Source organism: Coregonus lavaretus, assembly GCF_964263955.1.
Source record: "Coregonus lavaretus genome assembly, chromosome: 26".
NCBI lineage: Eukaryota > Metazoa > Chordata > Actinopteri > Salmoniformes > Salmonidae > Coregonus > Coregonus lavaretus.
Window position 1 is genome coordinate 568985 of NC_140013.1, and position 288358 is coordinate 857342.

Here is a 288358-nt window from a genome sequence, read left to right on the forward strand (position 1 = left end):
TGTCCTGATGACTTTAGGCGACCATTTCGTGATGTCCAAGGGACGTCCTAACGACTCATTATTGTTTGCAGAGATATCAGTATCTGTCCATATGGTCAATGTCATTAGCTGTACTTTTGTTTTCTTTAATGTGAATTTACTTTTTGTTTGGTAAGTACGAGTTGGTAAGGAGTTCCATTGAGTGATGGGTCTGTATATAACTGTTGATTTGAGAAGATTTGTCCTACATCTGGGTGGTCTCAGATGCCCCAAACTTGCCTGTCTGGTTTGAGAAATAATGGGGTTTCATTTCAGAAAAAAGTCGAAGGACTTGAGAGTAATTCACCTTAAACAGAAAGCCATGAGGGGTTATGGTGCATTCGGTTGATATTTGTATTGGCAGAGCAATGAACATTTAGTGTGGCAGCTCTTTTTTGAGCTAGTTGTTTTTTTGTTTTGTTTTTTGCAGACAACTATATGAATGGACAGTGCTCTAGGTTTGACAGGACCAAAGATCGAATCACCTGACAAAGAGTGTAGGATGTTACATACTCTGAGCATTTTCTTGTCACAACTATACCTTTTCCCTGTCGATATGATCAGACCAGGACAGCGATGCATCCAACATGAAGCCAAGTAGGTCGGTCTTTATCACTTCTTCTGCAGGCACCTCATTCATTAAAGTTAAATTGCGGGTCACCAGCAAGCATATTTCTAGGGCCAAACACAACACTTTTAGTCTTGAAAATGTACATAAATGTACTCAATATATGCTGATGCAGCACTATACATTGTAGAGTCATCAGAATACATAACCACACTTGCTTTTTCAATTACAGATGGTACATCATTAGACACATTTAGTAGAGGAGTGGGCCTACCTAAGCAGCTGCCTTGTGGAATACCATATCTTAGATGTATACTGTATACAGCTTAGACGTATGATTATGTGAACACCACCCTAGCACAGCAGGATACACAGTAATAATTCAGTAGTAACACCAGTAACTGTGCCCCAGGATACCTAGCCTAACATCCACCTACAAGCTTCAGTAGACTTTTAAATGAGTTTTGCCCTGATTTTCAGTCAAATGCACAACAGCAAAATATAATTTACTGAGGAGCTGTTGTTTGTTTAACTTGCATTTATGTAGGCAAGTGATCAAGCCTAATTATCCTGAAGTAAAAAAATGCCGGGACTGAAATTATTGGGAATATTCCCTGGTTCTTGTGGCCCCCAGCACCTTGGCGAGCACCAATGGTCCATGTGACCCTGTCCCTGGCTCTTGGACTGGTGGTTACTGTAGTGGTGGGGGAGGAAGGGTTTGTGCCACGGTCAGCGTGGGGGCTGGTGAACCGTGGTGTCAATGTAGCTTTAGGCTTTCAGAGTGCGGACCATGTAGGAGGTTTTCACATATCCTAGGAACAAAGAACACATTTCTGATTAACACTTGCATAGAAAATAAGGCACTGAAGGGTGAAAAAGGTGGTTAGGACCTCTTCAAAATCTATATTAACAATGATGACAGTTTTCATGTAGAGAACCTGGCAGATGGGCTTTGTTCCGCTATAACTTGTCTGATGTGATGTGAAGATCCATTTCACATGTTTAGGAAATTGGTCAACTGTGGCAGTGTAAACCTATTCAACATTAGAGACACCCCCGAGTGGAGTGCAAGGTCACACATAAACACACACGAACACACAAATCCCAAACATGTATGTGAAAATTCCACTGATACATTACAATACATTACAATCCCAGCGAAGGTTTAGTTGAGTTTATTAGGATCCCCATTAGCTATTGCACATGCAGCAGCTACTCTTCCTGGGCTCCACATAAAACATACTAATACATGACAAAGTACAGAACAGTAATAGACAAGAACAACATAAGATATTACATTAAATTCAAAATAAAAATAAAATGTTTTTTTGCTAAACTTGATTTTTGCCTGAGTTACTACTGGTGGCAGAGCGTTCCATGATGCCATGGCTCTATACATAACTGAGCGACGCATTACATCTGTTTTTAGTTTGGAAACCCATAGTGGCGTATCTGGCGGGGTATGTAAGTCTGTTTGAAAAGTATGCAAATAGATTGGTTAGGCATTTTCAACACACAAATGTTTCTTAAAAAGACTAGAAGAGAAGTAGTACATTTTTCCTCAACCCTCAACCATGAAAGACTATCATGCATGTTGTTGATGTTAGTTATGTGTGTGCAGTTAAGGGCAAAGTGTGCTGCTTTGTTTTAAACCAGCTGCAACATTGCTAGGTCTTTCTTTGCTGCACCTGACCATATTACCGGACAGTAGATGGGACAAGATCAAAGCCTGGTAGGAAGGCTGCCAACAAACCGCGACTAGGGTGGCAAAGGGAAGGTATATTCCTGTAAACTTTAGAAGTTTACCAGTTAGGTAATATAATTTTGGTAACTTTCAAGGCTTTTTAGGAATTTTCTCAGATGACAAATATAGTGCCCTTTTTGGGTACTTCAGATGCCTGTAATTATCTCTGGCCCTCTGTGTGTCCTTATCACATGTAAAATATATAACAACCAAATTAGATGATTTTATAATTTTAAAAATTATGACAAAGCTGTAAAACATTATCCTAAATATAAACCATTGACTTAGTGAATGCAATTGGTTTTTAATATGAGGCCGTCAGCATTAAATATCCTTATCTCTATTTTTTACACACTTCTATTTATTTTTTAGTATGTCAATATCTTTCTGTTGTAAATGTTTTGGGACCAAACTGGTGGCAGTTGTGAAGAAAGTCAATAATTGGAAGACTTGCAGATTTAACTGAAAACAATGCCATTGTTGATTAGATGTATTATTTTAATTAATTAGGCTATTTTCTCTTGAACCATATGGTCTATCCAATAGAAACTCATGGACAACATAGTTATATATAACATATATGTCTATATGTCAGGTTTCAACTGAGACTGCTCTTCTCTGTGTCACGGAGGCTCTCTGCACTGCTAAAGCTAACTCTCTCTCCTCTGCTCTTATCCTTCTAGACCTATCCGCTGCCTTTGATACTGTGAACCATCAGATCCTCCTCTCCAATCCTCTCCGAGTTGGGCATCTCCGGCGCTGCTCACTCTTGGATTGCGTCCTACCTGACAGGTCGCTCCTACCAGGTGGCGTGGCGAGAATCTGTCTCCGCACCACATGCTCTCACCACTGGTGTCCCCCAGGGCTCAGTTCTAGGCCCTCTCCTATTATCTCTATACACCAAGTCACTTGGCTCTGTCATATCCTCACATGGTCTCTCCTATCATTGCTACGCAGAAGACACACAATTCATTTTCTCCTTTCCCTTTCTGATAACCAGGTGGCGAATCGTATCTCTGCATGTCTGGCAGACATATGAGTGTGGATGTCGGATCACCACCTCAAGCTGAACCTCGGCAAGACGGAGCTGCTCTTCCTCCCGGGAAAGGACTGCCAGCTCCATGATCTCGCCATCACGGTTGACAACTCCATTGTGTCCTCCTCCCAGAGTGCAAAGAACCTTGGCGTGACCCTGGACAACACCTTGTCATTCTCCGCTAACATCAAAGCGGTGACCCGATCCCGCAGGTTCATGCTCTACAACGTTCTCAGAGTATGACCCTACCTTACACAGAAAGCGGCACAGGTCCTAATCCAGGCACTTGTCATCTCCCGTCTGGATTACTGCAACTCGCTATTGGCTGGGCTCCCTGCCTGTGCCATTAAACCCCTACAACTCATCCAGAACGCTGCAGCCCGTCTGGTGTTCAACCTTCCCAAGTTCTCTCATGTCACCCCGCTCCTCCGCACACTCCACTGGCTTCCAGTTGAGGCTCGCATCTACTACAAGACCATGGTGCTTGCCTACAGAGCTATGAGGGGAACGGCACCTCCTTACCTTCAGGCTCTGATCAGACCCTACACCCAAACGAGGGCACTACGTTCATCCACCTCTTGCCTGCTAGCTCCCCTACCTCTACGGAAGCACAGTTCCCGCTCAGCCCAGCCAAAGCTATTCGCTGCTCTGGACCCCAACGGTGGAACAAGCTCCCCCACGATGCCAGGAAAGCGGAGTCACTGACCACCTTCCGGAGACACTTGAAACCCTACCTCTTTAAGGAATACCTGGAATAGTATAAAGTAATCCTTCTTCCCCCACCCCCATAAAAAAAAGGTGGTTGTCCCACTGGCTATCATAAGTTGAATGCACCAATTTGTAAGTCGCTCTGGATAAGAATATCTGCTAAATGATGTAAATGTAAATGTAAATATGAATACTATATATGAGTGAGGAGAACAAGTATTTGATACACTGCCGATTTTGCAGTTTTTCCTACTTACAAAGCATGTAGAGGTCTGTCATTTTTATCATAGGTACACTTCAACTGTGAGAGACGGAATTTAAAACAAAAATCCAGAAAATCACATTGTAAGATTTTTAAGTAATTAATTTGCATTTTAATTGCATTACATAAGTATTTGATACATCAGAAAAGCAGAAATTAATATTTGGTACAGAAACCTTTGTTTGCAATTAGAGAGATCATATATTTCCTGTAGGTCTTGACCAGGTTTGCACACACTGCAGCAGGGATTTTGGCCCACTCCTCATATTACATTTACATTTTAGTCATTTAGCAAACGCTCTTATCCAGAGCGACTTACAGTTAGTGAATACATATTTTTTTATACTGGCCCCCCGTGGGAATCGAACCCACAACCCTGGCGTTGCAAACCCCATGCTCTATCAACTGAGCTACATCCCTGCCTGCAATTCTCTCCCCTACCCTGGACAAATTGTGCGCCGCCCATGAGTCTCCCGGTCGCGGCCGGCTGCGACAGAGCCTGGATTCGAACCAGGATCTCTAGTGGCACAGTTAGCACTGCGATGCAGTGCCTTAGACCACTGCGCCACTCAGGAGCCTCCATACAGACCTTCTCCAGATCCTTCAGGTTTCGGGGCTGTCGCTGGGCAATATGGACTTTCAGCTCCCTCCAAAGATTTTCTATTGGGTTCAGGTCTAGAGACTGGCTAGGCCACTCCAGGACCTTGAGATGATTCTTACGGTGCCACTCCTTAGTTGCCCTGCCTGTGTGTTTCGGGTCGTTGTCATGCTGGAAGACCCAGCCACGACCCATCTTCAATGCTCTTACTGAGGGAAGGACGTTGTTGGCCAAGATCTCGCAATACATGGCCCCATCCATCCTCCCCTCAATACGGTGCAGTCGTCCTGTCCGCTTTGCAGAAAAGCATCCCCAAAGAATGATGTTTCCACCTCCATGCTTCACGGTTGGGATGGTGTTCTTGGGGTTGTACTCATCCTTCTTCTTCCTCCAAACACGGCGAGTGGAGTTTAGACCAAAAAGCTCTATTTTTGTCTCATCAGACCACATGACCTTCTCCCATTCCTCCTCTGGATCATCCAGATGGTCACTGGCAAACTTCAGACGGGCCTGGACATGCGCTGGCTTGAGAAGGGGGACCTTGCGTGCGCTGCAGGATTTTAATCTATGACGGCATAGTGTGTTACTAATGGTTTTCTTTGAGACTGTGGTCCCAGCTCTCTTCAGGTCATTGACCAGGTCCTGCCGTGTACTTCTGGGCTGATCCCTCACCTTCCTCATGATCATTGATGCCCCATGAGGTGAGATCTTTCATGGAGCCCCAGACCGAGGGTGATTGACCGTCATCTTGAACTTCTTCCATTTTCTAATAATTGCGCTAACAGTTGTTGCCTTCTCACCAAGCTGCTTGCCTATTGTCCTGTAGCCCATCCCAGCCTTGTGCAGGTCTACAATTTTATCCCTGATGTCCTTACACAGCTCTCTGGTCTTGGCCATTGTGGAGAGGTTGGAGTCTGTTTGATTGAGTGTGTGGACAGGTGTCTTTTATACATGTAACGAGTTCAAACAGGTGCAGTTAATACAGGTAATGAGTGGAGAACAGGAGGGCTTCTTAAAGAAAAACTAACAGGTCTGTGAGAGCCGGAATTCTTACTGGTTGGTAGGTGATCAAATACTTATGTCATGCAATAAAATGCAAATTAATTACTTAAAAATCATACAATGTGATTTTCTGGATTTTTGTTTTAGATTCCATCTCTCACAGTTGAAGTGTACCTATGGTAAAAATTACAGACCTCTACACGCTTTGTAAGTAGGAAAACCTGCAAAATCGGCAGTGTATCAAATACTTGTTCTCCCCACTGTATATATTTTTTAAGTTATTCATGTAAATTACCAAAGTTACCATAGATTGCCATAGATCTAATAGAAAATTCCGGTAACTTTGGTAAATGACCTGTAGCTTTGCAATCCTAACAGCGACCCATTGTTGCCAGGCTTTGTTTTTGTTTTGGTGATATGCCTTAATGTGATTGGATCCCAGGAAGAGTAGCTGCTGCCTTGGCAGCATCTAATGGGGATCCATAATAAATACATTACAAATTACTCACTACAAGATTAAAGTGGCAGTGCTGAAAAGAGGACAGGAACTGAAGGAACAACTTCCTCTATCAATAAACAACATCCCGGCAAAGTCATGAATAGGAGGCACGTACTGTTTGGAGATCGAAACCTTCCCTCCTCCAAGAACCCTTTTGGAATCCTTTCCCTAACAAAGAACCCTCAAAAAACCCTGTCTTATTTTGACTTTTGCAGTGACTTTAAAAGAAAAAATGCACTGGCCTATAGCGAGTGCCAAACACTGGCCACTCATGCTGCAAGTTTGATTGTCTATTCAAACAATTTAAAAGTAAATGCTACAGCACACTTCTATGGAAAATACAAATTGTTGTTCAATATTTTGTTCATCAATAGAGGATTGCGTTTCTGTCCCCTGCCTTGGTATAGGCACAGAATTTAAATAAGCTATGACGTTGCGCCCTTAACGCACAGCAACACTGTAGCCTGCTGTACCCATACTGTCAAATAGTTTAAATAGGCCACTGATCTATTTATTTTCTAGCATGTTTGGCTATTAAATGAGTGATGGATAAATGGTAGCCTAATATTTGTTGTGTAGCGGGAATAAACCAGTCATGTCAGAAAAGGAGAGACAAGTCCTGCAATATGATTATGATTCAGGCCTATGTAATAAAAGCAAAAGAAACATATTAGGCTACATGCTGCTATGCAATCTCCTTACCAATACATCTGTTTTTACATTAGGCCTATGTTTTAATGTTTTTATTAGCGTACCGTTATTATAATTCCCGTGCATCAAACACCTCCATTTCCCTCAAAAGAACAACATTTGCTTGCAATAGAATTGATCAACCACTAGAAGTTGAGCATACACATGGACACTTTCCAGTCAAGTTTAAAATGGATAAATACCAACCTTTGTGGAAAACTGGCACACACAAGGTTTAGTCTTTTTTGTGTGCACGCACCTATGATAAATGAGACTGAGCGTAAGGCAGCGTGGAAGAGATACTGCATTGTGGGGGTAGAGCGAGAGAGAGAGCAGGCAGTTGCGAGCCAGCGAGGAGCAGGGTAGGAGATTTTAGTGGAAGGGATGCGAAGTGTAGATGAGCACACTTGTTCTTCATCTGTGTCCTGCTCTACCACTCTGTGCCTGTCAGGCTGCCTGTGAGGCTACTACTGTATCATCACGGGAGGCTGCTGGATTGTGATAGAGAGCCAGGTGGCCTAGGAGCTGTGACACGATCACCAGGGAGGGAGAGTTGCCCTGGACCACTAAACCACCCCCTACAGTACCTTCTGCTTCTGATGGCTTCTGATGCAGGAGCACCTAGCCCTCTCAGTGTGTGTGATGTGCTGTGTGTGTGTGTGTGTGTTTGAGTGAACAGTGTGTGTCTGTGTGAATGTGTGTGTGTCTGTGTGAATAACTGCAGCAGCAATGGAGGAAGGAGGAGCCAAGCAACCAGGGAGGGCGCTGGATGCTCGCAGGTTGCCGTGACAGCACCACAGCCTGCTGTTTCTAGTGACGACTAACGCAAGAATGTGTGTGAGGCTATGCTGTGTGTCTGTGTGTGAGCTGTTCTAGGGAGGGGGAACCAGCGGCTGTCTGTATCCAGCCCAGATTGCAGCGTCCTGGGGGCCCCTTCTGTGACTGTCTATCTGTCCGTCACAGAGGTTGGAGTTGGCCCTTGCTTTTTCACAACGCGGTACTCAGTCACTCGAAGATGGCCAACCTCCTCCTCCTTTTCCTCCTCATGCCTCCCTGTGAACTCCAGCAGAAGCAGCAGCAGTACTGGGCTCTATCTTCTGTCATGCTCTGTGCCACTGGGCGCTCTATGGTGCTAAGCTCCGGGTGATACCCGCAGCTCAGCCCCCACTCCTCCCTCCTAGCCTGTGTGGTGGACAGGACTGAACCCTTGCCTGGTGTGGTCATCCCCTAGGTTACCTTGGTCTGATCCCAGCACTACCCAGCCACTGTAAGTATCCTTCCTCTTTGCCCGCTACAATACCCTGCTTTTGTTCTGTTTTCCGCTTCACCGTCTGCCTGTGTCACTGCTCTACTGTCCACATTCATTGTCTGTAGGATGTAGTCTACCTACTTTGATCTCTATTTTGTTGGTAGTATACAGTATATGCCAATAGGGAAAGACAGCCATCAAACACCCACTTGGAGTATACAGTAAGTCCATTATATTGTACACACTGTCTATCCATATTGTTATTTGTATTCATACCACAAAACACTGCAGATATAAAATCTCATGCTTCCCGTCTCTGAGGCGGAACAAATGTGTCTCAAACAATTAATTAGCAACTCCCTTTTCTGCATTATGTCACCCTCCACCTTGAGATGCTGTTGCCTGGCGACGGCCTGGCTCGCTCTGCATTCCATTTTTAGAATGCAGCTGTGACTCCATCAGGAGAGCGTGGGGGGACGAGATAAAAGAACATGAGAGAGGGGGAGAATTGGGCTAAGGATTAGAGGAGAAGTTAAGAATAGGAAAAAATGTTTGCCTGCTAGCCTGCTGTGCAGAGTCTTGCAAGGGTCTTGCAAGGGGCTATACACAGCTTGCCTGGATGAGGCTATGCTATCACCATCTGGCTAAGGTCCGTACCACTCCCCCATTGGCTCTGTTCGAGAGCATCAAAACTGCGCTGTATCATGGGTAAATTGTCACTGACTGACTGATCTACAAATAAAATTGAGTAGATATTTATGAGGCAAGGCAATTTGTAGATCAGTCAGTCTCGACTCACCTTTTATGTCGGCTGCAATGTTAAAGGCGCCCAGTGTCTCTGGCATGATGCAACTGTTACTCTGAGTCAGAGGTTGCTCATCCAATCAGAGCTCTATGTGGTCTCTGGTGTGGCTAACAGGATCAGAACAACCTGCCCAAATTCACCCAAATCACACTGCAAGCAACATAGGCTCACAAAGAACTCTCTTCCCTCTATGATTGAAAAAAATATATACATTTAACCTTTATTTTGACAGGGAAGTCATACTGAGACTAGGGTCTCTTTTACAGATGAGCCCTGCATAAATACATCAAACACATACAATATACAAAATAAACAAATATATTAAGAAAAACATACACATTTATCAACATAGAGGTCGCTGATCATTACTCTGAACTAACCAAGGGGGACCAGAACACCTCATTTCAGAGACTCCTGTGCATAAAGGGTGCAAAAAAACTAAAAGCAGCTTTACCCAACTCCAAGCCTGAGATCGGGTTTGGTCATGTGTAAGTCTAAATTGATTTAATGATGATAGATACATAGGACATTTCTGCATGAGTGCTTTGTAGATAACACAACAAAATGCTGCTCTCTCCTTACATACAAAGAGGCCCAACCCACTTTTTTATACAAAACACAATGGTGAGTTCTATAAACATCACCAGTAATAAACCTAATGGCAAAATGAAAAACAACATCTAGTAGTTTAGGTGTAGAGGCTGCTGCATGCATATAGATAATATCCTCATAATCTAAAATAGACAAAAATGGTCTCGACAATTTCCTTCCTATTAACAAAGGTCTGACATGCTTTGTTTCTGTAAAAGAAACCAACCTTGAACTTCGACTTCTTCACCAGCTCAGCACGTTATTTAAATTATAGTTTGTCATCAACCCATATACCAAGATATTTGTAGGTAGGAACTAGCTCAATCTGTGTACCATTCAAACTAATCATTATAAATTCATTTAAATCTGGGTTATGGGACCTAGAAAAAAACCATGCATTTTGTTTGTTCAGTTGAAGGCATTCAAATATGCAGACAAAATCATGCACAATGCTGTTCATGCTCAAACACACAGACACACACACACAGTTTTGTACAAACAAATTCACCAACACCAGATCCATACAAACAAATTCACCAACACCCCACAGGGCACACCACGTCATTTCAACATGGAAATGTGGGTAATATTTGATTGAGACGTTGATCAATGAGATTTCAGCCTTTATTCACCACTCAAAGACAGCCAGAAGTGTGTTGAATTACCAATCTTTTATCACTTTGCTTTAAACCATCTAAAAGCACAACCCCAAAAAAATTTATTGTTTTTGGCTAAGTTGTCATCTAAATGTGTTATAGCTGAGCTTTCAACCATTTAAAAGCACCACAAAGTTCAAATGGGAATACAATGTCAGATATTTTGTATTTATACAACTTTATGTGCTATCATTGTGCTTTATCTAATAGCACAAACAAATGACCTGGATTGCAGTTGAGATTACATTAAAAGTACATTGATCAATGCTGTCCATTACAGCAATTGTGAAGATATCCACAGATCTTGAACATGCACGCTTTCTTTGATTACATAAGAAGACATTTATAGTTACAGTAGGCTAACCTCAAAATGTGGCCATGGATGTGTTACTCATTTTAAGGTTGAATAAATACTGTTACATTAGATAGTCTTAACTTTAGGCTATTTACTGTATTACAAAAAATATTATTGAATTGTGTTTGGTTGACAACAACCAAATATCAAGATTTAAAGGATATCTAATGCTAGGATAGTTTAATCTGAGCCACTGGCTTAATCCTATTGTTTCTTTTTTGGGGGGGTTTAGTTGGAGATATCAATCCAATTTATAATTTGTTAACATGTCGACAAGTTAAAAGCCTATTTACTGTATTGCAAAAGTGATATTGAATTGTGTTTGGTTGTCAACAACTTCCAGATTGTTGTCACGACTTCCTCTGAAGCTGCCTCCTCTCCTTGTTCGGGCAGGCTTCGGCGTTCGCCGTCACCGGCCTTTTTTTTATATTTATATATATATATTTTTTACATTATTTAGCAGACGCTCTTATCCAGAGCGACTTACATTATTATTATTTTTTTCATACCCCCTGTGGGAATCGAACCCACAACCCTGGCGTTGCAAACGCCATGCTCTATCAACTGAGCTACATCCCTGCCGGCCATTCCCTCCCCTACCCTGGACGACGCTGGGCCAATTGCGCGCCGCCCCATGGGTCTCCCGGTCACGGCAGGCTACGACAGAGCCTGGATTCGAACCAGGATCTCTAGTGGCACAGCTAGCACTGCGATGCAGTACCTTAGACCACTGCGCCACTCAGGAGACAAGCCACTGCCCACTGCCACTGACCACTGCCACTGCCCACTGCCCACTGCCACTGACCACCGCCACTGCCACAAGCCACTGCCCACTGCCACTGACCACTGCCACTCCAGATCTCATCATTCCATTTGTTTTGTCTTGTCAATTACACACACCTACTTCATATCCCCTCATTAGTACATGTATAAGTGTTCCCTCTGCCCCTTGTCCTTGTGGGTGATTGTTTATTGTGAGGATTAGTAGCTCAGTTGAGCTCAGTGTATTTTGTATTGCCGGGGTAATTTTCCCCGTGTGCCTGTTTGTTCCAGTGCGCCTGTTTTGCGCACTGGACTGGTTTACGCTGCATTACGGAATAAACTCTGTATACTGTGATTTACCCTCCTGCGCCTGACTCCTTCAAATCACGCATCACAGAATCACCCACCCGCTATGGAGTCACCGGGAGAGGAGTGCATGCCTGGAGTCGTGCCACGGGTCCAGGAGCATTCAACAATGCTAGCCAGCTTGGGAGAAGTGATGGATCGGGTTATCCAGGTCGTCCAATGCCTGGAGAGGAGAGGACCCGATCTATCGAGACCAGCAGGGCAACCGGATCCAGCCATCTACTCCCCAGCACCCAGAGGGATCCATATATCCCGACCACGGGAGTTCGATGGGACAGCTGCTCTCTGTCAGGGATTCCTCCTCCAATTAAAGCTAAAATATTCCAGCATCAGCCCTGCCCCATCTGAGCGGGAGAAGGTGTCTGCCCTCATCTCCTGCCTCTCGGGGAAAGCCCTGGAGTGGGCCAACGCGGTCTGGAACATAGGAGGAGCCGCGTTGGACAACTACGGGGAGTTCGCTCGCCTCTTTCGGGCTGTCTTCAATCACCCGCCTGAGTGTCGACAGGCGGGCGAGCGGCTGGTCCACCTGAGGCAGGGGACGAGGACTGCGCAGGACTTCGCCTTGGAGTTTCGGACTCTAGCAGCTGGGTCCGGGTGGAACAAGCGGGCCCTCATCGACCACTTCCGGTGCCATCTGCGGGAGGACGTCCGAAGGGAGCTAGCCTGCCGTTGTCCTTCACGCAAATGGCGGACATGGCCATCCGCTTGGTCAACCTGCAGGCGGCCAGAGGACGTCCTGGAGGGGGTCTGCCCGTTCCAACTCCGCCCGACTTGGATCACGAGCTGTTGGAGCTGGGTGGAGCGGCGATCCGAGTAAGCGGAGGACGACAGCACCAGTGTCACTCTGGTGGCACGAAGGGACATTACACCGTACGATGTCGTCAGCGTTCTTTTGGGTCTGGAGGCGCACTCTCACATCACCCCAGGTATCGAACACCCACACTCGTTCAGAGCCCTCTGCTGTGCACTGTACCCTACCCATCCACTTTCCTGACCACATTGTAGTTCCCCAGTGTAAGGTGCTAGTCGATTCAGGCGCAGCTGGGAACTTTATGGACAGGGCATTCTCACACAGTCTAGGCATTTCATTGGTTCCCCTATCCATTCCACTCCCCATCAGAGCACTTGACAGTCGACCATTAGGGTCCGGGTTTGTTAGGGAAGTTACCGCACCAGTCACCATGGTTAACCACGAGACTCATTTCGAGCAAGTCACTTTTTTGTATTATTGAGTCTCCTGCTTTCCCTGTGGTACTAGGTATTCCTTGGTTAGCACTCCACAACCCCACATTCTCATGGCCGCAGAGGGTTCTCACGGGGTGGTCGCGAAACTGTCAGGATAGGTGTCTCGGTGTTTCCATTGGTGCAACCACGGTGGAAAGTCCAGACAGTACCTCCACCATGCGCATTCCCCCCGAATACCTCAATTTGGCACACGCGTTTTCCAAAATGCAGGCGACCAAGTTACCACCTCATCGGGTGGGGGATTGCGCGATAAACATCCGGGTAGACGCTGTGCCTCCCAGGAATAATGTGTATCCCCTGTCACAGGGCCTTCAGTAACCTGAGGGGTCTGTTCACCTCAGCCCCGGTACTGGCCCACCCCGATCCATCACTATCGTTCGTAGTGGAGGTGGATGCGTCCTAGGTAGGGATAGGCGCTATCTTATCTCAACGCTCGGGCACGCCACCCAAGCTCCACCCCTGTGCCTTCTCCAAGAAGCTCAGCCCGGCAGAGCAGAACTACGACGTTGGTGATCGGGAGCTGTTGGCTGTTGTCCGAGTCTTGACCGTGTGGAGGCATTGGCTCGAAGGGGCGAAACACCCTTTCCTCGTCTGGACAGACCAACGTAACCTGGAGTACATCCGGGCAGTGAGGAGGCTGAATCCTCGCCAGGCCAGGTGGGCCCTATTCTTCACCCGGTTTGATTTCACACTATCATACATCCCGTGTATGAAGAACGTGAAGGCAGACGCGTTGTCACGGCTGTATGACACAGAGGAGAGGCCCAGAGACAACACCCCCATACTCCCGGCCTCCTGCATTGTGGCGCCGGTAGTATGGGAGATGGACGCGGATATAGAGCAAGCGTTACGCACAGAGCCATCTCCACCTCAGTGTCCAGCTGGGCTGCAGTACGTGCCTGCTCTTATCTGTGACCGTCTGATCTACTGGGCACACACGTCACCCTCCTCTGGTCATCAGGTATCAGTCGTACATGGGCCGAATATGCCCAGAACTCTCTCCGTCACTCCTCCACTAACCTAATGCCATTACAATGTGTTTTAGGTTACCAACCGGTTCTGGCACCGTGGCATCAGAGCCAGACCGAGGCTCCTGCGGTGGATGACTGGTTTGAGCGCGCGGAGGAGACGTTGGACGCTGCTCAAGGCCAATGCTGACCGCCACTGCAGTGGGGCCCGGTCTTCGTACCGGGTGATCGGGTCTGGCTCTCGACCCGGAATCTGCCCCTCTGCCTGCCCTGCCGGAAGCTGAGCCCGCGGTTTGTGGGGCCGTTCATAGTTCTGAGGAGAATCAACGATGTTACCTATAGGTTATTACTACCTCATGATTATCGTATTAACCCCTCGTTTCATGTGTCTCTAATCAGGCCGGTGGTGGCTGGTCCGCTCCAGGAGTCTGAGGTGCGGGAGGTCCCTCTGCCTCCTCTGGACATCGAGGGGGCCATGTCGTCCTCCGTCCGTTCCATCCTGGAATCGAGGCGTTGGGTGGGGGGCCTTCAGTACCTCGTGGAGTTTGAGGGGTATGTTCCGGCGGTACGTTGCTGGGTCCCGGTGAGGGATATCCTCGATTCCTACCTGTTGCGGGATTTCCACCGTCGCCATCCTGCTCATCCTGCTCTGCGTCCTCCTGACCGTCCCCGCGTCAAAGGGGGGGGGGGGTACTGTCACGACTTCCTCCGAAGCTGCCTCATCTCCTTGTTCGGGCATGCTTTGTCGTTACCGGCCTTCTAGCCACTGCCGCTCCATATCTCATCATTCCATTTGTTTTGTCTTGTCAATTACACACACCTGGTTCATATCCCCTCATTAGTACATGTATAAGTATTCCCTCTGCCCCTTGTCCTTGTGGGTGATTGTTTATTGTGAGGATTAGTATCTCGGTTGAGCTCAGTGTATTTTTGTATTACCGGGGTAATTTCCCGTGTGCCTGTTTGTTCCAGTGCGCCTGTTTTGAGCACTGGACTGGTTTACGCTGTATTACGGAATAAACTCTGTATACTGTGATTTACCCTCCTGCGCCTGACTCCTTCAAATCACGCATCACAATTGTCCTCAAATTAATAATTTATATGTTGGATTCATGTCTCCATCTCAACCAAGAATCAAAGTTAAAGAATAGGACTTTATTTAAAGTGCATTTAAAGTTTGATTTGATTAGATTTAGTCATATTCTTTAACTTAGATTTTTGGTTGAGATCAATCAATAATTTGTAGACAAACTGGTATTAAATACAGACTACAGTAAGTCAGTGACACAGATGGAACTACAGTGGGGAAAAAAGTATTTAGTCAGCCACCAATTGTGCAAGTTCTCCCACTTAAAAAGATGAGAGAGGCCTGTAATTACACGTCAACTATGACAGACAAAATGAGGAAAAAAAATCCAGAAAATCACATTGTAGGATTTTTAATGAATTTATTTGCAAATTATGGTGGAAAATAAGTATTTTGTCACCTACAAACAAGCAAGATTTCTGGCTCTCACAGACCTGTAACTTCTTCTTTAAGAGGCTCCTCTGTCCTCCACTCGTTACCTGTATTAATGGCACCTGTTTGAACTTGTTATCAGTATAAAAGACACCTGTCCACAACCTCAAACAGTCACACTCCAAACTCCACTATGGCCAAGACCAAAGAGCTGTCAAAGGACACCAGAAACAAAATTGTAGACCTGCACCAGGCTGGGAAGACTGAATCTGCAATAGGTAAGCAGCTTGGTTTGAAGAAATCAACTGTGGGAGCAATTATTAGGAAATGGAAGACATACAAGACCACTGATAATCTCCCTCGATCTGGGGCTCCACGCAAGATCTCACCCTGTGGGGTCAAAATGATCAGAAGAACGGTGAGCAATAATCTCAGAACCACACGGGGGGACCTAGTGAATGACCTGCAGACAGCTGGGACCAAAATAACAAAGCCTACCATCAGTAACACACTACGCCGCCAGGGACTCAAATCCTGCAGTGCCAGACGTGTTCCCCTGCTTAAGCCAGTACATGTCCAGGCCCGTCTGAAGTTTGCTAGAGTGCATTTGGATGATCCAGAAGACGATTGGGAGAATGTCATATGGTCAGATGAAACCAAAATATAACTTTTTGGTCAAAACTCAACTCGTCGTGTTTGGAGGACAAAGAATGCTGAGTTACATCCAAAGAACACCATACCTACTGTGAAGCATGGGGGTGGAAACATCATGCTTTGGGGCTGTTTTTCTGCAAAGGGACCAGGACGACTGATCCGTGTAAAGGAAAGAATGAATGGGGCCATGTATTGTGAGATTTTGAGTGAAAACCTCCCTCCATCAGCAAGGGCATTGAAGATGAAACGTGGCTGGGTCTTTCAGCATGACAATGATCCCAAACACACCGGGCAACGAAGGAGTGGCTTCGTAAGAAGCATTTCAAGGTCCTGGAGTGGCCTAGCCAGTCTCCAGATCTCAACCCCATAGAAAATCTTTGGAGGGAGTTGAAAGTCTGTGTTGCCCAGCGACAGCCCCAAAACATCACTGCTCTAGAGGAGATCTGCATGCAGGAATGGGCCAAAATACCAGCAACAGTGTGTGAAAACCTTGTGAAGACTTACAGAGAACATTTGACATGTGTCATTGCCAACAAAGGGTATATAACAAAGTATTGAGAAACTTTTGTTATTGATCAAATACTTATTTTCCACCATAATTTGCAAATAAATTCATTAAAAATCCTACAATGTGATTTTCTGGATTTTTTTCCTACTTTTGTCTGTCATAGTTGACGTGTACCTATGATGAAAATTACAGGCCTCTCTCATCTTTTTAAGTGGGAGAACTTGCACAATTGGTGGCTGACTAAATACTTTTTTTCCCCACTGTATCTCCTTCAAATGTTGATATTTGGTTGCGTTGACAACCAAACGCAATTCAACATACAGTTTGTCTACAAATTGATAATTTATATGTTGGATTCACTTCTCCATCTCAACCAAAAGTTAAAGAATAGGACTAATTTCTAATCTAATCAAACTTTAAATGCACTTTAAATAAAGTTTGATTTGATTTAGTCCTCTTCTTTAACTCCGATTTTTGGTTGAAATGGAGACGTGAATCCAACATTTTAATGATTAACTTGAAGATTACATTTAAAATCAACCAAAGCTTGAAACCCTATGCCTATATGTAGTCTATTTTTATTTGATCCCTGGGTTGAATCAAAACAATTGCTGTTGATTACTTTGCAAATGCTATATAGGCCTAAATAGTATCATTGATGACATATGACAAAGTCTGGTTACATTTCATTTGCTCTGTTAAACATACCCTTTGGAATGATTTCGATAGCAACCGTGAATATATTGAGTTATTAAGAGGTCTTTCAATAATCAATCTTACGATAGCATATTGGTAGTAGTCAGTGACGAATATAAAAGCTGGGCTTGGTTAAAACCCTGGAAGGGAGACCAAATTAATAGCTATATATCACCTCTCAAGTAGGAGGTGCTGCCCCTGATAATGGATATAACTGACTTTGAAGGTCTGACTTTGTTTCAATGGTACAAATTCAACATAGTCAAATCTTGTATAAACTATGTTGTAAATTGGTTACAATTATGACATAATCCTGTGGTTGAAATTTCACCCTCAAAACAACAGTTTACGTTGATTACTTTTTTCCACATAGATTCCACATCACACTACGTTGACAAATTATGTTGAAACAACATTGATTCAACCAGTTTGTGCCCAGTGGGACTATGCATGTCGAACACCTCTCATTTGCCTGCTCAGACATCATTACTATTGACTAGACCTCCTTAACATGTAACTCAGCCCTGTCTGTGTCTCTACCCTATCCCTCTGTTTGCAGTGCTTTCTGCTCCACTGCCAGTGAAGAACAATGACTTCTCACGTAGAGGAAGCATCGTTCAGCAGGTTCAGCAGGTTCTTCCAGGATGTGGAGGACAGTGGACTCAGGGCCTATGACGGACTGGTCATCCAGAATGCCTCTGACATCGCCCGTGAGAGCGACCGTGTCCGGAAGGAGACCAACTGGGCCTACCTTCAAGAGAAACACGATAAGAAAAGAAGACAGGAAGAAGCCATAAAGAGGTAGGACAAATAGCTCACGCGCATGTACAAAAATATGAACTAAGACACATACAGTGGGGAGACCAAGTATTTGATACACTGCCGATTTTGCAGGGTTTCCTACTTACAAAGCATGTAGAGGTCTGTAATTTTTATCATAGGTACACTTCAACTGTGAGAGACGGAATCTAAAACAAAAATCCAGAAAATCACATTGTATGATTTGTAAGTAATTAATTTGCATTTTATTGCATGACATAAGTATTTGATACATCAGAAAAGCAGAACTTAATATTTGGTACAGAAACCTTTGTTTGCAATTACAGATATCATACGTTTCCTGTAGGTCTTGACCAGGTTTGCACACACTGCAGCAGGGATTTTGGCCGCCTCCTCCATACTGACCTTCTCCAGATCCTTCAGGTTTCGGAGCTGTCACTGGGCAATCCGGACTTTCAGCTCCCTCCAAAGATTTTCTATTGGGTTCAGGTCTGGAGACTGGCTAGGCCACTCCAGGACCTTGAGATGCTTCTTACGGAGCCACTCCTTCGTTGCCCTGGCTGTGTGTTTCGGGTCGTTGTCATGCTGGAAGACCCAGCCACGACCCATCTTCAATGCTCTTACTGAGGGAAGGAGGTTGTTGGCCAAGATCTCGCGATACATGGCCCCATCCATCCTCCCCTCAATACGGTGCAGTCGTCCTGTCCCCTTTTCAGAAAAGCATCCCCAAAGAATGATGTTTCCACCTCCATGCTTCACGGTTGGGATGGTGTTCTTGGGGTTGTACTCATCCTTCTTCTTCCTCCAAACACGGCGAGTGGAGTTTAGACCAAAAAGCTCTATTTTTGTCTCATCAGACCACATGACCTTCTCCCATTCCTCCTATAGATCATCCAGATGGTCATTGGCAAACTTCAGACGGGCCTGGACATGCGCTGGCTTAAGCAGGGGGACCTTGCGTCCGCTGCAGGATTTTAATCCATGACGGCGTAGTGTGTTACTAATGGTTTTCTTTGAGACTGTGGTCCCAGCTCTCTTCAGGTCATTGACCAGGTCCTGCCGTGTAGTTCTGGGCTGATCCCTCACCTTCCTCATGATCATTGATGCCCCACGAGGTGAGATCTTGCATGGAGCCCCAGACCAAGGGTGATTGACCGTCATCTTGAACTTCTTCCATTTTCTAATAATTGCGCCAACAGTTGTTGCCTTCTCACCAAGCTGCTTGCCTATTGTCCTGTAGCCCATCCCAGCCTTGTGCAGGTCTACAATTTTATCCCTGATGTCCTTACACAGCTCTCTGGTCTTGGCCATTGTGGAGAGGTTGGAGTCTGTTTGATTGAGTGTGTGGACAGGTGTCTTTTATACAGGTAACGAGTTCAAACAGGTGCAGTTAATACAGGTAATGAGTGGAGAACAGGAGGGCTTCTTAAAGAAAAACTAACACGTCTGTGAGAGCCGGAATTCTTACTGGTTGGTAGGTGGTCAAATACTTATGTCATGCAATAAAATGCAAATCATACAATGTGATTTTCTGGATTTTTGTTTTAGATTCCGTCTCTCACAGTTGAAGTGTACCTATGATAAAAATTACAGACCTCTAAATGCTTTGTAAGTAGGAAAACCTGCAAAATCGGCAGTGTATCAAATACTTGTTCTCCCCACTGTATGTATAAAAACCTGTGTGAAATGATGGCGGTTCTATTCCAAGCACCACAATGACAGACTGTGGGAATGTGTTAATTTTCACTTCACAGGACAATAACTTCACACATACAGTACCAGTCCAAAGTTTGGACACACCTACTCATTCAAGGGTTTTTCTTTATTTTTACTATTTTTTACATTGTAGAATATTAGTGAAGACATCAAAATTATGAAATAAGACATATGGAATCATGTAGTAACTAAAAAAGTGTTAAACAAATCATAATATTCTATATTTGAGATTCTTCAAATAGCCACCCTTTGCCTTAATGACAGCTTTGCACACTCTTGGCATTCTCTCAACCAGCTTCACCTGGCATGCTTTTCCAACAGTCTTGAAGGAGTTCCCACATAAGCTATAAGATGAGCACTTGTTGGCTGTTTTTCCTTCACTCTGCTGTCTGACTCATCACAAACCATCTCAATTGGGTTGATGTCGGGGGACTGTGGCCAGGTCATCTGATGCAGCACTCCATCACTCTCCTTCTTGTTAAAATAGCCCTTACACAGCCAGGAGGTGTGTTGGGTCATTGTGCTGTTGAAAATCAAATGACCAAACCAGATGGGATTTAGTATTGCTGCAGAAAGCTGTGGTAGCCATGCTGGGTTAAGTGTGCCTTGAATTCTAATTTCTCAGAGATCGATTGGCGCAGGAGGGGATGGCTGCCGTTTTACGGGCTCCTAACCAACTGTGCTATTTTTGTTTTTGTTTTTGCGTTGTTTGTAACTTATTTTTGTACTTATTTTGTACATAACGTTGCTGCTACCGTCTCTTATGACCAAAAAGAGCATCTGAACAGCGATTACTCACCTTGAACTGGACAAAGATTTTTTCTTTAACGAGTATCTCCTTCAAATGTTGATATTTGGTTGCGTTGACAACCAAATGCAATTCAACATACAGCTTGTCTACAAATTTATAGTTGATGTGTTGGATTCACTTCTCCATCTCAACCAAAAATCTAAGTTAAAGATTAAGACTAAATCTAATCTAATCGATTTGTTTAACACTTTTTTATATTATTGGTGAGAAGGTGACAACGGTTGGTGTGATTATTTGCAAATGGAAGAAACACAAAGCACTGTCAATCTCCCTCGGCCTGGGGCTCCATGCAAGATGTGGTCCTCTGTAGCTCAGCTGGTAGAGCACGTTGCTTGTAACGCCAGGGTAGTGGGTTCGATCCCCGGGACCACCCATACACAAGAAAAAAATGTATGCACGCAAGACTGTAAGTTGCTTTGGATAAAAGCGTCTGCTAAATGGCATATTATTATTATTATTATAAGATCTCACCTCGTGGAGTTGCAATGATCATGAGAGCCCAGAACTACACGGGAGGATCTTGTCAATGATCTCAAGGCAGCTGGGACCATAGTCACCAAGAAAACAATTGGTAACACACTACGCCGTGAAGGACTGAAATCCTGCAGCGCCCGCAAGGTCCCCCTGCTCAAGAAAGCACATATACATGCCCGTCTGAAGTTTGCCAATGAACATCTGAATGATTCAGAGGAGAACTTGGTGAAAGTGTTGTGGTCAGATGAGACCAAAATGGAGCTCTTTGGCATCAACTCAACTCGCCGTGTTTGGAGGAGGAGGAATGCTGCCTATGACCCCAAGAACACCATCCCCACCATCAAACATGGAGGTGGAAACATTATGCTTTGGGGGTGTTTTTCTGCTAAGGGGACAGGACAACTTCACAGCATCAAAGGGACGATGGACGGGGCCATGTACCGTCAAATCTTGGGTGAGAACCTCCTTCCCTCAGCCAGGATATTGAAAATGGGTCGTGGATGGGTATTCCAGCATGACAATGACCCAAAACACACGGCCAAGGCAGCAAAGGAGTGGCTCAAGAAGAAGCATATTAAGGTCCTGGAGTGGCCTTGCCAGTCTCCAGACCTTAATCCCATAGAAAATCTGTGGAGGGAGCTGAAGGTTTGAGGTGCCAAACGTCAGCCTCGAAACCTTAATGACTTGGAGAAGATCTGCAAAGAGGAGTGGGAAAAATCCCTCCTGAGATGTGTGCAAACCTGGTGGCCAACTACAAGAAACGTCTGACCTCTGTAATTGCCAACAAGGGTTTTGCCACCAAGTACTAAGTAATGTTTTGCAGAGGGGTCAAATACTTACTTCCCTCATTAAAATGCAAATCAATTTATAACATTTTTGACATGCGTTTTTCTGGATTTTTGTTGTTGTTATTGTCTCTCACTGTTCAAATAAACCTACCATTAAAATTATAGACTGATCATTACTTTGTCAGTGGGCAAATGTACAAAATCAGCAGGGGATCAAATACTTTTTTCCCTCACTGTATAAGGCCATCAGCAAACAAGAAAATGCTCACCCAAAAGTGGCGCTCCTAGTGGCCGGGGACTTTAATGCAGGCAAACTTAAATCCGTTTTACCTAATTTTTACCAGCATGTCACATGTGCAACCAGAGGGAAAAAAACTCTAGACCACCTTTACTCCACACACAGAGACACATACAAAGCTCTCCCTCGCCCTCCATTTGGCAAATCTGACCTCATAAGAAATCCTGTTATGCACTCAGACGAACCATCAAACAGGCAAAGCGTCAATACAGGATTAAGATTGAATCCTACTACATCCTACAGCTCTGACGCTCGTCGGATGTGGCAGGGCTTGAAAACTATTACGGACTACAAAGGGAAATCCAGCCGCGAGCTGCCCAGTGACGCGAGCCTGCCAGATGAGGTAAATGCCTTTTATGCTCACCTCGAGGCAAGCAACACTGAAGCATGCATGAGAGCACCAGCACTTCCGGACGACTCGGTAGCCAATGTGAGCAAGACCTTTAAACAGGTCAACATTCACAAAGACATTGTTAATATTTTAAATGGCAATTGTAGCTGGAAATGGCTGATTTTTAATGGAATATCTACCTAGGCGTACAGAGGCTCATTATCAGCAACCATCAGTCCTGTGTTCCAATGGCACGTTGTGTTTGCTAATCCAAGTTTATCATTTTAAAAGGCTAATTGATCATTAGAAAACCATTTTGCAATTATGTTAGCACAGCTGAAAACTGTTGCGCTGATTAAAGAAGCAATAAAACTGGCCTTCTTCAGACTAGTTGAGTATTTGGAGCATCAGCAATTGTAGGTTTGATTACAGGCTCAAAATGGCCAGAAACAAAGAACAATCTATTCTTGTTCTGAGAAATAAAGGCTATTCCATGCGAGAAATTGCCAAGAAACTGAAGATCGCGTCCAACGCTGTGTACTACTCCTTTCACAGAACAGCGCAAACTGGCTTTAACCAGAATAGAAAGTGGAGTGGGAGGCCCCGGTGCATAACTGAGCAAGAGGACAAATACATTAGTGTATAGTTTGAGAAACAGGCGCCTCACAGGTCCTCAACTGGCAGCTTCATTAAATAGTACCCGCAAAACACCAGTCTCAACGTCAACAGTGAAGAGGCGACTCCGGGATGTTGACCTTCTAGGCAGAGTTGCAAAGAAAAAGCCATATCTCAGACTGGCCAATAAAAAGAAAATATTAAGATGGGCAAAGGAACACAGACAATGGACAGAGGAAGATTGGAGAAAAGTGTTATGGACAGACGAATCGAAGTTTGAGGTGTTCGGATCACAAAGAAGAACATTTGTGAGACGCACACCAAATGAAAAGATGCTGGAGGAGTGCTTAATGCCATCTGTCAAGCATGGTTGAGGCAATGTGATTGTCTGGGGGTGCTTTGGTGGTGGTAAAGTGGGAGATTTGTACAGGGTAAAAGGGATCTTGAAGAAGGAAGGCTATCACTCCATTTTTCAACGCCAGGCCATACCCTGTGGATGGCACTTGATTGGAGCAAATTTCCTCCTACAACAGGACAATGACCCAAAGCACAGCTCCAAACTATGCAATAACTATTTAGGGAAGAAGCAGTCAGCTGGTATTCTGTCTATAATGGAGTGGCCAGCACAGTCACCGGATCTCAACCCTATTGAGCTGTTGTGGGAGCAGCTTGACCGTATGGTACTTAAGAAGTGCCCATCAAGGCAGTCCAACTTGTGGGAGGTGCTTCAGGAAACATGGGGTGAAATCTCTTCAGATTACCTCAACAAATTGACAACTAGAATGCCAAAGGTCTGCAAGGCTGTAATTGCTGCAAATGGAGGACTCTTTGACAAAAGCAAAGTTTGAAGGACACAATTATTTATTTCTATTAAAAATCATTATTTCTAACCTTGTCAATGACTACATTTCCTATTCATTTTGCTATATTTCCTATTCAAACTCACTTAATTTATGTTTTCATGGAAAACAAGGACATTTCTAAGTGACCACAAACTTTTGAACGGTAGTGTACATATTACCTCAATTACCTCGACTAACCGGTGCCCCCGCACATTGACTCTGTACCGGTACCCCCTGTCTATAGCATCCCTACTGTTATTTTATTTTACTGCTGCTCTTTAATTATTTGTTATTTTAATTTTTTACTCATAAATTTTTTACTTAATACTTTTTTTCTTAAAACTGCATTGTTGGTTAAGGGCTTGTAAGTAAGGGTCTACACCAGTTTTTTTCGGCGCATGTGGAAAATAACATTTGATTTGATTTCATCCACTTAACTACATGTGGCGGGGAGGTGGATATATCATTCATTTCACATGACCCATCAATTTAGACAAGTGTGTCTGGTAGGGGTGTGCCGACATGGCCATACATATATTCGTAATCGTATCAGTAAATTGACAGTTGATAGTCTGATCGGATGATACTCGTGATCGGAAAAAACGCAAGTGTTTTAATATGCCTAAATAGATGTTGGCAAAATACCTCCCTGCACAGTCTCACTGCAAAAAAGCTGCAGATTAGGAGCAGCGCACAGAGGGGTGTATGTGTGTCTGTGTGTCCTCAATTTGCAGCGAGCAGACAAGTTTGCTGTCATTCAGTCAGAATGCGCATTAGCGTTTCATATTTTTTCCCTACCCTTACCCCACTTGTTAGATATTATACACATTGATAGCTATTTAGCAAACGTCCTCCTCGCCATGTGATTCATCATAGTAGCAGGTAGCAGCAATCTAAATGATCAGGCCAAATAAATTAGAGGAAATGTGATCGGGTGAAGTTATGAAGGAAGTGGACAGAGAAATACAGCTTCACTCTATCCAGTCAGAGCAGCAGGATCAACGTACAGCCCGCCCTTCTCTTTACAGACAGGCGAACCAGCCAGTTGAGTTATTTAGACCACGCACATGACTGACTCAAAGACAGTACAGTATGTTTAAGAAACTCTGTGACTAACACGAGAAACATGCTTGCTGGCACCGGAAAAAAAACTTTTTTTCAGATCATAGATTATTACAAAAAATGATTGGATCATAATCGTACCCAGAAAATTGCCCATATCCGTTACGATACTCGTTTTGTCCGACTACTCGGCACACCCGTAGTGTCTGGGTTAGCATCATCTCATAATGATAAAATATTTATAAAATATTTTGTCTGGACCCTTTCTATTTTTCATATTGCTACTATGCAAATATGCAAGTACCATTTAACTGTACTGTTTACACCTTCTGTATCCTGTGTTTACCACAGTAATGTGAAGAAAAACATGACCTGCCCTAAGGTCAGGTTAGGACTAGATAAAGTGTATTTTTACCTGGAGTTTTTCCTGATTGTACGCTACTACTTCCACCACTTTTAGTCTTGAAATCTTGTTTACTACACTACCTTACTCACTCTGTTTAGCACATGGCCTCACGTAAATCCTTAAAGAGATGGGTGGGGCAAAGGCTTCAGAGGGTGTGACCAATGCTGAAGAGGTGTAGACAAAGAAGTGCTCTCCAGTAGGTGTACCAAAACATTCAAGGGACATTTTCTCAAAAGTAGGGTTACAGGTTTATCAACTTTCAAAGCAGAATTACTTTACCATTGTTCCTCAACTGCAGTGTATGATATAACATGTTGTAGCTCTGAGTCTCTGGCACCAGCTGTTACTTCCATCTGCGTTTCTTCCTGGCACCAGCTGTTACTTCCATCTGCGTTTCTTCCGCCCCGCCGGCAGGTACAAAAGTAAAGTTGCGGTAGTTATTTTCTCGTTCTATTTAATTTCAACTAATTTACCCTAGAAATGAAATTACAGTTGCTAATGGTAGAGGACATATATAGTATTTTTTCTTCATAAAAGATGGTGTCTCTAGTTCAAATCAAATTTTATTTGTCACATGCGCCGAATACAACCTTAAAGCGAAATGCTTACTTAAAAGCCCTTAACCAATAATGCAGTTCAAGAAAGAGTTAAGAAAGTATTTACTAAATAATGTTTAAAAAATAAGTAACACAAAATAACAATAACGAGGCTATACCGAGTCAATGTGCGGGGGTACAGGTTAGTACATGTAGGTAGGGGTAAAGTGACTATGCATAGATAATAAACAGCGAGTAGCGTCAATGTAAATAGTCCGGGTGCCCATTTGATTCATTGTCCAGCAGTCTTATTATGGCTTGGGGGTAGAAGCTGTTAAGGATTATTTTGGTCCTACACTTGGCGCTCCAGTACCGCTTGCCATGCGGGAGCAGAGAGAACAGTGTATGACTTGGGTGACTGGAATCTTTGACAATTTTTTGGGCCTTCCTCTGACATTGCCTAGTATATACAGTAGGGAGAACAAGTACACTGCAGATATTGCAGGTTTTCCTACTTACAAAGCATGTAGAGGTCTGTAATGTTTATCATAGGTACACTTCAACTGTGAGAGACGGAATCTAAAACAAAAATCCAGAAAATCACATTGTATGATTTTTAAGTTATTAATTTGCATTTTATTGCATGACATAAGTATTTGATACATCAGAAAAGCAGAACTTAATATTTGGTACATAATCCTTTGTTTGCAATTACAGAGATCATACGTTTCCTGTAGGTCTTGACCAGGTTTGCACACACTGAAGCAGGGATTTTGGCCCACTCCTCCATACAGACCTTCTCCAGATCCTTCAGGTTTGGGGGCTGTCGATGGGCAATACGGACATTCAGCTCCCTCCAAAGATTTTCTATTGGGTTCAGGTCTGGAGACTGGCTAGGCCACTCCAGGACCTTGAGATGCTTCTTACGGAGCCACTCCTTAGTTGCCCTGGCTGTGTGTTTCGGGTCGTTGTCATGCTGGAAGACCAACCACAACCCATCTTCAATGCTCTTACTGAGGGAAGGAGGTTGTTGGCCAAGATCTCGCGATACATGGCCCCATCCATCCTCCCCTCAATACGGTGCAGTCGTCCTGTCCCCTTTGCAGAAAAGCATCCCCAAAGAATGATGTTTCCACCTCCATGCTTCACGGTTGGGATGGTGTTCTTGTGGTTGTACTCATCCTTCTTCTTCCTCCAAACACAGCGAGTGGAGTTTAGACCAAAAAGCTCTATTTTTGTCTCATCAGACCACATGACCTTCTCCCATTCCTCCTCTGGATCATCCAGATGGTCATTGGCAAACTTCAGACGGGCCTGGACATGCGCTGGCTTGAGCAGGGGGACCTTGCGTGCGCTGCAGGATTTTAATCCATGACGGCGTAGTGTGTTACTAATGATTTTCTTTGAGACTGTTGTCCCAGCTCTCTTCAGGTCATTGACCAGGTCCTGCCGTGTAGTTCTGGGCTGATCCCTCACCTTCCTCATGATCATTGATGTCCCACGAGGTGAGATCTTGCATGGAGCCCCAGACCAAGGGTGATTGACCGTCATCTTGAACTTCTTCCATTTTCTAATAATTGTGCCAACAGTTGTTGCCTTCTTACCAAGCTGCTTGCCTATTGTCCTGTAGCCCATCCCAGCCTTGTGCAGGTCTACAATTTTATCCCTGATGTCCTTACACAGCTCTCTGGTCTTGGCCATTGTGGAGAGGTTGGAGTCTGTTTGATTGAGTGTGTGGACAGGTGTCTTTTATATAGGTAACGAGTTCAAACAGGTGCAGTTAATACAGGTAATGAGTGGAGAACAGGAGGGCTTCTTAAAGAAAAACTAACAGGTCTGTGAGAGCCAGAATTCTTACTGGTTGGTAGGTGATCAAATACTTATGTTATGCAATAAAATGCAAATAAATTACTTAAAAATCATAAGTAATCATTCTGGATTTTTGTTTTAGATTCCGTCTCTCACAGTTGAAGTGTACCTATGATAAAAATTACAGACCTCTACATGCTTTGTAAGTAGGAAAACCTGCAAAATCGGCAGTGTATCAAATACTTGTTCTCCCCACTGTAGATCCTGGATGGCAGGAAGCTTGGCCCCAGTGATATACTGGGCCGTATACACTACCCTCTGTAGCGCCTTATGGTCTGATGCCGAGCAGTTGCCATACCAGGCGGTGATGCAACCGGTCAGAATGCTCTCGATGGTGCATCTGTAGAATTTTTTGAGGATCTGGAGACCCATGCCAAATCTTTTGAGTCTCCCTTAGAAATGAATGGATTTCCCCCCCAGAAATCTTACTGATGGACAGAACAACAAAATTTGACAAAGCAAAGTTTAAGCGAAGGATTGATAACTCCCATATCTGCCTGGTGGCTGGCAAAGAGCCAGTCAGGTCCCAGAGACACTGAGGGATGAGTTGGGTCTTCCTGGATGTTTTGGTCTCATTGGTTGAGCCTATGAAAGTCAAATAGGAGAGCTATCCTCTGGTTGAGCGTATGGTGTATATGCGTGCGTGCGTGCGTGCGTGTGTGTGTTTTTACATTTGTTGTGTGTTCGTGTTGTGTGTGTGTTTGTGTGTGCATGCATGCACGTGTGTGTGGGCAGGCCTTTGTGTTGTTTAATGTGGTTTTGCAGGAGATGCAGATGGACACTCATCAATAGTGTTTTGTATCAGATTAAAATATTTCCATGTACAGTATTTGCCTTGTCAGATGCCACTCAGTGCAAATAGCTTCACTTCGTATACCATATATTATTTTATATATATATAGGGTTTTACCTGCAGTGCCTTCAGAAAGTATTAATACCGCTTTACTTATTCCACATTTTGTTGTATTACAGCCTGAATTCAAAATGCATTAAATAAATACAAAAATCTCAACCATCTACACACAATAACCCATAATGACAAAGTGAAAACAGGTTTTTAGAAATGTTTGCAAATGTATTGAAAATGAAATGCTGAAATATATTTACATAAGTATTCCCCCTGAGTCAATACATGTTAGAATCACCTTTAGCAGCGATTACAGCTGTGAGTCTTTCTGGGTCTCTAAGTGCTTTTCACACCTGGATTGTACAATATTTACACATTATTCTTTTTCAAATTCTTCAAGCTCTGTCCAGTTGGTTGTTGATCATTGCTAGACAGCCATTTTCAAGTCTTGCCATAGATTTGCAAGCCGATTTAAGTCAATAGTGTAACTCGGCCACTCAGGAACATTCAATGTCGTCTTGGTTTGCAACTCCAGTGTATATTTGGCCTAGTGTATTAGGTTATTGTCCTGCTGAAAGGTGAATTTGTCACCCAGTGTCTGTTGGAAAGCAGACTGAACCAGATTTTGCCTGTGCTTAGCTAAATTCTGTTTCTTTTTATCCAAAAAAACCTCCCCAGTCCTTGCCGATGATAACCATACCCATGACATGATGCAGCCATCACCATGCTTGAAAATATGAAGAGCGGTACTCAGTGATGTGTTAGGTTGGATTTGTCCAAAAATATAACGCTTTGTATTCAGGACATTAAGTTAATTTCTTTGCCACATTTTTTGCAGTATTACTTTAGTGCCTTACTGCAAACAGGATGCATGTTTTGGAATACTTTTATTCTGTACAGTCTTCCTTCTTTTCACTCTGTCATTTATGTTAGTATTGTGGAGTAACTACAATATTGTTGATCCATCCTCAGTTTTCTCCTATCATAGCCATTAAACTCTGTAACTGTTTTAAAGTCACCATTGACCTCATGGTGAAATCCCTGAGCAGTTTCCTTCCTCTCCGGCAACTGAGTTACGAAGGACGTCTGTATCTTTGTAGTGACTGGGTGTATTGATACACCATCCAAAGTGTAAATAATAACTTCACTATGGTCAAAGGGATATTCAATGTCTGCCTCCCTGGTCTTTGTGGTTGAATCTGTGTTTGAAATTCACTAGTCGACTGAGGGACCTTACAGGTAATTGTATGTGTGGAGTACAGAGATGAGGTAGTCATTCAAAAATCATGTTAAACAATATTACTGCACACAGAGTGAGTCCATGTAACTTATTATGTGACTTGTTAAGCACATTTTTACTCCTGAACCTATTTAGGCTTGCCATTAAAAAGGGGTTAAATACTTATTGACTCAAGACATTTCAGCTTTTCATTTTAATTAATTTGTAAACATTTCTAAAAACAGAGTGAGGATATCAAACAATTATAACTTTTAATCACCAGCAACCTGCATTCAGAATGACTGCCAAGGTAGTGAAGATTGATATTTCAGACTATGTAAACCATCTAAACTTAAACAACCATCTCAGTAACGGGTTGTTATTTATCTTTGTATAGCATAAAATCAATCAATCAATTGTGTTTTGCATGAGATTAAAATATTTCCATGTAAGGTATTTGCCTCGTCAGTCGCAAAAAATATATTGAAACAAACAATTCAAAACATTAACCTGCAATAGAGCATGCTGGGAAATATGATAATGATGGGCTTGGTTTTGAGTGTTTTACTCTATTCATATTATTATTAATAATAATAATAAAGGATTTATTTTATAAAGCTCTTTTCTTCACAAGAACAATCTCAAAGTTGCATTAAAAATAAAAATAAAAATAAAAACAAAAATAAATAAAAACAAGTTTAGGGATATTGCAGTTTTTGGGTCATGGTCTTCAGATGATAGGCAGTTTGGAAAGGTAGTATCTTGAGCGGAGTGTTGAGGAAAACTCGTTCATGGAATCAGGCAGAACTCATTTGTAACTCGTTTCAGGAAACTAGGCGTATGTCGCTCGTCACTACTTCACAGGAGTGCCATTTGAACATAAACCTTATTTTTGGATCAAAACAAGTTTTTTGGCAGAAATGCCTACTGGAACATGTGAACTTTAATGTGCGTTAATAACAAACTTCAATTCCATCTGTAAATACGAATACAATTGTTAAATTACGAGCCTAGTTGGGTTAGCCAAGGAAAAAGACAGCAACCTTCCCGCTAGCCATGATTGGCTGAGATAATGAGTGGGCTGGACATGCCGAGAGATGAGTTCGGATTGGTCTGCCATGTAGCATGCTTCTATCCATAATATGAGCTGGTCAGTATTTGTAGGTAATCCTTTCTAATGCTGCTTTTTTTAAAAGATATCACTTAGTAGAACTGCATAAGTGTTGTTCTCCACTTTATGGAGCACCGAGTTTTGAAATCTGTGGAATTAGAGTATGATAGCTAAGGAGATGGAGGAAATTCTGGCGTATGATTGCAAATATGCAGACGGAGTTGAAAAGAGGACACAGAAGGCTCGAGATTACATCTTCAAACTAAGGGCAACTATGGCATCCGTGACAGAGAGGGAGAAGCGTCCATCCATGTATACGGGTAAGAGAGTCTAGCTAGCTACATTTTCAGATATTATACATTTCTAATTTTGTCAGAAATTCGTTTTCATTTCAAGTTCAAGTGTACTGTTAGCTAGCTAGCTAACATTAGCTGGCTGGCTAGCTAGCTAACATTACGTGTTGGTCTGTGTAGTAATATTATTCGTATCTCAGAGCCATTTGCATTGCTAGTTATAGCCTAATGTTAGCTAACTAACATTGAACCTGGTTGGTTAGCTACCTGCAGATTCATGCAGGGTATTAACGTTATGAGTTGGGATTATGGTTAATTATTTAGCTAGCTACATGTCTGAACAAAAGACTCCACTATATAAGCAACTATTTCAATTGAATGTTTATGATGTCACTGCGACAACTGTCAATAGACGTAGCTGGTAAATTCGCTCTGGCTATCTACTCCCATTTCAGAGCACTCTCGTCTGAGTGTACCAGAGCGCAGAATAATTTACGAACGCTCAACACTCGTTGAATATGGCCGGTGTCAGTAAACGTTGGCAAAAAAAGTGTAAATAAATTATTGCCAACAGCACAGTTGCAGTCACCAATGCTCTGGATAACATGAAAACAGCCTAACCAGCTCTGCTAGTGCGAGTAAAATGGTCAGAGTGAGCTGTTCTCTCATTTGTGTCTGGAAGTAGCTACTTTTCGGCCAGAGTGTCCAGTGTGCGCTCCGAGAGCGAAACGCTCTGAATTTACAAACGGCCAATCTGACAACACTCTGAGTTTATGAACGTCCACACTCTGGCACTCCAGATTAAATTTACGAACACATTTATAAACCAGCCTTTGGTCTTGAAATCTTTGGTTGTTTAGTACATAGCCTCACATGTGAATCGTTAAACAGATGGGTGGGGCTAAAGCCTAAAAGGGTGTGAACGATGCTGAATGGGTGTAGACAAAGAAGAGCTCTCCAGTAGGTACCAAAACGTTCAAGGGCCATTTTCTCAAAAGTTTCAAACAGAATTACTTTCCCATTGTTCCTATACTGTAGTGTATGATATACCATTTCCTAGTGCTGAGTCTCTACTTTTATCCAATGTAAAAAACACAATTTCAAATTTTGCTACATAAGACCGAATCGAGCTGGTTGGTCACATTTATCAGCAATACGAGGTTTATTCGATCAATTGCAAGTAAGATCACTCTCTCAGCATTTACAAATGACACAGTATTTTTATACTTCATCTACACAAAGCGCTATACCCCCTTTTAGGGGGAGGCAAGCTAAGAAAATAGATAAGGTCCACTTCCTTAGAAGAACATTACAAATGAGAACAGGTTCTAACCAGTTCTCACAGCCTATACAGTGGGGAGAGTATTTGATACACTGCCGATTTTGCAGGTTTTCCTACTTACAAAGCATGTAGAGGTCTGTAATTTTTATCATAGGTACACTTCAACTGTGAGAGACGGAATCTAAAACAAAAATCCAGAAAATCACGTTGTATGATTTTTAAGTAATTAATTTGCATTTTATTGCATGACATAAGTATTTGATCACCTACCAACCAGTAAGAATTCTGGCTCTCACAGACCTGTTAGTTTTTCTTTAAGAAGCCCTCCTGTTCTCCACTCATTACCTGTATTAACTGCACCTGTTTTAACTCGTTACCTGTATAAAAGACACCTGTCCACACACTCAATCAAACAGACTCCAACCTCTCCACAATGGCCAAGACCAGAGAGCTGTGTAAGGACATCAGGGATAAAATTGTAGACCTGCACAAGGCTGGGATGGGCTACAGGACAATAGGCAAGCAGCTTGGTGAGAAGGCAACAACTGTTGGCACAATTATTAGAAAATGGAAGAAGTTCAAGATGACGGTCAATCACCCTCGGTCTGGGGCTCCATGCAAGATCTCACCTCGTGGGGCATCAATGATCATGAGGAAGGTGAGGGATCAGCCGAGAACTACACGGCAGGACCTGGTCAATGACCTGAAGAGAGCTGGGACCACAGTCTCAAAGAAAACCATTAGTAACACACTACGCCATCATGGATTAAAATCCTGCAGCTCACGCAAGGTCCCCCTGCTCAAGCCAGCGCATGTCCAGGCCCGTCTGAAGTTTGCCAATGACCATCTGGATGACCCAGAGGAGGAATGGGAGAAGGTCATGTGGTCTGATGAGACAAAAATAGAGCTTTTTGGTCTAAACTCCACTCGCCGTGTTTGGAGGAAGAAGAAGGATGAGTACAACACCAAGAACACCATCCCAACCGTGAAGCATGGAGGTGGAAACATCATTCTTTGGGGATGCTTTTATGCAAAGGGGACAGGACGACTGCACCGTATTGAGGGGAGGATGGATGGGGCCATGTATCGCGAGATCTTGGCCAACAACCTCCTTCCCTCAGTAAGAGCATTGAAGATGGGTCGTGGCTGGGTCTTCCAGCATGACAACGACCCGAAACACACAGCCAGGGCAACGAAGGAGTGGCTCCGTAAGAAGCAGCTCAAGGTCCTGGAGTGGCCTAGCCAGTCTCCAGACCTGAACCCAATAGAAAATATTTGGAGGGAGCTGAAAGTCCGTATTGCCCAGCGACAGCCCCGAAACCTGAAGGATCTGGAGAAGGTCTGTATGGAGGAGTGGGCCAAAATCCCTGCTGCAGTGTGTGCAAACCTGGTCAAGACCTACAGGAAACGTATGATCTCTGTAATTGCAAACAAAGGTTTCTGTACCAAATATTAAGTTCTGCTTTTCTGATGTATCAAATACTTATGTCATGCAATAAAATGCAAATAAATTACTTAAAAATCATAAGTAATCATTCTGGATTTTTGTTTTAGATTCCGTCTCTCACAGTTGAAGTGTACCTATGATAAACATTACAGACCTCTACATGCTTTGTAAGTAGGAAAACCTGCAAAATCGGCAGTGTATCAAATACTTGTTCTCCCCACTGTATATATCAAAGATAGAGGAGTGATAGGATCTTTAAAGGCTAACCAGAGGAAACTAGTTTTTCGCCTGGCTTTTAATGCCCTATAGATAATGAGCTAGTAATAATTCACTCCTCTGTGCGGTATGTAAAAGAGGTTACTGAACAACTGTGGAAAATTACCAGTGACTAGAATCATTCAACTCAAGAGACTGTAACAAAACCATTTTGCACCCACAGGAGGGAACATTGATGTTATAGCCAGGCAGGGAGGTAGAAACATTTGACAGACAGACCCCGGAGCTCTTCATGGGGCAACTTGTCGTCTCCAACGTTCACGGCTCCTCTTCCGGTGGTAGGCTGAATTTTCCGCTACTGAAATGTTGCCCCCACCTGGGTGATGCTTCGGTGACTCTAAAAGTGTCAGTAAGACCCCCACATTTTGATAATAATCTGAAAATGTCCTCATACGAGGCGTGCTTCTGCATCCCCTCACACTGAAATCCACTTCCTAAACGGGGCAAGTGGCCAAATATTTCACAGCGGTTTAGATGGTAAAATTATTCTCTACACTAAACTTCCTTGTTTTGTCACACAAAATGAAATTAAGCGAACTATTAGAATTTCTGCAACCAGGAAATAGCAAAGCGATTTCTGCATAGTGCATTTTAAAGTGAAAGTGAAAGAAATTAAACTAAATATATCTCTCTCTCTCTGTCTTTCTCTTTCTTGCTTCTCCATCATTTTAGAATAAATTATTTTGTTCAAAACTGTTTAACTATTGTCTTTTTCTCTCTGAGTCAACTACTCACCACATTTTATGCACTGCAGTGCTAGCAAGCTGTAGCTTATGCTTTCAGTACTAGATTAATTATCTGATCCTTTGATTGGGTGGACAACATGTCAGTTAATGCTCCAAGAACTGATAGGTTGTAGGACATCCTCCGGAAGTTGTCATAATTACTGTGTAAGTCTATGGAAGGACGGAAACTAGCTGTCCGGCTACACCATGGTGCTACACCAGAGAGTACTGTTGAGGCTACTGCAAAACAGTGTGTTTTAATCAACTCTTTGGTGATATGTTACCAACCGCCTTAATTCAGTTTTATGTAGCAAAGTTTGAAATGGTGTTTTTTAAGTTGGATAAAAGCAGAGACACAGTGCTACAAAATGGTATATCTTACACTGCATTTGAAGAACAATGGAAAAGTAATTCTGCTTTGAAAGTTGATCAACTTGTAACCTCACTTTTGAGAAAATGGCCTTTGAATGTTTTGGTACCTACTGGAGAGCTATTCTTTGTCTACACCCATTCAGCATCATTCACACCCTCTTAAGCTTTAGCCCCACCCATCTCTTTAAGGGTTGATCCGAATGTTCTGTCCTAACATTTTAGACATTTTTGACATTTTAGTCATTTAGCAGACGCTCTTATCCAGAGCGACTTACAGTTAGTGCATACATTATTATTCTAATTTTTTTTTTTTTTTTTATACCCCCCGTGGGAATCGAACCCACAACCCTGGCGTTGCAAACGCCATGCTCTACAAACTGAGCTACATCCCCTGCCGGCCATTCCCTCCCCTACCCTAGACGACGCTGGGCCAATTGTGCGCCGCCCCATGGGTCTCCCGGTCGCGGCCGGCTACGACAGAGCCTGGATTCGAACCAGGATCTCTAGTGGCACAGCTAGCACTGCGATGCAGTGCCTTAGACCACTGCGCCACTCGGGAGAGACAACAACAGTCAAGCACCAAAGCTATCTGGCTAACGTTGGCTAGTTTGCTAGCTATTTCCAGACACAAATGAGAGAACAGTTCATTGACCATTTTACTCGCCCTAGCAGAGCTGGTTAGGCTGTTTTTATGTTATCCAGAGCGTTGGCAACAATTTACGTTTTTATGCCAACGTTTACTGACACCAACCATATTCAACGGGTGTTGAGTGTTTGTAAATTCGTCAGTTATTCTGCGCTCTGGTACACTCAGACGAGAGTGCTCTGAAATGGGAGTAGATAGCCAGACCGAATTTACGTTTATGTCTATCAACAGCTAGCTGGCTAAACAATTAACCATAATCACAACTCATGATGTTAGTACCCTGCATGAATCTGCAGGTATCTAACCAACCAGGTTCAATGTTAGCTAGCTAATATTAGGCTATAACTAGCTAAGCAAATGGCTCTGAGATACGAATAATAAGATAATACACGTAACGTTAGCTAGCGAGCCAGCCAGCTAAATGTAGCTAGCTAGCTAACAGTAAACTTTAACTTGAAATGAAAATGACTTTTTGTCAAAATTAGAAAAGTGTCATATCTGAAAATGTAGCTAGCTAGACTATCTTACCCGTATACATCATGGATGGAAACCTCTCCCTGTCACGGATGCAATGGTTGCCCTTAGTTTGAAGATGTAATCCGGAGACAGGTGTTTTCTCCATCTCCTTAGCTATCATACTCTAATTCCACTGATTTCAAAACTCGGTCCTCCAGAAAGTGGAGCGTAACACTTATGCAGTTCTACTACGCGATACATTAAAAAAAACAGCATTAGACAGGATTACCTACACATTCGGACCAGCTCAAATAGAAGCGTGCTATATGGCAGACCAATCCGAACTCATCTCTCGGCATGTCCAGCCCACTCATTATCTCAGCCAATCATGGCTAGTGGGAAGGTTGCTGTCTTTTTCTGTGGCTAAACCAACTAGGCTCGTAATTTAACAATTGTATTGGTATTTACAGATGGCAATGGGCATATAATGTTGCAACGTGCATTTTTTTCTACGCTAACGCTTGGACGGGGATTCAACACACCAAGATAATATTTACGGTATATCACAAGAAAGAGGACAAGTAGGTGTTAATTTTTTGTGCACTTTAAAAAAGTGAAGATTTAATTTATTTGAAATGTTTACAAAAGGAACTCAGCCACAAAGGAAGCCGCTCCCGAAAATGAACAACCAATTCTTGCAAATACCAGATTTAATCTTGCACACAATGTAAACTATTTGTGTGTTGGTAAATTCCAAGGCAGGGCGTTTAGATTATAAAACAGGTGGGTATCCTTTTTTTAAACACAATCTCCACCTAATGTTGAATATTACCCACAGAGCTGCAGCCTCTGCCTTTATTAAACTATGCCCATGTATATCTGCAAATTAGTTGTTATTTACAAACGTTAGAATTGTATCACTGTAATAATAAAACTCCAAGACATCAAGTCCTTTGCTTTCAACACTGACACCTGGGAAGATGCCGCCCAGGACGGTCTTCACTGCCAGCAGGCACATCGCAGCGGGCTGTGAAACAACACTGGCTCACCAGAGAGAAGCAAAGAGAACAAATAGGAAAGAACATCAGTACACCACATCCATAACATACTGGCCGGCCTACAAATGTGACAACTGTGGCCGAATCTGCCTCTCATGGATTGGACAATAAATCTATGGTCTCCTGAGACTGCGATGCTGCCGCGGCTGAATAATAAAACACATATATGGTTTAAAAATGTTGCTTTGTGTCGTTTCAAAGAGGAATACCTGAATTGCCACCTATTCAGTCAATATTTGAGTGTTTATTAAATTTCAAATAGCGTTGAGTATCTTACTCCATCATGCAGTTGTTATCAGAACTGTATTTTGTATTTATTTTTCATCCATTTTCACAACCGTTGCTATTATAATGTAATGTACTGTATGTGGCAAGAAATTATTTGGATTCTGTGCTTACTCCTTTTTGGGCTGTGTGAGTGGAGGCTAAGAACAAACACAAACTGCCGATTTAATATTTTGATGACCTTTACAAGTGACATGATATTTTCCTCTAAAACTTGCTATTTGTGTACAAAACATTATGAACACCTGCTCTTTCCATGATGTAGACTGACCAGGTGAATCTTTTTTTATATTTTACCCTTATTTTACAATGATCCCTTATTGATGTCACTTGTTAAATCCACTTCAATCAGTGTAGATGAAGGGGAGGGTAAAGGTTAAAGAAGGATTTTTAAGCCTTGAGACAGTTGAGGCTTGTGTATGTGTGCCATTCAGAGGGTGAATGGGCAAGACAAAAGATTTAAGTGCCCTTGAACTGGGTATGGTAGTAGGTGCCAGGTACACCGGTTTGTGACAAGAACTGCAACGCTGCTGGGTTTTTCACTCTCAACAGTTTCCTGTGTGTATCAAGAATGGTCCCCCACCCAAATGACATCCGGCCAACTTGACACAACTGTGGGAAGCATTGGAGTCAACATGGGCCAGCATCCCTGTGGAACGCTTTCAACACCTTGTTGAGTCCATGCCCAGACGCATTCAGCTCAATAGTAGTAAGGTGTTCTTAATGTTTTGTACACTCTTTATGGGACAAATAGGAAACATATTTAAGCTGTCTGTATATATTCTCTGCTGTTGTGTATGCATGTGTGTGTGTGTGTGTGTGTGCGCGTGCGTGCGTGCATCAGCTATCATAGTCATAAGCAACTTGGTAAAATGGAGGAGAAGGTGCTTTTTGGATCCATGATTGTGTCCTTGCATCTATTCATCTATGCAGATGTAACGTGATTTATGGATGTAACAAAATTATTTAAAACATGTCTCCTGGCAGGATCGGTGAGGATGTGGGGAGGGCGACGGAGGGAGGCTACGCAGGGAAACACTTCCGCATGGGCTTCATGACCATGCCGGCGCCCCAGGACCGCCTTCCCTCCTCCTGTGGCCAGGGCTTCACTGTGCGTTCCCAGTCTCTACACTCCGTCGGTGGGGGTGACGAGGACGGGAGCCCCAACTCCCGTAAACAGCCCCCGCCCAAACCCAAGAGAGACCCCAACACCAAGCTCAGCATCTCCTCTGAGGGTGTGAACTCTGGATCTGCCTCCAGCATTTGCAACAGAGACAACCTGGAAAACTTTGACCGTGAGTGGCCTGGCCTGTGTGTGTCCATGTCAACTTCAAATGAGATTACATTACATTTACATTATTTAGCAGACGCTCTTATCCAGAGCGACTTACAGGAGCAATTAGGGTTAAGTGCCTTGCTCAAGGGCACATCGACAGATTTTTCACCTAGTTGGCTCGGGGATTAGAACCAGCGACCTTTCGGTTACTGGCACAACGCTCTTAACCACTAAGCTACCTGCCGCCGAGCGGCTTCCTGATTACTGTTCTTATGAGGGAACGTTTTAGGTAGCCTGGTCCTATATATTGTATATTTACATACACTTAGGTTGGAGTCATTAAAACTTGTTTTTCAACCACTCCACACATTTCTTGTTAACAAACTATAGTTTTGACAAGTCGGTTAGGACATCTACTTTGTGCATGACACAAGTCATTTTTCAAACAATTGTTTACAGACAGATTATTTCACTTATAATTCACTGTATCACAATTCCAGTGGGTCAGAAGTTTACATACACTAAGTTGACTGTGCCTTTAAACAGCTTGGAAAATTCCAGAAAATGATGTCATGGCTTTAGAAGCTTCTGATAGGCTAATTTACATAATTTGAGTCAAATGGAGGTGTACCTGTGGATGTATTTCAAGGGCTACCTTCAAACTCAGTGCCTCTTTGCTTGACATCATGGGAAAATCAAAAGAAATCAGCCAAGACCTCAGAAAAACAATTGTAGACCTCCACAAGCCTGGTTCATCCTTGAGAGCAATTTCCAAATGCCTGAAGGTACCATGTTCATCTGTACAAACAATAGTACGCAAGTATAAACACCATGGGACCACGCAGACGTCATACCGCTCAGGAAGGAGATGCATTATGTTGCTTAGAGATTAACGTACTTTGGTGCGAAAAGTTCAAATCAATCCCAGAACAACAGCAAAGGACCTTGTGAAGATCCTGGAGGAAACAGGTACAAAAGTATCTACAGTGGTGTGAAAAAGTGTTTTCCCCCTTCCTGATTTCTTATTTGTTTGCATATTTGTCACACTTAAATGTTTCAGATCATCAAACAAATTTAAATATTAGTCAAAGATAACACGAGTAAACACAAAATGCAGTTTTGAAATGAAGGTTGTTATTATTAAGGGAAAACAAAATCCAAACCCACATGGCCCTGTGTGAAAAAGGGATTGCCCCCTACAACCTAATAACTGGTTGGGCCACCCTTAGCAGCAACAACTGCAATCAAGCGTTTGCGATAATAACAATTTGTCTTTTACAGCACTGTGGAGGAATTTTGGCCCACTCATCTTTGCAGAATTGTTGTAATTCAGCCACATTGGAGGGTTTGAGCATGAACTGCCTTTTTAAGGTCATGCCACAGCATCTCAATAGGATTCAGGTCAGGACTTTGACTAGACCACTCCAAAGTCTTCATTTTGTTTTTCTTCAGCCATTCAGAGGTGGACTTGCTGGTGTGTTTTGGATCATTGGAACCCAAGTTTGCTTCAGCTTGAGGTCACGAACAGATGGCCGGACATTCTCCTTCAGGTCCTGAAGCAGCAAAACAGGCCCAGACCGTCACACTACCACCACCATATTTTACTGTTGGTATGATGTTCTTTTTCTGAAATGCGGTGTTACTTTTACGCCAGATGTAATGGGACACACACCTTCCAAAAAGTTCAACTTTTGTCTCGTCTGTCCACAGAGTATTTTCCCAAAGGCCTTGGGGATCATCAAGATGTTTTCTGGCAAAAATGAGACGAGCCTTAATGTTATTTTTGCTCAGAAGTGGTTTTCATCTTGGAACTCTGCAATGCAGGCCATTTTTGCCCAGTCTCTTTCTTATGGTGGAGTCATGAACACTGACCTTAACTGAGGCAAGTGAGGCCTGCAGCTCTTTGGATGTTGTTGTGGGGTCTTTTGTGACCTCTTGGATGAGTCGTCGCTGCGCTCTTGGGGTAATTTTGGTCGGCCGGCCACTCCTGGGAAGGTTCACCATTGTGGATAATGGCTCTCACTGTGGTTCGCTGGAGTCCCAAAGCTTTAGAAATGGCATGGCTTTATAACTTTTTTCAGACTGATGGATCTCAATTACTTTCTTTCTCATTTGTTCCTGAATTTCTTTGGATCTCAGCATGATGTCTAGCTTTTGAGGATCTTTTGGTCTACTTCACTTTGTCAGGCAGGTCCAATTTAAGTGATTCCTTGATTGAGAACAGGTGTGGCAGTGATCAGGCCTGGGTGTGGCTAGAGGAATTGAACTCAGGTGTGATAAACCACAGTTGAGTTGTGTTGTAACGGTCGGGGGGGGGGGGGGGGGGGGGGGGGGGGGGGCAAACACTTTTTCACACAGGGCCATGTAGGTTTGGATTTTGTTTTCCCTTAAAAATAACAAACTTCATTTCAAAACTGCATTTTGTGTTTACTTGTGCTATCTTTGACTAATATTGAAATTTGTTTGATGATCTGAAACATTTACGTGTGACAAACATGCAAACAAATAACAAATCAGGAAGGGGGCAAACACTTTTTCACACCACTGTATATCCACAGTAAAACGAGTCCTATATTGACATAACCTGAAAGGCCACTCAGCAAGGAAGAAGCCATTGCTCCAAAACCGCCATAAAAAAGCTAGACTACGGTTTGCAACTGCACATGGGGACAAAGATCGTACTTTTTGGAGAAATGTCCTTTGGTCTGATGAAACAAAAATAGAACTGTTTGGCCATATTGACCATCATTATGTTTGGAGGAAAAAGGGGTAGGCTTGCTAGCTGAAGAACACCATCCCAACCGTGAAGCACGGGGGTGGCAGCATCATGCTGTGGAGGTGCTTTGCTGCAGGAGGGACTGGTGCACTTCACAAAATAGATGGCATCATGAGGAAGGCAAATTATGTGGATATATTGAAGCAACATCTCAAGACATCAGTCAGGAAGCTAAAGCTTGGTCGCAAATAGGCCTTCCAAATGGACAATGACCCCAAGTATACTTCCAAAGTTGTGGCAAAATGGCTTAAGGACAACAAAGTCAAGCTTTGGAGTGGCCATCACAAAGCCCTGGCCTCAATCCTATAGAAACTTTGTGGACAGAACTGAAAAAGCATGTGTGAGCAAGGAGGCCTACAAACCTGACTCTGTTACACCAGCTCTGTCAGGAGGAATGGGCCAAAATTCACCCAACTTATTGTGGGAAGCTTGACCCAAGTTAAACAATTTAATGGCAATGCTACCAAATACTAATTGTGTAAATGTAAACTTCTGACCAACTGGGAATGTGATGAAATAAATAAAAGCTGAAATAAATCATTCTCTCTACTATTATTCAGACATTTCACATTCTTAAAATAAACTGGTGATCCTAACTGAGCTAAGACAGGGAATTTTTACTAGGATTAAATGTTAGGAATTGTTGAAAAACTGAGTTTAAATTTATTTGGCTAAGGTGTATGTAAACCTCCGACTTCAACTGTACAATATGGGAATTGGCATCTTATTTGGTTCATGCGCCAAGACAAAACATTCAACATAGAAGAAGCATTTCGTTGTCCTAGCACAAGGCCAGGGTGAGACAATTTTCTGTTTACAGTCCCACACAGCACTGCCATAGGCTACTGTCTTTATTTACATAAAGTATTTCAAGTTGCATGAAGTTATATCCCTACGTTTGCTATTGCGCCATCAACTGGCCTTGGATGGCCATCTTTTTTGTTCAAGATATCAACACCAAACTTGATATATGCCGTCAGGATCGTGTCATTGACCAACATGACAAGTTTCAAGTTAATGGCGCAAAGTGGCATAGAGTTATCATGCGTTTAAATGGAAAAACAGTTTGACATTCTTTGATTGCGCCTTCTTCACCACACTGTCTGTGTGGGTGGACCATTTCAGTTTGTCAGTGATGTGTACGCCGAGGAACTTTAAACTTTCCACCTTCTCCACTGTGGTCCCGTCTTTTGGATAGGGGGTGTTCCCTCAGCTGTTTCCTGAAGTCCAAGATCATCTCTTTTGTTTTGTTGACGTTGAGTAAGAGGTTTTTTTCCGGGCACCACACTCCCAGAGCCCTCACCTCCTTCCTGTAGGCTGTCTCGTCATTGTTGGTAAAGCCTACTACTGTTGTGTCGTCTGCAAACTTGATGATTGAGTTGGAGGCGTGCTTGGCCACGCAGTCATGGGTGAACAGGAAGTTGTCAACCAAAAACGATGTAATATTACTTTTGTAATACAGCAAATAGCCTAAAGTTAAGGTTATCTTACAAACTAATGTAACATTCAACCTTAAAATGAGTAACACATCAATGCCCACATTTTGAGGTTACTGTAAGTATACATTTAGTCTTATGTAATCGTATAAAGCAATGGTGTGCACGTTCAAGATAGCATGCATAGGTCATCGCAGGTCTGTGGAGATCTTCACAATTGCTGTAATAATTTGTACAGAAACTCGAACGGCATTGACCACCACTTGCACTCTGTACTTTTAATGTAATCTCAACTGCAATCCAGGTCTTTTGGTTCTGCAATTAGATGAAGCAGAGTGATATTAATCTGTTGTAGGCCTATATATAAACAAAATATAAATGTATTCCCATTGGAACTTTGTTGTGCTTTTAGACGACTGAAAGCATAGTGATAACACGTTGGAAATTCAACTAACTTTAGGTAGTCTTTTTGAGTGGGTGAATATACTGTAGGTTATAATCTCATTGATCAAAGTCTCCACCAAATATTACCCAATTATTCATGTTGAAATGACATGGTGTTCCCATGTGGGATGGGGCTGGAGAAATGTTACCACTCTCAAATGTATAGATAGAGCTATGGATAGAAGGACTGACCATCAATAATATCCAAATCATAGTTTAAACCTTGTTTTGAGGCCATACAGTGTTTGTTTACAATTACTTTGTTTTACAGACAAAGGTGTAAATCCACCTTATATTTTAGGTTCTGAGCTCCTGGGAGGACAGGAGGGGACTGAGCTCATCTTGTCTCCATCGCTCTTTCTGTGCTGTGTGCCCTGTGCACCTTCCCACTCGGACACCATGCCCCACCCCCTGCCACTCACAATAAAAACGAAATAACTTCTTCCTCTCTGACAACAAGCATTTTAAACTGGTTATTTGCATTTCAGAGGTTTGGTCCAACAGAATTGGTCATATGGACACCGAATGCTTAGAGACATTTTACTGTAATAGATGAGAACTTAACCTTTCTAACAATGCCTTTTTTATGTCTCAACTCCCAAAATGTAGAACAGACCAGACCCTACTAAAATGAGAGTATCAATGAACATGTTGTGGAAAATTTAAGCTCAGTTTCTATAGCGAGCGGCAATTGGCAACTCGTTCTCATTCTGAGAAATAAGCATCTTCTTATCCAATTTTTCCTATAACACAAGCACCTGAGGGAGTTCCATAATTTCCATTTCAAATTTCCACCCCCGCAGCGCTCCAGACCCTAGAACTGAGCATGAGTAAATCCTTTCGCTTGACATGATTATCCATAAGAAATGTTGACATTAGAATGCAGTTCACTTTAAACCACCTCTGAGCAAACTTATCTAAAGAGCTCTAGTGCACCTAAAGTTGTTGTCCAATGCTTTGTCGCCGTTATATCAGTTCTAGCTCGTTAATATGTTTTATGGAAAAAGGGTGTCTCCCTAATGACCAATCTACAGTGAGGGAAAAAAGTATTTGATCCCCTGCTGATTTTGTACGTTTGCCCACTGACAAAGAAATGATCCGTCTATAATTTTAATGATAGGTTTAATTGAACAGTGAGAGACAGAATAACAAAAAAAATGAAAAAATAAACGCATGTCAGAAATGTTATTAATGTATTTTCATTTTAATGAGGGAAATAAGTATTTGACCCCTCTGCAAAACATGACTTATTACTTGGTGGCAAAACCCTTGTTGGCAATCACAGAGGTCAGACGTTTCTTGTAGTTGGCCACCAGGTTTGCACACATCTCAGGAGGGATTTTGACCCACTCCTCTTTGCAGATCTTCCCCAAGTCATTAAGGTTTCGAGCCTGACGTTTGTCAACTCGAACCTTTAGCTCCCTCCACAGATTTTCTATGGGATTAAGGTCTGGAGACTGGCTAGGCCACTCCAGGACCCTAATGTGCTTCCTCTTGAGCCACTCCTTTGTTGCCTTGGCCGTGTGTTTTGGGTCATTGTCATGCTGGAATACCCATCCATGACCCATTTTCAATGCCCTGGCTGAGGGAAGGAGGTTCTCACCCAAGATTTGACGATACATGGCCCCGTCCATCGTCCCTTTGATGCGGTGAAGTTGTCTTGTCCCCTTAGCAGAAAAACACCCCCAAAGCATAATGTTTCCACCTCCATGTTTGACGGTGGGGATGGTGTTCTTGGGGTCATAGGCAGCATTCCTCCTCCTCCAAACACGGCGATTTGAGTTGATGCCAAAGAGCTCCATTTTGGTCTCATCTGACCACAACACTTTCACCAAGTTCTCCTCTGAATCATTCAGATGTTCATTAGCAAACTTCAGACGGGCATGTATATGTGCTTTCTTGAGCAGGGGGACCTTGCGGGCGCTGCAGGATTTCAGTCTTTCACGGCGTAGTGTGTTATCAATTGTTTTCTTGGTGACTATGGTCCCAGCTGCCTTGAGATCATTGACAAGATCCTCCCTTGTAGTTCTGGGCTGATTCCTCACCGTTCTCATGATCATTGCAACTCCACGAGGTGAGATCTTGCATGGAGCCCCAGGCCGAGGGAGATTGACAGTTATTTTGTGTTTCTTCCATTTGCGAATAATTGCACCAACTGTTGTCACCTTCTCACCAAGCTGCTTGGCGATGGTCTTGTAGCCCATTCCAGCCTTGTGTAGGTCTACAATCTTGTCCCTGACATCCTTGGAGAGCTCTTTGGTCTTGGCCATGGTGGAGAGTTTGGAATCTGATTGATTGATTGCTTCTGTGGACAGGTGTCTTTTATACAGGTAACAAGCTGAGATTAGGAGCACTCCCTTTAAGAGTGTGCTCCTAATCTCAGCTCGTTACCTGCATAAAAGACACCTGGGAGCCAGAAATCTTTCTGATTGAGAGGGGGTCAAATACTTATTTCCCTCATTAAAATGCAAATCAATTTATAAATTTTTTTGATATGTGTTTTTCTGGATTTTTTTGTTGTTATTCTGTATCTCACTGTTCAAATAAACCTACCATTAAAATTATAGACTGATCATTTCTTTGTCAGTGGGCAAACGTACAAAATCAGTAGGGGATCAAATACTTTTTTCCCTCACTGTAAATAGCCTACCTACAACTGGTAAACAGGTGCTGCTCTGTCTCCGTGACTCAGCTGCTCTGCTGCAGCACTCACCAGGGCTCTCAACGCACACACACCCCTCCAGCCCTCCCCACCATTCACTCACTCACTCACTCAATCACTCACTCATGGGTCGCTATTGCTCTATGACGGGTCGCTACTGCATGTAGCCTATTTGAAATTGTTAGCTTACATTCACCTTTTCATGTTTATTCAAATGCTTTTCATTCAAATCCATATGGTTTGGTTTCAATACTTAGAAACCAATTGGTAGGTCCAGGTAGTCACACAAATAGACGGGTGTTGGTTAAATTGTGATTTCTTTCCTGTGAGTGTGGAGGGTTTTTAGCAGAGTGGTAGGAAAGGACATGAGTGATGATCGGGATTTCCAACCGCTCAACTCCGCTCACATGCTTTGTATGGTGTGATCATATAGCCTACCTCAAATTTCGAAATACATATTTTTTAAATGGCCTGAACAACAACGCATTGGCAGGGCAATTCAAGCAAAACCAATATGCGGTGGTACTGTATTGGGCCTATAGCTTACTGCACAAACCTCCTTGCTACAGTACTGTTTTTAATTGGTTAATGTTGGTTAATAGGCTTTCGTTTGAATAATTGGTTAATAGGCTTAGGTTTTTTAAGTAATGTTAAAAATAATCTGAGTGGTAGATCTCAGCTAGCATTTTGACTCAGAAAAGTTTGGTATCCACTGTTCTAGAGTTTTCCCTGTTAACACTATCAACGTTTCCCTTTACTGTGGCAATTGTGACACACATTTTTAGCCACTTTCAAAGCAACATTTTGAAACAAAACAACTATGCAACAGATTTTGTTGTAGGCAGAACGCATCGGAGTAGGATTCTATTGCATTGACATGCACTACTCAGCCTGTACTCTACACAGACCTGTGCGGCATAAACAATCAGAGCTGCAGTAGGCCTATATGCAAATAGACCATTGCCATATATGGATCTGTGCCATTTACTTTGAACAGGACTGTGTTTACAGCATTAGCGGTCGTGAGTAGATGTGCTTGTTTTGAGATCAAAGTGAGAGCTGCATTTAGCCACGTGTGCACATTGTTAATATCCTTTGCTAGTTAGTGAGTTATTAGCCCAGTTATAGATCATTTGTAGTCAGCAATAGGGGACTGATTGCTTCCTACAAGAGCACAAAACGTATACATTTCTAGACATCTTTGAAAAGCGAGTCAGGTCAAGAGCTTTTCTTTATGTTTTAAAGGGCAGTGTTGTATTTTGAGACAGGCTTGAATAAGCTAAGTAGCCAATAGCGAGAGGGTAGAATAATTTCTCAGATTTTCTGTAGTAATGGTCTGGGAATAATAATGCATTTTGTTTTGTAAAGTGGTTTCTTGCATCAAACAACATTTTCAGTCACCCCCTTGTCTGAAGGACAAGTAAACAGGTTAATGTCAAACCCTGCATGTTTTTTGTTTTTTTTTACTCTCATGGAATGCAGGCCACACATTGGATGCTACTGTAGGCTGAACGATTGAACAGCTATTTCCATGTTAAAATGTTATGGGATGCATTTTCTCCATTGTTTTTGATGGTAGGCCACTCTGGTAGGATCAAATAGCCACTGTAACTTATAACTGTAACTTAAAGCGGGTACAGCCTCAGTGTTCACAGTAAACTGGAAGTTAGACAGAATTGTCACAACTTCAAGTTTGCGCTCAGCAGACCTGAAATTTGCTCAGTGCCGAAAAAAATGAGAGGAAACATTGGACAGGAGGGTCTATTCATAACAGTTCAACTGTTCTACCTTGTTAGCCAAGCAAATAGATCCAAGTAGGCTATACTTTAAATATGAAGATTAGCTGGCATGTGGGCTTGTGCTTGAAAGATTGGGTAACACTTTACATGGTCAAAACCATGTCACAATATGTCATAACAGAAGACATAACTTTTCTTAACCTGTCATAATATGATCATAACACTGTCATGACCTCTCTATTTACACCTGTTGTGACACAGTATATTGTGTTATTTTATGGGAAAAAAAGTATTTAGTCAGCCACCAATTGTGAAAGTTCTCCCACTTAAAAAGATGAGAGAGGCCTGTAATTTTCATCATAGGTACACGTCAACTATGACAGACAAAATGAGAAAAAGAAAATCTAGAAAATCACATTGTAGGATTTTTTATGAATGTATTTGCAAATTATGGTGGAAAATAAGTATTTGGTCAATAACAAAAGTTTCTCAATACTTTGTTATATACCCTTTGTTGGCAATGAAACAGGTCAAACGTTTTCTGTAAGTCTTCACAAGGTTTTCACACACTGTTGCTGGTATTTTGGCCCATTCCTCCATGCAGATCTCCTCTAGAGCAGTGATGTTTTGGGGCTGTCGCTGGGCAACACGGACTTTCAACTCCCTTCAAGATTTTCTATGGGGTTGAGATCTGGAGACTGGCTAGGCCACTCCAGGACCTTGAAATGCTACTTACGAAGCCACTCCTTCGTTGCCCGGGCGGTGTGTTTGGGATCATTGTTATGCTGAAAGACCCAGCCTAATTTCATCTTCAATGCCCTTGCTGATGGAAGGAGGTTTTCACTCAAAATCTCACGATACATGGCCCCATTCATTCTTTCCTTTACACGGATCAGTCGTCCTGGTCCCTTTGCAGAAAAACAGCCCCAAAGCATGATGTTTCCACCCCCATGCTTCACAGTAGGTATGGTGTTCTTTGGATGCAACTCAGCATTCTTTGTCCTCCAAACACGACGAGTTGAGTTTTTACCAAAAAGTTATATTTTGGTTTCATCTGACCATTTTACATTCTCCCAATCCTCTTCTGGATCATCCAAATGCACTCCAGCAAACTTCAGACGGGCCTGGACATGTACTGGCTTAAGCAGGGGGACACGTCCTGCACTGCAGGATTTGAGTCCCTGGCGGCGTAGTGTGTTACTGATGGTAGGCTTTGTTACTTTGGTCCCAGCTCTCTGCAGGTCATTCACTAGGTCCCCCCGTGTGGTTCTGGGATTTTTGCTCACCGTTCTTGTGATCAGTTTGACCCCACGGGGTGAGATCTTGCATGGAGCCCCAGATCGAGGGAGATTATCAGTGGTCTTGTATCTCTTCCATTTCCTAATAATTGCTCCCACAGTTGATTTCTTCAAACCAAGCTGCTTACCTATTGCAGATTCAGTCTTCCCAGCCTGGTGCAGATCTACAATTTTGTTTCTGGTGTCCTTTGACAGCTCTTTGGTCTTGGCCATAGTGGAGTTTGGAGTGTGACTGTTTGAGGTTGTGGACAGGTGTATTTTATACTGATAACAAGTTCAAACGGGTGCCATTAATACAGGTAACGAGTGGAGGACAGAGGAGCCTCTTAAAGAAGAAGTTACAGGTCTGTGAGAGCCAGAAATCTTGCTTGTTTGTAGGTGACCAAATACTTATTTTCCACCATAATTTGCAAATAAATTCATTAAAAATCCTACAATGTGATTTTCTGGATTTCTTTTTCTCAATTTGTCTGTCATAGTTGACGTGTACCTATGATGAAAATTACAGGCCTCTCTCATCTTTTTAAGTGGGAGAACTTGCACAATTGGTGGCTGACTAAATACTTTTTTCCCCCACTGTATCAGTAAAGAGTGTGTCTTGTCCTGCTTCTGAAGTCTGCTCCATCATGCATCCCAGTCACCAGCAACAGAACATTGGGGTAAGTGCATGACTGAGATCAATGTGTACGCAATTATAGTCAATTTCAAAAAATGCTATATAACAAACATACTGTTGACATGTAGGCTATGGTGTAATGGAATGTTTTGCCTTGTGTGGTAGGTTTTGTGGGTTGTCATGACAGTGTTATGACCACATTATAACAGGTTATGACAAGTTATGTTAGCTGTTATAACATATTATGACATGGTTTTGTTTGTGACATAACGTGTTATGCCGCTGGGTGACAAGTAAACTGTTACCAGAGATTGTTTATGAGACCTGTGTTCATGTTCTACAAGACATTGGTCATTATTGGTGGATATGCATTGTGCATGGTCCTGGTTAAATTTGTAACAAAAATTGCATATTCATAGACAGACCAGAAAGCCAGATCAGTGATTAATGCAAAAAAACAGGTTTGACTGTTTTGATGATAAAATAATTACATTTTTGGTGTGTTTTATGGTTGTGGAAGGCTAATATATAATATGCCATTTAGCAGACGCTTTTATCCAAAGCGACTTACAGTCATGCGTGCATACATTTTTTTTGTGTATGGGTGGTCCCGGGGATCAAACCCACTACCTTGGCGTTACAAGCGCCGTGCTCTACCAGCTGAGCTACAGAGCTACAGAGGACCAAACTAATATTTAGCCTATGTATCATTTTACAAGCCCTGAATTCATTAGATTATTCCTGACTGTTTGAAATGCAGTTTATTTACCTATAATCGCAACAAATCTTCAGATTTTTAGGCCATATCGCCCAGCCCTAGCTTGGAGGGGACTAGAGATTGCGTCATTTGTGGATCTGTTGGGGCGGTATGCAAATTGGAGTGGGTCTGTGTCTGGGATGATGGTGTTGATGTATGTCATGACCAGCCTTTTAATGCATTTCATGGTTACAGATGTGAGTCCTATGGGACGATAGTCGTTTAGGCAGGCTACCTTTGAGTTCTTAGGAACAGGGACAATGGTGTTCTGCTTCAAACATGTTAGGATTACAGACTGGGACAAGGAGATGTTTAAATTTGTTTAGGATTCAATCTTAGTCCAAACCTTTTCAATGTTTGATGGCTTGTCGGAGGTCATAGTGGTCTTTCTTATAAGCGTCCACTTCCTTGTCCCGTTCCTTGAAAGTGGTAGCTCTTTAGCCCGGTACAGATACTGCCTTTTGGTTTGGGTAGGTACTGTACGTTCGGTCACTGTGGGGACGACGTTGTCAATGCACTTATTGATGAAACTCATGACTGATGTGGGAAACTCCTCAATGTTATCGGATAGTCCACTTTGTGCTAGCGAAGCAGTCTTGTAGCTTAGCGTGCGTCCCCTTCTTCGGACCACTTCCATATTGACCACTGGTACTTCATGTTTGAGTTTCCGCTTGTAAACACGAAGCAGGAGGATGGAGTCATGGTTTGATTTGTCGAAGGGATTGCGAGGGAGGGCCTTGTATGCATTTCTGTGGGTAGAGTAAAAGTGGTCCGGAGTGTTAACGACTCGTGGCACAGGCCAGGTGTTGGTAAAAGTGGCGTAAAACGCATTTCAGTCTCCCCGCATTAAAGTCTCCTCCCACTAGAGACACTGCCTCTGGGCGAGCCTTTTCTTGTTTGTTTATATGTCACAGTCATTGCCCCAAGCCGCAGTAACAGCAGATCAGTAGCAGCAGTAGCAGTGTGCTGCTGACGTACAGTATATGGTCATACTCTGAATCTTTCAGGAGATAAATATCTGATTCCCCTTCATCTCCTCAGCATTGTCTGTATGCAGATGTCCTCTCTTCTCTCTCTCTCCTATCTCTCTCTGTTCCCCGCTCCATACTCTTCTCATGCCTCTCTTAGGCTCTCACAAGTCTTCACACATACTAGGGTTGAATATTTTCCCGGTATTTTACAAATGTTCCATCACAAGAATGAATCACTTTTCTTCAGGGTAACCCAGTATTTTACGCCAAAACCGGAAGTGTCATTCTAAAGCATATAAATGTCTGGATTCAAGCCTGACGCTACCTGAGGTTGATGAGCTATACATTAAATACATTTTATGAGCCCAAGCCCAAAAAATACCTAATTATTGTGCCGTTATCCAGCACATGAATAGCACATTACGCAAATAAACGGCCATAGATGTAGCAATGCTCTCCTGGGTAAATAAATCAAACGAACTCCAGTAGGCTACTCTTTTTGAGTGCGGACTGTATTACTGTACTGTCTTGTATTATACTGTATTGTATACTGGACCTCGTTCAGTATATAATATTACGCACCTCGTTCAAACCATGAAGCTGGGAGAGTACATGTAATGCTGGTGCAGGACATGCAGCCTACAAAGTTACAATTATAGGCTAGTGAATTTGATTTTAATTTTGAAATATAATAGGACCTATTTTAAATTGTTATATTTAGTAGGCTGACGCATATATACCTTTCATAATATTTCCCCTAATGTTGTGCGACATGCGTATTACTCTTTGTCTTGCTTCATTCCTTCCTTGCTTTCAACAGTTAAATGAAATGTGTTTTTGTTGTCCTTTTCGCCATCATTGTGACATGCTTGAATAATATTGGACTAGAATAAGATGCAGACGGCCTTCACTTCTCTTCACGAAGATGTAATGTTTATCGGTCTGAATAAATAACTGCTATAGCTTACTGCCATCACCCGTTCTCTCTTCTTTCAAACTCCTATTGGCTGCTGTAACAAGAGCTTGCAAACAAGAGCTTGCATCCCTCATCGAATGGTCTATTAGTATGAGAAGTGCAAAAATGAAATGTCCAGCAAGCTTTTCTAGTCTAGCTTTTCCTGGGACTTATGCATAACCCATCATTCATTAGTTAAATATAAGGCTAATAGTGCATATAATCTATTACCTGAAAGAGGTAGGGTAGGACATCTATCTATCTATCTATATATATATATATATATATATATATATATATATATATATATATATATATATATATATATATATCAATCTTGAACAGGATTATCTATTGTGGATGACATTTGAATGAAATTGATAGAGAGAGAGAGAGACTGCTCGCGTGCAGACTGATTTTAAAGCAACGATATTCGAGTGACAGGCTGTTTTTCAACTCTGCAGCTGTAATTAAAAGAAAATCATCTTTACAATAAAAAAAATAAGATGACCCCCGAAAGCCAGACTGAGATGTTTAAATTAGACACACATTCAGTCCTTATATTAGCCTACTGTAGTATAGGCTATGCTGCAGCAAATGTAGGCCTACCTGTCCCAAGAAAAAAAGTTTACCATGGTGAGATGATACATGCATTTTGAAGTGCGCTCCATACTGAGCTGCGCTGTCAGTCTCCACACTGAGCGTTGATGATTGACCATGCAGATAGCAGAGAGAAGGCTGTATAGAGGGGATGTTTTTCAGCGGCAGGGACTGGGATACTAGTCAGGGTCGAGGGAAAGATTAACGGAGCAAAGTACAGAGAGATCCTTGATGAAAACCTGCTCCAGAGCGCTCAGGACCTCAGACTGGGGTGTGCCAAGCTTGTAGCGTCATACCCAAGAAGACTCAAGGCTGTAATCGCTGCCATAGGTGCTTCAACAAAGTACTGAGTAAAGGGTCTGAGTACTGTTTTTGCTTTTTCATTATGGGGTATTGTGCGTTGATCGATGTGGGAAAAAATTTATTTAATCAATTTTTGAATAAGGTCAAGTGGTCTGAATAATTTTTGAATGCACTGTAAATACAGTGCCTTCGGAAAGTATTCAGACCCCTTCCCTTTTTCCACATTGTTACATTTTATTAAAATTAAACAGAAATACCTTATTTACATAAGTATTCAGACCCTTTGCTATGAGATTCGAAATGGAGCTCCGGTGCCTCCTGTTTCCATTGATCATCCTTGAGATGTTTCTCCAACTTGATTGGAGTCCACCTGTGGTAAATTCAATTGATTGCTTCAACAAAGTACAGAGTAAAGGGTCTGAATATTTATGTATTTTTTTTAAATACATTTATAAAAGCCGTTTTTTGCTTTGTCATTATGGGGTAATGAGGGGAAAAAACAATAATCAATTTTAGAATAAGGCTTTAACAAAACAATATGTGGAAAAGGTCAAGGGGTCTGAATACTTTCCGAATGCACTGTATGTACAAGGCAGGGTAAAGTGACTAGGCATAAGGATAGATAATAATAAGAGTAAAATAAAGAACAGAGCAGCAAATGATGAGTGTAAAAGTGTGTGTGTAACGTGTATGTGTGTTTGTTGTGTCGTTCTGCGTGTGTGTATGTCAGTGGCGGTCGGTGTCATTTAAGATGAGGGAGGATGGTCATTTCTTCTATGAGCATGGCCTTATTTCTATTACAGCATATTGGATGACTGTCATTCATATTCCATTCACCCAGCTCAATGTAACATCGATAGGTTTAGGCTAATACCTGATACTCAAATTTTCCCTATACCCATGATGAGGTTGCTACAACCTAGCCTATGAATTAAAGTTTACAAAGTAGGTGCAGAGGTTGAGAGAAATTTGAGTAACCAAGGCGACAGACATTGACAAATTCAATACCGCCTTGCACATTCTTGGCTGCATCTAGTTGATCTAGGGTGTAATCATTAGTCAAACAGTTGCAAAAGACAGTTTCTATTGGACAAATTCTGTTATGTTTATCCCCATTTCGTTCCGTTTTCTTCCATTTAAGAAAAGTTTTTCAACAGAATCGGTGGAATGAATACACCCCTGATCATAGCAGCCATGTACAAACAGCATGATCCCTTTGATCATTGTATAATTCCTTCTGGCATCTACGTGCTCTCTTCCTCTGACCTTTTCCCTTCGCTTGTGCATAACACATCAGCTGTCTGTCTCCAGGTTCCCTTGGAGAGTTCATCAATGAGCTTGATGCCTTGATAAGTTCCTTTCCTGAGGATGGCTCACCCCACACAGTTCTGGGTGACTTTAACCTCCCTGCGTCTGCCTTTGACTCATTTCTCTCTGCCTCCTTCTTTCCACTCCTTTCCTCTTTTGACCTTACCCTCTCACTGTCCCCCTCTACTCACAAGGCAGGCAATACGCTTGACCTCATCTTTACTACATGCTGTTCTTCTACTAATCTCACTGCAACTCCCCTCCAAGTCTCCGACCACTACTTTGTATCCATTTCTCTCTCGCTCTCCTCCAACACTACTCACTCTGCCCCTACTCAGATGGTAATGTGCCGTCGCAACATTCGCTCTCTCTCTCCCGCTACTCCCTCCTCTTCCATCCTATCATCTCTTCCCTCTGCTAAATCCTTCTCCCTTCGATCTCCTGATTCTGCCTCCTCAACCCTCCTCTCCTCCCTTTCTGCATCTTTTGACTCTCTATGTCCCCTATCCTCCCGGCCGGCTCGGTCCTCCCTTCCTGCTCCGTGGCTTGACGACTCATTGCGAGCTCACAGAAGAGGGCTCCGGGCAGACGAGCGGAAATGGAGGAAAACTAGACTCCCTGCGGACCTGTTATATTTTCACTCCCTCCTCTCTACATTCTCTTCCTCTGTTTCCGCTGCTAAAGCCACTTTCTACCACTCTAAATGTCAAGCCTCTGCCTCTAACCCTAGGAAGCTCTTTGCCACCTTCTCCTCCCTGCTGAATCCTCCTCCCTCCTCCCTCTCTGTGGATGACTTCGTCAACCATTTTGAAACGAAGGTTGACGACATCCGATCCTCATTTATTAAGTCAAATGACATCGTTGGTCCTGCTCACACTTCCCTACCCTATGCTTTGACTTCTTTCTCCTCTCTCTCCAGATGAAATCTTGCGACTTGTGACGGCCGGCCGCCCAACAACCTGCCCGCTTGACCCTATCCCCTACTCTCTTCTCCAGACCATTTCCGGATACCTTCTCCCTTACCTCACCTCGCTCATCAACTCATCCTTGACTGCTGGCCATGTCCCTTCCGTCTTCAAGAAAGCGAGAGTTGCAGTCCTCCTCAAAAAACCTACACTCGATCCCTCCGATGTCAACAACTACAGACCAGTATCCCTTCTTTCTTTTCTCTCCAAAACTCTTGAGCGTGCCGTCTCTAGCCAACTCTCCTGCTATCTCTCTCAGAATGACCTTCTTGATCCAAACCAGTCAGGTTTCAAAACTGGTCATTCAACTGAGACTGCTCTTCTCTGTGTCACAGAGGCTCTCCGCACTGCTAAAGCTAACTCTCTCTCCTCTGCTCTTATCCTTCTAGACCTATCTGCTGCCTTTGTCACTGTGAACCATCAGATCCTCCTCTCCACCCTCTCCGAGTTGGGCATCTCCGGCGCTGCTCACTCTTGGATTGCATCCTACCTGACAGGTCGCTCCTACCAGGTGGCGTAGCGAGAATCTGTCTCCGCACCACGTGCTCTCACCACTGGTGTCCCCCAGGGCTCAGTTCTAGGCCCTCTCCTATTCTCTCTATACACCAAGTCACTTGGCTCTGTCATATCCTCACATAGTCTCTCCTATCATTGCTACGCAGACGACACACTATTTTCTCCTTTCCCCCTTCTGATAACCAGGTGGCGAATCGCATCCCTGCATGTCTGGCAGACATATCAGTGTGGATGTCGGATCACCACCTCAAGCTGAACCTCGGCAAGACGGAGCTGCTCTTCCTCCCGGGGGAAGGACTGCCCGCTCCATGATCTCGCCATCACGGTTGATAACTCCATTGTGTCCTCCTCCCAGAGTGCAAAGAACCTTGGCGTGACCCTGGACAACACCCTGTCATTCTCCGCTAACATCAAAGCAGTGACCCGTTCCTGCAGGTTCATGCTCTACAACATTCGCAGAGTACGACCCTACCTTACACAGAAAGCGGCATAGGTCCTAATCCTGGCACTTGTCATCGCCCATCTGGATTACTGCAACTCGCTGTTGGCTGGACTCCCTGCCTGTGCCATTAAACCCCTACAACTTATCCAGAACGCTGCAGCCCGTCTGGTGTGCAACCTTCCCAAGTTCTGTCATGTCTCCCCGCTCCTCCGCACACTCCACTGGCTTCCAGTTGAAGCTTGCATCTACTACAAAACTGTTGAGGCTACTGTAGACCTTCATTGCAAAACAATGGTAGAGCACGGCGCTTGTAACTCCAAGGTAGTGGGTTCGATCCCCGGGACCACCCATACACAAAAATGTATGCACGCATGACTGTAAGTTGCTTTGGATAAAAGCGTCTGCTAAATGGCATATTATATTATTATATTATAATAATTTATTTGGTGACGTGAATATATTTAGTAAAGTTTTATCTAAAAAGGATAAAACATTTCATATTTCACTTTTTATTTTTCTGAAATTCACTGAGGAGGATGGTTCTCCCCTTCCTTGTCTGAGGAGCCTCCAGTGGCGTATGTAGTGTATGTAAATGTCTGTGGGTTTTGTGTGGGAGTATCAATGTAGTGTATGTGAGTGATTGTGTATATGGTTTGTACACTGCTTAAAAAAATAAAGGGAACACTAAAATAACACATCCTAGATCTGAATGAATGAAATAATCTTATTAAATACTTTTTTCTTTACATAGTTGAATGTGCTGACAACAAAATCACACAAAAATTATCAATGGAAATCAATTGAATCAACCCATGGAGGTCTGGATTTGGTGTCACACTCAAAATTAAAGTGGAAAACCACATTACAGGCTGATCCAACTTTGATGTAATGTCCTTAAAACAAGTCCAAATGAGGCTCAGTAGTGTGTGTGGCCTCCACGTGCCTGTATGACCTCCCTACAATGCCTGGGCATGCTCCTGATGAGGTGGCGGATGGTCTCCTGAGGGATCTCCTCCCAGACCTGGACTAAAGCATCTGCCAACTCCTGGACAGTCTGTGGTGCAACGTGGCGTTGGTGGATGGAGCGAGACATGATGTCCCAGATGTGCTCAATTGGATTCAGGTCTGGGGAACGGGCGGGCCAGTCCATAGCATCAATGCCTTCCTCTTGCAGGAACTGCTGACACACTCCAGCCACATGAGGTCTAGCCTTGTCTTGCATTAGGAGGAACCCAGGGCCAACCGCACCAGCATATGGTCTCACAAGGGGTCTGAGGATCTCATCTCGGTACCTAATGGCAGTCAGGCTACCGCTGGCGAGCACATGGAGGGCTGTGAGGCCCCCCAAAGAAATGCCACCCCACACCATGACTGACCCACCGCCAAACCGGTCATGCTGGAGGATGTTGCAGGCAGCAGAACATTCTACACGGCATCTCCAGACTCTGTCACGTCGGTCACATGTCCTCAGTGTGAACCTGCTTTAATCTGTGAAGAGCACAGAGCACCAGTGGCGAATTTGCCAATCTTGGTGTTCTCTGGCAAATGCCAAACATCCTGCACGGTGTTGGGCTGTAAGCACAACCCCCACCTGTGGACGTCAGGCCCTCATACCACCCTCATGGTGTCTGTTTCTGACCGTTTGAGCAGACACATGCACATCTGTGGCCTGCTGGAGGTCATTTTGCAGGGCTCTGGCAGTGCTCCTCCTGCTCCTCCTTGCACAAAGGCGGAGGTAGCGGTGCTGCTGCTGGGTTGTTGCCCTCCTACGGCCTCCTCCACGTCTCCTGATGTACTGGCCTGTCTCCTGGTAGCGCCTCCATGCTCTGGACACTACGCTGACAGACACAGCAAACCTTCTTGCCACAGCTCGCATGATGTGCCATCCTGGATGAGCTGCACTACCTGAGCCACTTTTGTGGGTTGTAGACTCCGTCTCATGCTACCACTAGAGTGAAAGCACCGCCAGCATTCAAAAGTGACCAAAACATCAGCCAGGAAGCATAGGAACTGAGAAGTGGTCTGTGGTCACCACCTGCAGAAACACTCCTTTATTGGGGGTGTCTTGCTAATTGCCTATAATTTCCACCTGTTATCTATTCCATTTGCACAACAGCATGTGAAATGTATTGTCAATCAGTGTTGCTTCCTAAGTGGACAGTTTGATTTCACAGAAGTGTGATTGACTTGGAGTTACATTGTGTTGTTTAAGTGTTCCCTTTATTTTTTTGAGCAGTGTATATATAGTCTAGTGAGTGTGCGTAGGGTCAGTGCAAGACAGAGTCAGTGCAGATAGTTCGGGTACCCTTAATTTACTATTTATCAGTCTGGCTATTTAGCAGTCTTATGGCTTGGGGGTATTTTATTAGGGACATTTTATGTACTGCAGTGCCAGCTAGCTATAGGTTATGCTTTCAATACTAGATTCATTCTCTGATCCTTTGATTGGGTGGACAACATGTCAGTTCATGCTGAAAGAGCTCTGAAAGGTTGGAGGAAGCTGTCTTGGAGCCTATTTGTCCGAGAGCTCATCCTACGGTACCGTTTGTTGGAAGGTAGCAGGGTGAACAGTCTATGGTTTGGGTTGCTGGAGATTTTGGAAATGTGTCGGGCCTTCCTCCGACACCGCTTGATACAGAGGTCCTGGAAGCAGGGAGCTTGGTCCCAGTGATGTACTGGACTATCCGCACCACCCTCTGTATCGTTTTGCTGTCAAGGGCAGTACATTTTCCATACCAAGCGGTGATGCAGCCAGTCAAGATGCTCTCGATGGTGCAGCTGTAAAACCTTTTGAGGTTCTGAGGGCCCATGTCAAACCTTTTCAGCCTCCTGAGGGGGAAGATGTGCTGTTGTGACTGTGTTTATGGTCCTTAGTGATGGGGACGCCAAAGAACTTGAAGCTCTCGACCCACTTCACAACACAGCCCTGTCGATGTGGATGGGGGCGTGCTCTCCCCTCGTTCTCCTATAGTCCACGATCAGCTCCTTGGTCTTACTAATGTTGAAGGAGAGGTTGTTTTCCTGGCACCAAACTGCTGTCTCTGACCTCCTCCCTTAGGCTGACTCATCGCCCTCGGTGATCAGGCCTACCACTGTTGTATCGTCAGCAAACTTGAGTTGTGGGTGAACAAGGAGTACAGTAGGGGACTAAGAACACACCCTTGAGGGGCCCTCATGTTGAGGGTCAGCGTGGCGGATGTGTTGTTGCCTACCCTCACCACCTGGGGCCGGCCCGTCAGGAAGTCCAGGATCGAGTTGCAGAAGGCGGGGTTCAGCCCCCGAGTCCCCCAGCTTGGTGATGAGCTTGGAGGGGACTATGGTTTTGAACGCTGAGCTGTAAGTTATGAACAGCATTCTCACATAGTTATTTCCCCTCTTGTCCAGGTGTGGGAGGGCAGTGGGAATTGCAATTGAGATTGCGTCATCTGTGGATCTGTTGGTGCAGTAAGCAAATTGGAGTGGGTGTAGGGTGTCTGGGATGATGGTGTTGATGTGTGTCATGATCAGCCTTTCAAACCACTTCATATTTACAGATGTTAGTACTACAGGGTGATAGTCATTTGTGACTTGTTTCAGGAAACGAGGTGTATGTCGCACATCACTACCTCACAGGAGAGGGATTTGAACACATTATTTATTTTTATTTTATCAAAATGCCAAGGCAGCAGCTACTATTCCTGGGGTCCAGCACCATTAAGACAGTTATGTACAGTTAAAAAAATACATGTATGATTGTGTAGTAATATTATTCGTTTATCAGAGCTATATGAATTGCTAGTTACAGTATAGCCTAATGTTAGCTAGCTATGTTAGCTAGTTAGCTTTATCTACTTGCAGATTCATGCAGGATAGTAACATTATGAGTTGGGATTATGGTTCATTGTTTAGCTAGCTAGCTACATGTCTAAACAAAAGACGCCACAATGAAAGTAACCATTTCACTGTACCGTTTACACCTGTATCCTGTGCATGTGGCAAATAAACGTTGATTTTATTTGCTTTAGTATGTGTTTACCAGAGACGGTAATGTGAAGAACAACATGACCTGCACCAAAGTCAAATTACGAGATAACGTTTGGCCAACGAGACAGTGTCCAAGTTAAAAAATTCTCTGGTACAATGCCCTGCTTTAATTTCGTCACACTCACAACCATAAGCTATTTTCTGTAATTAGCTCGCAAATAACTTGCAAATAATGATCTTGTTGTGAGTTTATTTTCCTGTAATAATGAATACAACTTAGCTAAAGTTAAGACATTGTCAGCTATGTGATATGGTCATTATTTGAATTGGCTAGCCAGCTAACATAACGTTAGCTAGTTAGCTAAAAAGCTAGAATCAAACCAAAACATTGTTTTGAAAGTTGCTATTTTGGACCACCATGCTGCTGATGTCATGCAGCCTGTCATTGTTGTGTTTGTACTTTTTCATAACGACAACAAGTTTGACGTCGGACGACAATAGAATGTTAATGATGTCACTGCGACAACGGTCTACAGACATGTCGATAGACATAGTATAAACCAGCCTTTAGTCTTGAAATATTTGGTTGTTTAGTACATTACCTTACTCACTCTGTTTAGCACAAGGCCTACCATGTGAATCCTTAAAGAGATGGGAGGGGCTAAGGCTTAAGAGGGTGTGAATGATGCTGAATGTGTGTAGACAAAGAAGAGCTCTCCAGTAGGTGTACCCAAACATTCAAGGTCCATTTTCTCAAAAGTGAGGTTACTTTCCCATTGTTCCTCAACTGTAGTGTATTATATAAAAATTTCTAGCTATGAATCTCTACTTTTATCCAATGTAAAAAACACAATTTCAAATGTTGCTTCTTAAGACTGAATCGAGCCAGTCAGTCACATGTATGCTAGTTACCTTGGAGCTCTAGGAAACAGGGACAATGGTCAAACAGAACATACCCAGGACGTGGTTACCGTGTTCTCAGAATATCCTATATTAATCTTCTAGACACGTTTTATGGGATGTTGCAAGAACATTCATGTGTCCAGAGCATGTCTGACATCAATGTGTGCACAATTACATTGACAATTTAACATGGACAATTTCATAACATAAACATACTGTTGACAAGTAGGCTATGGTGTAATGTAATGTTTTACTTTGTGTGGTAGGTTTTGTGGGTTTTGACACTCTTGTCATAACTAGCCATAGAATGTTTTATTTGATTTATTTCACCTTTATTTAACCAGGTAAGCCAGTTGAGAACAAGTTCTCATTTACAACTGCGACCTGGCCAATATAAAGCAAAGCAGTGCGATAAAAACAACACAGAGTAACATATGGGGTAAAAAAACATAAAGTCAAAAATATAACAGAAAATATATATACAGTGTGTGCAAATGTAGCAAGTTATGGAGGTAAGGCAATAAATAGGCTATAGTGCAAAATAATTACAATAGTATTGACACTGGAATGCTAGATGTACAAGAGATTATGTGCAAATAGAGATACTGGGGTGCAAAAGAGCAAAATAAATAACAATATAGGGATGAGGTAGTTGAAGGAGGCTTTGTTGCGAAATAGGAAGCTGATTCTAGATTTAACTTTGGATTGGAGATTCTTTACTCCTCCCGAGTGGCGCAGTGGTCTAAGGCACTGCATCGCAGTGCTAGCTGTGCCACTAGAGATCCTGGTTCGAATCCAGGCTCTGTCGTAGCCGGCCGCAACCGGGAGACCCATGGGGCGGCGCACAATTGGCCCAGCGTCGTCCAGGGTAGGGGAGGGAATGGCCGGCAGGGGATGTAGCTCAGTTGGTAGAGCATGGCGTTTGCAACGCCAGGGTTGTGGGTTCGATAAAATAATGTATGTGCTAACTGTAAGTCGCTCTGGATAAGAGCGTCTGCTAAATGACTAAAATGTAAAATGTAAATGTATGTGAGTCTGGAAGGAGAGTTTACAGTCTAACCAGACACCTAGGTATTTGTAGTTGTCCACATACTCTAGGTCAGACCCGTCGAGAGTGGTGATTCTAGTCGGGTGGGCGGGTGCCAGCAGCGTTCGATTGAAAATCATACATTTAGTTTTACTAGTGTTTAAGAGCAGTTGGAGGCTACTGAAGGAGTGTTGTTTGGCATTGAAGCTCGTTTGGAGGTTTGTTAACACAGTGTCCAATGAAGGGCCAGATGTATACAAAATGGTGTTGTCTGCGTAGAGGTGGATCTGAGAGTCACCAGCAGCAAGAGCGACATCATTGATATACACAGAGAAAAGTGTCGGCCCAAGAATTGAACCCTGTGGCACCCCCATAGAGACTGCCATAGGTCCAGACAACAGGCCCTCCGATTTGACACACTGAACTCTATCTGAGAAGTAGTTGGTGAACCAGGCGAGGCAGTCATTTGAGAAACCAAGGCTATTTAGTCTGCCAATGAGAATGCGATGGTTGACAGAGTCGAAAGCCTTGGCCAGGTCGATGAAGACGGCTGCACAGTACTGTCTATTATCAATCGCGGTTATAATATCGTTTAGGACCTTGAGCGTGGCTGAAGTGCACCCATGACCAGCTCGGAAACCGGATTGCATAGCAGAGAAGGTACGGTGGTATTCGAAATGGTCGTTGATCTGTTTGTTAACTTGGCTTTCAAATACTTTCGAAAGGCAGAGCAGGATGGATATAGGTCTGTAGCAGTTTGGATCTAGAGTGTCACCCCCTTTGAAGAGGGGGATGACCGCGGCAGCATTCCAATCTCTGGGGATCTCAGACGTTATGAAAGAGAGGTTGAACAGACTAGTAATAGGGATTGCGACAATTTCGGCGGCTAGTTTTAGAAAGAATGGGTCCAGATTGTCTAGCCCAGCTGATTTGTAGGGGTCCAGATTTTGCAGCTCTTTCAGAACATCAGCTGTCTGAATTTGTGTGAAGGAGAAGCGGGGGGGTCATGGGCAAGTTGCAGCGCAGGGTGCAGAGTTGGTAGCCGGGGTAGTGGTAGCCAGATGGAAAGCATGGCCAGCCGTAGCAAAATGCTTGTTGAAATTCTCGATTATTGTAGATTTATCGGTGGTGATAGTGTTTCCTAGCCTCAGTGCAGTGGGCAACTGGGAGGAAGTGCTCTTATTCTCCATGGACTTTACAGTGTCCCAAAACTTTTTGGAGTTAGTGCTACATGATGCAAATTTCTGTTTGAAAAAGTTAGCCTTTGCTTTCCTAACTTCCCTGAAAAGTTGCATATCGCGGGGGCTATTTGATGCTAATGCAGTACGCCACAGGATGTTTTTGTGCTGGTCAAGGGCAGTCAAGTCTGAGGAGAACCAGGGGCTATATCGGTTCTTAGTTCTGTATTTTTTGAATGGGGCATGTTTATTTAAGATTGAGAGGAAATTACTTTTAAGGAACAACCAGGCATCCTCTACTGACGGAATGAGATCTATATCCATCCAGGATACCTGGGCCAGGTCAATTAGGAAGGCCTGCTCGCTAAAGTGTTTTAGGGAGCGTTTGACAGTGATGAGGGGTGGTCGTTTGACCGCGGACCCGTTACGGACGCAGGCAATAAGGCAGTGAGATCCTGGTTGAAGACAGCTGAGGTGTATTTAGAGGGTATGTTAGTCAGAATGATATATATGAGGGTACCCATGTTTACGGATTTAGGGTTGTACCTGGTAGGTTCGTTGATAATTTGCGTGAGATTGAGGGCATCTAGTTTGGATTGTAGGATGGCCGGGGTATTAAGCATATCCCAATTTAGGTCACCAAGCAGTACGAACTCTGAGGATAAATGGGGGTCAATCAATTCACATATGGTGTCCAGGGCACAGCTGGGGGCTGAGGGGGGTCTGTAGCAAGCGGCAACAGTGAGAGACTTATTTCTGGAAAGGTGGATTTTTAGAAGTAGAAGCTCAAACTGTTTGGGCACAGACCTGGATAGTATGATAGAGCTCTGCAGGCTATCTCTACAGTAGATTGCAACGCAACTCCACCCCCTTTGGCAGTTCTATCTAGACGGAAAATGTTATAGTTGGGGATGGAAATTTCAGAATTTTTAGTGGCCTTCCTGAGCCAGGATTCAGACACTGCTAGAACATCAGGGTTGGCGGAGTGTGCTAACGCAGTGAATAACTCAAACTTAGGAAGTAGACATCTGATATTTACGTGCAAGAAACCAAGACCTTTGCGATTACAGAAGTCAGCAAATGATAGCGCCTGGGGAGTAGGAGTGATACTGAGGGCTGCAGGGCCTGGGTTAGCCTCTACATCACCAGAGGAACAGAGGAGGACTAGAATAAGGATACGGCTAAAGGCTTTAAGAACTGGTCTTCTAGTGCGTTGGGTACAGAGAATAAAGGGGGCAGATTTCCGGGTGTTGTAGAAAAGATTCAGGGCATTATGTACAGACAAGGATATGGAAGGATATGAGTAAAGTGGGGGTAAACCTAAGCGTTGGGTAACAATGAAAGAGATAGCATCACTGGAGGCACCAATTGAGTCGGTCTCCGCGTGTATGGGGGGTGGGACAAAGGAGCTATCTAAGGCAGGTTTAGCTGGACTGGGGGATCTACAGTGAAATAGTACAATTAGAAATAACCGAAACAACAATAAGCTAACCATGTTTGGGCTGAGGCTAAACATAAACAGGATGTAGTACCGTAAAAAGGAACAGTCCAGCAGACATCAGCTGTATTGCTGAGTTATCATAAGGTCCGGTGAACAGCAATAGGATAGTTCGGAGGCTGCTAAAGCACTAGCGAGTAAGAGGCCACGGCTAGCGTGTGCTAGCGGGCCGGGGCTAGCAGATGGAATCTTCGTGGTCAACGTCGTAACCACATCAGACGATTTCGTCGGCAGACCAGTCATGTAGGATCGGCGGGGCTCCGTGTCAACACTAGGTGGTCCCATCCGGTTGACAGAGAGGTAGATAGCCGGGAGATGGGCCTAGCTCAGGATGATTAGCCAGACCACAGCGTCAATTTTGTTGCAGCTAGCTGGTAGCGATGAATCCGGAGTTAAAGGTCCAGTGATTCAGTGATTCAGGCAGAAAAATTGATATGTTCTGGGTCGATAACGCGCTGTGCAGACTGGCCGAATAATAGTCCAGACTAGAGCTGGCTGGTGAGTGGTGCAGGCCACGGACAATGGTGAAAAACCGCTAACGGTAGCTGATAGCAAGTAGCTAGTTAGCTGGCTACTCCCATCCATTAGACCTAGAGGTAGATATGAGCCTGGATCTAGGCTAGCTCGAGGCTAGCTGGTGCTTGAATCGGGGGCAGTGGTGATTAGCCAGACAACAACATCCATTCGGTTACGGCTAGCTAGTTGCGATCCGGTGATTCATGTCCAGTGATTAAATTAATCCCGCAGAAAAAAAATCCAATGTTCTGGGTGAAATACCGCTAACTGTGGCTAATAGCAAGTAGCTAGTTAGCTGGCTAGCTAGTTTCAACTGGAGGTTCTAGATAAAAGGTAAGTCAATAATAGAATCCGTTCCACATTGAGTGAGGCGGGTTGCAGGAAAGTATATTTTGTAGGATGAAAAGTCTGATAGGGAAATATGTACGAAAAATACAAAAAAAAACCAGGGTATTTACAGGCTATTTACAGACACACGACAAAAAACAGAACTTCACTACTACGCCATCTTGAAACTAAAGAATAACGCAATATATGTCATAACAGGTCTAAACATATGTCATGGCAGTGCTATGAACTTATTATGATATAGTTATGACCGTGTCATAACGTGTTATGATGCTAGGTGTCAAGTAAAGTGTTACCGAATATTCCATCAATGTCCCACCAAACACACACAGAACATGGTTGCCATGTTCTCAGACATAAGATATTAATGTTCTACACACGTTTCATAGGAATGTTGCAAGAACATTCGTGTACAGGTTTCTGAGGGTTAGAAGAATATTCCATCAACATCCCACCAAACATACACACCCGAGTGGCGCAGCGGTCTAAGGCACTGTATCTCAGTGCTCGGGGCGTCACTACAGACCCTGGTTTGATTCCAGGCTGTATCACAATCCGGCTGTGATTGGGAGTCCCATAGGGCGGCGCACAATTGGCCCAGCATCGTCCGGGTTTGGCCGGGGTAGACCGTCATCGTAAATAACAATTTATTCTTAACTGACTTGCCTAGTTAAATAAAGGTGTATTTTTTATTTTTATTTTTTATAAATACACAGAACATGGTTGTGGCGATGGGAAGATGGTTTGACAGAATCCAAGGTAGCATCTGCCAGACTGAACTTCAGCTCCTTGGTACCTGAGTGTACAAAACATTAAGAACACCTTTCTAATATTGAGTTTCACCCCCCATGCCCTTTTGCCCTCAGAACAGCCTCAATTTGTCAGGGGAATGGACTCAACAAGGTGTCAAATGCATTCCACAGGAATGCTGGCCCATTTCCTTTGGGTGGTGGGCCATTCTTAATACACACAGGAAACTGTTGAGCTTGAAAAACCCAGCAGCGTTGCAGTTCTTGACACAAACCGGAGTGCCTGGCACCTACTACCATACCACGTTCAAAGGCACTGAAATCTTTTGTCTTGCCCATTCAATCAAATGTTCAATCAAATTGATTTATAAAGCCCTTTTTACATCAGCAGATGTCACAAAGTGCTATACAGAAACCCAGCCTAAAACCCTAAACAGCAACCAATGTAGATGTAGAAGCACGGTGGCTAAGAAAAACTCCCTAGAAAGGCAGGATACAACCCCACTACTTTGCCAAAGCACAGCCCCCACACCACCAGAGGGATATCAACAGACCACCAACCTACTACCCTGAGACAAGGCTGAGTATAGCCCATGAAGATCTCCTCCACTGCACAAGCCAGAGGGGGCGACAAACCGGACAGGGAGATCACGTCAGTGACTCAACCCACTCAAGTGACGCACCCCTCCTAGGGACGGCATGGAAAGCACCAGTAAGCCAGTGACTCAGCCCCCGTAATAGGGTCAGAGGCAGAGAATCCCAATGGAGAGACGGGAACTGGCCAGGCAGAGATAGATAGCAAGGGCGGTTTGTCGCTCCAGTGCCTTTCCTTTCACCTTCGCACCCCTGGGCCAGACTACACTCAATCATAGGACCTACTGAAGAGATGAGTCTTCAGTAAAGACTTAAAGGTCGAGACCGAGTAAGCGGTCCATAAAAATGGAGCTCTACAGGAGAAAGGCCCTGCTCCAGCTGTTTGCTTAGAAATTCTAGGGACAATCAGGAGGCATCCGTCTTGTGACCGTAGCGTACGTGTAGGTACGTACGGCAGGACCAAATTGGAGAGATAGGTAGGAGCAAGCCCATGTAATGCTTTGTAGGTTATCAGTAAAACCTTGAAATCAGCCCTAGCATTAACAGGAAGCCAGTGTAGAGAGGATAGCACTGGAGTAATATGATCCAATTGTTTGGTTCTAGTCAAGATTCTAGCAGCTGTGTTTAGCACTAAATTAAGTTTATTTAGTGCTTTATCCGGGAAGCCGGAGAGTAGAGCATTGCAGTAGTCTAATCTAGAAATGACAAAAGCATGGATTAGCTTTTCTGAATCATTTTTGGACAAAACGTTTCTGATTTTTGCAATGTTACGAAGATGGAAAAAAGCTGGCCTTGAAATATTCTTGAAATGTTCGTCAAAAGAGAGATCAGGGTCCGATTAACGCCGAGGTCCTTCAGTTTTTTTTTTGACGACTGTACAACCATCAAGATTAATTGTCAGATCCAACAGAAGATCTCTTTGTTTCTTGGGACCTAGAACTAGCATCTCTGTTTTGTCCGAGTAAATTCATCAGGTTTAAGCCATGTTTCAGTCAGGCCAATCAAATCAAGATTATGATCAGTGATTAGTTAATTGACCATAACTGCCTTGGAAGTGAGGGATCTAACATTAAGTAGCCCTATTTTGAGATGTGAGATATCACAATCTCTTTCAATAATGACAGGAATGGAGGAGGTCTTTATTCCAGTGAGATTGCTAAGGCAAACACCGCCATGTTTAGTTTTGCTCAACCTAGATCGAGGCACAGACACGGTCTTAATGGGGATGGATGAGCTGATTACACTGACTGTGCTAGTGCAGACTCCACTATGTTGGCAGGCTGGCTAAAAGCCTGCTGCCTGGCCTGCACCCTGTCTCATTGTGGAGCTAGAGGAGTTAGAGCCCTGTCTATGTTGGTAAATAAGATGAGAGCCCGTCACTCCTCAGCAGGCCAGGCTTGGTCCTGTTTGTGGGTGAATCCCAGAAAGAGGGACAATTATCTACTAATTCTATCTTTTGGGAGGGGCAGAAACCAGTTTTCAACCAGCGATTTAGTTGTGAGACTCTGCTGTAGAGCTCATCACTCACCCTAACTGGGAGGGTGCCAGAGACAATTACTCGATGCCGACACATCTTTCTAGCTAATTTACATGCTGAAGCTATGTTGCTCTTGGTGACCTCTGACTGTTTCATCCTAACATCATTGGTGCTGACGTGGATAACAATATCCCTATACTGTCTACACTCGCCAGTTTTTGCCTTAGCCAGCACCATCTAAAGATTTGCCTTTACGTCAGTAGCCCTGCCCCCTGGTAAACAGTGATTCTTTTTAAGTCTAATATTGCGGGTAATGGAGTCACTATGACTAGGGTTTTCAATTTGTCAGAGCTAATGGTGGGAGGCTTCGGTGGCTCAGACCCCGTAACGAAAGGAGTAGAGACCTTATAAGGCTTGGCCTCTGACTCCGACTCGTTGCTTAATGGGGAGAAACGGTTGAACGTTTAAATATGGCAATCGTTTTCCTGTATATTATGAGTACAGCGACTGCAATTAGATGGCATAGTGTTAATGTTACTACTTAGCTTCAGCTGGTGGAGGTCCTGTAGAACCATGTCCAGAGATGCGTCCGGGGGAAAGTTGAATGAAAAAAGTCAAGCGAGGAAAATAAATATATAAAAATAACTAAGACGTTGGTAAAATGTGTTACATGAAGATTGATTAAACAGTATTTTTTTTTTAATCAAGTTTGGCAGGGGCCAAGCAGCAACAAACAACACAGCAGCACGAGACAAGTGACGCGCTCAAAACGGAAGTTCATAATCTTGATTTTCACCCTCTGAATGGCACACCTACACAGGCCATGTCTCAATTGTCTCAAGGCTTAAAAATCCTTATTTAACCTGTCTCCTCCCCTTCATCTAGACTGATTGAGGTTGATTTTAACAAGTTACCTCAATAAGGGATCATAGCTTTCACCTGGATTCACCTGGTCAGTCTATGTCATGGAAAGAGCAGGTGTTCATTATGTTTGTACATTCTGTATAGCATTAGTCAATGTTTTTAGCTAGTTAGCAAAAGTTAGCAAGCCATCTAACGTTAGCAACTAGACAAACAACTAGGCTAGCTAGCTTGCGTTATTGTCCTCACTAATGTAACTATGCAGTGAAAAAAACGCAAGCTAGCATGCTGCTAACTGGAATTAAGTTTCTCAAACAAGACCTGCTACTTCTAAGGGATCGGGGGTTGGCTGGGTCTAGACAGAGTCTGACACTTCCCCGACCTACAGAGAGGGGGTGTCATCAGACTCGATCTGGTTCACCTGAGTTCTGAGCACACCTGTCAGTTATTAGTGTAGGATATAAGGTGTGCTCAGAAGTTCAGTCGGTGCGAGGTATTGTTCCTTTGTGACTTGCTAAGCGTTTTGTTCAGAGAGAGAGAGAGAGAGTTCGTTGTTTTGATTACCCGTGTACCCGACCTGTGCCTCGTTGTTTGACTCCCCGAATTGCTTAATCCTCTGTTTGTCTATCCCAGTGATTACCGTCCTCTGATCCTGTGCCTGTGCCCTCGACTACGACTAAGCCCGCTCCCTTGGTACCTCTGCCTGTCTCTGCCTGGCCCGGTTTTGACCACAGCCCGCCCGACCACGATTAAGCTATTCCCTTGTCTGTACTCTAATAAAGCATTGCTATTCTGCGATTAGATCTTACCACTCTGTCCGAGTATTCATTACACTACTCCTAATAAAGCATTTGACCTTTCCATTGTGTTAATGATTGATTTCTGGTTGATTTCCAGTTTTTAAGTATATGTTTTTTCAAGAAAAGTATTGTTCAACCCACTGCACCCTCAACTGTAATTTCGTTAGTTATTTTCCAACATTCCCTGAATCTTGTGCCAATATCTGTTATTTTTAAGTCTTGGTTCCAATAGTTAATATTTTTTATAAGAGATTATCATTTGGACAGGCTCTCTGCAAGGTTTTGCATATCTTACCTATCATATGAATATCCTTTTCTGACCCAAATAGGATTCCCTCAAGATTGCTTTAATGTCCAAAATATTTTAAAATGAAATGTCTTGGTATGAAACTTTTAAGTTGCATGTATTTGAAAATATCTACAAGACCTGCTACTCCTAACGTTACTAACAAATTAATTTCTAGGATTTTGTTGAACGTCAGCATTGTCATTTAATGGAAAACTTTTGGCAAGCTAAAGTTAACATACAGTATCTCACAAAAGTGAGTACACCCCTCACATTTTTGTAAATATTTGAGTATATCTTTTCATGTGACAACACTGAAGAAATGACACTTTGCTACATTGTAGAGTAGTGAATGTACAGCTTGTATAACAGTATAAATTTGCTGTCCCCTCAAAATAACTCAACACACAGCCATTAATGTCTAAACCGCTGGCAACAAAAGTGAGTACACCCCTAAGTGAAAATGTCCAAATTGGGCCCAATTAGCCATTTTCCCTCCCCGGTGTCATGTGACTCATTAGTGTTACAAGGTCTCAGGTGTGAATGGGGAGCAGGTGTGTTAAATTTGGTGTCATCGCTCTCACACTCCCTCATACTGGTCACTGGAAGGTCAACATGGCACCTCATGGCAAAGAACTCTGAGGATCTGCTGAAAAAAAGAATTGTGGCTCTACATAAAGATGGCCTGGGCTATAAGAAGATTGCCAAGACCCTGAAACTGAGCTGCAGCACGGTGGCCAAGACCATACAGCGGTTTAACAGGACAGGTTCCACTCAGAACAGGCCTCGCCATGGTCGACCACAGAAGTTGAGTGCACGTGCTCAGCGTCATATCCAGAGGTTGTCTTTGGGAAATAGACATGAGTGCTGCCAGCATTGCTGCAGAGGTTGAAGGGGTGGGGGGGTCAGCCTGTCAGTGCTCAGACCATACACCGCACCAAATTGGTCTGCATGGTTGTCGTCCCAGAAGGAAGCCTCTTCTAAAGATGATGCACAAGAAAGCCCGCAAACAGTTTACTGAAGACAAGCAGACTAAGGACATGGATTACTGGAACCTAGACTAACTTATTTGGTTCAGATGGTGTCAAGCGTGTGTGGCGGCAACCAGGTGAGGAGTACAAAGACAAGTGTGTCTTGCCTACAGTCAAGCATGGTGGTGGGAGTGTCATGGTCTGGGGCTGCATGAGTGCTGCCGGCACTGGGGAGCTACAGTTCATTGAGGGAACCATGAATGCCAACATGTACTGTGACATACTGAAGCAGAGCATGATCCCCTCCCTTCAGAGACTGGGCCGCAGGGCAGTATTCCAACATGATAACGACCCCAAACACACCTCCAAGACAACCACTGCCTTGCTAAAGAAGCTGAGGGTAAAGGTGATGGACTGGCCAAGCATGTCTCCAGACCTAAACCCTATTGAGCATATGTGGGACATCCTCAAATGGAAGGTGGAGGAGTGCAAGGTCTCTAACATCCACCAGCTCCGTGATGTCGTCATGGAGGAGTGGAAGAGGACTCCAGTGGCAACCTGTGAAGCACTGGTGAACTCCATGCCCAAGTGGGTTAAGGCAGTGCTGGAAAATGATGGTGGCCACACAAAATATTGACACTTTAGGCCCAATTTGGACATTTTCACTTTGGGGTGTACTCACTTTTGTTGCCAGCGGTTTAAATATTAATGGCTGTGTGTTGTGTTATTTTGAGGGGACAGCAAATTTACACTGTTATACAAGCTGTACACTCACTACTTTACATTGTAGCAAAGTGTCATTTCTTCAGTGATGTCACATGAAAAGATACACTCAAATATTTACAAAAATGTGAGGGGTGTACACACTTTTATGAGATACTGTAGCTAGCCAGTACTGTTTGAGCAAACAAACAAAGTTAGTGTTAGCTACAACAATAGTCTGATAATACATAGCTAGCTAGCTATGTTACCCAAGTAAAACTGCACACAAATGAAGGAAAGCAGTAAAGTCACTTACTTGAGCAAACAAACTTTGCATTCCAATCTTGTGCATGAACAGATGAGAAAACGAGAACAAATCTCAAAGGTTGGTAAAAAAATAAAAAGAAGAAGCTAGCAAATGAGGTGTATTGTCTTCAGAGAGTTTTTAAATCTCCACTCTGTCCATGATTCAAAATCCAGGCTAGTGAATTGGTGCTCCATCTACGTAGAGTATACGTATTGAATGGGTGCCGCTGGTGTATATTGTTCTGTATTTCAAAACATTCAGTGGTGATAAATACAAACAATTAAGGTGTTCTTTAGTTCCAAAAGCCTGTGGCATTTTCTTTTCAAAATTTGTCAATCTTCCAAAGACAATCTCTGCTGCTATTGCGTTCGATGGAGGAGATGGAGGATGGTAACTTCCTGTAGGTGTGGGCTTTCCATCTTCTTCTGTGGGGTTTAAGAGGTGCCACCACCAGTACTGTATGTGGCGGCACCGCTTAAACCCCACAGAAGAAGCCGGAGGCTTCTAGTTTTGTCAGGGTTGTAGGAGAGTATGAATCATAGACTGTAGCCTATATCAAAAACCTTAATGCAAATCATTGTTTATAGTCTTTCAAATGAACCCATGGCTACATGGCTTGATGAGGTCTTACAACAGTCCTCTGAGTGGGGGCTACCTGCCAGAGATGCAAATCACATTTTAGGCGGCCTGCCAAAGGATTATAGTGGTACTCTGAGTGGGGACTACCAGAGATGCAAATCACTTCTTAAATGGCAATCTCTGCTCGCCCTCTGGTGGTAGGAATGTATTGCCTTGGGTGTAGGGAAAGCGGCAAATAGCAAGCGGGAGGCCTTTTTTTGCGTGCTGGGAAGTGAGGTTCTTCAAGATAATAGGTTTGTTTGTTTTTGGATGGGGGAATTGTTTAAATTTTTGGGATTGTGCCCAGCAGGAACAGTGTGTGCACAGGTACCAGGCTCTGTCGTAGCCGGCCGCGGCCGGGAGACCCATGGGGCGGCGCACAATTGGCCCAGCGTTGTCCAGGGTAGGGGAGGGAATGGCCGGCAGGGGATGTAGCTCAGTTGGTGGAGCATGGTGTTTGCAACGCCAGGGTTGTGGGTTCGATAAAATAATGTATGCGCTAACTGTAAGTCGCTCTGGATAAGAGCGTCTGCTAAATGACTAAAATGTAAATGTAAATGTAGGTAAAAGCCTACAGGAAATGCGAGGCCATCAATGGTGTTTTGTGTGGGTGCTATTATTTCTTACAACCGACAAGAACCTTTGAACATCAGATCTGCAATTATTTACCCCAATTCCGGCTTCAACTTCGACTCATCTGCCCTGGGCTCTCTCTGTAATTCAGTCCCCGTTAAGAAATCGTCACCAGAATCAGAGATTATGCTACAGGACTGCTTTGCTAGTGCTGATTGGAATATGTTTTGAGACTCAGTCGATAACAATGATGAGCTAACCACCTCCGACACCAGCTTCATAAGAAAATGCATCGGTGAGGGTTCGCTGCTTACCCAATCAAAAGCCCTGGATTATTTAAGGACTACCACACACAGATCTATCGTAGACAACCCTGAGGCTATGGCCGAGGACAGGAATAAGTTCAAGAGGTCCCGCTATGACCTCCACAGAGTCATCAAATGAGCAGAAGGACAACAAGGTTGAATCATTTTACACAGGCGCCGATGCCCGCCGCATGTGACAGGGGCTACAGTCCATTACGGATTACAAAGGAAGACCCAACTGTGATCTGCCGAACAATGCCTCTCTACCAGACGAACTCAATGCATGTTATGCACGCTTTGACAACGACAACATCGTGCCGGGTTTGAGGGCTGTCACCGACCCAGAGGATTGGGTGATCTCGCTCTCTGAGGCCGACGTGAGAAATGTCTTTAATCAGGTCAACACTCACAAGGCCGCGGGGCCAGACGATATTCCAGGGCGTGTTCTCAAAGCATGCGCAGAAGAGCTGGCAGGTATATTCACGGCAATTCATTTTCAACCTCTCCTTGTACCAGACTGTAATCCCCACATGTTTAAAATGACTATCATCATTCCTGTCCCCAAGAATGACTACCGCCCTGTAGCACTCACTTCTGGTTATGTCACACATTAACTCCACCATCCCAGACACGATAGACCCACTCCATTTTGCATACCGCCCCAACAGATCCATAGATGACACAATCTCAATTGCTCTCCACACTGCCCTCACCCATCTAGATAAGAGGAATACCTATGTGAGAATGCTGTTCCTTGACTGCAGCTCAGCGTTCAACACCATTGTCCCCTCCAAGCTCGTCACCAAGCTTAGGACTCTGGGTCTATACACCTACATTTGCAACTGGATCCTGGACTTCCTGATGGTCGACCCCAGGTGGTGAGGGTAGGCAACATAACATCTGCCACGCTGACCCTCAACACAGGGGCCCCACAGGGGTGTGTGCTTAGTCCCCTCCTGTGCTCCCTGTTCACCAACAATTGTGTGGCAATGCATGACTCGAACACCATCATCAAGTTTGCTGACGACGGTGATAGGCCTGATCACCGGCGACGATGAGTCAGCATACAGGGAGGAGGTCAGGGACCTGTGTCATGGAAATTCTAATCAATAATGAGGAGAGACAAGGTCAATCACCAATCAGGATATGACTTTATTCAAAATGTATTAATAAGGTAATAAGTGAGGCTGGTCGACCCAACACTCTTGACTGTTGGGTTGAGAGCTCTGACATACAGACAATACAAATATATTTTATAGGAAAGATACACCCTCTCAGTCTACATGACAAACAGCAGATGTGTGGAATGAGTCAAAAGGTTAGGATTTGTATGAAAGAAATGAATAATTCACAGCAGACAGTATCTGCGGTGAAGACTGTTCTCATTGTATGGAAACCAGGGTTTGGCCCCCAAGACAAGGTTCATATCAACTATTCATAACAGATCTCGTCCCTGATACCTTACAGACCCCAATTCAGTCTATGAAAATGCAGGCTCAGTCAGACCAGAGACATCTCCCTCTCACACACCATTAATCACTAAATGCAATGTGGCTGTTGGTTTTATCATCTAGCCATTCATAAATCAATTGCCAGCTCCAGATACCCCTATATCGAGTAAAACCCATTTCCTTGACCACACGCCTAGACTAGCTGCAGGGAGCTGGACTATAAACCATCCCTTTACAAAATCACAGCATTAGTAAGACATAAATGTCTTACTATTTGTTAACCAAAGGAGATAAACATGTTACATGTAAATTTCTCTCACACCTGGCAGTGTGGTGCCAGAGCAACAACCTCTCCCTCAATGTCAGTAAGACCAAGGAGCTGATCGTGGACTACAGGAAACGGGGGGGGCGAACACACCCCATCCACATTGACGGGGCTGCAGTGGAGCAGGTCGTGAGCTTCAAGTTCTTCTGTGGCCAAATCACTAAAGACTCAAAATGGTCCAAACACATGCACACAGTCGTGAAGAAGATGCGACAGCACCTCTTCCCCTTCAGGAGGTAGAAAAGGTTTGGCATGGGCCCTCAAATCCTCAAAAAGTTCTACAGCTGTACCATTGAGAGCATCTTGACTGGCTGCATCACTGCTTGGTATGGCAATAGCGCCGCACTCGATCGCATGGCGTTACATCACTGGGGCTGAGCTCCCCTAGGACATCTATATCAGGTTGCGTGGAAGGAAGACCCGGAAAATGGTTCGACGACTCCAACAACCCAAGCCATAGACTATTCTCACTGCTTCCGCATGGGAAGCGGTACCGGTGCATCAAATGTGACACCAACAGGCTCTTGAACAGCTAATATCCCCAAGCAATAAGACTGATAAATAGCTAATAAAATAGCTACACAGACTATCTAAGTTAACCCTATATCTTTATTTACATTTAATTTAAAAATGTTGTCTAAATGAACACTCACAGGGCCCTACACACTCACACACGCACATACAAGCTGCTGCTACTCTATTGAACTTATATCCTGTTGCCTAGTCACCTTACCCCTATTGTATACCTCCATCACTCCAGTATCCTTGCACACTGTAAATATGGTATTGGAATTGACCCTGTATGTAGTACGCTTACTTATTTACTTATTGTATTCTTCATATTTCTTCTTATTTCTCGTGTGTTTTTTTGTATTTTTTTCAGTATTACATTGTTATTGCATTGTTGGGTTTTGAGTTGGCAAGAAAAGCATTTCACTGTTCTTGTGCATGTAACATCATTTATTTTTCAACTTGAAACTTTTAATGAACTAATTTCTGTCCGAGCATATCTACTGAGATGTGCAAACTGTCCAACAGGGAGATTGTCTTGGATTTGGTCTGTACTAAAGTCATGATAAATTTCACGTTTGTGTTCCATGTGTTCAGGAGAACAAAGAAGTCAGGGAGCTCTTGTTCACTACCTGTCCACAGCATCAGTATGTCGTCAATGTATCTGTACCAACCCATGACATTGGGTAGGAAAGGGGGTAACACTTTATTTGGATAGTCCCAAGTAGATGGTTTGTAGATGTTCATACAGACGCCCTGAAGCCCAAGGCAAAAAAATAATAAAAAATACAGTATGTAGACTCTTGGAATTATAATAATAATAATAATAATAATAATAGAATTATCTCGCTTGAACAACTTAATATCTTGTTTGAACAACTTATTATCTTGTTTGAACGAGTTAGTAAAAAAAGTTTGTCAGACCGTGTAATGGTTGCTGCAGCCATTCATTCACTGATTCCATCCATTGATATTATTATTCATTGGCAGTTCTTTGATAGCCTAAAGATGGTCTGCTTTTGAATGCCAGAACATGTAAGTGGGCGAGTGTGGAGCAGATGTAAACAATTGTGTCAGCCGTCTCTCCCGCTGCAATTTCGCTCAAGTACAGCTCAGCCACAAGCTCTGGGCTTGCTCTGCCCACCATTTTTCATTTCCTTCCTTTACTATTCTTATTATTAGGCCTATGCGGTTATAATATTTTAGCATACCCTACCCATAGTAGCTTACATCTAGTTTACATTCTAAGTTCTAACATTAGGATATGTAGTTAGGCAATACATGGGCTACTGTAAAATGTATTTTTGTTTTTCTTGGAATAGAAACACCACAATATAAATCAATTTAATTCAGCTAAAATATCAGAAATAAATCATAAAAAATAAAGGTCAGTATCAGCTTACTTTCATAAATAAAAGGGAATAAATTATTTCAAACTGCAGCGGTCAAATGATTTGCGCACAGAAGCAAGCAACAAGCTTCACGTGTATTGAGCATGGGAAATGCGCTCTACAAATGTATTATTATTATTATTATAAAGACAGAAATATACACTCGTAAAATCTTAATTACATAAAGGAATATTAGAGGGAATATAGCCATAATATAAACAAGAGAAAGGAGAATGGAATATATTTGAAAAGCCTAAAATTAAAAAATACATTGAGATGTGTTTGACTTGCTGTGCTGTCTGCAATCTCTATTGCACTCCACACTGCCCTTTCCCACCTGGACAAGAGAAACACCTACGTGAGAATGCTATTCATTGACTACAGCTCAGCGTTCAACACCATATTCGCCTCAAAGCTCATCACTAAGCTAAGGACCCTGGGACTAAACACCTCTCTCTGCAACTGGATCCTGGACTTCCTGACGGGCCGCCCCCAGGTGGTAAGGGTAGGTAACAATACATCTGTCACGCTGATCCTCAACACAGGGGCACCTCAGGGGTGCATGCTCTGTCCCCCTCCTGTACTCCCTGTTCACCCATGATTACATGGCCAGGCACGACTCCAACACCATCATTAAGTTTGCCCGACAACACAATGGTGGTAGGCCTGATCACCGACAACGATGAGACAGCCTACAGGGAGGAGGTCAGAGATCTGGCCGTGTGGTGCCAGGATAACAACCTCTCCCTCAACGTGATCAAGACAAAGGAGATGATTGTGGACTACAGCAAAACAAAGAGGACTGAGCATGTCATTCTCATCAACGGGGCTGTAGTGGAACAGGTTGAGAGCTTCAAGTTCCTTGGTGCCACATCACTAACAAACTATCATGGTCCAAACACACCAAGACAGTTGTGAAGAGGGCACGACAAAACCTATTCCCCTTCAGGAGACTGAAAAGATTTGGCATGGGTCCTCAGATCCTCAAAAAGTTCTACAGCTGCACCATCGAGAGCATCCTGACTGGTTGCATCACCGCCTGATATGGCAACTGGTTGGCCTCCGACTGCAAGGCACTACAGAGGGTAGTGCGTACGGCCAAGTACCTCACTGGGACCAAGCTTCCTGCCATCCAGGACCTCTATACCAGGCAGTGTCAGAGGAATGCCCTAAAAATTGTTGAAGACTCCAGCCACGGTAGTCATAGACGGTTCTCTCTGCTACCGCACGGCAAGCGGTACCGGAGCGCCAAGTCTAGGTCCAAAAGGCTTCTTAACAGCTTCTACCCTCAAGCCATAAGACTCCTGAACAGCTAATCATGGCTACCCAAACTATTTGCATTACCCCCCCTTCCCGCCCCACCCCATCCCCCTCTTTTACGCTGCCGCTACTCTGTTTTTTATTGATGCATAGTCACTTTAACTCTACCCACATGTACATACTACCTCGAATAACCGGTCCCCCCGCACATTGACTCTGTACTGGTACCCGCTGTATATAGCCTCCCTACTGTTATTTTATTTTACTACTGCTCTTTAATTATTTGCTTATATTTTTTACTTGTCTATTAATTTTTTTTCTTAAAAAACTGCATTGTTGGTTAAGGGCTTGTAAGTAAGTATTTCACTGTAATGTCTACACCTGTTGTATTCCGCGCATGTGGCAAATAAAATGTTATTTGATTTTGATTTGGCATGAATATCTCTGCTCAGCTTCAAATGCACTCATTGATGAAATTGCCCCTATTTATTGTGCCACTTTTGTTTACCAAAGACCCCACAATTAGACAGTGACATTTCTTTCCGCTAATAAAAATGACTCGACAACATTATTGTCCAAATAATCCATGCTCACCTCAGAAATGTTTTGTCCAATAGGTGGTTTTTGTCTCCTGGTAGCTTGAAGTTTTTTAAATAGCCTAATCGGTCTGTGTCAGCCTGAGTAGAATAGTAAGGTAATAATAGTTTATTATTATTATTACTGCTACTACTGCATGAGGCTATAAAACAGCAAGTTGATCCCTTCTCGAGGATGCTTTCAAATCAATATATTTTGCTTTGCCTCGTCATCAAATTAATAGGTTGATGTCATTGGTGCTATTGAAAATCGGATAGCTTCCTTATGTTTCAGTAAACCATTAGCCAACACTTCAAAGACTAAGTGTCATGAATGTTTAGGATCTCTTCATTTTATTTTGGTGATTAAATGTATTTTTTCCTGTTATTGTGAACTATAGGCTATAATAATTTAAACCTTTCAATTGAAGGCCTATCACAAACCTCTTTTTGTAGGCAATTCTTGTAGGCTAATAAAAGCATGTTGCTCACAGGATAAACCTGCCTATTATCTCTGAAGTATATTCATTTATTCACAGAGCGCTATATAAAACTAGTCCTATAGGTAAGTGCAGTCTAAACAATTCACTTATGATACCAAGTTACCTCCCTACATTGATTCTATTGATGAAAAAACGTTGTTTACCTCGTGTCGTACGCATTTCATTCAACATTTAATTCTAGCTCACAATCAAGGACGGCTGTGTATTCCCTCCGGCAATGGTGAAGTGTAGGCCTATGACTATGTAGCCTTGTGACACTGTCCTACTGGACTCTGTACCGGTCCCTACTTAAATGTAATTGATTTTTGAGAAATAGCATCCACAAATGTTTCAATATATTATAAAGTGTTAGGCTTATTTATATTATGGCTATATTCCCACTAATATTCCTTTATGTAATTAAGCTTTTACATGTGTATTTTTCGGACTTTATAATAATAACAACAATAATAATACATTTGTAGAGCGCATTTTCCCACGCTCAATGCACGTGAAGCTTGTTGGTGCTTGCTTCTGTACGCAATTAATTTGACCGCTGCAGTTTGAGGTTGGTTATTCCCTTTTATTTATGAAAGTAAGCTGATACTGACCTTTATTTTTTATGATTTATTTCCGATATTTTAGCTGAATTAAATTGATTTATATTATGGTGTTTCTATTCCAATAAACATTTAAATAAATTTTACAGTGGTCTGTGTATTGCCTAACTATATATCCTAATGTTAGAATGTAGAATATAAACTAGATATAGGCTACTGTGGGTGGGGTAGGCAAAAATATTAAAACCGCATAGGCCTAATTAAAAGAATAGTGATAAAGGCAAAAAAAAATGCTTGACGGAGCATGCCCAGAGGTTGTGGCTGAGCAGTACTAGAGCGAAATTGGAGCGGAGAGACGGCTGAGAATTGTTTTTATCTGTGCAAATTACACTCTGCTCCTCGCTCCACACTCGCCCACTTACATGTTCTGGCATTCAAAGCAGCCCAACTTTCGGCTATCAAAGAACTGCCAATGAATAATTATATCAATGGATGGAATCAGTGAATGAATTGCTGCAGCAACCATTACACGGTCTGTCAAGCTACATAACAAATTATGCGTACATAGACAAAATAACAATTAAGTCGTTCAAACGAGATAAGTAGTTCAAACAAGAAAAATTATTATCTACCCAGTTGGTGACAGTGCTGGCAACACTGGCTGCAGTAACCCATGGGGAGGGGGTCACACTTTGACAATCAGAGAGGGGGCTTATTATTGTGGCCTAAGTGGCACAAAATAATCAAAGGTCTGACCGCACGGAGATGCTTGGGAAAAATGGTAACAACGGGGTACCAGAGTGTTTGTGTCTCAGGTGAAGAGGGTGGATCTGATCTCCATCACCTAGGACTTGACATAGATTAAATAGATTAATCAAATCTCACATTGTTGTCAATTTTTGCTCAATCTTGCATGCTTTCTCAAACAGCTGTAACTGTATATGCATTCGTAAATCAGGTCCTTTCTTGAGTTGGGCTCTGGGATGTAACAACCGTTGAGCATCTGATCTTATGGTTGATTGTGGAGAAAGGGGTTGAGTGTGTTAGAGTATGTGCGTGTATGTTTATCCCACATCTGTTGCAAGGGGGTAAGGATGTTAGGGAGAATAGAGGATGAACCACAATAATTGTTTGCTAAAATAATTATTGCTTGTCAAAAATGTATTGTAATACAATGGCAATCCGGGATATACAGTGGGGAAAAAAAGTATTTAGTCAGCCACCAATTGTGCAATTTCTCGCACTTAAAATAATGAGAAAGGTCTGTAATTTTCATCATAGGTACACGTCAACTATGACAGACAAAATAAGATTTTTTTTCTCCAGAAAATCACATTGTAGGATTTTTAATGAATTTATTTGCAAATTATGGTGGAAAATAAGTATTTGGTCACCTACAAACAAGCAAGATTTCTGGCTCTCACAGACCTGTAACTTCTTCTTTAAGAGGCTCCTCTGTCCTCCACTCGTTACCTGTATTAATGGCACCTGTTTGAACTTGTTATCAGTATAAAAGGTCCCCCCGTGTGGTTCTGGGATTGTTGCTCACCGTTCTTGTGATCATTTTGACCCCACGGGGTGAGATCCAGATCGAGGGAGATTATCAGTAGACTTGTATGTCTTCCATTTCCTAATAATTGCTCCCACAGTTGATTTCTTCAAACCAAGCTGCTTACCTATTGCAGATTCAGTCTTCCCAGCCTGGTGCAGGTCTACAATTTTGTTTCTGGTGTCCTTTGACAGCTCTTTGGTCTTGGCCATAGTGGAGTTTGGAGTGTGACTGTTTGAGGTTGTGGACAGGTGTCTTTTATACTGATAACAAGTTCAAACAGGTGCCATTAATACAGGTAACGAGTGGAGGACAGAGGAGCCTCTTAAAGAAGAAGTTACAGGTCTGTGAGAGCCAGAAATCTTGCTTGTTTGTAGGTGACCAAATACTTATTTTCCACCATAATTTGCAAATAAATTCATTAAAAATCCTACAATGTGATTTTCTGGATTTTTTTTCTAATTTTGTCTGTCATAGTTGACGTGTACCTATGATGAAAATTACAGGCCTCTCTCATCTTTTTAAGTGCGAGAACTTGCACAATTGGTGGCTGACTAAATACTTTTTTTCCTACTGTAGGTTAAAATCATACGCATGATCTGCCGACATATTACGCATATTCATCGATAATGATGGAAAATAAGATATGAAAGATATTTGAAAGGATATATATTTTTAAATATATATATATATATATATATTGAGGTGAGAGCATTGGAAATGCTTTTGGCAGTTGGCCTGCTTCTGTTTTGTGGGTGGCACTGTGTGCTGTTTTCGATTGATGGGTCCTGGCCTCTTGGGGGCCTAGGGATTCGGGGGGACAGGGGTGGTACGTTGAACACTGGGATGACGGCCCAACTTGGGATGGGGAGGGGCTTTAGCGGCGGAATTAGTGGAGAACAATTGGAGGGTTACTTAGTAGCAATGCAAATATCATGGTACAGCTACAGTGGGGAGAACAAGTATTTGAAAACACTGCCGATTTTGCAGGTTTTCCTACTTACAAAGCATGTAGAGGTCTGTAATTTTTATCATAGGTACACTTCAACTGTGGGAGACGGAATCTAAAACAAAAATCCAGAAAATCACATTGTATGATTTTTAAGTAATTCATTTGCATTTTATTGCATGACATAAGTATTTGATCACCAACAAACCACTAAGAATTCCGGCTCTCACAGACCTGTCATTTTTCTTTAAGAAGCCCTCCTGTTCTCCACTCATTACCTGTATTAACTGCACCTGTTTGAACTCGTTACCTGTATAAAAGACACCTGTCCACACGTCCTGTGTAGCTCAGGTGGTAGAGCATGGCGTTTGCAATTCTAGGGTTGTGGGTTCGATTCCCACGGGGGGCCAGTATGAAAATGTATGCACTCACTAACTGTAAGTCGCTCTGGATAAGAGCGTCTGCTAAATGACTAAAATGTAAATGTAAACTCAAACAGACTCCAACCTCTCCACAATGGCCAAGACCAGAGAGCTGTGTAAGTAATATGCCATTTAGCAGACGCTTTTATCCAAAGCGACTTACAGTCGTGCGTGCATACATTTTTGTGGTCCCGGGGATCGAACCCACTACCTTAGCGTTACAAGCGCCGTGCTCTACCAGCTGAGCTGGTAGGACATCAGGGATACAATTGTAGACCTGCACAAGGCTGGGATGGGCTACAGGACAATAGGCAAGCACCTTGGTGAGAAGGCAACAACTGTTGGCGCAATTATTAGAAAATAGAAGAAGTTCAAGATGACGGTCAATCACCCTCGGTCTGGGGCTCCATGCGCAAGATCTCACCTCGTGGGGCATCAATGATCATGAGGAAGGTGAGGGATCAGCCCAGAAGAAGATGGGTCGTGGCTGGGTCTTCCAGCATGACAACGACCCGAAACACACAGCCAGGGCAACTAAGAAGTGGCTCCGTAAGAAGCATGTCAAGGTCCTGGAGTGGCCTAGCCAGTCTCCAGACCTGAACCCAATAGAACATCTTTGGAGGGAGCTGAAAGTCCGTATTGCCCAGCGACAGCCCCGAAACCTGAAGGATCTGGAGAAGGTCTGTATGGAGGAGTGGGCCAAAATCCCTGCTGCAGTGTGTGCAAACCTGGTCAAGACCTACAGGAAACGTATGATCTCTGTAATTGCAAACAAAGGTTTCTGTACCAAATATTAAGTTCTGCTTTTCTGATGTATCAAATACTTATGTCATGCAATAAAATGCAAATTAATTACTTAAAAATCATACAGTGATTTTCTGGATTTTTGTTTTAGGTCCGTCTCTCACAGTTGAAGTGTACCTATGATAAAAATTACAGACCTCTACATGCTTTGTAAGTACGAAAACCTGCAAAATCGGTAGTGTATCAAATACTTGTTCTCCCCACTGTATATGGACATTCAATCGCTATGGTATTTTTTATTGGTGAATTTACAAACATATATAATGATAAATAGATTTGAAACTATATACTAATATACTTCTCCCATGAGCAAAGAAACTCAAAAGGGGTGATGATATTGATTAACAGTAATTTCGATTCGAAGGTGCAAATTGTCTAAACAGATACGCAAGGTAGATGGATTATTTTAAATATGTTATTGGATCATAAACAGATATGGCTCATTAACCTTTACGTACCAAATAATGATGATCCACACTTCTTTGACAATATATATATAATAAATTATCAAGCAATTCAAGACTATGATTATGGTGGGAGATTATAATACCATTTTATGAATGTTATGGATACATTAGAACTAATAGATATATGGAGGCTTAAATATCCTGATCTAGTGAGATATACATGGCGGAGACTCAATCAAGCTAGTCATCTTGACTTCTTTCTTATGTCATTTTCTTGGCACCAAAAGTTTAAAAAGTGTTGATAGGGGACAGAATGAGGTCAGACCATCATATAATTGGCATATACATTACTCTTACTGAATTTCCACGTGGGCGAGGATATTGGAAATGTAATCAAAGCCTATTGGATGATAACTTGTTTTTAAGTAGGACAGAGAAATGTATAACTGTTTTTTTCCGACATAACACAGGTACAGCAAATCCCCTTATTGTATGGGACACCTTTAAATGTGCCTTTAGAGGCCATGCAATTCAGTACTCATCTAGAAAACAAAAGCAATTTAGGTCAAAAGAGTCCACACTAACAAAGGAAATAGAAGGTCTAACAGAATAGATAGATAGCAATAAAAACTGTAACATAGAGGCTTAGAATAAATTAGAGGAAAAACAAAAAGAAATGGAGAAACTTATTCAAGAAAGATCAAGTGTAATATATTATAAAAATAAAGCAAACTGGATGGAATATGGGGAAAAATGCACCAAATTATTTTTTTATCTTCAACATAGGAATGCTACCAAAAATAATTTATTGAAACTGGTTACAAATGACGGAGTCACCCATGATTCACCAAATTATATTTTGAAGGAGAAACAAAGTACTTTAAGCATATGTTTTCGTTTCAGTCGCCTCCATCTCCTCTAACTGGAGCAAATTGTAGATGTTTTTTCTATTGATAATGTAAAATTAACAGCCATGCAGAAAGACTCATGTGAAGGTGAAATTACAGAGGAGGAACTTTAAGTACGGGAAAACTCCAGGATTGGATGGCATACCAGTCGAGGTATACCAAACCTTTTTTGATATAATCAGAGGACCGTTATTAGCATGTTTTAACCACTCCTATGTAAATGGTAGATTATCAGACACTCAAGAAGATGATCTCATTATTACTGAAATAGGATACAAGTGGAAAATATAAAGATCCAGTCCATATAAAAAATTGGAGGCCCCTTACACTTCAGTGTTGTGATGCAAAAATGCTAGCAAAATGTATAGCGCATAGAAATAAAAAGGTATTGTCGGACATTATTCATTCTAATCAGCCAGGTTTTTTACATGGGCGATACATTGGAGATAATATAAGGCAAGTACGGGAAACAATAGAACACTTTGAAATATTTGTGAAACCAGGCTTACTATTCATAGCAGACTTCGAAAAGTATTTTGATAAAGTACGACTGGGGTTTATATATAAATGCCTGGAGCATTTCAATTTTGGAGAATCTCTTATAAATTGGGTTAAAGTCATGTATAGTAACCCTAGGTGTAAAATAGTAAATAATGGCTATTTCTCAGAAAGTTTTAAACTGTCAAGAGGAGTGAAACAAGGTTGTCCACTATGGGCATATCTATTTATTATTGCCATCGAGATGTTAGCTATTAAAATCAGATCCAACAATAATATCAAGGGATTAGAAATCCAGGGCTTAAAAACAAAGGTGTCATTGTACGCTGATGATTAATGTTTTCTTTTAAATCCACAACCTGAATCCCTCCATAGCCTCATTGCGGATCTAGATACATTTTCTAACCTCTCTTGATTACAACCAAATTATGATAAATGTACTATATTACATATTGGATCACTAAAAAATAAAATTTTTACATTACCATGTAGTTTACCAATAAAATGGTCTGATGGTGATGTGGATATACTCTGAATACATATCCCAAATGAAATAAATGATCTCACTCCAATATATTTTAATAGAAAGTTAGCAAAAATAGATAAGATATTGCTAACATGGAAAGGTAAATACCTGTCAATTTGTGGAAAAATCACCCTGATTAACTCTTTAGTATTATCCCAGTTTACCTATTTGCTTATGGTCTTGCCTACGCCTAGCGAACAGTTGAGAAAAAAGATTCCATTTTATTTGGAACGGCAAGCCAGACAAAATTAAACGGGCCTATTTATATAATGAATATGAATTCGGAGGACAGAATTATTAAATATTACAGCATTAGACCTATCACTAAAAGATTCAGTCATACAAAAGTTAAACTTAAATCCGAACTGGTTCTCTAGCAAATGAGTAAGATTGTCTCACCCAGTGTTCAAGATTGGCCTTTTTCCCTTTATTCAGATTACAACCTCTCACTTTAAGTTATTTGAAAAGGAAATAATCTCCCAAATATCACTATTTCTAAAACAAGCCATAGAAAGTTGGTTGCAATTTCAATAGGATCCTCCAGAAACGACAGAAAAAAATAATGCAACAATTATTGTGGTTAAAGTCAAAAATACTAATTGATAAAAAACCTTTCTTCGTAAATGATATTATCGGTAGGACTGGTGGAGTTATGTCACACATGCAGCTAACAAAAACATATTGAAATGTCTGCTCTACCCACAATTACAACCAAATAATTGCAGCATTACCGCAAAAATGGAAAAGGTAAGTAGAAGCTTGACAAAAAGTAAGGAACTTGTCTGTCTGCCTTGCATTAAATAATATAATTGGTTAAAGAAAATTGTGATATATAAAAAAGTATACCAGTTTCATTTAAGGACCAAAGGATTGACAGCCATCCCATATAGATTGCAAAATAGTTGAAGAGATTTGTGACGTACCGATTCCATGGCATAGTGTTTATGAATTGATACGCAAAACGACGCCGGATTCAAAACTTATAATTTTTCAATTTAAATTATTATATAAAATTCTTGCTACCAATATAATGTTATTTATATGGGGGATACAATCTTCCCAGCTCTGCAGATTTTGCTGCGAAGAGACAGAATCATTAGATAATTTGTTTTGGTACTGTCCATTTGTAGCTTGTTTTTGGACACAAGTCCAGGAATGGCTAAATAATAATTTAGCAGACGCTTTTATCCAAAGTGACTTACAGTCATAAAGGATTGCAATATTTACCTGGAGCCAACCCTGCATAAGCACTACTGGGTGATGTGAAAAGTCATAATCAATAGATCAATAATATAATAATACTTTTAGCAAAACAAAATATTTTCAATTTACGATCTGTAGAAACAATGAGAATAGAAAGGTTCAGAACTTTTATAAAACATCACAGTACAGTTTAAAATATGGCATATAGATGGACATCATGAAAATGATCGGAGGAAGTTCAGAAGTAAAAACAAACAAAATATAATTATTGTAGAATTTGACTGTGTCCATAAAATGTATATAGTATGTATGGGCTGGAAGTATAGGCCTATGTGTTGTTGTTCACTAGTTTACTCCAATTGGGGAAGGGGTGGTGGGGTTGGAAAGTAATGAAGGGAAATATAATTTTAAAAAGAATGTGTGTGTGTATGGTTGTATGTATATATGTGTATATATATACAGACACACACACACACACACACACACACACACATACAGTGGGGAGAACAAGTATTTGATACACTGCCGATTTTGCAGATTTTCCTACTTACAAAGCATGTAGAGGTCTGTAATTTTTATCATAGGTACACTTCAACTGTGAGAGACGGAATCTAAAAAAAATAAAAAATAATAATAATCCAGAAAATAATAATAATTATAATAATATGCCATTTAGCAGACGCTTTTATCCAAAGCGACTTACAGTCATGCGTGCATACATTTTTTTTTGTGTATGGGTGGTCCCGGGGATCGAACCCACTACCTTGGCGTTACAAGCGCCGTGCTCTACCAGCTGAGCTACAGAGGACCACAGCTACAGAAAATCACATTGTATGATTTTTAAGTAATTAATTTGCATTATTATTATTATGATTCCGTCTCTCACAGTTGAAGTGTACCTATGATAAAAATTACAGACCTCTACATGCTTTGTAAGTAGGAAAACCTGCAAAATCGGCAGTGTATCAAATACTTGTGCTCCCCACTGTATATGCGAGACAAAAAAATACATATGGGGGATTGGAAGTGATGCTGACAATTACATTGACGGAAGTCAAATCTATCTGAAATATTCAAGCTGATATACCCCTAAAAAAAATTGTATATGTATATATATACACAGTGGGGGAAAAAAGTATTTAGTCAGCCACCAATTGTGCAAGTTCTCCCACTTAAAAAGATGAGAGAGGCCTGTAATTTTCATCATAGGTACACGTCAACTATGACAGACAAAATGAGAAAAAAAATCCAGAAAATCACATTGTAGGATTTTTAATGAATTTATTTGCAAATTATGGTGGAAAATAAGTATTTGGTCACCTACAAACAAGCAAGATTTCTGGCTCTCACAGACCTGTAACTTCTTCTTTAAGAGGCTCCTCTGTCCTCCACTCGTTACCTGTATTAATGGCACCTGTTTGAACTTGTTATCAGTATAAAAGACATCTGTCCACAACCTCAAACAGTCACACTCCAAACTCCACTATGGCCAAGACCAAAGAGCTGTCAAAGGACACCAGAAACAAAATTGTAGACCTGCACCAGGCTGGGAAGACTGAATCTGCAATAGGTAAGCAGCTTGGTTTGAAGAAATCAACTGTGGGAGCAATTATTAGGAAATGGAAGACATACAAAACCACTGATAATCTCCCTCGAGCTGGGGCTCCACGCAAGATCTCACCCCGTGGGGTCAAAATGATCACAAGAACAGTGAGCAAAAATCCCAGAACCACACGGGGGGACCTAGTGAATGACCTGCAGAGAGCTGGAACCAAAATATAACTTTTTGGTAAAATCTCAACTCGTCGTGTTTGGAGGACAAAGAATGCTGAGCTGCATTCAAAGAACACCATACCTACTGTGAAGCATGGGGGTGGAAACATCATGCTTTGGGGCTGTTTTTCTGCAAAGGGACCAGGATGACTGATCTGTGTAAAGGAAAGGATGAATGGGGCCATGTATTGTGAGATTTTGAGTGAAAACCTCCTTCCATCAGCAAGGGCATTGAAGATGAAACGTGGCTGGGTCTTTCAGCATGACAATGATCCCAAACACACCGCCCGGGCAACGAAGGAGTGGCTTTGTAAGAAGCATTTCAAGGTCCTGGAGTGGCCTAGCCAGTCTCCAGATCTCAACCCCATAGAAAATCTTTGGAGGGAGATGAAAGTCCGTGTTGCCCAGCGACAGCCCCAAAACATCACTGCTCTAGAGGAGATCTGCATGGAGGAATGGGCCAAAATACCAGCAACAGTGTGTGAAAACCTTGTGAAGACTTACAGAAAACGTTTGACCTGTGTCATTGCCAACAAAGGGTATATAACAAAGTATTGAGAAACTTTTGTTATTGACCAAATACTTATTTTCCACCATAATTTGCAAATAAATTCATTAAAAATCCTACAATGTGATTTTCTGGATTTTTGTTTCTCATTTTGTCTGTCATAGCTGACGTGTACCTATGATGAAAATTACAGGCCTCTCATCTTTTTAAGTGGGAGAACTTGCACAATTGGTGGCTGACTAAATACTTCCCCACTGTGTATATATATATATATATATATATATATATATATATATATATATATTATTATTATTATTATTATTTAGTGTTGGCCTTGGGTATTTTCAGTAGATTATTGTATTTGTATTTATTATGGATCCCAATTAGCTTCTGCCAAGGCAGCAGCTACTCTTCCTTGGGTCCAGCAAAAGTAAGGCAGTTATACATTTTAAAAACATTACTATACATTCATAACATATTAAGTGTTCAATAACTGTCAACATTCTTTTGTACTTTTACGCGATATTCAATTGGTAGTTATAGGCTTGTCCCATCAATGCAACTCCCCTACCGGCACGGTAGAGGCGAAGGTCGAGAGCCATGCATGCTCTGAAACACGACCCAGCCAAGCCGCACTGCTTCTTGACACACTGCTTAACCTGGAAGCCAGCCACACAAATGTGTCAGAGGAAACACCGTCCAGCTGGCAACCGAAGTCAGCTTGCAGGCGCCCGGCCCACCGCAAGGAGTTGCTAGAGCGCGATGGGACAAGGAAATCCCGTTCGGCCAAACCCTCCCCTAACCCGGACGACGCAGGGTCAATTGTGCACCACCCCATGGGTCTCCCGGTCACAGCCGGCTGTGACACAGCCTGGGATCGAACCCAGGGCTGTGGTGACACCTCAAGCGCGGCGATTTCTTATCATTTCTTTAGGCTTTGTTTACACTCTTTCAAACAGTCAGAAACAAACTTTTTTATTTAACAACTGTTTGGCTCCTTATAGGCCTTCACAAATCGCTTGCCCGTGGTGATGGTGTTGGTTATTCTTCTTATTTTTTACGATAGTAGCCATACAGTGCCTTCGGAAAATATTCAGACCCCTTCCCTTTTTCCACATTTTGTTACGTTACAGCCTTATTCTAAAATGTATTCAAATGTTTTCTCATCAATCTATACACAACGCCCCATAATGAAAAAGCGAAAACAGGTTTTTATACATGTTTGTACATTTATAAAAAAATAAAAAACAGAATTACCTTATTTACATAAGTATTCAGACCCTTTGCTATGAGACTCAAAATTGAGCTCAGGTGCATCCTGTTTCCATTGATCATCCTTGAGATGTTTCTACAACTTGATTGGAGTCCACTTGTGGTAAATTCAATTGATTGGACATGTTTTGGAAAGGCACACGCCTGTCTATATAAGGTCCCACAGTTGACAGTGCATGTCAGAGCAAAAACCAAGCCATGAGGTCAAAGGAATTGTCTGTAGAGCTCCTAGACAGGATTGTGTCGAGGCACAGATCTGGGGAAGGGTACCAAAAAATGTCTGCAGCATTGAAGGTCCCCAAGAACACAGTGGCCTCCCTCCTTCTTAAATGGAAGAAGTTTGGAAGTTTAGAGCTGGCCCCCCGGCCAAACTGAGCAATCGGGGGAGAAGGGCCTTGGTCAGGGAGGTGACCAAGAACCCGATGGTCACTCTGACATGGCTCTAGAGTTCCTCTGTGGAGATGGGAGAACCTTCCAGAAGGAAACCATCTCTGCAGCACTCCACCAATCAGGCCTTTATGGTAGAGTGGCCAGATGGAAGCCATTCCTCAGTAAAAGGCACATGAAAGCCTGCTTGGAGTTTGCTAAAAGCCACCTAAAGGACTCTCAGACCATGAGAAACAAGATTCTCTGGTCTGATGAAACCAAGATTGAACTCTTTGCCTGAATGCCAAGGGTCACGTCTGGAGGAAACCTGGCACCATCCCTACGGTGAAGCATGGTGGTGGCAGCATCATGCTGTGGGGATGTTTTTCTGCGGCAGGTACTGGGAGACTAGTCAGGATCAAGGGAAAGATTAACGGAGCAAAGTACAGAGAGATCCTTGATGAAAACCTGCTCCGGAGCGCTCAGGACCTCAGACTGGGGCGAAGGTTCACCTTCCAACAGGACAACGACCCTAAGCACACAGCCAAGACAATGCAGTAGTGGCTTCGGGACAAGTCTCTGAATGAATCCAGAGCCCAGATTGAACCCGATCGAACATCTCTGGAGAGACCTAAAAATAGCTGTGCAGCAATGCTCTCCATCCAACCTGACAGAGCTTGAGAGGATCTGCAGAGAAGAATAGGAGAAACTCCCCAAATATAGGTGTGCCAAGCTTGTAGCGTCATACCCAAGAGGACTCGAGGCTGTAATTGCTGCCAAAGGTGCTTCAACAAAGTACTGAGCTTACGGGTCTGAGTACTTATGTAAATCTAATATTTCCGGCGTGGTGTGGTGGTGGGGGGGGTTTATGCATTCGCAAAAAAATCTAAAAACCAGTTTTTGGTTGGACATTATGGGGTATTGTGTGTAGATTGATGAGGGGGGAAAACAATTTCATTCAATTTAGAATAAGGCTGTAAAGTAACAAATTGTGGGAAAGGTCAAGGGGTCTGAATACTTTCCGAATGCACTGTGAGTATGAGTCAGTCATAACATTAAATAAATCATATTTTCTTTTGAAAATAAAATAAAGGGAGCCTTGTACATTTAAATAATACATATTTACATTTGCTAATATAACGCTATTATGGCATAATCTTAAAACAACAGTACATAACAAGATAACAGAACAGAAGAACACGTCTCTTTGGAGAGATCCAGGGAGACCCGCCCCGTGCCCCAGAGATCGCTGGTGGACATGGGGACAAAGATTGAAATAAAGTTGAAATAAAATTGAAATTGATAATTAATTCATAATTGAATAAGCTAGGCAACTTATTGGAAATGTCAGAATAATTGGGAATAATAATAATAATAATAATAATAATAGCTACTTTAGGCCATATGTATTTAAGTTTATTTCCAAAGTTCCAATTAGTTGTTTACTCACATAAAGGCTACATTGTGATGAGTGTGATTAGAAGGAGTCAGGCACAGGAGGGTAAATCACAGCATACAGAGTTTATTCCGTCGTACACAGTTGCGCTGGATAGCAACAACAAAATACTGGCACAGGGGAACAATCTACCCCAGCAATACAAGGTACAAGTAGCTCCACCGAGCTACACTCAACTCACATAAAACAATCACCCACAAGGACAAGGGGGCAGAGGGAACACTTATACACAGACTAATGAGGGGATATGAACCAGGTGTGTGTAATTGACAAGACAAGACAAATGGAATGATGATATATGGAGCGGCAGTGGCTAGTAAGCCAGTGACGACGAACGCCGAAGCCCGCCCGAACAAGAAGGGGAGGCATGGTGGAGGGTTTCAGCATGGTTCTCCTTTGGTCTATGGTCCAGCCTGACACACTGCTGCTGGCCGGGACGCAAAGCACACTTCTCGCCAGCTAGCCGTGGATATACCGTGCTGTTGGACTTCTACCAGTCCAACAGGACTCTTTCATCTGCCATCACAGGCCTCTGTGGTGTATCTTGTCACCTTGTAATCGTCTTCTTCATCAGCATTCTCTGTGACATTTTCCCACTCTGAAAAGTCTAGCCCTGTTTGCTTGGCGGGGTGTGGCACAGACGCATTGTCTTCTGTAGGCTACTCTGATGGGGCCATGGACTGTAAAAGTGTGCACACATGGTCATAGACATCTTGCCTGTCTTGGGCGGGCATCATCCACAACTGGTTGAACATGGGCCAGAAGAGCATTGCCACCTTGTGTAGGTCTTTGATGTCCACCTTCCTCTCCAACCAACCGCTGTGTCTCTGTCGCACAGCAGCCTGCTGTTGCGAGTCATGTGCATGGGGCTGACAGCTTTAGTCTCGCTGACCATAGACAAACCAGGTTTAGAATGGGATACTTGTCCCCTTCCAGTATTTGCTGTGCATCATAAAACGGCTTTAGGAACTCCGGGAGATACTGCAGGTAATCAGGGGCTATTCTTTCGACTCTCTCACTCTTTCTGTGGGCCTCCAGCTTCTCGTGCACGTCATTGTACACGTCCTGGACAGACTTGAGGGTCAGGTACACCGTACTAAACCTTGTATCTCCCATCTGCAGCTGGGTCTTTGAGAGTTGCGCAGCCAGACCAGACTACTTGACATACCTGTAGAGAAGGCATGATAAGCACATCATAAACTTTCAAAACTGGTGCATGGCAAAATAAGATGCCCATGGAAAGCTATATGACTGAATTAGGTCTACATTATTATTATTATTATTATTATTATTATTATTATTATTATTATATTGGCTATTTTCGTTATATTCCTAAATGCATTGTTGCTAAAGGTATGACATTGTATTTATTTTGCTTATATCATCATTTCATAAGTAACCTACCTGACAAGGGACTTTGCTGCGGTGAGCGTTTCAGCAATGTCAGGCTGCTCTGTCAAGGCCATGTTGAAGCACCGCGTATAGAACGTGGTCCTGGCAGTCCAGCCTCCAATATGGCCAAAGGGCAAGAACGATGTTGGAGCCCTGGTCAGTTACCCAAACAATTTTGCTTAATGACATAGCGTCGAGGCCAAACTTTGTCACCAGAAGCTTCACTATTTCCCACCTTATATTTCCCTCGGTTTTGGCATCTTCTGCTGGAAACTGTGCTGTGGTTTCTTGCGACTAACTGGAAATCTGCAGTAATATAATGGCATGTTATCGTAAGATAACTAAGCTTCTGATAGTCATCAGTCCACGTATGTTGTCATCCCGACAGTTCCCTCTTTGAGGATGTTTCAACTTCTGTCAGTTTCTCTCTTTTCATCTGCCAGGCTCAGACATCGGGCGGAGACAGTCTGGTGGAGGGGCAGAACAGAGGTAGCAGTCACCTTCCCGTAAGTAGCCACCGCATCAATAAGCTTTTGGGCAAGCTCCTCAAAGCCTGCCCCTTCCACAGTATTGAAGGGCCGAACATCCTTACAGCAAACACTGACGCATTTGTCAGTTACCAACTTCTTTACTTTAAGTGGCACAGTTAAGTTTTTGTTAACAAATGCAGACATTGAGGTTTGGCCTGGGGAAGAGGCTGTTGTGCCAGGGCATCTGTTAAAATGGCACTGCAGAGAAGATGTACCTTGCTGTCATACTTTTAAAATGCTCCACACCCTCTGCATTTTGAATTGCCAGTGGATTCGCCAGTGGTTTTAAAAACCAGGTCAAATGTTTTCCAGACATCAGACTTCCCTTTTCCCTCCTGAGCAACCAATATACATTTGCCTGTGGCAAGACCCTTCTTCACATTCTTCGCGTCCATTTTGCTGCCGGCATATGTGTTACAACGGTGTTCAGAGGTTATATCCAATTTATTAATGCGATTATGATTGGCTATCCAATGGTCCGGCCCTACCCCATATGTCAGGTGCATGCACTACATGCAAGTGCCACGTGAAAAGAGCATAGCAATGGTTGAAGGGAATGTTTTTGCTATCTTAACAAATTAGGGATTTCGGTAACATAACTTTTCATTAAGAGAAACAACAGGTAAGAAACAAAAATAAAATGACTGTAGTTAGGTATAGCTTCAGCAACATGGACAGCGGGATACACACTGTTGCTGGCTGCACTGCCTGTCCTGCTCATTGACAGAGAGGAGGAGAGAGACAAGGTGCAGCATTTTCTTTTTTTTTTACACAGCCTGACAAGCCATAACCCGGCCCAGCCCGAGTACATATTTAGAATTTGAGGCCCAGCCCGGAATGACAACTCTACCCCTAACCATGAGTCTAATGCTAACCCAACCCTAACCCTGAAGAAGAAAAAAAACATGTACTTGCAAGTGGGGGGAAAAAAAGGATGTACTTGCCCGGGTGCCCAGTGTGGCAGTCCCCTGCACCTCTCCAAAACCTTCATATGTATGTGTATGTATCTGTGTCTTTCAGAAGGGTTAAAAAGCATAAGTCAAATTTTGGTTGGAACTTGTGTGCAATTGACCAATGAACTGATTTTAATCTTAATCAATTCTGCCGCTATTGTCCTTTGTATCATGGCCATCTGCTCATGACCTGTTTTAACGCTGCTGTCTGTCTGTCCCCCGTGCAGGGTCCAAGTCGCGACCGTTCAGTGAGGAGTACAAGCGGATCCCTCCTCCCAAGCCAAAGAGGAACCCTAACACGCAGCTGAGTACCTCCTTCGATGAATCCTACATCCAGAATCCCGGCAATAGGAAGTCCTCTAGGAGGGTAAAGTCCTCATCGCAGAGACAGAGCCCAGCCCCGGACACGGAGGACGAGGACGAGCCTGTTTACATCGAGATGGTGGGTAACATTCAGAGGGACCTGAAGCAACGCCACCTGGAGGACGAGGACCAGAGTGAGTCGGTCTATGAGGAAATGAAGTACCCCATGTTTGATGACCTGCTCCAGGACGCTAAGTGGGAACAGATGGGGGTGTGTTCCACCCCTACAATCCTGGACATGGAGCATGGTCGTTCCTCCTCCTCCCACTCCACCCCCCGGGGGTCCCTCTGTGATATCCCTGCCCCCTTCCCCAACCTGCTCACCCACCGGCCGCCCTTGCTGGTCTTCCCACCAGCCCCTGCCCTGTGCTCGCCCAACTCGGATGAGTCGCCCCTCACCCCGCTGGACATAACCAAACTGCCCATGCTGGAGAACGTTGCCACTGGCTACACCAACAAGCCCGGGGGGGGTGCCTCACCCACGACCCCAGAGGCTCCTCCCCCATCCACCCACCACCGCAAGGGGGAGAGAGAGAGAGACAGGGAACGAGAACGAGAGAAGGATAGAGAGAGGGGAGAACAGGATCTCCAATTCACCCACACTATCACTATATCTGGTCGCTCCTCCGCCCCTCCCATGCCCTCCACTCTCTACAAGGCATCGGCGTCGGCCGGTAGGCACCCTCGAAGCCACTCCGCGTGTCCCTCACCCGTCAGCATGGGCCGCTCGCTCACACCGCTCAGCCTCAAGCGCCCACCACCTTACGACGCCCTGAAGATAGGGGGCAGCATGCCCCGATCCACCTCCTCCGTGGCGCACGCCGCCAAGAGCTCAGGTGATGGAGGTCATGAAGGGGGAGGTAAACTGAGTAACTCTTCTCCGGCCCACAGCTCCATGCAGAATGTGTCGCGTTCCCATACCCCCACAAGCCCTCTGGATGAACTCACCAACCTGTTTACCAGTGGCAGGAATATGCTAAAGGAGGGATCGGGAGGGAGGAAGTTCAAGGAGACCGCTGAATGTGAGTGCCTATGATTAGTTATTAGCACATATGTTATGAATAAGGGTGAATAAAGGTTGCATTAAGGTGTGTTCTTTACGCAGACAAAGGGATGCGTAACAAATGAGGCGAAGGTGAAAGATAGAGGGAGTGACCAAATTCTTCTAGAGCCCCACCTCAAGCGTAGCTTCTTAAAGTAATATGTTCATCTTCAGTTCTGTTACAAATGTCTCAAAATATCTATGTAAATTCAGAGGGTTACTGCTAAAAAGTTGCTAAAAGGAATTGAATAAATTCACACATGGATTATACCTGTCAATCTGTCTCCTACCCAGAGACCCTGAGCGATAAATACAGAGAGACATGCCATGTCAGAGAGAAAAATAGAGAGTGTGGATTAATAATATTATTGAGAAAACTGGTTCGGAAAATTTTTGAGTAGAGTACTTCAGTTGCTCTTTGATTCTGCATTTTTCTGTGAGCTCGATGCTCGGTTTCTGGAAATCAAATCAAATTTATAAAGCCCTTTTTACATCAGCAGATGTCACAAAGTGCTTTTACGGAAAACCCCAAACAGCAAGCAATGCAGAAGCATGGTGGCTAGGAAAAACTCCCTAGAAAGGCAGGAACCTAGAAAGAAACCTAGAGAGGAAACAGGCTCTGAGGAGTGGCCAGTCCTCTTCTGGCTGTGCCACGTGGAGATTATAAGGTCATTAAGGCCAGATGGTTCTTCAATATGTTTAAACGTTCATAAATCACCAGCAGGGTAAATAATAATCACATTGGTTGTATAGGGTGCAACAGGTCAGCACCTCAGGAGTAAATGTCAGTTGTCTTTTCATAGCCGAGCATTCAGAGGTCGTGACAGCAGGTGTGGTCGAGAGAGAGAGAGAGAGAGAGAGAGAGTTTTAAATCATCTTTATTGGGTCTGGGAGCCCACCACACAATAAATACTCATACAAAACCGTAGTTACACATCAATTAAAAACACAACTCCAATTCCTCCTCCACAGTAACTAAACACAACAGCCTCTGAATACCCCATATACTCATAAACAGATAAATATTGTTGACAAATGTATAATAGGCAAACTCAACCCCTAGTCTCACTGCCAACATTCCCTCCAGCATTCCCACCACATCCACAGACCTCTGTCCCCGAATACTGTTCTTTTGGGTCTTCCATATCGCTAATTTTGCTGCCCCTAACACAAAATTGAGCAACACAACTACACTGTTTTGACTAAACCTGTACTTTGGCCCAAATATATACAGTTGGGAAGAGAAAACCTCTCCCAACGTTGAGAACCAATTAGTGATCAGGTCAATCATCCCGACCAACCTGGGACACTGTAAAAACAGATGTGCCAGAGTTTCAGACTCAGCACAGAATGGACATCCCTCCCCAACAGTAGGATCCAGGTGTACCAGATACATGTTGGTGGCTATGGCTCCATGTATTATCCTCCATTGGAGGTCAGCTGTCCTCTTATCAATAGGCAGTTTGTATAATGATCGCCAACAGCCTTTTGGGGAGGCACCTGGACCAAGCACACCCGCCCACCTCGTCGATTTTACCCCTTCCAGGGAAGAGGCATGGGACACCTTTACACATATTCTGTACATTTCCTTCTTTCCCACCTCCTTGAACTCCCCCAGCTCCGGGGTATCGAAGGAAAGCAGCATCCCCACATCCTCCTCGAATGCCCCCGCCGCAGCACTAACAATCAGTGCAGGGAACACATAATCCAGACCCTCCTTCCACCGATCAGAATTGGAAGTGTCAGTCACATACTGCAGATGAAGTACTGGCAAGGTGACACAGACCTCAGCGACGACCTTCCTCAGTAGGCGAGACGATCGGATCCCCGCTCTTTCTCCCAGCTCCTCTAACGACCTATTCCTGTTCCGCATCAGATGACCCAGCTTAGTACACCCACGCCTAACAGGCATGAACGTAGGCTAGCTGAACCCAGAACACGGGACTGGATGGCAGTGTTGTGAAAAAGAGGCTCTTCAAAAAGCCACATCCCTGGTGGCGTGCAGGCCTTACGGGACTTGACCAGAACTCTCCAAGCCTGCATAACAGACTCATAAAATGGAGTCAGGCCAGGCAACTCACATCCCTCCAGCTTTAAGAGGAAAATGTGCTTGTCTAAGCCCAAACAACCCACTCTCCTCATCAATGTGTAGGCTGTATCAACCCAGCTAGAACCGTCACTGTACAACAGTCTCTGGGCTGCTTGAAGCCGGAAAGCCATGATCCTAGAGGAAATGTCCACCAGGCCTTGCCCACCCTCGTGCAGGTACAGGGCTGCAGCTTTAATCCAGTGATGTCCAGAACAGAAGAAATTGACAAGGGTCCTCTGAAGCTCTTGTATCAGACCCTTTGGTGGCTGCAAAATCATTAGTCTGTGCCACAGGGTAGAGGCAGCAAGATTATTAGCTACCAGCACCCTTCCCCTATAAGACAGCTGGGGCAGCACCCATTTCCATCTTGACAGTCTGGCACACACTTTCTCCACTACACCCTCCCAGTTCTTTTTCTGAAAGACATCGGAGCCTGGAAAAAACCCCAAAGTCTTCATCCCATCCCTGCCCCACTGAAGCCCCCCTGGTAACCGTAGAGCGGACCCCATCTGAAGCTGACCACAGCGCTTCACTCTTTCCACAATTGACTCTAGCTGAGGAGGCCCCCTCATACACCTTTAAAGCGTTTGAGAGAACCTTAACATCCTCACACCCTGTAATAAAAACTGTTACGTCATCTGCATACGCAGACAGTGCTATCGTGGGACCCTTCATTACACCTGGCACATTACACCTGCCTGATGCCCCTTTGGACAGGGATGGGGCAACTCAAACCACCCCCCACCTTCACCATAAACGAGTCCCCAGCATACAGTAAATTCATCCAAGACAAAAAAACATCCCCAAACCCAAAGGCTTTCATTGTTTTAAACAAGTACTGGTGGTCCACACGATCAAAAGCCTTCTCCTGATCCAAAGAAAGTAAACCCACATTTATATCAGACAGTTTACATCTCTTATTAGAAACAAGTTGTCAACAATAGAGCGATCACGTACACAGTAGGACTGGTCCTTGTGGACCAACAATCCCAGATACTCTTTCAACCTGTTTGAGAGACATTTAGAAACTATTTTAAATTCTGCACACAGCAAAGCAACAGGTCTCCAATTTTTTATGAGAGCCAAATCCCCCCTTTTTGGCAACAGTGAAAGTACCGCACGTTGACAAGATACAGAAAGAGAGCCCTCATGAAAAGATTCACACACCACTTCATAAAAATCCTCCCCAACAGACCCCCAAAAGTGCTTATAAAACTCAGATGGTAAACTATCAATGCCAGGGGCTCGGCCTGTTGAGAGCTGCATAACTGCTGTGGACAGCTCTTGCAGTGTAATGTCAGAGTCCAATACGACTCTTTGCTCAGGTCCCAATTGAGGAAGACTGTGTAACAACTGTTCAGTACACAGAGAGTCACAATCCTCCACCTTATAGAGGGCAGAGTAGAAATCCATGGCATGTTTGACGCATTTCACTGTCATCCGTGGTCACCTTCCCATCAGGGAGACGAAGGCAGACCAACATTACGTTGCAATGTCGACTGTCCTAAGTTTTTTTTTTAAGCGCTAGGAGCATCCATATCCTTGAAAGAAGCGAAACGAGACCTAATCAAGGCACCCTTCACTCTTTCATGCAGAAACGACCTTAGTTCATGTTTCTTGTCCTGTAAGTTCATGACTAGTCCGGGGTCATTCTGAGTGAGCAACTTCAATTCAATATATTTGATGTCCTGTTCAAGGGCCCTGATAGTCTCTTTAACTTCAATTCGAGTCAGAGCAGTATACTGTTGACAAAATAATCGTATTTGGGTCTTCCCAACCTCCCACCATTGTCTCAAGGACTCAAAATTCCCTTTTGTAACCCTCCATTTTTCCCAAAACAACAAAAACCTTTCCCAAAACATGACATCATGTAACAATTTAACATTAAAATACCAATAAGATGATGACAGGACAAGTGAATATCAACAGTGACAATATGGTGATCAGAGATACCCACAGGAGTAATGTCACACCTTACAACCCTACTACAGTACTGCTCAGATACATACAACCTGTCTAACCTTACTGCACTAACACGACCTTCATTAACTTTTAGCCATGTGTACTAACTAACTTTAGCATTTCTTACTCTCCACACATCAGAAAGCTCAAACTCAGTTAATAGACCAGACAGGCAAGTGGCTGACCGCAGGTGAGGTTCTTCAGCGGTGCGATCAACAGTAAAATCCACTGTACAGTTCCAGTGCCCCCCTAAAACCATACACCCCTCATGGTCACACTGTCTTAAGGTTTCGTTTATTTTATCAAAACCAACAATACGCTCTGTACCGTCATTAGGAGCATAAAAATTCAACCCAAAAAAATAAAAAAAATATTTTTTTATTTTTTTATTTCACCTTTATTTAACCAGGTAAGCCAGTTGAGAACAGGTTCTCATTTACAACTGCGACCTGGCCAAGATAAAATACATAACATCCACCTTCACCAGTAAAACCCGACCCTTGACAATCTCTGCTGTAGATACCACAGTCACCCCTAAGCCTGAAGAAAACAAGATTGCCACCCCAGCACTGAAATTAGTACCATGACTGAGTATATGCTGCCCCTCCCACCACATACCCCAGTCAACTTAATTTTCCTCATCACTATGTGTCTCCTGTAGGAAAACTACATTAAGCCTTTTCTGTTTTATTACTTCTAATACCCAAGCCCTCTTATTCCTGTCCCTTCCTCCATTAATATTGAGAGAACCTACCCTTAGTATCTCTATATAGAAAATAAAAAGGAAAAGCAGAAGATACCACAGAGAAACCAGACAAAGAGAATAAAACACCCTATGAGGCATAATCATCATCATTATTTAAATGTTATCTTAACCTGACCACGTTTCCCACCACCTTTTGCTGCTACAACAGCAGTAACAAATTTCCTCAAGCGAAACCGCTTCTTCTCACTCAACTGGTCTAACCCACCGTCTTCTGTAACATCACAGCTGACCTCACAAACTTATCAACATCAAAATAATCTGCCTATTTGACAGATTTCCCAAAAGACTGATCTAGAAACCCATTTACCTCCTCTAGATCATAAATTGAGTCCTCAACAGCTGATATCGTATTTAGAGAGATATCCATATCCTTCTCCTGATCCTCCTCAACTGAGGCCACAGACCACTGACTCCCCTCTACCACATCCCTTTCAACACTCCCCACTTGCACCCCATCACTCGTACCAGGCATCTCCTCCACTTCCTGGGAGACTAGCCCCACCTGAACCCCATTACTCGTAGTGGGCATCTCCTCCACTACCTGGGAGATTAGCTCCACATGAACCCCAGCACTCGTACTGGGCACCTCCTCACCAGTCTTGGCTCTTCAGATCCATCCTTACCTTCTACAACAATATTTTTCTGCTGCATAACATTTCCCTCTGATACAAGTTGCAACTCTGTGCCCTTAACACGGACAACTTGTTCCTCAGCAACAGATGCCTGTGGCTGCTCTACCGCTGTCAGCCCACCTCTCCCTACATCAGTGGGCCCAGGCGTTACGAGGACCACCTGCGCCCCTCCCTCTGCCATCTCCCTTTTCGGGCAAGCATATCGCCTATGACAAACATCCCCCACTCAAAACACCGTTGACTAAACGTACTAGCATAAGCCATATACAGTCTATTGTCATACTTGACTTTAAACGATAACTCCAAAGTCTGCTCCGGTGAGTCCAAAAACAAACACCTGTCGCCGAAACGACAACCTGTTTTAATGCCGGGTGTTTGCAACCCAACGGGACAACCTTAATTGAACTTGCAAACTTCCCAAAGCGCAATAACTCGCGCTCCAATAGCTCATTTGGAATAAACGGCGGTACATTTGAAATCGTTACCCTTGTTGATGGAGAAAAAAGCGGCGTAACTTGAATAAACATTCCTTTAAGAAGTATGCCATGCTCAACCATACGATCAACAAGGCGCTCTTCTTTAAGAAATACCACCACCGCTTTATTCATCCGTGATGCATAAGCAACATTCTCATATCCTACCTTCTCTTCTACCGCGACCAGAAACTCCTCCACCGTGACAGTAGCTTCAGTAACACACCTAAAGCCGTGCCTAAGTGACAAGGACGGCGTCCCAATTCGGGCCGCCATCCCCACCAAAATCAGGGTAATTTCGACACGAAAAACAATATACTTAATTCTACCACAACAAGAAAATAAAAAGAAGAACCTTAATCATGCATAGAAGAAAAAAGGATATCACCAAGAAAAGGAAAACCGAAAGAAAACCCAGCATATCTAACTCTACACAACACTTGCACCTAGCACTCACTCAAACAATTCCCAGCATGCACCAAACACTCCCAGCATAAAGAGAGAGAGAGAGGTCTAAAAAAAAACACATTTATTTGATAATGTAGAAACGCATTTAATAACACATTCATAAATGGCACAAAAAAAAGACAGTCAAAAAATAAACAAACAGTCAGGAATAGGGGTTTGAAGTGTCTGTCCTATATCTAGGAGATACAGTTGAAGTCGGAAGTTTACATACACCTTAGCTAAATACATTTAAACTCAGTTTTTCACAATTCCTGACATTTAATCCTAGTACAAATTCCCTGTCTTAAGTCAGTTACGATCACCACTTTATTTTAAGAATGTGAAATGTCAGAAAAATAGTAGAGAGAATGATTTATTTCAGCTTCTATTTCTTTCATCACATTCCCAGTGGGTCAGAAGTTTACATACACTTAATTAGTATTTGGTAGCATTGTCTTTAAATTGTTTAACTTCGGTCAAAAGTTTCAGGTAGCCTTCCACAAGCTTCCCACAATAAGATGGGTGAATCTTAGCCCATTCCTCCTGACAGAGCTGGTGTAACTGAGTCAGGTTTGTAGATCTCCTTGCTCGCACACCCTTTTCAGTTCTGTCCACACATTTTCTATAGGATTGAGGCAGGGATTTGTGATGGCCACTCCAATACCTTGACTTTGTTGTCCTTAAGCCATTTTGCCACAACTTTGGAAGTATGCTTGGGGTCATTGTCCATTTGGAAGACTCATTTGTGACCAAGCTTTTACTTCCTGACTGATGTCTTGAGATGTTGCTTTAATATAGCCACATAATTTTCCTTCCTCATGATGCCATCTATTTTGTGAAGTGCACCAGTTCCTCCTGCAGCAAAGCACCCCCACAGCATGATGCTGCCACCCCCGTGCTTCACGGTTGGGATGGTGTTCTTCGGCTTGCAAGCATCCCCTTTTTCCTCCTAACATAACGATGGTTATTATGGCCAAACAGTTCTATTCTTGTTTCATCAGACCAGAGTACATTTCTCCAAAAAGTACAATATTTGTCCCCATGTGCAGTTGCAAACTGTAGTCTGGCTTTTTTATGGAGGTTTTGGAGCAGTGGCTTCTTCCTTGCTGAGCGGTCTTTCAGGTTATGTCGATATAGGACTCGTTTTACTTGGATATAGATACTTTTGTACCTGTTTCTTCCATCATCTTCACAAGGTCCTTTGCTGTTGTTCTGGGATTGATTTGCACTTTTCGCACCAAAGTACGTTCATCTCTAGGAGACAGAACGCGTCTCCTTCCTGAGGGGTATGACGGCTGCGTGGTCCCATGGTGTTTATACTTGTGTACTATTGTATAAATAAACAGGAGATAGTGGGAGAATGGGAGACACCATTCTCCCATTATAGCTTCAGGACTGTTTTGCTAGCACAGACTGGAATATGTTCCGGGATTCTTCCGATAGCATTGAGTCACTGACTTCATCAATAAGTGCATCGATGACGTCGTCCCCACACTGACTGTACGTACAGTTGAAGTCGGAAGTTTACATACACTTAGGTTAGAGTCATTAAAACTCGTTTTTCATCCACAAATTTCTTGTTAACAAACTATAGTTTTGGCAAGTTGGTTAGGACATCTACTTTGTGAATGACACAAGTAATTTTTCCAACAATTGTTTACAGAGATTATTTCACATATAATTCACTGTATCAAAATTCCAGTGGGTCAGAAGTTTACATACACTAAATTGACTGTGCCTTTAAACAGCTTGTAAAATTCCAGAAAATGATGTCATGGCTTTAGAAGCTTCTGATAGGCTAATTGACATCATTTGAGTCAATTGAACCTCCCGAGTGGCGCAGTGGTCTAAGACACTGCATCGCAGTGCTAGCTGTGCCACTAGAGATCCTGGTTTGAATCCAGGCTCTGTCGTAGCTGGCCACAACCGGGAGACACATGGGGCGAAGCACAATTGGCCCAGCGTCGTCCAGGGTAGGGGAGGGAATGGCCAGCAGGGATGTAGCTCAGTTGGTAGAGCATGCCAGGGTTGTGGATTCAATTCCCACGGGGAGCTAGTATGAAAAAAATAATACAAATAATAATAATTAATAAAAAAAGAATGTATGCACTAACTTTAAGTCGCTCTGGATAAGAGTGTCTGCTAAATGACTAAAATGTAATTGGAGGTGTACCTGTGGATGTATTTCAAGGCCTACCTTCAAACTCAGTGCCTCTTTGCTTGACATCATGGGAAAATCAAAAGAAGTCAGCCAAGACCTCAGAAAAAAAAGTTTGGTTCATCCTTGGGAGCAATTTCCAAACACCTGAAGGTACCGCGTTCATCTCTACAAACAATATTACGTAAGTATAAACACCATGGGACCACGCAGCCGTCCTACCGCTCAGGAAGGAAACGCGTTCTGTTTCCTAGAGATGAATGTACTTTGGTGCGAAAAGTGCAAATTAATCCCAGAACAACAGCAAAGGACCTCTAACCCGGAAGCTTATAAGAAATCCCACTATGCCCTCCGACGAACCATCAAACAAGCAAAGCATCAATACAGGACTAAGAACAAATCGTACTACACCAGCTCCGACGCTCGTCGGATGTGGCAGGGCTTGCAAAATATTACAGACAACAAAGGGAAGAACAGCCACGAGCTGCCCAGTGACACGAGCCTACCAGACAAGTTAAATCACTTCTATGCTCGCTTCGAGGCAAGTAACACTGAAACATGCATGAGAGCATCAGCTAGGAAAAAGTGACACTGGAGAAAATGGCTGCCGTTTTACAGCCCTCTAACCAATTGTACTATTATGTGTGTTTTTTCGCATTATTTGTAATTTATTCCGTACATAATGTTTCTGCCATCGTCTCTTATAACCAAAAAGAGCTTCTGGAAATCAGGACAGCAATTACTCACCTCGTATTGGACAAAGAGATTTTCTTCAACAAGTCGGATGCGAAGGACATCCTACAGACACCCGACAAGGCCCAAATCCCCGTAATTCTCATGAGAAAGAGACAGAGATATCGTGGACGTAGGTCAGGGTGCCTTGTAAGGCTCCGACGGCGAGCGAGTAAACTGCCTCTTCCATCAATCCTATTAGCCAATGTTCAATCATTTGAAAACAAATTGGACGACCTAAGATTACGGTTATCCTACCAACGGGACATTAAAAACTGTAATATCTTATGTTTCACCGAGTCGTGCCTGAACGACGACATGGACAACATACAGCTGACGGGAAATACTCTACATCGTCAGGATAGAACGGCTGACTCCGGTAAAACAAGGGGTGGGGGTCTGTGTATATTTGTAAACAACAGCTGGTACATAAAATATAATACTAAGGAAGTCTTGAGGTTTTGCTCGCCTGAGGTAGAGTATCTCATGATAAGCTGTAGACCACACTATTTACCAAGATAATTTTCATCTATATTTTTCGTAGCTGTCTATCTACCACCAGAAACCGAAGCTGGCATTAAGATTGCGCTCAATGAGCTGTATATGGCCATAAGTAAACAGGAAAACTCTCATCCAAAGGCAGCGCTCCTAGTGGCCGGGGACTTTAATGCAGGGAAACTTAAATCCGTTCTACCTAATTTCTAACAGCATGTTAAATGTGCAACCAGAGGAAAAATAACTCTAGACCACCTTTAATCCACACACAGGGACGCATACAAAGCTCTCCCTCGCCCTCCATTTGGCAAATCTGACCATAACTCTATCCTCCTGATTCCTGCTTATAAGCATAAACTAAAGCAGGAAGCACCAGTGACTTGGTTAATAAAAAAGTGGTCAAATGATGCAGATGCTAAGCTACAGGACTGTTTTGCTAGCACAGACTGGAATATGTTCCGGGATTCTTCCGATGGCATTGAGTACACCACATCAGTCACTGGCTTCATCAATAAGTGCATCGATGACGACGTCCCCACAGTAACCATACGTACCCCAACCAGAAGCCATGGATTAGAGTCAACATCCGCACTGAGCTAAAGGGTAGAGCTGCCGCTTTCAAGGAGCGGGACTCTAACCCGGACGCTTATAAGAAATCCTGCTATGCCCTCCGTCGAACCATCAAACAGGCAAAGAGTAAAATCAGGACTAAGATTGAATCGTACTACACCAGCTCTGACGCTCGTCGGATGTGACAGGGCTTGAAAACTATTACAGACTACAAAGGGAAGCACAGCCGCGAGCTGCCCAGTGACACAAGCCTACCAGATGAGCTAAATCACTTCTATGCTCGCTTCGAGGCAGCAACACTGAAGCATGCATGAGAGCACCAGCTGTTCCGAATGACTATGTGATCACGCTCTCCGTAGCCGATGTGAGTAAGACTTTTAAGCAGGTCAACATTCACAAGGCCGCAGGGCCAGACGGATTACCAGGATGTGTACTTCGAGCATGTGCTGACCAACTGGCAGGTGTCTTCACTGACATTTTCAACATGTCCCTGACTGAGTCTGTAATACCAACATGTTTCAAGCAGACCACCATAGTCCCTGTGCCCAAGGACACTAAGATAATCTGCCTAAATGACTACCGACCCGTAGCACTCACGTCTGTAGCCATGAAGTGCTTTGAAAGGCTGGTCATGGCTCACATCAACACCATTATCCCAGAAACACTAGACCCACTCCAATTTGCATACCACCCCAACAGATCCACAGATGATGCAATCTCTATTGCACTCCACACTGCCCTTTCACACCTGGATGAACGGAACACCTATGTGATAATGCTATTCATTGACTACAGCTCAGCGTTCAACACCATGCTGCCCTCAAATCTCATCACTAAGCTAAGGACCCTGGGTCTAAACACCTCCCTCTGCAACTGGATCCTGGACTTCCTTACGGGCCGCCCCCAGGTGATAAGGGTAGGTAACAACACATCCGCCACGCTGATCCTCAACACTGGGGCCCCTCAGGCGTGCGTGCTCAGTCCCCTCCTGTACTCCCTGTTCGCTCATGACTGCATTACCAGGCATGACTCCAACACCATCATTACGTTTTCCAATGACACAACAGCCCCATTCTCATCGACAGGGCTGTAATGGAGCAGGTTGAGAGCTTCAAGTTCGTTGGTGTCCACATAATCAACAAACTAACATGGTCCAAGCACACCAAGACAGTCGTGAAGAGGGCATGACAAAACCTATTCCCCCTAAGGAGACTGAAAATATTTGGCATGGGTCCTCAGATCCTCAAAAGGTTCTACAGCTGCACCATCGAGAGCATCCTGACTGGTTGCATCACCGCCTGGTATGGCAACTGCTCGGCCTCCGACCGCAAGGCACTACAGAGGGTAGTGCGTACGGCCCAGTACATCACTGAGGCCAAGCTTCCTGCCATCCAGGACCTCTATACCAGGCGGTGTCAGAGGAAGGCCCTAAAAATGTCAAAGACTCCAGCCACCCTAGTCATAGACTGTTCTCTCTGCTACCGCACGGCAAGCAGTACCGGAGCGCCAAGTCTAGGTCCAAGAGGCTTCTAAACAGCTTATAACCCCAAGACATAAGACTCCTGAACATCTAATCAAATGGCTACCCGGACTATTTGCATTGTGTGTGTCCTTTCTTAAAATTGCATTGTTGGTTAAGGGCTTGTAAGTAAGCATTTCACTGTAAGGTCAACCCTGTTGTATTTGGCGAATGTGACAAATAACATTTGATTTGATTTGATTTGACCTGGAGGGTGGTGGAGACAAGCACAAGACAGGTGAAACAGATCAGGGTGTGACAAGATGACATTTACTCCACGTACAAAGTTCTCCCTCAACCTCCATTTGGCAAATTTGACCATAACTGTATCCTCATGATTCCTGCTTACAATCAAAAACTAAAACAGGCAAGCAAGCAAAAACTATCCACCCGGTTATGTAACCATGTACCTTAGAGGCCCTATATACATAGACTTGGAATCACTGGCCACTTTAATAATGTTTACATATTTTTGCTTTACTCATCTCATATGTATATACTGTATTATATTCTACTGTATTTTAGTCTATGCCACTCTGACATTGCTCATCCTAATATTTATATATTTCTTAATTCTATTCTTTTACTTTTAGATTTGTGTGTCTTGTGTGTGTTGTTGTGAATTGTTAGATATTACTGCACTGTTGAAGCTAGAAACACAAGCATTTCGCTACACCCGCATATATCGTTTGCTAAATATGTTTATGTGACCAATACAATTTGATTTGAGGAAGTACCAGTACAAAAACTCAATACGGAAGTGGTCCAGTTAAAAGGATGGTAAGCTACAGGACTGTTTACGCTAGCACAGACTGTAATATGTTCCGGGATTCATCCGATGGCATTGAGGAGTTTACCATATCAGTCATCGGCTTCATTAATAAGTGCATCGACATTGTCATCCCCACAGTGACTGTATGAACATATCCCAACCAGAAGGCATGGTTTACAGACAACAGCCGCACTGAGCTAAAGGCTATAGCTGCCGCTTTCAAGGAGCAGGACGCTAATGCGGACACTTATAAGAAAGCCTGCTTCGCCCTCCGGCGAACCATCAAACAGGAAAAGCGTCAGTACAGGACTAAGATCGAATCCTACTACAACGGTTATAACACTCATTGGATGTGGAAGGGCTTGCAAACTATCACAGATTATAAAGGGAAACCCAGCCGCGAGCTGCTTAGTGACGCAAGTCTACCAGATGAGATAAATGCCCGCTTCGAAGCAAGCATTTTTTACATTTTAGTCATTTAGCAGACGCTCTTATCCAGAGCAACTTACAGTTAGGGAGTGCATACATTTTCATACTGGCCCCCTGTGGGAATCGAACCCACAACCCTGGCGTTGCAAACGCCATGCTCTACCAACTGAGCTACACGGGCAAGCAGCACTGAACCTTGAATGAGAGCACCAGCTGTTCCGGACGACTGTGTGATCACTTTCTCCGTAACCGATGTAAGTAAGACCTTTAAACAGGTTAACATCCACAAGGCCAGACAGATTACCAGGACTCGCACTCAGAGAATGCGTTGACCAGCTGGCAAGTTTCTTCATTGACATTTTCAACCTCTCGCTGACCCAGTCTGTAATACCTACATGTTTCAAGCAGACCATCATAGTCCCTGTGCCTAAGAACACCAAGGTGCTCAATGAACAGCATTCTCTGTGGATCTGTTGGAGCGGTACGGGGCGACAAGGCAACACTAAATCTCTCTCTCTCTCTCTCTCTCTCTCTCTCTCTCTCTCTCTCTCTCTCTTCTTTCAAAAGTGCAGGACAAACGCTCTGCTCTGGCTGGCCAATGGGCCGTGCTCAAGAAGGTTATTACGGCTCATACACTTGCCAGTGAATATTATTGAAAAGCTTTCATCTGCTAGCAAAGCAATTTCCTTAATGCCTTCAGCGCACATGAAGGACGTGATGAATGTGATGGCAAATGGACAAGCAGGGTGCAGGGGATAAAAAGACAGCCCAGCCGCGCAGCAGAGGACAGGAACAGAGGGATGAGGACGGGCAGGCGGAGAAAGGAGAAAGAATGAGGAGAATAAGCATGTCGAAATGGACAATGTAGAAGAGAAGGGATGAAGACACCAACGGAACAGGACACCATGATCTGGCTGGAGTAGGGTACTAGACCATTCAACCTGAAGGGTTGTACAGAGAGAATAGGACATCTGGCATTGCTATATCTTCCTCGTGGCACAATGTACACCACCTTAGACATCTGCTGAAGGTTTTGGTAGTATGGCCTCCTCCCTTCCTAAATACACCCCTCTACACCCAACAGTATTCAGCTCAACAGTGACATCCTGTGGTCATATCATACTGCAGTACCTACACATCCCAAAAGACCCCTGGACTCCATAGGGAACTGTGCTGTGTCGATCTGAGAGGACTGGAGAGGTGCCCTGATTGAAGATATGACCATTTCTTACCTATATACATTTGTATTTGTATTTATTTGGGGTGATTTAACATGTATTTAGTCAGGGAATTTATATTGAAACCCAGTTTTATTTTAATTTAAAAAAAACCTGCACAGCATACAAAATAAAAAACACATACATCAATACAAAATGAATACACTATGGAAGTAAAATATTAACCGTTACTTAGACAGGGAAGTCATATCGAGAGACCCATGTCTCTTTTTCAAATGACCCATGCACAACATATCGAATACAAAACACATACATCAAATGTATACACTATGGAGGTGAATACAAAATACACCGAATCAATCATGGCATGTGCAGTCCTCTATGAGCAGGTCTCCAACCAAGGTCTTAAAACAACCATAGGGGAATAGGTTTTCCAATTTACCATGGAGTTCATTCCATGTCTGAGGGGCATACTGTATAATCCAAATGCCGTTTTCCCTAATTCTTATGAGGTACGGGGCCATCAAGAACAAGTCAGTCCTGTGAGCATGTCTATGACTGTAGAAGCCCAATTCAGATCTTATGCTAATTATTTCCATATCTGATACCTATTTGTTATTTTTACTAATGGGTAAAAAGCAACAAAGAAAACACATGGGAATCTAATCTTTTGACTTCCAATTTATACCACATCCAGTGGCGGCTCCTGAAAAAATTCTCAGGGGGGGCAATTTTTCTGATGATTTAGGTGACCTACACACATTTAAAAAAAAGATATGTCCAGCAACAACATGAAGACAGGGGCAGCATATAAGTCAATACCAGAAGCATTTATTGACTGATCTCAAAAGTGTTGGCTTACCAGGGTTGGTGGAGCCCTCAGTTTCATCTTTGCCTCGCAAAGCTAACTCAAACCCTCCGCAAAACTTCACACACTGGATTAGCCGGCTGAGGATGTGGCGGTTCTTGCTAATGTCGTAGTAAATATATTTGTTATAGTGAATATGGAATATAATATGTTGAGTAAAATGTTGTGCTAAGATCTATTTAGGTCAGGAGCTGGTTATAAGTTCTGTTCCTATCCAATAACAATGGACAAAAGGGTCCTATCTTGTCAGCCTTGTCAGCAGGTGGCCAAGGACAACACCCACGCCATAGGCCTCTCAGTTCTTCCAACTCATGAGTTCTTGCTCTGAGGACACACACACACACACACACAAACATACACACACACACATCATCACTGTTAAACACACACACACACACACACACACACACACACACACACACACACACACACACACACACACACACACACATCATCACTGTTAAACACACACACACACACACACACACACACAAAAATCCCCTCTCTTAGGCTGAACATTTGAAGACAGAGAACCCGACTCAGAGCCAATGCAACAGTGACAGTAGCCTGGAGGGGACCTCGCCCAACTCATCAGGACCAATCAGAAGATCAGAACTACTAGATTCAACCTACTTCATTTATTGCATAAAATGTCAGCACACAATGTTTCGGGGCTCTCTTCAGATAATAATAATAATATGCCATTTAGCAGACGCTTTTATCCAAAGCGACTTACAGTCATGCGTGCATACATTTTTGTGTATGGGTGGTCCCGGGGATCGAACCCACTACCTTGGCGTTACAAGCGCCGTGCTCTACCAGCTGAGCTACAGAAAGTGGATACTCATGGATGCGCATCGCAATTGTAAAATGTCAACACAATTGGAGACACCACGTCATTTTTGGAGACATGTTATTGACAGTAAACTATTGTAGATGCGACTGCTAACTAAATAAAACATTTTAGCTGGCTAGCTAATCATCTTAGCTAAATGTGGGGCAAACAGTTCAGTTATTTACCGTTAATTTGAGGGATTGGGGTGAAAGAAATCGAGTTACATAGTGATACTTTACGATATACTGTATTGACAATATCGCAATATTTTAGCGCTAGTTGGCTGTACCTGCACCAAAACACCATTATTGTTCCTTCATAGCTTGTTCTCAATCTTTTCACATTGGGAGCCAATTTGTTTTCAGCACTTTTATTTCCATGACTGATCAAAACTCGTTCTCATGGCTTTCTGATCCCTCTGCAACAGACATATGGTGCGCAATAAAATCACAGTATCGAATCGCAATACGTATAGAATCATGAGACTCGCAATGCATATATCTTATCGTGAGGTTCCTGGCAATTCCCAGCCCAAGTTCATTTGCCACAACAAATCTCTTCGCTAGCAAACGCGATGTCTTCTCCAAAACGGCAATGTGTCTCCAGCAATGTTTACTTTTTTGACGTTCTATGGCATCTCCACTTTCCAAGCATATATGACCACATGTAATATTTTGGTAAGTGATGCAAATAGTGAACTATGTAGGGCCAGGATGTAAAATATATGTAGCTGCAGCAATTTCTCTTATCTGATATGGTAAGTAATGGGGCTTAATGTATAGCTCCCTAAGAGTTTGACGAACGGGTCCGTGCACGCGATTCCAGATATCTTTACCTCTGAATAAACTGCCTTTATTATACCATATCCACCCTGTCCAAAGTCTCTACTTGGTCTCAGTTCTCCAGTAAACTTGTGATTATCAACACTAACCTCATCGTTGTGGCGGCGGACAGCTAGCCTGTATCCCTCATCCAGTTGAGTGGCAATGTTATTTTTCCGTTCGTACCAATTTTTGGAAAATCCTCGGGTGTAGGACTTTCCGCCTTTAGTAGAAACCTGTTGAATTATTAAATTTGGTCTGGGAGGTCCTAATTGTTTCGTTGCCAATTTATCTTCATTTGTTCGCCGACAAAAAGGAACTTCTTTCAAAGACACAATCGAGTTGCATACCCGCTCTTTTCTTAGTTACGTTCATGGTTACGTTACGTATGACGAAAGCGCGTAAGTGCAAGCCCTCAGACACCCATAGAGATTGTATTGAAAGCTTTGAAATTTGAAAAAAATAGATTTTACATGGGAGTCTATGACAGACTTCTGGGCGATTTTCAACCTGACTGAAATCGCCCCAAAAGGGGGGGTGGCCATTTGAAGCACGACTTTAGCATGATTGGACATTTAGTGGCAGTGTGGCACTGTGGCAGATTAGACGTCTAGATTACAACACTGATAACTACTGTTGCCTTGATATAATTGATTAGAAAAAAAATCCTTTCCTTTTCCCGTTTGGCAGTGCGTCGCCCATATCGCCCTATTGAACAGGCCGCCCCTGACCACATCCATATGTGGATCTCAATCCTGATATAAGTCTGATGCTTTAAATGTGACCTCAGTCTGGACGCTCAGATTCTTTTGCTGTGAAGTGGCTTTTTTGCACATGACCTGCCGTTACTATGACAACCACCCAAAATATAAAGGAACAGTGACAGGAAATGATTATTCCACCTGTGTGCTACTTCAGAGGCTCCATCAGTGTGAATGCGCAAATCTGATATGGGTCACATGCAAAACTGAGTGTGGACAGTCATAAATAAAGATTGGATATTAAACTAAGACCTGAATTAGATTTTAAGGGTGGTATGTCTCTAATTCAGAAGGGATGTGAGATAGGCTGGCTGCGTTTACACATGCAGCCGAATTCTGATATTTTTTCACGTATTGGTCTTCTGACAACTCTTTCTACAATAATTGGGCAAAAGATCAGAATTGGGCTGCCTGTGTAAATGCAGCCGTAGGGAGTTTCTGTAAAACAGAAATGGAACTCAAGGCCAGCCTAGATTTTGATATAAAATACAATAGTGGGTGCGAAACCAGCACTAACAGGAAGGGCACTATTGTACACTGAGTCCAGAGGTTTTAGTGTAGTGGTGGCAGCATGCATATAGATTGCGTAAAAGCATTTTTTTAAACAATGTTGTTGATTTTCTAAACAGTGTATACAAGACACTGAATTCAATGGCGTTTTTCAAAACAGGAAATGCATTTACAAAATGTTATAGCCTTTTCAAAACTGTCCTCTCCCTCCCAGGTGAGGCCAAGACCAGGAGCCACAGTACAGAACCTCTGTCTAGGCACGAGTGCAAAGCTCATCACGGAGGCAGCCGGGAGTCTCCCATGTCCCAGGAGTGGGATGGGCCCTCTGGAAATTCATCCACCCCCACCGCCACGCCCAGCCGCCTGGGACGCTCTTCTGTCAGTCCCACCATGATGCTGGGGAGCGGGGGCACAGGTGAGGGCATCAGCCTGGAGTTACAAAAAATATACACAACCAGTCAAAAGTTTGGACACACCTACTCATTCAAGGGTTTTTCTTTATTTTTACTATTTTCTATATTGTAGAATAATAGTAAAGACATCAAAACTATCAAATAACACATATGGAATCATATAGTTACCAAAAAAGTGTTAAACAAATCAAATATATTTTATATTTGAGATTCTTCAAATATCCACCCTTTGCCTTGATGACAGCTTTGCACACTCTTGGCATTCTCTCAACCAGCTTCATGAGGTAGTGACCTGGAATGCATTTCAGTTAACAGGTGTGCCTTCTTAAAAGTTAATTTGTGGAATTTCATTCCTTCTTAATGCATTTTAGCCAATCAGTTGTGTTGTGACAAGGTAGGAGGGGTACACAGAGGATATCCCTATTTGGTAAAATACCATATTATGACAAGAACTCCTTCAAGACTGTTGGAAAAGTATCCCAGGTGAAGTTGGTTGAGAGAATGGCAAGAGTGTGCAAAGCTGTCAAGGCAAAGGGTGGCTATTTGAAGAATCTCTAATATAAAATATATTTGATTTGTTTAACACTTTTTTGGTTACTACATGATCCATATGTGCTATTTCATAGTTTTGATGTCTTCACTATTATTCTACAATGTAGAAAATAGTCAAAATAAAGAAAAACCCTTGAATGAGTTGGTGTGTCCAAACTTTTGACTGGTACTGTATATATACATAAATTAATGTAAAAGAGATTATGTTTCCATAATTGATTGGTTTTGAATGAATACGTTTTAAATGGAAATAGTTCAATATTATTTGGCTTCCAATGTTGGAGCCTACTATAGTGTTTGATTGGTAAGAGCTAATAATTTAGAAGACACGTAATTTAGAATGTGTCTACAAAATGTATTGGCATGACAGCTGATAATTATATGTAGGCTATATGGATGCACGTCTTTTTAAACAGAAAAAATGCATTATGTCAAAGTAGGCTAAATTATTCAGATATGGTGAAAGACATGAATGTTGTATCATCAAATTATAATGTGTACAGAATGTGACTCATAGTCCTTGAAAAATTAAGATTGATATCTTCTAGAATTTACTCCTGAGTTGGTTCATGCAACTTGTGTGACCATTAGCTATTTCTGACATTCAGTGCAACTGCGATTAAGGTAATAAAACACAGGTGCTGAGGACAGAGCAGTCAAGGTTAGCTAACCAATAGAATTGGGTTGAATTATTTGGGTTTTAACTCCTTTTAAAGGCTAAAGCAAAGCTAACTAAGGACAGGGCAAATGTGCCTATAGGTCCTGACAACACTATGGGTCCTTACAACACTGACAGTGAGGGAAAAAAGTATTTGATCCCCTGCTGATTTTGTACGTTTGCCCACTGACAAAGAAATCATCAGTCTATAATTTTAATGGTAGGTTTATTTGAACAGTGAGAGACAGAATAACAACAAAAAAATCCAGAAAAATGCATGTTATAAATTGATTTGCATTTTAATGAGGGAAATAAGTATTTGACCCCTCTGCAAAACATTACTTAGTACTTGGTGGCAAAACCCTTGTTGGCAATCACAGAGGTCAGACGTTTCTTGTAGTTGGCCACCAGGTTTGGACACATCTCATGAGGGATTTTGTCCCACTGTTCTTTGCAGATCTTCTCCAAGCCATTAAGGTTTCGAGGCTGACGTTTGGCAACTCAAACCTTCAGCTCCCTCCACAGATTTTCTATGGGATTAAGGTCTGGAGATTGGCTAGGCCACTCCAGGACCTTAATGTGCTTCTTCTTGAGCCACTCCTTTGTTTCCTTGGCCTTGTGTTTTGGGTCATTGTCATGCAGGAATACCCATCCACAACCCATTTTCAATGCCCTGGCTGAGGGAAGGAGGTTCTCACCCAAGATTTGACGGTGCATGGCTCCGTCCATCGTCCCTTTGATGCTGTGAAGTTGTCCTGTCCCCTTAGCAGAAAAACACCCCCAAAGCATAATGTTTCCACCTCCATGTTTGACGGTGGGGATGGTGTTCTTGGGGTCATAGGCAGCATTCCTCATCCTCCAAACACAGCGAGTTGAGTTGATGCCAAAGAGCTCCATTTTGGTCTCATCTGACCACAACACTTTCACCCAGTTCTCCTCTGAATCAATCAGATGTTCATTGGCAAACTTCAGACGGGCATGTATATGTGCTTTCTTGAGCAGGGGGACCTTGCGGGCGCTGCAGGATTTCAGTCCTTCACGGCGTAGTGTGTTACCAATTGTTTTCTTGGTGACTATGGTCCCAGCTGCCTTGAGATCATTGACAAGATCCTCCCGTGTAGTTCTGGGCTGATACCTCACCGTTCTCATGATAATTGCAACTCCACGAGGTGAGATCTTGCATGGAGCCCCAAGCCGAGGGAGCCTTGTGTAGGTCTACAATCTTGTCCCTGACATCCTTTGAGAGCTCATTGGTATTGGCCATGGTGGAGAGTTTGGAATCTGATTGATTGATTGCTTCTGTGGACAGGTGTCTTTTATACAGGTAACAAGCTGAGATTAGGAGCACTCCTTTTAAGAGTGTGCTCCTAATCTCAGCTTGTTACCTGTATAAAAGACACCTGGGAGCCAGAAATCTTTCTGATTGAGAGGGGGTCAAACACATATTTCCCTCATTAAAAGGCAAATCAATTTATAACATTTTTGACATGTGTTTTTCTTGATTTTTTTGTTGTTACTCTGTCTCTCACTGTTCAAATAAACCTACCATTAAAATTATAGACTGATCATGTCTTTGTCAGTGGGCAAACGTACAAAATCAGCAGGGGATCAAATAATTTTTTCCCTCACTGTAGGTCCTCACAACATCCCTCGTAACAATGTACTGTACATCTGACTTCTGACTGAGCATGTCTCCTTATAGAATCCAAAACGGTGTGTAAACTGGGCCGGTCAGCCTCTACATTGGGGGTTCCTTCCCCGGGCGGGACGCCCCAGCACCAGGCTTCCGAGCCCCCACCGGGCTATAGTCAGGTACCGCCGCATGCCACCACAGAATAAGAGAGCGAGCTAGAAAGAAAGAGCGTGTGAGCTCGTGTTGGGCCCCTATCCCCGCATCTCTATGTTCACCTGTGTGTCGGAAGTCTGACCCCATCCCCAAATCGTCTGTTCCTCACCCCGTCCTCCATCACCTGGTTCCCCACTCTGTAGCTGGTCCCTTGTTTTGTCTCATTCTGTATTGCATTTATGCAAAGGCACTTTACTCATTTGTGTTTTGTGTTTGTGGAGACATCTTCCTTCATCCTGTGGTATTTCAAGTTGATGGGTAATACTCATATATACAGACATCAAACCTCAGTGATATAATAATCTGTTTCCATCTCAGGACAAGGAGCCAGGGAAATCTTTCTCCCTCCCTCCTCCTTTTACTTTTAACACTATACTTACCTGGCCCTACTTCATTTAGCTGGCTCTTATTTACTTCAGCAAAGCCCTTCCCTTTGTACACTAACTGAAACTTCCAATTTACTGGAACTGTACCACTGTACTTTGACCTTACCTCCAACTGTGCCTTTAGCTGGCCATTAACCTGGACTTTGATCTGGTCCATAATTGACACCTTCCATTGCCCCTTTTCTTTTACGTCTATGACCATCTATGCGATAACCTGACCCTTTAATCTATACCTGGCATTTTAACTGTTCCAACCGCCAACAGGCCTTTGACCTACCTGGCCTTTTAACTATTCTGTCTTTTACTGTGCTTTTACCTGCTTTTCTCCCCGGCACCACTGTCATTTCCCAAACCCCTAGCAGATATGCAGTTTCTACTCTTCCCTTCTAAAAATGACCAAACATGACAAATTGCATTTGGAAAGTATTCACACCCCTTTATTTTTTCCACATTTTGCTCCGTTACAGCCATATTCTAAAATTGATTACATAATTTTTTCCCCTCATCAATCTACACACAATACCCCATAATGACAACACATTTTTTGCAAATTTATTAAATTACAAAACTGAAATACCTTATTTACATAAGTATTCAGACCCTTTGCTATGAGACTCGAAATTGAGTTCAGGTGCATCCTGTTTCCATTGATCATCCTTCAGATGTTTCTACAACTTGATTGGAGTCCACCTGTGGCAAATTCAATTGGTTGGACATGATTTGGAAAGGCAAACACCTGACTATATAAGGTCCCAGAGTTAACAGTGCATGTCAGAGGAAAAACCAAACCATGAGGTCGAAGGAATTGTCTGTAGAACTCCGAGACAGGATTGTGTGGAGGCTCACATCTGGGGAAGGGTACCAAAAATGTCTGCAGCATTGTAGGTCCCCAAGAATAGAGTGGCCTCCATCATCCTAAAATGGAAGAAGTTTGGAACCACCAAGACCCTTCCTAGAGCTGGCCGTCCGGCCAAACTGAGCAATCGGGGGGGAAGGGCCTTGGTCAGGGAGGTGACCAAGAACCTGATGGTCACTCTGACAGAGCTCCAAAGTTCCTTTGTGGAGATGGGAGAACCTTCCAGAAGGACAACCATCTCTGCTGCACTCCACCAATCAGGCCTTTCTGGCAGAGTGGCCAGATGGAAGCAATTCATCAGTAAAAGGCACATGACAGCCCGCTTGGAGTTTGCCAAAAGGCACCTAAAGACTCTCAGACCATGAGAAACAAGATTCTCTGGTCTGATGAAATCAAGATGGAACTCTTTGGCCTGAATGCCAAGCGTCACGTCTGGAGGAAACTTGGTACCATCCTTACGGTGAAGCATGGTGGTGGCAGCATCATGCTGTGGGGATGTTTTCAGCGGCAGGGACTGGGAGACTAGTCAGGATTGAGGGAAAGATGAACGGAGCAAAGTACAGAGAGATCCTTGATGAAAACCTGCTCCAGAGCGCTCAGGACCTCAGACTGGGGTGAAGGTTCACCTTCCAACAGGACAAATACCCTCAGCACACAGCCAAGACAATGCAGGAGTGGCTTCGGGACAAGTCTCTGAATGTCCTTGAGTGGCCCAGCCAGAGCCCGGACATGAACCCGATCCAACATCTCTGAAAATAGCTGTGCAACCTGACAGAAGGATATGCGGAGAAGAATGGGAGAAACTCCCCAAATACAGGTGTGCCAAGCTTGTAGCGTCATACCCAAGAAGACTCGAGGCTGTAATCGCTGCCAAAGGTGCTTGAACAAAGTACTGAGTAAAGGATCTGAATACTCATGTAAATGTGATATTAACGGGGGGGTTCTAAAAACGGGGGGGGGGGGGGTTCTAAAAACCTGTTTTTGCTTTGTCATTATGGGATATTGTGTTGATGAGGGCGAAAAAACTATTTCATCAATTTTAGAATAAGGCTGTAACATAACAAAATGTGGAAAAAGTCAAGGGGTCTGAATATTTTCTCAATTTTTGCATATTTTTTATACTGAATGTTATCAGCTCTTCTACTAAAATATATTTATTTTATTTATTGAATTAACAAAGTTATGCAACAACCAATTCCCCTGTGTAAAAAAAGTAATTGCCCCCTTACACTCAATGACTGCAACCAAATGCTTCCTGTAGTTGTTGATCAGTGTCTCACATCGCTATGGAGGAATTTTGGCCCACTCTTGCAAACAGAACTGCTATTAACTCAGCAACATTTGTTGGTTTTCAAGCATCAACTGCTCGTTTCATGTCCTGCCACAACATCTCAATTGGGATTAGGTCTGGACTTTGACTAGGCCATTCCAACATTTCAAATGTGTTGCTTTGTAACCATTTGTCTTGTCTTGCTGCATGACCCAGCTTCGCTTCAGCTTAAGCTCACAGACGGATAGCCTGATATTCTCCTGTAGAATTCTCTGATACAGAGCAGAATTCATGATTCCTTCAATTAAGGCAAGTCGTCCAGTTCCTGAGGCAGCAAAGCATCCCCAAACCATCACACTACCACCACCATGATTGACCGTTGGTATGAGGTTCTTGCTGTGGAATACAGTGTTTGGTTTTCGCCAGACATAATGGAACCCATCTCGTCCAAAAAGTTGGCTGAAGTTTGACAAAAAGCACCTGGAAGCACCTGGATGATCATCAAGACTCTTGGAAGAATGTTCTATGGACAGATGAGTCAAAAGTATAACTTTTCTGATGAAAGTCCAGACCTAATCCCAATGGAGATGTTGTGGCAGGACTTGAAACAAGCAGTTCATGCTTGAAAACCCACAAATGGCGCTGAGTTAAAGCAGTTCTGCATGGAAGAGTGGGCCAAAACTCCTCAACAGTGACATGAGAGACACTGATCAACAACTACAGGAAGTGTTTGGTTGGAGTCATTGCAGCTAAAGGTGGCACAACCAGTTATTTAGTGTAAGGGGGCCTTTTACTTTTTCACACAGGGGAATTGGGTGTTGCATAACTATGTTTATGAAATAAATGAAATAAGTATGTAATTATTGTTTTATTTGTTCCCTCAGGTTACCTTTACCTAATATTAGGTTTTGGTTGAAGATCTGATAACATTCAGTATAAAAAATATGCAAAAATAAAGAAAATCAGAAAGGGGGCAAATACTTTTTCACGGCACTGGATGTATACAGTTGAGGTCGGAAGTTTACATACACTTAGGTTGGAGTCATTAAAACTAGTTTTTCAACCACTCCACACATTTCTTGTTAACAAACTATAGTTTTGGCAAGTCGGTTAGGACATCTACTTTGTGCATGACATAAGTCATTTTTCCAACAATTGTTTGTTTACAGACAGATTATTTAACTTATAATTCACTGTATCACAATTCCAGTGGGTCAGAAGTTTAGATACGCTAAGTTGACTGTGCCTTTAAACTGCTTGGAAATTTTCAGAAAATGATGTCATGGCTTTAGAAGCTTCTGATAGGCTAATTGACATCATTTGAGTCAATTGGATGTGTACCTCTGGATGTATTTCAAGGCCTACCTTGATATCATGGGAAAATCAAAAGAAATCAGCCAAGACCTCAGAAACAAAATGGTAGACCTCCACAAGTCTGGTTCATCCTTGGGAGCAATTTCCAAACTTCTGAAGGTACCACGTTAATCTGTACAAACAATAGTACGCAAGTATAAACACCATGGGACCACGCAGCCGTCATACTGCTCAGGAAGGAGACACGTTATGTCTCCTAGAGATGAACATACTTTGGTGTGAAAAGTACAAATCAATCCCAGAACAACAGCAAAGGACCTTGTGAAGATGCTGGAGGAAACAGGTACAAAAGTATCTATATCCACAGTATAACGTGTCCTATATCGACATAACCTGAAAGGCCGCTCAGCAAGGAAGACATCACTGCTCCAAAACCGCCATAGAAAAGCCAGACTACGGTTTGCAACTGCACATGGGGACAAAGATCGTACTTTTTGGAGAAATGTCCTCTGGTCTGATGAAACAAAAATAGAACTGTTTGGCCATAATGACCATCGTTATGTTTGAAGGAAAAAGGGGAAGTCTTGCAAGGCAAAGAACACCATCCCAACCGTGAAGTTGGCCGCCATTCCTTCCAGTTCTCTGCTGCCAATGACTGGAACAAACTGCAAAAATCTCTGAAGCTGGAGACTCTTATCTCCCTCACTAACTTTAAGCATTAGTTGTCAGAGCAGCTTACCGATCACTGCACCTGTTCACAGCCCATCTGTAATTAGCCCACCCAACTACCTCATCCCCATTTTGTTATTTATTTTGCTAATTTGCACCCCAGTATCTCTATTTGCACATCATCTTCTGCACATCTGTCATTCCAGTGTTAATGACTGTACGTTGTGTTTATCCCATATGTAACTCTGTGTTGTTGTTTTTATCGCATTGCTTTGCTTTATCTTGGCCAGGTCGCAGTTGTAAAAGAGAACTTGTTCTCAACTGGCTTACCTGGTTAAATAAAGGTGAAATATATATTTGGTTTTTTTAAGTACAGGGGTGGCAGCATCATGCTCTGGGGGTGCTTTGCTGCAGGAGGAACTGGTGCACTTCACAAAATAGATGGCATCATGAGGAAGGAAAATTATGTGGATATATTGACGCAACATCTCAAGACATCAGTCAGGAAGTTAAAGCTTGGTCGCAAATGGGTCTTCCAAATGGACAATGACCCCAAGCATACTTCCAAAGTTGTGGCAAAATGGCTTAAGGACAACAAAGTCAAGGTATTGGAGTGGCCATCACAAAGCCCTGACCTCAATCCTATAGAAAATTTGTGGGCAGAACTGAAAAAGCGTGTGCGAGCAAGGAGGCCTACAAACCTGACTCAGTTACACCAGCTCTGTCAGGAGGAATGGGCCAAAATTCACCCAACTTATTGTGGTAAGCTTGTGGAAGGCTACCCAAAACGTTTGTACCAAGTTAAACAATTTAACGGCAATGCTATCAAATACTAATTGAGTGTATGTAAACTTCTGACCCACTGGGATTGTGATGAAAGAAATAAAAGCTGAAATAAATAATTCTCACTACTATTATTCTGACATTTCACATTCTTAAAATAAAGTGGTGATCCTAACTGACCTAAAACAGGGAATTTTTACTAGGATTAAATGACAGGAATTGTGAAAAATGGAGTTTAAATGTATTTGGCTAAGGTGTATGTAAACTTCTGACTTCAACTGTATGTTGAATGTTTATTGAGAGCAGTTTATGTTTGTGTATGCTGTTGCTTATGGAACAAGTTTTTACTTTTCTTATATATCTCTTAATGAGTGATCAACCATTATTGAACATTGATGTATACATACGTATCTCTCTACAACTGGGGAGGCAGCATATGACACTTCAGAAGTGACAGGCTACACACAGCTCACACACCACACACACACACACACACACACACACACACACATACACAAAATGACAGGTCACTCAACTATTTAAACGAATCAGAACTAAGCTACCCAGACCTCTTCATTCTCACTCCCCAGTTCTTAGAAAAAGTAGTCTAACTAAAAACAGTAGGCCTATCCTACTCAAAGTCATCCAATCAGAACAGAAGCCAAGAAAATAAAACCTTGTCAAATCCTTCTGTCATTCCTCCCTTTCTGTGGCTTTTTTTGTGTCTGTGTCCTTGTCTATCTATTGTGAGAATTCTGAAAAAGCATTTGTTGGTATGTGTGTCTCTCTGGGTATGTTTGTTAATTTGTGTGTTTGTGTGTATGCACATGCAGTGGGCCATGCTTCACAATTAGATAAGTCTGCTTAAACTTGCTGTCTGAAAAATTTGATATTTGATTACCGTAAAGTCTACACTTGAATTTAGTGTTACAGTGCATTCGTAAAGTATTCAGACCCCTTGACTTTTTCCACATTTTGTTACGTTACAGCCTTATTTTAAAATTGATTAAATCGTTTTTTTCCCTCGTCAATCTACACAATACCCGATAATGACAAAGCAAAAACTGGTTTTTAGAAATGTTTGCAAATTTATAAAAAAAATAAGAAAACGGAAATATAACATTTACATAAGTATTCAGACGCTTTACTCAGTACTTTGTTGAAGCACCTTTGGCAGCTATTACAGCCTAGAGTCATTTTGGGTATGACGCTACAAGCTTGGCACACCTGTATTTGGGGAGTTTCGCCCATTCTTCTCTGCAGATCATCTCAAGCTCTGTCAGGTTGGATGGGGAGCGTCGCTGCACAGCTATTTTCAGGTCTCTCCAGAGATATTTGATCAGGTTCAAGTCCGGGCTCTGGCTGGACCACTCAAGGATGTTCAGAGCTTGTCCCGAAGCCACTCCTGCGTTGTCTTGGCTGTGTGTTTAGGGTCGTTGTTCTAATTGAAGGTGAATCTTTGCCCCAGTTTGAGGTCCTGAGCGCTCTGGAGATGGTTTTCATCAAGGATCTCTCTGTACTTTGCTCCGTTAATCTTTCCCTTGATCCTGACTAGTCTCCCAGTCCCTGCCGCTGAAAAACATCCCTACAGCATGATGCTGCCACCACCATGCTTCACCGTACGGATGGTGCCAGGTTTCCGCCAGACGTGACGCTTGGCATTCAGGCCAAAGAGTTCAATCTTGGTTTCATCAGACCAGAGAATATTAATAATAATAATATGCCATTTAGCAGACGCTTTAATCCAAAGAGACTTACAGTCATGCGTGCATACATTTTTTGTGTATGGGTGGTCCCGGGGATCGAACCCACTACCAGCTGTGCTCATGGTCTCATGGTCTCATGGTCTGAGTCCTTTAGGTGCCTTTTGGCAAACTCCAAGCGGGCTGTCATGTGCTTTTTACTCAGGAGTGGCTTCAGTCTGGCCACTCTACCATAAAGGCATGATTGATGGAGTGCTGCAGAGATGGTTGTCCTTCTGGAAGGTTCTCCCATCTCCATCTAGGAATTGTGGAGCTCTCTCAGAGTGACTATCGGGTTCTTGGTCACCTCCCTGATCAAGGCCCTTCTCCCCCAATTGCTCAGTTTGGACCGGCGGCCAGCTCTAGGAAGAGTCTTGGTGGTTCCAAACTTATTCCATTTAAGAATGATGGAGGCCACTGTGTTCTTGGAGACCTGCAATGCTGTAGACATGTTTTGGTACCCTTCTACAGATCTGTGCCGCGACACAACCGTGTGTCAGAGCTCTCTGACAACTCCTTCGACCTCATGGTTTGGTTTTTCCTCTGACATACACTGTCAACTGTGGGACCTAATATAGACAGGTGTTTGCCTTTCCAAATCATGTCCAACCAATTGAATTTACCACAGGAAACAGGATGCACCTGAGCTCAGTTTCGAATTTAACAGCAAAGGGTCTGAATACTTATGTAAATAAGGTATTTCTGTTTTTTCTTTTTCTTTATGGGTATTGATGAGGAAAATTGTTTATTTGATCCATTTTAGAATAAGGCTGTAACGTAACAAAATGTGTAAAAGGTCAAGGGGTCTGAATACTTTCCGAACGCACTGTATATAAAACCTTGGTCAATGATGACACTGTGTTTTACTGTTCATGAAAAGTTATACAGTCGTGGTCAAAAGTTTTGGTCTTCACAAAGTTTGCTGCTTCAGTGTTATGATATATTTTTGTCAGATGTTACTATGGTATACTGAAGTATAATTACAAGCATTCCATAAGTGTCAAAGGCTTTTATTGACAATTACATTAAGTTTATGCAAAGAGTCAATATTTGCAGTGTTGACCCTTCTTTTTCAAGACCTCTGCAATCCGCACTGGCATGCTGTCAGTTAACTTCTGGGCCACATCCTGACTGATGGCAGCCCATTCTTGCATAATCAATGCTTGGAGTTTGTCAGAATTTGTGGGTTTTTGTTTGTCCACCCGCCTTTTGAGGATTGACCACAAGTTCTCAATGGGATTAAGGTCTGGGGAGTTTCCTGGCCATGGACCCAAAATGTCGATGTTTTGTTCCCCGAGCCACTTAGTAATTATTATAATTTTTTATCATTTTGCAGACGCTCTTATCCAGAGCGACTTACAGTTAGTGAGTGCATAAATTTTTCATACTGGCCCCCCATGGGAATCGAACCCACAATCCTGGCGTTGCAAGCGCCATGCTCTACCAACTGAGCTACAGGAGGTGCTCCATTACATTTACATTTAAGTAATTTAGCAGACGCTCTTATCCACAGCGACTTACAAATTGGTGCATTCAACTTATGATAGCCAGTGGGACAACCACACTTTTTTTTATTTATGGGGGGGTGGGGGAGGGGGGGGGGGGGTAGAAGGATTACTGTTATACTATTCCAGGTATTCCTTAAAGAGGTAGGGTTTGAAGTGTCTCCGGAAGGTGGTCAGTGACTCTGCTGTCCTGGCGTCGTGGGGGAGCTTGTTCCACCATTGGGGTGCCAGAGCAGCGAATATCTTTGACTGGGCTGAGCGGGAACTGTGCTTCCGTAGAGGTAGGGGGGCTAGCAGGCCAGAGGTGGATGAACATAGTGCCCTCGTTTGGGTGTAGGGTCTGATCAGATCCTGAAGGTAAGGAGGTGCCGTTCCCCTCACAGCTCGGCAGGCAAGCACCATGGTTTTGTAGTAGATGCGAGCTTCAACTGGAAGCCAGTGTAGTGTGCAGAGGAGCGGGGTGACATGAGAGAACTTGGGAAGGTTGAACACCAGACGGGCTGCGGCATTCTGGATGAGTTGTAGGGGTTTAATGGCACAGGCAGGGAGCCCAGCCAACAGCGAGTTGCAGTAATCCAGACAGGAGATGACAAGTGCCTGGATTAGGACCTGTGCCGCTTTCTGTGTAAGGTAGGGTCCTACTCTGCGAATGTTGTAGAACATGAACCTGCAGGATCGGGTCACCGCTTTGATGTTAGCGGAGAACGACAGGGTGTTGACCAGGGTCACGCCAAGGTTCCTTGCACATTGGGAGGAGGACACAATGGAGTTGTAAACCGTGATGGCGAGATCATGGAGCGGGCAGTCCTTCCCCGGAAGGAAGAGCAGCTCCGTCTTGTCGAGGTTCAGCTTGAGGTGGTGATCCGACATCCACACTGATATGTCCGCCATACATGCAGAGATGCGATTCGCCACCTGGTTATCAGAAGGGAGAAAGGAGAAAATTAAGTTTGTGTCGTCTGCTGGACACATGCTGGAAAAGGCATTGGTCGTCACCAAACTGTTCTTGGATGGTTCGGAGAAGTTGCTCTCGGAGGATGTGTTGGTACCATTCTTTATTCATGGCTGTGTTCTTAGGCAAAATTGTGAGGGAGCCCACTCCCTTGGCTGAGAAGCAACCCCACACATGAATGGTCTCAGGATGCTTAACTGTTGGCATGACACAGGACTGATGGTAGCGCTCACCTTGTCTTCTCTGGACAAGGTGTTTTCCGGATGCCCCAAACAATCGGAAAGGGGATTCATCAGAGTAAATGACTTTACCCCAGTCCTCAGCAGTCCAGCAGATGCACTCACACCTGCCTGCTGCCATTCCTGAGCAAGATCTCCACTGGTGGTGCCCCGATCCCGCAGCTGAATCAACTTTAGGAGACGGTCCTGGCGCTTGCTGGACTTTCTTGGGCGCCCTGACGCCTTCTTCACAACAATTGAACATCTCTCCTTGAAGTTCTTGATGAACCGATAAATGGTTGATTTAGGTGCAATCTTACTAGCAGCAATATCCTTGCCTGTGAAGCCCTTTTTGTGGAAAGCAATGATGATGGCACGTGTTTCCTTGCAGGTAACCATGGTTAACAGAGGAAGAACAATGATTTCAAGCACCACCCTCCTTTTAAAGCTTCCAGTCTGTTATTCTAAATCAATCAGCATGACAGAGTGATCTCCAACCTTGTCCTCGTCAACACTCTCACCTGTGTTAACGAGAGAATCACTGACATGATGGCAGCTGGTCCTTTTGTGGCAGGGCTGAAATGCAGTGGACATTTTTGGGGGGGATTAAGTTTCATGGCAAATAGGGAATATGCAATTAATTGCAATTAATCTGATCACTCTTCATGACATTCTGGAGTATATGCAAATTGCCATCATCAAAACTGAGGCAGCAGACTTTGTGAAAATTAGTATTTGTGTCTTTCTCAAAACTTTTGACAACGACTGTACACACCTAGACTACATAGACTACCCACAATATAGACCTGCTATTTTCAGACAAAATCAACACACACTTCACAACCAACACATCTACCAAGACAATACACACAATATCATAGACTTGTGGTCTCATTTATCAAACACTACCAACTGTACCTTTCCTTAATATCAGGAAGGTAGTAGCACTCTCAAACTACCAACTTTTTTCAACTTCTGTCTATCTATAACATACAACTAGATAGGTTGGTTCCCAACCTTTTTTGAATCATGGTTCACCTTGACAGGATAAAACATCCTGTGGCACACCTCAATTTTTCCTAATAATTTATTTAGTGGGAATGGCCTCCATCTCATCTGATCCATACTGCAAATCATCCATTTGCTGTGACGTTTAAAAAAATCTAAAGATTAAATAGGGTTTATTTAAACTATTTTCATAGTTCCTTACTCATGATGCTTAATTTGTGTGTACCCATTTAAAAGTGTCCTGCAATTCTCCTATAGAAAGAAAACTCTGGTAGGTCTAGAGACGAGAGGTTTTCTGCATTGTAAAGGTGCAACCACAGATTCAAAACCATGCTCAGTTCGTTTCTTTGGCGGAGGCTGTTGTACTGCTAAGCCTCATCAAACTTGCCTGTGCCAATGCTTCTCACAGGAGAAGTAAAATTATAGAAATGACTATGCTCGTGATGCGCGCCCCTCAATTGATACAAGTGTAAAAACAGCTCCAGCGCACCGGACTTGAAACAATGATACAGATGTAACCATGTGTGCCATTCAATGTATTATCTGAGCGGCACTGGTGCTCCCAAGTCAAAATCCCATGTTCATTCCACAGGTCACATTTATAAGTGTGTTATAACGGTGTTCAAAAAAATTATCAAGATTAGGAAAAGTTTCGCGCCACACCTGAGAGATCCTCAAGGCACACCAGTGTGACAAGGCACACCGGTTGAAAACCACTGACCTAGACTACTCACAATTTGTACTCTTTCCAGACACCAACAACACACACTTCACGACACATACATCTATCATACAAATACAATGCCTAGTGAAAGTCTGCACACCCCTGTCACAATTGTCAAAAAAACTCTGCCTTAAAATGTAATCTAATAAGGGATTTAATTAGATTTTTTTTCCTGCAGATCTACACAACCTGCTTCACATTTTCAAAGTAAAAGTTTACAACATTTTCTAAATTAATAAAAACAAAAAACAAAGATGGCTTGATTGCGTATGTCTTCACACCCCAGAGTTAATACTTGGTGGGAGGACCTTTGGCAGCAATTACAGCTGTAATTAATTTTGAATAAGATTTTTCCATGACATAGACTGACCAGGTGAATCTAGGTGAAAGCTATGATCCCTTATTGAAGTCACTTGTTAAATCCACTTCCGTCAGTGTAGATGAAGGGGAGGAGACAGGTTAAAGAAGGATTTTTAAGCCTCGAGACAATTGAGACATGAATTGTGTATGTGTGCCATTCAGAGGGTGAATGGGCAAGACAAAATATTTAACTGCCTTTGAACGGGTATGGTGGTAGGTGCCATCGCACTGGTTTGATTGTGTCAAGAACTGCAACGCTGCTGGGTTTTTCATGCTCAACAGTTTTCCGTATGTATCAAGAATGGTCCAGCACCCAAAGGACATCCAGCCAACTTGAAACAGCTGTGGGAAGCATTGAAGTCGACATGGACCAGCATCCCTGTAGAAAGCTTTTGACACCTTGTAGAGTCCATGCCCCGACAAATTGAGGCTGTTCTGAAGGCAAAAAGGGGTGCAACTCAATATTAGGAAGGTGTTCCTAATGTTTTGTATGCTCAGAGTATATCCTGTGTTTTTGTCAAAATTGCTCAAGCGCAATACATTTGCTTGGGAATAATTATTGGACAGCAATATTCTAACTTTTTCAAGCAGTTTTTGTTAAGCTATGGTTAAACCCAGCACTCAGAGAAACAAAACACGACTAAGGGAGTGGAAGAAACAAAAAATATTTTAATAAAAGTTCAATTTGTCTTAGTCCAAAAACTACTGAAAAAAAGGAACAGAGTGGGCTAGTCGGCTCCGGAGGAAGGAGAGGCTGAGGCAGGCAGGCAGGCAGGCAGGCAGGCAGGCAGGAAGGCATGTCTGAACTGAAGACAAAACAAACGACAGGTTAAGGAGAGTAAAGAGCCAGGCTGAAGACAAAGACAATTTAACTCTACTGGTGAGCCAAGTTACCGCTCTAGTAAGAACAACGATCTGGCGCCGGTGGAGAGCCATGCCCAGGAATTAGTAGCGCAGGTTGATGAGAGAATAGGATGCAGCTGCGTAGGCAGGAATCACTGGAAACAACCCGCAGCTGCACAGGAGAGGCAGATCCTGAGCACGCCCCCCGATCCACTCCAGACACACACCGGCAGACGCACCAACATAATGGGGACAAACACACATACAGATACAACAGACAAAGAGGGGACAAAAGAAGGAGGAAGGGAAACAGAAAAGGGAGAGACAAGCTGCCCACATAACAGTTTTAATGTCAGGACTGACAAACTCCACAGCCCCTGCTGGTGACAAGCATACTGATAACATGATGCTGTCACCACAATACTCGAAAATACAAAGGGATCAACAACATTGCATTCACTCCACATTACTGGCTTGTATGGCAACTTGAAAACAAGGAAGCCTGTGTTATTTTTTATTTTATTTCAAATCATCCATTATGTTTGCAAAAAGGCCCTTAAGTAATACTGCAAGACAACATGGAAAATAAATTAACTTTTTGGCTTAAAATAAAAACTTCTGGTTTGGGACAAATAAAATAAAACATCACAGAGTGAAACCCTTTGTATTTTTAAGTAATGTGGTGGCAGCATCATTTTATGTGTATGCTTGTCACCGACAGGGACTGAGGGGTTTGTTAGGATCAAAATAAATATGAAAGGAGCAAAGCCCAGGTAAAAAGCTAAAGGAAAACCTGCCTCAGTCATCTGAATACCTAACACTCGGATATAGTTATATTTTTCTGCGGGACAAGTACTCAATTTGAATACCAAAGACACACTAGAATGACTTTCCAATAGGTGTTGAGTGTTGCTGAGGGGTCCAGTCTCAGTCCTGACTTAAATCTGCTTGAAAATCATAGGTTTGAAAATTGCTGTCCATCAATGATTCCCAAACAAATTTACTGAGCTTGAGCAATTTTGACAAAAACAATGGATATATGCTGCCCTAAGAGTTGTGCAGTGTCGGTAGAATCTTATTCAAAATGATTTACAGCTGTAATTGCTGCCAATGGTGTTTCCACCTAATATTAAGTGTTAACTCTGAGGTGTGAAGACATACACGCTTGACTTATTCCACATTTTGTTGTATTACAGCCCAAATTCAAAATGGATTAAATAGATTTTCTTTCTCACCCATCTACACACAATACCCCAAAATGGTATTGTGAAAAGGTATGTATTTTTGCAAATGTATTGAAAATGAAATACATATCAAGGCTAAGACCCAGATGCAGACACAGGAGGCGGATAGTACGAGTCTCAGAGTTTATTACATATCAAGGGGCAGGCAGGCAAAGAGTCGTAATCCAAATCAGAGTCAGACAGGTACAGGACGGCAGGCAGGATCAAGGTCAGGAGAGGCAGAAAGGTCAGAACTGGGAAGTCTAGGAAAAACAAAAACTAGAGCACAGAAAACATGGGAACATGCTGGTAGGACTTGACGGGACAAGACGAACTGGCAACAGAAAACGCAGGTATAAATACAGTGGAGACACCTGGTGGGGGCTGAAGACAAGCACAGGACAGATGAAACAGATCAGGGTGTGACAATACACAAATATCTCATTTACATAAGTATTCACATCTCTGAGTCAATACTTTGTTGAAAAACCTTTGGCAGCAATTACAGCTGTGAGTCTTTCTGGGTAAGTCTCTAAAGCTTTCCACACCTGGATTGTGCAAGATTTGCCCATTATTCTTTTCAAAATTCTTCAAGCTCTGTTAAATTGGTTGTTGATCATTGCTAGACATCCATTTTCAGGTCTTGCCATAGAATTTCAAGAAGATGCAAGTCAAAACTGTAACTCGGCCCCTCGGGAACATTCGGTGTCTTCTTGGTAAGCAACTTCAGGGTAGATTTGGCATTGTGTTTTAGGTTATTGTCCTGCTGAAAGGTGAATTAATCTCCTAGTGTCTGGTGGAAAGCAGACAGAACCAGGTTTTCCTTTATGATTTTGCCTGTGCTTAGCTCCATTCCATTTATTTTTTATACTGAAAAACTCCCCAGTCCTTATCGATTACAAGCATACCCAAAACATGATACAGACTTCAGTACATTTTAGTAGACACTCTTATCCAAAGCATACATTTTTCATACTGGCCCCCCGTGGGAATCGAACCCACAACCCTGGCGTTGCAAGCGCCATTCTTTACCTATTGAACTACAGGAGGCCCTACTATGCTTGAAAATATGGTGAGTGGTACTCAGTAATGTGTTGTATTGGATTTGCCCCAAACATAATATTTTATATCCAGGACAAAAAGTTAATTGATTTGCCACATTTGTTGCAGTATTACTTTAGTGCCTTGTTGCAAACATGATGCATGTTTTGGAATATTTGTATTCTGTACAGGCTTTCTTCTTTTCACTCTGTCAATTAGTATTGTTGAGTAACTACAATGTTGTTGATCCATCCTCAGTTTTCTCCTGTCACAGCCATTAAACTCTGTAACTGTTTTAAAGTCACCACTGGCCTCATGGTGAAATCCCTGAGCGGTTTCCTTCCTCTCCAGCATCTTCGTTAGGAAGGACACCTGTATCTTTGTAGTGACTGGGTGTATTGATACACCATCCAAAGTGTAAATAATAACTTCACCATGCTCAAAGGCATATTCAATGTCTGTTTTTTTCTGTTTTTTTTACCCCACCTACCAATAGGTGCCTGTAATTTTTTGCGAGGCATTGGAAAACCTCCCTGGTCTTTGTGGTTGAATCTGTGTTTGAAATGTACTGCTCGACTGAGGGACCTTACAGATAATTGTATGTGTGGAGTACAGAGATTAGGTAGTCATTCAAAAATCATGTTAAACACTATAATTGCACACGGAGTGAGTCCATGCAACTTATTATGCAATTTTTACTCCTGAACTTAACTTATTTAGGTTTGAATATTTATTGACTCAAGGTATTTCAGCTTTTCATTTTAAATTAATTTGTAAAAATTCCACTTTGACATTATTGGGTATTGTGTGTAGGCCAGTGACAAAAAAACAAACAAATTTAATCAATTTAAAATTCAGGCTGTAACGCAACAAAATGTGGGAAGAAGTCTAGGGGTGTGAGTACTGTCTGAAGGCACTGTAGGCAATCAATACATCCTTTAATAAATATATATGAAAAATGTAGACCTTTTTTCTATACTTTTTCTTTCACTTTGAACATGTGGATCAGGTTGTGTAGATATGTAATCCCTTTTTAGATTTAATTTTAAGGCAGTAAAAATGTGATAACTGTGCAAGGGGTGTGCAGACTTTCACTAGGCACTGTACATATTATTCACCAACTTTATTACACTCAACTTACTTTGCCTGTAAGATTGCACGTCTGTTGATAGAGACGAACTACACTCAGTCTCTCTCTTCGAATTCTATGGCTGTCTATAGCAACACCAACATTCTGGGCCACCCCCCTCATGCCCTCTGTTCCCCACCCCTCCTCACCCCAGATGATCCCTCCCATGCCGTGGGCTTGTGGAGACAACACCATGATGGAGATGATTGAGAAGAAGCGCAGCCTGTGTCGGGAGATCAAGGCCCGCCAGGGGCCAGCAGACAACAGCCTGTGTAAGCAGGACAGCATGCCCATCTTGCACAGCTGGAGGAAGAGCAGCAACAGGACCAAGAAGTATGAGGGCCCTCCCCCTTACTCCACACAGACCACCGTCTTCTGGGACACAGCTATCTGACAGGGTGATCCACCCTGTCCTGGGCCTTGTTCATTAGGCTCCAAACGGAAGTAAACAGACTGAAACAGGACTTGACCAGTAAGTCCAGGACTACCTGGACTTGACCAGTAAGAAACCCTCATTTTGGTTTTCCATTGCAAAACATTTTAAAACGTTTCAATTGCGTTTCCTAATGAACACAACCCTGTCCTCAGACTCTCATACTCCTCCCCCTTCCTTTCACAAGCCAGAGATGGGCATTGAGCTGGTGGCCAATCAGAGGACAGGAAGACCTGGGGTCCCCCCCACCTCCCTGTTGTAGCAATTCAAAGACCTGGTATATCTCCCTGGTTTTGTATTGCTAATTTATATTTAATATTTTTGTATCTCAGTAATTGTCTTAATATTGAATATGCTTAGTATAATTAAATATTTTCTAAAGATTAAAAAATATGAAAAAATGAGAACATTTTAGTCTAGAGGTGAACTGTTAATTGGTTTCTCAAACCTTGTTTTGGGTATTTGGTATGTTGCAATGACACTTGTCTGTGTGTTGGAGAAAATAATATGTTGCTAATACGTTGAGCCAATACGTGGGCACCCTACCACCCGAATAGAATCACTACTCTCGACGGGTCTGACCTAGAGTATGTGGACAACTACAAATACCTAGGTGTCTGGTTAGACTGTAAACTCTCCTTCCAGACTCACATTAAGCATCTCCAATCCAAAGTTAAATCTAGAATCGGCTTCCTATTTCGCAACAAAGTCTCCTTCACTCATGCTGCCAAACACGCCCTCGTAAAACTGACTATCCTACCGATCCTTGACTTCGGCGATGTCATTTACAAAATAGCCAACACTCTACTCAGCAAATTGGATGTAGTCTATCACAGTGCCATCCGTTTTGTCACCAAAGACCCATATACTACCCACCACTGTGACCTGTACGCTCTTGTTGGCTGGTCCTCACTACATATTTGTCGCCAAACCCACTGGCTCCAGGCCATCTACAAATCACTGCTAGGCAAATCCCTGCCTTATCTTAGCTCATTGGTCACCATAGCAACACCCACCCGTAGTATGTGCTCCAGCAGGTATATCTCACTGGTCATCACCAATGCCAACACCTCCTTTGGCCGCCATTCCTTCCAGTTCTCTGCTGCCAATGACTGGAAAGAACTGCAAAAATCTCTGAAGCTGGAGACTCTTATCTCCCTCACTAACTTTAAGCATCTGTTGTCAGAGCACCTTACCGATCACTGCACCTGTACACAACCCATCTGAAATTAGCCCACCCAACTACCTCATCCCCATATTGTTATACATTTTTCTCATTTGCATCCTAGTATCTCTATTTGCACATCATCTCTTGCAAATCTATCATTCCAGTGTTAATACTAATTGTAATTATTTTGCACTATGGCCTATTTATTGCCTTACCTCCATAACTTGCTACATTTGCACACACTGTATACAGTGGGGGAAAAAAGTATTTAGTCAGCCACCAATTGTGCAAGTTCTCCCACTTAAAAAGACGAGAGAGGCCTGTAATTTGCATCATAGGTACACATCAACTATGACAGACAAATTGAGAAAAAAAATCACATTGTAGGATTTTTAATGAATTTATTTGCAAATTATGGTGGAAAATAAGTATTTGGTCACCTACAAACAAGCAAGATTTCTGGCTCTCACAGACCTGTAACTTCTTCTTTAAGAGGCTCCTCTGTCCTCCACTCGTTACCTGTATTAATGGCACCTGTTTGAACTTGTTATCAGTATAAAAGACACCTGTCCACAACCTCAAACAGTCACACTCCAAACTCCACTATGGCCAAGACCAAAGAGCTGTCAAAGGACACCAGAAACAAAATTGTAGACCTGCACCAGGCTGGGAAGACTGAATCTGCAATAGGTAGCAGCTTGGTTTGAAGAAATCAACTGTGGGAGCAATTATTAGGAAATGGAAGTCATACAAGACCACTGATAATCTCCCTCGATCTGGGGCTCCACGCAAGATCTCACCCCCCGTGGGGTCAAAATGATCACAAGAACGGTGAGCAAAAATCCCAGAACCACACGGGGGGACCTAGCAAATGACCTGCAGAGAGCTGGGACCAAAGTAACAAAGCCTACCATCAGTAACACACTACGCCGCCAGGGACTCAAATCCTGCAGTGCCAGACGTGTCCCCCTGCTTAAGCCAGTACATGTCCAGGCCCGTCTGAAGTTTGCTAGAGTGCATTTGGATGATCCAGAAGAGGATTGGGAGAATGTCATATGGTCAGATGAAACCAAAATAGAACTTTTTGGTAAAAACTCAACTCGTCTTGTTTGGAGGACAAAGAATGCTGAGTTGCATCCAAAGAACAACATACCTACTGTGAAGCATGGGGGTGGAAACATAATGCTTTGGGGCTGTTTTTCTGCAAAGGGACCAGGACGACTGATCCGTGTAAAGGAAAGAATGAATGGGGCCATGTATCGTGAGATTTTGAGTGAAAACCTCCTTCCATCAGCAAGGGCATTGAAGATGAAACGTGGCTGGGTCTTTCAGCATGACAATGATCCCAAACACACCGCCCGGGCAACGAAGGAGTGGCTTCGTAAGAAGCATTTCAAGGTCCTGGAGTGGCCTAGCCAGTCTCCAGATCTCAACCCCATAGAAAATCTTTGGAGGGAGTTGAAAGTCTGTGTTGCCCAGCGACAGCCCCAAAACATCACTGCTCTAGAGGAGATCTGCATGGAGGAATGGGCCAAAATACCAGCAACAGTGTGTGAAAACCTTGTGAAGACTTACAGAAAACGTTTGACCTGTGTCATTGCCAACAAAGGGTATACAACAAAGTATTGAGAAACTATTTTCCACCATAATTTGCAAATAAATTCATTAAAAATCCTACAAAGTGATCTTCTGGATTTTTTTTTCTCATTTTGTCTGTCATAGTTAACGTGTACCTATGATGAAAATTACAGGCCTCTCTCAACTTTTTAAGTGGGAGAACTTACACAATTGGTGGCTGACTAAATACTTTTTTTCCCCACTTTATATATTTTCTGTTTATTTTTGACTTTCTGTTTTGTTTTACCCCATATGTAACTCTGTGTTGTTGTTTTTATCTCACTGCTTTGCTTTATCTTGGCCAGGTCGCAGTTGTAAATGAGAACTTGTTCTCAACTGGCTTACCTGGTTAAATAAAAGTTAAATAAAAATTTAAAGAACACCATGGTTTTTATATAAATAAAATCTACAATATTTATGTTCTTATTACTATGACAAAAGCACTAATTTTAAATGGAATATATTTTAGCATTTTGAATTTAGATGTTGTTGTATTGAAATGCTGTTGTGAACCATTTGAACGATCCACACAGTAGGTTTGGCTTTCTCCACTGCCCTAACAATCACCATGACCATGTCCCAGTACTTAGGGCAAATCTGCCATATCATATAGGGCCAGGACCTAAAGTAATATGATAGCACCTATGGGCTATCAAATCAGTGGTCACACAAAGAGACAAGGGTAACACTATACTTGACACCCAGCGTCATAACACGTTATGACACAGTCATGTCATAATGTGTCATAACAGCTGACATAACTTGTCATAACCTGTCATAATATGGTCATAACACTGGCATGACACGTATATTTAGACCTGTGACATATATTGCCTTATTTTATGGCTGGATATGACACCTTCATAAGAGTGTCAAATCCCACAAAACCTACCACACAAGACAAAGCATTCTATTACACCATAGCTTACTTGTCAACAGTATGTTTATGTTATATAAAATTTACCATATTAAATTATCACTGTAATTGTGGTCAAAATTGATGTCAGACATGGGGATGAATGCAGGAACAGATTTCAGGCGCAGGACAAGACACCCTCTTTTTGACTGATGACTGACATAAGGGCATGTACGTGATAGGCCTATCTGGCTTATATGATTATGATGGTCATAATGCTTCTTGACAGTGTCATAAAGTGTATTTTCTTAGTCTAAGTAAAGTGACACAGGATGGTCATAATGCTTCATGACAGTGTCGTAAAGTGGATTTTCTACAAGTTATTTAAAATATGATGAAAAAAAAAACATGACTGCAAATAATTAATTACAACAACAACAAAGTACTTAAGAAACAAACTTTCAAATGGAAGGAAACTTCATGGCAGGTGTCATAACCAGCCATAAAATAACGCAACATACACTACCGGTCAAAAGTTTTAGAACACCTACTCATTCAAGGGTTTTGCTTTATTTTCTACTATTTTCTACATTGTAGAATAATAGTGTAGACATCAAAACTATGAAATAACACATATGGAATCATGTAGTAACCAAAAGAGTGTTAAACAAATCAAAATATATTTTATATTTGAGATTCTTCAAATAGCCACCCTTTGCCTTGATGACAGCTTTGCACACTCTTGGCATTCTCTCAACCAGCTTCATGAGGTAGTCACCTGGAATGCATTTAAATTAACAGGTGTGCCTTCTAAAAAGTTAATTTGTGGAATGTCTTTCCTTCTTAATGCGTTTGAGCCAATCATTTGTGTTGTGACAAGGTAGGGGGGTGGTATACAGAAGATAGCCCTATTTGGTAAAAGACCAAGGAACTAAGCTTAAATTGAAATAATGTTTTATTACGTTTTCTTGATGAGGTTTGTAACAGTAGTCTGCAGAGGGACCATGTCAGTTGCAGATTATTCCGCTAATAAGGACAGGATCTACAGTTGCCCAAAAAACGACACTACCAGGTTCTACACGTGTCATCGCAGTGAGCTGTCTGACATCAGCCCCTGGTTGAAGTTGCCCTTGAACACAGATCTAGGATCAGCTTACCCTACAAAAATCCTGAACTATGGCAAATATTAGTAAATTATTGCATTCTATCCATGCTGGCTTTTGAGGGCTACCTGAGAACTAAAACAGATAGGTGGGAGGGCATACAGACTGTCGCCAATTTATTAATGCGCAATTTGCCTAAATAGGTCAAGGAAACCACTTCAACCACTTCATTTTTATTCGACACTGTAGGTTTTAGTTATTTTTATATATTTTCTAGGTGTGACGTCATTACGTTTAGCAGTTTTTTATATTGACACAAGATTGTTAAATTAAAATGTACCGTAGCAGGCAAATGTTGAATCTATTTTCTATGCGAACTTTCAAAATGTTGCCAAAAAGTCACTAGACAAGTTATAGGAAAAATTGCTATCAAAGATGATCAAATATGAAAAACAGAATTCACTTTGTGGTAAAATATTAAGTGTAGGGGAGAGTGGGATAAGTTGAGCCAAAGGGTTGGTTGAGCCACCCCTTGTTTTACATGTAAAAAAAAAATTATTTAGCAGACGCTGATATCCAGAGCAACTAACAGTTTGTGCATTCATTTTAAGATAGCTAGGTGAGACAACCACAGACACTATATATACACAAAAGTATGTGGACAACCCTTCAAATTAGTGGATTTGGCTATTTCAGCCACACCCGTTGCTGATAGGTGTATAAAATCGAGCACACAGCCATGCTATCTCCATAGACAAACACCAGCAGTAGAATGGCCTTACTGAAGAGCTCAGTGACTTTCAATGTGGTACTGTCATAGGATGCCACCTTTCCAACAAGTCAGTTCATCAAATGTATGTCCTGTTAGAGCTGCCCCGGTCAACTGTAAGTGCTATTATTGTGAAGTGGAAAAATCTAGGAGCAACAACGGCTCAGCCGTGAAGTGGTAGGCCACACAAGCTCACAGAATGGGACTGCCAAGTGCTGAAGCCCGTAGCACATAAAAATAGTTTGTCCTCGGTTGCAACACTCACTACCGAGTTCCAAACTGTCTCTGGAAGCAATGTCAGCACAATAACTGTTCATCAGGAGCTTCATGAAATGGGTTTCCATGGCCGAGCAGCCACACACAAGCCTAAGATCACTATGCACAATGCCAAGCGTTAGCTGAAGTGGTTTAAAGCTCGCCGCCATTGGACTCTGGAAACGCGTTCTCTGGAGTGATGACTCACGCTTCCGACGGACGAATCTGGGTTTGGCGGATGCCAGGAGAACGCTACCTGCCCCAATGCATAGTGCCAACTGTAACATTTGGTGGAGGAGGAATAATGGTCTGGGGCTGTTTTTCATGGTTTGAGCTAGGCCCCTTAGTTCAAGTGAAGGGAAATCTTAACTCTACAGCATACAATGACATACTATGACAATTCTGTGCTTCCAACTTTGTAGCAACAGTTTGGGGAAGGCCCTTTCCTGTTTCAGCATGACAATAAACCTGTGCACAAAGCAAGGTCCATACAGAAATGGTTTGTTGAGATCAGTGTAGAAGAACTTGACTGGACTGCACAGAGCCCTGACCTCAACCCCATTGAACACCTGAATGAATTGGAATGCCGACTGTGAGCCAGGCCTAATCACCCAACATCTGTGCCCAACCTCATTAATGCTCTTGTGGCTGAAGGGAAGCAAGTTCCAACATCTTGTGGAAAGCCTTCCCAGAAGAGTGGAGGATGTTATAGCAGCAAAGGGGGGACCAACTCCATTTTCATGCCCGCCAGCCCACGTATGAAACTGGGGAAAAACGCAAAGTGGAAAGTTTACCTTTTCTACACTGGTGGCTGGACAGGGTTCACGCTTGTTGGACGCATCTCCGCCTTATCATTTGTCATTATCCAATTGGCTGGTGTTGCCTGGAGTTCGTTCGCCAGGGGAGTCATCTCCTGCCTCTCCTCCCCCATCTGATAGCGGAGTCGAAGGAGCACAGCAAGAGGAGCATGCCAATCAACGATGGTCGCATGTCACGAGCCGTGGAAGCCGCAAAGCAGGCTACACTCCCATCAAGAGGCCCGGATCAGATACAAACAACTTATAGTTTCGCTGCCCTGGAGCCTGATCTTCCTGCACCTTCGTTGCTTGGGGTACCTGTGTCTGCGGCCACTGTACCTACTCCTAATCCTTCCCCTACGACTTCGAAGTCGACGTCGGCAACCTTCCGTCCCTGCTCTGGATCGAGCAGGGCTTCTCCATCTGTCGGAGGCCTGCACCAGGCGCCGGTAGCTACGGGCTCAAGTTATCCTGCCTATAGCCCATCCTTAAAGGGTTCTCCAATTCTTGTGAAGCATGGGAGTGGGCAGATTTCCTCGTCCTTCTCGCCAACCATGATTTTGGGCAGCTCCAACGTAAGAAATGTCACTGTTTCTGGTGCATAAACAATGTCCTATCCCGGAGCTTGAGTAAATGACATTACTAAGCTTCTCCCGAATGTACTACGTTAGGACATGGAAATCGAATCTATCGTAGTCCATGTGGGTTTTAATGACATTATGAAGGGCAACTCTGAACAGTTGAAACTGGATTTTAAAGAGCTGATTGACTCTCTGCTAGACACTAATAAAATACCCATAATATCTGGCCCTGTGCCCTCTCTGAATCATGGCATTGAACGCTTTAGCAGGATACTTTCTCTTCACTACGTGATTATAGCAGGTCAATGGCTGTAACTTTTGTTGACAATTTCAATACCTTTTGGAAACAAAATTCATTTTATAAGGAGGATTGGATCCACCCAAATCATTTGGCTTCCTGGATTCTTTCACAGCAATGTAAGGCTGCGTGGAGACAATGACTTATCAATGACCCAAGCCTAGCTCAGTTAATCCCACCATTGTGTCGCTGAGTTGTCATAATGCTTCAGCAAATTGTACATTATACCATGGGCGTTGGTAGACACAATGTAAGTAACATAATTAATGTCCCTCTAACTGCCCTGAATTCCTCTTCTGATTCTACAGCTATTGTATGCAGTAATCATGTGCCTATGAACCAGCTTAATGCTGTTAACACTGAGGTGGTGCCCTAGTAGGAAGTCCACTGTGTGCAGCTCACTCTTCACTAACATAAATTGTAAGGACAGACGCTTGGAGACGAGAAGCAAGTACAGGCAGTGAACATTTAATGAAAAAACAGACGGGGACAAAACACCGACAGCGTCTGGACAACGGAAACAAAACAACATTAATGCAGACATGGGGATCAAACTGAGGACCAGACAGATATAGGGGAGGTAATTAAGCAGTGATGAAGTCCAGGTGAGTCCAATGAAGCGCTGACGCTCATAACGATGGTGACAGGAGTGCGTAATGATGGGCAGCCTGGTGCCCTCGAGCACCAGGGAGGGGGAGTGGGGGCAGGTGTGAAAATAAATAACATGATCATGTCTACTTCTGGTAAGCTTCCCAGTAAAGCAATGAAACAATCAAGCATCACAGAAAAATGCTAAAAATAGCCCATGTTAACATATGTAGGTTCAGGAAATTAATAATTTGCTAATAACAGATTACATTTATATTCCGACTATCTCTGAAACTCACTTAGATAATACCTTTGATGATACGGTGGTAGCATTACATGGTTATAACATTTACAGAAAAGACAATGGTGGAGGTGTTGCTGTTTATATTCAGAACCACATTTCTGTAAAGCTTAGAGAGAATCTCATGTTAAATACTGTTGAAGTAAAATGGCTACAGGTTCATCTGCCTCACCTAAAGCCCATTCTTGTGGGAAGCTGCTATAGACCACCAAGTGCTAACGGTCAGTATCTGGATATTTGAAATGCTTGAAAATGTATGTGATATCAACAGAGAGATATATTTTCTGGGTGATTTAAATATTGACTGGCTTTCATCAAGCTGCCCACTCAAGAAAAATCTTCAAACTGTAACCAGTGCCTGCAACCTGGTTCAGGTTATCAGTCTACCTACCAGGGTGTCACGAGTGTCAGTGTAATGCGGTGGATCGAAGTCAGGCGCAGGACACAGAACTCTATGAAAACGTACTTTACTGAATAAGTAAAGAAACCAATACAAAATACCTCCACACAGGGAGGAACAAACCCGCTCACCAAACGAAAAACAAACAATCACAAAACACAATGGGAGCCACCGGGTTAAATAGGGAAGGAGTAATTACATGATGGGAAACAGGTGTGTGACAATCAGACAACAACAGGTAGAACATAGAAACATAGAACATAGATTGGCAGTAGCTAGTATTCCGGTGATGACGAACGCCGAAGCCTGCCCGAGCAAGGAGGAGGGGCAGCCTCGGCAGAATCCATGACAGTACCACCCCCCCCCGACGCGCAGCTCCAGCTGTGCGTCGACACCAGCCTTGGGGACGGCCAGGAGGACGCAGCGCGGGGCGAGTCGGATGACTGCGGTGGAAATCCCTCAACATGGAGGGATCGAGGATGTCCCTCCTAGGGACCCAGCACCGTTCCTCCGGACCGTACCCCTCCCACTCCACGAGATACTGCAGGCCTCCCACCCGACGCCTCGAATCCAAGATGGAACGGACCGATTACGCCGGTGCCCCTTCGATGTCCAGTGGGGGCGGAGGAACCTCCCGTATCTCAGACTCCTGGAGTGGACCAGCTACCACCGGCCTGAGGAGAGACACATGGAACGAGGGGTTAATACTATAATCAGGAGGAAGCTGTAAGCTATAACATACCTTGTTCAATCTCCTCAGGACTTTGAATGGCCCCACAAACCGCCGACCCAGCTTCCGGCAGGGCAGGCAAAGGTGCAGGTTTCGGGTCGAGAGCAAGACTCGGTCCCCCGGGGCATACACCGGAGCCTCACTGCGGTGGCAGTCGGCGCTCGCCTTTTGCCGCCCGATGGCCCGTTGCAGGTGCACATGGGCAGCGTTCCAGGTCTCCTGCGAGTGCCGAAACCATTCATCCACCGCAGGTGCCTCGATCTGGCTCTGATGCCAAGGTGCCAGAACCGGCTGATAACCTAATACACACTGGAATGGAGTAAGGTTAGTGGAGGAGTGGCGGAGTGGCCATCTCTGCCCAGGGGAGGAAAACCGACCACTCCCCCCGCCGGTCCTGGCAATACGGCCTCAGAAACCTACCCACCACCTGGTTGACTCTCTCCACCTGCCCGTTACTTTCAGGGTGAAACCCTGAGGTCAGGCTGACCGAGACGCCCAGACGTTCCATGAACGCCCTCCAGACTCTCGAGGTGAACTGGGAACCCCGATCAGACACTATATCCTCAGGTACCCCATAGTGCCGGAAGACATGTGTAAATAGGGCCTCAGCAGTCTGTAGGCCCGTAGGGAGACCGGGCAGAGGAATGAGGCAGCAGGACTTAGAAAACCGATCCACAACGACCAGGATCGTGGTGTTCCCTTGTGAGCGGGGAAGATCCGTCACGAAGTCCACCGATAGGTGGGACCACGGTCGTTGTGGAACGGGTAGGGGTTGCAATTTCCCTCTGGGCAGGTGTCTAGGAGCCTTACACTGGGCGCACACCGAGCAGGAGGAAACATAAACCCTCACGTCCTTAGCTAAGGTGGGCCACCAGTACTTCCCACTAAGACAATGCACTGTCCGACCGATGCCAGGATGACCAGAGGAGGGTGACGTGTGAGCCCAATAGATCAAACGATCGCGGACCTCCAGCGGGACGTACACACGACCCTCTGGACACTGGGGAGGAGTGGGTTCATTACGCAACGCCCGCTCGATGTCGGCGTCCACCTCCCACACCACCAGTGCCACAAGACACGACGCCGGGAGTATGGGAATGGGCTCCACGGAACTCTCCTCCATGTCATACAGTCGGGACAGAGCATCTGCCTTAGCGTTCTGGGAACCTGGCCTGTAAGAAAGGGTGAAAACAAAACGGGCGAGAAACATGGACTACCTTGCCTGGCGAGGGTTTAATCTCCTCACCGCCCGGATGTACTCCAGATTGCGGTCGTCAGTCAAAATGAGAAAAGGGTGTTTATTCCCCTCAAGCCAATGTCTCCACGCTTTCAGGGCTTGGACCACAGCCAACAGCTCCCGGTCCCCCACATCATAGTTGCGCTTCACCGGGCTGAGCTTTTTCGAAAAGAACGCACAGGGGCAGAGCTTGGGTGGTGTGCCCGAGCGCTGGGAAAGTACAGCACCTATCCCAGTCTCCGACGCATCCACCTCAACCGTGAAAGCCAAGGAGGGATCCGGATGAGCCAGCACTGGAGCCGAGGTAAACAGGTTTTTCAAATGACTGAACACCCTGTCCGCCTCAGCTGACCACCGCAGACGCACCGGTCCCTCCTTCAGCAATGAGGTAATGGGAATCGCTACCTGACCAAAGCCCCGGATAAACCTCCAGTAGTAATTGGCAAACCCCAAAAATCGCTGCACCTCCTTCACCGTGGTTGGAGTCGCCCAATTACACACGGCCGAAATGCGGTCACTCTCCATCCTCACCCCAGATGCGGACATGTGGTACCCTAGGAAGGAGAGGCATTTCTCAGACTTGGCATACAGGTCATGCTTCAACACTCATCCGAGCACTTTACGCACCAGGGACACATGCTCGGCCCATGTAGTGGAGTATATGAGAATGTCGTCCATATACACCACTACACCCTGTCCGTGCAGATCCCTGAAAATCTCATCGACAAAGGATTGGAAGACTGATGGAGCATTCATCAACCCGTATGGCATGACGAGGTACTCATAGTGTCCTGAAGTAGTACTGAATGCCGTCTTCCACTCATCTCCCTCCCGGATACGCACCAGGTTGTACGCGCTCCTGAGATCCAATTTTGTGAAGAAGCGCGCCCCGTGCAATGACTCCGTCATACAAGCTATCAGAGGTCATGGATAGCTGTACTTGACGGTGATCTGATTAAGACCACGGTAATCAATGCACGGGCGTAACCCACCATCCTTCTTCTTCACGAAAAAGAAACTTGAGGAAACAAGTGAAGTGGAAGGCCGAATGTATCCCTGTCTCAGAGATTCGAAGACGTATGTTTCCATATGTTTCTCCTCCTGTGACAGAGGGTACACGTGACTCCGGGGAAGTGCAGCCCCCACCTGGAGATTTATCGCACAATCCCCCGGACGATGGGGTGGTAATTTAGTCGCCCTCTTTTTACTGAAGGCGAGAGCCAAATCGGCATACTCGGAAGGAATGTGCATTGTGGAGACCTGGTTTGGACTCTCCACCGTAGTAGCCCCTAAGGAAACCCCTACATACCTCCCTGAGCACTGACTGGACCATCCCTTGAGAGCCCTCTGTTGCCAAGAAATAGTGGGGTCATAAATGGTTACCCAGGGAAGTCCCAACACCACAGGTTACGCAGGAGAATCAATCAGATAGAGACTAATCCTCTCCTCATGACCCCCCTGCGTCCTCCTTAAGAGTGGTGCGGTGACCTCCCTGATTAGGCCTGACCCTAACGGGCGACCCTAACAGTGGGAATCCCTAAACTAAGTGAATACTGATGATCAACAAAATTCCCAGCTGGCGCCTTATGCTGGGAATGAGGAGAAAACTCTGGGAAACCAACCTCAATACACAGCTGACCAACAGGGAGCTCTGGGTGAGTCGGGTGCTTTCCCACCTGAGATGGTCGACCAGTGCTCTGCCTACTGCCTCGACTCCCTGGGGACCCTCCCCAGCACTGACCCGCAGTGTGTCCTCTGCGGCCACAGTTGATGCAGGGGACGGCCCCTCTCCTGGTCTCCCTAAGCGCATTACCTCCGAGCTCCATAGGGTTAGGGTCGGAGGTGCTGGGAGATGGAATGGACAGGCCCTGATCAGAACGTCCGCGGGTCTCCAACAGGTTATCCAGCCTGATGGACATCTCCACCAGTTGGTACAGGTTGAGGTTGGTATCCCTGCAGGCCAGTTCCCGCCGAACGTGCTCCCTTAGGCTGCATCGATCGTGGTCGATCAGGGCCCTCTCATTCCATCCTGCGCTGGCTGCCAGTCCTGAACTCCAGCGCAAAATCCTGGGCGCTCCTCCTCTCCTGTCTTAGGTGGAACAGACGCTCGCCCGCCGCTCTCCCCTCCGGTGGATGATCGAATACCGCCCGTAAGCGGCGGGTGAAATCCTCGTAGCGGACAGATGTAGTGTCAATTCCTCCCCACTCGGCGTTGGCCACTCAAGCTCCTTCCCCGACAGACAGGAGATGAGGGCGGACACGCTCTCGTATCCCGAGGGCGCCGGGTGAATGGTTGCCAGGTAGAGCTCTACCAGGAGAAGGAAACCCTGACACCCGGCTGGTGTACCGTCATATGCCCTCGGGAGCGAAATCCCACTGGACCCAGGTGGCGAAGGGGTGGACAGTGGTATGGGTGGTTGGAGGAGGTGTCGGAAAGCCACCTCTCTCCCATCGGTCCATAGCATTTACCACTCTCTCCATAGCGGTGTCGAGAGCCTGGATCCTGCTCTCCTGTCGTTGAACGCGTTCCTCCATTGATCTGGACTGACTGGCTGTACCTGCTGACTCCATTTTGGTGCGTGTTTCTGTCACGAGTGTCAGTGTAATGCGGTGGATCGAAGTCAGGTGCAGGACACAAAACTCTATGAAAACATACTTTACTGAATAAGTAAAGAAACCAATACAAAATACCTCCACACAGGGAGGAACAAACCCGCTCACCAAACGACACATGAAACTAAAAACAAACACGCACAAAACACAATGGGAGCCACCGGGTTAAATAGGGAAGGAGTAATTACATGATGATGATGGGAAACAGATGTGTGACAATCAGACAACAACAGGTAGAACATAGAAACATAGAAAATAGATCGGCAGTATTCCGGTGACGACGAACGCCGAAGCCTGCCCGAGCAAGGAGGAGGGGCAGCCTCGGCAGAATCCGTGACACAGGGTAGTTACAAACAGCACAGAAATGAAATCATCAACATATATTGATCACATCTTTACTAATGCTGCAGAAATTTGCTTGATCCATTGGATGTAGTGATCACAATATTGTAGTCATATCTAGGAAAACCAAAGTTCTAAAGAATGGGCCTAATATGTTGTATAAGAGGTCATACAATACGTTTTTTGTAGTGATTCCTATGTTGTTGATGTAAAGAATATTTGTTGGTCCATGGTGTGTAATGAGAAGCAACCAGACGCTGCACATGACTGTGACACTCTGGCTCCATGGACTTTATTATTGAGCCAGGGTTGTTCATTTTCATTGTTTGGGTGTATTTCTATGTTGGGGATTTCTGGTTGTGCATTTCTATGTTTGGGTTAATTGTTCTTTATTAGTCATATGACTCCCAATCGGAGGTAACGAGTGTCAGCTGTCGGCTCGTTATCTCTGATTGGGAGCCATATTTATACTGTGTGGTTTCACCTGGGTTTTGTGGGTTTTTGTTTCCTTGATCCTGTTTAGTCAGTGTCAGATTTGGACTTCACTTTCGTCATTTTGGTTTGTTGTTTTTATCGTGGTTTCTTTAATTAAATAAAGTCTACGATGTTCGCTCAACACGCTGCGCTTTGGTCTCCTCCTTTCGACGATCGTGACAGAAAAACCCACCATAAAAGGACCAAGCAGCGCGTCCAGGAGCAAAGGGTCTGGACATGGAAGGAACTGTTGGACGGTAAAGGGTCCTGGACTTGGGAGGAGATCCTGGAGGGTATGGATCGCCGTCCATGGAGCGAGACGGTGGAGAGGCGACGGCGAGAGGAGCAACGGCGTCGGCAGAGCCAACGTCGGAGGGACGAGAGGCAACCCCAATAAATTTTTGGGGGGGGGCACATGGCTTGGGCGACTGAGCAGCAGGAGGCTGCCACAAGGCAGATGCAGAAGGCTACCAGGTTAAGGGGGCTGACGGAGGCAGAGAAGGGACGGATTCAGGAGGCTACCAGGTTAAGGGGGCTACTGGGTAAAGCAGGGAAGGAAGGTGTAGAGGCTCGGCGAGAGGTACTGGGGTGTGTAACCAGTCCGGTCCGGCCCGTTCCTAATCCCGAGGTACAGCCAGTAGTGTGTGTTCCCCGTACGGTACGGCCTGTTCCGGCCCCTCGCACTAAGTGTACGGTGCGCGTCGCCAGCCCGGTTCGGCCTGTTCCTGCCACCCGCACCAAGTGTACGGTGCGCGTCGCCAGCCCAGCCCGGCCTGTTCCTGAGCCTCATACGAAGCCTACGGTGCGCGTCGCCAGCCCAGCCCGGCCTGTTCCTACTCCCCGCACCTGGGATACGGTGCGCTTCGTCAGCCCAGCCCGGCCTGTTCCGGCCACTCGCACCAGGGATACGGTGCGCGTCGCCAGCCCAGCCCGGCCTGTTCCTACTCCACGCACCAGGGATACGGTGCGCTTCGCCAGCCCGGCCCGGCCTGTTCCGGCCTCTCGCACCAGAGATACGGTGCGCGTCGCCAGCCCAGCCCGGCCTGTTCCTGCTCTCCGCACTAGGCCTCATGTGCGTCCCCAGGGTCCAGCATGCCCTGTTGCTGCTTCCCGCACTAGCCCTGAGATGCGTGTCCTCAGCCCGGTACCTCCAGTTCCGGCACCACGCATCAGGCCTACGGTGCGTCCCCAGGGCCAAGCATGCCCTGTTGCTTCTCCCCGCACTAGCCCTGAGATGCGTGTCCTCAGCCCGGTACCTCCTGTTCCGGCACCACGCACCAGGCCTACGATGCGCCTCAGACGGCCAGAGTCTGCCGTCTGCCCAACGGGGCCTGAACTGTCCGTCTGCCCAACGCCGTCTGAACTGCCCGTCTGCCCAACGGCGCCTGAACTGCCCGTCTGCCCAACGCCGTCTGAACTGTCCGTCTGCCAAGCGCCGCAGGAGCTGCCCGTCGGTACTGAGCCTGCAAAGCCGCCCGTCTGCCATGAGCCTTCAGAGCCGTCCGCCAGACCGGAGCCGCTAGAGCTCTCCGCCAGACAGGAGCAGCCAGAGCCTTCCGCCAGACAGGATCAGCCAGAGCCTTCCGCCAGACAGGAGCAGCCAGAGCCTTCCGCCAGACAGGATCAGCCAGAGCCTTCCGCCAGACAGGATCAGCCAGAGCCTTCTGCCAGACAGGATCAGCCAGATCCTTCTGCCAGACAGGATCAGCCAGAGCCTTCTGCCAGACAGGATCAGCCAGAGCCTTCTGCCAGCCAGGATCCGCCAGAGCCGTCCAGCCAGGATCCGCCAGAGCCGTCCAGCCAGGATCCGCCAGAGCCAGCCAGCCAGGATCCGCCATTCAGTCCGGTGCTGCCCCTCAGTCAGGTACTGTCCCTTAGCCCGGTGCTGCTCCTTAGTCCGGTGCTGCCCCTTAGTCCGGTGCTGCCCCTTAGTCCGGTGCTGCCCCTTAGTCCGGTGCTGCCCCTTAGTCCGGTGCTGCCCCTTAGTCCTGTGCCGCCCCTTAATCCAGTGGGGTTTAGTGGGGGGGTGGTCATGTGGAAGGGGCTACGGAAGCGGAAAGTGACTAAGGTGGGGTGGGGACCACGACCTGGACCAGAACCGCCACCATGGACAGACGCCCACCCAGACCCTCCCCTAGACTGTATGCTGGTGCGCCCGGAGTGCGCACCTTTAGGGGGGGGTACTGTGACACTCTGGCTCCATGGACTTTATTATTGAGCCAGGGTTGTTCATTTTCATTGTTTGGGTGTATTTCTATGTTGGGGATTTCTGGTTGTGCATTTCTATGTTTGGGTTAATTGTTCTTTATTAGTCATATGACTCCCAATCGGAGGTAACGAGTGTCAGCTGTCGGCTCGTTATCTCTGATTGGGAGCCATATTTATACTGTGTGGTTTCACCTGGGTTTTGTGGGTTTTTGTTTCCTTGATCCTGTTTAGTCAGTGTCAGATTTGGACTTCACTTTCGTCATTTTGGTTTGTTGTTTTTATCGTGGTTTCTTTAATTAAATAAAGTCTACGATGTTCGCTCAACACGCTGCGCTTTGGTCTCCTCCTTTCGACGATCGTGACAATGACACATTTATGAAATTGCTTATCCCAGTTACTAATAAGCATGCACCCATTAAGAAAATGACTGTAAAAACTTAATTCGCTGTCAATTGATGAGGAATTAAAAAATGGTATGGTTGAGAGGGATGAGGCAAAAGGAATGGAAAATAATTATTGCTGCACAACCGATTGGCAAAACTGCAACTTGAGAAATCATGTGACTAAACTGAATTCAGAAAAGAAGAAGAAACTACACTATGAAACAAAAATAAATGAAATAAAGAATGATAGTAAAAAGCTTTGGAGGACCTTAAATGACATTTTGGGAAAAGAAAGCAAACTCAGCTCCATCATTCACTGAATCAGATGACTAAGTCGTCACAAAACCGACTGATATTACCAACTATATTAATTATTTTTTAATTGGCAAGATTAGCCAATTTAGGCATGACATGCCAGCAACAAACGCTGACACTACACATCCAAGTATATCTGACCAAATTATGAAAGACAAGCATTGCAATTTTTTTATCCGGAAAGTGAGTGTGGAAGAGGTGAAAAAAAGATTGGTGTCTATCAACAATAACAAGCCACCAGGGTCTGATAACTTGGATGGAAAATGACTGAGGATAATAGTGGACAATATTGGCACTCCTATTTACCATATATTCAATTTAAGCCTACCAGAAAGTGTTTGCCCTCAGGCCTGGAGGGAAAAAAAATAAAAAATAAACAAAACCGAGATGCTACGTAAGAATAGTAAAGCTCCCTTTACTGGCTGAAATAGCTGACCAACCAACACTTAGTAAACTTTAGAAAAAAATTGTGTTTGACAAAATACAATGCTATTTTACAGTAAACAAATGTACAACTGACTTTCAGCACGCTTATAGGGAAGGATATTCAACAACCACAGCAGTTACACAAATGACTGATGATTGGCTGAAAGAAATTGATGATCAAAAGATTGTGGGGGCTGTTTTGTTAGACTTCAGTGCGGCTTTTGATATTATCGACCATAGTCTGCTGCTGGAAAAATTTATGTGTTATGGCTTTACACCCCCCTGCTATATTGTGGATAAAGAGTTACCTGTCTAACAGAACACAGAGGGTGTTCTTTAATTGAAGCCTCTCCAACATAATCCAGGTAGAATCAGGAATTCCCCAAGGCAGCTGTCTAAGCCCAATTCTTTTTTCAATCTTTACTAACGACATGACACTGGCTTTTAGTATAGCCAGTGTGTCTATATATGCGGATAACTCAACACTATACACGTCAGCTACTAAAGCAACTGAAATGACTGCAACACTTAACAAAGAGCTGCAGTTAGTTTCAGAAAGGGTGGCAAGGAATAAGTTAGTTCGAAAATATTTCCAAAACTAAAAGCATTGCATTTCGGACAAATCATTCACTAAACCCTAAATCTCAACTAAACCTTGTAATAAATCATGTGCAAATTTAGCAAGTTGAGGTGACTAAACTGCTTGGAGTAACCCTGGATTGGAAACTGTAATGGTCAAAACATATTGATACAACAGTAGCTAAGATGGGGAGACGTCTGTCCATAATAAAGCGCTGCTCTACCTTCTTAACAGCACTATCAACAAGGCAGGTCCTACAAGCCCTAGTTTTGTCGCACCTGGACTACTGTTCAGTCGTGTGGTCAGGTGCCACAAAAAGCGACTTAGTAAAATTGCAATTGGCTCAGAACAGGGCAGCACGGCTGGCTCTTGGATATACACAGAGAGCTAACATTAATAATATGCATGTCAATCTCTCCTGGCTCAAAGTGGAGGAGATATTTACTTCATCACTACTTGTATTTATCCAGAACAGACTATGGGAGGCCAACAGTACTACATAGAGCCATGAATACATGGAACTCTATTCCACATCAAGTAAGTCACGCAAGCAGTAAAATTAGATTTAAAAAACAGATAAAAATGCACCTTATAGAACAGTGAAGCAACACAAACATAGGCACAGACACATGCATACAGACACAAAATAAAATATGCTCTATACACACACGTACACATGGATTATGTGCTGTAGTTATGTGGTGGTGGAGTAGGGGCCTGAGGGCACAAGCTTAGTGTGTTGTGAAATCTGTTGTGAATGTATTGTAATGTTAAAAAAATGGTATAACTGCCTTAATTTTGCTGGACCCCAGGAAGAGTAGCTGCTGCCTTGTCAGCAGCTAACGGGGATCCATAATAAATACAAATACAAATGAGATGTTTGACTAGCACCTGTACACATACACTACATGACCAAAATAATCTCAGTCATAGTCATACATTTGTACATTATTTCTAGGAAACCACACACAAAATGAATAATATGACCAAATACAGTGGGGAAAAAAAGTATTTAGTCAGCCACCAATTGTGCAAGTTCTCCCACTTAAAAAGATGAGAGAGGCCTGTAATTTTCATAATAGGTACACGTCAACTATGACAGACAAATTGAGGGAAAAAAATCCAGAAAACACATTGTAGGATTTTTTAGGAATTTATTTGCAAATTATGGTGGAAAATAAGTATTTGGTCACCTACAAACAAGCAAGATTTCTGGCTCTCACAGACCTATAACTTCTTATTTAAGAGGCTCCTCTGTCCTCCACTCGTTACCTGTATTAATGGCACCTGTTTGAACTTGTTATCAGTATAAAAGACACCTGTCCACAACCTCAAACAGTCACACTCCAAACTCCACTATGGCCAAGACCAAAGAGCTGTCAAAGGACACCAGAAACAAAATTGTAGACCTGCACCAGGCTGGGAAGACTGAATCTGCAATAGGTAAGCAGCTTGGTTTGAAGAAATCAACTGTGGGAGCAATTATTAGGAAATGGAAGACATACAAGACCACTGATAATCTCCCTCGACCTGGGGCTCCACGCAAGATCTCACCCCGTGGGGTCAAAATGATCACAAGAACGGTGAGCAAAAATCCCAAAACCACACGGGGGGACCTAGTGAATGACCTGCAGAGAGCTGGGACCAAAGTAACAAAGCCTACCATCAGTAACACACTACGCCGCCAGGGACTCAAATCCTGCAGTGCCAGACGTGTCCCCCTGCTTAAGCCAGTACATGTCCAGGCCCGTCTGAAGTTTGCTAGAGTGCATTTGGATGATCTAGAAGAGAATTGGGAGAATGTCATATGGTCAGATGAAACCAAAATAGAACTTTTTGGTAAAAACTCAACTCGTCGTGTTTGGAGGACAAAGAATGCTGAGAACACCATACCTACTGTGAAGCATGGGGGTGGAAACATCATGCTTTGGGGCTGTTTTTCTGCAAAGGGACCAGGACGACTGATCCGTGTAAAAGAAAGAATGAATGGGGCCATGTATCGTGAGATTTTTAGTGAAAACCTCCTTCCATCAGCAAGGGCATTGAAGATGAAACGTGGCTCGGTCTTTCAGCATGACAATGATCCCAAACACACCGCCCGGGCAACGAAGGAGTGGCTTCGTAAGAAGCATTTCAAGGTCCTGGAGTGGCCTAGTCAGTCTCCAGATCTCAACCCCATAGAAAATCTTTGGAGGGAGTTGAAAGTCCGTGTTGCCCAGCAACAGCCCCAAAACATCACTGCTCTAGAGGAGATCTGCATGGAGGAATGGGCCAAAATACCAGCAACAGTGTGTGAAAACCTTGTGAAGTCTTACAGAAAATGTTTGACCTGTTTCATTGCCAACAAAGGGTATATAACAAAGTATTGAGAAACTTTTGTTATTGACCAAATACTTATTTTCCACAATAATTTGCTAATAAATTCATAAAAAATCCTACAATGTGATTTTCTGGAATTTTTTTCCTCATTTTGTCTGTCATAGTTGACGTGTACCTATGATTAAAATTACAGGCCTCTCTCATCTTTTTAAGTGGGAGAACTTGCACAATTGGTGGCTGACTAAATACTTTTTTCCCCCACTGTATGTAGGAAGAGGTCATAATTTAATGGAGTCTGTGAAGGAAGAGACCACATGGAAAAAGTGGTAAGCATGTTAGGTCCAAGAAAGATTTTCACAAAGTCAAATGAATTTAATGTGTTATAGGTTTCATGGTGCTTGTTCTAAACCAACATAGATTGTTCTAAGATTGTTTTATACATCAGTTGGGTTCTCTATGAGATATCCTAAAGCTAGCAGGAAAGTGCATCCTTGTAGCTGTGTGGGCTAATATAGTGAAAATGTTTGCCATGGGGTACGTTGAGCTAATTGCCACCATACCCCATAGAAATGATGATAACATTTTGTCTGTTTTATGCATAAATCAGACTTAGGAAATCTATTCACTTTTTTAGCGTTTTGATTTAAGCACTTCTCAGTAGTTGGTATTCAGACTTACCATATGCAGGTGCATAACAAACTCTTTGGGTGTGGTCCCTTATATGCAGTGAATACGTTTAAATAAACCGCAGAAAATCCTCCCACTTGTTGGCCAACAGAGTTTCTTATGTTGTTATTCAATAGGGGTTTTAGGACATTTATCTAAAGCCCTCCATGTAAATACGGTGTACCTTTATTTAGAACTTTCTCGACAGACTAATATATTGAGAGAAGTCTGATCTTGTAGATTATTGGTTAGGAATGTATTTATAAATCGACCTACTTCATTAAAAAACAGCCATTACACACAAAATATACTGGTGAATCAAAAATGCAGTGGTTTGATTCATCCTGAAAGTTGCCATATTCATTTGTTCAGTCCATTACATTTTGGAAGGGAAGAAAAGTGTAGAATGGTGTTAGAACAAAAGTCAGAAATCGACCATAATCTGATCATGAAACTAAGATAACAGGCGCCAGAATTCTACTACAGACTGTATAGGACTGGTCTGAGTGAGAGACCTTATTGGATGGGCCTAATGGGAGAGATATGTAACCTGAAAACTAGCTGTAATTGGCAGAGAGGTTTGGAAATCTTTTTGTTATTGGACTATTGGACAAAAACTTCACCCATGCACAACCTGCTGATTTGAAGGTCATGTGTAGATTGTATTTTCAACCAGCATCTATCAGGATCACATTTTCTCACACTTTTAAAGCTGTTACAGCTTTTTCCTCAGCTGTTGTATAATATCAAACTGGCCGCAATTGGCAGGATTTGGTATATACAGTTGAAGTCGGAAGTTTACATACACCTTAGCCAAATACATTTAAACTCAGTTTTTCACAATTCCTGACATTTAATCCTAGTAAAAATGCCCTATCTTAGGTCAGTAAGGATCACATCTTTATTTTAAGAATGTTAAATGTCAGAATAATAGTAGAGAGAATTATTTATTTCAACTTTTATTTCTTTCATCACATTCCCAGTGGGTCAGAAGTTTACATACACTCAATTAGTATTTGGTAGCATTGCCTTTAAATTGTTAAACTTGGATCAAATGTTTTGGGTAGCCTTCCACAGGCTTCCCACAATAAGTTGGGTGAATTTTGGCCCATTCCTCCTGACAGAGCTGGTGTAACTGAGTCAGGTTTGTAGGCCTCCTTGCTCGCACACGCTTTTTCAGTTCTGCCCACAAATTCTCTATAGACTTTAGGTGAGGGCTTTGTGATGGCCACTCCAATACCTTGACTTTGTTGTCCTTAAGCCATTTTGTCACAACTTGGGAAGTCTGCATGAGGTCATTGTCCATTTGGAAGACCCATTTGCGACCAAGCTTTAACTTCCTGACTGATGTCTTCAGAGATTGCTTCAATATATCCACATCATTTTCCTTCCTCATGATGCCATCTATTTTGTGAAGAGCACCAGTCCCTCCTGCAGCAAAGCACCCCACAGCATGATGCTGCCACCCCGTGGTTCACGGTTGGGATGGTGTTCTTTGGCTTGCAAGCATTCCCCTTTTTCCTCCAAACATAACGATGGTCATTATGGCCAAACAGTTCTATTTTTGTTTCATCAGACCAGATGACATTTCTCCAAAAAGTACGATCTTTGTCGCCATGTGCAATTGCAAACCGTAGTCTGGCTTTTTTATGGAGGTTTTGGAGCAGTGGCTTCTTCCTTGCTGAGCTGCCTTTCAGGTTATGTCGATATAGGACTTGTTTTACTGTGGATATAGATACTTTTGTACCTGTTTCAGCCAGCATCTTCACAAGGTCCTTTGCTGTTGTTCTGGGATTGATTTGCACTTTTCGCACCAAAGTACGTTCATCTCTAGGAGACAGAACGCTTTTCCTTCCTGAGCGGTATGACGGTTGCGTGGTCCCATGGTGTTTATACTTGCGTGCTATTGTTTGTACAGACGAACGTGGTACCTTCAGGCATTTGGAAATTGCTCCCAAGGATGAACCAGACTTGTGGAGGTCTTGGCTGATTTCTTTTGACTTTCCCATGATGTCAAGCAAAGAGGCACTGAGTTTGAAGGTAGGCCTTGAATACATCCACAGGTACACCTCCAATTGACTCAAATGATGTCAATTAGCCTATCAGAAGCTTCTAAAGCCATAACATCATTTTCTGGAATTTTCCAAGCTTTTTAAAGGCACAGTCAACTTAGTGTATGTAAACTTCTGACCAACTGGAAATGTGATACAGTGAATTATAAGTTAAATAATCTGTCTGTAAACAATTGTTGGAAAAATGACTTCTGTCATGCACAAAGTAGATGTCCTAACCGACTTGCCAAAACTATAGTTTGTTAACAAGAAATGTGTGGAGTGGTTGAAAAATGAGTTTTAATGACTCCAACCTACAGTGAGGGAAAATAGCATTTGATCCCCTGCTGATTTTGTTGTGGTCAGATGAGACCAAAATCGAGCTCTTTGGCATCAACTCAACTCGCCGTGTTTGAAGGAGGAGGAATGCTGCCTATGACCCCAAGAACACCATCCCCCCCGTCAAAAATGGAGGTGGAAACATTATGCTTTGGGGGTGTTTTTCTGCTAAAGGGACAGGACAACTTCACCGCATCAAAGGGACGGTGGACGGGGCCATGTACCGTCAAATCTTAGGTGAGAACCTCCTTCCCTCAGCCAGGGCATTGAAAATGGGTCGTGGATGGGTATTCCAGCATGATAATGACCCAAAACACACGGCCAAGGCAACAAAGGAGTGGCTCAAGAAGAAGCACATTAAGGTCCTGAAGGTTCTAGTTGCCAAACGTCAGCCTCGAAACCTTAATGACTTGGAGAAGATCTGCAAAGAGGAGTGGGACAAAATCCCTCCTGAGATGTGTGCAAACCTGGTGGCCAACTACAAAAAACGTCTGACCTCTGTGATTGCCAACAGGGGTTTTGCCACCAAGTACTAAGTCATGTTTTTCAGAGGGGTCAAATTCTTATTTCCCTCATTAAAATGCAAATCAATTTATAACATTTTTGACATGCGTTTTGTTATTTTGTTATTCTGTCTCTCACTGTTCAAATAAACCTACCATTAAAATTATAGACTGATCATGTCTTTGTCAGTGGGCAAACGTACAAAATCAGCAGGGGATCAAATGCTTTTTTTCCTCACTGTAAGTGTATATAAACTTCCGACTTCAACTGTACATTTGTTTCCCTCCATTTAATATGATATATTACTTTCCATTAGGTTATATTATGAATGGAATAGTGTTCGTACATGTTACGAACCCCGTGGCTTTAAACGTCTAGGGTGGATGGAGAAGAGACCCGTAACATAAGTCATGCAAATTAGAATCGTGACATGGAACAGTGAGAACAAAAACTACACGACAACCATAGACTACCGTCAAACATAAAAGGTTTATTGCTGAACACACGGTAAAGGTTTGGGAAAAAGGGCTGAGCAGGACCCAAGAAATGAAACAATAGTGTAAAACACCCCTAAACTGATCTTGCCTGCCTCAAGAACCGCTAAGCTACTGCTAATCATACAAAAGTACAGTGGGTGGTCCGCTCAGGTCTAACTAGTGTTTTTAGACAGATTTCTTCCTACGGGTAATGTACGCCCAAGGGCAACTTGCTTAAACTCCCCTTTTCCCAGAAACACACAAAGTTACCAAACAGAGTAACCAGCAAATTAGTGAGTACACAAAACACAGGACACCACAGTATCCATACTCACATACGGAAATAGTCTAACAAAGTTACCAAACAGAGTAACCAGCAAATTAGTGAGTACACAAAACACAGGACACCACAGTATCCATACTCACATACGGAAATAGTCTAACAAAGTTACCAAACAGAGTAACCAGCAAATTAGTGAGTACACAAAACACAGGACACCACAGTATCCATACTCACATACGGAAATAGTCTAACAAAGTTACCAAACAGAGTAACCAGCAAATTAGTGAGTACACAAAACACAGGACACCACAGTATCCATACTCACATACGGAAATAGTCTCCCACAACAAACACAACTGACCGGCTTTTAAACAATGGGATGGGTGATTGAAAAACCAGCAACAGGTGGTGCAATGCAGAGGAATGTTCACTGATTGGTCCACCTTAGCAATCAGCAGACACCCCAATGACCACCAATCAGGAACATACAGGACACCTGTGATTAGGGCAGAAGGAGAGGAAAAACACAAAAAGACACAGGATACCTGTATCCGTAACACTCCCACCCTTAAAAGAGCAAACCACAATGGTTTGCGACACACGTACCATCACAACACCCAAAATTCAAAAATCATCCTGCCGGGATAACCAAAAAAAAACTAGATCTTTAAACACGAGACAAAGCATCTGCCAACACATTATCCAACCCCTTTTTGTGGCGGATCTCCAAATTATAATTTTGTATGACAAGTGCCCAACGCATAAGGCGTTGGTTCTGGTTGTACATCCGGTGGAGAAAAACTAAGGGGTTATGGTCAGTATACACCATCACTGGTAATGCACTGGAACCAACATAAACTTCAAAGTACTGCAGAGCTAACAACAAAGCTAGAGCTTCTTGTTCAATGGTGGAATAGTTTGTCTGACATTTGTTAAATTTCCGTGAAAGATAACAGACAGGATGGTCCACTCCACTCTGGTCCGGCTGCAGTAGAACAGCACCAGCACCTCTGGCACTAGCATCTACCTCCAGTTTAAACGGTCGTTCAAAATATGGCGCAGCAAGAACAGGAGTACTACATAAGAGTGCTTTAGCAGTGTTGAAAGCAGTACGACAATCTTCAGACCATACAAATTTTCTCGCCGGACTGAGCAAATCCGTTAATGGAGCAACTACCGCAGAGAAATTTTTACAGAAACTACGGTAGTAGCCAACCATCCCTAAAAAGCGACGTAGCTCTCTTCTGGTGGTAGGTGCGGGAAATGCATTTATAGCTGAGACCTTGGCATCTAGAGGGCGCACCTGACCATGGCCGACCTGTTAACCAAGATAAGTAACAGTGGCCTTCCCAAACTCGCACTTTGCTAAGTTCAGGGTTAGAGAAGCGGCTGCTAGACGTTCACACACTATCCTTAGAGTGTTAACATGATCAGACCACTCAGTTGAATAAATTACCAGATCATCAAGGTAAGCACTACAATCAGGAACTCCAGCCAATACTGTGTTAACCAGGCGTTGGAAAGTGGCTGGTGCGTTCCGCATCCCAAATGCCATGACAGCATATTGTAGGAAGTGATCTGGGGTCACAAAGGCAGAGATGTCAGAGGCACATGAGGTTAACGGCACCTGCCAGTAGCCTTTTAGAAGATCTAGTTTGGTTACATAAGTAGCAGCACCAACAGTATCAATACAGTCATCCAGTCTGGGTAACGGGAACGAGTCGGGCACTGTGACAGCATTGACCTTCCGATAGTCCGTACATAATCTGGATGTCCCATCAGGTTTAGGAACCAGAATGCACGGAGAACTCCAAGGACTTGAACTTGGCATAGCCAGGTTATTCTCCAGCAAATAACCGACCTCATCCCTCATTATCCTTCTTTTAGAGACGTTGACACGATAAGCATGTTGCTTGGTAGGTGCAGCGTTTCCAACATTAATGTCATGTTCTAACACATTTGTGCATGTAGGAACATCATTAAAAAGACATGGAAATCTGTGTAATAGTCTTACAATATCATCTGACTGTCTGTCCGTTAAATGAATCAGGCTTGACGGGAGAGACAGCAGCATCTCTGAATTGGGCAATCTAGCACACTGCTGCTGAGTATTGCGCAACTCCAAACCATCTCCGTCCACATCATTAACATGACCTCCCACTACAGCCGTAGCAGCAATAGAGACAGCCGACTCGGCCAGTTTCTCTGGACTGTCTATCTGAGTGATGGGTCTGGTGTGGTATGTCTTCAACATGTTAACGTGGCACACACGAGATTGGCGTTTTCTATCAGGAGTCTGTATCGCGTAGTCAGTTTCACTTAGTTTCTTTTCAATGACATAAGGACCAGAGAAACGTGCTGACAATGACGCTCCTGGCACAGGCAACAATACAAGAACTTGGTCACCTGGCTGCAGTGAACGAGAAACAGCCTGTGTGTCATAGTGTCGTTTCATCCGTCTCTGTGAGGAAGACAGCGCTTCCTTTGCTAGAGCACAGGCACCATGTAGGCGCTCACGAAAGCGACTAACGTAGTCCAACACATTTTCTTTCACACACAACTCTTGTGACAAAAACTGATCCTTAAGGACTTTCATAGGTCCTCTCATGGTGTGTCCAAACACCAGTTCAGCTGGGCTGAACCCTAGGGATTCCTGTACTGTCTCACGGACAGCAAACAAAACTAGAGGAACTCCCTCATCCCAATCTTTCTCAGATTCCAAGCAATATTTACGGAGCATAGACTTCAGTGTCTGATGCCAACGTTCAAGTGCACCCTGAGACTCTGGGTGATATGCGCTTGACACACGGTGTGTAACTGACAAGGGTTTTAACACTTGTTTGAAAAGTTTAGAAAGGAAATTCGTACCCTGATCAGTTTGTATCACCTTAGGTAACCCAAAAGTTGAGAAGAATTTTATCAACGCTTTACTCACCACCGGAGCAGTAATCCTTCACAGAGGAATGGCCTCTGGGTACCTGGTGGCCACACACATAATCGTCAACATAAACTGGTTACCAGATTTTGTCTTTGGTAATGGTCCAACACAATCAACCATCACATGTTCGAATGGTTCACCTATGGCCGGTATGGGACAAAGAGGCGCGGGGGAAATAACCTGGTTCGGTTTCCCAGTTACTTGACAGGTGTGGCAAGTCCGACAGAACTGAGCCACATCTTGTTTTAAACCAGGCCAAAAGAAATGTCGCAAAACTCGATCATAAGTCTTGGTGACTCCCAGATGTCCGGACCACTGGTGATCATGAGCGAGGGATAAAACATTTTGTTGAAAGGCTGTAGGAATCACTATTTGGTAAACAGCATTCCAATCTCCGCCAGCGTCAACATGGGATGTCCATTTACGCATGAGGAGATTACCATCAATGAAGTATGCCATGTTTTTCTTCTTTAGCTCCTCCTCTGAGACAACACTAGAAAAACATTTAGCCAGGCTAATGTCAACCTTTTGGTTAGCGATCAGCTGCTCACGAGTAACTGGTAACTGTATTGCCTCAGCAACAAGTTCCACATCCTTCTTCCTTTCTCTGGACTGTTGGTCAGACTGCACCAGCTTACCAGAGGTAGCACCCGAACTATCCTCTGGGTCACACTCTCTGAATAGAATCGTGTCCGACAAATCTATCACTTCACCCACTTGTCGTGCTTGAGCACGTGTGACTGCACAAGCGGGGAACACATCTGGATAACCCTGTGCCAGCTCCTCGGAGAGAGACTGGTCACTTTTATCCAATACCTCCAATACGGGTATCACCTTTCCTCCGGCAATATCGTTGCCCATTATAAATGTCACACCTTTTACTGGCAACATAGGACGTACGCCAACTCTGAACACTCCACTGACTAACTCAGAGTGTACGTTCACAAAGTGCAATGGCACGGGGACGAATCCCATTTCAATTCCTTGTACTAACACACTGGAACCACAATATGTATTATTGGACAAGGGCAACACATCAGATAGTATGAACGACTGCGCCGCACCAGTATCTCTGAGGATTCTAACTGGACGCTGAGACGCTTCGTCATCTGATATGGAAACAAACCCCTCAAAAATGAACGGTTCATAACTGTGATCTGGGACAGGGACTTTCAAACCACATTCACTATGAGGCCTCTGTCTTGATTCCGGCCTTACAACCGTACGAATCAGCCCAACACCCGTTGGCGGCCTGGCGTGCTGAGGCATCCCCTGTTTGCGTTTAAGCAGAAAGCAATCATTAACCATATGTCCCACCTTATGACAATAGAAACAGCGACGCATATCTTTTGGGCGTGCTGGATGTACTGCTGGTCGACTAGGACTAAAAGTTAACAACTCTGTGGCCCTGCTCTCCGTACGAGCCGAAAACACGCTCTTATGCGTCAACACAAACTCGTCTGCCAATACAGACGCTTCCGACAGTGAGGATACTTTCTGTTCGTTCAGATAAACTACAATGCGTTCGGGTAAGCCATTTTTAAACTCTTCTAACAAGATTAACTCCCGTAGAGAGTTAAAATCAGTTACTTTACTAGCACTGTGCCATTTGTCAAACAGATTTCCTTTGTCTCTAGCAAACTCCACATAAGTCTGAGTAGGATACTTTTTATGAGACCTAAATCTCTGTCGATATGCCTCAGGAACAAGCTCATAGGCACGAAGAACAGTAGCTTTGACCACGTCATAATTCAAGCTGTCTTCAAGAGGTAGCGCTGACAGAACCTCTTGGGCTTTACCTGTTAATTTACACTGAAGTAATAGGCACCATACCTCTTCGGGCCATTTCAATGCTATTGCTATACGTTCAAAAACACTGAAATAGGAATCAACCTCTGACTCCCTGAACACAGGTACCAAGGTGATCTGTCTACTAATATCAAACGTAGCAGACGACACAGCTGGTGAGGACGGCTCACTAGTATGCATAGTACGAGCAGAGACTAACCTCGCTGTTTCTGCCTCCAGTTCCATTTTACGCATCTCCAGTTCCGTCTTACGCTTCTCCTGTTCTGCCTCTAGCCTACGCGTCTCCTGTTCTTGCTCAAGCCTACGCGTCTCCTGTTCTTGATCAAGCCTACGCGTCTCCAGTTCCATCTTACGCGTCTCCAGTTCCTGATCAAGCCTACGCGTCTCCAGTTCCATCTTACGCGTCTCCAGCTTGTCTTGCCTGATCTGTGCTCGCTCTTCCGCCTCCATTTGGAGCCGTGTCGAGCGGACATCCATCCTAGCATCACTGTCAGTCAGTGGGGAGAGTGGGTCAAAACGGGGCAATGTGGCTGGAGCCTCGTCCTCAGACACCGATGGGCTTACAGGAGCAGCAACCACATCCCCTACAGGAGCAGCAGGGTCAGGCGGTGGTAATTCAAGCAATCGCTCGTTCAATAATATCTCTAACACTGCTTTCCTCACTTCAGCTTTCACTAAAACCCTTGATATGGGTACAGAAAAGTGGTCAGCCAAAGCCTGTAGATCCACTCTACGGCAATTCTCAAAAACCTCCCACGTAGGGTTTTCCAAAAATGCATCCAACTCAAAAGTAGCCATCCTAAACTAGCAACACGAGCCGTCGAATACTGAACACAAAAAAAAACAGGTAGTTACAGCTGCCAAGCTCAACACTGAACCAGACACTAACTAATTTGCATGAGTATCAATGAGAATGATCCCAGACGAGCCCCCACATTATGTTACGAACCCCGTGGCTTTAAACGTCTAGGGTGGATGGAGAAGAGACCCGTAACATAAGTCATGCAAATTAGACTCGTGACATGGAACAGTGAGAACAAAAACTACACGACAACCATAGACTACTGTCAAACATAAAAGGTTTATTGCTGAACACACGGTAAAGGTTTGGGAAAAAGGGCTGAGCAGGACCCAAGAAATGAAACAATAGTGTAAAACACCCCTTAACTGATCTTGCCTGCCTCAAGAACTGCTAAGCTACTGCTAATCATACAAAAGTACAGTGGGTGGTCCGCTCAGGTCTAACTAGTGTTTTTAGACAGATTTCTTCCTACGGGTAATGTACGCCCAAGGGCAACTTGCTTAAACTCCCCTTTTCCCAGAAACACACAAAGTTACCAAACAGAGTAACCAGCAAATTAGTGAGTACACAAAACACAGGACACCACAGTATCCATACTCACATACAGAAATAGTCTAACAAAGTTACCAAACAGAGTAACCAGCAATTTAGTGGGTAAACAAAACACAGGACACCACAGTATCCATACTCACATACGGAAATAGTCTTCCACAACAAACACAACTGACCGGCTTTTAAACAATGGGATGGGTGATTGAAAAACCAGCAACAGGTGGTGCAATGCAGAGGAATGTTCACTGATTGGTCCACCTTAGCAATCAGCAGACACCCCAACGACCACCAATCAGGAACATACAGGACACCTGTGATTAGGGCAGAAGGAGAGGAAAAACACAAAAAGACACAGGATACCTGTATCCGTAACAGTACAATATAATATAAATTAGAGGACGTATAGTATCATACGTCTTACCCTGTGGTACACTATCACACGAATTGGATGATGTAACTTATCATTTGTCTTGGCAGATTTTTTTAGAATCGCGCCGGAGGGGATGGTTGCCGTTTTATGGACTCTTAATCAACCGTGCTATTTTGTGTGTTTTTTCACATTGTTTGTAACTTATTTTGTACATAATTTTCCTGTCTCTTATGACCGAAAATAGCTTCTGGACATCAGAACAGCGATTACTCACCTTGAACTGGACGAAGAATGTTTCTTTAATGAGTCGGACGAGAGGGATTTGCTCCAGCTACCCGACAGGGCCCTCATCCCTGTCATTTGGAGTAGAAAGAAAAGGAGATATCGCGGAAGGAGATCGGGGTGCTTCGTAAGGAGCCGGCAACGAGTGGCTAATCTGCCTTTGCCATCGATACTATTGGCCAATTTACAATCGCTTGATAATAAAGTGGACGAAGTACAGGCATGAAAAACCTACCAACGGGATATAAAAAACTGTAGTATCTTATGTTTCACCGAGTCGTGGCAGAACGAAGGCAAGAATAACATACAGCTGGTGGGTTATGCACTGTATCGGCAGGATAGAACAGCAGCCTCTGGTAAGACAAGGGGTGGCGGTCTATGTATATTTGTAAACAACATCTGGTGCACGATATCTAAGGAAGTCTCGAGGTTTTGCTCGCCTGAGGTAGAGTATCTCATGATAAGATGTAGACCACACGATCTACCAAGAGAGTTTTCATCTATATTCTTCGTAGCTGTCTATTTACCACCACAAACCGATGCTGGCAGTAAGACCGCACTCAATGAACTGTATACGGCCATAAGCAAACAGGAAAACGCTCATCCAGAGTTGGCTCTCCTAGTGGCCGGGGACTTCAATGAAGGGAAACTTAAATCCATTTTACCTAATTTCTATCAGCATGTTAAATGTGCAACCAAAGGGAAAAAAACTCTAGACCACCTTTACTCCACACACAGAGACGAGTACAAAGCTCTCCCTCACCCTCCATTTGGCAAATCTGACTATAATTCTATCCTCCTGATTCCTGATTACAAGCTTAAACTAAAGCAGGAAGCACCAGTGACTCGTTCAATAAAGAAGTGGTCAGATGAAGCAGATGCTAAGCTACAGGACTGTTTTGCTAGCACAGACTGGAATATGTTCCGGGACTCTTCCGATGGCATTGGGGAGTACACCACATCAGTCACTGGCTTCATCAATAAGTGCATCGATGACATCATCCCCACAGTGACTGTACGTACATACCCAACCAGGAGCCATGGATTACAGGCAACATCCGCACTGAGCTAAAGGGTAGAGCTGCCGCTTTCAAGGAGTGGGACTCTAACCCGGAAGCTTATAAGAAATCCCGCTATGCCCTCCGACGAACCATCAAACAAGCAAAGTGTCAATACAGGACTAAGATCGAATCATACTACACCGGCTCTGACGCTCGTCGGATGTGGCAGGGCTTGCAAACTATTACAGACTACAAAGGGAAGCACAGCCGCGAGCTGCCCAGTGACACGAGCCTACCAGACGAGCCAAATTACTTCTATGCTCGCTTCGAGGCAAGTAACACTGAAACATGCATGAGAACATCAGCTGTTCCGGACGACTGTGTGATCACGCTCTCCGTACCTGATGTGAGTAAGACCTTTAAACAGATCAACATTCACAAGGCCGCAGGGCCAGATGAATTACCAGGACGTGTACTCCGAGCATGCGCTGACCAACTGGCAAGTGTCTTCACTGACATTACCAACTTGTTTCAAGCAGACCACCATAGTCCCTGTGCCCAAGAACACTAAGGTAACCTGCCTAAATGACTACCGACCCGTAGCACTCACATATGTAGCCATGAAGTGCATTGAAAGGCTGGTCATGGCTCACATCAACACCATTATCCCAGAAACCCTAGACCCACTCCAATTTGCATACCGCCTCAACAGATCCACAGATGATGCAATCTCTATTGCGCTCCATACTGCCCTTTCACACCTGGACAAAAGGAACACCTATGTGAGAATGCTATTCATTGACTACAGCTCAGCGTTCAACACCATAGTGCCCTCAAAGGTCATCACTAAGCTAAGGACCCTGGGACTAAACACCTCCATCTGCAACTGGATCCTGGACTTCCTGACAGGCCGCCCCCAGGTTATGGATCAACACACCCGCCACGCTGATCCTCAACACGGGGGCCCCTCAGGGGTACGTGCTCTGTGCCCTCCTGTACTCCCTGTTCACTCATGACTGCATGGCCAGGCACGACTCCGACACCATCATTAAGTTTGCCGATGACAAAACAGTGGTAGGCCTTGTTACGGATACAGGTGTCCTGTTTGTGTTTTTCTGCCCTAATCACAGGTGTCCTTTGTGTTCCTGATTGGAGGTTGTTGGTGTGTCCCACCTGTCAGTCATCAGTTCATCTGCAGATTGCTTTGGTGGGCCAATCAGTGGCCACTTCTCCTGATTGAACCAGCTGTTTCTGGTTTTCATACCCAATCACATCACACATCCCCTTGTTTTAAAAGCCAGTCAGTTGTTTTTTCTGACAGAGATTATTTTTGTTTGTGAGTATGGATACTGTGGTGTCTTGTTTTTTGTGTACTCACTCATTTGCTGTTTACTCCATATGGTAACTATGTTGTTTGTTTGTTCCTGGGAAAAGGGGAGTTTTAGCAAGTCGCCCTTGGGCATACACTACCCGTAGGAAAACCTTGTCTAAAAACACTAGTTAGACCTGAGTGGACCACCCACTGTATTTTCGTGTAGTAGTAGTAAGCTTAGCGGTTCTTGAGGCAGGCAAGATCAGTTTAGGAGTTTTTGACATTATTGTTGAAATCCTTGGGTCCTGCTCAGCCCCTTTTCCTCAAACCTTTACCAAATGTTTATAATATTTTAAAAAATGTTTGACGGTAGCTTTGTGCTTGTCAGCATATTTTTGTTCTCACTGTTCGTTGGCAACATTCTAATTAGCATGAGTTATGTTACGGGTCTCTTTTCCATCCACCGTAGACTTTTAAAGCTATGGGGTTCGTAACAGGCCTGATCACCGACAACGACGAGACAGCCTATAGAGAGGAGGTCAGAGACCTGGTCGTGTGGTGCCAGGACAACAACCTCTCCCTCAACGTGATCAAGACAAAGGACATGATTTTGGACTACAGGAAAAAGAAGAGGACTGAGCAAGCCCCCATTCTCATCGACAGGGCTGTAGTGGAGCAGGTTGAGAGCTTCAAGTTTCTTGGTGTCCACATCACCAACAAACTAACATGGTCCAAGCACACCAAGACAGTCGTGAAGAGGGCACGACAAAACCTATTCCCCCTAAGGAGACTGAAAAGATTTGGCATTGGTCCTCAGATCCTCAAAAGTTTCTACAGCTGCACCATCGAGAATCCTGACTGGTTGCATCACTGCCTGGTATGGCAACTGCTCTGCCTCCGACCGCAAGGCACTACAGAGGGTACTGCTACTCTCTGTTTATTATCTATGCATTGTCACTTTAATAACTCTACCTACATGTACATATTACCTCGACTAACCGGTGCCCCCGCACATTGACTCGGTACCGGTACCCACTATATAGCCTCGCTATTGTTATTTTTACTGCTGCTCTTGAATTATTTGTTACTTTTATTTCATATTATTTTTAATTGTATTTTTTTTGCGTTTTGGTATACTTTCTTAAAACTGCATTGTTGGTTAAGGGCTTGTAAGTAAGCGTTTCACTGTTGTATTCGGCGCATGTGACAAATACAATTTGATTTGATGTATAGTATTATATGTCTTTCTTTGAGACCAAACTGCTTGTTACGCCGTAACAACAAAGGAGAATTACCAGGAGAATTTACGTTGCTGGTTAGGAGAACTAACGTCAAAGGTTAGGAGAATTTACGTAAAAGGTTAGGAAAGGAAAGGGAAACGGTGATACCTAGTCAGTTGTACAACTGAATGCATTCAACTGAAATGTGTCTTCCGCATTTAAGAACTAACAACAAAGTTTAGGTGAATTGGGCTAAGGTTAGAATAAGGGTTAGGGGAAGGTTTTGCTAAAATGTTACAGTTGTACCTGATGCGACTCGAACACGCAACCTTTGAATTGCTAAACGTCGCAGTATACAGCCACCCCTTCATCCTCTTCCAACCTCCCTACTTTAGTTTCTGTCTTAAATAACAATCCCGTTATTGTCGTCCAGTGAGTCCAGTCTGATAATATAATACCAAACACAGGAAAACTGAATTTCGACTTCACAGTGTCCCTGAATAAGTAATCTCAATGGAATAATGTTATGAAGGAAAGCGTTTGCTAATTGGGCTGGCGAATCGGGATTGCACTGCTTCAGAATTCTGTCATACGATAGCTCAAAACGTAGCCACATTGATGGGGCAGTCTGCATTTCAAACTATAACAAAAGGTCACCCCACCACTGTTCTGGTAAAAAGCTGAGGGATGGGGCTGGAAAAATGTATCAGCTCTCAAATTCATAGACAGAGCTATGGATGCAAGGACTGACCATCCATGATATTCAAATTATAGTTTAAACCATGTTTTGAGGCTATACAGTGTTTGCTTGCAATCACATTGTATGCAAACGATGGTGTAAAACTGAATATTTTGGGTTCTGATGGGGTCTTTCTTTTTATTTAACCTTTATTTTGACAGGGAGTCAATGCTGAGACCAAGTTCTATTTTCCAGATGAGCCCTGTATAGCACAATACACATCAAAATAAAATAAACACATTCAACATCAAAATACACGCTATTAATACACGAAAAGCAAAAAACACAATCATGAAAAACAGACACATTCTTCAGTGTACAGGTCCCAGAAGTTTATGCAAGAGAGTTTTATAGACAAAAAGAGCTCAATGCATCGATCTACGAGACTTCAAGAGGGCCAGCTCACATTCTGATACACAATTATCATAAACTGCTATGATAAACTGCGTCTAATGGCTTCAATACAGTGGCAGCTGCATTCATATACAGATGTAGGATCTTAATTTGAGCCAGTTTGCTACAGCAGGAAATGTAAATTGATTATAATGAATGGACATTTTTTGTAGGGGTTGATACAGTTTTTGTTAGAGCGCGGAAAGACAGGACCTGTTCCTATAGAAGGAGCCTATTGAATGTTGAATGAGGCATTTATAAGTTATATTTTTAAAGAATCAATGGGTATATATCATTGGTTTCAAAGTCAAAAGATTGACGTAGCAATCACAGATTGCCCCTTTAAACGAGACACAGATAGGCCTAAAAACACAGAATATTAAAGGCAAATATAAAGAGTAGCAACAACATCAACAGCCTAGTTTAAAGCATACGATATTATGAATACGTTTTCACCAACCATTGTTGTCCTATTTTATTGTCTTCCTAAATTCATGAACATGATGTGGAAAGGGTAATGAGCATACTACTACACAACTTCCTGTGACACTCATTTTCTGCTCCACCTATTTACAGTAGGTGCAAAGTGTTACAGGATCTGTGTAGACCAAATTCATCATTGCTATGTTTCTTTTGGCTTGTTGCATGTGTTTTAGCGAGAAGAAAATGTTGCCCTAAAACTTACTCAACTCTGTTGCAATGTTTGCAAACTTACCGCTGCCACAAGGTGCTCGCACTAAGCTGCGTGCAGAAAAAAAAAACTTTTCAAGCAGTGAATCTGCTTGTTTGCATAGAAATAGTATGGATAGAAAGTACACAGCCTTATTTCACACGCACCCGTTCATGGTAGATGGTGTCAGGAGCATTGAGTGCATGTCACGACTTCCGCCGAGGCTGCCTCCCCTCCTTGTTCGGGCAGATTTCGGCGTTCGGTGTCACCGGCTTACTAGCTACTGCCGATCCCATTTATCATTACTCCATTTGTCTTGTCTTCAATCACACACACTTGGTCCTTATTCCCTCATTAGTCATTGTATAAGTGTTCCCTCTGCTTCCTTGTCTGTGTGGGTGATTTTTAATTGTGGAGGTTAGTGAAGCTCGTGTATTTTGTATCGACGGGAGTATTTTCCTGTGTGCCTTGTATTTTCCAGTGTGTCTGTTTTGTGCCCTGGAGTGTGTTTGACGCAATTCTGCGTAAACCTGTATTTTGCGGATTAAAGCCTGTTATTCTGTGATTTACCCTCCTGCGCCTGACTCCTTCAACACCACCTCATCACAGTGCATTAACCATTTGATGTTCAATCGCTGAGTACATAAGCAGGGATGTCCATTCTATTTAATCAATCTCTATATGTGTACCAGGTCTTATGTATACAGAACAGTTCTGCTTTGATTGTCTAGCTTCCACCTATCTGTCCTGTGGGGAGATCTTGAATCTAAGGATACATACAGTACTGGTCAAAGGTTTTAGAACACCTACTAATTCAAGGGTTTTTCTTTCTTTTTACTATTTTCTACATTGTAGAATAACAGTGAAGACATCACAACTATGAAATAACACATATGGAATCATGTAGTAACCAAAAAAGTGTTCAACAAATCAAAATATATTTTATATTTGAGATTCTTCAAATAGCCACCCTTTGCCTTGATGAAAGCTTTGCACAATCTTGGTATTCTCTCAACCAGCTTCACCTGGAATGCTTTTAAAACAGTCTTGAATGAGTTCCCACGTATGCTGAGCACTTGTTGGCTGCTTTTCCTTCACTCTGCGGTCCAACTCATCCCAAACCATCTCAATTGGGTTGAGGTCGGGTGATTGTGGATGCCAGGTCATCTGATGCAGCACTCCATCACTCTCCTTCTTGGTCAAATAGCCCTTACACAGCCTGGAGGTGTGTTGGGTCATTGTCCTGTGAAAAACAAATGATAGTCCCACTAAGCCCAAACCAGATGGGTTGGCGTATCGCTGTAGAATGCTGTGGTAGCCATGCTGGTTAAGTGTGCCTTGAATTATTGAATACACCCCCACACCATCACACCTCCTCCTCCATGCTTCATGGTGGGAACCACACATGTGGAGATCATCCGTTCACCTACTCTGTGTCTCACAAAGACATTGCGGTTGAAATAAAAAATAAAAAAATTGGACTCATCAGCCCAAAGGACAGATTTCCACCGGTCTAATGTCCATTGCTCATGTTTCTTGGCCCAAGCAAGTCTCTTCTTCTTATTGGTGTCCTTTAGTAGTGGTTTCTTTGCAGCAATTTGACCATGAAGGCCTGATTAACGCAGTCTCCTCTGAACAGTTGATGTTGAGATGTGTCTGTTACTTGAACTCTGTGAAGCATATATTTGGGCTGCAATCTGAGGTGCAGTTAACTATAATGAACGTCTTCTCTGCAGCAGAGGTAACTCTGGGTCTTCCTTTCCTGTGGGTGACCTCATGAGAGCCAGTTTCATCATAGAGCTTGATGGTTTTTGCTACTGAACTTTCAAAGTTCTTGACATTTTCCTTATTGACTACCCTTCATGTCTTAAAGTAATGATGGACTGTCGTTTCTCTTTGTTTATTTGAGCTGTTCTTGCCATAATATGGACTTGGTCTTTTATCAAATAGGACTATCTTCAGTATACCACCCCTACCTTGTCACAACACAACTGATTGGCTCAAACGCATTAAGAAGGAAAGAAATTCCACAAATTAACTTTTAACAAGGCACACCTGTTAATTGAAACGCATTCCAGGTGACTACCTCATGAAGCTGGTTGAGAGAATGCCAAGAGTGTGCCAAGCTGTCATCAAGGCAAAGGGTGGCTACTTTGAAGAATATCAAATATATTTTTTGGTTACTACATGATTCCATATGTGTTATTTCATAGTGTTGATGTCTTAACTATTATTCTACAATGTAGAAAATAGTAAAAAGAAAAGAAAAATCCTTGAATGAGTAGGTGTGTCCAAATATTTAACTGGTACTGTATATACAGTGGGGAGAACAAGTATTTGATACACTGCCGATTTTGCAGGTTTTCCTACTTAAAAAGCATGTAGAGGTCTGTAATTTTTTATCATAGGTACACTTCAACTGTGAGAGACGGAATCTAAAACAAAAATCCAGAAAATCACATTGTATGATTTTTAAGTAATGAATTTGCATTTTATTGCATGACATAAGTTTTTGATACATCAGGAAAGCAGAACTTAATATTTGGTACAGAAACCTTTGTTTGCAATTACAGAGATCATATGTTTCCTGTAGGTCTTGACCAGGTTTGCACACACTGTAGCAGGGATTTTGGCCATACAGACCTTCTACAGATCCTTCAGGTTTCATGGCTGTTGCTGGGCAATACAGACTTTCAGCTCCCTCCAAAGATTTTCTATTGGGTTCAGGTCTGGAGACTGGCTAGGCCACTCCAGGACCTTGAGATGCTTCTTACGGAGCCACTCCTTAGTTGCCCTGGCTGTGTGTTTCGGGTCGTTGTCATGCTGGAAGACCCAGCCATGACTCATCTTCAATGCTCTTACTGAGGGAAGGAGGTTGTTGGCCAAGATCTCGCGATACATGGCCCCATCCATCCTCCCCTCAATACGGTGCAGTCGTCCTGTCCCCTTTGCAGAAAAGCATCCCCAAATAATGATATTTCCACCTCCATGCTTCACGGTTGGTATGGAGTTCTTGGGGTTGTACTCATCCTTCTTCTTCCTACCAAAAAGCTATATTTTTGTCTCATCAGACCACATGACCTTCTCCCATTCCTCCTATGGATCATCCAGATGGTCATTGGCAAACTTCAGACGGGCCTGGACATGCGCTGGCTTGAGCAGGGGGACCTTGCGTGCGCTGCAGGATTTTAATCCATGATGGCGTAGTGTGTTACTAATGGTTTTCTTTGAGACTGTGGTCCCAGCTCTCTTCAGGTCATTGACCAGGTCCTGCCGTGTAGTTCTGGGCTGATCCCTCACCTTCCTCATGATCATTGATGCCCCACGATCATTGATGTCCCACGAGATCTTGCATGGAGCCCCAGACCGAGGGTGATTGACCGTCATCTTGAACTTCTTCAATTTTCTTATAATTGCGCCAACAGTTGTTGCCTTCTCACCAAGCTGCTTGCCTATTGTCCTGTACCCATCCCAGCCTTGTGCAGGTCTACAATTTTATCCCTGATGTCCTTACACAGCTCTCTGGTCTTGGCCATTGTGGAGCGGTTGGAGTCTGTTTGAATGAGTGGAGAACAGGAGGGCTTCTTAAAGAAAAACTAACAGGTCTGTGAGAGACGGAATTCTTACTGGTTGGTAGGTGATCAAATACTTATGTCATGCAATAAAATGCAAATTAATTACTTAAAAATCATACAATGTGATTTTCTGGATTTTTGTTTTAGATTCCGTCTCTCACAGTTGAAGTGTACCGTCTCTCACGGTTGAAGTGTACCTATGATAAAAATGACAGACCTCTACATGCTTTGTAAGTATCAAATACTTGTTCTCCCCACTGTATATTCCTATTTTGTGTATACGTTTGCGCTGTGGGGCTAATACAGAAGCACAGTAACGTCACAGTTTGTCTTTCTTGCACAGGGAGTGTTTGAGTGTTTCTTTTTATGACTATGTCCGAGGACAAAAAAAGAGTATGCTTATTGTAACACTGTTTTTCTTAAAACATTTTATGGAGTGTGAGATAAATAAATATGTATTTGCATTTCACTGTGTGGAGTGGTTGTTTCGCCAAGACATTTAAATTTTATTCATTTAGCAGACGCTCTTATCCAGAGCGACTTACAGGAGCAATTAGGGTTAAGTGACAGATTTTTACACCTAGTCGGCTCGGGGATTAGAACCAGCGACCTTTCGGTTACTGGCACAATGCTCTTAACCACTAAGCTACCTGCCACCCAAGACAAAGTTAGTCTTCTACATTTTAGTCATTTAGCTTACGCTCTTATCCAGAGCAACTTACAGTCAGTGAGTGCATATATCTTTTTTCATACTGGTCCCCCGTGGGAAACGAACCCACAACCCTGGCGTTGCAAACGCCATGCTCTACCAATTGAGCTACACGGGACACTCACCCACTTAGTTTAAATTCAATGAAATTAGATCAGGCTCACAAGGATCTACTCAACAGCAACTGATATGCACTGAGTATACCAAACATTAGGAACACCTTCCTAATATTGAGTTGCACCCCCCCACATCCTTATGCCCTCAGAACAGCCTCAATTTGTCGGGGCATGGAGTCCCCCCTTGAGCTTACCCAAAGCTGCCGTTCTGTCCTGCCGATGCATAGAAAAAACAGCTAGATGTACATTGCGTGTAAAAAACATTAAGAACACCTGCTCTTTCCATGACATAGTCTGACCAGGTGAATCGAGGTGAAAGCCATGATCCCTTATTGATGTCACTTGTTTAATCAGTGTAGATGAAGGGGAGGAGACAGTTTAAATAAGGATTCTGAAGCCCATGAGACAATTGTGTCATGAATTGTGTATGTGCACCATTTAGACTGTGAATGGGCAAGACAAAATATTTAAGTGCCCTTGAACGGGGTACGGTAGTAGGTGCCAGGTGCACCTGTTTCTGTCAGGAACTGCAATGCTGCTGGGTTTTTCATGCTCAACAGTTTCCCGTAAATATCAAGAATGGTCCACCATGTGCAAGTCAATATTAGTAAGTTGTTCTTAATGTTTTGTACACTCAGGAGTGAAAATCCATTCCTGTTCTGTCTTGTCCTGTCAATTATTTTCCTGTACTGTCCTGATCCGCAACAGTTCTATAACCCTGGAACTTTCCTGTCCCTTCATGATAAAAATCACTCCCGTCCTGTGCTCAGAGAATAAAGTAATCTCCGGGTTGGTGTGGTGCACAGGAGAAGGTCGATCCCGCAGTCATATGCTTGATGCAGAGGAAGCGAAGTGGCCCGGGACTTACTAAAAACCTCCCGGAGGTCCTGGTACTCCGCGGGAATGGCAGAGAGGTCCGAGGCTATTTCCGAGCCCACAGGAAGACGTCCCGGCACAGGCTGCGCCGGCAATGGGCGTGGCAAAACGGACTCCAGTCCATGATGGCACCAGCAGTCCAGTCGCTGGAGCCAAGAGAATCCCAATACCACGGGAACCTGAGGAGACTTAATAAGCATGAACTGGATAGGCTCGCTGTGGTTCCCTGACACTTGCAGGTTGATGGGAGTGGTTTTGTGGGTGACCCTTCCTATAGAGCGCCCGTCCAGCGCTCTAACATCCATGGGAATGGAGAGGGGCCCAGCTCTGACGCCAGGGTTGTGTCGATGAGTATCCGGAGAGATTTCGACTGGTTCCCCCACAGCAGGATGTCATGGAGAGGGTGCGAGTAAAGGAAGAAGGAAAGTTCTCCATATGGCCCACCAGAGTACTCGCCCCTACCGGTGAGCCTGGTCTTTTAGTGGACAGGTAGACACGAAATGACCAGTAGTCCCGCAATATAGACAACTCTTCGTGTTAAGCCTGCGTAAACTTTCGGCAGGAGACAACCTAGATCTGCCTAGTTGCATCGGCTCGGGAAGAGGCGAATCGGCAGACTTCAGAGACTCTCGGGGGAACTCAGGTAGCCTCGGATTCTCTCGGAGACGTGGACATCGGGGAATTCCGGAATGCCTTGGAGGCAAGGTGGAATCCTTGGGTGGGCACGTGGAACAGGAATCGGACCTCGTCTACTTCTTATATTCCCGTAGCCGCCCATCGATATGGATGGTCAATGCGATGAGCGAGTCGAGATCCGTCGGCAGTTCCCGGGCTGCAAGCTTGTCCTTAACTTTCTCAGATAATCCGCGCAGGAACGTGTCAAACAGGGATTCCGGTCTCCAGGCACTCTCTGCAGCCAACATGCAGAAAGCCACCGCGAAGTCTGCCACACTGCGGGAGTCTTGCCGAAGCTGGAGTAACTTCCGGGCAGCCTCTCTCCCAGACAACGGAGAATCGAAAACCTTCTTCACGTCAGCCACGAACTCCTCCAGACTGGAGCACACAGCAGACTGTTGTTCCCACACTGCTGTAGCCCAGGCCAGAGTCCTCCCAGACATCAGCGTGATAAGGTACGCTATCTTCGAGCGATCCGAGGTGAAGGAGGAGGGTTGCAGCTCGAAGATGAGGGAGCACTGAGAGAGAAACGCCCAACAGGTTCCCGACTCTCCAGCGAAGCGTTCCGGGGGAGGTAAGTGGGGTTCTCGGGAAGCCAGGGTGGCCAGGAGAGACGCGCTACTGAACAGTCAACCTGCAGAATTGCTCCAGCAATGTATTCAACGCACTGTCATGGTGTTCTGCCAAGGTCTGGAAAACTTCCGTAAGACCACGAAGCAACACCTAGTGCCTTCCAATGGTGGCTCCTTGGGAGGAGACGGTGTTGTGGAGCTGGTCCGAGTCTGCTGGTTCCATCATGGTCAGTTCAAACAATCATGGCTTAGGAAAAGACCCAGATAGGTCGAATAATGGACGTTTATTATATAACTGGCTATATATGGCTGGGCTCCCTGCCTGTGCCATTAACATTTTAGTCATTTAGCAGACGCTCTTATCCAGAGCAACTTACAGGAGCAATTAGGGTTAAGTGCCTTGCTCAAGGGCACATCGACAGATTTTTCACCTAGTCGGCTCGGGGATTAGAACCAGCGACCTTTCGGTTACTGGCACAACGCTCTTAACCACTAAGCTACCTGCCGCCCGTCTGGTAAACCCCTACAACTTATCCAGAATGCTGCAGCCCGTCTGGTGTTCAACCTTCCCAAGTTCTCTCATGTCACCCCGCTCCTCCGCACACTCCACTGGCTTCCAGTTGAGGCTCGCATCTACTACAAGACCATGGTTGTCACGCTCTGGCTCCGGGACTGTGTATTTTGAGCCAGGGTGTGTTCATTTGGTTGTGTTGTATTGGTTGTGTTTCATTGTTTGGTCGTGTGACTCCCAATCAGTGGTAACGAGTGTCAGCTGTCGGCTCGTTATCTCTGATTGGGAGCCATATTTAAACTGTCAGTGTTCACCTTAGTGTTGTGGGTTTTTGTTCCTTGTCAGTCATTGTAACGGAGGACTTCACGTTTCGTCGTTGTTTGTTGTTTTGTTGTAGTGAGTACTTTAATTTAATAAAGTCATGTTCGCTCAACGCGCTGCGCTTTGGTCTCCCTCATTGGACGATCGTGACAGAAAAACCCACCAAGATGGGACCAAGCAGCGTGTCCAGGAGCCGTCGCCAGGGAGATCCCTCACAGATCTCCTTCGCCTCCTGGACTGGGTCAAGCCGAGTGAGGAGGAGAAGGGCTTGACACTATGGCAGAAGGGCGAGAGGCTGGCGAGGGACATGGAGACCTGGTCCACGGGTAGGAGAGACGCCCCGAAAATTTTTAGGGGGAGGCTCACGACGTCGGACCAGCAGGAGGCCGCGATAGAGCGGCCCAGTGGGTTGCCGGAGAAGGCCGCCGGGTTACGGGGGCCACTGGTCGAAGAGGGGATGGAGGAAGTAGAGGCACGGCGAGAGGTACTGGCGTGTGTTGCCAGTCCGGTCCGGCCCGTTCCAGATCCCGGTGTAGGACCAGTGGTGTGTGTCCCCAGTACAGTCCGGCCCATCCAAGCTTCCCGCACCAAGCCAGTGGTGTGCGTCGTCAGTCCGGCACGGCCCGTGCCTGCTCTCCGCATCAAGCCTGTGGTGCGTCTCGTCAGCCCGGCTCTGCCCGTTCCTGCTCTCCGCACCAGGTCTGTGGTGCACGTCGCCAGCCCAGTCCGGCCCATTCCTGCCACTCGTACCAAGTCAAGGGTGCGAGTCGTCAGCCGGATTCAGCCCATTCCTGCTACTCGCAACAAGCCAAGGGTGCGAGTCGTCAGCCGGATTCAGCCCATTCCTGCTACTCGCACCAAGCCAAGGGTGCGAGTCGTCAGCCGGATTCAGCCCATTCCTGCTACTCGCACCAAGCCAGGGATGCGAGTCTTCAGCCTGGTGAGGCCTGTTCCGGCTCCACGCACCATGCAAAGGGTGCGTATCGTCTGCCAGGTCCGGTCCATTCCTGCCTCACGCGCCAAGCCAGGGGTGCGCGTCGGCAGTCCTGATCCAGCTAACTGGGTCAGATCGGACTGGGGGCACGACGGGGGGAGTGTAGTAGGGTGGTGGTCAAGCCCGGAGCCGGAGCCGCCTCCGAGGAGCAATACCCACCCAGCCCTTCCCTATTTGGGGTGTAGGCGCGGTCGGAGTCCGCGCCTTTAGGGGGGGGTACTGTCACGCTCTGGCTCCGGGACTGTGTATTTTGAGCCAGGGTGTGTTCATTTGGTTGTGTTGTATTGGTTGTGTTTCATTGTTTGGTCGTGTGACTCCCAATCAGTGGTAACGAGTGTCAGCTGTCGGCTCGTTATCTCTGATTGGGAGCCATATTTAAACTGTCAGTGTTCACCTTAGTGTTGTGGGTTTTTGTTCCTTGTCAGTCATTGTAACGGAGGACTTCACGTTTCGTCGTTGTTTGTTGTTTTGTTGTAGTGAGTACTTTAATTTAATAAAGTCATGTTCGCTCAACGCGCTGCGCTTTGGTCTCCCTCATTGGACGATCGTGACAATGGTGCTTGCCTACGGAGCTGTGAGGGGAACAGCACCTCCTTACCTTCAGGCTCTGATCAGACCCTACACCCAAATGAGGGCACTACGTTCATCCACCTCAGGCCTGCTAGCCCCCCTACCTCTATGGAAGCACAGTTCCCGCTCAGCCCAGTCAAAGCTATTCGCTGCTCTGGCACCCCAATGGTGGAACAAGCTCCCCCACGATGCCAGGACAGAGGAGTCACTGACCACCTTCCGGAGACACTTGAAACCCTACCTCTTTAAGGAATACCTGGAATAGTATAAAAGTTATCCTTCTACGCTGGCGAACGTCCTTGGCTGCTATTATAGCCAGTTAGCTAGCCAACTAGCTAGTAGCTACAAGCCAATGAGACTTTACAATAGCTGTGTAGATCATGCACTACAACTCAATGTTAACAATATATCCTAGCTAGCTACATTCTTCCATAAAGCATAGCTAGCTAAGTAAAGTTCATAGTCAACACCAAACTTTAGGAAACTGCCACACTGCTAATTTATAATACATGCAATGAGCATTGCTCATCTAGCTACTCCGGCATGACACAGTCAAACTGGCTAGATAGCTAAGTGTGCAGCCAGATGTCAGTTTCAGCACAAATACTGCTAGCTAGACCAAGACTAGCATCTCACAACAAACTGTAGCTGATAAAATGAATTGTCTTGCTAAGAAACAGTGAGCTATGCTGAATCTAAACCCGGCCAATGCACATCAAGGGGGGGGGTCCTCTGTAGCTCAGCTGGTAGAGCACGGCGCTTGTAACGCCAAGGTAGTGGGTTCGATCCTCGGGACCACCCATACACAAAAATGTATGCACGCATGACTGTAAGTCGCTTTGGATAAAAGCGTCTGCTAAATGGCATATTGTATTATTTATTATTAAGTAGCGCATCGGCTGTGCATTACAGTGTACACATGCTAGCTAGCTAACTAGCTAGATCAACACACGAGACAGACACATCGCTGTTCGAGCATCCAGAACAAAATCCAGCCCTTACCTTATGATGCATTAATTCAGTACACCCTCCTCTGTTAATGCAATTTTCCTCATGCCATTTTATGAATGATCAACAGTGTCAAGTAACGGATTTTCCAGATGCTGAAATCAGGTGCATTTTCTACTCTGAATGAATGTTGAAAATACTTTCTCAACTTTTTTTTAACTTTACTGTAATGAACTCTGCTGTGCTCTACTGCAGTGGTTCTCAAACATCTCCTTTTATTTCGGACGTTAAACAATTTAGTTGTAGAGCTTAAAGATTAGTTGACAAGTTGAATTAGGTGTGCCAATGCAGAGGTTTGAGAACGACTACTCTACTGTACTGTACTGTGCTGTCCAAACTTGTGAAACATAGATGTCTATGATTGGTTCAGATTTGGTCCGGATCAGACCAAAAATCAATGTCCGTGGACGAGATTCCCTAAAAACACACCACTTTGATAAAGCTACTACTTTTTCGTGGCAGTTAGGAGAACTTACCCAGCAGGTTAGGAGAATTAACGCAGAAGGTTAGGAGATTTAATGTAGCAGCTTAAGAGAATTAGGTTAAGGTTGGGAAATGGGTTAGGCTTAGTGAAAATGCTCTCCTAACCTGCTACGAAAAGTAACTTGTATCGAAGTGATGTGTTTTTAGGGAGTCCTGTCCGTGGACGCTGAAATCAAGGCTAGTCTGGACCGCTCCAAAAAAAGACATCCAGTCCGGAAAGGAACAAAAAAAGACGTCCAAAAGTAAAAACAAGTAAAAAACTGAAGGGGGGTCTCGGGTGACTCCCCTGGATTTTGGGAGGGATTTCTTTGCAAATTCTCCCTCAGCCAACTTATTCAGTACTTTGAGAGTCACTTACAGGAACTGGTATGTGCTTATCTGTTGAAATTCACCCCCCCCCCCCCCCGCCCCACTCCTCTTTAAAGGCAGAATCCATATGTTTTGCATGAATGCAAATAGCCTTGCCTATGAAGTAATAACCAGGGCCCGGTTTCCCGATAGCGATGGAACTTAAGTTTACAAGTGTTTTAACGATGCATCGTTTCTATAACACCCGAAGAACTTGCATGCGTTTAACAAAACACCACATCAACCTTTAAATGACATTCAGCTTATAAAGGCTTCATAAAGCGTTCATAATGCTTTCATAAGCGCTACATCAATGTGTAACAAAGCATCTATAACTTTATGTCATGCTCTATAAAGGGTTCATAAATGTGACATAACCCACTATGTTAAATATGACATAAACCTGTTATTTATAAAAGGTGGCGTAAGCACAGCTTAATAAAGGCTTTATAAATCATATTAAATTGAGGCTTCACAAAGCATTTATAACCTTGTCATGCATCTTGCTAGAGCATTGCAACACCAGGATAGTGGGTTAGATTCCCGGGACCACCCATACGTAAAAATGTATGCACGCATGACTGTAAGTCGCTTTGGATAAATGGCATACATTATATTACTCTAAACCCTTTCTAGGATGGCCCATCCTCTTTCCCTCTTGGATGCCCAGCCAATATTGGACCTGACCTTAGGGCTGTTACGGTGCGAGTCATGATAGCAGTCAAATTCCACGTGACTGTTTAGTCACGGTAATTAGGCTTCTCCAAGCTCTGATGCTGCTGATGGTCATTAGTAGCCTACCAAACCTGCTAATTGCCTGGTATTCAGCACTCTATTGTCCCGCTAATAACTCTGACAATGTAAATGCTATTCGAAAATCTAATCAAACACTTAATGAGAGCCCATGAGCTCATGTTGCGCAACATGTCAGTATTTTTTCCCCCTGCTCCTGTTTCGAGACAGGTGCATGATAATGATCCATTTTAATTCCAAACAAATTTCACACATATATTATTTAGTAAACCGTATGTAAAGACAAGATTAAATAAAGAACAATCTGATGGGTGACAATATGTGACTCGTTTCAGGAAACTAGGTGAATGTCGCGCGTCACTACTTCACCGGAGAGACATTTGAAAGTAGGGGCTCGACATGCGAGAGATGAGTTCGGATTGGTCTGCCATGTACAGTTGAAGTCGGAAGTTGACATACACTTAGGTTGGAGTCATTAAAACTCGTTTTTTAAACCACTCCACAATTTATTTTTAACAAACTATAGTTTTGGCAAGTCGGTTTGGACATCTACTTTGTGCATGACACAAGTCATTTTTCCAACAATTGTTTACAGACAGATTATTTAAATTATAATTCACTGTATCACAATTCCAGTGGGTCAGAAGTTTACATACACTAAGTTGACTGTGCCTTTAAACAGCTTGGAAAATTCCAGAAAATGATGTCATGGCTTTAGAAGATTCTGATAGGCTAATTGACATCATTTGAGTCAATTGGAGGTGTACCTGTGGATGTATTTCAAGGCCTACCTTCAAACTCAGTGCCTCTTTGCTTGACATCATGGTAAAATCAAAAGAAATCAGACAAGACCACAGAAAAATAATTTTAGACCTAAACAAGTCTGGTTCATCCTTGGGAGCAATTTCCAAATGCCTGAAGGTACCACGTTCATCTGTACAAACAATAGTACACAAGTATAAACACCATGGGACCACACAGTCATCATACCGCTCAGGAAGGAAACGTGTTCTGTCTCCTAGAGATGAACGTACTTTGGTGCAAAAAGTGCAAATCAATCCCAGAGCAACAGCAAAGGACCCTGTGAAAATGCTGGAGGAAACAGGTACAAAAGTATCTATATCCACAGTAAAACGAGTCCTATATCGACATAACCTGAAAGGCCGCTCAGCAAGGAAGAGGCCACTGCTTCAAAACCGCCATAAAAAAGCCAGACAACGGTTTGCAACTGGACATGGGGCCAAAGATGGTACTTTTTGGAGAAATGTCCTCTGGTCTGATTAAACAAAAATAGAACTCTTTGGCCATAATGACCATCGTTATGTTTGGAGGAAAAAAGGGAAGACTTGCAAGCTGAAGAACACCATCCCAACCGTGAAGCACGGGGGGGGCAGCATCATGCTGTGGGTGTGCTTTACTGCAGGAGGGACTGGTGCACTTCACAAAATAGATGGCATCATGAGGAAGGAAAATTATGTGGATATATTGACGCAACATCTCAAGACATCAGTCAGGAAGTTGTTTTTATCGCATTGCTTTGCTTTATCTTGGCCAGGTCGCAGTTGTAAAAGAGAACTTGTTCTCAACTGGCTTACCTGGTTAAATAAAGGTGAAATATATATTTGTTTTTTGTAAGTACAGGGGTGGCAGCATCATGCTCTGGGGGTGCTTTGCTGCAGGAGGAACTGGTGCACTTCACAAAATAGATGGCATCATGAGGAAGGAAAATTATGTGGATATATTGACGCAACATCTCAAGACATCAGTCAGGAAGTTAAAGCTTGGTCGCAAATGGGTCTTCCAAATGGACAATGACCCCAAGCACATTTCCAAAGTTGTGGCAAAAAGGCTTAAGGATAACAAAGTCAAGGTATTGGAGTGGCCATCACAAAGCCCTGACCTCAATCCTATATAACATTTGTGGGCAGAACTGAAAAAGTGTGTGCGAGCAAGGAGGCCTACAAACCTGACTCAGTTACACCAGCTCTGTCAGGAGGAATGGGCCAAAATTCACCCAATTTATTGTGGGAAGCTTGTGGAAGGCTACCCAAAACGTTTGACAGACTAATAATATTCAATAGCAGTAAGTTATACTAAATATTAACATTTAATATATTCGAGGGTAACAACATTCAATCTGGAAAATAACACAAATCAAATTATAACAAATTATAAGGCTAGAGACATTTATCGACAAATATTACAACACGCAACACACAAACATGACGGAAGATAAACGAGGAGAATCAATCTCCAAGAGAAAACGCAACTCCTCGACTGATACAGATGATTTATGCTTTTCACCACTGGGACTGGTAAGTCTGGAAAGCGACTTGTTGAAGTTGATAAATGACAAACTGGGCATACTAGAGTTGGTCAGTAATGATGTAAAAGAGTTGAAGGCGAGTCTTGAAATGAGTGACGGAAAAGCTGCGATAATGGAGAACGATACAAAAAAACTAAAAGGGACAGTCACTAGGATGGAAACGGACGTTAAGGAACTTAAAGAGGAGAACAACTTTCTGAGAGAAGCCTTACTAGACATACAAACTAGATCGATGAGAGAAAATCTAGTACTTACGGGTATCCAGGTAAACGAGGGAGAGATTACAGAAAAATTGTGAAGGACGTCTTTTTTACAGCGCATCAAATTCCACTCGAGGCTGTCGACAAAATCCAACTCGAACGTGTACACAATTTCGGACAAAGAGGACAGAGATATGAGCGTCCAATCGTTGCCAAATTTGCTTTTTTTAAGGATAAAGTAATGGTTAAAAGCCTAGGTAAAAGACTTCCTGGCACGAAAATAGGCATGAATGATCAGTCCGAGGGAGATTGCAGAACGGCGCAAAGTTCTGTACCCAATCTTCAAGGAAAATAGATCAAAAGGGAAGCGTGTTGCTCTTGTTGTCAATAAACTGTATATTGACAACCAAATGTTCCGCGACACAAAGACTACTCCATGGCTATTCTGAAAGTTCTAATAGAGTGAATAATGGAACACCCAATACTAGCCATAGTAGGGATTGTAATAATAAAGCACATTTATAGTAGGTATAGTATTTTATAAAGGGAAAAGACGGTATTACAAGAAAAGACAACAAGCAAAATAATACATCTTCAAATACAACTAATTAGAACACAAGTACTCAATCAACATAGTGGAGATAAAAACATAGCTAACAGAAGACATAGAAGGCACAGTATGTGGGTATGTGTGGATGAATTGTGATGGAAGGTGTGGTGTGCGTTTTTGTGTTTGAATAAGTGTGGCTTTAAGTGATTGAGAAAGAAAATGGTTGCATATCCCAGAACCAACATGTGTCTGTGAGCACGGGTTGTGAGAGAGAGCTTTCAATTTTGTGCAGATGAGGGACATACATTTTAAAATATAGTATACATCTAATAAAAAAAATGTTATTGTCCCATCATGATGGAACGATCCCCAACCTTATATCCTAGACACCCACCTGAGCGACCCATACACCAAAGAGAATCCCCATCTGTTTTATGGACCTGCTGTGAGTTGACTATATGTAGCCAAAACAGAAAAATAAATGCGGTCAGAGACCTACTTGAGCAGCACCGCCCCCTCAAGATTCTGAGCCTGCCTGGCAGGGTTGGTCCTACAAAGCCAGAGCCCCCTGATGGGAGAGCATAATATACAAGGAAATTCTCAAAGATGCTAATGAGAACCTTGACGACCTTGTACCTAGCCGGTGGGGATTCCGGTGGGGTACCCCCACCCAGGTAGTGGCAGTGCTGGCAACATTGGCTGCAGTAACCCATGGGGAGGGAGTCACACTCGGACAATCATTTACATTTACGTCATTTAGCAGACGCTCTTATCCAGAGCGACTTACAGTTAGTGAGTGCATACATTATTTATATCGGCCCCCCTTGGGAATCAAACACACAACCCTGGCGTTGCAAACACCATGCTCTACCAACTGAGCTACATCCCTGCCGGCCATTCCCTCCCCTACCCTGGACGATGCTGGGCCAATTGTGCGCCGCCCCATGGGTCTCCCAGTCGTGGCCGGCTACAACAGAGCCTGGATTCAAACCAGGATCTCTAGTGGCACAGCTAGCACTGTGATGCAGTGCCTTAGACCACTGCGCCACTCGGGAGACAGGGTTTATCATTGTGGCCCAGGTGGCACAAAATAATCAAAGGTCTGACTGCACGGAGATGCTTGGGAAAAATGGTTACAACGGGTGACCAGAGTGTTTGTGTCTCAGGTGAAGAGGGTGGATCTGATCTCCATCACCTTGACTTGACATAGATTAAATAGATTAATCAAATCTCTAATTGTTGTCAATTTTTGCTCAATCTTGAATGCTTTCTCAAACAGCTGTAACTGTATATGCATTCGTATATGCATTCGTAAATCAGATCCTTTCTTGAGTTGGGCTCTGGGATGTAACAACCGTTGAGCATCTGATTTTATGGTTGATTGTGGAGGAAAGACATTGAGTGTGTTAGAGTATGTGTGTGTGTGTGTTTATCCCACATATGTTGCAAGGGGGGTAAGGATGTTAGGGAGAATATAGGATGAACCACAATAATTGTTTGATAAAATAATAATTGCTTGACAAAAATGTAATGTAATACAATGGCAATCCGGTTTATACAGTGAGGGAAAAAAGTATTTGATCCCCTGCTGATTTTGTACGTTTGCCCACTGACAAAGACATGATCAGTCTATCATTTTAAATGGTAGGCTTATTTGAACAGTGAGAGACAGAATAACAACAAAAAAATCCAGAAAAACGCATGTCAAAAATGTTATAAATTGTTTTACATTTTAATGAGGGAAATAAGTATTTGACCCCTCTGCAAAACATGACTTAGTACTTGGTGGCAAAACCCTTGTTGGCAATCACAGAGGTCAGAAGTTTCTTGTAGTTGGCCACCAGGTTTGCACACATCTCAGGAGGGATTTTGTCCCACTCCCCTTTGCAGATCTTCTCCAACTCATTAAGGTTTCGAGGCTGACGTTTGGCAACTCGAACCTTCAGCTCCCTCCACATATTTTCTATGGGATTAAGGTCTGGAGACTGGCTAGGCCACTCCAGGACCTTAATGTGCTTCTTTTTGAGCCACTCCTTTGTTGCCTTGGCCGTGTGTTTTGGGTCGTTGTCATGCTGGAATACCCATCCACGACCCATTTTCAATGCCCTGGCTGAGGGAAGGAGGTTCTCACCCAAGATTTGACGGTACATGGCCTCGTCCATCGTCCCTTTGATGCAGTGTAGTTGTCCTGTATTCTTAGCAGAAAATCACCCCTAAAGCATAATGTTTCCACCTCCATGTTTGACAGTGGGGATGGTGTTCTTGGGGTCATAGGCAGCATTCCTCCTCCTCCAAACACGGCGAGTTGAGTTGATGCCAAAGAGCTCGATTTTGGTCTCATCTGACCACAACACTTTCACCCAGTTCTCCTCTGAATCATTCAGATGTTCATTGGCAAACTTCAGACAGGCCTGTATATGTGCTTCTTGAGCAGGGGGACCTTGTGGGCGCTGCAGGATTTCAGTCCTTCACGGCGTAGTGTGTTACCAATTGTTTTCTTGGTGACTATGGTCCCAGCTGCCTTGAGATCATTGACAAGATCCTCCCGTGTAGTTCTGGGCTGATTTCTCACCGTTCTCATGATCATTGCAGGGATGTAGCTCAGTTGATAGAGCATGGCGTTTGCAACGCCAGGGTTGTGGGTTCGATTCCCACAGGGGGTATGAAAAAAGAATGTATGAACTAACTGTAAGTCGCTCTGGATAAGAGCATCTCCTAAATGACTAAAATGTAAAATGTAATTGCAACTCCACGAGGTGAGATCTTGCATGGAGCCCCAGCCCGAGGGAGATTGACAGTTATTTTGTGTTTCTTCCATTTGCGAATAATCGCACCAACTGTTGTCACCTTCTCACCAAGCTGCTTGGCGATGGTCTTGTAGCCCATTCCAGCCTTGTGTAGGTCTACAATCTTGTCCCTGACATCCTTGGATATCTCTTTGGTCTTGGCCATGCTGGAGAGTTTGGAATCTGATTGATTGATTGCTTCTGTGGAAAGGTGTCTTTTATACAGGTAACAAACTGAGATTAGGAGCACTCCCTTTAAGAGTGTGCTCCTAATCTCAGCTCGTTACCTGTATAAAAGACACCTGAGAGCCAGAAATCTTTCTGATTGAGAGGGGGTCAAATACGTATTTCCCTCATTAAAATGCAAATCAATTTTTCTGGATTTTTTTGTTGTTATTCTGTCTCTCACTGTTCAAATAAACCTACCATTCAAATTATAGACTGATCATTTCTTTGTCAGTGGGAAAACGTATAAAATCAGCAGGGGATCAAATACTTTTTTCCCACACTGTACACCTGTTCTGAAAGGCCCCAGAGTCTGCAACACCAGTGAAGCAGAATGTCTTTGCACCATCAACCACCACAAACACCACATGGGGTGGCAGGTAGCCTAGTGGTTAAGAGTGATTCAATCCCTGAGCCGCCTAGATGAAAAATCTGCCGGTGTGCCCTTGAGCAAGGCACTTAACCCTAATTGCTCCTGTAAATCGCTCTGGATAAGTGTAAAATCCCTTACAATGGAAGTCCCTACGATGACTAACTTGGGAGGTGGAGGCCGTGGATTTCCAGGTGCATGGTGCAGCGAGGGGGGGTGGAGGGGTGCCTTGGATAAAGGGGGTGTTGCGGGGGGTGACGAGGGCACGGTCTGGCTGCCAGCTGAAGGTGGACCAGACGGGTGGACATGGGTTGAGGGACTGATGTTGTCGCCCCTGCTGTTTGATGTTGGCGATCACTTGCCTTGCGTCAGGGTGTCCAGGACCAGAGCGGGCTCCTGGGGGCGGACAGTCCACTTTAAGCAGTGCAATGCTATTTGCCAGGCGGAGCGGATCCTCCAAGGTGGGAAAGAACCGCCCAGGTCACAGCTCCTTCAGGCCCTTTTGCCTAACCACCTTGGCCCAGTCTCTGTGGTGAAGTGTTGAACAAGCCACCTGCTCCGAGAAGTGGGACAGATCGGCTTTTCCCAACTCTCCACCCCCCTGGGCGAGAGAAATGTTCAGCGCCGAGATATTCGTCTCTGTTTCAGCACCAACTGGTAAATTGAAAAATACTTATTTAGCCACATTTTTGGTTTAGGAAAGTGTGTATGAATCATACAAAACTGGTTTGGTGAGCCTTTACGCACGAAATATATTACATTTACATTTTAGTCATTTAGCAGACGCTCTTATCCAGAGCGATTTACAGTTAGTGCATACATATTATTATTATTTTTTATTTTTTTTCTTCATACATGTGAATCGAACCCACAACCCTGGCGTTGCAAACGCCATGCTCTACCAACTGAGCTACATCCCTGATGAATAAAACATATAGTGGTTTGATTCATCCTGAAAGTTGCCATATTCAAGTTCAACCCATGAAATTTCAGAAGGTGGAAAATAGGGATTGAACAATAGTCCTATAAATCTACTCTAATCCTCACTTTTCATGGAACTGTATGACAACGTCCATTCATTGAGAACCACGCCCCAGGCTCCAGGTTTAAACTGCTACTTGTGGTCTCAGTTCCATAATGATACAAATAGGCTACATGTCCCAAATTATTGCACAACCTTAGCCTAATATGATCCACTAATGCTAGCGACCCTCAGGAACAACTACACAGACATGACAGAGGAAAGAAAGATAAACAGAATGGAATCGCATGATGCAAAATGTAGGCTACAAATTAAAGGAAACTAACACTGAAGTGACAGTTATAAATGTATGTGGGTATTCCTTACGGTGGCTCCCGATAGTGGCTAATATTTAACATGACACAAATTGTCAAATAAAACGGAAAAACCCCGGGCATATAATTAAAATATTCTAAAGCGCATACATCAACTTGGCAGGTTCGTCCCTACAGAAGCCTATAGCTTGGATCTCCAAATTTCATCCACGCAAATTATGAGGGCAAACAATAACAATTCTGAATAACGGCATTTATAGCCTACTTCACTGTGGAAAATGGGCTACAATACAGGTCATGTTGATATGATTTTCAATTTGCGTCCATGTGGCTGGTTTTACACTCTTCTCGAGGGATTTTACACTCTTCTCGAGGAAAAATCATCTAAAACCATTGTCATGTGTATTTACAATCCCCTTCTCCAAACGGATTACTCATTTACCTAGCTCTTATCAATAGCTCTTAAATTATAGTGCATGGAAAATGTTATTTATATCGGAAAAAATAAAGTAGATGCAGTAACACAATAGAATGTGAAGAAATCCAAGGGGGGTGAATACTTATGATAAGCACTGTAGATTGATGCATTGCACGCTTTTTGTTTATAAAGCCCTCTTGCTTAAACTCACTTCTGTTATCCTACAGAAATACAATATATCAGACACGGTCTCAGGGATGGCTAACTATTTTTGTCAGGATCGTCTAGAACAGATGAGGACCAAGGCGCAGCGTTGCAGGCAAACATACTCTTTATTACGAGACACGATCAAAACAACAAACGATACGTGACAGTTCACGGTCTACCATAAACAGACTAGAAACAAAATCCCACAAACACGAATGAAACACAGACTGTTTAAATATGGCTCCCAATCAGAGACAGCCAGCAACACCTGACACTCGTTGCCTCTGATTGGGAGCCACTCTGGCCAACATAGAAATAGCACCCATAGACACAAAACACATTGATCTACACACCTTGGCTCAACATAACAGCGTCCCCAGAGCCAGGGCGTGACAGTACCCCCCCCTAAAGGCGCGGACTCCGACCGCGTCAACCAAATACCACAGGGGAGGGACCGGGTGGGCACTCCGCCTAGGCGGCGGATCCGGCTCCGGGCCTGATCCCCGCTCCCTCTCCAACCCCCCAAAGTAACCCTGGTCCGGTCTGGCCCCGCTGGCCGGAGCTGGACTGCACACTGATGGAGCGGATTGCTCTAGCCCCGGCGTCAAACATCTGACCAGTGCCGAACCAGGCACCAGTGGAACAGGCACGGGCCGTGCCGGACTGACGACGCCCGCCACTGGCTTGGTGTGGAGAACAGGCACGGGCCGTGCTGGACTGACAACGCACACCACTGGCTTGGTGTGAGGAGCAGGAGTGAGCCGAACCGGGCCGACGAAACGCACCACTGACTTGGTGCGGGGAGCAGGAACAGGCCGAGCCGGGCTGACGAAGCGCACCACTGACTTGGTGCGGGGAGCAGGAACGGGCCGAGCCGGGCTGACGAAGCGCACCACTGACTTGGTGCGAGGAGCAGGAACGGGCCGAGCCGGGCTGACGAAGCGCACCACTGACTTGGTGCGGGGAGCAGGAACGGGCCGAGCCTGGCTGACGAAGCGCACCACTGACTTGGTGCGGGGAGCAGGAACGGGCCGAGCCGGGCTGACGAAGCGCACCACTGACTTGGTGCGAGGAGCAGTAACGGGCCGAGCCGGGCTGACGAAGCGCACCACTGACTTGGTGCGGGGAGCAGGAACGGGCCGAACCGGGCTGACGAAGCGCACCACTGACTTGGTGCGGGGAGCAGGAACGGGCCGAGCCGGGCTGACGAAGCGCACCACTGACTTGGTGCGGGGAGCAGGAACAGACCGGACCGTACTGGGGACACACACCACTGGCCCTACACCGGGATCTGGAACGGGCTGGACCGGACTGGTAACACACCCCAGTACCTCTCGCCGTGCCTCTACACCTTCCATCCCCTCTTCTACCAGTGGCCCCCATAACCTGGCGGCCTCCTGCTTCCCCGACGTCGTGAGCCCCCCCCTAAACATTTTCTGGGGGTCTCTCCTCCCCGTGGGCCAGGCCTCTATAGTTCTCGCCCAACTCTCGCTCTTCTGCCTCCAACTCCCGCTATTCAGCTCCTCAATTGGCTTGACCCAGTCGAAGCTCTTCCTCCATTGTTCCCAAGTCCACTCTCTCTGCTCTTCACTCGGCTTGACCCAGTCGAGGCTGCCACGGAGATCTGCTAGGGATTTCCCTGGCGATGGCTCCTCGACTCGCTGCTTGGTCCAGTTGTGGTGGGATTTTCTGTCAGGATCGTCTAGAACAGATGAGGACCAAGGCGCAGCGTTGCAGGCAAACATACTCTTTATTACGAGACACGATCAAAACAACAAACGATACGTGACAGTTCACGGTCTACCATAAACAGACTAGAAACAAAATCCCACAAACACGAATGAAACACAGACTGTTTAAATATGGCTCCCAATCAGAGACAGCCAGCAACACCTGACACTCGTTGCCTCTGATTGGGAGCCACTCTGGCCAACATAGAAATAGCACCCATAGACACAAAACACATTGATCTACACACCCTGGCTCAACATAACAGCGTCCCCAGAGCCAGGGCGTGACAATTTTGCACCTTGCTTGTGAAATGGTCTACAGAGTTTGCTGAAATTGGATGAACTGGTGAGGACCTTTTTAATGAAGAATGCGTTTTTTTATGATTCTATGCTTGATCTTGTTGTTTTGTTCTTTTTTTTGTGTTTGCTTGCTTATATATTTTGTATGTTAACTATGTATTTTAATATGTTTTGTAACTTTCCCCAGATCGTTGCTGTAAATGAGAATGTACAGTGGGGAGAACAAGTATTTGATACACTGCTTGGTGAGAAGGCAACAACTGTTGGCGCAATTATTATAAAATGGAAGAAGTTCAAGATGACGGTCAATCACCCTCGGTCTGGGGCTCCATGCAAGATCTCACCTCATGGGGCATCAATGATCATGAGGAAGGTGAGGGATCAGCCCAGAACTACACGGCAGGACCTGGTCAATGACCTGAAGAGAGCTGGGACCACAGTCTCAAAGAAAACCATTAGTAACACACTACGCCATCATGGATTAAAATCCTGCAGCTCACGCAAGGTTCCCCTGCTCAAGCCAGCGCATGTCCAGGCCCATCTGAAGTTTGCCAATGACCATCTGGATGATCCAGAGGAGGAATGGGAGAAAGTCATGTGGTCTGATGAGACAAAAATATAGCTTTTTGGTCTAAACTCCACTCGCCATGTTTGGAGGAAGAAGAAGGATGAGTACAACCCCAAGAACACCATCCCAACCGTGAAGCATAGAGGTGGAAACATCATTATTTGGGGATGCTTTTCTGCAAAGGGGACAGGACGACTGTACGTATTGAGGGGAGGATGGATGGGGCCATGTATCGCGAGATCTTGGTCAACAACCTCCTTCCCTCAATAAGAGCATTGAAGATGGGTCGTGGCTGGGTCTTCAAGCATGACAACAACCCGAAACACACAGCCATGGCAACTAAGGAGTGGCTCCGTAAGAAGCATCTCAAGGTCCTGGAGTGGCCTAGCCAGTCTCCAGACTTGAACCCAATAGAAAATCTTTGGAGGGAGCTGAAAGTCCGTATTGCCCAGTGACACCCCCGAAACCTGAAGGATCTGGAGAAGGTCTGTATGGAGGAGTGGGCCAAAATCCCTGCTGCAGTGTGTGCAAACCTGGTCAAGACCTACAGGAAACGTATGATCTCTGTAATTGCAAACAAAGGTTTTTGTACCAAATATTAAGTTCTGCTTTTCTGATGTATCAAATACTTATGTCATGCAATAAAATGCAAATTAATTACTTAAAAATCATACAATGCGATTTTCTGGATTTTTGTTTTAGATTCCGTCTCTCACAGTTGAAGTGTACCTATGATAAAAATTACAGACCTCTACATGCTTTGTAAGTATGAAAACCTGCAAAATCGGAGGTGTATCAAATAGTTGTTCTCCCCACTGTATTCTCAGTCAACTCACCTGGTAAAATAAGGAATAAACATTCCAAGCCAAACATTAACCCACTTGCCAGTGGATGGCAGATGTTGCTCTGTGTTTATACCTTGGTGCCCAGTATTGGCTCATATTGGTTTCTTTTGGTTCATATTAACCCGGGTTATCCGGAGATATCCTTGATAGGCCCATGCTGACCTGCTCTTTTCTACATGGCCTGCTGGGCTGGGTGCTCTGTCCTGGACTGTGCAAATAAATTCAGAGAGAGAGAGAGAACGTGTGTGGAGAGGAAGAAGGGGAAAGTGGCCGAATGGGAAGAGACATTTTGCTGGAATGAAGTGATGTGGAAACAGTGAATGTATGTTTTCAATGTTCTGGAGAAAGAAACAGGAGGAGCATGAGGAATGTACAATGTGCTGTGTGTGTGTGTGTATGTCACAAACAGGCTTCTACTTCCCAGGCCACCACACAGACAAAGTGAAAGTTTAAGGTTTTTAATTTCTAAATATCAGTGTTATAGAACGGTTAGATTACCACACATTTGAAAATTTGGAGGCTCAGATGCTCACCCAAAATATGCAGGGTGCAATAGAGTGCATGAATAAAAAGTGAAAATGACAAATGTGTGGGTTGATTAAACCATTACTGTCATCAAGGGCAAGGACAGGGGCTCATGTATAGATTGATAACATTCATCACATTATCAAACCTAGGTAAATATGTTGAGTGGAGAATCTAAATGCAAACAACAGAATGCATGATCAGTCTCAGGGTTTACACCATTCGCACTGATACTGTCCTTCCTGCTGGAGGGCGTCACAAGATGGCCAACACCTGTCATTCTCTCATTAGTCACTCGTTGCTCATCGTACAATGGTTGCCAGTCATCGTCTCTCGTCGCTCATTGGTTGCACCCACGCCGATCCAACGCTGGCCACACAGAGGCGAGAAGAAAGCAAGGGGAAGGAGGGAGCGTTCTGAAATAATGATTTAACCACACTCATTCAATGCTAGGGAGTCAACTGTCCCTTATCTGGGGATTAGAGAACATTGTAGACATAGCTCCTCCTCTGGCTTCAGGTAGTCGGTGGGGGTGTAATGGTGGTCGCTAGTGATGTTAGGTTTGATACCGGAACTCCAAGGCATGCGTCAAAATCGCTAAGCAGTGTACTTCAAAGCAGTGTGCCAAAACACGTGATCAATGACGTCCGAATCTTTGTTTTCGTCAAACAACCACCTGATTGGTTTGGTATTGGTTTCGGGTAGAAGACAAAAAGGCTACACTGCGCACACGTTTTGGCATGTGGGACATCATCTATAATAATTTGGCTGCTCTAAATTATTTTGACCAGCAGGTGCCACTAGCGTACACCGCTGATCAAAGCCTCAAGTAATGAACCTATTTTCAACACAATTGGCTGGAGAGCCTCAATGCTTCAGGAAGCTGTGTTTCCCCATCACTAGTGGTCGCACATGGGAGTGGCAGCAGCAGTACGGTAGTCGTGCAGGTCTTCTTCCAACAGCAGGCCCTGAAGTCTTCTTCTTGTTCTTCTTCTTCGGTTGGCATCCAATATGTTGCATTACCGCCCACAACTGGACTATAATATAAATCCATTATACTTTGTGATAAAAACACCCTTCCAAATAATTAAAAACCCATTAACCCATTCCACTACTTTGACCCTATCTGCTCCTGCACCATGCCAACGACCTGGGAGGATGAGACACCACCACTCAACACACCCTGTAACTCTTCTGAAGTGAAATCTTGTATATCCAAATGCTTCTCTGCAGCTGCCACCACAACATCTATTTTCTGTGATTTACGTTCCATTTTTTTAGTACAGTTGATAACTATTGCTATGAACGCTAAGAAGCCAACCTTATGAAGCATATATCACTTGTTGGCCTCTCAGGATCCCTCACCGTTGACCCATCCTCCTCTACTTTCTTCACTGCCTCAGCATACAACACATTCTGCACTACTCTGACTCTAGCCACCTCAACCGGCCTCTCTCACACCGGACACTTCTGATCCCCAGCAACATGGGCACCAATACAGTTGACACACACAACTTTATCCACCGAAACGACACAATCCTCTATCCCATGCCCTCCTACACACTTCCCACATCTTGGAATCTCACTCCTACAAACTGCTGCGACATGACCATAAACGTTGCATCTGAAACAGCGCAACGGATTTGGCACAAAAGCTCTAACAGGATAACTGATATATCCTAATATGACTTTGTCGGGTAAAGACTCTGACTCAAAACTCAAAAGGACTGACAGTGACTCCTTTGTTACACCATGCTCCCCACCGAACGCCGGGCATCACAAACAAATATCACAAGTCCACTACAGCTTAACTTCACTGATTCAACTGCACCCAACTCCTTTCCCACCCACCCTGAAACCACAAATGGAACCACTAAAAAGCAAGGATCCACTTTCTCCAAAAATGTCACTCCTACTGGACCAGATTCTTCTTGATCATGTCCATTGATGCTAGGCTCGGGTTCTGAGGTCTTCACCACACCTTCCACCTCACTTAACTCGCCCTCATTCACTTCCATTTCACCTCCTGAACTCGGACTGGCGCACAGCTCACTCTGTTTGCACTTGACACCAATCTTCTTCGACACCCCATCTCCACTTTTATCGCCATCTTCCTCAAATTCAAATCCAGCCTCTGCTTTCCTCATTCTCTTCAACCTCTTCTTCCTCTTTTTTCCCCTCTTCTTCCTCTTTTTTCATTCCTCCTCAGAAATTCACCTTTCTGTGTCCCTGTCCCAATACTCATCTTCTCCCAACTTCGCTTGCAGCCCGGTGGCATCCCAACGTAACTCCATCTCATAATTGTCCTGCTCACCTCGGAAACGTGTAATCTCCACGCGCCAACATTTTGAGAGCATGAGCAGTGGCCAGACACAGAAAAATGACCCCCAAACTCGACTCTGTTCTACTCCCGTCACAACGGAAAACCTTCAGCTCTCTCTTGGTATACAGCTCAACCACAGCTCAACCCCCATCGCTTTCCTACTGGGCATATGGTTCAAGGCAAAGTGCTTTGCAGGCCCTGAAGTGAGCGGGAAACTCCTTTTTATGTGGTGCATGTAGCTCATTACTCAATCAGGCCCAGGTGTGGCGGCCCTGAGCAATTCTCATCCACATGGAGGAGTCTATAATAAATCAATTAGAAAACAAAAAAGGAGGGAGAGGCACAGCAAAATCTTGCCAAAGTACTAAGACACACAAAATGCAATTTAAATGTAACTGAAAACCAAATTTTTACTACAAAATGCACACAAAAAGGGCTCGTACACCAAGGGGGAAAATATGTATTTATAAGCAATGAAATTGTGCAAAGTTTGATTGAAGCTCTTTGTATGGATTAAATTTGACCATGTTTGGGGGTGTGATATCTGTTGGAGTATCAATGTGTTTGCTCTTTTTAATCTATAAACTGTTCGGTTAACATTCATACTTGTATTTTTACACAAGAAAGGTTTGTGTGAATATCAGTCAATGACTAAGTGAGTTCTCGTGTGTTTACCTTGTTGGTGTGGTTGAGTGTGAGTCAGATTTTGAGTGTGTGTGTGTGTGTGTTCACGCCACACACTCCGACTAACTGGCCGTTCAGGGTGGTAGGCATTGTTACCAGGACGACCGCCAGACATGTGCGGTTCCTGGCCCCCATCCTGAGCCCCTCCTCACTGCAGATCACCCACAAGCCCTGCTCTCTGTGTTGGCCCCACCAGGAACAACATTCCACTCCCGTTTCTAGGCCCAATACCAACAGCAGCCAGCCAGCCTACTGAACCCTTCCCTGACCTCCCAGTGGAGCCACTTTGTCCCACCGTCAGAGCCCCACCTGTTTTGAGCCGCAACTGTTTAGCAAAAAAATAAAAATAACAAAGAATGTGGGCCTGTTTTGCATGTTATTTTGGCCTTAATACATGTCACATATGACAATTAAAAAACAACAACAACAACATTGAGTTAATATACTATATGATCTCACTCCAATACATTTTAATAGAAAGTTAGCAAAAATAGATCAGATCTTGCTACCATGGAAAGGTAAATACCTGTTTATTTGTGGAATAATCACCCTGATTAACTCTTTAGTATTATCCCAGGTTACCTATTTGCTTATGGTCTTGCCTAAGCCTAGCGAACAGTTTTTGAAATTATATAAATATTTTATTTGGAACGGCAAGCCAGACAAAATTAAACAGGCCTATTTATATAATTAATATGAATTCGGAGGACAGAAATTATTAAATATTAAAGCTCTAATGCTTTAATATTTAATAATTTATGTCCTCCGAATTCACATTCATTATATAAATAGGCCCGTATCAGTAAAAGCTTCAGTCATACAAAAGTTATACTTAAAACTGGTTCTCTAGCGAATTAGTAAGATTGTCTCACCCCATGTTCAAGAATGGCCTTTTTCCCTTTATTCAGATTACAACCTCTCACTTTAAATTATTTGAAAAGGAAATCATCTCCCAAATATCACTATTTCTAAAACAAGCCATAGACACTTGGTTTGCTATTACGATTCAATCCTCCAGAAACGACAGAACAAATAATGCAACAAATATTGTGGTTAAACTCAAATATACTAATTGATTTTAAAAAACATTACATTTTGAATAATAATAAAAATAAAATAAAAGGTATAATCTTTGTAAATTATATCATAGGTAGGACTGGTGGAGTTATGTCGCACATGCAGCTAACAAAAACAAATGGAAATGTCTGCTCTCGTCTGCTAAATGGCATATTATTATTATTATTATTACCCAAAATTACAACCAAATAATTGCAGCATTACCACAAAAATGGAAGAGGAAAGTGGAAGGGGGAAAAAGTAAGGAACTTGTCTGTCAGCCCAGCATTAAAGAACATCATTGGTTAAAGAATATTGTGATGAATAAAAAAAATACCAGTTTAATTTAAGAACTAAAGGATTGACAGCCATCCCATATAGACTCCAAAATAGTTGGAAGAGATTTTTGACATACCGATTCCATGGCATAGTGTTTATGAACTGATACGCAAAACGACGCCAGATTCAAAATTTAGAATTTTTCTATTTAAATTATTATACAAAATTCTTGCTACCAATATAATGTTATTTATATGGGGGATACAATCTTCCCAGCTCTGCAGATTTTACTGCGAAGAGACAGAATCATTAGATCATTTGTTTTGGTACTGTCCATTTGTAGCTTGTTTTTGGACACAGGTCCAGGAATGGCTGAAGGATTGCAATATTTACCTAGAGCTAACCCTGCAGATAGCACTACTGGGTGATCTAAAAAGTCATAGTCAATCGATCAATAATATAATAATACTTTTAGCAACAATTTTTTTTTGTCAATTTACAATATGTAGAAACAATGAGAATAGAAGGGTTCAGAACTTTTGTGAAACATCACAGTACAGTTGAGAAATATGTGGCAAATAGAAATCCAATATGGATGGTGTTAAGAGATAGATGGGAGGTGTTGAATGGAGCTGAAGGTTGGGACTAATAATCTGTTATGATGAGTTTCTCGGGTATCAAAGAATCAAGGATGCAAGGATATACTTAGACACTTTGTAGAAAGTTTATGCAAATGTTTAATGATCGGTACCAGGTTCGTTACAACAAAGGACAGAGCTTTGCCTCTTGGTATTACGAACTGATTTGAACAAAGAGATCCCTAACCTTATATACCCTCTGTTACACGTTTCTTCACGAACATCTGTTAACTCTCATGGGGGCACTACCTTCTTTGATGTTATTACTCTTTACCCCAAGTCATATATCCTGTCCATCAATTATTCTAAGATCAGTAATCTCCTTTGACATAAGGAATGCAGACTCTGTGGCACCAAACCACTTATCTACTAACTCTCCCCTGGTCACACAACACTATGAAATGACATCATTACAAACAACTAACAACAACAACTAATAACAACAAGATAAGTAATGTAAAGCATATGTGTCCATAATAATTATATAGGTTATAGGTTGAGAGCTTTTGTGAAAGAGCACAGTTAGAAAGATATGGCATATAGAAGCAAACCGGATGGACATCATAAAAATGATTGGAGAGGTTGAGGGTAGAGGAAGTTCAGGAGTAAAAACAAACAAAATAGAATTATTGTCAAATTGACTGTGTCCATAAAAGGTATATAGTATGTATAAGCTGGAAGCAGAGGCCTAAGCGATGTTGTTTAGCAGTGTACTCCAATAAGGGAAGGGGTGGTGGGGTAGGAATGTAATAAAGGGTATATATATGTATGTATATATATATGTATATGTATGTAAACTCAGCAAAAAAAGAAACGTCCTCTCACTTTCAACTGCGTTTATTTTCAGCAAACGTAACATATTTGTATGAACATAACAAGATTCAACAACTGAGACATAAACTGAAGAACTTCCACAGACATGTGACTAACAGAAATTGAATAATGTGTCCCTGAACAAAAGGGGGGTCAGAATCAAAAGTAACAGTCAGTATCTGGTGTGGCCACCAGCTGCATTAAGTACTGCAGTGCATCTCCTCCTCATGGACTGCACAAGATTTGCCAGTTCTTGCTTTGAGATGTTACCCCAGTCTTCCACCAAGTCACCTGCATGTTCCCGGACATTTCTGGGGGGAATGGCCCTAGCCCTCACCCTCCGATCCAACAGGTCCCAGATGTGGTCAATGGGATTGAGATCCGGGCTCTTCGCTGGCCATGGCAGAACACTGACATTCCTGTCTTGCAGGAAATTACGCACAGAACGAGCAGTATGGCTGGTGGCATTGTCATGCTGCAGGGTCATGTCAGGATGAGCCTGCAGAAAGGTTACCACATGAGGGAGGAGGATGTCTTCCCTGTAACGCACAGCGTTGAGATTGCCTGCAATGACAACAAGCTCAGTCCGATTATGCTGTGACACACTGCCCCAGACCGTGACGGACCCTCAACCTCCAAATCGATCCCGCTCCAGAGTACAGGCCTCGGTGTAACACTCATTCCTTCGACGATAAACGCGAATCTGACCATCACCCCTGGTGAGACAAAACCGCGACTCATCAGTTAAGAGCACTTTTTGCCAGCCTGTCTGGTCCATCGACGGTGGGTTTGTGCCCATAGGCGACGTTGTTGCCGGTGATGTCTGGTGAGGACCTGCCTTACAACAGGCCTACAAGCCCTCAGTCCAGCCTCTGTCAGCCTATTGCGGACAGTCTGAGCACTGATGGAGGGATTGTGCGTTCCTGGTGTAACTTGGGCAGTTGTTGTTGCCATCCTGTACCTCTCCCGCAGGTGTGATGTTTGGATGTACTGATCCTGTGCAGGTGTTGTTACACATGGTCTGCCACTGCGAGGACGATCAGCTGTCCATCCTGTCTCCCTGTACCCACTGTCTTAGGCGTCTCACAGTACGGACATTGCAATTTATTGCCCTGTCCACATCTGCAGTCCTCATGCCTCCTTGCAGCATGCCTAAGGCACGTTCACGCAGATGAGCAGGGACCCTGGGCATCTTTCTTTTGGTGTTTTTCAGAGTCAGTAGAAAGGCCTCTTTAGTGTCCTAAGTTTTCATAACTGTGACCTTAATTGCCTACCGTCTGTAAGCTGTTAGTGTCTTAACGACCGTTCCACAGGTGCATGTTCATTAATTGTTTATGGTTCATTGAACAAGCATGGGAAACAGTGTTTAAACCCTTAACAATGAAGATCTGTGAAGTTATTTGGATTTTTACTAATTATCTTTGAAAGACAGGGTCCTGAAAAAGGGGCGTTTCTTTTTTGCTGAGTTTATATAGACCGTTAGTGGTCTTCACCATTGTCTGTGGCCGTGGCCTGCACTACCTACCAGCCAGCTCTAGCCTGGACTATTATTCGGCCAGTCTGCACTGTCTGCCCAGCGCATTATCGACGAGAACATATCGGTTTTTCTGCCGGAATCACTGAAACACTGGACCTTTAACACCGGATGTCGTGGTTGGCTAATCAGCCCTGAGCTAGCCTTGAGCCAGGCCCATCTCCCGGCTATCTACCTCTCTGTCAACCGGACGGGACCTCCTAGTCTTGACACGGAGCCCCGCCGATCCAACACGACTGGTCTGCCGACGAAATCGTCTGATGTGGTTACAACAGGCTTCCCGTTACGACGTCGACCACGAAGATCCATCTGCTAGCCCGGCCCGCTAGCACACGCTAGCCGTGGCCTCTTGCTCGCTAGTGCAATAGCAACCCCCAAACTACCTCCGAACTATCCTATTGATGCTCACCGGACCTTATGATAATTCAGCTATACAGCTGATGCCTGCTGGACTGTTCCTTTTTACGGTACCTTATCCTGTTTATGTTTAGCCTCAGCCAAAACTTTGTCGCCATTACCAGCTGTTGTCTTAGCTCTCTCGAATTACACCTGTGATTGCTTTATGCCTCTCTCCCATGTCAATATGCCTTGCTTATTGCTGTTTCGGTTATTTCTTATTGTAATATTTCACTGTAGATCCCCCAGCTCAGATAAACCTGCCTTAGATAGCTCCTTTGTCCCACCCCCCATACATGCGGAGACCGCCTCCAGTGATTCTATCTCTTTCATCGTTACCCAACGCTTAGGTTTACCTCCACTGTACTCATATCCTTCCATATCCTTTTTCTGTACATAATGCCCTGAATCTTTTCTACAACGCCCGGAAACCTGCCCCTTTTTTTAACTTCTAAAAAACCACCTTTCCAGAAATATGTCTGGTCATTGTTGCCGCTTGCAACAGACCCCCCTCAGCCCCGAGCTGTGCCCTGGACACCATATGTGAACTGATTGCCCCCCATCTAGCTTCAGAGTTCGTACTGCTTGGTGACCTAAACTGGGATATGCTTAACACCCCGGCCAACCTACAATCTAAACTAGATGCCCTCAATCTCACACAAATTATCAACGAACCTACCAGGTACAACCCTAAATCTATAAGCACCCTCATAGATATCATCCTGACAAATTTACCCTCTAAATACACCTCCGCTGTCTTCAACCAGGATCTCAGCAATCACTGCCTTATTGCCTGCATCCGTAATGGGTCCGCGGTCAAACGACCACCCCTCATCACTGTCAAACGCTCCCTAAAACACTTTAGCGAGCAGGCCTTTCTAATTGACCTGGCCCGGGCATCCTGGATGGATATTGACCTCATTCCGTCAGTAGAGGATGCCTGGTTGTTCTTTAAAAGTGCTTTCCTCTCAATCTTAAATAAGCATGCCCCATTCAAAAAATTCAGAACTAAGAACAGATATAGCCCCTGGTTCTCCTCAGACTTGAATGCCCTTGACCAGCACAAAAACATCCTGTGGCGTACTGCATTAGCATCGAACAGCCCCCGCGATATGCAATTTTTTAGGAAAGTCAGGAACCAATATACACAATCAGTTAGGAAAGCAAAGGCTAGCTTTTTCAAACAGAAATTTGCAACCTGTAGCACTAACTCCAAAAAGTTTTGGGACACTGTAAAGTCCATGGAAATTAAGAGCACCTCCTCCCAACTGCCCACTGCACTGAGGCTAGGAAACACTGTCACCACCGATAAATCTACAATAATCGAGAATTTCAACAATTATTTTGCTACGGCTGGCCATGCTTTCCACCTGGCTACCACTACCCCGGCCACCAGCTCGGCACCCTCTGCTGCAACTCGCCCATGCCCCCCCCCCGCTTCTCCTTCACACAAATTCAGACAGCTACTGTTCTGAAAGAGCTGAAAAATGTGGACCCCTACAAATCAGCTGGGCTAGACAATCTGGACCCTTTCTTTCTAAAATTAGCCGCCGAATTTGTCGCAACCCCTATTACTAGCCTGTTCAACCTCTCTTTCGTAACGTCTGAGATCCCCAGAGATTGGAAAGCTTCCGCGGTCTTCAAAGGGGGTGACACTCTAGATCCAAACTGTTATAGACCTATATCTATCCTGCCCTGCCTTTCGAAAGTTTTTGAAAGCCAAGTTAACAAACAGATCACCGATCATTTCGAATCCCACCGTACCTTCTCCGCTTTGCAATCCGGTTTCCGAGCTGGTCATGGGTGCACCTCAGCCACACTCAAGGTCCTAAACGATATTATAAACGCGATCGATAAAAGTCAGTACTGCGCAGCCGTCTTCATCGACCTGGCCAAGGCTTTCGACTCTGTCAACCACCGCATTCTTATTGGCAGACTAAATAGCCTTGATTTCTCTAATGACTGCCTTGCCTGGTTCACCAACTACTTCTCAGATAGAATTCAATGTGTCAAATTGGAGGGCCTGTTGTCTGGACCTCTGGCCATCTCTATGGGGGTGCCACAGGGTTCAATTCTTGGGCCGACTCTATTCTCTGTGTATATCAATGATGTCGCTCTTGCTGCTGGTGACGCTCGGATCCACCTCTATGCGGACGACACCATTTTGTATACATCTGGCCCTTCATTGGACACTGTGTTAACAAACCTCCAAACGAGCTTCAACGCCATACAACACTCCTTCCGTAGCCTCCAACTGCTCTTAAACACTAGTAAAACGAAATGCATGCTCTTCAACCGAACGCTGCTTGCACCCGCCCACCCGACTAGAATCACTACTCTCGGCGGGTCTGACCTAGAGTATGTGGACAACTACAAATACCAAGGTGTCTGGTTAGACCGTAAACTCTCCTTCCAGACTCACATTAAGCATCTCCAATCCAAAGTTAAATCTAGAATCGGCTTCCTATTTCGCAACAAAGCCTTCTTCCCTCATGCTGCCAAAAATTGCCCTCGTAAAACTGTCTATCCTACCGATCCTTGACTTCGGCGATGTCATTTACAAATTAGCCTCCAACACTCTACTCAGCAAATTGGATGTAGTCTATCACAGAGACATCCGTTTTGTCACCAAAGCCCCATATACTACCCACCATTGTGACCTGTACGCTGTGGTTGGCTGGCCCTCACTACATATTCGTCGCCAAACCCACTGGCTCCAGGTCATCTATAAATTACTGCTAGGCAAATTCCCGTCTTATCTTAGCTCACTGGTCACCATAGCAACACCCACCCGTAGTCTGCGCTCCAGCGGGTATACAGTGAGGGAAAAAAGTATTTGATCCCCTGCTGATTTTGTACGTTTGCCCACTGACAAAGACATGATCAGTCTATCATTTTAATGGTAGGTTTATTTGAACAGTGAGAGACAGAATAACAACAAAAAAATCCAGAAAAACGCATGTCAGAAATGTTATAAATTGATTTGCATTTAAGTATTTGACCCCTCTGCAAAACATGACTTAGTACTTGGTGGCAAAACCCTTGTTGGCAATCAGAGGTCAGACGTTTCTTGTAGTTGGCCACCAGGTTTGCACACATCTCAGGAAGGATTTTGTTCCACTCCTCTTTGCAGATCTTCTCCAAGTCATTAAGGTTGAGGTTGATGTTTGGCAACTCGAACCTTCAGCTCCCTCCACAGATTTTCTATGGCATTAAGGTCTGGAGACTGGCTAGGCCACTCCAGGACCTTAATGTGCCTCTTCTTGAGCCACTCCTTTGTTGCCTTGGCCGTGTGTTTTGAGTCATTGTCATGCTGGAATACCCATTCACAACCCATTTTCAATGCCCTGGCTGTGGGAAGGAGGTTCTCACCCAAGATTTGACGGTACATGGCCCTGTCCATCGTCCCTTTGATGCGGTGAAGTTGTCCTGTCCCCTTAGCAGAAAAACACCCCAAAGCATAATGTTTCCACCTCCATGTTTGACGGTGGGGATGGTGTTCTTGGGGTCATAGGCAGCATTCTTCCTCCTCCAAACACGAAGAGTTGAGTTGATGCCAAAGAGCTCGATTTTGGTCTCATCTGACCACAACACTTTCACCCATTTCTCCTCTGAATCATTCAGATGTTCATTGGCAAACTTCAGACGGGCCTGTATATGTGCTTTCTTGAGCAGGGGGAACTTTTGGGCGCTGCGCGATTTCAGTCCTTCACGGCGTAGTGTGTAACCAATTGTTTTCTTGGTGACTATGGTCCCCGCTGCCTTAAGATCATTGACAAGATCCTCCTGTGTAGTTCTGGGCTGATTCCTCACCGTTCTCATGATCATTGCAACTCCACGAGGTGAGATATTGCATGGAGCCCCAGGCTGAGGGAGATTGACAGTTTTTTGTGTTTCTTCCATTTGCGAATAATTGCACCAACTGTTGTCACCTTCTCACCAAGCTGCTTGGCGATGGTCTTGTAGCCCATTCCAGCCTTGTGAAGGTCTACAATCTTGTCCCTGACATCCTTGGAGAGCTTGGCCATGGTGGAGATTTTGGAATCTGATTGATTGATTGCTTCTGTGGACAGGTGTCTTTTATACAGGTAACAAACTGAGATTAGGAGCACTCCCTTTAAGAGTGTGCTCCTAATCTCAGCTCGTTACCTGTATAAAAGACACCTGGGAGCCAGAAATCTTTCTGATTGAGAGGGGGTCAAATACTTATTTCCCTCATTAAAATGCAAATCAATTTATAACATTTTTGACATGTGTTTTTCTGGATTTTTTTGTTGTTATTCTGTCTCTCACTGTTCAAATACACCTACCATTAAAATTATAGACTGATAATTTCTTTGTCAGTGTGAAAACGTACAAAATCAGCAGGGGATCAAATACTTTTTTCCCTCGCTGTATCTCACTGGTCATCCCCAAAGCCAACACCTCCTTTTGCCGCCATTCCTTCCAGTTAACTGCTGCCAATGACTGGAACGAACTGCAAAAATCTCTGATGCTGGAGACACTTATCTCCCTCACTAACTTTAAGCGTCAGTTGTCAGAGCAGCTTACCGATCACTGCACCTGTACACAGCACATCTGAAATTAGCCCACCCATCTAACTCATCCCCTTATTGTTATTTATTTTGCTAATTTGCACCCCAGTATCTCTATTTGCACATAATCTTTTGCACATCTATCATTCCAGTGTTAATACGAAATTGTAACTATTTTGCACTATGGCCTATTTATTGCCTTACCTCCATAACTTACTACATTCGCACACACCGTATATATATGTTCTGTTTGTATTTTTTGACTTTATGTTTTGTTTACCCATATGTAACTCTGTGTTGTTGTTTTTATCGCACTGCTTTACTTTATCTTGGCCAGGTCGCAGTTTTAAATGAGAACTTGTTCTCAACTTGTCACGATCGAGGTAAGGAGTAGACCAAGGCGCAGCGTGATGAACAAACATACTTTAATTAGTTAAAGTTTAAACAATACAAAACAAGAAACGACTCGTGACGTCCACGGTATCAATGACCGAACACGGAACAAAAACCCACAAACCCAAAGGGAAAAACATACAGTTTAAATTTGGCTCCCAATCAGAGACAACCAGCCAACAGCTGACACTCGTTGCCTCTGATTGGGAGTCACACAGGCAAACATAGAAATCAACAAACTAGAACCCCCAACATAGAAATAAACACATAGAATAAACACACCCTGGCTCAACAAATAGAGTCCCAGAGCCAGGGTGTGACAGTACCCCCCCTAAAGGCGCGGACTGCGACCGCGCCTCAACTAAACAAAACAGGGGAGGGCTGGGCGGGCATACCTCCTCGGCGGCGGTTCTGGCTCCGGCCTTGACCACCACCCTCCAATACACCCCCCATAGCGCCCCTGGTCCAGTCTGGCCCCGCCGGCTGGAGCCGAACTGGACTTAGCAGGAGCGGTTAGCTTCAGCTCCATCGTGGAGCAGTTGACCGGTACCTTACCAGGCACCGGTGACCCAGGCACGGGTTGTGCTGGACTGACGACGCGCACCCCTGGCTTGGTGCGTGGAGGAGGAACGGGCCTTACCAGGCTGACGACGCGCACCCCTGGCTTGGTGCGTGGAGGAGGGACGGGCCTTACCAGGCTGACGACTCGCACCCCTGGCTTGGTGCGTGGAGGAGGGACGGGCCTTACCAGGCTGACGACTCGCACGCCTGGCTTGGTGCGAGTGGCAGGAACAGGCCGGGCCGGGCTGGCGACGTGCACCGTAGACTTGGTGCGAGTGGCAGGGACAGGCCGGACCGGGCTGGCGACGCACACCGTAGGCTTGGTGCGTGGAGCAGGGACAGGCCGGACCGGGCTGGCGACGCACACCGTAGGCTTGGTGCGTGGAGCAGGGACAGGCCGGGCTGGGCTGTCGACGCACACCGTAGGCTTGGTGCGTGGAGCAGGGACAGGCCGGACCGGGATGGCGACGCACACCGTAGGCTTGGTGCGTGGAGCAGGGACTGGCCGGACCGGGCTGGCGACGCACACCGTAGGCTTGGTGCGTGGAGCAGGGACAGGCCGGACCGGGCTGGCGACGCACACCGTAGGCTTGGTGCGTGGAGCAGGGACAGGCCGGACCGGGCTGGCGACTCACACCGTAGGCTTGGTGCGTGGAGCAGGGACAGGCCGGGCTGGGCTGTCGACGCACACCGTAGGCTTGGTGCGTGGAGCAGGGACTGGCCGGACTGGGCTGGCGACGCACACCGTAGGCTTGGTGCGTGGAGCAGGGACAGGCCGAACCGGGCTGTGGAGACGGATAGGAGCCCTGGAGTGAAGAGCGGCCACAACCCGTCCTGGCTGAATGCCTCCCCTCACACACTCTGTGTGAGGCATCCGCACAGGACGTACAGGGCGGTGTATCCGTAACCTGGTGGCCTCCAGAATCCGCCCCTCTTTTGCCTCCGTCAGCCCCGTCGTCCATGCCGTGTGCCCCCCCCCTAAAAATTTTCTGGGGTTGCCTCTCGACCGCCGACGACGACCCTGATCACGCCGTTGCTCCTCTCTACGGCGCGCCTCCACCGTCTCTTCTCCCGGCGCTTCCTCCCATGTCCAGCCCAAGAGCTGCCCCTGGACACGCTGCTTGGTCGTTGCATGGTGGGTTTTTCTGTCACGATCGAGGTAAGGAGTAGACCAAGGCGCAGCGTGATGAACAAACATACTTTAATTAGTTAAAGTTTAAACAATACAAAACAAGAAACGACTCGTGACGTCCACGGTATCAATGACCGAACATGGAACAAAAACCCACAAACCCAAAGGGAAAAACATACAGTTTAAATATGGCTCCCAATCAGAGACAACCAGCCAACAGCTGACACTCGTTGCCTCTGATTGGGAGTCACACAGGCAAACATAGAAATCAACAAACTAGAACCCCCAACATAGAAATAAACACATAGAATAAACACACCCTGGCTCAACAAATAGAGTCCCAGAGCCAGGGTGTGACACAACTGGCTTACCTGGTTAAATAAAGGTGAAATAATAAAAAAATAATATATATATATTAATATTTGCGGGATTGGAAGTGATGCAGACAATTACATTGATGGAAGTTACAATCTATCTGCAATATTAAAGCTGATCTACCCCCACAAAAAAACAAAAAAACAACATTGAGTTAATAAAGCCCCATACAAACATGGTCCCTTTTTTGCGTTCTTGAGTAAGGCAGCTCCAAAATGCATGTGTTCAGCCTAGCTCAGTGCTTTCTGTGGTGGTGGGGCTGCCAGCGGAAAATACGCAGCGTAGGGGTTGGTAATGTTCTCTACTTGCGCCGTGATTGGCTCTGTGTTCTCTCACTCATGGGGACACTATATCACTGCTAAATCTAAATCTACGGGGAGAGCTCGAAAATTCAAGCCCCTTGTGTGCTGCCATAGAGTTACATTAGAAGTGCCCATCCAAGAAGGCTCAAGGTCATTGGCACAAGATAAAATGAAGTCAAATCACGTTATATCTACAGTGACTTTGATTGGACTGATCATGTCAACATATGTATATATATATATATATATATATATACACAGTACCAGTCAAAACATTGGCCACATCTACTCATTCAACGGTTTATCTTTATTTTTACAATTTTTTACATTGTAGAATAATAATGAACACATCAAAATGATGAAATAACACATATGGAATCATGTAGCAACCAAAAAAGTGTTAAACAAATCAAAATATATTTGAGATTTGAGATTCTTCAAATAGCCACCCTTTGCCTTGATGACAGCTTTGCACACTCTTGTCATTCTCTCAACCAGCTTCACCTGCAATGCTTTTCCAACAGTTTTGAAGTTCCCACATGCTGACCACTTGTTGGCTGCTTTTCCTTCACTCTGTCGTCCGACTCATCCCAAACCATCTCAATTGGGTTGATGTCGGGGGATTGTGGAGGCCAGGTCATCTGAAGCAGCACTCCATCACTCTGCTTCTTGGTAAAATAGCCCTTACACAGCCTGGAGGTGTGTTGGGTCATTGTCCTGTAGAAAAATCAATGATAGTCCCACTAAGCCCAAACCAGATGCTGTGGTAGCCATGCTGGTTAAGTGTGCCTTGAATTCTCAATAAATCACAGACAGTGTCACCAGCAAAGCATCCCCAAACCAGAACACCTCCTCCTCCATGCTTTACAGTGGGAACTACACATGCGGAGATCATCCGTTCACCCACACCGCATCTCACAAAGACACGGCGGTTGGAACCAAAAATCTCAAATTTGGACTCCAGACCAAAGGACAAATTTCCACCGGTCTAATGTCCATTGCTCGTGTTTCTTGGCCCAAGCAGTTCTCTTCTTCTTATTGGTGTCCTTTAGTAGTGGTTTATTTGCAGCAATTCGACCATGAAGGCCTGATTCACACAGTCTCCTCTGAACAGTTGATGTTGAGATGGGTCTGTTACTTGAACACTGTGAAGCATTTATTTGGGCTGCAATTTCTGAGGCTGATAACTCTAATGAACTTATCCTCTGCAGCAGAGGTAATTCGGGTCTTCCATTCCTGTGGCGGTCCTCATGAGAGCCAGTTTCATCATAGCGATTGATGGTTTTTGAGACTGCACTTGAAGAAACTTTCAAAGTTCTTGAAATGTTCCATATTGACTGACCTTTGTGTCTTAAAGTAAGACTTTCATTTCTCTTTGCTTATTTGAGCTGTTCTGGCCATAATATGGACTTGGTCTTTACCAAATAGGGCTATTTTCTGTAACCCCCCCAGCTTGTCACAGCTCAACGGATTGGCTCAAACACATTAAGAAGGAAAGAAATTCCACAAATTAACTTTTAACAAGACACACCTGTTAATTGAAATGCATTCCAGGTGACTACCTCATGAAGCTGGTTGAGAGAATGCCAAGAGTGTGCAAACAGTCAGACAGACAGCAAGACTGACAGACAGACAGACACTGTTGGAGCGAGGCATACTAGTTGCTGTGCCCAATGGCCGTACTCAGACACACACACATGCACTCACTTGTACATGCACACTAATGCTCTCTCTTTCAAATGCATGCAGGCATACACATACGCACACAAACACACACACATAGACACACACACCATGAGAGTCAGATACATAGATGAATAGGAGAAAGACAAACTGAGACATAGAGAAGGGAAGGATGAAAAGCAGAGAGCAACCAGATGGTTCGAGCTTAGGGTCAGGTAGAAGAAGAAGACCAAAAATAACAAGAACAATTAAGCTGACAATGAAGAACAATGAAGAACATGTAGGTAGGAGGGGTTATGGTGAGGTTGTTTCTACACACACTAGCTACAGTGCATTCGGAAAGTATTCATACCCCTGGAGGTTTCCACATTTTGTTATGTTACAGCCTTGTAATAAAATAGATTAAAATGTTTTTTTTTTTCATCAATCTACACACAACACCCCAAATTGACTAAGCAAAAACAGGTTATTAGAAATGTTTGCAAATTTATGAAAAATATAAAAAAGAAATATAACATTTACATAAGTGTCACGCCCTGGCCTATATAACTCTAGCTAGTTTGGTCAGGGTGTGAATATCTATGTTTGTATTTCTATGTTTGGCCGGGTGTGGTTCCCAATCAGAGGCAGCTGTCGCTCGTTGTCTCTGATTGGGGATCATACTTAGGCAGCCAGTTTTCCTGCCTGTGTTGTGGGTTTTTGTTTTTGTTTGGTTAGTGTGGCTTGTGTGTATAGCCTTCCGACGTCACTTTTTGTTGTTTTTGTATGTTTATTAAGTTCAATAAACATGGAGGCATTTCACGCTGCGTTTTGGTCCGTCCCGTTCATCAACGAGCGTGACAGAAAACCCCACCACCAATGGACCAAGCAGCGTGCCCAGGAGGAGCAGAGAGGATGGACCTGGCGGGAGATGAGAGAGGATCTGGCAAGGAAGATGGAGGCCCTGAAAGGGATTAGGGTGGAGAAGGAGAGACAGCCCCAATATTTTTTTTTGAAGGGGGCTAAAAGGGTGGTCGGGGAGCGACAGAGAGGAGCCCCGACCACTGCACTCGTGGGGGCTCAAAGAGGAGTCCTCACTGGAGGAGGACGGGGCGCGGAGTGTAAAGGATGGAGACAGTCATAGACCTCCAGCGCCGGTTCCCAGTCCGGTACGCCCCGTACCTGCTCTCTGCACCAAGCCAGTGGTGCGTGTCCCTAGTTTGGCCCGGCCTGTTCCTGCTCCCCGCGCCAAGCCAGTGGTGCGTGTTCCCAGTATGGCCCGGCCTGTTCCTGCTCCCCGCACCAAGCCAGTGGTGCCCGTCGCCAGTCCGGCCCGGTCTGTTCCTGCTCCTCGCACCAAGCCAGTGGTGCGCGTCGCCAGTCCGGCCCGGCCTGTTCCTGCTCCTCGTACCAAGCCAGTGGTGCGCGTTGCCAGTCCGGCACGGCCCGTGCCCATTCCACCGGTGCCTGGATCGGCACCGGTCAGCGGCTCCACTCCGGAGCAGGAGCCGCCACCGAGGCTGGAGGCCCACCCGGACCCTCCCCTATTCAGTCAAGTTTGTGCGGCCGGAGTCCGCACCTTTGGGGGGGGGGGGGGGGGTACTGTCACGCCCTGGCCTATATAACTCTAGCTAGTTTGGTCAGGGTGTGAATATCTATGTTTGTATTTCTATGTTTGGCCGGGTGTGGTTCCCAATCAGAGGCAGCTGTCGCTCGTTGTCTCTGATTGGGGATCATACTTAGGCAGCCAGTTTTCCTGCCTGTGTTGTGGGTTTTTGTTTGTGTTCGGTTAGTGTGGCTTGTGTGTATAGCCTTCCGACATCACGTTTTGTTGTTTTTGTATGTTTATTAAGTTCAATAAACATGGAGGCATTTCATGCTGCGTTTTGGTCCGTCCCGTTCATCAACGAGCGTGACAATAAGTATTCAGACCCTTTACTCAGTACTCTGTTAAAGCACCTTTGGCAGCGATTACAGCCTCAAGTCGTCTTGGGTATGACGCTACAAGCTTGGCACACCTGTATTTGGGGAGTTTCTCCCATTCTTCTCTGCAGATCCTCTCAAGCTCTGTCAGATTAGATGGGGAGTGTGGCTGCACAGCTATTTTCAGGTCTCGCCAGAGATGTTAGATCGGATTCAAGTCCGGGCTCTGGCTGGGCCACTCAAGGACATTCAGAGACTTGTCCCGAAGCCACTCCTGCGATGTCTTGGCTGTGTGCTTAGGGTCGTTGTCCTGTTGGAAGGTGAACCTTCGCCCCAGTCTGAGGTCCTGAGCGCTCTGGAGCAGGTTTTCATCAAAGATCTCTCTGTACTTTGCTCTGTTCATCTTTCCCTCGACCCTGACTAGTCTCCCTGCTGCTGAAAAACATCCCCACAGCATGATGCTGCCACCACTATGCTTCACCGTAGGGATGGTGCCAGGTTTCCTCCAGATGTGACGCTTGGCATTCAGGCCAAAAATTTCAATCTTGGTTTCATAACACCACAGAATCTTGTTTCTCATGGTCTGAAAGTCTTTAGGTGCCTTTTAGCGAACTCCAGTGGCTTCCATCTGCCCACTCTACCACAAAGGCGTGGAGTGCTGCAGAGATGGTTGTCCTTCTGGAAGGTTCTCCCATCTCCACAGAGGAACTCTGGAGCTCTGTCAGAGTGACCATTGGGTTCTTGGTCACCTCCATGACCAAGTCCCTTCTCCCCCGATTGCTCAGTTTGGCTGGGCGGCCAGCTCTAGGAAGAGTCTAGGTGGTTCCAAACGTCTTCCAATTAAGAATAATGGAGGCCATTGTGTTCTTGGGGACCTTCAGTGCTGCAGAAATGTTTTGGTACCCTTCCCCAGATCTGTGCCTCGACACAATCCTGTTTTGGAGCTCTACAGACAATTATTTCGACCCATGGCTTGGTTTTTGCTCTGACATGCACTGTCAACTGTAGGACGTTATATAGACAGGTGTGTGCCTTTCCAAATCATGTCCATTTAATTAAATTTACCACAGGTGGACTCCAGTCAAGTTGAAGAAACATCTCAAGGATGATCAATGGAAACAGGATGCACCTGAGCTCAATTTTGAGTCTCATAGCAAAGGGTCTGAATACATATGTAAATATGTTATTTCTGTTTTTTATTTTTAATAAATGTGCAAAAAAAAAAAAAAAACTGTTTTCGCTTTGTCATTATGGGGTATTGTGTGTAGATTGCTGAGATTTTTAAAATATTTAATCAATTTTAGAATAAGACTGTAACATAACAAAATGTGTAAAAAGTAAAGTGGTCTGTATACTTTCCGAAGGCACTGTATATATATTTGTATACTTTTATTGAACGAACACATAAGGTGATGATACAAAAAACAATGCATACACAACTTACAATTTAAAAAAAAACATTTTCTTCAGTACATAAAAAAATATGAATTAACCTTTATTTTGACAGGAAAGTGAACCACATAAAGAGATAGAAAATAATGGGAAAAAAGTGATTGCGTGTGTGGCGTGCTATTACAATGTTGTCTGAACCAGTTGTTTGACGCTGCTGTATCACACTGCAATATTGTGGTTTGATATGGTAATACCCCTGAACGTTTCAACAGATAAGGGGGGTGTATTCACTAAAAATCAGAGGGAAGCAAACGGGGAGGGACTAACCTGAACTGGTCCAATAAGAAATGCTTGTTTTCGTTGCAAAACGTTTTCCGTTGCAAATAGTTTTATTACGGTTTGTACGGTGTGCACCATACGACCCTGTTATGATCACATGGTCAAGTCTATTAATCTGACGACTACAGCGATATGATGACATTTCATGAAAGGTTTACCGTGTATGCTTAACTGTAAGTAAAACCCAGTATCCCTTAGTGATCTTTAATAAGTGTTTTGTCGGCCAGAAGACGAAGAGACCAACAATACCAGCGGTATAATCAAAGACCTTCTGTCAGCGCGGTACCAGGAAGTAAGTTACAACTTTAGGGCAAAATCAACCGTCCAGCCCAGTCAGCAATAACCAAATGTGTCTGTTATTTGAGATTGTATGTCAAGGTCTGTTTTTTGTTCGCTCCAGTGTGAAAGCTAGTTAGCTAACTAGCTATATTCTTTACATTTTGAAATGTGTTCTGGGTTTATTGCTCTGCTTTCTGACAGTCTTAAGGAGGAATGTAGGCCTAATCTTAGCCTAGGAAGCAGATAGTGCATTGGCGCTAGATCTGCACTATCGTCGTAAGCTCGATGTGCATTCCATGTAATACATACACTCATGTCTACCAGTGGACCGGCTCCTACATAAAGCATCCTCCATTCAGGATGTAAAGGCATCGTTTTCCTCCTTAAAGATGCATGTTGCAGAAATTGCCTAATTTCAGTTTATGTGACAAAACAAGCAAATATAATGTAGAGAAACATTGTACCGTGTAAACCGCTGTGAAATATATTTTCCATAACCAAAAATATTGTATTTTCAGCTGTTTGAAACTGGTGTACAAAACCGAAAGTAAAAGACGCAAATAATACACTTATAAACGGGAAGCATAAAAATAGTGCACATACAGTAGCATGAAAATGTATGCACTCATTACTGTAAGTCGCTCTGGATAAGAGCTTCTGCTAAATGACTCAAATGTAAATGTAAAATAGAACAGATCTTTCGCTTCTTAGACTTGGTTTCAATAAGAATGACAGATCTATAACTGAATTTTGGCAGGTCAACCAAAAAGTTACAAATTGTAGCTTTAGTGGAAAAGGTGTAAAAATATCAGATTTTGTGTATCATCAGAAAGTAACTAGCATTCCTAGGCATTAGCCACTCTAGCATCATGGTGAAAATTGTGTTTTACAAAGAACATATGCATATTTACCTCGTTTAGGTCAACCAAAAAGTTACAAATTGTAGCTTTAGTGGAAAAGGTGTAAAAATATCAGATTTTGTGTATCATCAGAAAGTAACTAGCATTCCTAGGCATTAGCCACTCTAGCATCATGGTGAAAATTGTGTTTTACAAAGAACATATGCATATTTACCTCGTTTTTTTCTGCCGTTATAGTTAGTTAAGGAGGAAAGTGATGCTTTTGCTGAGGAGTATTTTTGTAATAATGTATAATTTTTTTGTTTTTCTCAATCAGATTGGGTGGGCCTGGCTCACCAATGCCTACGCCACTGGTATTTACAATACAGTATTTAGTTTGCATATAACCTGCCCATTCCACTCCTTCATACCCTAATTTGTGCCACCCATAACTGAGAAGCCTACATGCCAAGTATATACTATATATTGTGTTCCCTACAGGTTACAGAAAGCAGAACCTCTGAGCTATCTGTGCAGACCTCAGTCCTAGCTACCTACTGGTTATGGAAAATGTGCTCTTTGAGTATTTTGTCGAGTAGGTTTCCTCAAGGAGAAAGCCCCCACTGCAATGTCAAAGATAATCAAACAAAAGCACTATCATAAATACTACAGTAATGTCTGTAAAAACACTACAGTAAATACAACAGTCTGCAAAAACACTACAGTAAATACAACCGTATACTACAGACCGCAGAAACACTACATTAATTACTATAGTATATACTCCAGTTTTTTACTACAGTATTTATACTATAGTAAACAATAAATACCACTGTATACTACGGTCATGTCCGCAACTCTACAGTAAATACTACAGTATTCACTGTAGTGTTTTTGCAGACTTTTGTCCTGTTAATACTACAGTTAAGTCTGAAAAAAACTACAGTGAATAATATAGTATTTATACCATAGACAGGTTGGTTGTTTAGCAACAAAACCGACACGTGCGCAACAATGGGGCAAAACAGGCTGGGTTGGTTTAGAGTGTTGACAACATGTAAACTATATTTCATCTCCAATGTTTATAGAAAACATAATTAAAGTTGCACAATGAATACTTGTTTTCTCTCAAATACATTGTTACAGTTGTTGGTTAGCTAGCTAGCAAATGTATGCCTTATTAGTATAGACGTGACATCAGTCAAAACCCATCAAAACAAGACATGGTACACTACATGACCAAAAGTATGTGGACATCTGGTCGTCGAACATCTCATTCCAAAATCATGGGCATTAATATGGAGTTGGTCCCCCTTTGCTGCTATAACAGCCTACACTCTTCTGGGAAGGCTTTCCACTAGATGTTGGAACATTGCTGCGGGGACTTGCTTCCATTCAGCCACGACCATTAGTGAGGTCGGGCACTGATGTTGGGTGATTATGCCTGGCTTGCAGTAGGCATTCCAATTCATCCCAAAGGTGTTCGATGGGGTTGAGGTCAGGGCTCTGTACAGGCTAGTCAAGTTCTTCCACACCGATCTCGACAAACCATTTTTGTACGGACCTCGCTTTGTTTACGGGGGCATTGTCATGCTGAAACAGGAAAGGGCCTTCCACAAACTGTTGCCACAAAGTTGGAAGCACAGAATCGTCTAGAATGTCAATGTATGCTGTAGCGTTAAGATTTCCCTTCACTGGAACGAAGTGGCCTAGCCCGAACCATGAAAAAAAGCCCTAGACCATTGTTCCTCCTCCACCAAAATGTACAGTTGGCATTATGCATTCAGGCAGCTAGTGTTCTCCTGGCATCCGCCAAACCCAGATTCGTCTGTCAGACTGCCAGATGGTGAAGTGTGATTCATCACTCCATAGAACGTGTTTCCACTGCTCCAGAGTCCAATGGCAGCGAGCTTTACACCACTCCAGCCGACACTTGGCATTGCGCATGGTAATCTTAGGCTTGTGTGCGGCTGCTCGGCCATGGAAACCCATTTCATTTAGCTCCCGACGAACAGTAATTGTGCTGACGTTGCATCCAGAGGCAGTGTGGAACTCGGTAGTGAGTGTTGCAACTGAGGACAGACGATTTTCACGCGCTACGTGCTTCAGCACTCGGCAGTCCCGTTCTGTGAGTTTGTGTGGCCTACCACTTTGCGGCTGAGCCGTTGTTGCTCCTAGACGAAATTTGACGAACTGACTTGTTGGAAAGGTGGCATCCTGTGACGGTGCCACGTTGAAAGTCATTGAGCTCTTCAGTAAGGCCATTATACTGCCAATGTTTGTCTATGAAGATTGCATGGCTGTGTGCTCGATTTTATACACCTGTCAGCAACGGGTGTGGCTGAAATAGCCGAATCCACTAATTTGAAGGGGTGTCCACATACTTTTGTATATATTATGTATCAAGAACAATATATAACTATCTGAAAGGAGCCACTTATGAATCCCCAGATGGCAGCTTTCTTGTCATTGTTGCTAGTTGTCTGGCCATCCAGAATCCCAACAATCACACATACTTTTGCCCCGTTGAAGCATCCACATAGTTTCCGTGACGTTGTCAGCTAACCCATCTATAGTATTTTTTTCATGTGGGTGCCCTTGTCTTGCTCTCTGGGTGTGGGTGTTTGTGGTATTGTCTGTGCGTGGAAGATGGGGCTGTTTAAAAATCCCCATAAGAATGCAAAAAATGACAAATTTCTGTTTCACAATGGACAAAGAAAGTTGTATGGTTTTGTATTTAATTGTACATATTTGTTTGTGTTTCACTCCAGGCTGAGCTACCGCAGTTGAGTGAGGAGGATGCGTTCCCGACAGAGGGGGGGAGGTCAGCTGGGCCTAATCCTCCTGGCCTCCCAGGTCTTCCAGGTGGGGGTGGAGAACATTCCCCCTGTGACGCTGGCTGTGTTGTGCCTTAACGTCTACCTCTTTCTGGTGCCCACCTTACCCATCCTCCAGGCCTGCATCAGCGTCCAGCAGGCCTACTGGGGTGGGGACTGGCGCCGACTCGTGCTGTCGCCGCTGCACCACCTAGACGAGTGGCACCTGTACTACAACATGGCATCCTTCCTGTGGAAGGGCGTCAAGCTGGAGCCCCGGCTGGGCAGCAGCTTCTACGCCTGCCTTCTGGCTGTTTTCTCCCTGCTGACGGGCGTGATTTATCTGCTTCTGGAGATGGGGCTCTCGGAGATCACCCAGGACCCCTCTTACAACATACAGTGTGCAGTCGGCTTCTCAGGTACTAGCTAGCTACAGTGTCAGTGTGTTTGTTGTTATGCTGCTGAGGGAGGTTTCTGTCCATCCTCACAATAGTTTGGGTCACGGGAGTTTTTTGACCAGGAAAACCCGAGGTCCTAGTTATAGACCTAGCCTAAATGTGAATGGGCCTCTGTTGGTCAGTAAAAAGGGTTTCAACTCTGTGAATTTGCTTCCTGAATTGAAAACTGAATTGGCCCCAATCATGCTGTGCTGTGAGTGGCATGGTGAGACTGAACTGTCTGTCCTGTGTTGTAGGAGTGCTTTTCGCTCTGAAAGTGCTGAGTAACCACTACCACCCGGGAGGTGTCTCCTATGTGATGGGCGTCCCAGTGGCCAATCGCTACGCCAGCTGGGTCGAGCTGGTGCTGATTCATGTAATGTCCCCGGGGTGAGTTGTTCTTTGTCGCAGGAGTAGTCAGTTGCACAGTAAACACATGGTCTATGTCTACAGACTTTTCCCCCAGCCCAGCTCTCACAAGTTTCCAATAAGAAATGCAAAAACTATTTTTTTTTTTTTACCATTGTGTGCCCTAATTAACATGACCCAGGGTTCATCGTAAGTTCACTAGACAGTCTCTTATCATCCAAATAGAGGGCTGTGTCAAATAGTTCTAAATGAAAGCTTACAGACATAACTAAAACTAAAAGCATTGTATTTGGGATAAATAATTAACTAAACGCTAAACCTCAACTACATCTCGTAAGGAATAATGTGTAAATTGAGCAAGTTGAGGTGAGGTGGAGTAACCCTGGATTGTAAACTGTCATGGTCAAAACATATTGATACAACATTAGCTAAGATGGGGAGAAGTTTGTCCATAATAAAGCGCTGCTCTGTCTTCTTAACAACACTATCAACAAGGCAGGTCCTACAGGCCCTAGTTATGTCGCACCTAGACTACTGTTCAGTCAAGTGGTCAGGTGCCACAAAGAGGGACTTGGGAAAATTACAGTTGGCTCAGAACAGGGCAGCACGGCTAGCCCTTAAAAGTACACAGAAAGCTAACATTAATGACATGCATGTCAATCTCTCATGGCTCAAAGTGGAAGATAGATTGACTTCATCACTACTTGTTTTTGTAAGAAGTGTTGACAAGCTGAATGTACCGAGCTGTCTGTTTAAACTACTAGCACACAGCTCGGACACCCATGCATACCCCACAAGACATGCCACCAAAGGTCTCTTCACAGTCCCCAAGTCCAGAACAAACTTTGGGAGGCGCACAGTACTACATGGAACTCTATTCCACATCAGGTAACTGATGCAAGAATCAGATTAAAAATAAAAAAAAACTGGTAAAAATACACCTAATGGAACAACGGGGACTGTGAAGAGACGCACACAAATGTACAGAGACATGCATATGCACACATTGTGATATTGTTGTATGGTGGTATTAAACATTTTGTATTGTAGATATGTAGTGGTGTAATAATGTTATATGATGTACTGTTTTATCTTTTGTTTTATATGTAATATAAGTGCTTTAGGCATTTTTCCTATTTTGTTGCCTTACAACCTGGAATTAAAATTAATTTTTTGGGGGTTTGTATCATTTGATTTACACATCTTGCCTACCACTTTGAAGATGCAAAATATTTTTTATTGTGAAACAAACAAGAAATAAGACAAATAAACGTAACTTGAGCGTGGATAACTATTCACCCCCCCCCCAAAGTCAATAATTTGTGGAGCCACCTTTTGCAGCAATTACAGTTGCAAGTCTCTTGGGGTATGTCTCTATAAGCTTGGCACATCTAGCCACTGGGATGTTTGCCCATTCTTCAAGGCAAAACTACTCCAGCTCCTTCAAGTTGGATGGGTTCCGCTGGTGTACAGCAATCTTTAAGTCATACCACAGATTCTCAATTGGATTGAGGTCTGGGCTTTGACTAGGCCATTCCAAGACATTTAAATATTTCCCCTTAAACTACTCAAGTGTTGCTTTAGCAGTATGTTTAGGGTCATTGTCCTGCTGGAAGGTGAACCTCCATCCCAGTCTCAAATCTCTGGAAGACTGAAACAGGTTTCCCTCAAGAATTTCCCTGTATTTAGCGCCATCCATCATTCCTTCAATTCTGACCAGTTTCCCATTCCCTGCCAATGAAAAACATCCCCACAGCATGATGCTGCCACCACCATGCTTCACTGTGGTGAGAGGTGTTGGGTTTGCGCTAGACATAGCGTTTTCCTTGATGGCCAAAAAATCTGACCAGAGTACCTTCTTCCATGTGTTTGGGGAGTCTCCCACATGCCTTTTGGCGAACACCAAACGTTTTTTCTTATTTTTTTCTTTAAGCAATGGCTTTTTTCTGGCCACTCTTCCGTAAATCCCAGCTCTGTGGAGTGTATGGCTTAAAGTGGTCCTATGGACATATACTCCAATCTCCACTGTGGAGCTTTGCAGCTCCTTCAGGGTTATCTTTGGTCTCTTTGTTGCCTCTCTGATTATTGCCCTCCTTGCCTGGTCCGTGAGTTTTGGAGGGCGGCCCTCTCTTGGCAGGTTTGTTGTGGTGCCATTTTTTTCTTTCAATTTTTTAATAATGGATTTAATGGTGCTCTGTGGGATGTTCAAAGTTTCAGATATTTTTTTATAACCCAACCCTGATCTGTACTTCTCCACAACTTTGTCCCTGACCTTTTTGGAGAGCTCATTGGTCTTCATGGTGCTGCTTGCTTGGTGGTGCCCCTTGCTTAGTGGTGTTGCAGATTCTGGGGCCTTTCAAAAAAGGTGTATATATACTGAGATCACGTGACTGATCATGTTAAACTTAGATTGCACACAGGTGGACTTTATTCAACTAATTATGTGACTTCTGAAGATAATTGGTTGCACCAGATCTTATTTAGGGGCTTTATAGCAAGGGGGGTGAATACATATGCACGCACCACTTTTCCGTTTAATTTTTTGAAACAAGTTATTTTTTTCATTTCACTTCACCAATTTGGACTATTTTGTGTATGTAAAAATCAATTTAAATTACAGGTTGTAATGCAACAAAATAGGAAAACGCCAAGGGGGATGAATACTTTTGCAAGGCACTGTATGTAATATTTGCGTTAATTCCGATTTTATTTATAGGGAATCCATAACATCTTGAAGTACAGTATAACAAGTATTCAGACCCTTTACTCAGTACTTTCTTGAAGCACCTTTGGCAGCGATTACAGCCTTGTGTCTTCTTGTGTATAACGCTACAAGCTTGGCACCCCTGTATTTGGGGAGTTTCTCCCATTCTTCTCTGCAGATCCTCTCAAGCTCTGTCAGGTTGGATGGGGAGTGTCGCTGCACAGCTATTTCCGGTCTCTCCAGAGATGTTCTATAGGGTTCAAGTCCGGGCTCTGGCTGAGCCACTCCTGCGTTGTCTTGGCTGTGTGCTCAGGGTCGTTGTCCTGTTGGAAGGTGAACCTTCGCCCCAGTCTGAGGTCCTGAGCGCTCTGGAGCAGGTTTTCGTCAAGGATCTCTCTGTACTTTGCTCCGTTCATCTTTCCCTCGATCCTGACTAGTCTCCCAATCCCTTCCGCTGAAAAACATCCCCACAGCATGATGCTGCCACCACCATGCTTCATCGTAGGGATGGTGCCAGGTTTCCTCCAGACGTCACGCTTGGCATTCAGGCCAAAGAGTTAAATCTTGGTTTCATTTGACCAAATAATCTTGTTTCTCATGGTCTGAGAGTCTTTAGGTGCCTTTTGGCAAACTCCAAGCGTGCTGTCATGTGCCTTTTTACTTCTGCCTGGCCACTCTACCATAAAGGCCTGATTAGTAGAGTGCTGTAGAGAGGGCTGTCCTTCTGGAAGGTTCTCCATCTCCACAGAGGAACTCTGGAGCTCTGTCAGAGGGACCATCGGGTTCTTGGTCTCCTCCCTGACCAAGGCCTTTGTCCCTCGATTGCTCTGTTTGGCCGGGCGGCCAGCTCTAGGAAGAGTCTTGTTGGTTCCAAACTTCTTCCATTTAAGAATGATGGAGGCCACTGTGTTCTTGGGGATCTTCAATGCTGCAGACATTTTTTGGTACCCTTCCCCAGACGCAATCCTGTCTCTGAGCCCCAAGGACAACTCCTTCGACCCATGGCTTGGTTTTTGCTCTGACATGCACTGTCAACTGTGGGACCTTATATAGACAGGTATGTGCCTTTCCAACTCATGTCCAATCAATTGAATTTACCACAGGTAGACTCCAATCAAGTTGTTGAAACGTCTCAAGGATGATCAATGAAAACAGGAGCTCAATTTCGAGTCTCATAGAAAAGGGTCTGAATACTTATGTAAATATGATATTTATGTTTATTTCTAAACATTTCTTAACATTTCTAAAAACCTGTTTTCACTTTGTCATTATGGGGTATTGTGTGTAGATTGATGAGGAAATGTTTTTTAAAATCCGTTTTAGAATAAGGCTGTAATGTAAAAAATGTGAACAAAGTCAATGGGTCTGAATACTTTCCGAAAACGCTCTGTATGTAGATATCTTTGTTAGAAAGAATACTATATTTCCCTTGGCAGAGTGATTCTGAATGTAAAAAAATTGCCAATTTAACCCACTGTCCCCTAGGATTGTTGAGAGTTCACAACCTCACTAGCGGGTCTGTAATGCCTGATAAGTGTGTGTTTATACAGTGTCCGTGATGTGAGAAGTGTGCGTATGGTGGTGTAATAACAGCGCTCGTCTTGACAGAACAGATCTTGTTTCCCTAAAGTAGTGTGCTGTGCATATGTTTAATTACGGAGTCGTGTGTGTCATGTAACTCATAACACGTTCCTCTGTGCAGGACCTCCTTTGTGGGACACCTGGCAGGCATCCTGGTGGGGCTTCTCTACACCGCTGGTCCTCTGAAGATCATCATGAGCTCAATTGCAGGTTTGTAGCTTAGTGGTTAAGAGCGTTGTGCCAGGAACCGAAAGGTCGCTGGTTCTAATCCCCGAGCCGACTAGGTGAAAAATCTGTCGACGTGCCCTTGAGCAAGGCACTTAACCCTAATTGCTCATGTAAGTCGCTCTGGATAAGAGCGTCTGCTAAATGACTAAAATGTAAAATGTCTGTGGGCAACATTTTCCTCTCGCTAAAACATGCGCAACGAGTTAAAAAACCTGTGCAATGACGAGTTCTGTCTTTTTGTCTCACCTGCATTTGTGTCTGCACGGATCCTGTAAAACTTTGGACCTGTGTAGGTGGAGCATAAAATGGGAGTGTCAAGGAGAGGTGTGGAGGAGAGTATGCATATGAGCATTTCCACATAAAGTGTATATATTACTTTGAATGACTTTATCAAGCAGCTAAGAGACTAGATTAAAATGGGGACAATTGTGACCGACCAGCTCGATTCGGTCTTATGTAGCAAAATTTTAAATATTGTTTTTTTACAATGGATAAAAGTAGAGCTATAAAATTGTATGTCATACACTACAGTTGAGGAACAGTGAGAAAGTCATTCTGCTTTGAAGGTTGATAAACTTGTAACCCCACTTTTGAGAAAATGACCCTTGAATGTTTTGGTACACGTTCTGGAGAGCTCTTCTTTGTCTACACCCATTCAGCATCGTTCAATCCCTCTTAAGCCCCACCCATCTCTTTAAGGATTCACATGTGAGGCCATGTGCTAAAGACTAAAGGCTGGTTTATACTACATCTATCGACATGTCTGTATAAGGTTGTCATTCATTATTACAGGAAAATAAACTCACAACAAGATCATTATTTACATCTTAGCAAGCTAGCTAAACGATTAACCATAGTCCCAACTCATAACGTTACTACCCTGCATGAATCTACAGGTAGCTAAATGCTAACCAACTAGCTAGGTTAAATGTTAGCTAGCTAGCTAACATTAGGCTATAACTAGCAATGCAAAGGGCTCTGAGATTGCTATAACTAGCAATGCAAATGGCTCTGAGATACAAGTAATATTACTACACAGATCATACACGTAACGTTAGCTAGCGAGCCAGCCAGCTAACGTTAGCTAGCTAGCTAACGGTACGCTTTAATTTGCCATTAAAATGACAATTTCGGACAATTTTAAACGTATAATATCTGAAAATGTAGCTAGCTAGACTCTCTTACCTGTATACATGGATGAACGCTTCTCCCTCTCTGTCACAGATACCATGGTTGCCCTTAGTTTGAAGATGTAATCTGGAGACGTGTTTTATACAACAGTGTTCTCTTTTCGACTCCCTCCGCATTTGCAATCATGCTCTGCAATCAAAAATCTGCGTTAGAAAGGATAACCTACACATAGTGAGCAGCTCATTATAGACAGAAGCGCGCTACAATCGACCAATCCAAACTCAGCTCTCGGGATGTCCAGCCCATCCATTATCTCAGCCAATCATGGCTAGCAGGAAGGTTCCTGTCTTTTTCCGTGGCTAAACCAACTAGGCTCGTAATTTAACGTTTTTATTCATATTTACATATGGCATACACGTTTGTTATTAAGGCACATGAAATTTCACATGTTCCAGAAGGCATTTCTCCCAAAAAATATAAATACAATCCTGTGAAGTAGTGACATATGCCTAAGTAGTGACATATGCCTAGTTTCCTGAAACAAGTCACAATTATCAGTGACAATCCATAATATAATCTGCCTATGAATGAGGGTGTTGTTGTTGCTTATATACCAACTTTTATATTTACCTAAAATAGTCTATATGTTGTAATGTATTCTTGTCTTTTTAGCTCTCGCAAAGTAAGAATAAATATGAATGTCAATAAACTTGAATTTGAACATCAGTTTGAAATAAACAGGTTTATTCACCATTAACACATTTAAAGTAATTTCCAGACCTACATTATTCCATTGAGATTATTTTTTCAAAATTCCACCCATTTACTAACGAAGAGTTACCCAGTACTTATAGCTGTTTAGGTATTTGATAGACATGGAAATGAAGGTGTGCTTATTCCTGTTCAGTTTACACGTAGGGGAACCCTATAGCATCTGCCTTAGGGGAGGAGCTGATACTCAGAGTGGAGTACATGGGAGTGGTCTGAAAAAAAATTCTGGGCTTGCCTGATAATGGCTTGTTCAAAAATGGTCTGCAGGGACAAATGCTGCCTCACACCCATGACCTTCATGGCAGTTTGTGTCAAGCGGGCAATTTGAGATACATTTCCAAATCAGACTATGATGCCATATCTTAGGATACTCTCTTAAGCATTGTAACAGTGTTGCTTCTATGCCTCTCCTTGCCCCATCCTGAGCTCGAACCAGGGACCCTCTGAACATCGACAACTGTCATCCACAAAGCATTGTTACCCGTCCCTTCACAAAAGCTGCGGCCCTTGCGAAGCAAGGTTCAGATGTTTCAGAGCAGGGTGACGTCAATGCTAACTAGCTAGCCATTTCACATAGGCTACAACAGCATCGTTGAAAAGTTGCCCTTAGTCTGTGTCTGTGTGTGCGTGTATGTGTTTCTCTTTTGATTTTTCTTGCCTGTCCAAACCACAGTGGTTTTTGTCCTTCTTTAAACAAGACGTGCATGTGGTGTTGGTTCCAAGCTGCAGAGTTTTTCATAGAAATGTCAGGTTAAATGCATCATGTTATGTGTTCAACCACAGTATAACATTACAATCATGATTAGACAAATTAAATGATCAGGTGTCTCCTCTCCCAACAGGATTTGTGACAAATGGATACCATGCCAGACAAAATCCATATTATAACTCTTCAGGTATGTAGCTACGTGGATGAGTACTCATTTTGCACCTTGATTTATTGATGTCTCGCTTCCACAACGGGCAAAGAGTCTATGGATTATTTTGTTTGTGTGTGCAATATACTCTGAACAAAAATATAAACGCAACATGTAAAGTGTTGGTCCCGTGTTTCATGAGCTGAAATAAAAGATACCAGACATTTTTCATACGCACAAAAAGCTTATTTCTCTCAAATTATGTGCACAAATTTGTTTACATCCCTGTTAGTGAAAATTTCACCTTTACCAAGATAATCCATCCACCTGACAGGTGTGGTATATCAAACAGCGTGATCATTACACTGGTGCACCTTGTGTTGGGGGACAATAAAAGGCCACTCTAAAACTTGCAGTTTTGTCACACAAATCAAATCACATTTTTATTGATCACATAAACATTTTTAGCAGATGTTATTGTGGGTGTAGCGAAATGCTTGTAAAAATGTATAACACACACAAAAAAATATATACAGCAAAGTTGCTGCCATGTCTGTCAGCGCCATCTTGCCACAGATGTCTCAAGTTTTGAGATGCGTGCAATTGGCATGCTGACTGCAGGAATGTCCACCAGAGCTGTTGCTAGAGAAGTGAATGTTCATTTCTTTAACATAAGCCACCTCCAACGTCGTTTTAGAGAATTTGGCAGTACGTCCAACTGGCCTCACAACCGCAGATCACATGTATGCCATCGTGTGGGCGAGCAGTTAGCTGATGTCAACGTTGTGAACAGAGTGCCCCATGGTGGAGGTGGGGTGATGGTATGGGCTGGAATAAGCTATGGACAACAAACACAATAGCATTTTATCGATGGCAATTTGAATGCACAAACATACAGTGACGAGATCCTGAGGCCCATTTTTCTTTACGCTATCTGTGCCAAACAGATGCATATCTGTATTCCCAGTCATGTGAAATCCATAGATTAGGGCCTAATTAATTTATTTCAATTGACTGATTTCCTCATATGAACTTCAACTCTGTAAAATCTCTGAAATTGTTGCATGTTGCGTTTATATTTTTGTTCAGTATAGTTCCAAGCTCTCTAAAATAAAAATGGTCTCATACTTACCAAGAGCCTGATATATTTGGTAATCGTAGTGTGTGTGTGTGTGTGCGCGTTTGTGTGTGGGTGGGTGGGGATTCTGTAGGATACAGTGGCAGTAGTGGAGGACCTCATACGCACCCCCAGAATGGTCACCCTTACACTGGAGGTCTATCAGAGGAGGAGCAGTACGAGGCAGCCATCAGAGCCAGTCTCAATGGCAGAGGTGAGACAACACAGGCCTGGGTTGTGTTCATTAAGCAGTAGGCAACAAACGGAAGAAGACGGGGACTACCTGGACTTGTCAAATAAGAAACACACATTTATAATACTATAATAAGCTCACAGAGTTGCTGTCAAAAACTCCAAACTCCACACAGTTATCACTGACTAGTTGGATATTAATTTCCCACTAAGCAAACCATTTCTGTACTTACAGCATTCTTATAAATACTTTTTTTATCAGGTTTTTGCTTGGCAGAATTTATTTTAGGATTTGACATTTGTCAATAAAATTCATGAATGCATTTTTTTGTCAAATGGGTTTGTGTTGTACTTGTAGCCCTGGTTGTCCTGAATATTTTTTTTTATACACTTCAATGTGAGGCTAAATATGAGGGCAGAGCAAGCGGATGAAAGTAAGTAGTTAATTTCAGCTTGTTTTGATGTGGGAAGCCTTGGTACAACAGAGTTAATTGTGCTGGTAAATAGAGTTAATTGGAAGTGCTTGAATCTGTTTTGATTTGATTGAAGATTTTTGAAGTCCTCCATTTAATCTAAATGTTGGGTCAAATAACTAATCTATATGAGTGCCCGCATCCCGATCCAAGCCTACAGCCTCAGTCACAACACCTACATGTGTCAATCATTATAATTCAGAAAATAAATATTTCTTCTTATGTCCCTTAGGGGGCTCCACTCAGAGAAGACCAACCTCGTATGGTTTCAACATCCCAGGAGAACTGACAGCAGAGGAGATCAGGAGGCGGCGGCTCCAGAGGATTGACCACTTAGACTGACCACTGACTGACCAAGCTGGACTATTGGTTCATTGGAGAATAAAATATCACTTTCCTCAAGGAATACTACACTGAAAAAGTCTAGTATTTTGTCCATCAGTCCACTGTTAAAAGTAGAATCAGTGAAATGACGTTGCACGAGCAGTACCGCAGATATTGCGATGAGCAAGATGCAAGACTTCGCTTTCACGCAGTCACACACAGTATCTGCGCATGTGCACAGGTTCGCTTAACACTCTTACAATGTGGGAGCCACGGGACCAAAAGAGCAGAGAAGTTTAGCCTCGCGCTCCAATGCTATTAGTTGTTGGGGAGTGTATTTTCATTTGTCATTTTATAAATAAAAATATTAAATATGAATATTTGAAAAAGTATAAATATTATGCAGCGGAAACAGCCAAATATATCCAAATCGCATTTTAGTAACCACACTGTCAGCCTGGTAGAACACATAAATGATGACGGATTTGACATTCACTTTGTAGTATCAGCTTTATTGAATGGGTGCCAGTGACTGCATCCTTGTGCTGTCTATCCCCCACGGTTAACGTGCCATTGATCTCTTACCGTATGTATTGGGATACTATTTCATTATTTTCAACTATCAATGAAGATTTTAAGCCCTGTAGTATTTGAATGTAATAATAGGATTACCAAATATACTCTGTCTCTTGGCAAATATGAAACAGCAATTTTATAATTTTAGAGATCTGGGAACTAAGTCTTACATTTTGTTACATTTTGCTCTAGAGGGAATCTGAGAATTAACTTCTAATGTGATGTATTTCTTAAAATAATCTTGTTTGTTATACGATATATTTTTTGGAACGTTTATATTAAATATATACATTGTGTTATAAACATTGCATTTTCCCCCTTAGTTCAGTACATTAAAGACTACATTTGAGCTAGTATGAAGCTTATAATACTCCAATAACCATTTACAATGACCTAAACACTGGCATCAGGCCAGACAATCACACAGACATGACACTTGGACATTAGATGCATTTATTTTACCTTTAAACAGTCCACATATAATGCTTTTAAGACTACTGGTTGCTTATAGGAATATGTGTGTTAGTGAAACGGTTATCCTATAAGGATTAAGTGTGCTGACAGAAATCATACCAAATGTTTTAAGAAGAGGATTGTCTTGGGGGTGGCTCAGCCTCTGTGTGTGTGTGTGTGTCAGTAATGTTGAAGAGTTACCATGTTTAACCTCTGACATGCCTCTAACGTTACAGGAGTAACCACACATTGAGAGAGGGGAGGGGTTTGGAGAAGAACGCTCCCTCCCTTTCCAGAACCAAAGTCAGTCAGTCAATCAGTTAACAACTCAGAGCCACTTCTGACAGACTGGTCATATACTGTCAGTGTTTTCTCATCTACACATTTACACCCACAACGCTCCTATTGGGACAGAGGAGGGCCTCATTATGTTAATCACATGGAATGACTCAGGGGAAGCGTGATGTGAAACATTTCGAATGTTGCAGATAGAAATAGAATGAATGGATTTGAAACGACTCCCTATTCAATCTGGCAGACAATCACTTTTCTGTGACGTTACATCCTCCTGAGTGTGGCTTCCACTGCAAAGCTCTCTAGTCCTGTTTATATGGGGCCTTTAACAATAGTTATGTTCTGTTGCCCTCTGACATTGGTTATCTTTGGAAACATTACAGTTAAAAAAGAGACACTCGGGTGACCACAATCTTCTCATTGACCTAAAAATTACCTTCGAGTCCAAATTTAACCAGACAGCAAGGGTATGTTTGCACCGAGAAATTGAGAATGTTGAGATGTATGGTAGAAGAAAAAACTATCCCAAGGCATGTTACCCTTTCTCATCACCATAACGATCGTGAGATAAAACAGAGTTGATCTAAACCAGGGGTGGGCAATCTCACACTGCGAGAGTCGGGGGGGGGGGGTACAGGTTTTTGTTCCACCCCAGCAGCAACACTCCTGATTCAACTTGTCAAAGTCTTGATTGAAGTCTTGATATGATTACTTGAATCAGGTGTGTTACTGCTTGACTGGAACAGAAATCCCCACACCGGGCCTCGCAGGGTAAGATTGTCAATCTGTGAAACGATGATACCTGCGAGCGCTCCTTAACACAGTTATGTGACCCTATGCTTCTTGGTTTTCCAAATGTTTTTCTCTCATCCACAGCCTACAAATACAGTTGAAGTCGGAAGTTTACGTACACCTCAGCCAAATACATTTAAACTCAGTTTTTCACAATTCCTGACATTTAATCCTAGTAAAAATTCACTGCTTTAGGTCAGTTAGGATCACCATTTTAATTTAAGAATGTGAAATGTCATAATAATAGTAGAGAGAATGATTTATTTCAGCTTTTATTTCTTTCATCACATTCCCAGTGGGTCAGAAGTTTACATACACTCAATTAGTATTTGGTAGCATTGCCTTTAAATTGTTTAACTTGGGTCAAACGTTTCGGGTAGCCTTCCACAAGCTTCCCACAATAAGTTGGGTGAATTTTGGCCCATTCCTCCTGACAGAGCTGGTGTAATTGAGTCAGGTTTGTAGGCCTCTTTGCTCGCACACACTTTTTCAGTTCTGCCCACACATTTTCTATAGGATTGAGGTCAGGGCTTTGTGATGGCCACTCCAATACCTTGACTTTGTTGTCCTTAAGCCATTTTGCCACAACTTTGGAAGTTTGCTTGGGGTCATTGTCCATTTGGAAGACCCATTTGCGACCAAGCTTTAACTTCCTGACTGATGTCTTGATATGTTGCTTCAATAACTTAGTGTATGTAAACTTCTGACCCACTGGAATTGTGATAGTGAATGATGTGAAATAATCAGTCTGTAAACAATTGTTTGAAAAATTACTTGTGTCATGCACAAAGTAGATGTCCTAACCGACTTGCCAAAACTATAGTTTGTTAACAAGGAATTTGTGGAGTGGTTGAAAAACGAGTTTTAATGACTCCAACCTAAGTGTATGTAAACTTCTGACTTCAACTGTACTTCCTGACATTGTGGCCTGAGTCATAACATTTGACAACATAATATTCTTATTTTTTGGAGAAATACCATGCATTCACCATTTTTTCAAAAATAGCACCACAATGATTCCTACCTAAATAAATACTCTTGACATTTACAGTAAAAATATAAAGCAAACCTGTTCTTTCGACAGTGCAAACATATTTACATACAACAGAAAATAATGCCAAGACGTACAGGGAAACATTTAAAGACTGTTGCAAATTCCAGCCTTACACACTGTTATACACATTAATATGAAGTGTACTGAATACTGAGTGTGTTTGTCTGTGTGTGTGTTAGCAAGGCTTAATTACTTGTGTTAGTTTGGGTAGTGTGTTGAAGTCAAGACTCAAGAGGCTGAATGTTCAGACATGACGTAGTAGATCGGTGTAAGGAATCCTGCAGTGTGCAAGAAAAGACCAGTGCTTTTAAAAATGGTGAAGTCATTTTAACGACTGGTGCCGTTACCTCGACAACCAATGTTTGGGTCTTAAGTTATTTTACAGAGTTCTTTATAAAGACCAAGTTATAGGAAGCCCAATTAAATGACGAGGAGGCCCAATAATGAGAGGACTGAACTGAACTGAAGGAACAGACCCCTTGTTTCTATAAACGTGTACCATCTAAACTAAAGCATGGTTCAACAAGTTATACAGATAATGAAGTAGATACTATACTGCTTTTAGCACTATACAGTTCTAAACAACAGAAAATTAAATAAAACAATTCATTGGATAAGGTATTAATGCGTATTCAGGTATAAGAGAATGGCTAAGTGAGTGAATTGCATGCTTGAGGTGAACACAGTAGGTGAACTACAGACAGCAATAAACCATCTATCAACAAACTGCGGTAGGGGGTGGTACAGACAGGTGAGTGACAGGCACTTATAATAAAGATGGACAATAATAAGGTTCAGTGGTAATGGACAGTCTTGCTGGACCCATAGAAGTGTGTGCTGTCTACCAAAGGGAAGGAGAGGGGGAGATAACTGTGACATGTTGCAGTCCATTGCCTACAAAGAAGGTGGTATTGTGCTAGTGTTTCAGATGATGTGGACATGATACCAAGGTACTATAAAATATCAAAATAGAAGGACATTAAGATGGTGTATATTTTATCTTCTACATTTATAATTAAAATCGAATTGTATCTTAATGTCTGCTTAAGAATCTATATAACAAGACATACAACCATCTTTCAACACTGTCAAAATAACAAAATTACAGATAGTCACATAGCCTACTGTAAGTAACAAACAAAAGCACCAGCGTCAGATCTGTGTCAAACAGTATATCTGTATGGGATTCTTCAAGTGTTCCCCCTCATTTCTCCTTCAAGTGGATAAAAAAATGGGGTTGTAACAATGTTTACACATTACGCTTTGGTGAACAGTGCACAGACCTTTTTGGCTTGGATACATTATTTTGATAGGGTCTGTTAAAAAAGCAGTTTAACAGGTTGTCAGTATAACTCATTTTGGTTGTTAGATCCCTCCGCGCCAGCGGACACCGGCATAGCGATTGTTTTGGCTGTGACTGAACTGAGTTAAAGCTGTCAAATCCACAAGCGGCTTCTTGCATTAGCTTATCGCAGACAGTGCCATTTGATGCAATGAAACCACCCAAATTTATAATCCGACAAATCCCATGCAGTTGCGTTAGAAATTCATGCAGCCGTGTTAGTTCAAATACTTGAATGCGTGACGTACTATGGTCTACACCTCAATTAGATTGAGAGGTTAAATACCCCCATCCAAATGAACTTTAGCCAGTTTGAACTTCTAATGCGGCAGGGATAATAAGGAAGGAATTGGGTTGTGACACACAAGACTTGTCAGCTCATACTGCAGTTACACCGGCAAAACATCCGCTATGGGGATGTCTACCAATGCGGGTTAGCGCTTGATCTGATTGAATCAAGGCCTAACTGAGTCGTGTTCATTAGGCACCAAAGAGAAGAAAACGGAACGTTCTACTTTAAAATGTTTTCTGTTGCAAGCCCTAATAAACACAACTGTGGCTTTGGTGGATGACAAGAAAATGTCATAGGCTTTGGGAGGGTCCCAGCTTCCAAGAGTGTGAGGACCACTGTTGTACGTAAAAACAGAGTAACAATTAATTGCCTAATTGAGGACATTAGTTTTCTGAAGCTGAGTGTCTGATGAGCCATACTGATGCTTGAAGCCACTCTGTTGTTGACTTGGGAGTCTGGAGCGAAAGATAATCTGCCCCGTGATATTAGGTACTCAAACCTGGAAACATAATACACAAATTAAGAGCTTTGAGCCAAGTTACAGATTTCAGGAGAAAAAAGTTACTAATCTAAAAAGCTAGAACTGAAAATAATTCAGCTGAAAAAAATCCAAAGGATAGTTGATCAAGTACTGTATGTTCATTGGTATGAACTTGCATAAAACAAGTTAAGAGAGAGCGCGTGTCAATGTAAATATTATTCACAGACTTTCAGGTAAACAACCAGTGTAGTCACAGCCTCTCTGGTGACTAATGGGGAGTGTCATTACTGCCTCTCAGGTAACCAATGAGTGTGCATTTTCAATACACTCGTGGGATGCGGTGGGTCGGAGATTTTGGCGCCGGTGCTTGTGGCCGGGCCCAGAAGAAGGGTGGCCTCACTCCTTCATACACACGTTGCACCGGCCTACGTTGAGGCGCTGTTGCCACTCCTCTTTGAGCGTGCCCTGTGAAGTTGAGGGGCTAAGCGGTCCATCGGCGTCCACCCGGGTCAACCAGAAGCTGTAGATGTTGGCGAAATAGTGGCACGTTCCCCGCGGGCCCTGGCATTCCACGAACGGCTGGGCACGGAAGTCCCTCAGGCAGCTTCCTGATGATGTCAGAGACTGGCCACCACCCTCATCACCGGCCCCTGTGTGCTACAATACACACACGTGTGTTACAACTGTTATAACAAAACACTCACACACAGACACAAACATGCAGGCAAACACAGACAAGCAAACACACACACACACACACAAACTCACCATGAGGAAGGAGTATCCCACCCACAGACTCCTCCAATTGGGGGGACAGAAGGGGTTGCTGTTGTCCTGGCTGTGAACTGCCACAGCAGGGGAGGGGGCCTCACACACCACGCAGCGGCTGATGTGCTGTTGGATGTCCTGGCCCGCCACGGGCATCATGGGCACTGCCGCTGTGGTGGACAGCCAGTAGGACTTGTCATTGCGGCTGGCGTAGTCACACGTGCCCATGTTACAGTAGGAGAAAGGCATGGTGCTGAAGAGACGCATACATGACCCGGCCTGACCTAGTAGGAGAAAAAGACATGCTAGGTTACCGGTTACAATCATTCAAACACACACACACACATACACACAGGTGTACAGATGAGCACACACACAAACAGTATTGTAGACCAACGTACCGAGGTCCTGTGTGTGGGCTTTCTCTTGGCCCTCCAGGTAAAGCAGACTATAACCAGTCCACAGTTGTGTCATGTCTGCTGGACAGGAAGGGAGCGTGTCTGATTGGCTGTGCATCACCAACAGGAAGCCAGAGTTAAAGGTGGTGGTGGGGCCTGGGCTGCCGGCATCTCCCGAAGGGCCTGGGACGCCTACGATGACAGACAGTCAGAGACAAAGATACAAATATATTTACAGTGGGGAGAACAAGTATTTGATACACTGCCGATTTTGCAGGTTTTCCTACTTACAAAGCATGTAGAGGTCTGTAATTTTTATCATAGGTACACTTCAACTGTGAGAGACCGAATCTAAAACAAAAATCCAGAAAATCACATTGTATGATTTTTAAGTAATTAATTTGCATTTTATTGCATGACATAAGTATTTGATACATCAGAAAAGCAGAAGTTAATATTTGGTACAGAAACCTTTGTTTGCAATTACAGAGATCAGACGTTCCCTGTAGGTCTTGACCAGGTTTGCACACACTGCAGCAGGGACTTTGGCCCACTCCTCCATACAGACCTTCTCCAGATCCTTCAGGTTTCGGGGCTGTCGCTGGGCAATACGGACTTTCAGCTCCCTCCAAAGATTTTCTATTGGGTTCAGGTCTGGAGACTGGCTAGGCCACTCCAGGACCTTGAGATGCTTCTTACGGCGCCACTCCTTAGTTGCCCTGGCTGTGTGTTTCGGGTCGTTGTCATGCTGGAAGACCCAGCCACGACCCATCTTCAATGCTCTTAATGAGGGAAGGAGGTTTTTGGCCAAGATCTCACGATACATGGCCCCATCCATCCTCCCCTCAATACGGTGCAGTAGTCCTGTCCCCTTGGCAGAAAAGCATCCCCAAAGAATGATGTTTCCACCTCCATGCTTCACGGTTGGGATGGTGTTCTTGGGGTTGTTCTCATCCTTCTTCTTCCTCCAAACACGGCGAGTGGAGTTTAGACCAAAAAGCTCTATTTTTGTCTCATCAGACCACATGACCTTCTCCCATTCCTCCTCTGGATCATCCAGATGGTCATTGGCAAACTTCAGACGGGCCTGGACATGCGCTGGCTTGAGCAGGGGGACCTTGCGTGCGCTGCAGGAATTGAATCCATGACGGCGTAGTGTGTTACTAATGGTTTTCTTTGAGACTGTGGTCCCAGCTCTCTTCAGGTCATTGACCAGGTCCTGCCGTGTAGTTCTGGGCTGATCCCTCACCTTCCTCATGATCGTTGATGCCCCACGAGGTGAGATCTTGCATGGAGCCCCAGACCGAGGGTGATTGACCGTCATCTTGAACTTCTTCCATTTCCTTATAATTGCGCCAACAGTTGTTGCCTTCACACCAAGCTGCTTGCCTATTGTCCTGTAGCCCATCCCAGCCTTGTGCAGGTCTACAATTTTATCCCTGATGTCCTTACACAGCTCTCTGATCTTGGCCATTGTGGAGAGGTTGGAGTCTGTTTGATTGAGTGTGTGGACAGGTGTCTTTTATACAGGTAATGAGTTCAAACAGGTGCAGTTAATACAGGTAATGAGTGGAGAACAGGAGGGCTTCTTAAAGAAAAACGAACAGGTCTGTGAGAGCCGGAATTCTTACTGGTTGGTAGGTGATCAAATACTTATGTCATGCAATAAAATGCAAATTAATTACTTGAAAATCATACAATGTGATTTTCTGGATTTTTGTTTTAGATTCCGTCTCTCACAGTTGAATTGTACCTATGATACAAATTACAGACCTCTACATGCTTTGTAAGTAGGAAAACCTGCAAAATCGTCAGTGTATCAAATACTTGTTCTCCCCACTGTAGCTATTCTTGAAGTGAGCATAATAGTGAATATGTTTTGTGCTTTTTTAGAAGAATGTGATTAAAACTATCAATTAAATGAATTTACAAACAATGAAGTAAAACAGCCGTAACCCACGTTAACCGACAAGCGCATAGTTTATCATTGCTTTTGTTTAGGTGGTATCGGAGGTGTAACTGCTGTCAAATCGGTGAGCAGAGCTGCTCATGTGGTCATTGTCACGAAATTCAGAAATAGTAAGCTATATAAAAATGATTACACTCAAATTGAAAATATAACTAAATAATAAGGATTTAAAATCAGCGTAAGCCATATCTCAGACTGGGCAATAAAAAGAAAAGATTAAGATGGGCAGTCTGACATATGGCTAGTACACATTGTTGTACGAGATCTTCAGTTTTTTGGCTATTTCTCGCATGGAATAGCCTTAATTTCTCAGAACAAGAATAGACTGACGAGTTTCAGAAGAAAGTTATTTGTTTCTGGCCATTTTGAGCCTGTAATCGAACCCACAATTGCTGATGCTCCAGATACTCAACTAGTCTCAAGAAGGCCAGTTGTATTAATTATTTAAATCAGCACAACAGTTTTCAGCTGTGCTAACATTATTGCAAAAGTGTTTTCTAATGATCAATTAGCCTTTTAAAATGATAAACTTGGATTAGCAAACACAACGTGCCATTGGAACACAGGACTGATGGTTGCTGATAATGGGCCTCTGTACGCCTATGTAGATATTCCATTTAAAATCAGCCATTTCCAACTACATTAGCCATTTACAACATTAACAATGTCTACACTGTAGTTCTGATCAATTTGATGTTATTTTAATAGACAAAAAAAATGTGTTTCTTTCGAAAACAAGGACATTTCTAAGTGACCCCAAACTTTTGAACGGTAGTGTACGTTTTTCCAGCAGCAGACTATGATCGATAATGTCAAAAGTCGCACTGAAGTCTAAAAAAACATAAATTTCTCTCAGCCAATCATCAGTCATTTGTGTAAGTGCTTTGCTTGTTGAATGTCCTTCTCTATAAGCATGCTGAAAGTTTGTTGTCATTTTGTTTACTGTAAAATAACATTGTATCTGGTCAAACACAATTTTTTCCAATAATTTACTAAGGGTTGGTAACAGGCTAATTGGTCAGCTATTTGAGCCAGTAAAGGGAACTTTACTATTCTTAGGTAGCGGAATGACTTTTTCTTCCCTCCAAGCCTAGGGGCACACACACATTCTAGCAGGCTTAAATTGAAAATATGGCAAATAAAGGAGTGGCAATATCGTCCACTATTATCCTAAGTAATTTTCTATCCAAGTTGTCAGACCCCGGTGGCTTTTCATTGTTGATAGACAATACTTTTTTCACCTTTTCCACACTCACTTTACGGAATTCAACGCTTGTCTTTCATTATTTGGTCAGATATACTTGGATGTGTAGTGTCAGAAATTGTTGCTGGCATGTCAAGCCTAAGTTTGCTAATCTTTCCAATGAAAAAAATCATTAAAGTAGTTGGCAACATTAGTTGATTTTGTGATAAATGAGCCATCTGATTCAATGAATGATGGAGCTGAGTATGCCTTTTTTCCCAACATTTCATTTAAGGTGCTCCAAAGCTTCTTGCTATCATTCTTTGTCATTTATCTTTGTTTCATAGTGTAGTTTCTTCTTCTTTTTATTCAGGTTAGTCACATGATTTCTCAATTTGCAGTGCGTTTGCCAGACTTATTTGCCATTCCTTTTGCCTCATCCCTTTCAACCATACAACCAATTTTTCAATTCCTCATCAATCCACGGGGATTTAACCGTTTTTACAGTCATTTTCTTAATGGGTGCATGCTTATTAGTAACTGGAATAAGCAATTTCATAAATGTGTCAAGTGCAGTTTCTGTTTGCTTCTCATTACACACCAAGGACCAACATACATGTCATGTTCGTTTAAGGACGGGTCAGACCAAGGCGCAGCGTGAAATGCGTACATGTTTATTACAACGATAAACACACTAACAAAACAACAAACCAACGAAACGTGAAGTCCTAAGGGTAAACACAAAACAAGCCTCCACACGGAACAAGATCCCACAACTAGCGATTGCCAATGGGCTGCCTAAGTATGATCCCCAATCAGAGACAACGAGCGACAGCTGCCTCTGATTGGGAATCACACCCGGCCAAACATAGAAACACACAACATAGAATGCCAACATCGAAAATTCAACATAGAATATCCACACCCTGACTCAACATACAAGAGTCCCATGAGTCAGGGCGTGACAGTACCCCCCCCCCCCCAAAGGTGCGGACTACGACCGCACCAACCTGACATGACAGGGAAGGGTCCGGGTGGGCATTCTGCCTTGGAGGCGGATTCGGCTCTGGGCGTGACGATCACATTCTCTCATCCTCCCTGTTGCGCCCCTGGTCTGGACTGGACCTCGGCACGCTGCTTCCCCTCTCCTTCCTCCCACGAAGTACCAAGCCCTGTCTGGACCCTGGTGTGGGAGACCCCGAACCTGGAGAGGGGCTGACGTCTGGGTCTGGACTGGAGCCGCTGACCGGAGCTGGACTGGGCACCGGTGGAGCGGACTGCTCCGGCTCCGGACTGGAGCCGCTGATCGGAGCTGGACTGGGCATCGGTGGAGCGGACTGCTCTGGCTCGGGAGTGGAGCCGCTGACCGGAGCTGGACTGGAGCCCGGTGGAGCGGACTGCTCTGGCTCCGGAGTGGAGCAGCTGACCGGTGCCGGACCAGGCACCGGTGAAACGGGCACGGGCCGTGCCGGACTGGACACACGCACCACTGGTCTGGTGCGAGGAGCAGGCACGGGCCGGGCCGGACTGGCGACATGCACCACTGGCTTGGTGCAAGGAACAGGAACGGGCCGGGCCGGACTGGCGACACGCACCACTGGCTTGCTGCAGGGAGCAGACACGGGCCGTACCGGACTGGGGACACGCACCACTGGCTTGGTGCGAGACGCAGGCACGAGGTGTACCGGACTGGGAACTGACGTTAGAGATCTCCGACTGTACCAGTCTTTCACTCTCCGCGCCTAGTCCTCCTCCCATGAGGACTCCTCCCTGAGCCCCCGATCCCCGACCAACCTTTTAACCTTTTTTGGGGCTGTCTCTCGGGCTTCTTCCTTGGCCGGTGCCTTCTGCGTTGCCTTTGCTCCTCTCTAAACCGGGCCTCCACTGTCTCCTCCCAAGGACGGCGACCATCCCAGCCTGAATCTCCTCCCATGTCCAGGATCCCTTTCTGTCCAGGATCTCCTCCCATGTCCAGGCTGTCTGCTCCTGGGCACGCTGCTTGGTCCGTGTTTGGTGGGATCTTCTGTCCCGGTCGTTGAAGGACGGGTCAGACCAAGGCGCAGCGTGAAATGCGTACATGTTTATTACAACGATAAACACACTAACAAAACAACAAACCAACAAAACGTGAAGTCCTAAGGCTAAACACAAAACAAGCCTCCACACGGAACAAGATCCCACAACTAGGATTGCCAATAGGCTGCCTAAGTATGATCCCCAATCAGAGACAACGAGCGACAGCTGCCTCTGATTGGGAATCACACCCGGCCAAACATAGAAACACACAACATAGAATGCCAACATAGAAAATACAACATAGCATATCCACACCCTGACTCAATATACAAGAGTCCCATGAGTCAGGGCGTGACAATACAGTTGAAGTCGGAAGTTTACATACACTTAGGTTGGAGTCATTAAAACTCGTTTTTCAACCACTCCACAAATGTCTTGTTAACAAACTATAGTTTTGGCAAGTCAGTTAGGACATGTACTTTGTGCATGACACAAGTAATTTTTCCAACAATTGTTTACAGACAGATTATTTCACTTATAATTCACTGTATCACAATTCCAGTGGGTCAGCAGTTTACATACACTTAGTTGACTGTGCCTTTAAACAGCTTAGAAAATTCCAGAGAATTATATCATGGCTTAAGAAGCTTCTGATAGGCTAATTGACATAATTTGAGTCAATTGGAGGTGTAACTGTGGATGTATTTCAAGGCCTACCTTCAAACTCGACATCATGGGAAAATCAAAATAAATCAGCCAAGACCTCAGAAATAAATGTGTAGACCTCCACAAGTCTGGTTCATCATTGGGAGCAATTTCCAAACGCCTGAAGGTACCGCGTTCATCTGCAAAGGACCTTGTGAAGATGCTGGAGGAAACAGGTACAAAAGTATCTATATCCACAGTAAAACAAGTCCTATATTGACATAACCTGAAAGGCCGCTCAGCAAGGAAGAAGCCACTGCTCCAAAACCACCATTTAAAAAAGCCAGACTACGGTTTGCAACTGCACATGGGGACAAAGATCGTACTTTTGGAGAGATGTCCTCTGGTCTGATGAAACAAAAATAGAACTGTTTGGCCATAATGACCATCATTATGTTTGGAGGAAAAAGGGGGATGCTTGAAAGCTGAAGTACACCATCCTAACCGTGAAGCACAGGGGTGGCAGCATCATGCTGTGGGGGTGCTTTGCTGCAGGAGGGACTGGTGCACTTCACAAAATAGATGGCATCATGAGGAAGGAATTGTGGCAAAATGGCTTAAGGACAACGAAGTCAAGGTATTGGAGTGGCCATCACAAAGTCCTGACCTCAATCCTATAGAAAATGTGCGGGCAGAACTGAAAAAGCGTGTGCGAGCAAGGAGGCCTACAAACCTGACTCAGTTACACCAGCTCTGTCGGGAGGAATGGGTCAAAATTCACCCAACTTATTGTGGGAAGCTTGTGGAAGGCTACCCGAAAACTTTGACCCAAGTTAAACAATTTAAAGGCAATGCTACAAAATACTAATTGAGTGTATGTAAACTTCTGACCCACTGGGAATGTGATGAAATAAATAAAAGCTGAAATAAATCATTCTCTATACTATTATTCTGACATTTCACATTCTTAAAATAATGTTGTGATCCTAACTGACCCAAGACAGGGAATATTTAATTTGATTAAATGTCAGGAATTGTGAAAAACTGAGTTTAAATGTATTTGGCTAAGGTGTATGTAAACTTCCGACTTCAACTGTATATTCTTTACATCAACAACATAGGAATCACTACAAAACGTATTGTATAACCTCTTATACACAATATTAGGCCCAGCCTTTGGAACTTTGGTTTTCCTAGATATGGCTACTATATTGTGATCACTACATCCAACGGATTTGGACACTGCTTTCAAACAAATCTCTGCAGCATTAGTAAAGATATGATCAATACATGTTGATGATTTCATTCCGTAGTGTTTGTAACAACCTGGTAGGTTGACTGTTAACCTGAACCAGGTTGCAGGCACTGGTTACAGTTTGAAGCTTTCTCTTGAGTGGGCAGCCTGATGAAAGCCAGTCAATATTTAAATCACCCAGAAAGTATACCTCTATATTGATATCACATACATTATCAAGCATTTCCCACATGTTATCTAAATACTGACTGTTAGCCCTTGGTGGCCTATAGTAGCTTGCCACCAGAATGGGCTTTAGGGGAGGCAGATGAACCTGTAGCCATATTACTTCAACAATATTTACCATGAGATCCTCTCTAATCTTCACAGGAATGTGGTTCTGAATATAAACAGCAACACCTCCACCATTGGTAAGGTGTTATAACCTTGTATTGCTACCACTGTATCATCAAATATATTATCTAAGTGAGTTTCAGAGATAGTCAGAATATGAATGTTATCTGTTACTAGCAAATTATTGATTTCATTAACCTTTTTTATTAAGCTACATATGTTAACCTGGGCTATTCTGACCACTTTTCTTCTGTAGATTACATCACACATTCCAGTGTTCGAACTTGTAACACAACTGGATGGGATTTCTACTATTGCGACTTGGTGCATCCAATAGCAATGTCCACGATAGGTATAATGCCGGGAGCCGCTTATGGATTTGACAGTTGAGTCCTTAGACCGGCATTCAATCAGATCAGTGGCAACCCACGTTAGCTGAAAAATCCGCATAGCTTTTCATTGCTTTTGTTTAGGCGGTGTCGGAGGTGTAACTGCTGTCAAATCACGGATATTGCCATTGTATCCACAGAGTCGCATTAGTAGAAATCCCATGCAATCTACACCTATTATTCTGTTTAATGATTTTATTATTTCTATATGGTCTACACTTTCTCGTTCTGATCTTCTAACACGGGTGGAACATAAGCACAGGTGTGGTTTCGTGACAATGAACACAAGCGCAGCCGCTCACCGATTTGACAGCTCTAAACAGAATTACACCTCCGACACCGCCTAAACAAAATAAATGAAAAGCTATGTCGGCTAACGCGGGTTACCGCAGATCTGATTGAATCCTGGCCTTATATTTTGGGTTCTGATGGGGTACGACAGTTGAACTAAGCTCATGAGGCATTTATATGTTATATTTGGGTATATATCAGGGCTCTCCAACCCTGTTCCTGGAGAGCTACCATTCTGTAGGTTTTCACTCCAACCCTCATCTAGTGCACCTGATTCTAATAATTAGCTGGTTGATAAGCTGAATCAGGTTAGTTACAATTGTGGTTGGAGTGAAAACCTACAGGACGGTAGCTCTCCAGGAACAGGGTTGGAGAGCCCTAGCATAAATCAGTAAAAAATATGTAAGTCCAAAAATGGATGTAACAATTGCAGATTGCCCTTTTATGGTCAAAATGGGCTGTGTCTAAAATGACATGAAGAGGATGTCATTTAGGACAGGGGCAGGCTAGATGTTTAGTTGGACACAGGTTCATGAGTAGTGGGGGTGTGTGAAGTGTCCATCCACACGCCCTAGTTCATTTGACTCACCCTGTGGTCCCAATGCCCCCCTCTCCCCCTGTACCCCGCTGTCCCCTGGGTCCCCGTCTGCTCCTGGGAGGCCATCGGGCCCCGGGAATCCTGGTGACCCCATCTGGCCACTTCTCCCTGCAACAGCAGACACATACAGTATCAAATCGTATCTTATCTTTAAGTTGCATTTACTGTATGAATGCTATATTTAAGCAATAAGGCACGAGGGGGTGTGGTACATGGCCAATATACCACGGCTAAGGGCTGTTCTTAGGCGCAACGCAGAGTGGCCATATACCACAAACCCCCGAGGTGCCTTATTGCTATTATAAACTGGTTACCAACGTAATTAGAGCAGTAAAAATACATGTTTTGTCATACCCGTGGTATACGGTCTGATATACCATGGCTGTCAGCCAATCAGCATTCAGGGTTCGAACCACCCAGTTTATAATATTCAACAAATAACTAATCCTCTTATTTAAATTTCTACTATCACAAAGACCTCAAGGTCTTTCTGAGAAACTACAACCACCAATTCTGAATGATAGTTTTCATGTATTTATAAATGCAATTTGGGAGAAAACAGAATAACGAATCTTCTTATTGTAAGAGGACATGGAGCACTCTACCCAGGAAGATATCAAGATATTTCAGGGGCTTTCGTTGACCCATATCAGGCCCTACCTTTCTGTCCCTCAAAACCATTGGGTCCCGAGCCACCAGTGAAGCCAGGAAGGCCTGGTTGACCGGGTCCGCCTACGGGTCCGGGAGGAGGTGGGATTATCAATGGATTGATCACATACCCTTTTTCTCCTTTCGGACCTGTGGAGGAAAGAACAAAGGTCCAGAGAGAGAAGGGGATGTGGGTTAAGCTGCTGTGTCAATAGAAATAAAATTACTAGAAGGGAGAAAGCCTCTCAGATCAAGGCAATAGGAATGTCCATACTAGTAATTCTATTTATATGGCTGTTTCAGTGACATCGTCCCTACTGAAGCTGGATCTACTGCTTTATAATTATTTTCAATCTGTATCACTCATGATTAATGTTAATTATGCTGGTGATGGTCACATTCACGAGGAACTGACCTGCATCTCCTTGCGGTCCCTTGGTTCCTTTGGGTCCTGGGGGGCCACATGTTCCTGTGGAACCGGGGTGTCCTGGGACCCCCATCATCCCCGAAGCTCCTCTCTCACCTGGGCGACAACACCAGTTTTGGGGTCAATTTGAATTGAAGTCAGTCAATTCAGTAAGTAAAGTGAAATTCCAATTCAATAAATAACAAATATAACTTATTTTCAGTGCCTTCTCAATAAACCGAAAAGGAGAAACTATTCACTTCAAATGTTTATTCATAATTCTTTGGTTTTATTCAAATAACTTCGGGCCCCATTCAGATTTAGGAAATGTATGCCTTTCCTATGTGTTTTGATTGAAGCACTTCCCAGTAGTTGGTATACAGACATACCTTAGGCAGGTGTAGCTTCCTTGTACGCACTGAATAAAATGTAATTCAACCTTTGGAAACCCTCCCAACAGATTCTCAATAAGGTTTTCAGTACATTTACAGTATGTAAAGCCATCCCTTTAAATACAGTATACCTTGAATTAGATTTTTCTCCACAGACTTATTATAATATATTGAGAGAACGGGTTCAGAATATTAGGGATCAATGACAGAAAGCCATACAAATATTTGCATACTGTATATGCATATTCGTCTCCATTTCAGCACCAATTGGTAGATTACCTACTTCATCAAAAACAGGTTTGGAGAGCCTTTACGCACAACATATTTTGTGAATAATTTCCCACTGGGCACACCACGTCATTTCAACGTGGGTAATTGGGTAATATTTGGTTGAGACAATCAATGAGATTACAATCTATATTCTCCCACTCAAAAAGACAGCCAATAGTTAGTTGAATTTCCAATGTGTTATCACTATGCTTTCAACCATTGAAAAGCACAACAAAATTCCAATCTTGATTACTGGTTTAGTTGTCACCCAAATGTCCATCACTGCGCTTTCAACCATTTTAAAAGCATAGCAAAGTTCAAATGGGAAGACAATGTCAGATATTTTGTTTAGCTATTTATACAACAGATTCATGTTATCACTGTGCTTCATCTAATAGCAGAACCAAATGACCTGGATTGCAGTTGAGATTACATTAAAAGTACATGGTGTAAGTGATCAATGCCGTTTGAGATTGTGCACAGATTATTATAGCAATTGTGAAGATCTCCACAGACCTGCAAAGACCTATGCATGCTATCTTGAACATGCACACTTTATATGAATACATAGGAAGAAATGTAAAGTTACAGTAACCACAAAATGTGGCCATGGATGTGTTACTAATTTTAAAAAGGTTGTATGTTACATTAGTTTGTAAGATAGCCTTAACTTTAGGCTATTTACTTTATTAAAAAAGTAACACTGAACGCAAACAATTCAATATCACTGCCACTGACTGGGTTATCTCTTAATTAGTTCAACACTCATAAGACTGCGGGGCCGGACGGTATTCCAGGGTGCATTCTCAGAGCATGTGCAGAACAGCTGGCAGGCATATTCACGGTCATTTTCAACCTCTCCTTGTCTCAATCTTCAATCCCCACGTCTCAAGCTGACCACCATCATTCCTGTTCCCAAGAACTCTAAGGCTACCTGCCACACTGTAGCGCTCACATCTGTAATCATGAAGTGCTTTGAAAGGCTGTGTTTATCAAACATCAACTCCATCATCCCAGACTCCATATACCAGTGGTCACCAACCTTTTCTGAGTCACTTTCGTAGTCAAAAAGCAAGCCGAGATCTACCGTAGCGTTAACCTAATAAAAACAGTTCTGTAATAATGAGGTTTGTGCTGTAGGCCTAATATACAATGCATTCAGAAAGTATTTTTTCCACCTTTTTTTACGTTACAGCCTTATTCTAAAATTACATTAAAAAAAGAATCCTCATCAATCTACACACAATACCCCATAATGACAAAGCGAAAACAAATTTAGAAATTTTAACAAATTCATACAAAATTTGAACAGAAATACCTTATTTACTAAGGTATTCAAACCCTTTACTATGAGACTCGAAATTAAATAATAATAATAATATGCCATTTAGCAGACGCTTTTATCCAAAGCGACTTACAGTCATGCGTGCATACATTTTTGTGTATGGGTGGTCCCGGGGATCGAACCCACTACCTTGGCGTTACAAGCGCCGTGCTCTACCAGCTGAGCTACAGAGGACCACGATTGAGCTCAGGTGCATCCTATTTCCATTGATCATCCTTGAGAGGTTTCTACAACTTGATTGGAGTCCACCTGTGGTAACTTCAATTGATTGGACATGATTTGGAAAGGCTCCCACCTGTCTATACAAGGTCCCACAGTTGACAGTGCATATCAGAGCAAAAACCAAGCCATGAGGTCGAAGGAATTGACTGCAGAGCTCCGAGACAGGATTGTGTCGAGGCACAGATCTGGGGAAGGATACCAAAAAATGCTGCAGCATTGAAGGTCCCCAAGAACACAATGGCCTCCATTATTCTTAAATGGAAAAAGTTTGGAACCACCAAGACTCTTCCTAGAGCTGGCCGCCCGGCCAAACTGAGCAATCGGGGGAGAAGGGCCTTGGTCAGAGAGGTGACCAATAACCCAATGGTCAATCTGACAGAGCTCCTAAGTTCCTCTGTGGAGATGGAAGAACCTTCCAGAAGGACAGTCATCTCTGCAGCATTCCACCAATCAGACCTTTATGGTAGAGTGGCCAGACGGAAGCCACTCCTGAGTAAAAGGCACATGACAGCCCGCTTGGAGTTTGCTAAAAGGCAAACAAGATTCTCTGGTCTGATGAAACCGAGATTGAACTCTTTGGCCTGAATGCCAAGCGTCATTTCTGGAAGAAACCTGGCACCATCCCTACGGTGAAGCGTGGTGGCAGCATCATGCTGTGGGGATGTTTTTCAGCGGCAGGGACTGGGAGACTAGTCAGGATTGTGGGAAAGATGAACGGAGCAAAGTACAGAGAGATCCTTTTAGAAAACCTGCTCCAGAGTGGCTTCGGGACAAGTCTCTGAATGTCCTTGAGTGAACCCAATCCAACGCTCCCCATCCAACATGACAGAGCTTGAGAGGATCTGCAGAGAAGAATGGGAGAAACTCTCCAAATACAGGTGTGCCAAGCTTGTAGCGTCATACCCAAGAAGACTCAAGGCTGTAATCGCTGCTTCAACAATGTACTGAGTAAAGGGTCTGAATACTTATGTAAATGTGATTTTTTATTTTATTTATTTTTTATATATGTACAAAAATCTCAAATAAACTTTTTTTGGCTTTGTCATTATGGGGTATTGTGTGTAGATGAATGAGAAAAAAACCATTTAATCAATTTTAGAATAAGGCTGTAACGTAAAAAAATGTGGAAAAAGCTAGGCTATATGCCTAGCCTGCCAATATTGTTCTTCTCAGACCATATTATATTTCAAAACTCGAGCTTTGATTACAAAATAGATCATATGGTGTAGCACTGGGGTAGGCAACCCTGTTCCTGGAGTGCCACAGGTACTGCAGGATTTTGTTCCAACTAGGAACTACACAATACCAACGGAGGTAATTGATCAGTTCAGTGATCGCCTAAATTCAACACACCTAATCTTCCAGGTCGGTGAAATGAAAAACATGAAGTGCCTACAGCACTCCAGGACCAGGGTTGCCTACCCCTGGTGTAGCACTTGCGAGGCTCAGCTGAACATAAATGGAAATAATTAGCTTTTTATATTTTACTGGACTGATGGTACATGCATCTGATGGTCATGGTGCTTTCAAGACAACTGGGAACTCGTAAAAAAACAAGGTCAAATCTCTCCTTCCTTTCAGAGAGAGGGGACAGTCTTCCACCTGATGGTGAAACTCGCGTTGCACCACATCTGCCTCATGCACAAATTCATGTTGTTCCTATGACCTGAGAAAGTGAAATATTCCTCGATATTAAAACAGACACGACGAGCTGCTAATAATAATAAAAACGCAGAGCTATCGAAACACTTGGCTACTCATTAATTGCAGCTGCAGCGCGAGTGGAAGTAGGGAGAAGCGCGTTTTATGTTTTGTAATAGTGTTGAATAAAAACAAACATTAATTGACAGTCTCTCTGTGCTCATGGTTTTAAAAGCTATAAAATCTTACGTAGGCTAGTATCAAACTTCGCTGTGGCCGGGGTCATCGAAGCTCTGTAGGCGTGGTGATGTGAGCTATCCGATTGGCCAGCACAGTACAGTAGTGAGCACAGTAGTGAGTTCATCGCGTTAGCCAATGATCTCCCGTCACCACCTGGGGATTGTCTTTTCAGACAAATGAAATGGTTCAAAATGGGAACACTTTGATTACCCGTTGCGCAGGGCTTCAGAATCAAGTGCACACACAAAAAAAAGGAGTGCAAGCCTTTATTATTGGCTTTTCTACAGAAATGTTTGGTGATCGACTAGGAATGCCTTGAAGATCGACCAGTCGATCGCGATCGACCGTCTGGTGACCACTGCTCTATACCCACTCCAATTTGCATACCTCCCCAACAGATCTATAGACAATGCAATCTCAATTGCACTCCATACTGCCCTCACCCACCTAGATAAGAGGAATACCTATGTGAAAATCAGAGGAGGCTGGTGGGAGGAGCTATAGGAGGACGGGCTCATTATAATGGCTGGAATGGAATTAATGGAACGGAGTCAAACATGGTTTCCATATGTTTGATGTGTTTGATACTGTTCCATTAATTCCATTCCAGCCATTACAATGAGCCCATCCTCCTATAGCTCCTCCCACCAGCCTCCTCTAGTAAAAATGCTTTTCATTGATTACAGCTCAGCGTTCATCACCATAGTCCCCTCCAAGCTCGTCACCAAGCTTGGGACCCTGGGACCGAACACCTCCCTCTGCAACTGGATCCTGGACTTCCTGACGGGCCGACTCCTGGTGGTGAGGGTAGGCAACATCACCGATGCCACGCTGACCCTCAACACAGAGGCCCTACAGGGGTGTGTGCTTAATCCCCTCCTGTACTCCCTGTTCGACCAACGACTGCGTGTCCATGAAAGGCTCCAAAGGTGGTGTGGTGCCAGGACAACAACCTCTCCCTCAAGAGCACACCCCCATCCACATCGACGAGGCTGCAGTGGAGCGGGTCGAGAGCTTCAAGTTCCTCAGTGTCCAAATCACTAAGGACTTAAAATGTTTCACACACATGCAAACCGTTGTGAAGAAGGCGCGACAGTGCCTCTTCCCCCTCAGGAGGTTGAAAAGATTTGGCATGGGCCCTCAAATCCTCAAAAAGTTGTACAGCTGCACCATTGAGAGCACCTTGACTGGCTGCATCACTGCTCGGTATGGCAACTGCACAGCCCTCGCTCGCATTGGCGCTACAGAGGGTGATGCGGACACCGGGGCCAAGCTCCCTGCCATCCAGGACCTTTATATCAGGCGGTGTAAAAGGAAGGCCCGGAAAATTGTTAAAGACTCCAGCCACCCAAGCTATAGACTCTTCTCTCTGCTTCTGCATGGCAAGCGGTACCTGAGCAACAAGTCTGACACCAACAGTCTCCTCTAAACAGCTTCTATCCCCAAGCCATAAGACTAATAAATAGCTAACAAAATGGCTATCTGCATTGACCCTTCTATTAGGTTTTTGATTTTTGCACTGTTAGCTAAGACCACAAACTCTACACACTCACACGCCAACAAACACTCACAACATTTGCTCACCCACACACATAACACGCACTCATATACAATCATCATATACAGTGAAGGAAAAAAGTATTTGATCCCCTGCTGATTTTGTACATTTGCCCACTGACAAAGAAATGATCAGTCTATAATTTTAATGGTAGGTGTATTTGAACAGTGAGAGACAGAATAACAACAACAAAAAATCAAGAAAAACGCATGTCAAAAATGTTATAAATTGATTTGAATTTTAATGAGGGAAATAAGTATTTGACCCCCTCTCAATCAGAAAGATTTCTGGCTCCCAGGTGTCTTTTATACAGGTAACGAGCTGAGATTAGGAGCACACTCTTAAAGGGAGTGCTCCTAATCTCAGCTTGTTACCTGTATAAAAGACACCTATCCACAGAACTAATCAATCAATCAGATTCCAAACTCTCCACCATGGCCAAGACCAAAGAGCTCTCCAAGGATGCCAGGGACAAGATTGTAGACCTACACAAGGCTGGAATGGGCTACAAGACCATAGCCAAGCAGCTTGGTGAGAAGGTGACAACTGTTGGTGTGATTATTCGCAAATGGAAGAAACACAAAATAACTGTCAATCTCCCTTGGCCTGGGGCTCCATGCAAGATCTCACCTCGTGGAGTTGCAATGATCATGAGAACGGTGAGGAATCAGCCCAGAACTACACGGAAGGATCTTGTCAATGATCTCAAGGCAGCTGGGTCCATAGTCACCAAGAAAACAATTGGTAACACACTACGCTGTGAAGGACTGAAATCCTGCAGCGCCCGCAAGGTCCCCCTGCTCAAGAAAGCATATATACATGCCCGTCTGAAGTTTGCCAATGAACATCTGAATGATTCAGAGGAGAACTGGTTGAAAGTGTTGTGGTCAGATGAGACCAAAATGGAGCTCTTTGGCATCAACTCAACTCGCCGTGTTTGGAGGAGGAGGAATGCTGCCTATGACCCCAAGAACACCATCCCCACCGTCAAACATGGAGGTGGAAACATTATGCTTTGAGGGTGTTGTTCTGCTAAATCAAATCAAATTTTATTGGTCACATGCGCCGAATACAACAGGTGCAGACATTACAGTGAAATGCTTACTTACAGCCCTTAACCAACAGTGCATTTATTTTAAACAAAAAAGTAAGAATAAAACAACAACAAAAAAGTGTTGAGAAAAAAAGAGCAGAAGTAAAAAATAAAGTGACAGTAGGGAGGCTATATATACAATAGAATAAAGTGACAGTAGGGAGGCTATATATACAGGGGGGTACCGTTGCATAGTCAATGTGCGGGGGCACCGGCTAGTTGAGGTAATATGTACATGTGGGTAGAGTTAAAGTGACTATGCATAAATACTTAACAGAGTAGCAGCAGCGTAAAAAGGATGGGGTGGGGGGGCAGTGCAAATAGTCCGGGTAGCCATGATTAGCTGTTCAGGAGTCTTATGGCTTGGGGGTAGAAGCTGTTGAGAAGTCTTTTGGACCTAGACTTGGCACTCCGGTACCGCTTGCCGTGCGGTAGCAGAGAGAACAGTCTATGACTAGGGTGACTGGAGTCTTTGACAATTTTGAGGGCCTTCCTCTGACACCGCCTGGTATAGAGGTCCTGGATGGCAGGGAGCTTTGCCCCAGTGATGTACTGGGCCGTACGCACTACCCTCTGTAGTGCCTTGCGGTCAGAGGCCAAGCAGTTGCCATACCAGGCGGTGATGCAACCAGTCAGGATGCTCTCGATGGTGCAGCTGTAGAATTTTTTGAGGATCTGAGGACCCATGCCAAATCTTTTTAGTCTCCTGAGGGGGAATAGGCTTTGTCGTGCCCTCTTCACGACTGTCTTGGTGTGTTTGGACCATGATAGTTTGTTGGTGATGTGGACACCAAGGAACTTGAAGCTCTCAACCTGTTCCACTACAGCCCCGTCGATGAGAATGGGGGCGTGCTCAGTCCTCTTTTTTTTCCTGTAGTCCACAATCATCTCCTTTGTCTTGGTCACGTTGAGGGAGAGGTTGTTGTCCTGGCACCACACGGCCAGATCTCTGACCTCCTCCCTATAGGCTGTCTCATCGTTGTCGGTGATCAGGCCTACCACTGTTGTGTCGTCGGCAAACTTAATGATGGTGTTGGAGTCGTGCCTGGCCATGCAGTCATGGGTGAACAGAGAGTACAGGAGGGGACTGAGCACGCACCCCTGAGGGGCCCCCGTGTTGAGGATCAGTGTGGCAGATGTGTTGTTACCTACCCTTACCACCTGGGGGCGGCCCGTCAGGAAGTCCAGGATCCAGTTGCAGAGGGAGGTGTTTAGTCCCAGGATCCTTAGCTTAGTGATGAGCTTTGAGGGCACTATGGTGTTGAATGCTGAGCTGTAGTCAATGAATAGCATTCTCACGTAGGTGTTCCTCTTGTCCAGGTGGGAAAGGGCAGTGTGGAGTGCGATAGAGATTGCATCATCTGTGGATCTGTTGGGGCGGTATGCAAATTGGAGTGGGTCTAGGGTTTCTGGGATTATGCTGTTGATGTGAGCCATGACCAGTCTTTCAAAGCACTTCATGGCTACAGACGTCAGTGCCACGGGTCGGTAGTCATTTAGGCAGGTTATCTTAGAGTTCTTGGGCACGGGGACTATGGTGGTCTGCTTGAAACATGTTGGTATTACAGACTCAGTCAGGGACATGTTGAAAATGTCAGTGAAGACACTTGCCAGTTGGTCAGCACATGCTCGGAGTACACGTCCTGGTAATCCGTCTGGCCCTGCGGCCTTGTGAATGTTGACCTGCTTAAAAGTCTTACTCACATCGGCTACGGAGAGCGTGATCACATAGCTAAGGGGACAGGACAACTTCACCGCATCAAAGGGACGATGGACGGGGCCATGTACCGTCAAATCTTGGGTGAGAACCTCCTTCCCTCAGCCTGGGCATTGGAAATGGGTTGTGGATGGGTATTCCAGCATGACAATGACCCAAAACACACGGCCAAGGCAACAAAGGATTGGCTCAAGAAGAAGCACATTAAGGTCCTGGAGTGGCCTAGCCAGTCTCCAGACCTTAATCCCATAGAAAATCTGTGGAGGGAGCTGAAGGTTCAAGTTGCCAAACGTCAGCCTCGAAACCTTAATGACTTGGAGAATATCTGCAAAGAGAAGTGGGACAAAATCCCTCCTGAGATGTGTGCAAACCTGGTGGCCAACTACAAGAAACGTCTGACCTCTGTGATTGCCAACAAGGGTTTTGCCACCAAGTACTAATTTATTTTTTGCAGAGGGGTCAAATACTTATTTCCCTCATTAAAATGCAAATAAATGTATAACATTTTTGACATGCGTTTTTCTGGATTTTTTTGTTGTTATTATGTCTTTCACTGTTCAAATAAACCTACCATTAAAATTATAGACTGATAATTTCTTTGTCAGTGAGCAAACATACAAAATCAGCAGGGGATCAAATACTTTATTCCCCTCACTGTACGCTGCTGCTATTCAGTTTATCATATATCCTGATGCCTAGTCACGTTACCCCTATACATATCTAACCTTACCACTCCAGTATCCTTGCACATTGTAAATATGGTATTGGCACTGACCTATATATAAAACTTACTTTCTCGTGTTCTCTTATTTCTTTCTTGTATGTTTTTGTTCTACTTGACTTTTTTATTTATTTTTTATAGTACTAAATCAAATCAAATTTTATTTGCCACATGCGCCGAATACAACCAGTGTAGACCTTACAGTAAAATGCTTACTTACAAGCCCTTAACCAACAATGCAGTTTTAAGTAAAAAAGTGTTAAATAAAAAATGGATAAGTAAAATTTTTTAAATAAAAAATAATTAAAGAGCAGCAGTCAAATAAAATAACAGTAGGGAGGCTATATAAAGGGGGTACCGGTACAGAGTCAATGTGCGGGGGCACCGGTTAGTCGAGGTAATTGAGGTAATATGTACATGTGGGTAGAGTTAAAGTGACTACGCATTGATAATAAACAGAGTAGCAGCAGCGTAAGAGAGGGGGGGGGGGGGGGGGCAATGCAAATAGTCCGGGTAGCCATGATTAGCTGTTCAGGAGTCTTATGGCTTGGGGGTAGAAGCTGTTAAGAAGACTTTTGGACGTAGACTTGGCACTCCGGTACCGCTTGCTGTGCGGTAGCAGAGAGAACAGTCTATGACTAGGGTGGCTGGAGTCTTTGACAATTTTTAGGGCCTTCCTCTGACACCGCCTGGTACAGAGGTCCTGTATGGCAGGAAGCTTGGCCCCAGTGATGTACTGGGCCTTACGCACTACCCTCTGTAGTGCCTTGCGGTCGGAGGCCGAGCAGTTGCCATACCAGGCGGTGATGCAACCAGTCAGGATGCTCTCGATGGTGCAGCTGTAGAACTTTTTGAGGATCTGAGGACCCATGCCAAATCTTTTCAGTCTCCTGAGGGGGAATAGGCTTTGTCGAGCCTTCTTCACAACTGTCTTGGTGTGTTTGGACCATGATTGTTTGTTGATGATGTGGACACCAAGGAACTTGAAGCTCTCAACCTGTTCCACTACTGCCCGTCAATGAGAATGGGGGCGTGCTCAGTCCTCTTTTTTTTTTTCCTGTAGTCCACAATCATCTCCTTTGTCTTGATCACGTTGAGGGAGAGGTTGTTATCCTGGCACCACACCGCCAGGTCTCTGACCTCTCTATAGGCTGTCTCATCGTTGTCGGTAATCAGGCCAACTACTATTGTGTCGTTGGCAAGCGTAATAATGATGTTGGAGTCGTGCCTGGCCATGCAGTCATGGGTGAACAGGGAGTACATGAGGGGACTGAGCACGCACCCCTGAGGTGCCCCCGTGTTGAGGATCAGCGTGGCAGATGTGTTGTTACCTACCCTTACCACCTGGGGGTGGCCCGTCAGGAAGTCCAGGATCCAGTTGCAGAGGGATTTAGTCCCAGGGTCCTTAGCTTAGTGATGAGCTTTGAGGGCACTATGGTGTTGAACGCTGAGCTGTAGTCAATGAATAGCATTCTCACGTAGGTGTTCCTCTCATCCAGGTGGGAAAGGGCAGTGTGGAGTGCATTAGAAATTGCATCATCTGTGGATCTGTTGGGGTGGTATGCAAATTGGAGTGGGTCTAGGGTTTCTGGGATAATGGTGTTGATGTGAGCCATGACCAGCCTTTCAAAGCACTTCATGGCTACAGACGTGAGTGCTGCGGGTTGGTAGTCATTTAGGCAGGTTATCTTAGTGTCCTTGGGCACAGGGACTATGGTGGTCTGCTTGAAACATGTTGGTATTACAGACTCAGTCAGGGACATGTTGAAAATGTCAGTGAAGACACTTGCCAGTTAGTCAGCGCATGCTCGGAGTACCTGTCCTGGTAATCCGTGTGGCCTTGTGAATGTTGACCTGCTTAAAAGTCTTAATCACATCACTACGGAGAGCGTGATCACATAGTTATGAGGCCATACAATTAACTGTATTATCTGAATAATGGAACAGCTATTTATAGCCTAGGCTACTTCACTGTGGAAAAGGGTCTGAAATACCTGTCATGTTGATTGGATTTTCAGTTCGCTGCCATATGACTGATTTCACATTAGTCTCCAGGGATCATAAGGATAAAGAATCCAAAGCAATCGCTATGCTTTCTTGATATTTGTATTTATCATCCCCTTCTCCAAACATATTAAGCCTACTCATTTACCTATAATAGCTCTAATCAATGTATAAATTAGGTGGCCTGGTAGACATCTCAGATTGGATGTCGGCCCACCACCTCAAGCTCAACCTCAACAAAACAGAGCTGCTCTTCCTCTTGGGAAAGGCCTGCCTGCTTCAAAACCTCTCCATCACGGTTGACAACTCTACGGTGTCCCCCTCCCAGAGTGCAAAGAACATTGGCGTGACCCTGTCGTTCTCTGCAAACATCAAAGCAGTGACTCGCTGCTGCAGGTTCATGCTCTACAACATCCATTGAGTACGACCTTTCCTCAAACAGGAAGCAGTACAGGTCCTAATCCAGGCACTTGTCATTTCCCACCTAGACTACTGCAACTCTCTGTTGGCTGGGCTCCCTGCTTGTGCCATCAAACCCCTGCGATTTATCCAGAATGCTGCAGTCCGCCTGGTGTTCAACATTCTTAAGTTCTCCCATTTCACCCCGCTATTCCGCACACTCCACTGGCTTCCAGTCAAAGCTCGCATCATCTTCAAGACCCTGGTGCTTGTCGACAGAGCAGCAAGGGGAACTGCACCTCTTTACCTTCAGGCTATGCTCAAACCCCACATCCCTACCCGAGCACTCCGTTCCTCCACCTCTCGTCTCTTGGCCTCGTCTCAGCTCCCGCTCAGCCCAGTCAAAGCTCTTCTCTGTCCTGGCACCCCAATAGTGGAACAAGCTTCCCCCTAAAGTCCCTGCCCATCTTTCAAACAAGTCTGAAACCCTACCGCTTTGAAGAGTATCTTAAATAACTATCACAGCGCCTCCAATGCCACCCCCAAAAAACATTTTTTCCCACTAGCACTGACTGAGAAATACTTTGTTGAGGGAATATTTACCTGATACGATTGTGATGTGTTGTTGTCTCACCTAGTTACACTATATATACACACACAAAAGTGTGTGGATACCCCTTCAAATTAGTGCATTCGGCTATTTCAGCCACACCCGTTGCTAGCAGGTGTATAAAATCAAGCACACAGCCATGCAATCTCCATAGACAAACATTAGCAGTAGAATGGCCTTACTGAAGAGCTCGGTTACTTTCAACGTGGCACCGTCATAGGATTCCACCTTTCCAACAAGTCAGTTCTTCAACTGTAAGTGCTGTTATTGTGAAGTGGAAACGTCTAGGAGCAACAACGGCTCAGCTGCGAAGTGGTAGGCCACACAAGCTCACAGAACGGGACCGCCGAGTGCTGAAGCGCATAGAACATGAAAATCGTCTGTCCTCCGTTGCAACACTCTCTACGGAGTTCCAAACTGCCTCTGGAAGCAAAGTCAGCACAAGAACTGTTCGTCGGGAGCTACATGAAATGGGTTTCCATGGCCTAAAATCACCATGCACAATGCCAAGCATCGGCTGGAGTGGTGTAAAGCTTACCGCCATTGGACTCTGGACTCTGGAGCAGTGGAAACACGTTCTCTGGAATGATGAATCACGCTTCACCATCTGGCAGTTCGACGGACTAATCTGGGTTTCCAGGAAAACGCTACCTGGTTTCTCAAGATCGGTGTGGAAGAACTTGACTGGCCTGCACAGAGCCCTGACATCAACCCCACCGAACACCTTTGGGATGAATTGGAATGCCTACTGTGAGCAGGCCTAGTCGCCCAATATCTGTGCCCAACCTCGTGGCTGAATGGATGCAAGTCCCCGCAAAAATGTTACAACATCTTGTGGAAAGCCTTACCAGAAGCGTGGAGGTTGTTATAGCAGCAAAGGGGGGACCAACTCCATATTAATCCTCATGATTTTGGAATTAGATGTTTGACAAGCAGGTGTCCACATACGCATATCTATAGACACACCTCTGCCACACCTATTGTACATTTCTGTGATCTCCACCCCAAACATGTACCTGGTTGGCACTTGTACATGCTTAACCTTTTCACTCTTGAAAACGGTCACCCCAGCGTGAGTTGTTTTATGCACGTGATGTAAGAACGCACTCACTGTTCCAAAATGTGATTTTTACGCAACAGGACAGTTAACACGCGCTGCCTGCTAATTATCTATAGACTATGTTTCAACTTGTCAAATTAATTTCTAACAAGTTGTATTTTCTAACAACAGTTTGACTTGGTGTGTTTTCCGCCTCCTCATTAATTCACATAGAAGTAGCCCATTTCAGTGTTGCGGACAATTTATATTTGAGGCTTTACTTAGACGGACAAACTCCCCTCTTCGAGGAGAGCCCTTCCCCATTTTTTCAGCACATCAAGTACGCAGACATTTACGCAGTCTTGCACGAACTGGCACATTTTCTGGCTGGCACTCACATTGTTGCATTGTTGTTTTCCTTACAAATAATAACTTTGGATGTGTGCGTTCCTATCAAAGTAAGTGCCTTATTTTCTGTATATCGTGTTGTCGTTTCTACTGTAGCATACAGTATGTACAGTACCAGTTAAAGGTTTGGACACACCTACTCATTCAAGGGTTTTTCTTTATTTTTACTATTTTCTACATTGTAGAATAATAGTGAAGACATCAAAACTATGAAATAACACATATGGAATCATGTAGTTATGTTATTTTTGAGATTCTTCAAATAGCCACCCTTTGCCTTGATGACAGCTTTGGGGGGGGGGGGGGGGGGGGTATACAAAAGGTAGCCCTATTTGGTAAAATACCAAGTCCATATTGGCATATGGCAAGAACAGCTCAAATAAGCAAAGAGAAACGACAGTCCGTCATTACTTTAAGACATGAAGGTCAGTCAATACGGAAAATGTCAAGAACTTTGAAAGTTTCTTCAAGTGCAGTCGCAAAAACCATGAAGTGCTATGATGAAACTGGCTCTCATGAGGACAACAAAAGGAATTGGAAGACCCAGAGTTACCTCTGCTGCAGAGGATAAGTTCATTAGAGTTACCAGCCCCAGAGATTGCAGCCCAAATAAACACTTCACTGAGTTCAAGTAAGACACATCTCAACATCAACTGTTCAGAGGAGACTGTGTGAATCAGGCCTTCATGGTCGAATTGCTGCAAAGAAACCACTACTAAAGGACACCAATAACAAGAAGAAACATGAGCAATGGACATTAGACTGGTGGAAATGTGTCCTTTGGTCTGGAGTCCAAATTGGATTTGCTGGTGACACTGTCTGTGATTTAGTTAGAATTCAAGGCACACTTTACCAGCATGGCTACCACAGCATTCTGTAGCGATACGCCATCCCATCTGGTTTGGGCTTAGCGGGACTATCATTTGTTTTTCCACAGGACAATGACCCAACACACCTCCAGGCTGTCTAAGGGCTATTTGACCAAGAAGGAGAGTGATGGAGTGCTGCATCAGATGACCTGGCCTCCACAATCCCCCGACCTCAACCAAAATGAGCTAATGCTAAGCTATTTGCCAGCTATGTGTGGCACCTTTTTTGTTGACATTCTACAATGCATTCTGGGCGTCACGTAAACATCTGTCAGACCAAAGATCTGTAGCTCAATTGGTAGAGCATGGCACTTGTAACGCCAGGGTAGTGGGTTCGATCCCCGGGACCACCCATACGTAAAAATGTATGCACACATGACTGTAAGTCGCTTTGGATAAAAAGCGTCTGCTAAATGGCATATTATATTATAATGAAGTGAAGGAATGGTTCACTCATCTTTCAAATAAACTTCCGGAAGTGAATGAAGGGAAGTGAATGATCGTAGACGACACACCCCCTTCAACATGCATACTGCAAACATATCAAACTCATCTTGTCTCTTATTATCTTTGGTTGACGTGAAAAAACAAACATGGCGGTACGCACAAACTAACCATCGTCGGATGACTTTCAATTTCTAGAAAGTGTTTTACTCAATCATTTCGATCAATGTTGAGCTCACCCGTGATGGGATAATTATAAATAGTAATTGCTATTAGCTAATTCATATTGTGGTTTCTGTCAGCCGGGAGGTCTCTAAATATGACTGCTTGTGTTACGTCAATCTTTCCTCAGTTAGCGCTAGGACTAATGTAGCCTACATTTTATGGTTTGGATGATTGTGTATGCTGTCGCTACTTCTGTTAATGTCTGAACATGGCATCCAAAAATAAACTGGTCACATTCAGGACATAACTTTGTAAGGACTGTGTTTGTGCAAAATGTTTCTGTCAAAAACCAGTGTGGCTAGCTCAAATGCTGACTGTTGCGTCAATCGAAACTGGACGTTCTAAATAAGCATTCTAATCATACCGGTTTGAGCGTACGCTGCAGGGACCACTGTAGAATGATCACACCCGGTTGTTGGTACACGTGAAAATGTTAAGTGGATCTTCCACTTAGATCAATGCGTTGTCAAACAATGAAGGCATTGGAGCATTTGAGAGGGCGGACCCTACGTTACTTTGCTATGCTACCAAGGGTAGCATCTGGCTGTATGATGAGGCCTTTACTATACAGTGCAGGTCGTGTTTAATAGAGCACACAACAAAAACATTTAGAAAAGTTTTTGCAACAGAAATACAAAATGAGCATCCAGCTAGTCCCTCCCAGTTTCAATCCGCTGTCCTCCGTTTAGCGCGTTATGAACACACAACCCAGGTCTGTCCTGTTACCTTTAGGCCCAGGTAACCCTGCGATGCCAGGCAGCCCGGAGGGGCCTGAAGACCCCTTGTCCCCTTTGAGCCCTGGTAAGCCGGGCACACCGTTGTCCCCCTCTTCACCGATCATGGGCAGGGCAGGGCCTGAGTACCCAATTTCACCTCGTGGTCCTGAAACAACATCACACACACAACTAAAGTGTTTAATTTTGAGTGACTGTGTTTTGGAATAGATTATTAGTATTTTTTTTAAATGTTGCAGCAACATAATAAAATACGAATAAAAAAAGACCTGTGGCAACTTTTTCTTCTCACAATGACACTTGTGAGCAATCTAACTATTACGTTTAAATAGACAGGAGCTTCAAATACTGAACCTTGCAATTGCCCTGTATCCTATAATTTTACTCTTCCCATCTTTGTGAAATGTTACAGTTAATTTTCTCACATTGCATGTCATTGCAAAAGGAAAGGTTGCCCTCTATGTCCCAACATCCAAACATGCATACTACTTAGCTAGTATGAAGCAATGCTTTCTAAATAGTCTGCTATATTTAAGCAATAAGGCGCAAGGGGGTGTCATATATGGTCCATTAAAATGGCTGTTCTTAGGCACTAAGCGAAGCCACAAACTCCTGAAGTGCCTTATTGCTTTTATAAACCGGTTACCAACATATAAAAATATTTGATTTACATATTTTAATCAAAATTGTTTTAATTTATTTTAACAGGGAAGACATATTGAGACCTAGGGCTCTTTTTATACTGCAACGTAAATATACACATAAAAATACAAAAACACAGTCATGGGAAACACAGAAAAAACATCACAAATCCCCAGAAAAAGTTACATTCCTCCACAAATAAGTCCCCAATCAATACTTTAAATTGCCCGAACGGCACCAGATCATCAAGAACATCAAGGTGGAATGACCAGATCATCAAGAACATCAAGATGAAATGTATCCACCTAGCTCGGTGTCTATACTACAACAGCAAAGTTAGATAAGACGGAAGTTTATAAAGTAGAGCCTTGTAAACAGAAAGGCAGTAATGTAGAGATCTACGGGTCTGTAGCGTAGTCCAGAAACCTTTTGATACAGGATGCAGTGATGAGTATCAAAACTTTCACCTGTAACAAAACGAAGGGCACTATGGTAGATGGCATCCAAAGGTTTAAGAGTAGTAGCAGCAGCACTTTGATAAATAATATCACCATAATCAAGAACAGATAAAAAGGTTGACTGTATAATCTGCTTCCTACTGCTTAGAGAAAAGCACAATCTGTTTCTGTAGAAAAAGGCCACTTTAAATCTTATATTCTTAACCAGCTCATCTATATGTTTTTTAAACGTCAAATCCATATCAATCCTAATGCCTAAGTATTTATATGTGGAAACATGTTCGATTGGAGAACCATCTAATGAGTGAACATGTAGTTCATCTGAATCATTTTTCCGAGAGTTTAAAAACATGTATTTTGTTTTGCCCGTATTAAGCACAAGTTTTAAAATCAGCAAGGGATCACACTATTTCATTTATCCACCAGAGGCTATAGTCTGGACATAAATCTGGTTGCTAATTCTATTTCCATCGTTGCCATGCAAACAACGATTGGTTGCTATGCAGGCTGGCAAAAGTTATTCTCCCTTGCTAGCTAGCCAACTACACAGCTATACAATACCAGTACGTCACACTCTGCAGCTGGACTGACAGCAAACTTACTGCATTTGTCTGTTTTAACTGTTTTCTATTTACATTTGGATATATCGATAATTATGATGCTGATGCATGATTTCGCCTGGCTCAGAAAAGTTGCTGTCTGGTCAGGACACTGTTCAATCTCTATGGTACAGGGGAGATAACATTTCTAAAATTGCAACATTGTTGCCGAGGTCGCAGTGGCAGACAGCAAGGTTCATATGAACACCCACTGTTGTAAACCAAATATTAAGCCCAAATCACACAGGGAATGTTTTTTTTTGCACATTAACTAGCATGCTCACCCAGGAAATAGAATGCAGTGTAGCAATGCATGAATCCAACAACATTCTATACATTCATCAACGGGATCAACACATTGTGCATGGTTAGTCAATGCTGGTTAAAATTAATAAAATCTGGTCTAGAGATTGAGTGGGTCATTTGTAAGAAAGAAATTAGAAAATGTGTATGATCTTCCCTACTTTATAAGTAGGCTAAAGTTGTAGTTAACAAATGTATTGCGCTGTAGGCTAGGGTTAATCTGACAAATAGGCTACGTATTTGAAAACAATAGCCTCCCTGTGTTGATTTCGATCATAAGCATATACAGTGCCTTCAGAAACTATTCATACCCCTTGACTTATTCCACATTTTGTTGTGTTACAGCCTGAATTCAAAATATATTCAATCGTTTTTTTAATTGGTTTTGGCAAACTTCTTGAAAATTAAAAACATGCATATACAATTTACATAAGTATTCACAACCCTTTGCTATGACACTCCAAATTGAGGTCAGGTGCATCCAATTTCATTTGATCATCCTTGAGATGTCACTTCAAGTTGATTGGAGTCTACCTGTGGTCAATTCAATTGTTAGGACATGATTTAGAAAGAAACACACCTGTCTATATAAGGTCCCACAGTTGACAGTGCATGTCAGAGCAGAAGCTATACCATGAAGTCCAAGGAACTGTCCATAGATCTCAGAGATAGAATTGTGATAAGGCATAAATCTGTGGACGGGTATTTCTAGAATGTTGAAAGTTTCCAAGATCACAGTGGTCTCCATCATTGGGAAATGGAAAAACTATGGAACTACCCAGACTCTGCCTAGAGCTGGCTGTCCGACCAAACTGAGCAACCGGGCGAGAAGGACCTTGGTCAGGGAGGTGAACAAGAACCCAATGACCACTCTGACAGAACTACAGAGTTCATTGGCTGAGATGGGAGAACCTGCCAGAAGGACAACAGTCTCTACAGCACTTCACCAATCTGGCCTTTATGGGAGAGTGGCCTGCCGGAAGCCACTCGAGTGGCCAGACGGAAGCCATTCCTGAGAAAAAGGCACATGACATCACGCCTGGAGTTTGCAAAAAGGCACGTGAAAGACAGATCCTAAGGCAAAAGATTCTGTAGTCTGATGAGACAAGAATGTTACAATTTTCATCACCCGTTTAACACCATCCCTACGATGAAGCATGGTGGTGGCAGCATCATGCTATGGGGATGCTTTTCAGCGGCAGGGACTGGGAGACTGGTAAGGATAGATGGGACAATGAATGGAGCCAAATAAAGGCAAACACTTGGTGAGAACCTGCTTCAGAGTGCAAATGACAGACTGGGGGGGCGAATATTTACTTTCCAACAGGACAATGATCCAAGCATACAACCAAAGCAACGCTGGAATGGTTTCAGAACAAGAATGTGAAAGTCCTTGAGTGGCCCAGCCAAAGCCCAGACTTGAATCCCATTGAAAATCTGTGGAAAGACTTGAAGATTGCTGTTCACCGCCACGCCCCATCTAACTTAACAGAGATGGAGAAAATCTGCAAGGAAGAATGGGAGAAAATTCCCAAATCCAGATGTGCAAAGCTGATACAGACATACGTCGATTAAGGCTGCCCCCCGCACCTCTCTGATTCAGAGGGGTTGGGTTAAATGTGGAAGACACATTTTGGTTGAATGCATTCAGTTGTGCAACTGACTAGGTATCCCCTTTCCTTTCCAAGATGACTCAAAGCTGTAAAGTGCTTCTACAAAGTATTGACTCAGTGGTGTGAATACATATAAATGAGATTTCTGTATTTCATTTTCAATAAATTTGCAAAAATCTAAAAACAATGTTCACTTTGTCATTAAGTGGTATTGCGTGTATGTGGTATCAGGCTGTAACAACAACATTTTGTACTCAAGAGGTATGAATACTTTCTGAAGGCTACAGCTGGAAAGCTTGAGAGATAATACAACTGTTTATTATTGCTTTTCATCACAATTACGCTGGCATACGCTAGGCAATCTGTGAATTAACGCTCGCAACTCTCGTATGCAAATTCTACGCCGTTTGATGGACGTCTGTGTGATTTCGGCTTTAGGCTTGAAGCAAGGAAAAATAATGTGTATATAAATGCCTTATTGCTTTTCTTTTGTCATTTCCCGTGGTATATCAAGAACAGCTTAGTGATACTTCAAAAAGAACAGTCATACCCGTGGTATGATATCCACACGGCTGGAATGCTGTTTCAACCAATCAGCATACAGAATCCAAATTACCCGCTTTATAAAAAGTATTATAAACTGGGTAGTTTGACTCCTGAATGCTGATTGGCTAAAACAGCATTCCAGACCTGTGTATATGAGACGATATACCACAGGTGTGACGCAGAAATACTTGTTTACTGTTCTGAAGTATCACTACGCAGGTCTTGATATACCACAGCAAAGGACAAGATAGTTATTTTTATTATTATACTGAACCAAAATATAAACGCATCATGCAACAATTTAAATGATTTTAGTGAGTTCAGTTCATAGAAGAAAATCAGTCAATTGAAATAAATAAATTAGGCCCTAATTTATGGATTTCACATGACTGGGCAATGGGCGCAGCCCACTTGGGAGCTAGGCCCACCCACTGAGGAGCAAGGCCCAGCCAATCAGAATGAGTTTTTCACCACAAAAGGGCTTTATTACAGACAGAAATACTCCTCAGCCCCTAAGAACAGCACTTAGCTGTGGTATATTGGCCATACACCACACCCATTCGGGCCTTATTCCTAATGGGCACACAGAGGCACCAGAAAGAAGTTTCCCCTAGGTACAGATCTAGGATCAGCTTCCCCACCCCAATCTTAACCTTAACCATTAGTGGGGAAAATGCAAAACTGACCGAAGATCAGCTTCTAGGGGCAACTTCACCTGGCCTGGCTGATGCGAATCACGTGGTACACAGCCGAGGGAGAGCTGTGACACACTGGTCTGGACAGGAGTCCATTGTAAATGCAGTATTTGCGCAGAAATGGGTTCTCTCAAAAGTGTTTCTATCCTGGGAGGTTGAGACCTCACATTGTTTGGATTTGAAAATCCAACAGTTGTATTGGAAGTGGGCTGCACTCGGGGGCTGTGTGTGGTTGTCCATGTGGGTGTTTGAGTGAGAAATACACAGAGGAGAACCAATCAGTAAAAAAGCACAGCCCTCTTCATTATCGACGCATCGTGCCGACAACATCAAAAGAGCCTTTCCAGACTCTGAAGTCAGGAGGAGTTCGAGTTAGGTGTTAGCCAGATTAAACTTCACCCTACTCCCATACAGACCGGTCATTAAAGGTGTCAACAACTGTGATTCTGACCTGGTGGTCCGTCGCGTCCAGGGAAGCCTGTCTCCCCACAGTGGCCGGGCATGGGCTCCTTACAGTCCATGCCTGGTAGACCGGAGGCACCTGTGGCTCCTGGGCTTCCTATAAAGAGAGGTCATTCCTGGTCACAGCATTTTACTGAATCCTACTCCTCTTTGAAAAACACAACTTACAGTATATAACGAGTACAGTACACTAACATCATGTGTAATGTAACAGCACGACCTGTCATTATGCACCGCTTGTATGTCGACTGGGAGGCTTTTATTCAAGTTTTCCGAGACACTGTTTTTGCGTTAAAAGTTCATGGGCCTCATTCGTAAAATTTGCCTTGTTTTAGACCAAATGTCTAATACAAGCCACCAGTTCCATTTGTCAAATGTCTATACACATTATAGTTAAGTAAATATCACATGAGCATGTTTCATTTATAAATCATGCATTTTCATGCAAAATCTAAATAAATTAATGTCAAGTCCTAAATCACAACATTACTGTGGTACAATTTACGAGCAAAGTTGCGCGTAAGAAAAAACATTTAAAATGTGGCCCGCGGTTTAATACAGTGTCCATATCTCTGGGGTTGGTATCGCTGAGGTTATACAGTACCTGTTAGTCCAGACTGGCCCTTGGGGCCCAGAGGTCCTGGCTGGGAGGGCCCCTGAGCCCCTTGACCACCTCTGGAACCCTTCTCTCCTGAATAGCCTGGAGCACCGGGGGGACCGGGCACACCTGGGCCTGGGAAACACATTCACACAAACAAAATGTCTTTGCCTCTCCATGATCTCCCCTCCCCAATGCACACACATGTTAAATTGAGAACTGTACATTTTCCAGAATTTCAGAGAGATTATCTTGATATTGCTGCATTGTGCATTTTACTAACCTCTGGCCCCAACCTCGCCCTTCACACCCTTCAGTCCGTCCAGTCCATGCAAACCCAGTGGTCCAGGTGGACCTGGGAGGCGAAATAAGGAAATGAAAATACGTCAATGCCAGAATTTCATATTGATAGAAACATTTTATGTAAAATAATGTCCTTGGTTTCCAGTGTAGTCTTGAGCACGTCCCCACCTTTGAGTCCAAGGGGTCCTTGGTCTCCCTTGGGCCCAGTCTGTCCAGGGGTCCCTGGGAGACCATCAGCCCCAGGTTTACCACTCGGGCCTGTGGGTCCGATCACACCTTCCCAGCAGAGAGAGGAGTAAGGAGGAGAGCAGTGTATGAGCTCAAACCAATCAAGGCACACTGGTGAGATCATCAACAACACTAACAAACAAAGATGAGCAAAGCCCACCAACCCTACAATGTTGGGTGTTAGAGTTTGTTGGCGTTAATTAGGCATTGTTTTGGGTAGCGTGCAATTAAGCGTCTTGAAGGTTAAAGTCCTCACCTGCAGGCCCTGGAGGTCCGATGGATCCTTGCGGACCAGTCAACCCTTTAGGTCCTGGAGCTCCTGAAAATCCTGGTTCACCTACATCACCTTGGTCACCCGGTGGGGCTGAGGGAGGGGGGCAAGTTTTTACTATACAGGTTGTTCACAGACATCATACACCGTTAGTAGTGCACCTACAGCTTCCCTCTTTTCCCCTAGCTTGTTCAGGGCACACATCTGCTACCATCTGTGTGGTAAGTTGATAACAGGCCTGCGCTCAAATAGTATTTTCTTTCAAATACTTCGAGCATTTGATTGAGTTAGCCTGAATTTACCAGACTGGCAGGTTGAATTTAGCAGATCGGCGGGTTAGCACTTTTGGGACTATTCCATTAGTTCCATAGTGCCAAATAAGTTAAATCAAGCACAGCCAAGTATTTGAAAGATACTATTTTAACTAAGTTCTTTACACATCTTCCGTGAGGTAGCTATATTGATAATGGCACTTGGATGAGGGACGTGGTCAATTACCTTCAAGTTTCATCATTGGTGAAGAGCCAGTGTTGGAGTTATCAGCTGCCAGGAGATCTGATCTATTGTGGCAAACCCCTTAATAGCTTCTTCAAGGCATGCCCCTTGCTCTTTTTGTCTGCATGCCCCTATCACACCCATAGATTCTTAGCTAGTGTTGGCTAAAGTTAGCAGAAGTTTGTGGTGACTGTTAAGAGAAAACTGAACCATGGTTTAAAGTTTCTCCAGGCCTATAGACTACTTTCAGGTTGAAGAACAATCTAACATCAAGTTGTAAAATCCTGAACTTCCCTTTTAAATATGTGCTGTAACATCTCCTATCCTCTTACCAAATGCGCCAGTATCTCCTGTAGCTCCTCTATCACCAGCCGGTCCAGGGATGCCAATGGAGTCGCCCCGTTCACCTGTAAACCAATCAACACTCAGATCTCATCAGCGCGAAGCATAAATTACACACAACAATAATGACCTCTGCCTAACAGATCAGTCATAGTCCCTGCAGCTTTTCCCTAGTGATATGCACAACATCACAATGAGAAGAGAAAATAGAGTATAAGTTGTGTCTATTGGCCGTACCTTTAAGACCACTGTACCCTGGGATGCCAGGTGTGCCAGGAGATCCAGTACACCCAGATTCACCCTAAAGAGAAACCAACAAAAACAATGTTTAGTATTTGACGTGCTTGACCCATGTCTATAATCAGACCATGTACATTAGGTACTCTTAACATCCATACCTGATCACCAATCTCTCCAGGGAAACCAATGATACCCCTCTGGCCAGGCAGGCCAGGTAGTCCAGGTTCACCTGAGTGTCCACAGGTACCAGGTGGTCCTCGAGGCCCAGCCTCTATGCCAGCCGCCCCCACAAGCCCCGGGTACCCTGGTAGACCACTGTCTCCCACAGGACCCTTGTCACCTGAGATGGAGATTACAATAAATAAGACTGCAGTCAAACTTGCAATTGTGCTTGCTGCCAGACAGTGCTCTCCATGGAAAGCGACAACAAAAAAAAGAAGCTATTTTTCAACCAGCAGATCTGTATGTAATACGCTTATTATATTCCAAACATTAGCCAACACAAAGACCTGTTTCGACCTATATGGCTTGTGTAACAGAGTAGGTCCTTCTCTGTCCTGCCTGGGCGTGAACCCCGGACCTTCTTTACAACATTCACAAAGCAGTGTAACCAATCGCTCTACCAAAACCATGGTCTTGATTGAACAAGGGGCGACGCTACTTCAAGTCTCAGGCAGGGTGACGTCACCACTCGATGCTTGCTCTGGATACTACATCTGCTGCTCTTGACCCTCAGTTAAATGTAAATTCAGAAAGCATAACGACAGTGCCTTCAGAAAGTATCCATATCCCTTGACTTATTCTACATTTTGTTGTGTTCCAGGCTGAATTCAAAATATATAAAAAAATAAAATAATAATCTCACCCATCTACACACAATACCCCATAATGACAAAGTGAAAACATGTTTTTAGAAATGTATGCAAATGTAGTGAAAACGAAATACAGAAATATCTAATTTATATAAGTATTCACACCCCTTTGCTATGAGACTCCAAACTGAGCTCAGGTGCATCCAGTTTACTTTGATCACCCTTGAGATGTTAGTAAGTAAAACTTGATTGGAGTCCACCTGTGGCCAATTCAATTGTTTGGACATGATTTAGAAAGAAACACACCTGTCTACTGAAACTATACCATGAATTCCAAGGATCTGTCTGTAGATGCCTGAGATAGAATTGGGACAGTGACACATTTTTGGTTGTTTAGGCTCTGTACTCTTTTTTAATTGAAAGGTTACAATGACTAAGATCCTTCAGGTTTCGGGGCTGTCGCTGGGCAATACGGACTTTCAGCTCCCTCCAAAGATTTTCTATTGGGTTCAGGTCTGGAGACTGGCTAGGCCACTCCAGGACCTTGAGATGCTTCTTACGGAGCCACTCCTTAGTTGCCCTGGCTGTGTTTCGGGTCATTGTCATGTTGGAAGACCCAGCCACGACCCATCTTCAATGCTCTTACTGAGGGAAGGAGGTTGTTGGCCAAGATCTCGCGATACATGGCCCCATCCATCCTCCCCTCAATGCGGTGCAGTCGTCCTGTCCCCTTTGCAGAAAAGCATCCCCAAAGAATGATGTTTCCACCTCCATGCTTCATGGTTGTGATGGTGTTCTTGGGGTTGTACTCATCCTTCTTCTTCCTCCAAACACGGCGAGTGGAGTTTAGACCAAAAAGCTAAATTTTTGTCTCATCAAACCACATGACCTTCTCCCATTCCTCCTCTGGATCATCCAGATGGTCATTGGCAAACTTCAGATGGGCCTGGACATGTGCTGGCTTGAGCAGGGGGAACTTGCGTGCGCTGCAGGATTTTAATCCATGACGGTGTAGTGTGTTACTAATGGTTTTCTTTGAGACTGTGGTCCCAGCTCTCTTCAGGTCATTGACCAGGTCCTGCCGTGTAGTTCTGGGCTGATTCCTCACCTTCCTCATGATCATTGATGCCCCACGAGGTGAGATCTTGCATTGAGCCCCAGACCGAGGGTGATTGACCGTCATCTTGAACTTCTTCCATTTTCTAATAGTTGCGCCAACATTTGTTGCCTTCTCACCAAGCTGCTTGCCTATTGTCCTGTAGCCCATCCCAGCCTTGTGCAGGTCTACAATTGTATCCCTGATGTCCTTACACAGCTCTCTGGTCTTGGCCATTGTGGAGAGGTTGGAGTCTGTTTGATTGAGTGTGTGGACAGGTGTCGTTTATACAGGTAACGAGTTCAAACAGGTGCAGTTAATACAGGTAATGAGTGGAGAACAAGAGGGCTTCTTAAAGAAAAACTAACAGGTCTGTGAGATCCGGAATTCTTACTGGTTGGTAGGTGATCAAATACTTATGTCATGCAATAAAATGCAAATGAATTACTTAAAAATCTTACAATGTGATTTTCTATAATAAAAATGACAGACCTCTACATGCTTTGTAAGTAGGAAAACCTGCAAAATCGGCAGTGTATCAAATACTTGTTCTCCCCACTGTATATTGTTGAGTCATTCGCATACATAGACACTCTGGCTTTACTCAAAGCCAGTGGAATGTCATTAGTAAAGATTTAAAAAAGTAATAGGCCTAGACTGCTGCCCTGGGGAATGCCTGATTCTACCTGGATTATGTTGGAGAGGCTTCCGTTAAAGAATACCCTCTGCATTCTGTTAGACAAGTAACTCTCTATCCACAATATAGCAGGGGGAGTAAAGCCATAACACATCAGTTTTTCCAGCAGCAGACTATGATCGATAATGTCAAAAGCCGCACTGAAGTCTAACAAAACATCCCCCACAATCTTTTTATCATCAATTTCTCTCAGCCAATCATCAGCCATTTGTGTAAGTGCTGTGTTTTTTGAATGTCCTTCTCTATAAGCATGCTGAAAGTTTGTTGTCAATTTGTTTACTGTAAAATAGCATTGTATCTGGTCAAACACAATTTTTTCCAATAGTTTACCAAGGGTTGGTAACAGGCTGATTGGTTGGCTATTTGATGCCAGTAAAGGGGGCTTTACTATTCTTAGGTAGTGGACTGACTTTTGCTTCCTTCCAAGCCTGGGGGCACACACATTCTAGTAGGCTTAAATTGAAAATATGGCAAATAGGAGTGGTAATATCGTCCACTATTATTCTCAGTAATTTTCCATCCAAGTTGTCAGACCACGGTGGCTTGTCATTGTTGATAGACAACAGTAATTTTTTCACCTCTTCCACACTCACTTTACGGAATTCAAAATTACAATGTTTGTCTTTCATAATTTGGTCAGATATACTTGGATGTGTAGTGTCAGCAATTGTTGCTGGCATGGCATACCTAAGTTTGCTAATCTTGCCAATGAAAAAAATCATTAAAGTAGTTGGCAATATCAGTGGGTTTTGTGATGAATGAGCCATCTGATTCAATGAATGATGGAGCTGAGTTTGCCTTTTTTCCCAACATTTCATTTAAGGTGCTCCAAAGCTTCTTGCTATCATTCTTTGTCATTTATCTTTGTTTCATAGTGTAGTTTCTTCTTCTTTTATTCAGTTTAGTCACATGATTTCTCAATTTGCAATACATTTGCCAATCGATTGTGCAGCAAGACTTATTTGCCATACCATTTGCCTCATGAAACCACGGGGATTTAACACTTTTTAATGGTTGCGTGCTTATTAGTAACTGGAATAAGCAATTTCATAAATGTGTCAAGTGTCTGTTTCCTCCTCATTACACACCACGGACCAACATATATTCTTTACACCAACAATAAAGGAATCACTACAAAACGTATTGTATGACCTCTTATACACAATATTAGGCCCAACCTTTGGAACTTTGGTTCTCCTAGATATGGCTACTATATTGTGATCAATACATCCAATGGATTTGGATACTGCTTTCTAACAAATCTGTGCAGCATTAGTAAAGATATTATCAATACATGTTGATGATTTCATTCCTGTACTGTTTGTAACTACCCTGGTAGGTTGACTGATAACCTGAACCAGGTTGCAGGCACTGGTAACAGTTTGAAGCTTTCTCTTGAGTGGGCAGCCTGATGAAAGCCAGTCAATATTTAAATCACCCAGAAAGTATAACTCTCTATTGATATCACATACATTATCAAGCATTTCACACATTATTCAGATACTGACTGTATTATCTAAGTGAGTTCAGAGAATGTCATCTGTTACTAGCAAATTACTGATTTCATGAACCTTGTTTCTTAAGCTACATATGTTAATGTAGGCTATTTTAAACACTTTTCTCCTGGGATGCTTACTTGTTTTTATTGCTTTACTGGGAAGCTTAGCAGCAGTAGATGTGCTCATGTTCTTTATGTTAGTGCAGGGTGAGCTGCACACAGTGGACTTCCTCCTAGGGCACACCAGCTCAGTGCTAACAGTATACATCTGGTTCTTAGGCACATGATTACTGCATACAATAGCTGTAGGATCAGCAGAGACATTCAGGGCAGTTAGAGGGACATCAATTAGGTTACTTATATTGTGTCTACCGACACCACTGGTGTAATGTACATTTGCTGAAGCATTATGACAACTCTGCGTACACAATGGTAGGGATTAGCTGAGCTGGGCTTGGGTCATTGATAAGTCATTGTCTCAACACAGCCTTATAATGCTGTGAAAGGATCCGGGAACCCAAATGATTTGCTCTCGGAATCACATATTGCTGTTCACTGGACCTTATGATCACTCAGCTGCACAGCTGATGCCTGCTGGACTGTTCCTTTACACGGTACCCTGTCCTGTTTATCTGTTTAGTCTCAGCCCAAACTTTCATCGCCATTACCAGTTGTCTTACCTCTCTCTAATAACACCTGTGATTGCTTTAAGCCTCTCTCCCATGTCAATATGCCTTGCCTATTGCTGTTCCAGTTAGTTCTTATTATACAATTTCAATATAGAACCCCAAGTCATGCCTCAAATAGCTCCTTTGTTCCACCCCCCATACACGCCGAGACCGGCTCAATCGGTGCCTCCAGTGATGCTATCTCTTTCATTGTTACGCAACGCTTAGGTTTACCTCCACTGTATATCCTTCCATATCCTTGTCTGTACATAATGCCCTGAATCTATTCTACAACGCCCGGAAATCTGCCCCCCTTTATTCTCTGTACCCAACGCACTAGAAGACCAGTTCTTAAAGCCTTTAGCCGTATCCTTATTCTAGTCCTCCTCTGTTCCTCTGGTGATGTAGAGGCTAACCCCAGGCCCTGCAGCCCCCAGTATCACTCCTACTCCCCAGGAGCTATCATTTGTTGACTTCTGTAACCGTAAAAGCCTTGGTTTTCTGCACGTGAACATCAGAAGCCTCCTTCCTAAGTTTGAGTTATTCACTGCGTTAGCACACTCCACCAACCCTGATGTTCTAGCAGTGTCTGAATCCTGGCTTAGGAAGGCCACCAAAAATTCAGATATTTCCATCCCCAACTACAACATTTTCCGTCTAGATAGAACTGGCAAAGGGGGTGGAGTTGCAATCTACTGTAGAGCTGGTAGAAGGATTACTTTATCCTATCCCAGGTATTCCTTAAAGAGGTGGGGTTTCAAATGTCTCCGGAAGGTGGTGAGTGACTCCGCTGTCCTGGCGTCGTGATCACTACATCCTGTCCATCAATCACACTACCCTAAACATCAGTAATCTACTTTGACACAAGGAATGTAGACACAGTGGAACCAAATCACTTATCCAGTAACTCTACCTCTGTCCTCACAATACTATGACATGCCATCATTACACCAAAACTGGGATATGCTTAACACCCCAGCCATCCTACAATCCAAACTAGATTCCCTCAATCTCACACAAATTATCAACGAACCTACCAGGTACAACCCTAAATCCGTAAACATGGGCACCCTCATAGATATCATCCTGACTAACTTACCCTCTAAATACACCTCCGCTGTCTTCAACCAGGATCTCAGTGATCACTGCCTTATTGCCTGCGTCCGTAACAGGTCCGCGGACAAACAACCACCCCTCATCACTGTCAAACGCTCCCTAAAACACTTTAGCGAGCAGGCCTTCCTAATTGACCTGGCCCAGGTATCCTGGATGGATATCGATCTCATTCCGTCAGTAGAGGATGCCTGGTTGTTCTTTAAAAGTGCTTTCCTCTCAATCTTAAATAAGCATGCTCCATTCAAAAAATTCAGAACTAAGAACAGATATAGCCCCTGGTTCTCCTCAGACTTGACTGCCCTTGACCAGCACAAAAACATCCTGTGGCGTACTGCATTAGCATCGAATAGCCCCCACGATATGCAACTTTTCAGGGAAGTTAGGAACCAATATACACAAGCAGTTAGGAAAGCAAAGGCTAGCTTTTTCAAACAGAAATTTGCATCCTTTAGCACTAACCCCAAAAGTTTTGGGACACTGTAAAGTCTATGGAGAATAAGAGCACCTCCTGAGGCTAGGAAACACTATCACCACCGATAAATCTACAATAATCAAGAATTTCAACAAGCATTTTGCTACGGCTGGTCATGCTTTCCACCTGGCTACCACTACCCCGGCCACCAGCTCTGCACCCTCCACTGCAACTTGCCCATGCCCCCCACCGCTTCTCCTTCACACAAATTCAGACAGCTGATGTTCTGAAAGAGCTGCAAAATCTGGACCCCTACAAATCATCTGGGCTAGACAATCTGGACCCTTTCTTTCTAAAAATAGCCGCCGAAATTGTCGCAACCCCTATTATTAGCCTGTTCAACCTCTCTTTCGTAACGTCTGAGATCCCCAGAGATTGGAAAGCTGTCGCGGTCATCCCCCTCTTCAAAGGGGGTGACACTCTAGATCCAAACTGTTACAGACCTATATCCATCATGCCCTGCCTTTCGATAATTTTTGAAAGTCAAGTTAACAAACAGATCACCGACCATTTCGAATTCCACCGTACCTTCTCTGCTATGCAATCCGGTTTCCGAGCTGGTCATGGGTGCACCTCAGCCACGCTAAATAGCCTTGGTTTCTCAAATTACTGCCTCGCCTGGTTCACCAACTACTTCTCAGATAGAGTTCAATGTGTCAAATCGGAGGGCCTGTTGTCTGGACCTATTGCAGTCTCTATGGGGGTGCCACAGGGTTTAATTCTTGGGCCGACTCTTTTCTCTGTGCATATCAATGATGTCGCTCTTAATGCTGGTGACTCTCAGATCCACCTCTACGCAGACGACACCATTTTGTATACAGTGGGGGAAAAAAGTATTTGGTCAGCCACCAATTGTGCAAGTTCTCCCACTTAAAAAGATGACAGAGGCCTGTAATTTTCATCATAGGTACACGTCAACTATGACAGACAAATTGAGGGAAAAAAATCCAGAAAATCACATTGTAGGATTTTTAATGAATTTATTTGCAAATTATGGTGGAAAATAAGTATTTGGTCACCTACAAACAAGCAAGATTTCTGGCTCTCATAGACCTGTAACTTCTTCTTTAAGAGGCTCCTCTGTCCTCCACTCATTACCTGTATTAATGGCACCTGTTTGAACTTGTTATCAGTATAAAAGACACCTGTCCACAACCTCAAACAGTCACACTCCAAACTCCACTATGGCCAAGACCAAAGAGCTGTCAAAGGACACCAGAAACAAAATTGTAGACCTGCACCAGGCTGGGAAGACTGAATCTGCAATAGGTAAGCAGCTTGGTTTGAAGAAATCAACTGTGGGAGGAATTATTAGGAAATGGAAGACATACAAGACCACTGATAATCTCCCTCGATCTGGGGCTCCACGCAAGATCTCACCCCGTGGGGTCAAAATGATCACAAGAACGGTGAGCAAAAATCCCAGAACCACACGGGGGGACCTAGTGAATGACCTGCAGAGAGCTGGGACCAAAGTAACAAAGCCTACAATCAGTAACACACTACGCCGCCAGGGACTCAAATCCTGCAGTGCCAGATGTGTCCCCCTGCTTAAGCCAGTACATGTCCAGGCCCGTCGAAGTTTGCTAGAGTGCATTTGGATGATCCAGAAGAGGATTGGGAGAATGTCATATGGTCAGATGAAACCAAAATAGAACTTTTTGGTAAAAACTAAACTCGTCGTGTTTGGAGGACAAAGAATGCTGAGTTGCATCCATAGAACACCATACCTACTGTGAAGCATGTGGGTGGAAACATCATGCTTTGGGGCTGTTTTTCTGCAAAGGGACCAGGACGAATGATCCGTGTAAAGGAAAGAATGAATGGGGCCATGTATAGTGAGATTTTGAGTGAAAACCTCCTTCCATCAGCAAGGGCATTGAAGATGAAACGTGGCTGGGTCTTTCAGCATGACAATGATCCCAAACACACCGCCCGGGCAACGAAGGAGTGGCTTCGTAAGAAGCATTTCAAGGTCCTGGAGTGGCCTAGCCAGTCTCCAGATCTCAACCCCATAGAAAATCTTTGGAGGGAGTTGAAAGTCCGTGTTGCCCAGCGACAGCCCCAAAACATCACTGCTCTAGAGGAGATCTGCATGGAGGAATGGGCCAAAATACCAGCAGCAGTGTGTGAAAACCTTGTGAAGACTTACAGAAAACGTTTGACCTGTGTCATTGCCAACAAAGGGTATATAACAAAGTATTGAGAAACTTTTGTTATTGACCAAATACTTATTTTCCACCATAATTTGCAAATAAATTCATTAAAAATCCTACAATATGATTTTCTGGATTTTATTTTCTAATTTTGTCTGTCATAGTTGACGTGTACCTATGATGAAAATTACAGGCCTCTCTCATCTTTTTAAGTGGGAGAACTTGCACAATTGGTGGCTGACTAAATACTTTTTTTCCCCACTGTACATCTGCCCCTTCATTAGACACTGTGTTAACAAACCTCCAAACAAGCTTCAATGCCATACAACACTCACACCTCCAACTGCTCTTAAACACTAGTAAAACGAAATGCATGCTCTTCAATCGAACGCTGCTGGCACCCGCCCACCCGACTAGAATCACTACTCTCGACGGGTCTGACGTAGAGTATGTGGACAACTACAAATACCTAGGTGACTGGTTAGACTGTAAATTCTCCTTCCAGACTCATATTAAGCATCTCCCCAAAAAAATATCTAGAATCGGCTTCCTATTTCGCAACAAAGCCTCCTTCACTCATGCTGCCAAACATGCCCTCGTAAAACTGACTATCCTACTGATCCTTGAATTCGGCGATGTCATTTACAAAATAGCCTCCAACACTCTACTCAGCAAATGGGATGTAGTCTATCACAGTGCCATCCGTTTTGTCACCAAAGCCCCATATACTACCCACCACTGTGACCTGTACGCTCTTGTTGGCTGGTCCTCACTACATATTCGTCGCCAAAACCACTGGCTCCAGGCCATCTATAAATCACTGCTAGGCAAATCTCCGCCTTATATTAGCTCATTGGTCACCATAGCAACACCCACCCGTAGTATGCGCTCCAGCAGGTATATCTCAATGGTCATCCCCAAAGCCAACACCTCCTTTGGCCGCCATTCCTTCCAGTTCTCTGCTGCCAATGACTGGAACGAACTGCAAAAATCTTTGAAGCTGGAGACTCTTATCTCCCTCACTAACTTTAAGCATCAGTTGTCAGAGCACCTTACCGATCACTGCACCTGTACACAGCCCTTCTGAAATTAGCCCACTCAACTACCTCATCCCCATATTGTTATTTATTTTGCTCATTTGCAACCCAGTATCTCTATTTGCACATCATCTCTTGCACATCTATCATTCCAGTGTTAATACTAATTGTATTATTTTGCACTATGGCCTATTTATTGCCTTACCTCCATAACTTGCTACATTTGCACACACTGTATATATATATTTTCTGTTGTATTTTTGACTTTATGTTTTGTTTTACCCCATATGTAACTCTATGTTGTTGTTTTTATCGCACTGCTTTGCTATATCTTGGCCAGGCCGCAGTTGTAAATGAGAACTTGTTCTCAACTGGCTTACCTGGTTAAATAAAGTTGAAATAAAAAAATCCCATCCTCTTTATAAAACATTTTTTGTTTCCAAAAGGTATCGAAATTCTCAACAAAAGTTACACCCATTGAGCTGCAATAATCACGTAGCCAGTTGTGAAGACCAAGAATCCTGCTAAAGCGTTCAATGCCACGATTCAGAGAGGGCACAGGGCCAGATATGATGGGTTTTTTGTTAGTGTCTAGCAGAGAGTGAATCAGCTCTTTAAAATCCAGTTTCAACTGTTCAGAGCTGCCCTTCATAATGTCATTAAAACCCACATGGACTACAACAGAATCGATTTCCATGTCCTGACGTAGTACATTTGGGAGCAGCTTAGTAATGTCATTTACTAGAGCTCTGGGATAGGACATTGTTTTTGTACCAGGAACAGTCACATTTCTTACCATGGAGCTGCCCAAAATCATGGCTGGCGAGAAGGACGAGGAAATCCGCCCACTCCCACGCTTCACAACATTCGGAGAACCCTTTATGGATGGGTGAGAGGCAGGATAACTTGAGCACGTTGCTCCCGGCACCTTGTGCAGGCCTCCGACAGATGGAGAAGCCCTGCTCGATCCAGAGCAGGGACAGAAGGTTACCGTCATCGACTTTGAAATCGTAGTAGTAGGCTGCAGACACAGGCACTCCCAGCGACGAAGGAGCAGGAAGATCAGGCTACAGGATGGTGAAACTATTCGTTGTTTGTATCCGCTCCGGGCCTCACGTTGGGATGTAGACTGCTTTGCGGGAGGTCGCTGTCTTTGGCTTCCAAGGCTCGTGACATGCGACCATTGTTGATTGCCTTTCTCCTCATGCTGTGCTCCTTCGAATCCGCGATCAGATGGTGGAGCTCCGGGCAACACCGGTCAGTCGGATAACAACAAACGACAAGGCGGAGATGCATCCAATAAGCGCGAACGCCGTCCAGCCACCGGCGTAGAAAATGGAAACATTCCATTCTGCGTTTTCCCCAGTTTCTTACATAGGCTGGCGACCTGCTTGATCAAGGAAGCCACCTCAAGCCTATAATCCTCGGCAAGTAAACAATTGTCGCATTGCGACTCCGAGTGATCTGGTTTGTCCCGAAACAAAGCGTAATAGATACAGCTCCTACAGCGCTGGAACCGTTCATTTAGTTCTCCAGACAAAGAGGGCTCCATTGCAAAACTAATCTGGTTCCAACTTCATTAGCTTGATGGCTAGCAGCTTAGCGTCTCTGTCAAGCAGGCTTCAACCTTTCTGTTAAGCGGGATTCCGGGACAAGAAATAGCGGTCCTAGCTGTTAAAAGCTAGCTGCGTCGTGGAATCCACGCAAAAACAAGTTCTGTATTCGTAATTAATGAATAGCGGTTTTGTTTTAATCAAAAATAACAAACCAAGTGTTTTCCAGCATACAATTTTCAGCTGCGCACTCTGACGACGTGTCACATACACATGATAAGACACGCAGTCTACACACGTCCACTTGGACTTTGTATTGTAGATATGTGATAGTATAGTAGTGGCCTGAGGGAACACAATTAATGTGTTGTGAAAAGTGTTTCCCATCCTTTCTAAGGGTTATCATCGTACTTTTGTCTATACTGCCAGGGTTGTTGTCAGTTGTAATCTTGTACCCATTCATTTGAAGTCCACTCTTAGATCTGCTTTTGTTAGCTCAAAAGATAAGCCAGCGCTTTTAGTTAAAATGTGAATTTTTCAATTCACATAGAGGGCTTGAACTGTTGCACGATAGCAACCAAAGCCAATGTAAGTCAGTTTATAACATTCCATAATTGGTTACTCTGTGAGTTCCGCATATTGACATTGGCTATGGCCCTATGGCGCTAACGTCGGAAAAGAAATTCCAGTTTTTACTCCTTCCTCTATTACTAATAGGAATAGACCAAATGGTGCAGTTTTATGCAATCTTATAGCCATACCAACTATATCAATATCAACCATCAGACAGGGCCTGCAACTGCCTATTGAACATAATTTTTTGAGTTGGAGACGCCATGTGACTTAAAAAATCGTAAAGGACTTGGGTTGATGCATCTGATCATTAGGAGCTTACTTCCTAAACTGGATTACATCAAGATCTGGGCTATGCAGACGAATCCGGACATTCTGGTATTGACTGAAACCTGGATCTCTGGGGACATGCTGGCCTCTGACATTAATATTGAGGGTTATAATGTGTTCAGAGCTGACAGACAGGGTAGAGGTGGTGGAATGGCCAAATAATTTCTCTGTCTCTTTACTGATATCTATTTCCCTTGCCAATTTATTTCCCCTACTATTTTTAAACCTTTGTCTGGGGCAATATTTATCCACAACTGTTATAGGGGCCTCCCTCTGCTAACCTTTGTGCACTTGAGGAGTTAACTAGTTTGTTGTCTTCTTTTACTTAAAATCAGAAGTTATTATCTTGGGTGACCTGAATTATGATTGGGAAATGCAGCCTTCAGGCAATCTCGAAGACGTGTAATGATCTAAACCTAACCGTGCTGGTGACCAAGCCTACATGGCCAAACCCTAAAGATCCTTCAAAGACTTTAACCTCCCTACGTCTGCCTTTAACTCATTTCTCTCTGCCTCCTTCTTTCCACTCCTATCCTCTTTTGACCTCACCCTCTCACCGTCCCCCCCTACTCACAAGGCAGGCAATACGCTTGACGTCATCTTTACTAGATGCTGTTCTTCTACTAATCTCACTGCAACACCCCTCCAAATCTCCGACCACAACTTTGTATCCTTTTCTCTCTCACTCTCCTCCAACACTTCTCACTCTGCCCCTACTCAGATGGTAATGTGCCGTCACAACCTTCGCTCTCTCTCACCCGCTACTCCCTGCCTGTGCCATTAAACCCCTACAACTCATCCAGAATGCGGCAGCCCATCTGGTGTTCAACCTTCCCAAGTTCTCTCACGTCACCCCGCTCCTCCGCACACTCCACTAGCTTCCAGTTGAAGCTCACATCTGCTACAAGACCATGGTGCTTGCCTACAGAGCTGTGAGGGGAACGGCACCTGCGTACCTTCAGGCTCTGATCAGTCCCTACACCAAAACGAGGGCATTGCGTTCATCCACCTCTGGCCTGCTGGCCCCCCTACCTCTGCGGAAGCACAGTTCCCGCTCAGCCCAGTCAAAACTGTTCACTGCTCTGGCACCCCAATGGTGGAACAAGCTCCCTCACGACGCCAGGACAGCGGAGTCACTCACCACCTTCCGGAGACACTTGAAACCCCACCTCTTTAAGGAATACCTGGGATAGGATAAAGTAATCCTTCTACCCCCCCCTTACCCCACCCAAAAAAATTAAATAAAACATATTGTAAAGTGGTTATCCCACTGGCTATAAGGTGAATGCACCAATTTCTAAGTCGCTCTGGATAAGAGCGTCTGCTAAATGACTTAAATGTAAAATGTAAATGTACTCTCTCCTCTTCCATCCTATCACTTTTCCCTCTGCTAAATCCTTCTCCCTCCGATCTCCTGATTCTGCCTCCTCAACCCTCCTCTCCTCCCTTTCTGCATCTTTTGACTCTCTCTGTCCCCTATCCTCCCGGCCGGCTCGGTCCTCCCCTCCTGCTCCGTGGCTTTACGACTCATTGCGAGCTCACAGAACAGGGCTCCGGGCAGCCGAGCGGAAATGGAGGAAAACTAGACTCCATGCGGACCTGTCATCTTTTCACTCCCTCCTATCTACATTCTCTTCCTGTTTCCGCTGCTAAAGCCACTTTCTACCACTCAAAATTTCAAGCCTCTGCCTCTAACCCTAGGAAGCTCTTTGCCACCTTCTCCTCCCTGCTGAATCCTCCTCCTCCTCCCCCTCCCTCCTCCCTCTCTGTGGATGACTTCGTCAACCATTTCGAAAAGAAGGTTGACGACATCCGATCCTCATTTATTAAGTCAAATGACACCGCTGGTCCTGCTCACACTGCCCTACCCTACGCTTTGACTTCTTTCTCCCCTCTATCTCCAGATGAAATCTTGCGACTTGTGACGGCCGGCCGCCCAACAACCTGCCCGCTTGACCCTATCCCCTCCTCTCTTCTCCAGACCATTTCCGGAGACCTTCTCCCTTACCTCACCTCGCTCATCAACTCATCCTTGACCGCTGGCCATGTTCCTTCTGTCTTCAAGAGAGTGAGAGTTGAACCCCTCCTCAAAAAACCTACACTCGATCCCTCCGATGTCAACAACTACAGACCAGTATCCCTTCTTTCTTTTCTCTCCAAAAGTCTTGAGCGTGCAGTCTCTAGCCAACTCTCCTGCTATCTCTCTCAGAATGACCTTCTTGATCCAAACCAGTCAGGTTTCAAGACTGGTCATTCAACTGAGACTACTCTTCTCTGTGTCACGGAGGCTCTCCGCACTGCTAAAGCTAACTCTCTCTCCTCTGCTCTTATCCTTCTAGACCTATCCGCTGCCTTTGATACTGTGAACCATCAGATCCTCCTCTCCACCCTCTCCGAGTTGGGCATCTCCGGCGCTGCTCACTCTTGGATTGCGTCCTACCTGACAGGTCACTCCTACCAGGTGGCGTGGCGAGAATCTGTCTCGGCACCACGTGCTCTCACCACTGGTGTCCCCCAGGGCTCAGTTCTAGGCCCTCTCCTATTCTCTCTATACACCAAGTCACTTGGCTCTGTCATATCCTCACATGGTCTTTCCTATCATTACTACGCAGACGACACACAATTAATTTTCTCCTTTCCCCCTTCTGATAACCAGGTGGTGAATCACATCTCTGCATGTCTGGCAGACATATCAGTGTGGATGTCGGATCACCACCTCAAGCTGAACCTCGGCAAGACGGAGCTGCTCTTCCTCCCGGGGAAGGACTGCCTGCTCCATGATCTCGCCATCACAGTTGACAACTCCATTGTGTCCTCCTCCCAGAGTGCAAAGAACCTTGGCGTGACCCTGGACAAAACCCTGTCGTTCTCCGCTAACATCAAAGCGGTGACCCGATCCTGCAGGTTCATGCTCTACAACATTCGCAGAGTACAACCCTACCTTACACAGAAAGCGGCACAGGTCCTAATCCAGGCACTTGTAATCTCCCGTCTGGATTACTGCAACTCGCTGTTGGCTGGGCTCCCTTCCTGTGCCATTAAACCCCTACAACTTATCCAGAACGCTGCAGCCCGTCTGGTGTTCAACCTTCCCATGTTCTCTCATGTCACCCCGCTCCTCCGCACACTCCACCGGCTTCCAGTTGAGGCTCGCATCTACTCGCATCTACTACAAGACCATGGTGCTTGCCTACGGAGCTGTGAGGGGAACGGCACCTCCTTACCTTCAGGCTCTGATCAGACCCTACACCCAAACGAGGGCACTACGTTCATCCACCTCTGGCCTGCTAGCTCCCCTACCTCTACGGAAGCACAGTTCCCGCACAGCCCAGTCAAAGCTATTCGCTGCTCTGGCACCCCAATGGTGGAACAAGCTCCCCCACGACGCCAGGACAGCGAAGTCACTGACCACCTTCCGGAGACACTTAAAACCCTACTTCTTTAAGGAATACCTGTTATAGTATAAAAGTAATCCTTCTTCCCCCACCCCCCATAACATTTTTAAAAAAAGTGGTTGTCCCACTGGCTATCATAAGTTGAATGCACCAATTTGTAAATCGCTCTGGATAAGAGCGTCTGCTAAATGACGTAAATGTAAATGTAAAAATTAAATTACTTTTTTTCCCCATCAATCTAACGCAAAATATTCTGTGGTCTGATGAAAAAAAATTGAACTCTTTGGCCTGAATGCAAAGCGCTATGTCTGGAGAAAAAATTGCATTGCTCATCACCTGTCTAACACCATCCCTACCGTGAAGCATGGTGGTGGCAGCATCATGTTATGGGGATGTTTTTCAACGGCAGGGACTGGGTGACTGGCAAGGATAGAGGGAACAATGAACGGAGCCAAATACAGGCAAATCGTTGATGATAACCTGCTTCAGAGTGCAAACGACCTTAGACTGGGGGCGAAGATTTACGTTCCAACAAGACAACGATGCCAAGCATAGAGCCAAAGCAACGCTGGAATGGCTTCAGAACAAGAATGTGGAAGTCCTTGAGTTGCCCAGCCAAAGCCCAGACTTGAATCAAATTGAAGCTAACTGTTCACCACCGCTCTCCATATAACTTAAAAGAACTTGAGAAAATCTGCAAGGAAGAATGGGAAAAAATTCCCAAATCCAGATGTGCAAAGCTGATACAGACATACCCAATACGATTTAAAGATTTCATTGCCACCAAAGGTGCTTCTACAAAGTATTGACTCAGGGGTGTGACTATTTATGTAAATTAGAAATTTCTGTATTTCATTTTCAATAAATGTGACACAATTTCTAAAAACATGTTTTCACTGTTATTATGGAGTATTGTGTGTAGTAGATGGGTGAGAGAAAAAAATACATTTAATCCATTTTGAATTCAGGCTGTAACAACGAAATGTGGAATAAGTAAAGGGGCATGAATACTTTCTGAAGGAACTGTATATTAAGACTAGTGGGATTACATGTTGATTGTAGCCTATCTCTCACCTCTTGGACCAGTGAAGCCATCAGGACCTGGGGCTCCAGGAGCTCCTGTTCGTCCTTTGATAGAAATGAAGTTGGTGACTCCTGGGGCTCCGGGGGAACCTTTTCTACCTGGAACAGATGGAAAAGTTAGACCATCTCTCTTACAATCCCATCACTACAAATAGTGTACAGTAGAATGTTAAATGTATGCTGTTTGAATGTATTTTGACAACTTGCTGCAAGGCAACTAGGGGGATATTGAAGATTCTCAACTGCACTCCAATATTATGCTAAAATGGTGCGTCTACAAACTATTGTTTTAATGAGCACTGCATTGAATAATGTTATGAGTGTGATTTCCATGTTGAATTTATTCACATACCCTTTTCTCCTTTCAGGCCCTCATCTCCTGGTAAGCCTCGTTGACCGTCAAAACCCCTCTCTCCTTTCCTTCCCGGGGGTCCTAGTGTTCCACTACTCCCTGGACCACCCACTGACCCATCCCTACCAGGTACCCCTATTAGACCTGAACACAGGATGCCATATTGGATATCAGTACAGCTCTGGCCTTGTAAAGGCTGCAAATAGGACATTATGGATGCTAATGCTAATGTTTGTTGCATTGGCTGGGACCCCAGATGTCCCCATGGACTACGTTCCAATGTCCATACTTGCAAACCACTTAGAATGCATGCTCATGTTCATTCATTCTACTTATCACAGACTCTGTAGGGTGACGTGCTGCAGCGGAAGTGCCTCTCTCACCTTTCTGC

The 288358-nt window shown here is 43.9% G+C and overlaps 2 protein-coding genes across 2 annotated transcripts; both read left to right on the plus strand.

Annotated features, from left to right (window-relative positions):
* Positions 1-18028: 18028 nt before the first annotated feature.
* LOC311101685 (neuronal tyrosine-phosphorylated phosphoinositide-3-kinase adapter 2-like) lies at positions 18029-136102 on the plus strand (the record flags this gene model as incomplete). The annotated part of the gene is made up of 6 exons (XM_084142836.1): positions 18029-18240; positions 38972-39279; positions 97022-98179; positions 116431-116631; positions 119542-119651; positions 135863-136102. The coding sequence occupies 6 exons, from the start codon at positions 18029-18031 to the stop codon at positions 136100-136102; spliced, it is 2229 nt and encodes a 742-aa protein (XP_083998962.1).
* An 81076-nt stretch (positions 136103-217178) lies between these two features.
* rhbdd1 (rhomboid domain containing 1) lies at positions 217179-232150 on the plus strand. Its single transcript, XM_084143422.1, has 7 exons — positions 217179-217394; positions 220992-221455; positions 221731-221863; positions 226249-226337; positions 229100-229153; positions 230326-230445; positions 231129-232150. The coding sequence occupies exons 2-7, from the start codon at positions 221020-221022 to the stop codon at positions 231236-231238; spliced, it is 942 nt and encodes a 313-aa protein (XP_083999548.1). The 5' UTR covers positions 217179-217394; positions 220992-221019; the 3' UTR covers positions 231239-232150.
* Positions 232151-288358: the final 56208 nt, after the last annotated feature.

Bases quoted from the DNA above. Each gene is read 5' to 3' on its own strand.
- rhbdd1 (XM_084143422.1), top strand. From the start codon at position 221,020: ATGCGTTCCCGACAGAGGGGGGGAGGTCAGCTGGGCCTAATCCTCCTG. The intron at 226,338-229,099 runs GTTTGTAGCTTA...CTCTCCCAACAG, and splicing joins CATCATGAGCTCAATTGCAG to GATTTGTGACAAATGGATAC. The intron at 230,446-231,128 runs GTGAGACAACAC...TATGTCCCTTAG, and splicing joins AGCCAGTCTCAATGGCAGAG to GGGGCTCCACTCAGAGAAGA.